General features: G+C 51.8%; 1 protein-coding gene and 3 long non-coding RNA genes across 6 annotated transcripts; 3 read left to right on the top strand and 1 right to left on the bottom strand.

Annotated features, from left to right (window-relative positions):
- Positions 1-35,950: 35,950 nt before the first annotated feature.
- LOC130157102 (uncharacterized) lies at positions 35,951-39,115 on the top strand. Its single transcript, XR_008824698.1, has 3 exons — positions 35,951-36,140; positions 37,020-37,177; positions 38,488-39,115. It is a non-coding gene; the product is annotated as an uncharacterized LOC130157102 (long non-coding RNA).
- A 62,951-nt stretch (positions 39,116-102,066) lies between these two features.
- LOC130157244 (uncharacterized) lies at positions 102,067-109,534 on the top strand. The gene is made up of 3 exons (XR_008824746.1): positions 102,067-102,301; positions 102,468-102,851; positions 103,908-109,534. It is a non-coding gene; the product is annotated as an uncharacterized LOC130157244 (long non-coding RNA).
- Positions 109,535-110,932: 1,398 nt separating this feature from the next.
- PBX1 (PBX homeobox 1) lies at positions 110,933-244,771 on the top strand. Of its 3 annotated transcripts, XM_056355887.1 has the most exons (9): positions 110,933-111,867; positions 114,438-114,511; positions 216,817-217,061; positions 219,924-220,114; positions 221,058-221,193; positions 224,900-225,059; positions 232,789-232,901; positions 234,349-234,438; positions 241,546-244,771. In XM_056355887.1, the coding sequence occupies exons 1-9, from the start codon at positions 111,677-111,679 to the stop codon at positions 241,636-241,638; spliced, it is 1,293 nt and encodes a 430-aa protein (XP_056211862.1). In that variant the 5' UTR covers positions 110,933-111,676; the 3' UTR covers positions 241,639-244,771. The 3 variants fall into 3 exon arrangements, with proteins under 3 accessions (XP_056211862.1, XP_056211864.1, XP_056211863.1); XM_056355889.1 differs by lacking the exon at positions 232,789-232,901 and having other exon boundaries at positions 110,934-111,867; XM_056355888.1 differs by lacking the exons at positions 110,933-111,867; positions 114,438-114,511 and adding an exon at positions 187,020-189,514.
- A 5,443-nt stretch (positions 244,772-250,214) lies between these two features.
- LOC130157071 (uncharacterized) lies at positions 250,215-254,852 on the bottom strand. The gene is made up of 3 exons (XR_008824688.1): positions 253,329-254,852; positions 252,819-253,187; positions 250,215-250,605 (listed from the first exon to the last, which is right to left on the bottom strand). It is a non-coding gene; the product is annotated as an uncharacterized LOC130157071 (long non-coding RNA).
- Between the last annotated feature and the right edge of the window lie 27,060 nt (positions 254,853-281,912).

Raw genomic sequence — 281,912 nt, 5'->3', positions numbered from 1 at the left:
ATTCCATGCTGCGGGATGTCTGCAGAAGGATCGGTACCATGCTTCAGGCATAGCCTCCCCCAAGGGCTGGCATGTCACAATAATGCAATTTCACAGCTTGATCCAGCCGGTGGGTGGGTAAGGAAGGAGCTCTCTGCTCCCCGTGCAGCTCCGTTCAGCAAGAGGCTTTCTGCTGGGATGCCAGCCCTGCTCAGGCTCAGATAATCCAGGGGAAGGGCCTCTATTATTGGTACTTTGTTCTTTTTTTTTTTTTTTTTTTCCTTTCTTCACAACCCCCCCCTCCCCCCACCCCCCCCCACCCCCCGCCCCCTTGGGATCTTCTGCTATCCCACATCATCTCTAGGCCTTCCTTGTGAAGCTGCTCTGCTTGTGATGGGATGCAGTATGTGGGCTGTATGCTCAAAGCAGCCTCTGCCCCCCCTACCTGCGCTGCAGCCCGGCCCTGGGGCACACAGACCTATGTCCCTGCAATCCGGGAGTGGAGCACATCCCATGGGTCAGAAGGATTTCTCCAGGACAAAGGAGCGAGATGGCTTCATCTCCTGGGTGGCCTGGACCCAGAGACATGCGTGCCTCGTTCTGCGGCTGTGCTGCGGGCAGCTCCGCTGGCCGGCATGCAATGATTATTACCTTGCATTCCTGCACTGCAGTGTAGTGATGACTGCAATTTATCAGGCTATTCCCTGGTGGACTGGATTTGACCTCAACTCTAGAGTGTCTCGGTGCTTCCAACCAGCTCCGCTCACGTGGTGCTCACGCCGGCTTTCCTGGAAGGCAGGCTGATCTGGCGGGAACTGCCTGACACATCGCCATCAATGCGCAATAACCTTTATTTAGGGAGGGGAAAAAAAAAAGGAAAAAAAAAAAAACCCGAAAAAAACCCTCACCCAACCTTCTGCCCACAATCCCATGGTAACCTAAGCAATATGGGCTTTAATGTCCAAAGAGCTTTCTCCTTTGGATGAGGGGGAGTTAATGGGTTTAGATTATTTGTGGTTATCTGGATTTCAGATTGACACCATAAATATTCAAACTCTGAACCTGGCTGGATGCAGCCGCTGTTGACTTTTGTATGACCTAGCTGGAAACTTTAAATCAGCTGTCGACTTGACTTTCAAGGGAGTGAAATGCTCCAAATCCACTAGATAGCATCTCCTTGCTATTTTATTACCTCCTGAGAACCTCACTTTGGTAGGGACCCAACTCCAGCCCCCTTTCAGAAAGAGGAGCTTTGTTAGCCTTGCAAAGTCATTAAACCTGCCATGTGGGAATAAGGGTGTCCTACCTTGTGGCAACACACAGGGCTTATTATATAGAACGTACATGATTAATATACAAGCAAAATGAGTCCAGATGCAAGCCTAGCATCGTGTTATTAATAGGCTAACATAGATCTCTCTCAATGGTGCTCTCTGTTTGCTAGATCATACTGGATGCTGTGTGTTGGGTGGGTTTTTTTTGGTTTGGTGTTTTTCTGGTTTGGGTTTTTTTTTATTTATTTATTATTATTTTTGAAGTGCTCCTTTGTCTTTTGAGTTCGATATATGTGGGGCTTCTCTGCAGGTACTGAGTACATTTTGCTTGTGATGTACAGTGTGCTGTTGTTGTGGTCAACAACTCACAGCTGGTTTGTAAGGTGCTGAGTAAGTCAGAAGTGAAACACTGTGAGCAGCTGTGACGACAGTTACGGCCAGTGGTGCCATGCCAGCGACCACAGATTGCTGCGCTGCCAAAAGGCCCTCTCCTGCCCAGTGGCTGAGAGCAGAGCTGCTCTCCAACACCAGATTCATCATAGCAAGTGGTGTGTTGAGGGCCACTGTCAGCTTAATGAACATCACAGCAGCCATGGTGTCGATAAAGGTTGTGACCTTTGCTGAAGAAAGAGACCCAAACACCATTTAAGTAATTGCGTGGTGGGGGTTGGGGGGAGTAGTAATGATGTGTCTGGCTGCTTGGTGTCTGTGTCTTCCTCTGAAGAGCTGGACAGTGCATCCAGAGATGATGCTCTGAAAAGTCACAGAGGCAAAAAAGCGGGGCCAGACCTTTCACTGGAGTAGACTACTTGAGCAGGGGACCTGCCGTGTGGCTGGAGTCAAGACTTCCAACCCTCTGTGGCTCCACGGGAGATATTAGAGAGCTCTTTGCCTCTTCCCTCTGTTGCCTTGGTCCACCTTTCCAATGACATCGCTGAATTCAATTGCCTGGCTTTGAGGCTGGTCTGGTTTCACAGCGGTGTGGAGCACACAGATACCGACAGTCACGTGGCATGAAGGGGTCTCAGGTCCATGCAAAGTGGCCCAAGGTAGAAGCTGTTTCTGAAAATGCAGGGGCTGGCAAGTCTGGGCTGACAGCTTTTAGACTAATTGTTTTGATGGTCTAGTCCTCTAATGTAATGTTTTATTAGATCCAACAGATTTCTGTTCCAAATTCCCTGGGGAGGTCTCCAAAGTAACTGTTCAATGAATAGCTTTTCCCTGCAGCTAAGTGAGAGAGGCGCTGGCCATTGAGAGATTTTGGCAAACCAGCCCATCAAGGACTTGGAAAGGCTCTTAGTCCAACCGTACAGATTATCTCACGCTTCCCCTGCTCCTCCGGCTGGTACTGAAAGTGACCTTCTAGTGGCCAGGGCTGCTGCTCTAGGTCTTCATTGCATCTCCACCTCTGTCATGAAGGTGCCTCTTCCCGCAATTCCTGTTCTTTATGTGTTGAGATCCCTCTCTGTAGAAGATGTGCGCTCTCCCAGAGACCACGCACGGGGATTTGGAGGTCCCAGCGTGGCTGTAGCTGTCCTCCCGTGTCTCCAGCCCACGTGGTATCTTATCCCCCAGCACGCAGGAAGGCAGTGGGGTCTTGCAGTGACGTTTTCCTCCGAGCTCACTCTTGGTTATGAAGATGTCTGGACTCTCTAATACAGATTTGCATGCCTTGTGCTTTTAATATCATGTATGAGTTGCTATCTGCCGACTAAGATTAATTGAATATGTAAAACAATAGGTGCTAAGAATTAATACGAGGCTTTGTAATACAAGATGACTTTTATTCTAGTTTGAATACTTCACACAGTGGCCATAAGTACATTAGTTTTATTGATCTATATTCATAGAATTATTTAAATGTACCCTCTGGTGCTGAGTGTCAGGGATTTTCCAATGCTTGCCACTATGCATTTTTCATCAGAGGCTAGCAAAGGCAGATCCAAACTTTGACTGCCCAGGCAAGATTAATTTCATCTTGACAGCCACAGCTGAACACAAGCAGAGCGTATTTTGCGAGCTGACCACTAGCCATGGTCTCGCACCACGTACCCCGGAGCAGTTTCCCTGGATCCCTCCTTCAGGTTGTCCTGCACCATCAGCATTTCAGCGCTGCCAAGGTATGCTGGCTACCAAACGTGCTGGCTCCACCAAGGCTTTCCTTCTGCACTTTTGTTTTAAAAAAATGAAAATGGATCTGTTCCTATATATAGCTTAAACTCTTATATTAACACCCTGTCTGTACTGCGCATACCAAACCTGGTCTGATCTTTCAAGGTCAGATGTTTGGTAAGTGCCAACTGTCTGTAGCAGGTACATTTCTTCCATCCAAATGTAACTGGGTTGCCTTTTATTTCATCAGATTTTTTTTCTACTTTTGTCTGAAAATGCTCAATTCATTTTCTTGCCTTTCTCTAGTGAGGGATTAAAAAAAAAATATGAAAAAATGCCAGCAACTTCCTTAGTTTACAGGTAACTTAAGATGAAAAGAATTAAACTTCCCAGAGAAAAATGAAATGTGATGGGGTTGAGTATTTATAAGTGTGGCTAGGCAGGAAAGACAGCTTTCCCACAGGTTTGTCTTGAGGTTGGGTGAGGGGTGGGAGCTCTTGTAAACACCCTTTCCTGCACTGTGTTGCTTGTTAAGTCACAGGAAGTCTCAGGTGTCTACTAAGAGGCTGAGCTCATGCTGCAGCCTTTGCTCGAGGGAGGACACTAAGAAGGTGTCTGTCCTTTAGCTGACAGCCCAGTGAAACTAAAACTATCTGAGTTTTCTGTCTCTCTACCAAATTGGGTTAAAATTAGCTGACAGCTTCCAAAGCAATCAGAACACACAAGCCTACAGTGTAATTGCATAAGCCACTTTCCTTGAGAACCAAGCTGAAAAGCATCAGTAGGTTTTACAGCACTTATTATAACAATCATTTCGTGTCTAGTTCAATGTTCATGGTGCCATCTGAACATGAACTTCAGGAATGCTGGAGGGGTACATAGGTGCCTGGCCTCTTTGGGAGGATGTGTGCGGAGGTGTGTGTGCTGCAGCAGGAAAGCCTTTGGGATTTGGGAGCTGGGCCCTGCAGAGATGCTTGTCAATCCTGCCTATGTGGCTGTGCCTGGCGTTACCTAAAGCCTCTTCTGAATCTGGCTTTGGTCCCTCTGTTGCATCCTCGGGGGGGTGGAGGAAGAAGCTGTCAGGGGATGCTGTTGCTTCTCTGCTGTGTTGTCCTAGGGCTGCTGCTTCCCTGTGGGAGGGTTATGCCTCCAGCTTGCATCCTTTCAGGATCAGGGTCCCTTCTGGGCCTCGCAGCAGGGAAGCACTGCCTGGTTCCTTTGCCCTGACTCTGTTGAAAGCGGCTGCGGTGCTGTGCCCAGAGGATGCTGTGCCCGGAGGATGCTGTGCTCGGAGGATGCTGTGCCTCTGGGGTTGAGCAGGGGCAGCTGTCGCGTATGGCTGCTCCCCCTGCTATGTCCCGCACTCCAGGGCAGGCTCAGAGCCCCACAGGGCTCTATTCTGCGTAGAGAGGTGGTCTGCAGTGCCTGCCCCCGCCACTCCATGGGGGACTCGGGGGAGGATCTGTGCTTTCATTTTTTAATTATTTTTTTTTAATAGATGGAGGAGAAAGGCTGGAAAGTGGCCCTGGCATCACCTTCTCTTCCTCACTCAGCAGGGCTGGAGGTGGGAGCCAGAGCCGGAGCCGGGCTGAGCATCCCTCTCGTGGTCCAGAGCCAGCCTTTGCCCAGTGTGGGGACAGCTGACCCCAGACCCTGTGTCCCAGCGCTCGGGCCCTGCCTCGCGCTCCCAGAAGGCAGCTTTGGCAGCGGGTTCGTGAACTTTGCTATGTTTTATAGCCACTAGAGGGGGGTCAGAGACTGCTGCCTTGGGCTGCCTGCAGCCAGGCTGCCCGGGTGGGGGGCAGCCCGCGCGGGGGACTCGGGCTGAGCCCCGCGGTGTGCAGCCTGGCCTTTCCTTGCCCTGAGTACGTTTTCAGCATCTTGCTCAACCTCAGCGGGAATTCCTTTGGGAAGGTCAGTGCTGTGAGCCGGGATTGTGCTGTCTGCATCTACTCTGCTTTGCCTCCCATGGGAATGCGGCTCCGTGGGCAGGGAGCACTGGGTTAGCAGGGAGTCACGCTGGGGAGCCCTTCTAGCCCACCGTGGATTTACCAGCTCAGGTCCGGTAACACTTTGTAACTTAGGAGCCAGCTGTTGTCACACAAAGACAGCCGTCTTGCTCGCACACAAGCCTGGAACCACCTGAGGCAGCTCTGTGCCACAGCCCAGCGGGTCTTCTGGCTCCTGGGTGGACCCCCCTGCTTCGTGCCCTGCTCGTGGGGCTGCAGAGTGATAGTGGGGCAGGACTCCACGTCCCCAGCCCAGGCCATGTGGCATCAGCTGCTGGCGAAGGGGATGCACTGAGATGTGCCGAGGCTGTTGGGACCACTGGTGCTGGAGCACTTTCAGCTGGCCGGGAGCAAGGCTGTTTTATTGTCTCCAAAGCCAGGCATTTGAGGTACTGAATTTCCTTGCTAGCAAAGCCCAAAGCAGTATTTTGTGCCAAGATGGGAAGAGGTTTTCAGGACGCTTTTATAGCTCATTGTTTTTTCTCGTGGGCCCCTATATACGACTTTTCTAAAGGGGGAGGCAGTGCTGGGTTTTCCATCTCTAGGTGCTGTTCTCCAAACTCTGAGTGACATGAGCCGTAACACTTGCTAGCTTCTCACGGATGCCTTGGCAAGACTCGGTCAACTTCTGAAGAGGGAGAAAAGGACAAAGAGAGTTTACGATTGCCTTGAGCAGAGCCTGGCACAGCATCAAGAGGGGTTTTTTCTTCCTGGGAGCAACACACCTCTGCTGCCATTGCATGGTGGATGTTCCTGCTGATTCTGGAGCCAGATTCAAAAGCAGGTGTCTTGATGGCATCAAACCAATCCTCTAAGGTTCCCTGTACTTGTTGCTGAGAGCACCCAGACCCTAACACATCATGGGAACAGTCTGTTCTCTGCGTCACTGGAAAGTGATGGGGACTGGTTGCGTTAATGGATGGGAAGGATTTGGCCTCTCCACTCCTTGGCCTCGTCACAGCTCTGGGATCATTTTAAGTGCAGGGCTGTGGATTATAAATTATACAGCATTTATAATCAGGAAAACATCTGCTGGGTGCTCTTTCCAGTGGACAGGGCCAGCCGAAGGCTCCAGGACACGATGCGTAGGGGTTGCACCAATCGCCACCTGTCTGCTCCTATAATCAAGTTGATTTTTTATGATCTTGACATCAGCTTTCAAGATGCATGATCTATGTGTTTATTTAGCTGTCTTTCCTGGCGTCCCTTAGTTTTGAACTCCTGTAAATCCTCCCACAGTTGGATTTCTGCACTTTTCAGAGATTACGTTTCCTGACAGTACATTTCTCCTTCCCCCTCACTTCGTTGACAGCTCAGGCAAGGCTCCAGGGACCAAAGTGTTCAAACCTGGCTCTGGAAAGCTGAGCTCTGACACAGGCGGGTCTAACTTTCCAGGGGCCAAGCAACTGGTGCTAGTGTAGGTGGGAGAGGTGGCCCAAGCATGCTGCTTTAAGGCTGGAGTCCCCCTCCAGGTTCGAAATCTGGTCCAGGGGATGTGTCATCCTCCAGGACTTGCTGGCTGGACACAAGGTGGTCTCCATGAGGGGACCTGCTCAGGTCCTGCCTCTAGGCCAGGAAGGTGAGCGGAGTTGATGCAGCCAGAAAAGCAACTTTTTGTTAAAAAGCCAAAATTCTGGCGACTGTGGAGTAAGAATTTTGCAGCTCTATTTGTTCGGGTCCCAGTAGCTCTTGTCTCAATAGGAGTTAACCCATGCAAGAGCTTCCTGGGGGTCCCAGCTCAAATGATTCCCAGAAACACCCTGTTATAAACGCCCTCATTTTTCACAAAGCCATATCTTCTTCTGTCCCCTTCTTTTGGGGAAATACAGCTAATGCTGAACTCCACTGGCTTCCAGATGCGTACAGATGGATGAATATTTGCATGTTACTAGTTGCTTTTTGTGCTTTTTCCTACCAGCAAAGCAGGGATTGTTGAGAAGAGCTACAGCCGAGAGACCTACCAGCTCTGTGGGGATGCTTCCTACAACCTGTAGGCTCTGACTCCAGCAGCTGGGGGTACATCTCCGTGAAACAGCGAGGTGAGTGGGAAGACTTAATATGGGCTAATCTGGTTTTCCAGGTGGGGATCACAACCACCCTCCATTTCCCAGCTGGTTCTAACACCCTTTGCTTACTCCTTGTCCACTTTCACCCCTCTGGCCTTTTTCTTATCCCCCTTGCAGGGGGTCTTTTGCCTGGCCCTTACCCCACGTGCTGCCTGCTCCAGTCCCTCCTTTCCCTGCTCCGATATGGAGGAGGATGAGGGGAGACTTTCAGGATCCTGAGCCAACCTGGCTCTGCCCCATGTGGTGCCTATGGCCTTTGAGCCCTGCCTCTCCCCAAACTTCCCAGCCACCACTGACCCATAAATTAATTTCTTCTCAGCATTAATACCTCTAGAAGCAGTTTCCTGCTTGACTGCCTGCTAAAGCCTTCCCCATCTCTTGCACAAGATCCCTGACTCCAGCAGGTCCCATGCCTGGTATTTTTCCAAAGCCGATGTGAACTTGTCTCTGGTGCAAGGTAGTATTCACAGCCCTTGCACTCGGGCTTAGCTCAGGTGGCATTCTCACCTGCTGCTAAACCTGCTTCTGAGCTGCAGCAGCACTCAGAAGTGTCCACATAAAATGGATTTAAAATTTACGTGTCTGTCAGGACATCATTTCCAAGGTTTGCTGCCAGGGCCCAGTGGTACCCATAGCTTCGCTTGCCTCACAGTGGGGACAGTGCTGCCTCTTTCTCAGTGGAGCAATTTTAAGTGTCCAGGAGGGACAAAGCTCCTGGTGAGGGTCCAGTTTTCCATGGGGTTGGGCTAAAACCTTTTAGTTTTTACCCACTAAGTATCTGGCTGGGCAGCTGAACATGTAGACAGGTGACAATGCCCCATATCTGTATGACAACTGGATACACTAGCTGTCCGTCACCACTGTGCTTAAGTGAAGGATGCTCTGGCTGTACCCTTGTGCTGTGAGCTGGTAGGAGATTGTTTTGTGGGGCTGTGACTGTGAACACCCCAGACACTGCAAGGAAGGCAGAGAGCATGGTCTAGCTGATGTCTCAGTGCCAGCTTCTCCTCCCCATCCTTCCTCACGTGCTTTTCTCTGCTAGGTCCTCTCAGCCATCCTCATCCAGTTCAGAAAAGGGGGCGAGAAGAATTGATGACTTACCATGAGATGATTTACCTCTGTGTGTAACGAGATGTAAAAGGATCTCTTTCACACTAGGCTGGAGGTTTGTCTTTATGGGCATCTCAAAGCCTTGGCCTTGAATGGAAACCCGTCTCCCGCTAGCAGAAGATTGGATACACCTCATCATCACTTGTGCATATTTTTGCTTGCCAGGCAATCGCAGGAAAACAAATGAAGAAAGATTGATCTGTAGGTCTTAATTTTATGGGCTTGTGTGGAATCCACCTCCCATCAATTTACCGACGGTGGTTAGAAGAGCCAACATCCTTATCATTCCCCTCATCGTGGCTGGGAATAATCTGCCAAATGAGCTATCCCTCTATAAGGGTGTTATCATGTAGGAGAGTGAAGCGGATTTGCACCTCTGATGGCTCTGTGGTTATTTATATTGCATTAGTGCCTAGCTGAAGCCTGGGTCTTGTTGCATTGCTCCTCAGGAGAGAGATCTCCCTCTGCAAAATTGCTCCAGGTGGAACAGGGAATGGAAGTGCCCTGGGAGCAAACAGGTTGCATGGTAAGGCAGCTGCAGGTTCAGAGCATGGGGGTCTTTGGCTACTGACCCCTCCATACCAGGCTGCTTATCCACAGTCACGTGTAGTTGGAGTCGCCTTTGCCCTTATAGGCTGCTTGAACTATGCAAAGGCCGTTCTTGTCTCAAGTGGGAGCACTTCGCGTGCAGGTGCTCCTTTCAAAAGTGAGTGAGATGGAGCTCGGTCCCACCGTGAACTCCCTGTTGTCACCCTGCTTTTTGCAGGGTGGTTCGGTGCCCACCGTGCTCAGTGCAGGGCTGGTGAGCCTTGCCTAGCCTGGCTTTCAGCGCCAGCCTGTTCCTTCCCATCTCGCAGCTCCGGAGCTAGCCTGCTAGCAAGAGCTGGTGACGTGGCTTCCTAGTGGTGTCACTGCCCGATTTTGCCCTCCAGGTCTCATCTTTGGAGCCAGTACCCATATTAGAAATGCAGTCCCCCTCTTTCCCCTTTTTTATTTTTTTAAAAAGTATCACAGAAAACTAAGGCACAGAGAAGCAGAGCCCTTTGCCCAAGGTCACTTACCAGCTGCAGACTCTGGAGTGAGAGTGCCCTGATTTCCTGGCTTTGTGTCACAAGTGTGAGTGGCTCCTTGCTCTGATGACAGTGAGGGCTTTACAGTAAGGGAGGGGGAAAAAAAGTGCTGTATTTCAACATGCTTCTTGCTCTGTCCCTGAGTGCATCCCCCAGGGTGAGAGTGAAGTCAAGAGGCTGCTGTGAAAGGGTTATAGCCGACCTCTGATCACAACCGATTAATGACAGCCCCAGGGAGCGAGAGCCCTTGAGCTGGCAGGAAGGAGGTGAGTACAAAAAAGCGAAGTTTTAAATGCAGCAGTCGAGTCCAACATAGAGCACCAGCAGGGGAAACAGCTGTGCTTGGGCACATGGCAGCAGGGCAGAAATGGAGGGGATTTCTCCATCCATCCCCAGCAGTTTGGGTCCAACCCTTCATTCAATCGTCAGAAATCTGCTATGATCAGACTTGTTGCTCTGAATCAGCTGGTGATGGTTTGAGGCTTTTTAAATTTAGTTGTTTAAATTAAGCAAAAAAAAAAAAATATGTTGTGAGGGTGCATTAGTATTTAACTCCAAACAGATGATAGCAACAGCGTGTGGCTTCCCCCCAAGAGGGTGAAGAGCGCTGTTGTCAGACCAGGGAAATGGAAGCAGAGCGTCAGGACAGGGTGAGCAGGGTCAAGACCACGAGGAGCTTCTCCCCGCGCCGCCATGCATCCAGCTTTGTGCTGGACTCAGCAGAAATCTTCCCTTAACGTAATTAAAGGATGAGCAGAGATGGCTGCGAGAGGAGGCAGCTGTTTACGAGCTCGAAGGAGGGCATGCCGGGAAGATGCTCCATTCCCCTGCTCGAACTGCTGCACAGGAGCACGACCCCCGGGCGAGGATGTGCGTGGCGCTCGGATGCTCTCCAGCTCTGCCGCGAAGGGCTGAAAGCAAATTGGCTGTTAATGCAGACAGCGGCCAGCTTGACTCAACACTCCCGTGCTACGGGCGGGATGGATGAGGAAACCCATGCTCCTTCTCTAACAGGTCCGAGCCCGCTTGTTAGACCTGGTCAATAGTTTGCTGTCAAAAGCAATTCTCTGTCAAACAGGCATTGTTTTTTTTCTTTTCTGCCAGAGCAGAATTTTTCTCAGAACATGTCAATTTTCAGCCAAATTTTTTTGCTTTTGGTGTTTTGGTGGTTTTTTTTTTTCTTTTTTCTTGCTTAAATAGCAGCACTGAAAACAACATGGTTGTCAGCTACTGAAATCTGAATCTGAAGGCTCAAGCCAGCAAGGTCTCCAAGTGTATTTTTGATTTTATGTCAAAAAAACCCAAAAAAGTGGAATGGAGGAACTGATTATCATGGTGGGAAAATGTGTGTTAAAGAATGTCAGGAAAATTTCTGAAAGCTTAGTGTCTCTTAAGTCTTTTTGCCGGTCTGTAGTTGTAAGTCTGGGAATAGTTCAGATAGAGCAGAGTGCTTGGGGACAGGGAAGGTGGTAGCCCAGGTCTGGTGACCTCCAGAGGTCCCTGCTGATGTCTCGTTCCCTCTGTGGGTTTATACCTGGATTACGGGGCCTGCCATGTCTTCCTTGCTGGCTCAGCTCAACTGGCAACGTTTGCACTCAACGTTAAACACAACAGCTCCTCAGAAGAACGGAAAATGGGCTGTCTGGAGAAATGCTGCCTGCTTAGGAAAGCTTTGTGTAGGGTCTGTGCTCTGTCTCATAGGGCTTGGAGTGGTTGGCGTGGCTGACAGATGGTGATACAACTGCCGAGCCACCCCAGAGGAAGCACAGTGGTGAACTCTTTGTCCTGCCCTGGCCCATCAGGTGTCCACCTGGTTCTGCGTGAGCATCTGTGGTGTCTCTGGCAGTACCATGGTTTCAAGTGCCGACACTTTGGCTCATCGGTCTGGGACCTACGCGTGGATGTAGCCAAGATGCACACAAAGGATGCAAGGACCACACCAGGACCCAGAGGCTGGAGGATGCCTTGTGCTTTGTGGGTGCACGGAGGTGGGGGAAAGCTGATGGGGATGGGTTGGGAGAGGTCCCATACGCATTGGCTTGGCAGGGCTTTTGGGTCTTGCCAGAGTTAATGCAGGGAGTGTGTGTGCCTCTCGTGTGTGTTTATGCATGCAAAGAAGTGCCTGCTGGGGAAGGAGTGGAAGGCTTGTGATTTATCATTGCTCTGTAATGGGTGCCTTGCTTCTAGTGAAAGAGGTCAACATCCCTGAGAGATACCAAACCCCCTCCTTATTAACGTCCTGTTACAGCTAATGGCTTGGGGTAGGGCAAGCAGGTCTTACAAGGAAGGCATTAAAGAGCAGCGCTACTTGGAAGGGAAGCCAAAGAATTTACAGCAATATTTACACAGAGGCTCTCCCCAGAGATAAGGAGAAACACAGTCAGCTCAGCAGATAAGCAGAGCTGTGGGACTAGGCGGAGCAGGCACTGTTGTTTGTGCATCCTCAAGTTCGACAGGATCAAAAGCCAGAGCCATGTGGTGCGGGAGAGGGGGATGCGGTCAGGACCATATGTACCAGCTGGGACCCAGCATCTGGGAGGCACAGACATGGTGTTAGTTCAGTGTCTGGCAGTGAGGAATGGGGCCAGCAGCTCTCCCTTGTGCTCCTAGACCTGAGCCCCAAACCTGGGTTTGAAGGTAAGGATCAACACAGGCTAATGAATGCAACTGCTTGTCCTGGTGAAGACGGGGAGCTCTGGCCCAGGTTCATGTCCCTGACAACCACCATCTTCCCTGGCCACCATCTCCTTCATGAGCTGCAGCCTGACAGTTGTTTCTCCAGCGGGTCCTGCTAGTGCATCCCAGCTCTGTCTTCCAGAGCCCTGCCTTGACCCCACCTGGCCGTGTCCTGGGGAAGCCCCAGGAACCCATCTCACAGGCAAAAGGAAAAAGGCAAACCCTCCCCATTTCCTTGGAGGTGAAATATAATTCCTTAACAACCACGTGTGCCAGAACACAGGTTGTGCAAGATCACCCAGGCTGGGGAGCAAGCAAGAAGCTTCAGGTCCTTCCTGTCCAGCTGCGGTTGTGGCCAGGTCCCCCCTCCCTAGTGCTTTAGCTCCGGACTCACGTTTTCACACCCCTTCCCTGCTTGCTCCGACAGACCTGTGGTGCAGCTGCACTCGATTGTCCGTCTCCTGTGCAGGCTGAAGATCCCTCAGACCATCCTCTGCCTCCTCCATCCGCTTCCTGGCAGACAGGTCAAAATCTCACATCTACCTGCCTCATCGAGCAACATCTCCTGGTCCTGCTGAAGACAAAAGGAGTTTAATTTGTTTTCTCTCATCAACAGCACTAGGCTTTGGATCCAGCCTTGTCTGTGGTAGAGAAACCAAATAGCCCCCCATGCAGCAATCCATAATGAGAGTGCCCAGCCTGCTCCATGCCCCCTTCCTGCATCAACCAGAAACCTCCCTGTGCCACCCGTCTCACTCCTGGCTTCTTTACGTGCTCAAATCACCCACGGCCACCACCTCATCCTGTGCTAGACCACATCTCCACTTCACCGACCTCCCCAGCCCCTAATAGCGCTTGGCCACTGATCTCCGAGCACTCCATCCATCATTTGACTAGCACATTATTTATTTACCATGGGGGAGAGAAGGGAGTTGGGTTGTCTGGAGAATGTATTAAATTTTCATTTGTTCTCATTGATTCCTGAAAGGAAATTGCTGAGTTATGCCATCAAGGTGGACTAGTTACAATATGGAGAATATCTACTGGAGGGGGGTGCTGGATGGAAAATAGGGACAGAGTTAAGGTTGTTTTGAATATTAAATTAAAATTATGGTGACCATTTAGCTAAGCAGCCTCATGAAACGTATCTGAGCGTGTTTGCTCTGCTTCCCTTAGCCTCTGCTCTAGCTGCTTGCCCAGGTTCTTGCTGGTTTCTCTTGCTGTATGGGACACACATGGTATTGCTTCCTCTGGGCTGTTGGGTGAGTAGCTCTCGCTCGCAGGTTTCTCCACTGACTCCAAAGCGCCGTGAGTGCGCGTTGGGGCAGCTGCCGGCGAGGGCTTGTCCCCCATCTGCGGGAGCTGATCAGCCTCTTCCAGCTCATCCCGTTCAGTTTGGAGACAGTTGTCTTAAGTGTTTCTTCTCCAGACGTGTCTGGGTTCTCTCCCTCTGAATTTCTGTTGTGGTAGTTAGCACATTATTCATAGCAATTTTTTGCTCATTTTTTTAGTATGTACTGATACAAGTTGCAGAAAAATACTGACTTTTGCACAGGACTTCTTGTCATCTAAACCCTGCTCACTTTCCCTTCCCAGCCAGAACGGGCATCTCAGCCAACCATGATGCTTATGGTTCAGGTTTTCTATGCTTTGAAGCCCCCCAAGGTCTGACTTGGAGCCTCAGCTGGAGACTGGCTTGCATTACTTCATCTTAGACCGATTTCCTATCCAAGTTCAGCTAGAGCTGTTGTTCAATCCTGATCAGACCGCAGGGCTGACCTAACCTGCTTTCAGAGAACATCTTTAGTGGAAACAGTACAACCCTCCCACGTGAACAAGATGGTCACGCAGTTGTCCTTGAGGAAGGGTCTTGCGGCTGGGATTTTTGAGGACAGACACATTTGCTGGGTTAAAATAGCAACCTGTGTCTCGTGATGTCTGAGGACTGTGGGCTGGCAGAAGGTCGCCATGTCTCTGAAGAGGTCACCTCCACCTCTGGCCCCTCTGACCCCCGTGCTGCCTCCTGGCACAGCAAGCCCTGGATGTGGGGAAACGTGGCGTAGAAGCAGAGTGTTTTTACTGGGGTTTTATTTTTGCAGTCTGGAGGATAATCAGGGGTCCTCGAGTTTCTGTGGGAGTTGAAAGAAAGGACAGAGCAAACTGGCACTGTTCCCAGTCCAAAATGTTTTCACTAATTGCAATGCAACCTTCCTTACGAGAGAGAGACTGCAAATACCACCGGCAGTTTAATTACCACTGCTGGTTCACATTGATCTTATTTATGTTGCTCCCAGTGCTGCGTGTGTGCAGTGTGTGTGTGTGTGTGTGTGTGTGTGTGCAAGGCAGGAGCGGGTTGTGTAGGGAACCGTGAATGGCTGGAGGGGGGGAACTAAGGAGCGTGTGTCTGTGTATTTGGGGGTGTGGGGTCTTTCCAAAGAGCCCTGGTGTACCGGACAGCTGTGCCCCAATACCTGCCGGTGGCGTGGGTGGGAAAGAGACCGTGTGAAGGTGAACGCGGGTGCAGGGGACACATGTCGGGGTGAGATCTGTTGGATTCCCGGGCCTGTTTCCCAGAACCTGTTTGGCTCAGCCACGGCTCTGGCTTAACTCTGAGACCCGGCGGCGGATTGCTTCCCCTTTGCTAACCTTCCCCTCCTTGAACGCAATGCTTTTCCTCCCCATCCCGAAGGGGAGGAGAAAGCGGCACGGGAGGAATCCGACATGAGCAGGCTGATGGCTGCCGTCCCAGTGCAGGCTCAGCAAATGGGGCTCGTGATGGATGAATGTGCAGGGCAAGAAGTAATAAAATGGGCCCCAGTCATGTAATCTTCCATTAAAATGAAATGCATACCAGAAATGAGGCATTTCTGCAGCTTGTACCATCTCCCACGGAAGATCATGAATAAAAGAGGCAAGTGTACTGTTGACAGATGCCGGCATGCATAAAGGACAGTTCCTATAAAGGCAAAGCCCCGGCTAACAGATGGACTAAAGATGTGAGATGCAGGAAGATTTACCAGTCTAAATAATTCAAGGGAATGTCGTATGGGGAGGCAGTGCTGGAGAGGGGAGCCGGCAGAAGGTACAGATGGAAAGGCAGGCCAGGCCTTTCCCACAAACCCATTAAGAACGTCGCTTGTCTGAGTGACAGTATGTCACACAAGGCACCGGCAGAGATGGGTGGATTTGCCTCCAGCACTTCTTCTGCAAGGTCAGGAGAAGATGTAATCTCAAAGGTTGCAACTTTTTGAGGGCATGCTTTGCCTCCTGCAAGGCTGCTTTCTCCAGCCCTCCTCCTCTTCCTCACCATCCCTTCGCCTGCTGCTGGGTAAAACGGGAGCACAGGGGAGACGCTGAAGCCACGAGTGGAGGGTGGAGGTGGCAAAAGCGTTCAGTGCTCCCATTGCTCTTCTCTGCCTTGCTCCAGGTCCCTGGTGGTCCTTTGGACTTTGAAGGTACCTGGGGGGCCAGTGCTGGGTGCCCATGCCCTTTGCGGGGCACCTTTAACTCTGGCTGTCTGCAGGAGGGTGGGCAGGGCCAAGTGCAAGAGGAGCCTTGGTGTGACACTGAAAGGTGGATGCATTTTTGCAGGCAAAGGGATGCTTGCGTGCCCGGGTGCTGTGCAGGAGGGAAAGGGCTGCAGTTAGAGGAGCGGCCGGCACAGTGAGCAGAAGGGATGCTGGAGCTGCGTTTGGCAATGTAACAGCACCCCAAATAGATGACTGGGAGCTGCCGTGTGGAACACAGCTCCTTCAGACCTCAGTGCCTGAACATGGTCCCTCTTGGGCTGGGTGGCCTCACCAGTGCCCTAGTTGTGTTTGTAGAGATGGGCTGCTGGCGTGCGCAGGGCAGCTTGGCGGTGCGGGAACACTGCACATCCAGCTCCTACAGCTGGGAAGTGGGAGCGTTGGGCTTATCTGCAAAGCATGGGTCCCCTGGCGTGACCCTCCGTGCCTGCGAGTGCAGAAAGTTGAGGGGTTGATATTTCGCACTGTGAGTGGGGCTGCCTTGGCTGTCCCCTCTTGGGGGCTCAGGTCCTCTATGTACACATCAGTCCGTGGGCTCAAACACTGGTGGGGCACTTAGTGGCCTTGTGGAGCTTGATGAGGGGACGTGGCTGCTGAGTGCCAATAGAGATGTTACTGTGCCCCAACGCCAGGGCGATGTGAGCTGGAAAAATTGTGTGAATCATCATGGCCATCAGGATGAAGGCTGAGAAGGGCTGGCTGAGGCGTTACAGCTTGTCGGGAGGGTCTTGGCAGCATGGGATGCAGGGTATGAGCTGATGTAGGGAAGTGGCACAGAGGACAGAGCATCACAGGGGCTGAGCTCATCACTTCTGGGGCACCCAGTCCACCTCTCCCCCTGCCCCCCAGGCAGCCTGGGATTGGCTTGGTGAACATGAGACATTTTGGGAGAAGGGGGAAGATAAAGAGCAAGATGTAGAGGGTTAGATAGAAGTCAGCAGCAGCTGCTTGGCAGAGATTGTTCGTGCTCTCCGCTCGGAGAGGACGCCTTCCCCGGGCTCGTCAGCCGTCTGCAGCACGGCGATTAATCATTGTTGTCAGAATCCCTAATCCTATTCAATGGAAAACAAACAGTGCGGCATCCAGCCCTGTGCTGAGCCCAAGCAATTAGCATGTTTACATGGACTGGGGAAGCTCAACAAAGAGTGGCCAACGGGGGCCATGGGAAATGAACCCTTGTCAGCCCCTGATGTTCAAAGTGCCCCGGGATCCCCGGGCTCTGACCCAGGCCCAAGCTTGGAAATGGGGCTTGAAGCAGTTGCACACAGCTACTTGCTACAAAAAAATGATTTTTCTTGATTTGGGCTCAGGGCTGTGCGAGTGTGGGGAGCTGGTGAAGTGGGGAGCTGTGTCTGATATGGACAGTCAGCTGGAGAAACGGGGGAGATAAGAGGTTTGCTCCTGCTTTGGCTTTGAATCAGTAGCAAAAGTAGCAGCCAAAGCCTTCGCAATTCCAGCAAACTCAGCCCTGCTGCCAGCCCCTTGTTCCTCCTGCCCCTCTCCGGGCCGTGGTGCTGGAGCTACATCTCTCTGGCTGAAATTAGTTTGATGTTTTGTGCTTTGGTTGAGGGATGAGCTCTGCTGGGGCCATGCAGGAGCAGCATCCCTGGTGTACTAGGGCTGTCCCGGGGGGCTCAGGCCCCTCACATAGAGTTCAAGGAAGTTGGAGAGGTTACAAGGAAAGATGTGGGACTAAACAGATACGTGCCTGTCCCCTGTGCTTGTCCACGGTGGCTTGCAGCAGCTACCACACATGAAACTGTCTCCCAAATCCAAGAACAACCCGATGCTTCCTTCAAAGGCGATGGTGATGATCTACGAAGGAAAGGGCCCTCTGAGCGTGGCTGTGATTTCTGCTCCTGACACGTGGACCTGAACCAGCTCGACACCAGCCAGCCCAGCACCTGCAGCCGGACATGCCCAGGTGAGCTGAGCGAGTTGCAGTGGCAGTGCTTGTGTTGCCACAGGGGCCCTTGGCCACCAGTGGGTCCGTATGGACCCCTGTGAGCTGCAGCCGGCACGGGCTGCCCTGTCTGAGCACCTCTGCCCTGCGTAGGGACCCCTGCCCTGGCAGCCCTCCCTCTCTGGCCCTTCGAAGTGCCCTCGCCCCCTGGCAAACCCATTTTCTGCATTGCCCTGCATGCAGATTCTCTGGACAACCTCCACCTGTGCTAGCCCCCATCCCAGGATCGCTCCCAGGGCTGGACAAGCTGCATTTGGGATGATGTCTGAGACACCCGGGGGTGCACAGCGGGGCATCCCCTGCGTGGTTTGTCCATGCAACAGGGAGGCTGAGACCCGCTCTTCCCTGCCCAGCTCCCTGGGGAAGAGGCTTAGACCTTGCTAAGGGCTGGTGGGGAGACCCAGGGGTCCTGTCCATCACTGACCCAAGGGTCTGCCCAGGGGACACGCGGGGAGGGTTAGTCCTGCATTGCAATCAGCAGGTGCTGGGTATGCAGAAAGAAATGCAAGTGAGGATTATTTAACCGGAGCAAACACGATCTCAAACAGCAAAGCAAGGGGAGCAAGATCTAAGCTACGTTTCGGTAGAACCTACCAGAACCCAGGCGGTGGTCTAGTTATGCTGGCAATAGCAAAACCAGAGTTTATGTTTAAGCTTCAAGTGACCTGTGGAGCTTCTGGGCTTGGGAGGGTAGGAGTGAGACAGCCCTCAAGTTCTCGATCCCTCTTGAAATGAAGGGGCTTTCCTGGGTACGCAGCTTTCCTGCTTCCCACCCAGAAATACATCTGATTTTGGGGGGTGGAAAAAAGAGGATTGATTCAAATAAAAATGTATTTGTATGAGAAAATTATTTCCTTCCATGAGAAAACACATAGTTTGAGGCAAATTTATAGCTTTGGCCTGGTCATTAATATCTGGTTGTCAAAAAGTATTGGTTTGAACAAAAATATGTTGTAATAAAAATGCATTGTTTTGAAGAAATTTATTGTCCCCATGAAAACCTATTCAATTCAGAAAGATATGTTGATTTCAATGAAAATCTATTTGTTTTAAGAGACAGAGAGAGAGAGAGAGAGAAGTTGCACTCAGCTGAGAACCCGGGGCTTCTCTCTGCACAAATCTCCCTGCAGTCCTGTGGTCGTTAGGATGGGGAAACCTGGAAAATCAACAACCAGGCAGCGAAGGAAGCCTGCAGGTCCTGCCTGCCCGGGGCTCCTGCCCCTGCTCAGTGATCATCCTCCCAGCCAGAGGAAGGTGGCCCGGCTCCTCCAGGGTAATGAGAGGCATGTGGTGGTCTCTGTTCCTTATGGACTGAATGGCTTCTCCCCAGACCAGCTCTCCTCACCCTGCAAACCTTATGCTTGTTCACTAAATGCAGATCCCAAGAGGTGGGTGCTCGTGTGAACCCACCTCCAGCTGCTGCAGGAAGGTGCAAATTTTGCAGGTGACCTGAGAAGCGCACAAGACCCTCATCTCTGCCTTCACCTCTCAAGCCAGGCCACACGTGAGCGGCAAGTATGGGTGTCGATGAGTACCTGGAGGTGAGACAGAGGTGTGCATGCTGCTACTCCATGCTGCTACTCATAATATTTCTGCTTCAGTGCGGCAGCACGAGGCAAGGGCCCCTTTCGGCTAAGGGGAGCTGCGGCTTTGTGGTTCTCCCGGCCCTGCTCCGGTGTTGGCTCAAGATGGGGCTAAGGTTTGCTATCCAGCCTAAGCCTCTTTCCCTGCCAGCGGGGACTGGATAAAATTCGCTCTGAGCTCGAAAGCCATAATGCCGCCTTAGCCGGGATTATGAGAGGAGCCACCACGGTATCACCTGAAATCCAGCTCCCGGTGCCTCCAGTTTAAAACAATCAGCACATGTTTGCAATGGGCTTTTTCTTTCATTATGCTCCAACTCTGCTATTTAATCAGCTTCTTCCTTCCTCTGTTTGTACAAGGTATCGCTCACTCATATTAAAGGTGAGGGGGAAGGGAAGGTACAGGATAAAAAAAATAAAAAATAAAAAAAATCACCTACCCAAGAAATGTCACTGCCGCGGTGTTATTCCCTCCCTGCCAACACACGCTCAGGTTCTGGTGTCAATGGAAAGGTTGCCTCTGATTAATATTAATAAAGAATTAGAGCTGTGTTTGTCATGATCACCTCATTTGGTATTGCTCTGTGTGGCAGGTGAAGGCAGAGGAAGGAAGAGGTCTGCATGACATTCATTAATCATTTCATCAGGAAAGAGTTCAAAGCAAAGCCCTGCCTTAACAAGGGCTGCAGGCAGGGATGAGGCCATGTTTATTCAGATGTTCCTCCTTAAGCCTCTGACCTCCTGCCTGGTCAGCTGCTGTGGGCCTCCAAAGCTAAGATGCTCTTTTACAATCCAGGGCATTCTACCCCCAAACATGGGCTGCCTTGGTCATGGCTAGGTCAAGGTGATGTTGTATGGAAGCCTGTCATAGGTCCACCATCGGTATCTCTGTATCAGTTAAAAAATGACTCCTCAAGGAGCATCCTTGGTTCCCCTTTGAGTCAAGAAGCTTAAGAAAAGGTGATGAGACCATACGTTGAGAAGCTGTATTTCTCTCAGGTGGTAACGCTTTTTCTGCATGTTGGGATGAAAAACTCCTCGGGCAGGGACTTCTGCTTGGTCTATAGGTGAGCTGTGTCCAGGAGCTGGAGATACTTGTGAGACATCATGATCACTGGGAATTCTTGGAGTAAGCCCTGGGAAGGCGTGTTCTATCTCCAAGACAAGGCAATAGGGACACGAGCAAACTTAAGCATTAACTCTCAGAGGGTTCCTTGTCCATCTGTGGGACAAAAGATGGTTCCTTCCACCTTAAAATAAGTGCCTAAGTTGGAGGACCCCAGATACCCTTGCTCCACTGACTAGAAGACCCTACAGAGAAGCATACACTTATACAACTATTAGGTGGTTCAAGTTCAGTGCCCTAAATCCCATCTGCAGCATCTTTACAGAGCTTCTTCGGTAGTAGACCAGACCTGCCTTTGGCACACGGGGCGGTCAGGAGCACGAGGATGAGTTGCAGGAGTGCAAGTTAGTGTATTTTATGCAAGTGGCTCTGGCTGAGGATGGCACTTTGCTGTGGGATCACAGTACCCGTGTCAGTCTTGGCTGACGTTAGCATGCAGGGCCTAATGCAGGCCATTTATCTAGACTTACGGTGGTATTCTGTTTCTTAAACGTGTGGAGATTCCCGTAAATCTTGGCTTAAACACATCTGTGTGTGGCCAGAGCTGGGCTCTGCTTTTTTCTGTTCTACATTTTCTGGATCCAAGACCAGAAAGCTGTGCACGCATACATATGGCAAAAGCTCTTTGTATCAAGAATTTACTGCTCAACCTTCTTCTTGCTCCCTTCTCCTCCTTTTTTTTTTTTTTTTTTTTCTTTGGTGGATGCTATTTATTATTCAAATGTGGGGAGAGTCGAGCCAAGTGGTGCATTGCTCTCATTAATTATTCTCTGGGATTAAGGAATTGATTAAAACCATATCTCCCTTAATCCTGTTTTATTAATTTTATATTCTTGGCAAAAAAGAAGAAAAACAACAACCCCCCAACCCTCTTTACAAAGGGATCATGCAGCTTTCTGCTGGGACCCTGAGAACAGGAGGTCTCTGGTGTTCCATGGATGCTCGTCTTTTTAATTTGATAAAATAAATTAGCACAGGATTAGAGCCTTCCTGCACAGCATAGCTCAACTGTGGTTACCACCTTAAGGGAGGCATTAAGCATCTTTTTGGTTGCGCTGAGGTGAAACGGGAGCGTGCCAGCCCCTTTGCTCCTGTGAAAGAGAGACCTTTCCTCTCGGTAGCAGTGTAACTCGTGGCCTCTCCCCCCCACCCTTGGCCACTGCCAAAGGGGCTGCCTTTGGCCAGCGACAAGTTTTTTGTTGGATGAGGTGGACGATGCCTGCTCAGATGCATGCATGAGCCCATCAGCTCGTTTCATATAGCAGCCACAGGTGAGAACTGTAATTAGCTTCTTCCTTTTGGGATATTATGAAGATGTAAATGAGATGGCTTTCTCTAAGACAGCAGAGACTCTGTTCCTGAGAGTGAAGGTTTGGTCTGGGAAAAACAGCAGAGGGAGAATGGGAAAATGGCAGTGGCGCTTTTGCAGGTTTTGTCTCCTTTTCATGGCAGAGGTGCTCCAGCTGGTGCTGTCATCAGGACCTTCACGATGTTTCTGGCACGAGAGACATGGGGAGGCCAGGCTGTGAGGGAGCAACCTGTGGCTACAATGCAGATTTCATGGCCTCCAGACTGCTGGTTTTATGTGGCTACCAGAGAGGAGGGAAAGGACAATGGTGTGTGTGACTGAATGACCCATTCCTTGGACAGAGGGGAACCTGCACTGGACTTCCAGGAGCAGGATGGAACTAGTCCCAAAGGGGCTGAGGTTTGCAAGGCACAAGGAGCTGGACCGTGAGAGCTGGGCACAGCCCCTCCAGGCTCACACTGAGCGGCATGGTGCAAGGGCCCCTCAGCTAGATGAAATTTCTTGGTTGGCTTTTGGGAAATCCACGCTATGGAGGCTTTTAAACTGGAATTGGTGGGATAGTGCTTAGAGCTTTTCAGTGCAGAATATGAGAATGGTGACATAGGTTGCATCAAAAAAGAGACTGTGATGGCTGCACGGCTGGTATGTTCTTGTCCTGTGCCTGTCTTGAAGTTGAAGATAACTCCTCACCCACCACTGAGTTGGGCACTGGAGATGCATTCCTGCTTACCTTTAATCTTTCGTTTAAAAAGGCTTTTAAAGCAGAATTGTGCCTGAAGTATTGCTTAAGTGTTTTCTCCCTGCAGAAGGCGTCTTGTTTGCTAATAGTGACAGTGGCTTTGAGACAAGTCTGCAGTGATGCCAGCCGGGCAGGGCCGTGATGGAGGGAGGTTTGTCCTGTGGCAGGGGAGCAGATATTCACCTTCAGCTTCTCTGTGAAGGGCTGCGTGGATTGGCAGGTGTCATCAGAAAAATGTCCTTATGTCCTGTTGGCCTCAGGGTCACTTCTGAAAGCTGCTCCATCTTTTGAGAATGTCTGACTCCCAGAATCTCTTCTGGTCTTGCTTGACCTCACCTGAACACCTTTGCTGCAGAATTGAGGGTCACACTAGAAATCTCTGGGTTGTTTTTGAGGCTCTTTTTTTGGAGATTCCCACAATTTCAGTCACCTGAGCAGTGCAGGGATTTTTGCAAAGGATCTTGCATTCAGGATAGAGTCATTTAGGTTGGAAACGACCTCTAAGATCATCAAATCCAACCATTAACCCAGGACTGCCAAGTCCACCACTAAACCACATCCCTAAGCACCACATCTATGTGGTTTTAAAACTTACTTATTTGTATGAGAAAGCTATGATCAGAGGATGTGCAGACCCTACAACACTACAAATACCAGCAAAACGCCTTCAGGGCTGGATTTATCAAAGATCCCAAGTCAAGGCATTTCTGCTTCCCCTGTCTTCCTCTACCAAGCAGGGGTTTCTTTTCTCCAGCAACATACCTGTTGTGGCGGGGTTTTTTGTTTGTTTTTTTGTTGTTGTTGTTGTTTTTTTATTTGTTTGTGAAAAGTCACTAGGTAGCAGAGAAGTTTACTCTTTTATAAAAAATACATGATTCCTTTGAAGGAAAAATATAAAACAAATGTCTGTCTTTGTTTTATTCAGTCTAGGAACAACTTATTCCTGTGCTACAAGGAGCCAGGTCGCTCTTGTTCTTCTGCTCGTGGAGCTGGCAGGGAGCAGGAGGATGCACTGTTCCCAAGCACTCGGCACTCCCTGTGGGCACACTCTGATGTCCTACATGTGTTAGGGTACAACTAAGATTCAGGCAGGATTTCATTGCTTGGTAACTCTGTGCCCTATGGAAACTCACTCGGATCCAGCAAGGTGCCAGGCTGGCGCCAAGCAAATTTTGTCTTATTTCAGCCTGAGAGCCCCAAAACTGGACAGATGGTGGGGTGGGATGCATGGAGCTGGCTGGAGGTGAGTGGTGCTCTGGTTCTAGAGAAATGGGGAGGAATCCTTCTGGTGGTGCCAATGAAAAATGGAATTAGGCTCTATTCTACTCCTGAAATACCATGTTGGCTGGGGTGTAGCTCACAAAAAGGAGGCTTTTTTCAGTATTTTTTGGGTAGAAAAATCTCATCTGTGCTGATGCCTGGGTAGGCTTGTCCTGGTTGGATTGGAGGGGCCTTCCCTGTTGCTGGAGACATGCCGTAGCACGGCGGGAGCAGCCTTGCCTCTCTGCGGGGACACGAGCCATAGAAGGGTGTGGGCTGTGCACACTACTGCAGTTAACCTTAGGGGTCACTGGCTTTAAAAAAGCTGAGAAAAAGCCAAAAAGACATTGATAAAAACTTCAAACAGCCTTCTTCTGGTGCCCCAGTGGTGTCTTGATCTTGTTCCCAATATTTTGGGTGATAGAAGAGCTATTTTAAGTTAATTGGCTTTGCAAAGCATTGCTGATGCACTGGTGAAGGAGACCTCGCACAGCTGTGCACAAGGCAAGCCAAAAAAACAAAGGCGTATATTCTCGGATTTGAGGTAGGAATTATATACACTTAGAGTCATGAACTCTGGGTAATAATTGAAAGGTCAGATTGATGAGAGCAGCCTCCGAGATACGATTTCTATGACAGCTTGATGGATGCCCCACTATCAAGGTGTGCTTTTAATCATAATCTCATTACTCCACTTCTTATGGTTCGACTCACCTAAACTCATGGGAGGAATCGGGGGCCACCTCTAAAATGTGAATCAGCTTTTATTTGGAGGAAGAAGAGTTGAATGGTTGGGAGAACAAAAAGGAAAGAAATGAGCCAAAAAAGAAAAAAAGACCTTCCTCGCTGAGGATGAGTCAAAAGCCAGTGCAAGAGCAACACCCTCATTGCTCCAGAGCAACGTGCTGAATATCTTTCTGCTGGCTGGGACCAGTACACATGCTCTGAAGCAAAGGAGGGAGACTCCAACCTCCCGTAGCATCAGCCACATGCTGTGCCCGTGAGTCTCGCTGCATTGCTGCCCCTGAAAGCCTGAGCACGAGGCCTGAGAGGGCATGGCCAGTACAGCTCTCCCGGGTGTGAGCGGAGCTTTGTTTTGGGGAGAAATTCACACTGGCTGTTCACCTGCTCCCATCTGTTCAATGGAAACCCATGGTGAAGCTTCCCGGTGATGGCCAGCTGTGAAATGCTTATGTGCTGATGGAGAGCACCAGCTTCTAGCAAAGGATCCCTGACCCTTGGAGAAGGCAAAAGCCTTTTTTTGAGGTCATGGTGCACAGGAGCTGAGAAGATAAAGCTGACCTTTATCCCAGCCAGGCCCCCATAGCAGGCACTGAGGGAACACCACTTCTCTTTGCTAGAAATACTTAGAATCCCTGGAGAGCCACCACATCTGCTGGTCCATCCATTGATGTGGCCACGTGGAAACTGCACCATGGGCCACATCAAGGTCCCATGGTAGGTCACATCAGTGGTAGGCAGGTCCTTTTCCCATGTCATCAGCATCACCATAACCCAGGGGGACTGGCTAGTGGTGGCTCCCAAAAGGCACCCTAATGGGCTCCTCTGTGAGAGCTCCGTGCCAGGGTAGCACCGGAGTCCCATCAGCAGATCCTGCAATTCATCCTTGCCTCCGTGGAACCTCCTGGAAGAGTAGTATGGAAATTTCAACCTATTTTTAAGGGTTATTTTCACTCAAGTGAAATCTATCAAAGAAGGAGGGTTATTTTTACAGCGCGCAGCAACTGCTGGTTGCCATGGCAGCGGGCCGGGCGAAATGCAATAAAGCATCCCTCTGTTATCGTAAACACAAAGGGAACCACGGGCATGGAAAAGAAAGGCGATAGTCATGGGGGGGGCGGATGGCAACACTGCAGTGCGCTCACCAAGACCTGTCACCTATCTGGGCTTGGGCAGCTATGTCCAGGGAGGTTCTTTGGAGTCCTCCGTGCCCATGAAGGGTCTGGCAGGCCAAGAGGAGTGATCCTCTCGGAGCTCCCTGCCGTGAGTGTTGAGAGCACTGGTATGTCAGCCTGAGCTGAACTTCTTCCCTCTTCATTTGAAAAAAAACTTGGAAGAAGTTTAAAAAATGCATCACCTAAAGAGGAGGGTGTGTCTGGGGGAACCTCTGTATTTGTTTTTTATTATTATTTTTTTAATCTTACTGCCAGGACAAGGTGCATCAGCTGTGGAGGTCTCTTCTTTTAAACGTTTGCAGTCTGTGAAGAGATTTTGCAGGTGATGAGAGGGTTCATCCTCTCCATCTCTCTCCAGTGCGTTCTGCCTCTGTGTAAATTTAGGTGCCTTGTTTAACCACAGCCGATGAACGCATGCGTGTAACTGAAGTACTCCTGATGCTGCTGGGCCCAGGAGAACCTTGGTGAGCACGGCAGTGAGCTGCCCCCAGAGAGGTGGAGGACACCAGCTGGGATCACCCTCATGAGCTGTGGCCACCCCTGTGTGTGAGCCCTTGGGTGTCCCAGTGGCATCAGAGGACACAACCAGAAACCGCACCAACCTCTCAAGGTACATGATTTGTTCCTGAAGTCTGTGCTGCCGTGTCTTCAGTGCTGCCGTTGTGGCTTTATGGAAGCCACATGGCTGCCCCTCCTTGCTCTTCCCTCCCAAATGCAGATTGTCCTCAGGTGGCACATCTTAGGTTCGTGAGGGCTGGCTGGGCAGGGGGAAGCCTAACACAACCAACCGTCACCATGTGCTGAAGCTCTCCCCAAGTACCACAAGGGTGTATTCATGTTGAATTCCCACTGACACAATCGCTGCTAATGTGGAGAGCAAGCGAACAGGCACAGGACTGGGCTTCCTCACTGCATAGAAACCTCTTCAGGAACCTGGGGATTGTTTGGGGGAGTTCCAGGCGTTTTTGTTTAAAAGTGTCTTGAATTGGGTACCAAAACCCAGACCATCCTTGCCGTTTGTCTTGCCCTAGAGACGTCACTGAGGTCTTGGGTTTGTCACTTAGCTATGCCATTGGAAAAAGCCAGTGGTTTTTGATTTCAAGACATCAGGCAAAACCGCAGCAGTCATGAGCCTGCCAGGTTAGAGCAAGTGCCACTGAAGACCAGAGTCTTCCTCAGCCTTTCCTCATGGAAACTGAGTTATCCCCAGCTACTCTTGCAAACAAGCTCTCTGAACACACCATCTCCCAACCCCGCCTAAGGTCAGTCCCACCCCAATACAAATCCTCAAGGACACACGTGGGAGTTGGGTGTCCCATCACCACTGAATGGCAGGGGGCAGGTGGGTGTGAAAAAGGTGAATCTCTTGCATCAGCCAAAAGCCCCTCTCCTGCCTTATGCTGATCCAAGATGCTGCTCTAGGGTTTGCAGGGCAATGGTTTTGGAGATGTGGGGCTTGCTTTTTCAGCAATTCATGAATGGAAAAGGAACAAAGGCAAGACCTACTGTGTATCAGCGTGTGTATAAATAGATCCCTGGGAAGGTGAGACCAGCAGGAGGGAAGAGATCAAGACAATTACTCTTTCCAAAGGAACAGCCTTGACACCGCTTGCCTTTGCGGCTGAACCCCGTAGTATCAGGTCATCATTGCTCCTTGTGCCCAGGACTCACTTATCTAGGCAAAGATTGTGTGAATAAACCCAACCCTGCCACTTGCCAGGGGAAGGGGGTTTGTCCATATATTTTTTTTTTAAATGTTATTTTTTTTATTGAATACTAAGGAAAAAAATATGATAATGCTTAGGTGGAGATGTATCTCATCTAAAAGGGTTTCTAATGATTGTGGTTTATATTGAATTATTAGAAAGTCAATAACCAGGACATGTGGTTGTCTGGGAGTCCCTCTGAGGAAGAGCTCAAACTAGCTCTGCTGGTTCTCCAGCCCTCTGGTGGTATTTAGCCAGGTTCTTTCTTGGGGGCATTTTCACTAAGGTCTTCTCCAAAGTCCAGGAGTGCTTTCCCAGGGGACTCGGGTCCTAGCCCTCCTGCTGATAGTGTGCCACAATAGACTGGTAGAGTGCTAGATGATCTCTTGGAGATTAAACTTAATTCACAATTCTTTAACCTAAGGTTCCCGTTCATAAGTGTTTCATTATTAAGGGGTGAGTACGTGGCAGCTTCATTCTTTAATAGCGTATATAGCACGTTACATTTTACAATGCATTAGCAATAAATGCTTAATGGAAGGGGCTATATCAAGCTGTTAGATAGAAAGCCTATTATAAAATGTGTGCTCCTGCTAAAACAACGCGTGTGTCTGTTTAACACCTGATGTTAACTCAGAAAGCGTGTTAGAAAGCACCGCTCTTTGGCACCAGGAAAATAAGAAGCACTTTATGTATTAAAGTGTCACCAAAATTTCCTTCCCTGTTTAAAACATTCTTGAGAAGCTGTTGTCTAAAAGGTAGCTGGCTGAGACGGGAAGTCTGGAGGAATCTTTTGGAGGCTGGGGCTGGAGGTGTCTGGGGGTGGGAGGTGGTGCACAGCCAGGCTGGATCAGGCCAGCCCAGTGCCGCACAGAGGTAAGCCGCTTTTAAAGCCAAACTTAGACTCATTGAAGTGTTGTTCATAAAGGATCCCTGAAGGTCTCTGGCACAGACTCTCCTTGGAAGTGGGACTGTCCCCATCGGGTTGGCCGTGGCTTGGTCCAGGTGAATGTTGCAACCCTCTGAGGATGCAGAGCCAGCAGCCACCCGAGGCAGCCTGTCCCAGCGCTGCCCCAGCCTCCTGGGGCAAATCTCACTCACCAAAACCTTCAGCCCTCTGCAAAGAGGTTGCCTTAATCAAGCAGGTCTGGAGGATGAAGCCTCAAGCGTGGGTTTTTTTAGCATTTTTAGCACAAACACAAGCTGTTATTGGTGGGGTCCGGGTGCATCTGACCCAGCCAGAGCTAGTGCTCAACAGCCCAGGCCGTCAGTGACAGTTCAGCAATTCCTTTTTGCATGGTCCACACTTGAGTTCAGCTCCACTGAAGCACCTGGCAGGTGGCAGGGCATGCTTTGGGGTGCATAAACCTGCTCACCATCCCTCAGCCCAGGCAATGCACAGTGCACCCTGCAAAATCCTTGCTGACTTTGGGGCTGGCATAACTGGCCTGGGCTTCTTGGACTTCCAAACCAGGTTTGTTTATTCCCCACTGTGACTCTTCAGTCCTGACCCCTCGGTCCTATTCCAGTGCTTCAGCAGTTAAATGGAAAATGGTGCCTGAGAAGATTAGAATTAAGTTATTAAAGCATCTGGACAGTTTTAAGAGGATTGCTGAGCATCGTAGTACTCAAGATTGACTTGAGAATTTGGGGGTGGATTTGCAGCTGGAAGAAATTCCTCATGTACTGTATACCTGCCCCTTGTGTATATGTTAGCATACTTGGCACAGATGTCTCTTTGTTTCCGTACAGGAAACTAATTGCCTTTCTTGTTTCAGTCTGAAGTTTTCCTGTGTCATTCTGTAAATAATGAGAGGCATTTCTCAAAGTTTGCCAGGCGCCTTTGTCTCTCCTGACGGCACTTCAGCTGCTTGCCCTGCGCTAGGAGAGCATCCCCCTTGCTGGAAACCTGGTGTCATCTCACCAGGGTCTGTGCTGGCCCAGAGGTTTGTCAGCTGGGAAACGTCCTGCAGGGAAGCACAAGTGGGGAGGAGGAGGTTTTATGTGAGAGCGACAAGCTTTGCCTTTGCGTTGGCTCTAACTTCCAGCTTATTGTGTGAATTCCAGTGTGGGAGATTAAAGTCCTTTATTGACCCTCAGCACGGCGGGGGCTTAGGCAGCAGCACCAGGCAACACCTCCTGTGACCCATGGGGCTGTGACACACAGGGGTGCAGCCTGCCTGGTAGGGGAATTTTCTTGGCCCCCAAAAGCTTTGGACCCTGTGTTTCCTTTTATGTGCCATTTAGAGGCTGAATTTTTGGTAGGCAGTCTTTCCTTGGCTAGATGATGTGTGTCTCCTGAGGTTTAAAGAAAAAGAGCAGAAGTTCAGGGCTCGTGACAGAATCGGAAGCAATGCAATGCTGTGATGGAAACCCAGCTCTCTCCTCCTGGTACCAAATGATGGTTTGCTACAGACCTGTGGGAGAACAGAAATCCTCCGAGCTTTCCCAGGAAGGAAGCTGGAGCAGATGCAGAGTAAAAGAGGGATGAGAGAGCCTAGAGCTAGCCTAAAATTGTGCCCACTGCTCCAATTTGCTGTGAAAGCAGAATTCAGGTCAGTAATGAGAGAGCAGATGCGAATGCGAGGTGCAGAAGCATTTGCTGCTGTAAACTAACTGGAGTTTACAGGTGCTTGAGGAACGGAAGGGGAGGTTTGTCCTGTGGGAAAAGGGAGGATCAGTTCCAGTCATGGGTCAGTGACTGCCCAGATCCACCCAACTCAGGAAGAAAGAGCGCTCCGGTATGTTGGGCACACGTGTAGACCGAGCCTTGTTGAGCAGGGATGGTACAGCTGGGGCACAGGGGCAGCGGCATCACGGCGATGGCATGAGGCTGGGGCGGGCAGGGTTGGGTAGCGGGGAGCAGCAAAGACCCTTGGCCGCGGCTGGGCTTGGTGCTATCGCCCATCCGTCACCCATCCCCATGCACCATCTGCTGTGCAGCGACCGGTGAGGTGCTAGCAGCGCTGCTCCAGCGGCCCCATCCAAGCCACTGGCAACTTGATGCTAATCCTGCTTTCTTGTTTTGTTGTTACCGCCACAGCTGCTTTCTATGGTCTAATTTGGGCTATGGAGTAAATGAGGGGGTTGCAGCCAGCAAAGGAGCACCAAGGAGGGCTCGTGGCAAGGGAAAGGCTGGGCTTTAGCTGGTTGAACACTGCCTGGGAGGAACACTTCTGGGTGGCCAGGAGACACCGCTAAACATGCCTAAGCCAGGCTTTCACTGCCTCCCTTGGTGCATTGGGCTGTGTCAGTGCTCCCAGGATGGTTCCCTGTGCCTGGCCGAGAGCACAGCTGTGGAAATGGGGGTAGCTTGGAGGAGATGCTGAGCTGTGCCTCAGTTTCCCCTCTCAGTGTACAGGAGTGGGAGCCTGTGGGCCAGCCGGAGGGAAGTGAGGAGATGGGTTGGGCTGTCTTGCCAGCATCTGGGGGTATGCAGCATGCTCTGGCTGGCCGCCCTTCCCGCTGGGGTGGCTATTTATCAGGAATGAAGCCGGCAGGGAGGGATGAGCATCCTGAGCCGGCTGAAGCCATCAGATCTCTGTCAAGGAATTGGCCTGCACTTCTATTACCTGTCCCTCTTGTCACTTTTGTGTGAGAGGAAGCAGGGACATAGCAGGTACCTGGTTACTTTGGGGCTGTCACATCTGCTGCAGGGGGGACGGTGCAGCTTGTGACAAGCCGGTGTCATTAGCGCTGGCCTCCGAGGCTGCTGCCAGTCGGGATTTGCTGCTCACCTCGCCGGCACACGCCGTGCTGCCCGCTCCCCGCATGGCAGCCCCTCATCCAAAGCATGGTTGGGGCACGGATCCTGCCCACTGCTCAGCACCGCCGAGGATGCCTCCCTGGGCAAGGAGCTGTACCTCATCTCCTTCCTCACATGGGGAGGGGGAAAACGCTTCAGCACGGCTAATTGTGGAGGGCTCGTGCTTTCGGCACCGCTTGCCGCAGGCTGCCAATCACCCTGCGCTCCCCTGCTCCCACCGCAGTGCTGGGCATCACGTCGGCTGTGTCACGGTTTGCTCTGACATCGGCCTGATGCCTGGACCGTGCTGGGGCAGTGACGAGTGGTAATTGGGTCCCCCCTCCACGAGCGTTTGCAGCCATCTGAGGAAGCGCTGGGGCACTGAGACCTTTCGGACGGAGACAGACCTGCCAGGTGTTGATTTCTGCTGGCAGCAGGTGTGCTCTGTAATCACGGACACTGGTTCTCAGCTGGGGTAAGGTGGTAAATTGGGAGCACCCTGCCAGCTTGCACCAGCCACAGGCAGGCAGCAGGAGCTGTGGGATGACCCCAGGGGTGTTTTCAGAAGCACCAGGCTGCAGGTATTGTCTCAAAGGGGGCCGGCATGCACTTTTAGAGATGCTTAAATGCATCTGTAAATCTGCCTGCTGCAGGTGTGGCTGGCTTCTTGCTGAGGCGGCTGCAAATGCTGCTGCCAGCCGGTGCCCCAGCAGCAGGACCGGGCACAATGCTGCTGCTCTGCATCTGCTGAGGGCTCCTCTCTATCCCTGCAGGAACGGCACAACCAAGCTGCCAGCAGCCTGTGATTCCTGCAGGGTCTGGGCTGGTCTTGCTTTAACTTGGGAAGAGGCACCTGCATCCCAGCCAAGTGCATCTGGAGTAACTGAAGGGTTGCTGCAGGGACCATACATTAGATGTAGATGATGGCAACAGGAGCAACACTGCAACTCCTGGCGTGCCGATCCTCATGTCACTGCTGGAGTCCAGCTCTCCTCATCATTCCCCATTGATCTTGCTCCTCTGATTTTCTCCAACTTTGTTATTTTCAAGGGTCCTTCGTGTATTTTCCCCTGCTCCTCCCGCCTCCTCGTCTCGTGGCTGTGTGTGGGCAGTGTATTTCAGTAGTGATTATGATAGTGATGAAAGACCTTTTCAGTGTTGGGGCTGGCTGGCAAGGTGGGGAATGTTGTCTTTTCCATCATCAACATGCTGATCTGCTGCTAGCAGCACCCCCTTCTCATCTTCCCAACTCCTGGGAGGCAGCATGTGATGCCTGCCTTGCGTTCGTGAGGGCTGTTGCTGCTGCTTGCTCCAGATCAGCTGGTAGCACAGCATCAGGGACAACGCGTCCCCCCGACAAGCACATCTGCAATTTGTGGGAGACATTTTTGCCTGTAGCTGCACATCCCTACCGCATTTTCAGCAGTAACAGTTTTGTCTTGGGTATTTTACCCAATCTCTTGCAATCAGGGACTTAGGCAGCTCTTTTTGGCTTTGAACTTGGTCATCAAGAGAAAGCATTGAGCATGTTTCTTGCTTTAAATGCCCATGGTTTTTGCTACGCTGTCACCATTCTCTGTGGCAAGCACTGTGGGCTGACAATCAGTTAGTGCCAGGGTGAGCGATAGATGTCAGTGCTTTAGGATCACCGTGAGGTCTTATGTGGAAATCTTCCCCGATGGTTTCTCCACCAGTGGGACCTTCCCCCCTGTGGGGCTGCCTGGCATCTAACATGTGGTCCTTGCCGACACCCCCCTTCTGCAAGGCCACCTCTGGGACCAAAATCCAACAAATGGTCCATTTAAAAGTGCAAACCTTGGAGCTCTTGGGATCCCAGGAGGCTACCAATACCCTGCTGACGCATCTGCTCTGCTGAAAAACTTGGCTCCTGCCATCATAGCTCAGCTCCCACTCCCTGAGCCAGTGGAAGTGCTGCTGGGCTGCCTGTCCTTAGGGCTGAGGCTGCCAGGGCTCCGCTCCCTGCCTTGTGCGTGCCTCTGCAAGCACAGCATTGCCCTGCTGTTTTCTGCCAGGTAGATTTTAAGCTTTTAAAGTGCAATCATGCAACCTGACTACTGTATCGCCTGTGCTTTCAGCCTTCCCCCAGGAGCCCTTGTCCTGTGCGCCCTGAGCTGGGCTCTGGCATTGCGTGTGGATGGTCGCCCCAGGGAAGAGAAATAGGGACCGAGGGAGCAGGCAGCTGGATGCAGAGGAGGGTGGTTGAGACCTCTGCTTTCACCAGCACTGTGGTGGTGACAGCCCAGCCACCCTGAACAGAAGGGTTTTACTAAAGAAAGATGCTTTCTGCATAGCTCAAGCTCCAGTTAGGTCTCCCCATTTACTGGAAACCATGGCCAGGACCTCTAAACCAACCCCAAGATCTTAGAAATAGTTGCATCACGTGGGAAAGCTGACAGCCCTGGGACTTTCAGGGGTCAGGAGGGACCCATCCTACTCTTGATTTCCATAGCCGTGGTGCCAAAAGCATCACACTATAGCCTTGAGTCCAGCGTTGCCCTTCCCTTGCCCTGGCTGCTCCCATGCGTAGGGTAAGCAAGGTCTGCAGGCAGCTGCCTGCCCACAGCTGACTCCTTGGCTGTAGCCGTGCTAAGGACCAGTTAAAAAGGCTGCCACGACCTTCACAGAACACCAGGAGACATTTGTCCAACCTCCCTTACATTCACTCATCTATCCACAACCAAAAAAAAAAATAATTGCTTTGCATTTAGGGAATTAATTAAAATAGTAAGTAAATAGAGCACCTGAGTAATCCCACTGTGTATTTTTAAAGAGGTGCTTGCTGCTGGCTTCCCAAAGGTCCTGCGAATGTCAAGGGAGGTGGCTTCTTCCTCCCAGGCTGCTAGGGGTAGGGACGTCATCTTGCGGGAGCCCCCCAGAACTGTTTCCTTGAAGACACCCTTTCTACCTCATTATAACTACTTTGTGTTTGTGTTTTCCAAGCATTTGTGACCACATTGATTACAGCGAAACAAGATTCTTATTGGCAGCACAAATCACTTTTTCAAGATGACACCAGCACTTACAGTCTTATTACTGCCATTAACAAAATTATTATTACGACTTTGCCACACTCGCCCTTTCTAAAGAAAGCGATTCAAATCCAGATATTCTGGCTTAAAAATATCCCATCCTCATTTTCCTCTCGAGCCAAAAAAGAGGTCACACCAGCCCTTCTGGGTAATAGAAGAGCATGGACATACTTAGGCTGTGTTTTAGGTTATGGAGCACGCTTCTCAGGCCTGCGTTTTCCTAATTGTACATCTGCTGAATTCAGCTGTCTCCGAGCTCAGCACTGGTCTCCCATCTTCTGCAGCCTGTCCCTGCTTTGCTGGCTGGGTACAGAACCAAGGTCTGCAGCTGTGGGGAGCAGCAAGCGTTGCTCTGCAGAAAGGTGACACAGCCAGATGTTGGCCAGGTGTCACCTGATGTGGCTTGCCCAAAGGACCTGAAGGTTATCCAGGGAATTGACCCCAACACCTCGTTTCAGATGAGATGCCTCTCTCCTTTTACCTGAGCTTCAAGGCACCACAGGTCCCATCCATCTAGGAGGCTGGATTTTTGGCTACCCTGAAGTTTTCTGCCAGCCAGTAAAACAGGGAGCTGACAGCGTGTTTGTCACAGCTGGGACTGTCCTCACCAGGCTGAAGGTAGCTGGATGATAGGATACACAGGAGAGGACACATTGTTCCTCGTCTTGGCCGTTACGGCTTTACAAATGACTATTCTAAGCTTAGTTCCAAAATGGTGTCGTGGCTTTCGCTGCTGTCATCAATTGCCATCAACACTGCATTTAGCTGACATAATTACTTATTGTTACAATCAGTGCCCATTAGGTTAAAGCTAAATTACAGTCTCAGTCCTTGGGAACTGCCTATTACATCCATATGAATACGCAAAGTTCATCACTCATGATTAACGTTGCTACAGTGAATACAAAAGGAATTAGTGAGGACCTGTCACTTATTGTAAAGTGCTGCCAGATTATGGTATCAGAAATGATGTGTCAACTGTTAAAACTTAATAATCCATGCTGGAGTGCTGTATCTGATTACAACGCTGATCAAAGGAGAGGCCTGATTGGCACTTGGAAACCAAGGCTGGGTGCTTATGAGACCGATAACCTACATGGGTCAGGAGTCGTTGACCAAACGCCGGAGCCGCAGCTCGGCATGCTCACCCCCTAACCCTGGCAGCTGTGAGGGGCTGGGGACACTCCTGGGGGCACGTGCCTGGCTGCTGGTGTGGCTGGGAAAGGACTGATGGGTTTGTGGGCCATGGGCACATCTCTGAGCCGGGAGGATAGATGCAGCTCCCAGCCGGGGACCTCCTTGTTCTGGCAGGAGTGAGCCTGGGGGTCCCAGGCTGGGGTTTGGTTGCCCTCCGCTCTGGCTGGTGATATAAATCACCCTGTTGCGGCCAGGACTGCCATTTCCAGACCCCTTCTCTTCCACTGATGAGACCCGAGCAGAGGGTGGGAGCACATTTCCCCAGTGTGGGCTGGGAGGACCCAGGACTTCTCATTTGGATGGATTTCACTGGGTACCTTCCCATGGGATAAGAGCAGCGTGCAGTCTCGTATGTATTGGTGAATGCATATATGTGTAAGTATATATATGTGCATGTTTGTGTGAATTCAGAAACAGTCCTAAGTTTTTGCATTAACATTGCTCAAGGGGACGGTCTGATTTTTCTAATTTGCAAAGACTTTTTGGTTTGAAAGGTTTGTGTTCTTTGCATTTTTCTTTCAGACTCTCAAGACTGAAGAAAATGTTTTAGTTAACCACAAATATTGTAATGCTGGGGTTCTTCTCTTTTTCTTTCCTTCTCCTCCACCCCTTGAAGACATCCTACACGCAAACATAAAGATCTGTTGTTGGACTGTGCTAACAAAGTCCTCCTGGGAAGAAGAGCTGAACCACACAGGCTGTAGCACATGGGCTTGACAGAGGGTGGGTAGCTGTAAATCTGCATCTGGCCCCTGCTAACCCCCTCAGGCAGGCTCTGGCTGAGCCAAGGGGCGTCGTGGTCCCTCCAAATGCACGGCATTGTGCTCCTCACCCAGCAGCCCCTGGAGCTGGGCTGCAGGGAGGTCCTCCTCCATGGCTGGGGTTTCTGTAGGACCATTGCTGGGTGGTGAGCCACACACCAAAATCCCTGCGTGGGCTCTTCCTCACAGCCCCACATTTTTGTTTGTGGCTACTGGTTGCAGATGTTTACTACTGGTAACAACCTGACCTGCAGCTGAAAGCTGGCTACTTCATACTATCCCTTAATGGGCTTAAGTTTCCCAGACGGCATTTTGCATCTCCACCAAAGAGTATTTAAAAACTCTTGCAGGTCTTTGGCCAAAGGCTCCCGCACACTTTGCATGACTTCTGGGAAACGCTGCGCTTTCTGCTGTTGCTGTCATGATTGCAGTGCTCCAGCAGATGACAGAGGCATGTTTGTCCTTTTGATGCAGGGGTCGTCCCTGCTACTAGACAGCCCCTGCTGTCCCAGCAGCCGGTGGTAAGGGTTGCAGCTCCTCCGCTTGCAGCCAGCTTGGGTTGGTGCCCTTCTGCCTCTGGGCAGCTTAACCAGTTTTGGCCTCTGGGGAAGGTTCATCTCTGTTGCCTTCAGCAGATATCTTCCTAACACCCTCTTTACTGAAACAGGGTGCAACTGGTCTCACTATTACTTCTGAGTGGAAAAAATAGCAAGTCTGGGGGGGCTTCCAGGGGAGGCTGCATGATGTTGTAGTGATAATAATATAATGTATTACTGCAAATCCACCCTGATTCTGAGTCTTTCTTGTATTTCAGACCCGTTGTTTGCTTCTGTCCTTGCAGGACCTGACAATGCTCAGCAGCGGCAAGACTAAAGCAGGGGAAGAAAAGCCAATCTCTGGAGATCTCCCTCCAGCTCTGGAAGGAAGAGAGGGAGATCCGTTTGCTAATGATTTCAATGTTCTTGCTTAAGACCTCTCTGCCAGAGTACCTGGCTGAAGGTAAGCCAGGCTGCTGGTGAGTGTGCCAGTGCTTTCCACAGCTGTCCATACCGTGGGCTGCAGGCTCATCCAGAGCTGGGCTGCTCCACTCAGTTTTCTCTACCCAGGACCTGTGTGTCCACCGTAAAGCCACCTGGGTTGACGAATAGGCAATGCTGGAAGGTCATGGTAGGTATATTGTTGCTGTTGCCGGGGTGTCTGCTGTGCTTGTGGATGCTCCAGGCTGTGTGCCCAGGCTGCTGCATGCTGCCTGATGGTGCCCATCACCTGCAGCTTTTGCTGAGGTCTCAGCTCAGCTTTCCTGGAGGTTGTTTGGGCTGTGACTTCTCACGCATCCACCACTGACAACATGAAGAAGAGCCCTCGGCGTATTCAAAGGCATGTTTGTGTTGTGTCTCCCCTCCGTACCTGTTGTATTTCCCAGACCTCTAGATGTCCTTACCTCTCTCCTCCAGGCTTGCTCCAGTTGTGCTTCATCTTGTCTGAGGAGCCTTTTCGGAGGCCTTTTTTGCACCAGTTTGAATCTCCTTTGTCTGTGGTCCAGCGTGGCCCTTGGCTGCTCCTCTCCTGCTCATTGCTTCCCAGCTGGCACCCATGCTGTGGAGCTGTTGGACAGCCAAGGGAAGAAACTTCACCCCACCTCTCTCGGATAGCAGCCTAACTTTTGGTGACCGTGTCTTCTCCTGTTCCCCATTCCACCTTGGGCTAGGCACGCCTATGCAGATACATATGTGTATGTGGCATCATACGAGGATTGTCCGCTTCAATATATTAAAGGGCTTGCTAACAGCACCAAGAGTCTGAAAAAGTCTGCAGAACTGAAAGCTTCAGGCAAGCCTTGCATAATTCTTCCACCCTAAGACTTTTCTCTCACACTGAATCTTACAATTTTTTTCTTTCCTTTTTCTTTTTTGCTTGCCTAACTGTGATGGTAAGGGCTGGATTTCCTTCCTTCTTTTCCACTGCAGCTCCAACAAAGCAACATAACTAAAAACACTTGTTTGGGTTAAACTGAAAACTTAAAACATCTTTGGTGTGAACCTGCAAACAAGACTTCCCAAGTCCTGCTCTGTTCTGGTTCAACTGATACAGTTGATCTCTAGAAAAAATAATGAAACATTTACTTATCCTAGGCAAACAAAACTCCCTTTAGAGGACCCAAAACGCAATCTGTCATTTCCATTTCACATCATTTAAAATGTCTGTATAATTTTAACCATAAAATGGAAAGTGTAACTGGCCAGTCACTGCAAATGGAAATGTTCCTTTTCAAAGCATTCAAATGAAATCTTTCATTTATTTTCTTGAAGGTTTCCCGTTTGTTGGATGGTTTGGAAGTTGGCAATTCATCGAGATGAAGTTGTGCAAAGTTGGCCGTTGCTGAATTTGCATTTTCTTTCCCAGAGGAGAGAGAGATCTAGTGTTAAAAACATTGCTGTGCTGCATCACTGGGAGCTCCATGTGTGTCCCTCCCCCCTGCGGGTCACCCCCATCATGCAGGAAAGGGCAGGTCTGCCCTTCCTCACCTCTTCTTCCCTGCCAAAGTACTCGGGTGATGATTCCCCTCGTCCCTGCTCCGGACATGGGATTACAGCTCCAGCTCCTCTTCCCAGTGCATCATCAACATGTTGTTTCCAGGGTCATAAATTTGCACTGTGATGAGACACAACCAGATGTTAGGATACGTGAAGCGACTGGCGAAGCAGCCTGCCTGGCGCAGCCCCCACCTCCGGAGTCAGCCGCCCGCTAATGAGAAGCAGGTCTCTCGCCTCGAGCTGGGCCAGGACAGACGGAGAGCATCCCCAGGAGCAACCACGGAACTGCCATCTCGACCCCCTTCCTGCTCTCGGTGCCCGGGGAGCATCTCCAGGGCTAGATTCAGGCACTTTGGTGGCTATTGGCTTCTGGCGGCCATCTGGAAAGATAGTTTGGGCCAGTACAGGGGGGGGAATGCACAAGGCCATGGTCCTCGTTACTAGCAAGGAAGCTGGTTACAATGCTGTATGATGCTTTATCGTGTAAAAACGCTTCTGAGATGCATGTTTTGGATCATTTGTTTGGCTGAACAGGCTGTTTTTTAATGGAGAGACCCACGGGGAAGTGAGGTCTTAGCTGAGGATACTGAACCGGTTCCCTCTGCCAGGAGCCAGCCTTGACTTGGGATGCCTGCTTCCAAGTGGCTCCAGCCCTTGTGTCCCCATGGCTCTGAGAAGCCCGAGTCCCTGGGTGGGCAGGGAGCTGGGGCTGGGGAAGGTCGCACTGCAAAGCAGGTGAGGGGCTGCTGGCGGGGAATGTGTCCCTCGTGGGCTGCAAGGGTCCTGAGGACAGCTGCAGCTTTCCACCAGCATCCTCTGCACACACTACCATTGCAACCCATGTTCTCATGCCCCTTGGCGTGTGCTCGCTGGGTGATGTTTTGGGGCACGCACTAAGTGTCGGGGGATCCACACCCTGATCGCTGTCCCCAGGTACAACCATCCTGGGAATGCTTTCTCAATGTGGTCTCCTTCCGCTGCTGGTGGCCCCTGCTTGCCCCGGGTGCACAGCTGAGCCTTGCATGGGATTGGCATGGCTCCACCTGCTCCTTCACAGCATCAGGCCAGTGCCTACATCACAGGGTGAGTCTAGGCTTAAAGATGATCCAACATGGAGATCTGGCCTTACAGCTTACTCCTCTTTTCCTTTGCTCTTCCCACTTAGGCACTGGTGGTATTTCCTCTTATGTATGCTCCCATTGCACAGGGATGGGCAGGTCTCCTCTCTTCTTTTAGCATCCAGGCAAGCACAGAGGGGAGAGAAGAAGTATTTGAAGCAGAAGGAGCATGCTGGTACCAAATCCAAGGGCTACGTGTTGGCCAGAACATCTTCAGAGAATGCTCCTCAGATGGAGGTTCAGAAACAGCCTCCAGACTGGAGAAGAAAGAGATGGAGCTTGGTAAGTCCTTGGAGGGGATGAAACACCATGGTACCCGTGGCCACGAGCATCCCTTGCACCCCCGGCTCCAGCAGAGGGGAAGCCCAGATGTCTTAGTCGCAAGCCTAAGGGATCTTCCCAAGGTCATGCAGGAGGAGTGGGATCAGGCAGTCCTTGGACATGCTCCCGTCAGCCCTTTCCAGTGATGTGAGAGGGAGAGCAAGTGCCTGTGGCCCTGCTCAGCCTCCCGGGAGTAGCAGCCCATGGCCCCACCTGACCGTGAAAGGTTCCACCACCCTCTGGGAGAGCAGCTGCCCTTCCCACAGGAGGAAGGCCAGGAGAAACGGGGCTGCCTGCCAGCAGCTCCTGGGGCTGCACCTCGCTGCTGTGAGTGTGTCAGGGAAGGAGGGGATGCCCTGTTACACGGGGTGTGGGGACCTCCGCGTCCCCGCCGTGCCGCAGAGCATCCGCTCCATTGTGCGGCGGTGCGTTGGAGGGAGTTTGGGTTAAAAGGGGTTAACAGCTCTCTGCTGTAACACATGATTGGTCTTTATGAGGTTGAAACTCTTGTCTGTTTGAGGCCTACAGATGATGCTAAAGAGCACAATAATGACAGCAATTCAAAGCAATCTAATTATGCAAACGGGAGGCTAAACAATTTCATCATCCTTAAATTAGATTGTCCTAATGAGATAAAGACACCAATTAATCCTGAATTAATTTCAATAGCCTATTTCAGGCAAACACTTTAATATGCAAATGTAAATGAGAAACAAAGCCTACTGTAGAATGCCAGAGTTCAAAACCTCTCTCTGCACAGCTGCAGCGGGTGTAAATAGTGTCTAATGAGTTTGCATGGAAAGACACAACCAGTTGAAAATTTTAGACTTCATAAAGCACAGCCGGTGCCTCAGGTACGTCGTGGAGCCGAGCTGGGCAGGAGGAGAGGGAGGACTCACTCACTGACGCCGGGAAGGAAGGCCATCAGCTGCCCTGCTCTCCGCAGGCACACGCAGGATGGGTCCAGCCGCCACCGCCACGGGATGAAGGGCTTTAACAAGATGCTGCTCCATAAAGCCAAATGCTTCATGCTGAGTACCTGGCCAGTCGCCTTTCTAGGACGCAGAGATGATTTTAATTAGCTGTTGCATAATTGTTTTAAATTAGCCATTTTGCTATGCACTCAAAAAAAAAAAAATCCGCTCCCATTTTTTTTCTCCTAGGCACTTGGCAGGGGAAAGGGCAGAGCTTGGGATTTAGGTTACAGACAAAAGCAAACATCGTCCTGAGTTTCTCTTGCCTTGCTCCTCTGCCATAACAAACATTTGCTTTGAGCCGTTGAGGAAGCAAGACCCCCTTCCCAGGGCCTGACTGAGGTCTGGCTTCCAATTTGCACTTTGCTTTAATTACGGACACTGGGCAGAGGTGTCTGCAAAGGTCTGCAAAGGTGGCTACGGGAAATGATGGCATCGATGGTGAGGCTCAGGTCTGAGTTATTCCTGTGCTGTGTCTTCTCTCCTGCAGGTCCCAGGGGTGTGTCCTGGAGGAAGTTGGGTTTTGTTTTTTGTTTTTTAAAAAAGGTCTAACAAAACCAAACGATCCCAGAATTGGGTAATTTATCCCTCTACTGCTCCTTTTGCCAAATCCATTCTGGGCTGCTGTTAGGGGATAATTTAATCCCAGAGGGGGTTTGTGTCCTTCCAAAAGTATTTCTTCATATATGCCAACCCTAGATGTTCCTTCCCCTTAAAAATGCCAGTTCTCCCTTTGAACCACCCCAAGGTTTATCCTCAGCATCACCCGGTGGCAGCTCGTGCTGCAGGTTAAGGGGCCAGCCTGGGAGGAGGTGCTGCCTGGGGACTGTCCTGCACAGAGACAAGGTACCTTTCATCCTCCCACCTTCCCCTGCAGCTTTTCCACCAAAGCCTGACAAGATACCAGTTGGGTTGGAAAGCAGTTACTCTTCTTCTTGACTTCACCTGCTGGCTGTTACCAAATGCACAGGATCAGAGGAGGTGACAGTGACAATCCTGGGGCCACCAGCACTGGAACACACCCTGGGCAAAGCTGGTGAGCTGAGCTTGGCTGCCAAAGTGATGTCCAAGGCTGAGACAAGTCTAGACAGGCTGTGAAAGTCTGGGGACAAAGCTGAACATCACTGTTTGACCTCCAGCAAGCAGACACCTCGTGTCTTCCCCATGCGTTGGAGGGAGTTTGCTCTTTGTTTTGGCATCGTGTGGTTTTCCCACCCAGATATTTCATGAAGTGATGAGATTCTTTCGTGGTCACATTGCCTCTTGTAAGGGCTTTCTGGTACCAAATAACATCCCTGCTGTTTACTAGCACTCCTGCTTCGCTTAGGAGGGCAGCGGGAGTCGTGGTCAGGAATTTCGGTACCTCTGCTGAGAAACCTTGAGTAACCATCATTTGTGCAACATAGCATTTAATCCTTGCTGGGTGGACCACGAACATCCCTTTCCATTTCTCCAGCCTTAATGGGCATGGTGGTTTATTGACAGATGAATTGAGACAGTGAAAGGGCTGATGGCCCAGAGCTCGCAGCATGCCAGCAGATCTGGAGATCTTCTATCACACATGTTTGTCCTTGGAAAAAAGACAATTGACTCAGTAAATTGCTTAATCTCTGGCATGCTGGGTACCAGTGCCGCCTTTTCCGCTGGAGCCTGGGAGATGTTTGGGTTTTTTCCCAAAGCATTCAACGCTGCCTGGGCTCTGCTGTTGGAAATGTCAGCAGAGTAGTATGAGCTTTAGCTTGCCTGGAGGTGCTGCACCACGGATGGGGACCTGGGCGAGAGCTTGGTGCTGCTGCTGCTCCTGAACATGCTCCTGGCCAGAAGAGCAAATCCCTCTACCCAGCACCATGGGGTGCAGGCATGCCCAGGAGCAGGAGCACAGATTTAGTGGCTCTTGGACACAAGGTGCTGGGTTAGCTGGATCTTCTGTCCAACTCAGGAGGGTTGGGGGGTTACCCTGGCCTGGGGTGGTACCTGCCAGCAGAGGGGGGGGGCAGGCTGGGGGAGCCCAGGGTGGGGAAGCTGTTAGCAGGCACAAGCTGCATCCAAAAGAAGATGACAGATCACTGCCTAGGGCTGTGGTTTCCCGTTAATTAATACCAGATCTGCACATTACCCGGTCACCCCATGGGAGGAATTGGGTCTGAATCAGGGGTGAGCACATGATCGCATTTTTGCCAAATTACCCAGCTCTTACAATATGGTGTGCATCTGGCTCCCCGCCAGCGGCGGGAGTACAAAACAATACCTGATTCAGCAGAAAGTCTTCCTGGCCCCTTTGGAGATCTTGTGAAGCAGCAGAAAGAGTTTATATCTGTTCAGTGCTTTGCATTGTTTTCAGGCTTGGACTGGGTGCCATAAAATTGGATTTATGGTCATGGGGAAGTATGGCCAAAGGAGCACAGCCTCTCATGCCAGTGCAGTTTAAAACTAGACATGGGGATGGGTCCAAAAGCAAGTCCTCCTGACTTTCCATCCACACGTGAGCTTTGTTGCCTGGATCCATCTGTTGTTGAAGCCTGGTGATCCCTGGAGGAGCTGGGCGTGCTGCTGAGATCCCGAAACAGGGATGCTCAGTCATGTTCTAGTTAAAGGGCTCTAACAGTCAGCCAGGGGACTTGTAAAAATGTTACCACAGGGTCTCCTGTTTATTCTCACGCTCTCTGTACTCGGCTCACACATTAAAAGATGGTATTTTTTTAGCTGCCAGTGCTGCTGTCTGACAAATCCAGCTGTTTTCTTTCCCCCTCTGAAATCATGACATTTATAATCAGCGTTTAGTGGAAAGATGCCTGAGTGGTATGCTCTGCCTGGGTACTCGGAGAGGGCTGGTGCTCAAGCTGCTGTGCTGGGGATGAGATTCCCACCCTGGGCAGATCTCTACCGAAAAAGCATCCAGCCGGCCGGGATGGCAATGGGCTGTCATTTGACTTGCCAGGGCATGGGCATGAAAACCATCCTCAGATTTGCAGCCACCTGAGGAAGCTGGGCTATCCTCCCTTTCCTCGTGCACCCACCCTCTGATGGGGGAAGGCAGCAGGGAGACTGGGTTGGGTTCCCAGCGCTCCTGTCTGCTGTCTTTGTGCCCCTGGAGGTTCCCAAGGGGAAGGCAGAGGGAGCCAGGGATTTCCCTGTCCTGGTATGGTTTTGGGAAGCAGAGGGCTGGGAGTAAAAGTCTGATGCAGAGTAATGGGGGTCTCCTGATCTTCCCATCTTCCAGAGGAAAAAACTGACCCATCTCCATTCCAGCTCTCCCCAGTGCCTCCAAAACCCCTCCTGAAAGCAGGACAGAGCAACCTCTGTTCCCCTCCTTGCAGCAGCCCAAGGAAAAGACCCTACATTTTAGCTGTGGAGATCCACTTTTCCACACCTGTAAAAAGGGCGAGACTGCAAAAGGTGAGCTCAGAGGAAATAAAGCCACACAGCACCAGCAGCAGCTTTGTTACTGATGAGCCATCCGAGGTGCAGCAGAGAATCTGCATAAAATATTCCTTGTGGAGCTCGGGTAGCTGGTCCCAGCCCAGATAACAGTCTGACAGTCGCCAAGGAAGGATGCCTTTAACCTTCACAAAACTGAGAGGACAGCAGAGAAATGAGCCAGGCAGCAGTGTCATGAAAATCACAGCCTCAGCGGTTCGGATGCTTTTCGTTCTGCAGCAGGGTTTTGGGTGGCAGGGGGGAAATAAGCAAAATGCTGGCAGGAAGATGTTTGGTGGGCCAGGGGCATGGTTCTTGTGAGAGCTATAAAAGTCTCTTGCAGGAGATCTTTTCAGAAGTTGGCTCCTGGCGGTCCTGGAGAGATGGAGATGCTGTTGCTGCTGAATACTCTGTGCCACACAAAGGTTACAGGTTTAGTGAAAGACCACCCAGCAGAGGTCCAGTGAGACCATAGCGTGGTGGTACAGCCCCCATGGGATGACAGCACCAGCTCCTCCAGGTCTTCAGGGGTTGCTGCTCACTCATATGAGGTTTGAACCTTTTGGGACAAGCATTTCTATCATGAAAAGCGTCTCTGGAGGCACAGAAGGGTCTGTGCATTGGGCTGCATGCTTATGGTTCAACTTCTGCCTGGTGATACCAGCCCTACCAGTCTGCAAAGGGGCTGTGTGGGTCCTAGCCAGCTCTCCAGGGGCTCATTTGCAGCTCATGGTGGCTCCTCCTTTCTTGTGCAAAACCTATAGTCTTCTTTACCCTTTTTTCTGCCCATGTCCAAGCAGTTCACTAGTGGGAGGCAAACCTTGAAATCCGGTTTGGCTTTGTGAGGGCTTATCCTTCTCTGTGTTTAAGTGGAGAGTGAAAGGGGAAAGCAGAGTATTTCTACAGCTAAATGGCCTGTTTGGATGACTGGGCTTGGGGACCTTTCCTACCTGGGGTCTGATGGGATGGGGAACCCACATCAATATTTGGAAAACCCTGTTTCATGAGTTTTAATGCAAAAAATGATTTTTGCAGCAAAATTTTTCACCAGGCTCATCACACCAAGATGATTTGACAACCAGTGTAGGACACCCAAATGAGCGCTCAAAGGCAAAAAGGCCTCCTCTGTCTCCACAGTGTTTTTTTGTTTGCCAAACCACGTATTTGGTCCATGCTTCAAAGCAAAACTCACCAGGGCTGGCACGCTGGGCAGCTCCCACTCCACAGCCCTTGCACTGAATGATCCAGTGTTTGCAGCCACAGTTTCCAGCTGGGCTTTTCCTGCAGAGCCCCGGCGAGGTGGCATCTGGCTGTCCCCAGGCAAGCTGCTTCCCACCAGTGCTGGTGGAAGGCAGCGCTTTGGAGACTGTCTTGTGACACTGAGACACCAGGGAAAGAAAAAAAAAAAGAAAAAAAAAAGAAGAGGATCAACTCTTCATCTGGAATGGGAATAAAGCTGGTGAAAGGACTGATGTTTTCTCTTTTGCCTTGAGGTTAGAAAACAGCAGGAAATCCTTGCTTGAAGAAAAGGCACATGGCCACCAGCATGACTTGTGCAGGCTTTGCTGCCTTGAAGTCAGTCTGGAAACAGTTTTGCGGTGGATAAAATTTCACGGACTTTCCATAGTTTCTGACTGCAGCTTTTCTTGCGCCTGGTTTGCAGCTAAAGCTAAATTTTTGCCATATTTGCACAAGCTTGGAAGGCAGTGTTCGTGCAGTTGGTATCACGGAGCTGGGCAAAGCGAATACTGGTTTATCTCCACACTTTTACATGTGGCAAGACAAAATACCCACGTGGGAAGGGGTTTGCAGAAGCAGCCATAGCTGGAGCCCTTGTTTTTGTCCGGGCATCCAGCTCCACAAAGTCTTTGAAAAGCGAACAATCCTCTAACCGGCGACCCCACAGCCTGCAGAACTAACTTTGCCTTTCTAGCTTATTAATAAGCATCTTTTCTGAGTAACCAAGATGTATTGAGTTGGGACTCCCCGAGTACGAGCAGCCAGAGATAGCTTTGACTTTTCCTTTTTTTAATTTACCTTGTGGGGCTGTGGGAAATGAGCAATCCTTCTGGCTGTCAATATCGCCAGCGGTGCTACCATTGCCATGACAAGGGAAGGGGGGTCGGGGGAGGTCTGGAGAAACCAGGCACCCCGGGACCGACGTCTCAGCCTCGCGCCCAACCGGAGCTGACACGTCTGTCGTGACGAGACTTGAGTCGACGGCATTCTCGTGACTCCCACAAACAGTCTTTTACTTCAGCTCTTTCCCCTTCCCAACTTTCCCAGACAGATTCTTCCTTTTATTTACCCTTTCCCAGCCCTTCTCTCCTCTCCCTGCTTGGAGGGGCTCAGCCATTTTGCAGAGGGGCTCCTTTTTACGTCTCACCTCGTTGCAGAGGAAACCTCCACATTCACAACATGTTGATGGTAGTGGGGAGCAGCGTGGCTCGGGGGGGACCTGCTCTGCCCACTCGTGTAGGAGCTGCTGTCTTGTTCTGCATCCCTGCCTCTCCCACCACCCTCTCCCTTGCAATAGCAGCCAGGGCTGTCACTGGAGGTGGTGCTTGTGGGGTGGCCTGGCCTTGCTGGTGTCTTTTCCCATACTTTCAGGGCAGGACAAAAGCAACCTGGGCTGCCAGGTGGCCAGGGAGGGAAGGAAATCAGCTGTATCTCAATTCAGTGATAATGAAGTGATACAATACAACTCAGCTTGGTGTGGCTGGAGGGAAGGAGATGAGGAGGTGATACAAGGTGTTCTCAGTAGCTCCCTGTTTTTCTCTGCCTTCCTGCTTCTTTTCCTCAGGGTTCTGAGGGATGCTATGAGGGTGCTCAGTGTCCTGGGATCCTTCTCTGTGCAGCATTGAGACCTGGGGAAGAAAAGCCATTGGGCGCCACAGGGATGACTCTCCTGCTTGTGGATCACAAACTGTGAGTGGGGCATTGCAGGGGTCAGGGGCTTTGCCATGGGGTGCTGCTTGGTTTGGGAAGGGTCATTCTGGGGTTGCTACCCAGGTCCCTGTTGCTCTGGGGTGTGATGATACTATTTGTTGTTTACCTAATGTTTTCCAAGCACGTGACATTTTCTTTGACTGTTTTAAACTGTTGGATTCCCTGCTCAAACGTAGAAGAGAGTTTGGTATCGTTCGGGTTTCTCTGGCTGCGAGTGGGCTGCCAGCCCTCCTTGCTGGCACTGCCCTGCCTGGGCTGGGCTGACAGGGGCTGCTTTGTGCTGCTTTTGCTGGTGCTTTGAGACCCTCTTTGAGCTCTCTGGTATCTTGTGGCATGTTCAGCTCCTGCCAGCCTTTGTCCTGCACCCAGTGCTGGCAGAAGCTTGTTCCTCTGCCTGCGCTAGACAGGCTGCAGCTTGTGTGAGGGACTTGGGGCAGGTCAGGTTTGGCTTAGTTGGATGTGCAAGGGGATCAACAGCAATAAACATGCAAAGGGTTTTCTCCTATTGCATCTCTCTCTAGCAATGCCTCATGAGAAATCCTTTAACATGAGCTCATGTCTCACTTTATGTTGCACAAGTGCCTTTTCGGGGACTCCTGTGCTGCAGATCCAGCCAAGTGCTGAAGCAGATGAGCATGTGCTTCGCTGCGTTCCTTCTGCTGAAGTAGAAATCACCCCAGGTTTGGGGATGGGGGCAAGAGAAAGGATGGAGAGTGCTGCTGGGGGTAGATGCTGATTCCCCAGGTGTAGTGTTGCACCTGGGGCAGGGTGGATGGGGAGGAGCCCAGTGGAGGGAAGGGGCTCCTTGGTGTTCCACCGCCCGCGGAAGCAGCAGGGCAGGCAGGATCTCCCGGTTTTCCAGGTCAGCTCTCTTGCTGTTGACTCCCATGGGCAGGCTGCAAGGCAAAGGGCGGATGTCCCATTTCTTTCCCATCCTGGTTCTCACCGGAGTGACCCAGCTGTCAGCAATGGCCTGGGCAAACCTTCTTGCTCTGGTGGCTTTGGGCATCTCCTGTGATGGCGGCCGCAGGGAAAGGCAATGTGTTTTTTGGGTGTTTAATCATTTTACGTAGCCACTGTAGCCAGGTCACTGCTGTCTCATGTCCTGCATGTGGTGGGAGGCTCTGTCCCAGTGCCATTTGTCGCTGGTATGTTCCATTTAACTCCGGTGGCTCTGTCCCAGTGCCATTTGTCGCTGGTATGTTCCATTTAACTCCGGTGAGAAGCTCCAGACCCAAACCATCTTAAGTGATCTACAAAAGACAGTGATAAGTACCTTCCCCCATCATTACGGCTCCATTTTATCACGGTGGTGATAGCAATAATGGCGGTTGTAACCCCCATCAAGTCCACTTAACATGGTTCATTTTCAAAAGTCACTCAATGCCTCCTGACAGTCCGGCCGGGCGGTATGAAAAGATCATTTAACCCTGATGATCCGAGGGAGCCAGCGAGTAGCAAAAGGAGCCCTGGCAGCCGGAGAGAAGCCAGCACGGGGCGGGCAGGGGAAGACCATTGATTTTATGACAAGGGGCAAAACCACTGTCAGCGTGGAGCACCGCGGATCGGGGGGACGTTTCAATTAGCGCTGGCGGGAGAAATCCCAGGGAAGGCAGAAAAGCCTGGGCTGCCTCGCCTTTTATTTTTTTAACGGTGAAAAACGAACCCAAAATTAGAATCCCTATTAACAATTAACGTAATTAAAGGCGACACGTTATAATTTCAGCAGAAAGGCGCTTTATGATGATACGGTGGCCTGAGATAATTACACCCGGCACTTGGCTGAGGCGAGTGGTAAATGGACGGCACGGTGGCCCACCTGCCACTCACTCAGCCCTGCTATTATCCTGCCTGATGCTGCTCTAGTCCTGCCTCGCCGTGCAGTTATAAGCAAAGCCATCCTCTCCTGACCTCAGAGCCGTTCAGAAATTGCTCCTAAAGCGTGCTTGGTTTTAAAGGCTGCGCAGGGGAATGAGTACTCTGGCTTGCAGTGGGGGTGCGAGGTGCCCCACGGGCAGTTGCTACCATCCGGGATGTGTCAATGGCTGGGTTGGCAATCACAGAGGAGACCCTCTAGCAGAGATGTTCCTCTCGTCTGCTTCACCCACCTGTGTCAAAGCCATAGCTCTGACTTGCTGTCACTTGCCACCATTAAGGCATCCAGCCGCATCTCGGCCCCCGCATCCCTCCATGCATGTGCAGCTCCTCCCCAAACTGAAAGGGCTAAAGCTGGGGGGGGGGGTGGGGGGGGGTGGGGCAAGCCCAAGGTTATGAGCTGCTTCCCCACCTCCCCTGGTGCTCCCACCAGGACAGCTTGGGGACCGCAGCCTGGCAGCTGTCACCTGCGGCGGGGGAAGAGCCTACTGATGCTTTGAAAGAGAAGTCGCTCAGATTTGGCAAACAAGCAGCACACGCTCTCGCTTTCAGGTTCGCTTATCTGAATAATTACATGAGTGAAGCTATCCCAGAGTGTCTTGGAATATGCAGAAATATATTCCATCTGTGTATGCCACAGCATCAAAGAGCTCTCTGAAAGGAGGTTGGTCTCGCTGATATTTGAATTTGGGGTGGGGTGGGGGGTGGAAGGAAACACTAAAAATCAGAATCATATGCTGCCGAAATGACCCATTTGGGTTTAGGTCCCAAAGTTTGAATTTTGAGGGCGTGTTTTTGTTTGGTTTTGTTTTTATTTGAGATCATTTTGGATTATAGTTTACATAAGACTGCGAACCTTGAAAGCGTTCAGCTGGAAGCAGAGCTGTCAATTCTGTGGCAACGAAGCACTTTGATCACTGGGAGAGGAATTTTTTTGAGTTTTTCTTCTGCTGAGGATCTAGAACTTGCTGGGGAGGTTTCTTCTGTGTTTGGAGCAAAGTCAGGAGAGCAGCTTTCTTGCAGTCCCTGACCCTCCAGTTGCCCTCCTTGGCTTGCAGGAGGATAAATAGAGGAGCTTTCAGGTTCTTGAGTGTGGGGAGCATCATTGCCTGCAGTGCTGCTCCATCCCAGGGTAGGACCATGCTGGAGTAGTTTGCTCCCGGTGGACGGCAGTTACTGGCAATTTATAGTTGTGTTCGAGGAAGTCCCTCAGAAGAGGGTTTAAGAGTTGTTGAGTCAACACGAAACGATATATCAGTTAATGAAGTTTAATAGCACTGAATAAGAACTGCACTGCAGCTCTGGGATCCTCTTGCAAATGCAGTTATGGTCTAAAAAAGAGAGGCTGGAAAAGCAGTCCCTTGCTCCTGTCCATATGTTGTTCCCTCCGTGCTTTGCAACTCAGATGCCTTTAATCACAAGCCAGTCCCACAGAGGTGATAACAGGAGCTGGCTGGCATCTCTTCTGCTCCTGCAGCATCAGCAAGAAGATGAGTCCCGGGCATTTCAGAAGAGTGAGTCAGGCCTTCCCCAAATCAGCTCCACAACCAGCTTTTCAACAGTAAGGCCTGCTCACCTTCTTAAAATTCCTCTGAAGGTCTTTTGAGCTTTGCAGAAAGGAACTTTTCTGAAATCAGGTTCCCGCCCCAACACATGTGCTCAGGAATTAAGATCTTGCCATCCTGGACAGAGATTTGCTGGTGGCAGTTTTTCTTGTGAAAATCTAAAGATGTCTTGGGACAGCTGCAAAACTAGGGGATGAGATATTTTTTTTTTTTTTAGAAAAACAACAATAAATTGGTAAAAGGGTGTGTTGGACTGCAGAGCTGCACAGGAGGGAGCGTGTACAGCCCCCCCACTCTTGCAGCCTGCCTGGGGTGGGAGGGCCAGATCCTGCTGTGCGAGTGGCTCGGCAGCGATGCAGGGAACAGCTTGTGGTCCATGCTGGGAAGTGTAAGGAGTTGCTGTCTGACAGCCTGTGTCAAACCCACACTGCTCCCACTTGCACAGCGAAGGGGAAGCTCGGAGGTGGTGTGAGAACAGGAGCTGCCTACATTGCCCTGCGGCCATGGGGCAGGGGGTGGGTTAGGGGTGTTGTGAGGTTCCTTTTGTGAGGGCTCGTAATTGAGCACATTGAAACTAGACCTCTGAGGATCTTTCTCTGTGGCTTGTCGTGATACGCACCTCAGCACGTTTGCGCTATTGTTGTCTGCCCGAGATGGTGCGCAGTGCTGCAGGACTTTGCTGGGTCCCATAAGGTGCTTGGGATGGAACAAGGAGCAGAGCAAATCCTCCGTGTGATGCTAAATAGTGACTCGGCTGGCTTTTTTGAGAGGCATGCATGTTGGTGGGAATTGCCGGGTAGGTAGTGGCTTTCCTGGAAGCACCAGCCATCCTTGGAGCACCCCTGGCTGCAGAGCAGAGGAGGATATCCCATCCCTTGGCTGCCTGCTCCATCGCATCTGCCTTTTCCGAGGGTTGAGTGCCACTGTGTGCTGCTCGCCACCTGCTCTGCTGGGCTGCTGCTTGCTGCGACAGGGAGGTGAGCACCAAGCTCCTGTCTTTAGAAAAATCTTGACCCAGTTTTCTCTGGAGCCACTCGGAGGCAAGGCGTTTAGCAAGCGCTTTGTCCCCGCCGTGCGCTCCGCCAGCCTGAGCAGCCGCCGGGCTCCAGACAACGCTGCAAGGATTTGTCTGTCCAGGGGAGGGCATCTCCTCTCCCAGCCTGGCCTCCTCTGGGGGGGCCGGGCTGTTCTGCCAAGAAATGCAGTCAAAAATGTGACCGTTAGGTGGGTATGATGTGGGGTGGAAAAGCAATGATGAGTGGTTTGGGTTGCTCTGGTTTGAAAGCAGCTGGGACTTGAGTGTGTGCAGGTGCAGGGGGTTCTTTCCAAAGTCCATAGCTTGTTCCCAGCATCTTTTTTTTTTTTTTTTTTTTTTTTTTTGCCTGCTCAGCCCTCCTCTGAGCTCCCTCAGGGAAAACTGGGCCTGGCTCATAACATCTCACTGCTGCCGTCCAGGTGCAGGGGAGGGTGGCTGTGATGGTGACAAAGCCAGTCCCTGCGTGCTGTGTCCCTGCTTGGGAAATGCTGACTCAGCAGGTGCTTGCAGGGCTGAGGGGCTCACAGCAGGTGACAAGACTCCTGGGGAGGGCAGTAACAGGGGCCCCCCACCACTGCTGCCCTTGGGGTGGGTGGAAGCAGCACCTGCTCCAGCACCTCCCCGTGTCAGGGTCTGCAATGTCGCCTGGCCATCCCTGGGCAGGAGCCACCTCCAAACTCACTCGGCCACCACCTCTAACCCCCTCAGTCTTGTTTATCCTCCCTGTGAACCCTGGGAACGGCTGAGAGCTGCCCCAGAAACTGGGGGACAGAGTTGGTGCCTCGCAGCCCCCTTGTTTCCCAGCCCACAGTGGGACGTGCGCAGTGGGGTCCCCAGTGCAGGGACCTCCAGGGATGGTGCCAGCACCTGCAATGGGTGTCCCTGCTGCAAACCAGCACCAGTCTGGAAGGGAGGGTGGAAAATCCTCGCTGAAAGCCCCTGGATGTGCTGTGCTGTGCAGGGGGGGAGAGCATGCCAGAGCTGGGGGAGGCTGTGGCACATCCAGCACCCTGGCAGCTTCAGGCACAGGCGTGCATGGAGGGGGGGACATACCCCTTGGCACTCTCAAAGTTCAAATATTTAGAATAAATGATGTCTGACCCTTCCCTCCTCTCTTCCCTTCCCTCTCTCGCCTTCCCCAGTGCCAGTTCCCAGTAACCCTGGTCCAATAATTCGGTTGTAATAAAATGTGACTGCTGGGGCTATTTTTACGGAGCTGGCACTCATTTGCATGCCAGCTCTGTGTGGGGCCCCAGGCAATCTATTTTTTTTTCTTCTTTCCCCTCTCCCTTCCCCCTTCTCTTCCCCTTCACTCCCCCCACCCCGCTGGCATCCCTCTGATCAGAAGTGACAACAGAAACACAGCCGTATTTCCCGGAGATTTACCGAGTTAGACGACGAAAGCTCAGAGGAACAGTAACAATAGGAAGGGGGACACGAAGGAAAGCAGCGGGGGGAAGTTCCTAAACTGATCATTTTCAAATGTCAGCTCTGCTCTCGGGGGCTCTGGTGGCTCTGGGAGCAAGCCCGTGGCTTATGGAAATGCCAGGAGGCAGTGGAAGCGTATGGATGGAAGAGGCCAGCTCGGTCCTGCTCGCCCCTGGGGCTGGAGAGTCTTTGCTCCTTCTAGGTGGCTCCATGGGGTTTTGTCCTTGACTCGGTGCTGATGCTGCCACCCGCCTCCCTGGGGGGCTGCTGGGTGCCGCCTCTCCCCTTTGGGTGCTGCATCCCTCTGTATCCTTTGAGCAGCCCATTGCTTGGGACCTCTGGCCTCCTTCACCCTTCTTGGCTCTGGGGTGTCCTCTGGGTGCTGGAGGGAGGAGCGTGGTGGGGATTGGGTTGGGATGTGACAGGAACAGAGGCCACAGGAGCAACAGTGGCTGAATTTTTTTGAGAAATCTGCATTTTGTTGTGATCACTCCACTCCCAGCCTGAACAATCCCCTACTAGAAGCAGGCTTGGGAAAGAAGGACTGCTCTCCTGATGCCCACGGCATCTTGGAGCAGGACTTCAAGCTCCACATTTCAAGGTGCCCAGAGGCTCCCCAAGCTGCCACTGCCACCAGGCTGCAGCAGATCAGATGCGGGGGAGGCAGTATGAGGTGGGGGTCCCAGATGGCCAGGGGCCAGCTGGGGTGGCCAGGCACTGCACCAAGCCTCGCCGGTGCGTGGGGCACTGGGCAGCCAATGCTGGGGAGCACGGAGGAGCAGGAGCGAGGTGTGATTGCAATGCACTCTCCTTCCACCCCATCAGCTGCACACCGGCACCCAACACCCTCATGCCAGCTATCTTACCAAGCAACTCCACTGGTGATGGGGACAAGTGTGTCCCTCCCAGCTGGGTCCTGTAATGCAGAGTGCTTGCTCGTCTCCATCCTCCCGCTTGTCCCCACCCCCCCCTCTCTGCTCCCTCTCTCTTTCTCTGTTTCTTTCCTCAGCGCCACTGTCAAGCAACTTGATCACCTGCCAGCCCGTATTGATTTTTGCTTCCCAATCTCCAAGCTGGATGGAAGGAAAAGATTAAAAACAGTTTGTCAGTTTGAAGTTGAATAAGAATTCAGCACAAGGGATATCACAGCTGCTTGGGTGGGGGAGGGGGTGGGGGGTAGAAGGGGTCAGGGCCAAAGACTGTTGGGGAAAGTGTAACCCTTTTGCACCCTTCGCCCTGGTGATGCCCCCACGGTGGCCTGATCCAGATCACCAGATCACAGCATCTCGATGACCTCCCAGCTGCCGGTGGAGGTCTGCCTTCATCCCTTGCCCTCTGGGTCTGTGCATCCCCTCTGTGTTGTCCCAGGGGTCCTGGTGTCCTGACACCCCCCGCCGTGGCATCTCAGATGCCTCTTGCTCCTCATATGCCTGCTGCTCCGCCAACGGTGCCCAGCCCCGGCGCTCCCATCCCCACGTGTCCCTGCTGCCGGTGCCATTAGTATTCATGTGGTGGGTCTCCTGCTGTCCTTGTCAAGACTGAGTGGGCAGACTAAGGAAATTTGCCCTTCAAAAAATGAGAATCATTTGAGTCAGGGAAGCTCTTCCCTCGTGCGTGTGGTTTCCTTGCCAGCCCAAGGGATGACGAATGGTTCACTGCCATCCCTGTGCAGCGAAAAAGGGCCGCTTGGTTGAGATTTGGCAGGTTGCGCTGGGTACGAGCGAGGGTTGCGTGCAGACTGGGAGTGGGGCTGCACGCCATTGGGCTGTGTTGAATTTGGGCCGTCTGAAGGGGACGGTGCGTGCGCACCAGGGGTGCAACCCTCCGTTGAGTGATGGAGGGTGCTCAGGGACAGATGGGAGCCTTGCAGGTTGGCTCCTGCACACCCCGAGGTGTTGGCACAGCCAGGCTCAGGGATGCACTGCCTGCCTAAATCCCTCAGCAGAGCTGCTGAGGCCGTGGGGCGGGACAGAGGGATGGCAGCTGAGGCCGGAGGTGCAGTCCTTGGCCGATGTCCATGCAGTTGTGAGCCTGTGCTGCTGTCGTGGGTAAGAGTGTTTTGTCCTGTCACTGCTTTCCCCCCTCTGCCTCCCTTTTTCTGTAAGGGAGAACAATGGAGCTGTAGGCTCAGGACTGTCCTTCCTGCTGCTGCCATTTATGGCCAGTATCCAGTAAGGATCTGCTGAGATATATTTGCCTACATAAAAAAAGTAGGGTGGACTTACTTTCATTTATACCTGCAGGTGTATTTCCTTATCTAAATAATAGATGGTTATGTCCTCAGCCAGGGTAAGCTGGCAGAGTTCCTCCGAGGTCAGCAGAGCTGCTCTGGCTGACATCCAGAGGAGAGGACCTGGTCCTTCCAAGAAGGCATTGCCATAGCGTGAGGATGGAAAGGACAGTGGCCCTGTTCACAGAGGGTTTGGGAGGTCTGGATTGCAGCTCCAGCCTCTGTCCTGGGAGGCATGGGACAAATTAACTCAGCCGCAGGCAAGGTCTGCACCTGCTGATGGAGGACCACCACTTTTCCGTCAATGGGGAGAGACTGGCATGTCCTGAGGGCTGCTCTGCCTGTCCTGGGTGCTGTGGGACATGGGTCAGCTGCTGGCAGCACCACTTAGTCTTCTGATACTCTGGTTTTCTCTCTGGCTAAATCAAGGTGGTCTTTGGGGAGCCTGTGGTGGGGATGCAGAGGACAGGCTCTCCCCTGTTCCCATTTCTTCCTTTCAGCCCCTGGATCCAGCACCCACCTCCTCCCTGAGGCTGTAGGTACCTGAAGATCTTTGCTCCCATTCCTCCACCAAGCCAACAGCTCCACTGAGGACGATGCCCAGTGGAGGAGCAGGGCTGAGCGCTGCCAGGGGAGTGCAGCTTGGTCTGCAGGGCATGAAGTTCTCTGTTACCATCTCAAGGCTTTTGGAGGGAGGTGACTATTCTCATTCTGTGCTGAACAAACCAGGCGAGAGAGGAGCCAGCTGAGCCTGGTGGACGGGCAGATCTGGCTGCAGGTTCCCAGGGCACAACAGCTCCAAAGCTCTTGTTCTCCCTCTGCACACCCATGCCCAGCCGTGGCACAGGAGGGCTGCCCCAGCTGCGGTGCTGTCCCTGCCGCGTGGCTCTGAGCTGATATACCCCCTGTCTCAGCATCATGCAGAGCCTGGGGAAACCTGTGCTGTCTCCACAGCTGCTGTAATGATGGAGGGGCTGACTGACCTTTTGAGACCCAAACTTCTGCCTTGCCTGGCCCCATGTTCCCCAGTGATGGGGCTGGTGTGTGGGAGCTGCTGCAGCTTTGCTGTCCTGGGGCACGCACCCAAGCTGTGTGGGTGGCTGTCAGGGACCCCGGTGAGCGCATCTGCTAACGTGCACTGCCAGCTGGAGGGACCCTTGGCTGGGTAAGCTGCAGGGCATCGTTAGGTAGCTAACAATGCTGGCACCTTGGGACAGGCAGGTGGACCTGTCGCTGGCCTTGGCCCCTCAGCATGCAAACAGAGTGCTGGGGTGGGCTGGTTGTTGGCCAGGAATGGCTGGGTGACACCGGCTGAGGTCAGGTTCAGCAGGGAAATGGGACAGCGAGGTGCTCTGCTGCTTGGTCCTGTGCCTGCAACCGCACCGCAGCCCTGGCGCTGAGGGAGGCAGGTACCACAGTGCAGTGTTGCCCATCGGGGAGGTTGGCTGGTCCTCCCTGCACTGCTGGCAACCGACAGGTGAAGGTGGACACTGAAAAGCCGGGGCTGGCCTTGGCAGATGGAGCCCGTGCCCCCCCTCGTCCCCAGGGTGAGAGCAAGGTGCTCCCAGAGGGTGGCAGGCAGGAGATGCCAGAACAAGTGAAGCACAAATTGGCTCACAGGGAAAGGTCAGGGAGAGTTTTAAGTAGAAATGTCACTGTTGTTCTGTCAAAAGGATAACGGAGCCAACACGCATGCGGTGAAGTGGCTTTAGCAGGGAGGGCTAGCTCACTGAGCTGTGGCTTGCCAGCCCCCCTTTGCCCAGCCCTGGGGAAGGGGTTTGGTCGGGGTTGGTGCCCTCCAGCCGTCACCTCCCCAGCCTTGTTCTCTCTTTTCCTCCCTCTCCTCCCCTCCTTTCCCAGTGCTCCTCTGCGCTCTCTTCCCCGCACGGTCCATTCTGATGCCATTGGATCCAAGTCCCAAGGAGGCTGTGTGGCACCTCCTGGGGAGGTGGGAGAGCAAAGGGGAAATCCTACATTTTCCAACATCAGTGGGACCTGCCTCGCTAGGGAAGACCAGCTTTTCCCCCATACAAAGCATGGCCAAGTGAGCCACTGCCCCTCACTCCCATGCTGTCACCCTGCTTGTGTCCCTTGCTGGCCAGCCTGCCACCTCCCCTGGCAGCAAACGCTCCTCTCCAGCTCTGGGACCCTGCTGTGGTGAGCAGGGAGGGATAGAGGAGCAGCACAGAGGTGGACTGGGAGGAGGGGGAGCTACTGGAACTGGTGTTTACTCTCACCTTTGCAAGGCCCTGGGGAGCAGGGATGGGTGGCACAGATGCCAGAGCAAGCTGTTGCCTGCCCCTTTGCTCTACACACTGAGGTCCTCTGCACGAGGAAAAGGTGGCATCATCCCACCACCCAATGCAAAGAAGAGGATGGAGCTGTGGAGCTGCCACATGGCCAGCACCAGCTCTGGAGCCTGCCTTTGATATTTTTTTTCTCTCTCTTTTTTTTTTTTTTTCCCAGCCTTAATTACCGAATTTCCATATCATCAATTCCCTGCGAGTCAGCACTTGACAGGAAAGGCTGTGGCTACTGTCCTTGCTGCTGCCATCAGAGAGCACCCGCTCCGTCCAGGGGACAGCTCTCAAAACGTTATTTTTATCTCTGTCTCATAAAGCCTGTTCTGTATAAATATATTTTAATTAATTAATAAATGGGATGTAATGAATTCTGGCAGGGTGACATTTGAGCATAAAGCAAGGCTTAAACAGATCCTGACATGTGTTAGCTGGGAAAACACAACACACCCGTGTGTGCACCACACACGCACATGTATATATATATATATATTTCTTGTTGGGACTGTTACACAATGTAGAGGGAGAGGTGTTGTGAGGGTTGCTTTTAGGAAGCAGAGGTGAGGGCTGCAGGCGGTGGCTCTTGCCAAAGAAGCACGTAGGCAGTCCCCTGGGTCACCTCTGTCCTGAGATGGAGAGGAGGAGGGAATAGATTGCTTCCTCTCCCGGAGACTGATGAGGTGTCTCCAAAGAACGGGGCTTGCTGGAAATGCCTTGTGTCACCCAGCCTGCGCCATCAGCTCCGGAGGGCCATGCTGCGGGTTGGAGCAGGGGGGACTTGAATTTCTGGCAATGCTTGGCATGTGAATCTCAGGCTCCGACTGCTTGTGGTCAGCCTCCAACCCAAGCCAGAAATACAACCTTATGGTGCCACATTTGCCTGGGTAGGTGATGACGCTGTGTGGTTGGGTTTCTTTTTGTTTCCCTAAAATAATATTTTGTGAAAGAATACAAGTGAAAAGGGCAAGGCGGTGCTGGGGCTGGCAGGGAGCCCCAGCACCAATGGGATCTTCCTATGGATCCAAGGGGTGGAGGGGCACCCCAGTAGTGGCCTTGCTGTGGGCCAGGGATCAGAGGTTTGAAGGAGCAAAGGTGATGCTGTGACTGGCTGAGGTGGTGTTTCTGACCTGGCTTGATTCTGGTGGCACCTAATGGAGAGGATATTGCAGAGGTCCTGTGCTGGCAGGAAGGTGTGTAAGAGCTGGCACCTGCTGTGACACTACAGGGTAGTAAAAATTTCACCTGTTTCCTTCTAGTACCTCTGCGTATCTGAAAGTTGCCTTTCCTGCACAAAGCCAGTAGCAGATCTGCTCTTCCATAGCTGAGATCCAGGTTTTGATTGAAAAGTGGACCATGTTTCTCAAAACCTGTCATTATTTGTGTGTCAGGGTCTCGGTACAGCCCACTGGAGGAAGACTAGGGTCTGATGGTGAACATTGTCCAGTCTCAGATCTCAGAAATCTTCTCGCTGAGTTTGGGGATGTGAATTTATGGCCCTGGTCTGCTGCAGCTCAAGGAAAAACTAGTCAGAAAATTATGTTAGCCTCCATTATGTGTGCTCTAGATGAAAAGGTTGCACCTACATATATTGCTGCATGTGGAGGTAAATGCAGTATGGAGGAGTCCTTCAGCAGCACAGAAGTGTTGTCCGAAGACCCGTAAGCCTGATAAAGCGTTCCTCTGCTCTGCAAATGGCTGTTTCTGCAAGCCCTTGGCAGACCTCCCTCTTTGTGCAGCTGCCCTTGTTTATCACCTGCGACAGTGCCCACTGGCTTTTCCTTCCTCTGCCTGAGCCACTGGTTGTTGGAGGACCCAGTGGGCTTTGCTCTGGAGGACCCAGTGGGCTTTGCTCGACTCTCTGCCTTAGGCTTTTCAGCAACAGCAGGACTTCGCTCCATCCTGTTATCCCAGCATCATGCCTGCATCCTGATCTGCCTTTGGGGAATTTTGGGAGATGAAAGGGCAAGGTCAGAACACTTTGACCTATTACAGTTGCATATGTACATGTATCTGATCAAATAGGAAGGGCGTGCTGTTTGCTGTTCAGCTTTAGTTATGAGCTTTGGCTGCTGCTGCAAAGATCATGTGGAAGTGGATTTGAGGCTGGTCTCCACGTAGGAGGGGGTGGGTGGGTAGATGAGGGGATTTCAGTGTTTTTCCTCCATGGAACGGGTCAATATTCCTCCCCTCTTCCTCACGTAGCTAATAATATAGGGGTTGCCTCTTCTTCGCCCAGCAGGGTTATTGTCATCCTTGCTAAAGTTTGACATTTTACACTTTAACTAAGCACAGCCTTAGGCAAGAAGCTGTTAAGAGACAGATTTCCTTATTAAAAGAAGATGTCACCAAAAGAGCAAGTCAACAAATATGCCACTGCCCAGAAACAGCCATGCAGCTGGGAGAGCTGAGGAGGGTGGTGAGCAGAGCCAGCGTGGGTGGTGGGCCATGGAGGAGACAGCCTGAGCCATCTGGGGACACGAAGATGCCTTCACCCGCTGCTCCCAGAGCAGGCACCAGTTTGTGTGCTCCATACGCGTGGCACCTATTGCAGTGAGGTTCTGGGGACCTCACACAATGCAAACCATCCCCACCATTGACTGTTAGCTACAGGGCGTTCATCTGGGTGTCTGTGTGCGGGGGGGGTTGAGTCTGAAAATGTTTTCAAGGATTTTTCTCAATATTGCAATTGCAAAATGCCAGACGCACACAGAAAGCTGCAGGCAACTGCTCTTTTTTTTTTTTTTTTATATATATATATATATAATATGAGCGTGCCTGATAATGTGCCTTTTCCCTATGCTGCTGACAATGGGTTTTTTGCTCCCCTTTATGGAGTTTAAGTATAATACACTTAATAGCAGTTAGTGATGTCAGTGCTCTTTGGTATAGCAAATCTCTGGTGTGAGATAATCTTAGTTAATGATCAGCATAAAACAGATAGAGGTCAGTATTTTAGCGTCGCTATAAATCCCGCATTTACTGTGATGGAGTTGGAAGGAGGCGATCCCATTAACCTTTCCATTGCATTGATAGGGTGCGCGTCCCGCCATGGTCAGTTGGGATGGAGGAGCAGTGTGGTTCAGCCCTGTGGACCTGCTGCCATCCTCCTCCTCCTCCTTGGGCTTGTGGTCACCAGCGAGGCTCAGCCAGGGCTCAGGATTGTGTCCGTGGGGTGGTCGCCCCATCTCCTGCTGCAGCCTGACTCGGTGCAACACCATGCAATGGGAGAGCAGCGTCTGCCAGAGCACGAGGGGACGGAAAGGTGCTGGGTGCTTTTATCCCCCGCAGGTCCTGTGTTGGAAAGGGCAGTGCAACACACAGACAAGCCAGGTGCCAGGGTGGGAAGGGGGAGTCCCACTGGTGCCAAAACCTCTGGGATAGCTCTGAACCACGGTCCAGGTTGGCACCCCCTGTGGATCTGGGCGAGGTGGTGCTGGGACTCACCAGCTGCAAATCCACCCTGGTGCAGCGCTTTAATAACCTGGAGATATAGACACTGTGGAGAGGAGAAAAAAAAAAAAAAAGAAAAGATAAAAAAGTCAATGAAGCATTATGGTTAAGAATAAAATTGCATAAAAGTCAGGAAATAAAACATTTAAAGCTCCTACAGGTACGTTAAATCGGTGAAGACTGTACTTACACAGCATCAGCCCTGTTTTCCCTGGATGTCGGTGCTGCTCCTTCCATCTGTGTGATGGACATCGCTTCCCACGCTGGCATGAGGCTGTAGCAGCTCTGGGTTTTCTCTGCGGCGCCAGGGCTGCCCTCCAGCCTTGCTGCAGAGACACTCGCTTCTGGGTCACTTACCAAGCCTCGGATGCACGTTCCCAGTGCACTTAGAGAGGTCCTGGCCTCAGGGAAGGGCCTTTTCCTGAAAATCCCCCAAGATCTGTCTGAAAGGGTGCATGTGGGCCACCTTGGCAATATTTTGGCAGCTGCCATTAAAAGAAACACATTTTGGCGTGGTCAGTGTGCCTTCAACACACTCAGCCTGCACGGCTGAAGGTGGGCAGTGGGTATTAGCTTTCCTGCTGTCGGCATAATTTTTGCTTCTCTATCCCAATTTTTAGAGGTGGCAGTAGGTGGTGTGGGTGGGCGATGTGTCTCTGGATGACCACGCTTCTCCAGAAGAGCATCTGTTCTCCCAGTTCCCAAGGACTGCTGGCAACTTGGGACCCAAGGGGATGAAAGAGACCGTCCAGCAATGGAGGGAGGCGCTGGCACCCTGTAGCCATGGCCATGAGGGGCCATGAGGGTCCACGACAGGTCCCCTTGCAGCACTGCCTTCTCGCAAAGCCCCCCTCCCCACCTCTTCAGTCCTCTGTCTTCCTAGTCTCTATTAACAGCAAGGATTTGTCTTGCAACATTACTCAGAGACCCAGGGTTTTGCTGCACTTAAACCACACCTTCTCCCCGATGTCCTTGATTAGTTGCCGTGGTTGTAGGGTAGCGCTAATTTGATCAGCGTTAGAAATCAGTGCGGTGCTGGAACCTTTTTCCCTGTCTTTCAACTGAATGGATAGAGAGGGCAGAAATAAAGGCTCCCTCGGGTTCTGGTTCATATGTCACCATGAACTGCATTAATGAATCACTGGTCCCAGAGCACATTTGCGGCTTGTTACTAGCAGATAATCCTGCTCTGTGACCCAATTGCTACTTGGCTGCCCAAGAGGAGATCTTTCTCCAAGGCCCTGAGGAGCAAAGATGGGCTGGGCTGGAAGTTGCCTTCAGCTTTGGAGCTGAAGCTGATGCGTTCATTAGGGAGGCTTTTCCTGGCTAGTGCTTGGGTTTGTTTTTTTTGCTTTGTTTTGGTGGGTTTTTGGTTGGTTTTGTTGGTGGTTTTTTTTTTTTAATGGAGAAAGCTTGGAAAAATAGCCCCAGAAAACTTGCTACCATTATCATCCTCTCACTGGAGGATGTTCCCTGAATTATTGTATAGCTTTGCTGGCTGTCTCGTGCCTTTGAGCAGCTACCGAAAGGCTCCCCCCGCTGTTCCCAGTCACTTCAGTTCTCCGTGGCTTGGGGAGGTGGCGTTGACACAAGGAGGAGGACCCTGGGCACGGAGGGAGGTAAGGGCTCCTTTAGCAGCAGAGTGATGGTCCTGGGGTGAGAAGACCATTGGACTTGTGAACTCCAGAGGTGCTGAGGGTCCATCAGCAACTGCAGCACAGCTGTCCCCGCCTCACTCAAGCTGTCCCCAAGCTATTTTTGCTTGAGAGGGAGCTGCCGTGTGTCATGCCATGGGGCTGGTGGAACAAGCCCAAGCAATGTGCTTCTGGTCCCAGCGAGCTGGCAGATAATTCCCAGCAAGTCTGAGTGATGCTCCTCCTCTGGGCCCTCCAAAAAACAGACGCATAGTTCTCTAGAAAAAGAAGCCAGTGCTTTCAGCTAAGGCATTTCTAATCCTGTAATTGGATGTTTTTATCTGTCTCTTTATTTTGCTAGGAAGGATGATGTTATCTCAGGCCCTTGCAGGGAGATCTGGGTGTGTTTCCCAGACCTTCAGGCTTCTTCTCTGACCTTGAGCAAAGTCATTTCAGATCCTCTCACCCCAGTGCCCTGACTGAGGAAAGAAAAGGGGACATAGATGCTTGATTTCACCTGCTCCTCGTCCCACCTGGCTGACCCATGGTCTCCCCAGGGCTGGCCTTAAACTGTCAGAAGCACCAGAGCTGTGGTGGCCATGGCTCAGAGAAAGCTCCTCCAGCCCTGTGACCTTCCTCCAGCTGCACTCATCAGCAGGAGCAAGGCAAGCAAGTCCTTCTCCAGCCTCCCAGGAGGTGGCTTGTCAAAGGAGATTCCTACTAAAACCAGAGGAGCTCTGAGGAGATAAAGGTGTGCAAGTCAAGATTTGCTAGCTGGCAGATCAGTTTATATTTTCTTTTATAAGAAGCATCTTTACAAATGTTTTCTCCATGCATAACAGCTCAGTGGAAGTGACTGTGCAGGTCAGGAAAGTCATCAGGAGTCAGCAAATACGAGCACCCCTTATTTATCAGAAAGTTTATCTCTGCATTAAATTCTTACTGAAGAGGGTTTCATTAGGCCCGCAAGACTAGCGTAAACAGGGAGCTGGAACAGTGTTTTTCACAACTCCAGAGCTAATTTCTTTCTCTTTGTTGGTTTTTTTTTTTTGTTCCCGTTGTTTGCGCACTGAGGCTGCCAAGTGCGTTGAGAGAGAAGCCTGTATTCAAGTCAGATTTTTTTTTTTTATTTCCAGCATTTGAGCAGGCCAGAATTTATATTGCTCAGGTCTCCTTAAATTAGTCCAAGAGGATTTCATTTTACAGGCCTGCTTGACTGGGATCCTTTTGGCACGATGGGCTCAGCTTTGTATACAACTGAGATTCATATTTTATGTGTGTATAAAAATCCCAGCCATGAATCTAGCGGCTTAAAACTTCACCTTCATTCTTTACAGCTCAATTCAGAGCACTCTGCACATTTCCAGCCACTTGGTCCTGCAAGAGGCTGAGCTACGGGGAAGTGGCAGGAGATGGGGGAGGTGGCTCCAAGGGGCCACTTTGCTCTCTTTGGTCACCAAAGGTTCCTTGAGAAAGCCCTCAAAGCCTGCGGCTACAGCAGGTCTCCAGTTCATGATGATGCCATTCCCCCATTGGAAATCCAACTCCAAATTTGAAGTGACACCTGGGAGATATTCTTGGGAATTAGGGTTATGGCAGCAAACTAAGGCTCTGGGGAACTGGACTCCACCTGTATTTTTGCCCCATTAGGGAATGCACGGAGAGCATCTGGAGCTGTTGTTCTTCATTGGTGCTTGTAGCAAATCTCTTATGGTTGACCGTGACCCATCAAAGTTGGATGCAGGCTGTGCAGCAGTGTAGATACTGGTCTGCAAAGTCCAAGTACCAAATTCAGATCTGGGTCAGCAGGCCAGCTTGAACGTCCTAGCTGGGAACAGAGAGGTTCTCTGCTGCCCAGGCCATCGAGGGCTGGAAAAATGAAGGTGCAGATGACATGGATGGTGGACAGTGCCATGCCAGGATACTTGGGTGGTCCTACATGGACCCAGCCTAAATGCTGCTGGGCTCGTCCCAGCAGGGCTGATGGTTTTGGGCTCAAGGCCAGTTCTGTGCAGTCAGACTGTGCCCAGCTAACACCCCTTCCTGCAACGCAGAGCCCTGGGGAAGCTGTGCCAGAGCTAACACAGTGGCTGGACTGTTGCCAGCTGCATCTGGTGCTGCATGGGTGGCCCTGGTCCCTCTTTCCCTGCACTCCTGATTCTTGGATTCATGTGAGGGTGTCTCTGCCTTCCCTCTGCATGAGTGCAGCAGTGCGGCTGGAGCAGGCTGGCAGTGGTGGCTCACCTCTGGAACTACATGGCACAGCCAACTGGATGGGGAACACCAATGAGCTCAGTGTGGGAACGCCAAAATTGCTTCTGTGTGCAGAGAGCAAGGATCCTGCAGGATCTTCTGTGACACAGAGATGCTCCAAGTCTGCCTCTGTATTGGATAATTGGGTGTATGGGATGCTGCTCCACAGCTCTTGCTACTGGGGTAAGCAGAGATGTGTCCTCATCAGTCATTTTCTTAAAGGTTTTCCTCTTGGCTGTGACTTCCAGCAGGGTTCAGCAGAATTAAAATCTAGAGAAGACAGAATTTAAGAATATGGATGTCCAAATGTTGGGTTTTACTTCAGGCTTCTTGGCAATACCTGGTCTGCGTTTGGTTGGCAAGCGCGTCTGTGATGCTGTGCTGCCTTCCAGAGTTCGTGTGGTTTGGCTTGGTAGGTGTGAATCCCCCCCAGGCTCTCGTCAGCCTCGGCAGATTCATTCTGGTCCCGAGAGAACTGCAAAGGAAACTGGAACAAGAGTGGAAAAGGGATGGGGAGCGAGCCTGGGCAGCAGGTCCCTGGATTTGCTTTGCCTTGCTGGTGTAGGATGGCCGTAGCAGGAGCATCTCTGCCATGGGCTCCAGGAGCGAGCAGCTGAGGAGGGCTGCAGCCCTGCCGGTGACGGTGACCTGGGAGCATTTTCCCACCGTGAGTGAATCACACTCCTGCTTCGGTTGTGAATCCAAACCATATCCATATCCACTCCCTCCCCAACCCCTGTTTGCCTTTCCAGTGGTTGGGTTTTATCGAGCAGTTCTTTATTGGATTTATCATGCCAGTTGTTAAAGCTTCCAGCTGCTTAAATTTACTTTCTTGTTTTCTCATTTTCTCATCTGTCTTTTCTGTGTTCTTTACAACAAAATCCACACGGCCCTCTATATCATTAACTCCACGGGCAAGTTAATCAAATTTACTGTCAGGCACAGCTATAGCTGTTGGAATGTTTCTAATTTCTTCGGAGGGGGATATTGGGCTTGCAAAGAATCAGTCGGTGTCTCCATTTCTGCCGGCTTTCTGTGTAACGCGCCCTGGAGTCACCGCAATTCCCGAGCCAGCTCAGAGGCTCCATTTCCCACCGTGGTCTCTCCTGTTTCTGCTCTCTCCATGCCACTACCATCTCAGTCCAAATTTTGGATTGAGTTTTTGTGATCTTCCATGGGTGCCACATCCTGGTTGGGGTGAGCCAGAGAACCATCCAAACCAAAGACCAACTCTTGTGCAGGAAGGCTGGGAGGTTTACCTAAACCAGGACATTCTTCATGGATGGGAAGAGGCTCTCCAGCCCTCATCCTAGGGCTACCACTTGCTGTGCTGAGGTTGTATGGGGAGCATCATCGAATAGTCTCTGCGGCATCCTTGGGAAGTGGGACACATCACTGCCTTGGAGGCTATGCAGCAGTAAAGATGTTTATGGGCTCTCCAGCCATGTTTATGGGTCACAGCAGGATCTGGAGGTGGAACGGAGACTACAGTGTCACAAGTGCTCGGCTGCGGCACGACTGTTTGCTGTTTGCCTGCCCTCAGCATCCTAAGGCATGTTCCAGAGCAAGGATTAGTTCGAGTATTGTGTCAGTTGCAGAAAATGGGGAGGCTGGTAATGAGGGGCAGATCAGAAGGACCTCACGGTGCTGCTGCAGACCGCACATCCCTGGGGATGGCAGATGGTGTCGGAGGGAAAACGTGCTCCTGCACCAAGGCCAAGCTCGGTGCTGGTTTGGATAGTGCTGCTGTGCAAACACAACATGCAAGTGCGTCTGGCATGCTGCTGCCTCACAGAAAGATGCTCGGAGACTTACAGACGTACCTGAGGCAGCAGGCCAGGAAAAGGTTATCATTAACCCACATCTGCGGTGCCTTCCACCTCAGGAGCTGGGCGGTGGGACTGTCAGCGCGACAGAGCAGAAGCTGCGTGTTTTAGCTGGGGTTGACCATGCTGCTGGACGTGCCCAGCCCTCGGTGGCCCAGCTGCCCGTGCCCTGGGACCGGGCTGCTGTGTGGCTCTGCCTCCAGCCCCCTGGGAGCAGCCAGCGGTCCCCGGTCCCCAGGCCAAGCCCCACCTCCATGTAAAGTGGATCCAAAGGACAGGGGGTCTCTTTAAGCGTGTGGGCTGTGGTTTTCGAGTGGGGCCAAGGCACCTGTGCACCTGTGGAAATAAACCAGCGTGCACGCAGAGAGGACGTGAGACCTTGGTGCATCTCCTACATGTACACCTTTGAGGTGCGAGACAGCTGGTGCATGTGTTGCAGGAGTGACGTCCAGGGCTCACCTCCCAAATCACCAGGGGACGGTGGGAAGGGAGGAGCAGAGGAGGAACGGGAGAGGGGCTGGGAGGGGGCGAAGGAAGGAGCGAGGGAGGGGGCGCGTGAGAGAGGGGGCAACGGGAGGAGGGAAGGCGAGAGAAGTAAACAGGGATGAAATTGCAGGTAAAAATAAAGCTGAAGAAGCCCAGGTGGAATTCATGCAAAGTCTCCTCATCAACACTGCGACTCCCTCCTGTCACGGGAACTGTCATCCGGGCTCGGCTCGTAATGAAAGGGAAAATATTTTATTCAGATTTATTAATTTGAAAATGAAGCCCGCCTGTCGAGAGGGGGACAGTTCTTCTCAATCTGTCATCGTTGAACCACACGCTCCTGACACCGGGATTCATTTGTCTTGTCGGCTCTGACAGTCGGATTCTCCCAGAGCTGTTCCTGGTGGATCGCCCTGGGATTTTAAACCGGATGAAACACATTCCGACAAGGAACAGCCTCTTTATTAATGCAAATTACACGAGGAGGAAAGAGCGAGAGGGAGGGAGAGAGGGAGGGAGGGTGACGCCAGCAGACGCTCTGGTTCCTTTCCCTGTATCAGTCATTTGTTATTTACATTTATACGCATTTTTCAGGTTTAATAAAAGGAGACCGGGATTCTCGGTGACATTTATGGACGGATTGTTTAAAAAAAAATATAAATGGTGCCGTCACCACGTATGTATGCAAAAATACATATATATATGTTTATATGCATGCATGGAAGCCCTAACTCCCATGGGCAGAACTGGCTTTGGCCAGGGCGAGTGTGTGGGTTTTCCTGTGGCACAGGAGAGATGGCTCGGAGCTGGGAAAGAGACATGTGGCAGGCAGCATCAGTCTGGCGAGCCTGCCGAGGTGGTGGATGGCAGGGCTGTGGCAATTCCTGGGGTGCCCGTAGGAGCTCTCCTCAGTCCCTGGTAGGGGTGACTGGCTGGAGGGGGCTTGTTTAGGGTTTGCTGCCGGTGCCGGGGTGTGCGTGCGGGGCAGGGGGTGAAGGCAAGATAATCGTCCTTCGAGCACCCTCGTGTCTGTCTGGGATGTAAGGGAGGATGGTGGTGGTGGGACCACGGCTCCTGGGGGTCAGCATGCCCTCCAACCTCTGTTGCTGCTCTTCCACGGGGAAGATAACACATCTTCATCACGGGCATCTCCCAAACCCACCTACTCCTGCCTCCCCTGGATGGGCAGTAATGCGGCTCCTGGGATGTGTTTTCCCTTGCAAACTATACTTGCCCCTGTGGAGCCCGGCTCTGCCAATGGGGGCCAGCACCAGCCCCCCTCAGGATGCCCTCAGCTCATCAGTGCAGCGTAAAACAAATGCCAGAGCCAGGAGTACGGAGAGCCTGAACGTATGTGTCTAATGATGTCTCCACAGTCTATAGAATGAATATTTAATAGCGCTTGTCAGCAAGATCTTATAGGGATTTCTTTGCTAAAATGCTCATTAACTCTTGTGATTTCCATGGCAGCCTTGGTGTTTCTGGTGACCTCTTGCTGGTTTGCCACCATCCCCCTGGGTTTACCTCCTCAGGGTCCCTTCCACCATCCCTTCTCAGCCACAGCTTGGTTAAACCCACCGGCCCCCTCGGCAGCCCCATCCCTGGCCAGGACAGAGTGAGGCTGCAAATGAGCAAGCTGGAGCTAATGGATTCCCTCCTCCCTAGGGGCAGGGGGCACCCCCTATTTTAGGGTCCTGAAGTCTCTAAGGTGACCTCACGTGTCCTGCAGCCCTGCATGGGTCTGAGACCCTCACCCCCAAATTTCCCCACCCTGCTAAGGCTCTGTCAGAGAGATGTTCAGGCTTGACTTGAAGGCTGCAAGTGATGGAGAATCTACCACGTCGTTAGGCAAATTGTTCTGCTGGTTAATTAGCTTCACTTTTAATGTGCTTGGAGCAATGAGAACAGTAATTCACGGCAGGAACAGGGACGTGCAGCAAGGGCCTGGAGAGGTGTGGGAGAGGAGGGGGAAAGCTGGAGAAAAAGGACTCGAAATTAGAGCAGAGATATTTTTCAGTGAATCTTTAGTCTGTGAGAGGGACACTGAAAAAAGAGGGGAGGAAAAAGGAGAGAAAAAGGGAGAGGAGAGAAGAAAACATTTCAGAGGGACCGATGTTATTTCTGAATTTGGGTTGAGTTTTGTGATTGCTATTTTTATGACAGAAAACTAAAGAGTAGAAATGCCAAAATGCCATTTGGTAACATCCTTGAAACGCACTCTTCCACTTTTCATTCTGAAATGGCAAGTTTTAAAATTTAAATCTTAGTCTGAAAACTCTTAAAAAAAAAGGGGGGGGGGGGGGAGGGGCTTTATGCTTGAATCTCAATGCTTGAAACCTTCCCTGAAGGTTTTCCTGGAGTCATTTGGCTCTTTTCAGCTTGCCTTACCCCCTAGCTAGAAATCAGGCAGGTCCCCACTCAAGTAGGACCCTGTAGCAAAAAGACCTTGGTTTAGGCAGGCTTCGTTCTCCAGACAGACCCATAAGGTGCTCTGAGAGCAAACTCGGTGTTAATCCTCATGCTGGTGGTTAACCCAGCATGGCTGGCCGCAGGAACGGAGCCCTCGCTGCCTGGGGAGCACAGGGGCTCTCTGGAGCTGTGCCTCAGCCACGTTTCCCAAGACCGAGGTCCAGAAACTGGGGGGGATGCATTTGGTGAGATGTCCCCAGGTGAGATGTCCCCAGAGCTGTTCACCCCCAAGGGTGAGGGAAGCTCTGGCTGAGGAGATGCTTCTGCACTTTGGCAGGTGCTGCTGCCATGAGCCCTGGGCACATCTGCACCTGGCTGGCAGAGGTGATAGGGATATGGCCCCGAGGACAACCTTGGGAGCACCTTGAGGAGCCACCCAGAGCCCTGGCCCAAACCCAAGCCCGGTCAGTGCACCTTTAGATACTTTCAAGGACCTTCCCACCTGGTCTGTGGGGAGTGTCTGAAAAATCACTTCTGTCCTTGAATTCCTATTTCCTTGCAAACCCTGTGGCTAGGGCTCAGCCCTGGTGTAATAGGCATCTGCTTGTAGTAATCTCAACACCCCTCCCCAAACCTACTTATAAAATACTGTACCTTGCACCAATTTTATCTGTGACATTGCATAAAAAAAAAAAAATCCATTAAAAGAAATAAAAGCAGGTGCAGCCTGGTGCTGCAAACACTCCTTCACTCTCGTTCTCTCCCCTTCGTTCTCCCTCTCCTTCACTCCCGGTGTTTGCTAGTTTGTATGATTAATTTTATCAATTTTCCTGACCTGCTTTGCCACTGAAATAAATATGACAGCTGCAGTGCTGCCTCAATTCGTTCTCTTGCCAAGTGAGCTGCTGAGATGTGTTTTCTTGTTGATCGCAGACTTTGGTAAATATCAAGTAAATAGACTGAAGAGGATTCATTTCAGCAGCTTGGATTGTCAGGACTTCAGCCCGAGAGCACATCCTTCACCGGGGAGACAAAGGGAGAAGGAAAGCTCCTGTCCCTCCCCAGAAAAGCAATCAGGAAATTCTTGCAGTGCACCAAGCCACTGTCAGCCCGGGCCATAATTAGCGGTGTCAGCAGATGTCTTGGAGGAGACTCCTAAAGCCTGGGTCCCAAAAAAGGAGCCCCGTGGCCAGGTGGCTGCTGTGGTGTGTGTGGGTCAGGGTGCCATAGGAGACTGGTGTGTTGGGCACTGCCACCCTCTTGGTCCACTTCTACATCTCAGGAGCATCACAGAGGTGGTCCACCACCAGCTCTTCCACCAGCTTGGTATTGTCTCCACTCCTTGTGTAGAAGAGGGACAGCCTGTCCCTCCTCAGAAGGAGGTGGCCCAGTGTGCCACGGGTTTATGGAGCCCCAAAATCATGGCCGGTGCTGGTGACCCAAGCAGGGATTATTGACGACAGGGTGACAACCTGGTGTTGTGACCTGTCTCCAAATGAATTGGCTGTGTCTAGTACAGCAGCCAAGCAGTGTCCCCCTACCCCCCTCATGTCTCCTCCTGCAGGGTTTTGTTTTGGTGGTGATGTCCACGATGCGCCTTGGCTGACCTCTGGGAACACTCCTGCGACAGAGTTGCATTCAGACCTCATGCTTGGAAATCGTTGCCCCAATACCTGATTTGTCAGTTCTGCCTCTTCCAGTGAAATTCAGCCAAGAGTGAGCTGAAGACCTTCCACCTTGCAAGGGGTTTCTCCATGAGATCTCCTTCTCTGGTGAGGCTGCTCAAGCACAGTTCTGGGCATAGCATCTTAATGAGCACATCCTCCACTCCAGTGCAAGGTTGCGAGTATGGTCGAGGCAAATCTTCCAGCCTACGCAGATATTCTAGGTGGGTACACGCCCTGCACACACCAGCACCCTGCGTGGGGCCGTGTGGGGCATTTCAGCCCTAAGCAGAGGACCTGGGTCTGGATTAGTGCTGGCCTTCTCACGTGGCTTCTCCTGGGCAGGGCAGGTGGGTGCTAGGCTGCAGGGCTGTGCTGGCGTGGGGTTTGGAGGCAAGACCTCAGCTCTCTTGAGGTCTAGAGGACTTGTGTTGTTGGTTACACATATGGTGTGTTGTTATGCACGTGAGGAATTAGGAGGGAAAAATCTTCTGTTAGCATCTCTCCCGTATGACCTATTTGGCTGGTGTGGCCAGACTGCAGAAGGGAAGGGACATTGTCTTTCAGCCAACAGTATCTCTAACGATGGTGGTCCTCACCCTGAGGACCTTTAGGTGCCTTTCAGAGATATTTGGGAGTCTCACTGCCTATCTCAAAGCAGCTGCATCTCCCCTATGTGGCGGCTGTGCTTTTTTTGGGGGTAGGGCTCCCCACAGAGTGCCTGGGAGACCAAAAAAAGTCAGGGTCAGAGTATCCAACCACCATACAGTGTTGAGGATGTGACACAGGTGTACTTTCTGGAGCAGGTCTTGGTGGTGATGTGGACAGCTGGGGCAGCATTCAAGCGCTGTGCTCTGCCCTCCTTCACGAGGGACTTTGGTCTGGGTCTTTGGAAGTATTTAAGGCTATACCTATGGAAGTAAATGAAGCAGTGCTGGAGAAGAGTGCTGAGCACACTTTATTTACTGGTATAGAAATACATACTAGTGTAGTCTAAGCACCCAACTGCCCAAAAGTCCCTCGGTGAGGACTGGTGTGTTGGGATGATGCTCCCAGTGATAGAAGCCTCACCTCTGCAAAAGCCTCCAGTGTGCCTACTGTCCCCCAAGAAATCATGAGATTTTTAATCTAATCCAGGGACACTAGAGAAAAATCCAGGGGTCGTTTTGTGCCTTTGCAGACTTTAACCTTTGGGTGCAGGCATTTGGCCTTCCCACGTTTTTCTCAGCAGCTATATGAGTTTATATATAAGCTTGATTTCTATGAATCAAAGCTTTTTGCTGATTTCCAGCAGAATTCTGTACCTTTAAAGACTCTATGAGCAAGGAAAGCTGCCTTGAAGATTTTGCAGCCTAATGGAAGATAAAGATTTGCTAGTGTTCATGATCTAGTTAACCAGCAAACAGTAATTACCAGTACAACCCCATGGCTGAGCCCTCTGTATGCTGCAGATCTTAGCAAAGCTGCCCTCAGCCAGCATATACAAACAAGGGGAGAGAGGGGGAAAAAATAGAAACTTCCAGCCTCCAAAACCAAAAAAGAGAATTTGTAAATGTGACCCAGATAAACATGATGCAGGATGGCTTCCTTGAGCCAGCAGAGAGCCCTGAATACCAGCTCATGCGATCTCCTCTACACTGGTGGGTCAGAGAAGCCTGCAAAGGCTGGGTGGCTGCTGCAGCACCCCATCGTCCCCCTAAAACTGCCATAGCCTCCAGCGTGGCTGTGCATTGCTGAGCCAAAGCTCAGCAGCTTGAAACCAGGGAGGAGGAGGAGGAGGAAGGGGGCACCGTAAAATACCTGTAGCTGAATATAAAACCAAAGACGTAGAGCTCCCCTGCTGCCTCTGCACCAATTTCTTGCAGATTGACTGTGCACCCGTAGTTTTACCTTTTGGAATTATTGTATTATTACCATTACTAAGGTGATAATTTTTATTAACGACTTACTGCTGGAAGCTGCAGCAGTCCAGGACTTGCCATCAGAAAGAATGCCTAGCTGGCTGCAGGGTCCCCCGGGGCCATGCAGGGACACCTCCCTCCTTGTGTTTGAGCTCTGACAGACTAAACCGGCCAAGCAGGTGCCTTCTACCCCAGCACTCCTTTAAGCCTGCTTAGCCCAGTGATCTGGGACTCTGACCTTGAGACAGGATGACAACCCTCTGGCTGGGTCAGACTCCACCAGCCGTGTACGGATCAGAGATGACCAGGGCAACCAATGTTGAAATATCTGTAGGCGGCCACGTGGCACCCACCAGCTGGGGCAGCTGGAAACCAGGAACTAGTGAAAAGTACATCCCTGTGTTTGCTTGCTTTGGGTAGAGTTAAAGATATGTGGTGGTGGGTAAAAGTGGCATCATACTGCTGTCACTCCTTGCATGGACGTGCTTTTGGACAGAAAGCCTAGCCTGCAGGTACAACATCTGTGCCGCTGCCAGCCCCACGCCGTCCCTTGTGAAGCCACTCTGTTAAGATGGGTTTTTTGGGGGAGCAGAAGCCACAGCCTGCTGCCAGGAGTGGTTGGAATTAGGTGGGCTGAGTTGCCTTGTGAGTTGTGCTGTCCACGTCCTTGGCCATGTACGTAATCCAGCCAGCATGGTGCTGCCCAGAGCACGGCCACACAGCCCGGGAGGTGTCCCCAGGGGACCGAGCATGGAGCTCACGCTCAGATTGCCCACACCAAAGGTCTCCAAACCAGCTCCAGGTTTCCCCGGGCAATATGAGCTCCAGAGGTTACTCTTGGCTGTTGGCAGAGCTGCCCAAGGGATGGTAGTGCCACAGCATGGTGCTTCCCAACAAAACCCTGGTTCAGCAGCATCCATCCTGCTGCCAATCCAATGGGCAGCAGACGCTGGGAGCACGAGAGCCTGGGAGCATCACCAGCCCACCAGGGAGTAGAGGGCGGCAGCACTCCCCTCTTTCCCATCAAGATGTTCAGAAGCCCAGCTGTGTTGACTGGGCATATTTTTTACCAATGCAGATCACCTTGGTCCAGCAAGGAGTGCACACAGCAGCCACTCGTCATCAATTCAGATATCCCCCTCCCCTCTTCTCAAGGACTTCTGAGAGCAAAAGGCTTGTGGCTACAAAGATTTACACCCCCTCGGCAAGGGTTAACCTCATCTGGCAGCCACTATTGTCTCAGGACAACTTGTCAGTCTGTGAGAACGTGCTGTAATGGATTTGAAGTGGATTGCTCAGCCCACGGAGAGGGTGATGCTGTATTTATTGAATAGACATTAAAAAGAACATTTCTCAATTTCTCAGCACTGAACTCGAGGTCAATGGATCTTTTTGGCACTGACATGCTGAGTCAACTCCTAGCTTAAAGCTTTTAGAAGGACCAGGGTTAGATGAAAGGATTAGACTCTGTCTTTAGCGTTTCCCTGGCAAAACCGTTGGGTGCTAAATCATTTATGTTGCTTTGCGGTGCTTTGCTTGGCCTCTCCCCGTTACCTTGGAAAAGAAAAAAAAAAAAATTCTTTCCTTTTTTCAGATTGAAATGCCACAAGTTGATTATTTCCACTGTGCTGCGCCGAGATGAGGTGGATACAAAGTGTGTTGGGCTCCTAACGCTGCCGGGCAGCTGCTGAAAGGGCTGCAAAGCCCTTTCCCCTGGAGAAGAAAGCGGCTGTGCAGCGAGATGTGGTGCCACCCCACCCACCCGATGCTGAGAGGGCACACGCCTCGCTGCGTGCTAACAAATTCCTTGTGCACTAGCAAGACAGTTTTTAATAATGAACTAGCGATTGATTACAGCAGCCCTGACAGCAGCGGCTGGCTCGGCGGTCAGTCCGGAGCCGATGTCTGTGGGAGCAGAGGCGTGGGCTTCCCACTGCCCCTGCCTGTCCCTCGGCACCACGGGGGTTTTTGCCTGCGTCCCGAGCAGTAAGTAGGAGCCATCTGAGGCGCTTGGAGGTAAGGGGGTGAGGTTACGCTCTGCTCACCATTACAGTAGGGTAAATCTGGAGCAGCGCACTGACGGCAATAGGTGGTTTCATAGCTGCTGACCTCCTCGGTGTCGCACATGTTACTGCTGTTCCCTGTGGTTTCTGGTAATTTTGTTAAGGTACGTCAGTGTTGCGCTAAGGGCAAGGCCGGACAGGGGGGGTTGGACAAGCCTGTCTAGCCTGAGAGCAAGCTTTGGAAAAGGCATTTTTGGGAAGGGTACCAACCGCAAACAGAGTGGTGAGCAATGAGAAACTGCTGCCGTGTTCCTGCTGTGCATCTCTTGTCAATCACGGGGAGAGAGGCACGGCCCCGCATCGATCCCAGTCCCTCGCAGGAGGAGCCGGGAGGACCACAGGGCGGGCAGAGCAGCATCTCTTCCAGCAGAGGAGGGGGAAGGCAGCCTTCCTCCAAAGCACGACCTTTCCCTGCAGCCATCCTGCTTGCAGCCAGCGTGTCCCATGCCGGCAGCAATCCCGGGGACCGCGGAGTCCCATCCCGCAGCCCTTTCTCAGGCCAAATCCCTGTTGCAGCCAGCACTTACCCACAGTTTCAGGCCTTCTGGTAGCGGTGCAACAAATAAAATGCAATCCGCCTGTATCATAAAGTCCAATAAAAATGAAACTGAACATCCACTTTGCAGACAGCAAGTACAGTGTAAATTTATGAGATCATATCTTGTGGAGGACAGGATACTTAAGGGGGGAAGGAAGGGGCTGGCAAAAATGGGAGAGAGCGGCCGAGGGGTAGTAAATATGTTTTCAATAATGAAGAGGCCCGATTACCCTCTTTGCAATAAAAACGTGCACAAGGCAGAGCTGCCGTAAAAATTACTCCCGAGCAGCCTGGCATATTTGCACCTTGTCATCTTGTCATCTCCATGCAAATTTGCAAGGCGCCTGCAGCCGGCGTGGGTCGGCTCTGCGGCACGGGGCTGCCGAGGACTGAGCAAGGGTCCTCCCTCCTGCAAAAGCCATTTCATTTACAGCCCCCGTCACCCCGGTCCTGTCTGCCACCCCCTCCCACCCTGCAAAATGCACCAATTTGCCCGTAACCGTAGCAACCAGCACAGATGCACGATGCAGGGATGGAGCGGAGGATCGCCCGGGTGCCACGTGTCCTGGGCTTCTCCCTAGCTGGGCGAGGGAGGTGGGAAGCACAACGGGATTTGGGATGTGGCTCCTGCGGGCTCCACGGTGCACAGATTCCTCCGGACAGGTCCCTTGGCCCCATTGCCAGGTGGTTGGTGGTTTTTTTGGGGTGCCTGATGCATCCTCCCTGAGACTGATGGTACCACGTGCTGTCTAGGGCACACTGGTAGCACAGGGTGCAACCAGGCTTCATGTATTTAAAGTAAAAAATATGTATTTTGTTTTCTCCCAGCATAAACCAGAGCAAAGGCTGAGGCCTCACCTCTTTGAGGGCATTTTCTCAAAAGGTATGGTTTTAAACTGATTTAAACGAGGGGATGTAAACAGCACAGGAGCAGCTTTGAGTCATCTGGAAATCAGCCTGAGCTGTCCTCAAATAAACCACTGCTGGGCCCAGAAGAAAGCAATTACACAGGGGCTTAACGAAGCTGATTTAACAAAGCTGCAGTAATTAAACCTCATGCACTTCAGGCTGGGGATTCTGAGGGCTATCAGAATCCTGTCTTGGAAGGTAAACCTTTTTGGTATGAGCAGCTGAGTGGATTTAAATTGGGGTGATTCTCCCTTCCCTGCTTCTTGGCTTAGACATCACCCTCACAGGTGCCGGTGGGGTTAGCAAGGCTTTTTCTTGCAGAGCTAGACCCAGGGCAGAGAAAAACGCCCAGGTCTGTTGCTTTCTGCACCAGGACACAGAGCCCAGAGCTGTGTTATCGCAGGACCCGGCAGGCACCTGACTGCTGAGGACAATTTACTAACTTGATCTGGCAGCCTCAGTGTAAAAAATACCATCCTTCGCAGTTCACGACCCCGATCCAAAGCCTGCTGAAGCTAATGGGAGCCTTTCTCTGGCCTTCAATGGACTTTGAATGGTGCTGCCGAGGCGGAGGGAAAGCGCCGTGTCAGAGCCCTATTAAGGAGGGCGATGGCCAGGGATGGGTGCCCCCCTGCCGAGGCAGCTCGGCAGCCTGCTGGGGTCCACGAGCCCTGACCCGCTGCTGGAAGCGCCGTCCGCTGGTGCTCAGTGTGCCTGCCATCACCGCCGGCGTCACGGGCTTTAAGGACGGAAGAAAGAAATTGTGGTCGTGTAGCTTGACCTCTTCTATTCAAAGCGAGATCAAAGGAGGGCCAAGAAAGAGCAGAGGAGGCTGTTGCGCCCGATAGCTGAATGCAAGATGAATGGGAGAGGAGTGGGGGGAGCTGGGGGGCTTTAGCTTGCAACAAAGCAACAAGATTCAATTAGCAGGAGAAGTCCTATTCTGGAATTGCAACTTTAAAGGGATATGGCTGGGGCAGGGGCACCAGGGAGAAGGTATATTCTGTGTGTCAAAGGTGTAAATATTTGCATGGAGGACCAGAACGTGTGTGTGGGTCCACTAATGGAGATTTCCAGCTGGTGGTTAAAAGGGAAAACACCAGGACAGTTACTGCAGGGGAGGGTCTCGAGCCCACCAGGTAAAGGAGGCTTTAGTGAGCAGCTGGCAGCATCATTTACTTAATGTGGGATATCTGTTCCTGAGGAAAGAAGATGCAGATGACCCGGTGAGTCTTGGAGGTGTGCAGGTGGCCATCTCCATCACCCAGCAGGGTGGGAGAACAGAGAAGAGCCTGTTTCCAATGGTAGCTCCTACAGGAGAAGGTGGCTAGGCATGTGGAAGGTGACCTGTCTGAGATGCTGGGAAATCACTGAACTGGTGCTGAGGAGCCCGGGGGCAGAAGGAGAGTGCGGGATCTATGCACAGATCCAGGGAATCCAGCACCAGCTGATTGTGCACAGGTAAGACCCCCTGGGAAGCTGGTCTTGGCGGGGAAAAAGTTGTTAATGCCAGCCAGCCATGACTTCTTGTGGGCACAGTTCAGGCTATGGTGTTGCAGGAGAAGGAAAGCACAGGGAGAGCTTGGACTGGAGAAAGAAACTTGGGGAAATGAAAAGTAGGTCAGGCCATGAAGATCAAGCACAGAAGTGCAGCATGCACATGCAGAGACAAGATCAGATAAGCCAAGGCACATGGTGAGATGCAATTAGCAGGGGACATGAAGTGTAACGAGAGATCGCTCTAGCAGTACATCAGCAGTTGCAGGAAGACCACAGCGGTGTTGGCTTGGTACTCAGGGACAGGGAAAGCACTCGGCAGATGATGCCAAAGAAGTGGCATCACATTTGTTTCCTCCTAAGAAGGTCGGCTGTGATCCTAGTTAAGTACTAGGGAAAAATACACCTATCTCTAAAAAGGGAGAAAAGGAGGAATGAGATAATTATGCAGCTTTCTTTCAGGCTAACTGCAGTTCCCAGAAAAGCACTGGGACCTGTAGTCAAGCTTGTGAAAACCTCGGAGAAAGCAAGGGTGTGGGAACAGGTAACACAGGTGGCTTCAAAGGAAATTGGTTCAGCCTTGTAGGACATCACGTTACTGAGCAGCAGGACTTGTGGAGGGAAGGCAGACAGCAGAAGCTGAGTATCCTGGGTTTACCAGGTGTGCTTGACAGGTGGGTCTCGTAAGTGGGGGAGAAATGCCTAGATGAAATGCTAGAGGCTGCAAAAGCGGCCAGAAATTCAAAGTCAGAGAGCTCCTACCAAAGGTTCACTGTTGTACTGAAAGCGTTTGTTGAGTGAGTGTGCACAGAGCAACCCTGGCATCTGGTGATGCTCCACGTTTTCCTTAGCGCCCCGGGATGGTGGAATGGGGCTATGGTCATTTCTAGATGATACAAGCCTAGCTGAGAGGGCCAGTATGTTAGAAAACAAGACCAGTATGCAAAATAACTCAAATAAATTGGAGATGAGGTCTGGGGAAAAAAGGGGTAACTGGAGCAAGTGTTGTTCGGGGCTTTTAAAAATAAAAATTTTTAAATGGTGGGTGGTTTGGTCTGGCAAGTGCAGATGAACAGGTGCTGCTTCCATCTAGGTGAGCAGAGTGAGACAATAGACTAAAATAAATAAAGGCCTCCTAGAGGGAGGCTGGCAGAGAGAGAAAGAGGATGCTGTCTGGAGGAAAGAGCAAGTGAGAATGGACACGGTCAGTCAGCAAACAGGCCAGGGAAGGGGGCTCAGGTATCCCACTCACTCTCTCCTCCTTCGGGAAGGACTGGGGGGCGATGTGAAACATTTGCAGCTTGTATAGGGAAATGTTCTTAATGTTTTGTACTCTTGAGGTGTGAAAACACACTGCAAGGTCAGACAGAAGTACAGCAAGTTGTGCCTTATCTTAAGGCTGCAAAAGCTTGGAGCTCTGATGGTTACGCAAGCAAATACGGTACGTGGCTAAGGGGTGGAGTTCTCCCATTTCCCAGTGTGATCTTGTCAAGAGTAGGTCCATAAAAATTGATGGAGATACTGTAGTGTAAATCCAGAGCTGGTAAAAGAAGAGAATGTCCCATTGCAGAAATACTGACAACCACCATCAAGAAACATTGGGAGCCTCGATGTGTCCCACACTATTAAAAAGATCTGCACTTCATGAATGCTACATCATCCTTTGAAGCTTGTGGAGATTCCATGTAGCTAAAAAATCCCTGACCAGGTGCTGGTGTCTATGTGCTGATGCTGCCCCAGCTGAAAACAGATTGGAAAATAATTTCCTGACAATAGCTGTTGCACTATTGAGGCTGGCAAACCTTTGGAGGTGTAACTTTGGGATGCTGAAATAGGAGAGAAAGTCCACCTGGCCCTTCTGAACCCAAAGCGCACTGAGGTGAGTGAGGGTACCCGTGCCAAATTTATTCATGCAAATGGAGGTGGTTTTCGGATTTAGCTGGTAAGGGGCTCGTTTACCGCCCCACACTCCTCCTCTTCTTCACTGTAGCTACAACAGGGTCACAGTTCTTGTTTGCAGTGTGGGCTCAATGAGGTTTTATTTGCCTGCACCTTATTCATGTGAATTGCAAAGGCATTTTGGAAGAAGAGAACAGAGAGAGGGACCTTCACAAGAAGAAGATGGCAACAGGTTGCTGAGGTGCAAGAACAACTTCATGGTAGACCAAACCAAGCCGTCACCTGGGCTGTGTCCCTGCTGGTACACACGTCTGCTGCTCAGCCTTGATCTGGTCCCCTGGCGTTCTTCGGTCCCCTTGCCCAAGCTCTGGCCTCTGCCTTGCAGGTAGGAAAAGACCTGGTGTGAAGAGCATCCCTTGCTTGTGGAGCACCTGAGCCAAAGGGATCTCAGCCGCTTCTGGGGCTTTTCGTTCTTAGTGTGCTGAGCACAGGGAGCCTTAAAACCTGTGTTACGGGAGAGCCTGGAGAAGCAGTTTTCACCAGGACACAATTATGCCTGTTGCAGGGAGAATATTTAATTTCAAAGCCTGACGGATCAATTGCAGCTGGGGGGTGGAGCTGTGTCGTATCTCTCGCCTTGTCCAGAAGTTTGAACAGCAGAACAAATGATTTGGTCATGTTTTTGTTGTGCTTCTCCCCCTCCCTTCTACCAGGGAACTATAAACCGGAGATAATCTACAATTCTCCCTGTCTAATTGTGCTGCCTGGCCACCTGAACGCCATCGCCTCACGGAGAAAATGCCCTCCATCTTCCCGGCTCTCCCCATGCCGCTCGGGGAAGCGGAGAGCGCGCCGGCTGCCTTTGCAGCTGGCTGCTGAGTCCTGAGACCGGAGTTTTCCCCAAGGTAATAATTTACTGGGATGCTAATTGGGCCGTCCACAGAGTGAATTAAAAGGACGTTCCTCCACCGGCTCGGGAGCTGTGGGAATCCTGTGGCCGTGCCCAAAGGGTAGGGGGGATCTCATGGAGAAGTAACTGGAGCCTGGAAGCCTGTTTGCAGGGAAATTAAATTTAAAAAGTGTAGAAAAACAGCCATCGGGCTTCATATTTCAAACCCAGAGTGGTATCCAGTAGGTCGAAAAGCTGTTTAGCGCTTGAGCACTGGCAGACTGCAGAGTCTTATTTTTGTTAAAATACTAGCTTTTCCCCTCCTTCATTATAACAAAATGAAATGGAAAAGTGACCATTTGCAATTTGCTTGATTCACTCCAACAAAAAGCTGACTACAAAGCATTTCTCTCCCTGTTCCTTTCGTGCCCCACCCCCCGCCCTTGCAAAATATCCATTTCCAACAGGTTTAACCTGGAGCTGCCTGTTTTACTGTGAGGGGTGGGGGGCGGCAAAAAAAACCCAACCCACAAGAACTTTAAAATCAATACTTCATATTGTCTGGAAATTATTATTTTTCATTTTTTAAAAGCTCAACAGTTTTGATGAAAAGATGTCAGCCACGCCTGGCTCCCCGAGGAAGCTCCCTCTACGGGCAATGCTGTGACCGCATTGCTCCAGCTCCATGCCACCTCTCGTCCTACACCAGAATCCCATGGGCTGGCCCCGCACAGTGGGCACTAACACTGCAGGAGCAGCTGAGAGTTGCAGACCGTAAAACTTTTAGATTAAATCCTCTTTTTTTTTTTTTTTCTTTCTTTTTTTTTCCCTCCCCTGGAAAAACAGGGATTAAAAAAATAATCACAAAAGTCTTTCATTCTTATCTGAAGCAGTAGGATGCTCTGGTAGCGCTGGAGATGGTATCGGCATGGGGTGCGACGGGCTGTGCAAACACGGTGCAAAGGAATGGATGTGTTCAGCTCCAAATGAAAACTTTCCTCCCGTGTTTGTACAGCTAAAGGCTGCAAACCGGCTTATTTCATTAGGAAAGTGCTTCTGAATTTCTGGTCATAAAGGAGATGGGGGTTTGGTGCCTGCTGAGGAAAGCTAAAGCTGTTTGTACGCTTTCCTCCTCTTTGCTTTGGGCTCTGCCCGGTGGGTTTGCAGCCATGCATGTGCTGAAGGCACTGACAGGGACCTCAGCCTGCCTTCCCACCACAGCCGTGGTGGAGAACCGGTGCCTCTGCCTTCACCAGAGCTCCACTAAGCCACAGAAGTGGCAGGATGGAGCCCATAGGTAAGGGCACCAGTGGGTCTTCTCCCTCACTGACTGCATGTGGAGCTGGCAAAACCTGTGGTGGCTCCAGATGTTCAGTTTGGTTCAACCAGATGCTGATCTCCCAGGGAAAGGCAGGGGCTGGGCAGTGGCAGCCATACGCTGCTAGCATTGCTCAGGACAATGTGGGGTGGCAGCAGCCCAGCTCCCAGCTGTGTGCCATCCTACAGACACACCAGTTTTGACTGTTCAGTCAAAATTTAGCAGACTCATACAGAACACACTGAATTTTCCACCCCAGGTGCTAGCGTAAACTCTGTTAGGGCAGCTGTTTGCTAGGCGGTGACGGAAAATGTTGAATTTTCATCCCATATAAAGGTCTGGAAAATGCTTCTACTTAACATCGCAATGAAAAGCCAAAATGTCAGTCTCTCCATCAGAATGGGCATAAAAAACTATAAAGACATTTTGGTTCTGAAATATTGGCACGCCCTTAGAGCAAGCTCAGGGTCAAAGGGAGAAACATCGGGGCTGGGAAATCTTTCCTTCAAAACTCGCTGCTTCTGTGGGCGGTTTGGAGTTTGCAGAGGGCAGGAGGTCCATTGGAGTGCTTTGCGGTGTGGAGCTGAGGCTCAGCAAGCTGAAGCAAAACAGCTGGTGTTGGTGGCAAAAGGTTTGGTCCTTTAGAGCAAAGAAGGTGTCGGTTTATAGGTTTGTTGGTACTACAGAGAAAAGTTGGTGCTTTTTCCTGATCGCTTGTGGCTCTCTTTCTCCGAGGAACGTTTCCTTTAAGTGACGATGTGATAGCGTGGGCTGAATCCATGTTCACTGGTCCAGAGCTCCTTTGCAGGGTAAAGGCTGATTGTGGGCCACAGCAGGCTGGGTGTGAAATACAGGCTTAAATATTTGACCGCCGGCCCAAATTTTCCTGAAGGTATTGGGTTATCAAACCCCAGAACTCTTTAAAAAGCATGCCACTTGCTCTGGGTGACACGTGGCCCTGGAGGTGGCAATGATGGACAGACTGGACGGTGTCTGAGCTCAAAGATGTCCATGACAACTCTGCAAAGCTGAGTTATGCAGAGTCGTCATGTTAATGTACAGTCAGCGAGAAAGATAGGAGAAATACCGCCACGCAGAGATCCATATTTTTCCCCACTGAGTAAAATACTGTGTAATTTTATCTAGTTACTATAAAACAGTTTATACTCCTTGTTTATAAAAAAAAAAAGGAGGTGGGGGAAACATATTTCACTTCCTCTACTGACAGGCTATGGAGGAAAAATAGATGGTTTCTTCTGCATTTAATATTTCAAACCAAGTAGACCCAAAAGAAACGGCAGCAATTAACCACAAGTACGAGCAATGTGTTCCTTGTGTTTCTTCTCTCTGCATTCAGCTACAAAGCATCAGTTTGGAGCAAACTTATTTACAGTCATGTTAAATCTTTTAGAAATAATTTTCCAAGCTAGGCAAGAAAGCAATGCAGCTGCCAGTTCACCTTTCAGACCACAGACCTCTGAGATGAGACCTGCATCTCACATTTGGTCAGGATTTAAATCCTTTACGTTCAGCCAGTTAGAAATGGCTAGTGAACGGCTAGGACACATCTGGCCATACGTTGGAGCGAGCTTGTGCACATACACAGGGAACATAAAAGGGGCCAAATGGTAAAAAGGGCATTGACTGTGATGCAGGTTCTCTGTACCTGTGAACATACATACATACATGTGCTTGCACACAGAAAGGTGGGCATTGCATGTGCAGGGCTCTGTATTTTCCCTCTTCCACTGTTAATTCCATGCAAGACCTGCCCTGTGACTCAAGTCAGAAGATCAGAGACACCTGAGCATCATCTTGCCCATGTCTCCTGAATCACTTTGCCATCGCTGGTCAGGCTCTTGCTACCTAAATAGCAGGGCTGTAAGACTAGGGTTAGCAGAATCCTCAGCAGGAATCCAGCAAGGACACAGGGCTCTTTGCCTGCTGCTGCCGCCTCTGCATAGCCTGCACCCAGGCTGGCTGCATTCTGTGACTAACTCTTCTAGACTGGATTTCTCCAAGGGAGGACCAGCGCTTAATTTGGCTGACTCTGCGCTCTGCGGGAGCTCTCATCCATGCCAGCTTGAGTCCTAGCAAAAACCCATCATCATTAGTCCTCGAAAGGAACAGCTCGGATATTCTCCACCCCCGTTCCTGCAGGCTGGGAGGTACTGTGCGTTCCCACAGACCGAAATTCCCCTGGTAGGCTCAATTACAGCAATCAGCCTTCACGCTCTTCTCAATGGCACTTCTGCCTCTGACTCCGTACGGCTGCTGTGGCGGGGCCAGAAGCAGCAGCTTTCCCACAGGTGTTGGGGGTGGTGGTGGGTGGCACCGCTAATTTGGCTACACCAGACCCATATGTGGGCATGCAAAGCGGTGTACGGGGCCCACGGGCTTGTCTCTAAGGGGACTGCCTTAATCAGAGCTGTTTGGGATGTACCCTGGCTCCATCCTCTGATGGTGCAGTTACAGCAGAGCGCCTGGCACATACTCTTTTTCGGCAGAGTCTTCGCTCCAGCTCACAGCAGATTTGCTCTGGTGCAAGGCAGGGCTGGGGTGGGGAGAATCAGGCCAGTGTGCATTTCTCTTCGCTAACACGTTGGCAGCCTCTCAATGAATAAACCACTAGAAAACAAATCTGGAGCAGCCCTCGGCTGCGGTGGCCAGACCTCGTCTGTTAACTGGGCTGAAGAGTACCAGCTGCTCTGCTCCTGCCTCGGGGAAGAGAGGCCCTTCTGCTGTGGTCTGGGGACTAGAAATGAGCCTGAACCAGCCCCTGCAAACTGGGATGGCTTTTAGACTCCAGCTCTGGATCCAAATCCAAATGTAATGGCTTTGCATGCTGCCTGAACCAATGTCTTGGCTCCAAATACCTCCCTGCTCTACAAGGGTCAAATAATATGGTGGTGACAAACTTTTCTTCTGTTCGTGGCTCTGTGTAATGCTGACTTTGAGGTGCTCTGGCTTGGGCTTCCCTAGCTGCAGTGATGCAGGCAGGATGGTGCTTGCATTTAAATCCCCTTTTTCCCTCCTCTGGCAGCGGGTGCTGACTTGGTGAAGTGACCTGCCTGGCTTTGTGCAGCAAGTTGGGAATGTGTGGCTGACAGCACTTGACCCATGGGTGCTTCCCCATGCCAAGCTATGTTGCAGGAGGAGCTGTGCCCAAGGGGAAGGAAGTCTCCCTTGCTGGGGATGGGGAGCCAGGGCAGCTTCCCCAGCTCTCCCTGCATTGCCCAGCTTATCCTTCGTCTCCCCTGATGGCAGGGAATCCCTTCCTGTATCTCACCAATGCTCTTCTGAGCTTGACCCACTCCCTAGTTCCCATAACTCATGTCTGTGGAGCCCAAGGAGGTCACGGAGCTGAGCTGTGCCAGCCCCAGCAGTGCAACACAGATCTCTGCATACCACAGCGCCGGGCTCCAGGCAGCTCACGGCAGTGCCGGCTGGCAGCGCGGCTCCCCACGCCGTGGGCTGTGGTAGGTGGGTTCTGGTTTGGAGGAGCAGCATGTCAGGTAGGTACTGCTGAGGGGTCCAGCCCCAGGAGGACTTGGTGAGGGGGAATGAGGACAGAGGAGGGAACTTGTTATTTTGGCTCTTGTAAGACATCATCTAACCTTTCTCAGAAAAGGACCGAGCCTGGAAAACCTCTTGCTTTTCCTGTGTTTTCTAGTGGCATCTGTACAGCAGCAGTGTAATGCTGGTACTCAGATGCTAGCTGGGGTCAAGCAGAGTTCTGCATCTGCTGGGTCAAAAAAGAGATGTCCCAACTGTAAATAGGAAAGATTGGGTAGAAATAATTTATTTTCCCATTTGTCTAAATTTCATCAGTGTCTTGTGGTTCAAAAGGCATTGCCCAGCCTTGCTGTAGGTTGAAAAGTGAGGGAGGAAACTACACTTGTGTCACCTGAAATTTTCTCCATCATCTTCAAATGGGAAACACTGGGTTAATTGCTCACAGCAGCTTTGTCCCAAGTTTGCCCTTTGTGCTGGTGACTGTAGCAGTCTCTAGCCCTCCCTGGCCCATGGGCCATGATAAGCAGTAAGAAATGTTCCGGATGTTGCAACAGCCCTGCCTTTCTGTGGTGGCTGAGGACACAGTCATCCCTGGACAAAAGGATCTGGGGGCGCTGAGCCATGGCAAAGTCTGTATTGCAGATGTGTTGCAAAATCTTGGGAGTCGGGGAGGAGATGGGTCAGTCGAAATCCTGAGCAGTCCCCAGCAGCATCTCTGAGGTGCCACCGTGACCCCAGAGGTGTTGCAGTAGGCAGGCTCGTCCCTTGCGTTGTGTTCCCTGAGTAAATTGGTGCACAGCTCTTGCCCTGCTGCTGTCTCCCACCTCTTCTCTCCTCCTAGGATTCCCCTCCTGAAGCTGCCTCAACCTGCTGTGGCACCTTCTGTCAAACGCTTCACACGTTTGTCACCAAAATGTTTTGGCAGCAGCAGCATCTCTAGGTTTTGACATAATCCCGACAGGAGACTTTCTCAATTATTACTAATGGAACATTATGCTCCTCTTTGGGAACTCCTGCATGAATAAAAAGGGTCATTAATGACATCTGCGCAGAGCCCGGAAATTATTAGTCAATGCTGATACAGTTTTATTTTATTTTTTTAATTTTTACATATATATTTTCTTAAGCTCCTGGTAATTTCCCACCTTGCCTCCCACCCCCTTCTCCAAAGCCTTCCGTGCAAGCTGGAGCTGAGCTGGATTATTGTCAATGTTCTTGATTTTGTGCAGGTAAATGCCGTTCCCCTCCCACCCTTCCTTCCCTTTTATTCCCTCTTGGCTTCTTTAAAGATCATAGCTCTCACTTCAGTCCCAAGAGATCCCATTGCACCTTTCTCTGGGCTTGATTTTATTGCCAGTCAAGCTCAAATACTTCATGGACTTGGAGAAATCAATATTGCCCTGGTCCTACCAAGGCAGTGCTGGAGGGGGAGCAGTAGGACCATCTCCTGCTGCCTGTGGCCATCAAGGTAGCCTGTCCTCGCTGCCGTGCAGGATGCTGGTGACACACAAGAGATGCTGGGAGAGGGACTGGAGGTGTCCCCAAGTACCACATAGCATCATGCAACAGGGAAGCTCAACCTGGACCATTCCAGAGGAATTTCTAAACAGCAAACTATTGTGGTTTTTCCACTCTTCTGCCAGGTATTCAGTTCCTTCTGCTCAACGCCCCTAAAAATGGCCCAAAGCAGGCTTCCCCCCACCCAAAAGCAGTTTGAGAAACAAGAACTTTGCAGGACAAAAGGCCCCTGTGATAGGGCCCTACAGAGATGTGACAAAAACGGGGTCTCTGCCCTGAACCACGTCAAATGGGTCTGCAAGTCATGACCACTGAGGAGGTGACTGGGGCAAGGCTGTGCACGGTGGGTTGGAGGCTGCATCTGTCCCATGTCAGTAACAATGTGTGGCCTGGCCGATGGCAGTGTCAGCAGCATGGCCAGCAGGACAAACCCCTGAGGTCATTCCTTTTGCTCCATTGCCGTGCCAGCACGCATGGTTTGGAGGCATGTAGTTTGGGGTTTTTTCCAAAGAGGGAAAGGAGAGGTCTGGGTTGATGGTCAGGCTTTTGGAGGGATCTCTTGTGGCCCGTGGAACAGGAGGAAGGCTGACGTCTTCATTAGCTCAAAGCTTGTTTTGATTTTCTGGGTCAGTATCAGTGAAGTAAGCTGCCGAAAAGTTGAAGATGGTGTTGCTCCACACCCAGCGGGAAGGATCTCTGCTTCCTGCGCCCTCTGTGAAAGGCTCGTCTCCACGGTGTCTCCAGTGCTACTAGGTGTGAGACTCTTCTCCAAGCCATAGTCCGCAACCAGAGGAGACGCGGCTGCTGTGGGGCTTGGCTTGCTCAGCAAGGCAAGGGGCACCACCTGGGGCGAGGGGTTTGGCCTGGGTGGGAGATGTGACTGTTCTCCCACGGGACGCCCAAGGTCTGGACTCTCGCAGAGTTGCTGCGTGTCCCTGGGGAGGGTCAAGCAGGGATCGCCGGCCACGATTCCAACCTGGCACTTGGGGTAAAAGGTCGATGCAGTAACTCTAAAAAGAAAACTACTAAACGAGAAATAGACTCCTTTAAAAAAAAGTCCCTTGGAGAAAAGATATTTCAACCCCTTTTTGATTTATGACCTACTATAGGATATTGAGACATTATTTACAATCGATATATGCTCCTGCAAGGCTCCCGCTGGAGCCATAGACCCTGCCTGTTAGAGTGGAGACTGGTCAGCCTGCTCCACTGGAAGTGCCAGCCATGTCCTGCTGGAACAGGCTATAAAGCCGGACGCAGCTGTATATCTTTCAGAAAATGGACCTGGTTACACATGTCTTTGGGCAGCTGACACAGGGATATAGTTTAGGGCTAAGACAGCAGTTCAGTAGCAGAAATCAGCATTCCTCAGCCTTGCCAATAATGAAATCTCTTGCGCAACATAGAGAGCTCCATGGCCTTAAAGGTGCAAAATGGAGTTGTTCAGTTGACTTACAATGGAATTGGGCCAATTTTGAAGCAAGCACTGGATTTTATTCTGGGATTTTATCTTTAAAGGGGGATTTGCAAACACTTTAAGGGGAGGGCGGGGGGGGGGGAGAAATTCATTCAGTGTAAAATTGCGCCCTGGCCGAATTCCAGTTTGGGTAATTACATTCTCTTTCTGTAGTGGCTGCAGGACAAAGGGCCATTCATCACGCTCCAAAGTGCTGCAAAGGGCTCCCGTGTTCCACCGGAGAAGTGCCTGCATTCGAATCCAAGCAAGAAAGTTTTCTCCCCGTGGCTCGAGGCCACTCCAGAGAGTAATGGAGCTTGGCGCTGCTTTGGGATCCTTTTGGGTGAGATATAGGGGCAAGCACGTTGTCATGCGCCGCTCAGTCTCCGGCAAATCTGGGTAAGTAGGGCGCTCAGCAAAATAGAATCTTTCGAGCCTCCTGTGGCTCGCCTTTCACCCTGAGGACACGCTTGGCTTTGCAGAGTGCCACCGGAGCTCAGCTCCGGGGGATCTGACTGGAGCAGAGGAGTTGGATTTCCTCTCCGCAACCCTGCCATTTTGGAAATGCCTATAGACAAAAGCCTGGGACACATCCAGCCGAGGGGGACTCTAGGACTTGGGGTGCATTCAGAAGTGATGCTGGGGAGCCTGGAAGGATGCGGGTGCTCTGCCTTCCTCCTCCCAGGTCTCCATACAGCCAGAGAAGAAATATTTAGAACCCTTCCTCCAGCCATATATCGGGCCACAGTTTTCAGCCGAAGTAATTCAGCAGCAATGCAACAGAGCATTGCTTCCTTACCTTCCCGGCAGCTGCCTTTGTAGTCGCTCTCTGTGGAGGCCAAGGGAGGCCCGGCCGAGGCTGCCCCGGTGCTCAGGTAGAGGCCACGCAAGGAGTCTGCAGCAGCAACAGCAGTTACGTGGGGTGAGGGAGCACGCCTGCCTGCCACCCACCAGCTGACCTGCCAGGGAGCATCCTTGGCCTATGTGTCTTGAGAGTGTCCCTTTAAAGCAATTTGTAGACTGTTATCCTGTATCATTAACCTAATTAGTGTAATTGCCGCCATTTATGTAATGAGTATAAATACTGGAGGAATCCCATAATTAGAAGATGTAATTAGGTAATTAATAGATGACATGGTAACAAAAATCCAGGGGAAACTTTGCAAGGTGGACGCTGTGTGTGTGTTTGTGCATGTGGCTATTCAGACACACTGGTCCTGCCGGGGTCTCTGGCAGATGTGCTCCGTGCTTGGCTTCAGCCTGGAGCCCCTCTATATTACACTGGCGATGTTAATGGACCTTCAGGTGACAGGAGAAGGCTCTCTTAGATCTCTGCAGATCTTACAGAGTGGCTCTGGAGAGCCAGGATTTGCTTAAGGGGAAGAGTGGTGCTGTGACCATTGCCTGGCCACATGGACACTCTGCTTTCAGATCCTGGGAGAAGCAAGGCGCGTTTCACAGAGGTCTGAGACTTTCCCCAGCCCTCAGCTGGAAGGTGGCTTCAACTCATATTTGCCCCGTGGTGCCTCTCTGCTACAACCAGCACTGGGATAGCATGAAGGCCAGCTCCTGCACATCTAATCCGCCTGACCGGAGGGATGTAAAGGAGCCCCAGGTTTGTGTTTGGCTGCATGATAAAGTCCCATTTTAGTTCTCTTGTGGGTTTGGCTTGGAAAAGTGACTGGAGTTGGAAATTGTGTTTGTGCTGTGGAAAGCTGATAAGGTTCCTACTGTGCCCATTAAGTGTTTTTTTCAGAGGTTCATGAGTTGTGTCTAGCTTTCTCATCGTTGAAATGTCAGCTTTTTCCTGCTGCTCTTTGTTTCTTGCTCCTCAAAGCCTGTTCACAGTTCTGGAGAACTTACATGTCCAGATGGTTCTGAAGAAAATAAGTCACAGTTAAGGAAAGTTATTTTTTTCTTGGGTTTCTTTTTCTGTTTTGTTTGTTTTGTCTTGATTTTGGTTTTGAGGATCATCTGGATTCGTGGTTGGCACCTGCCAGGAGGAGTCACTACCGCCAGCTTTGTGGCAGGAGGAGAAATCTCTCCTTCGCACTCACCCACAAACCTCTCCAATGTTGCGAAGCGGTGGCTGGCTGAAGGGACCATCAGGGCAGGATTTGCACAAGTTTTTCCCCTTCAGATCTGAACATATAAGGAAGAAGCTCACTTGTCAATGTCAGTGGGACCAGCCAGGCCAGCTCTGACCCATGTGACAAAAGACATCACTTAGCCACCAGATTCCAGCCCCTTAAACCAAGGCTCCTATCCAGCTCTTCAAAAAATGAAAAGGCTTTGCACCTTCCCAACAAAACAGCTTTCTTCACCATCCCGTGAGGCATTACAGTGTGGCTGAAACCCTCTGTCTCCCTTCTGGCCGGCCCTGCAAGGGGCCGTCTCCTACAGTCATCCTCCCAAGAACTGCAGATAGACCCTGTGGAGAAGCCAGTTCCCTTCGACCCTCCTACCATTGCCTCCTAGAAAGACTCAGTGATCTTCAATTGACCCACCTCCAAGGACCCAAGGATGAGGTCCTCCTCTGGGATTGCTCTTGCTGGGACATTTTGGTGCTGCTGGTGGCATTTTGATAGCAAGCTCTGGTGCTAGCCCTGAAGGTGTGAGTGATGTAGCAACATCATAATGGCAAGCTGGAGACCTGGGGCTGCTGGTCTGGGGAACATATCTCTGGGAAGACCAGTGTGATGCTGAGCGCTGCTTGGATCCTGCTGTGTGCTAGAGGAAGAAAATTGACTTGAAGGTCTTTTGTGGACTTAGCGGGGCTAAGAGGGGGCATAAGCCATGAGTAGCTTGGCTGTAGGATGTCTCCTCTGTAGAGGGTCCCCGGCTCTCTGCATACCACATTGACTAATCTATGTTAGTTTATTTTACAGTAGCCATAGACCTGGTGTCTTACTCTTGGCCTCTTTACCTCCCTTTTGGAGTATGCCCTCGCCAAAAGCTGAGCTACTTTGTGCTCCTTGGAGGAGCACTGCAGCCAGCAAGCGGTGACCCCAAGACCTGCAGCACTGAAAGCGGTGGCGTGTAGGTAAGGTCAGAGGGAAGCTTGTGCTTGTGTTGGGTGGTCAAAGGCTCCTGAGTCCCCAGGACCAGCAGCTAGAGGGAGATATGACCTCACGCTGAGGGCCAGCCTGGTCTATGCCGTGGATTCCTGTTGTAATACCAAAGAAAATCTAGTTTTCCTTCTAGTGTTTAGGGTCCATGTAATGAATAGCCATAATACAGACTTCGTTACATAGCATAAGTAATTCTCGAGATTAAAGACTTTTAAAATGGATCCCGCTGGAATTTCTGCCAAAGTATTTCTTAGTCCCTGTTTACATGGGGAGTTTTATCAGGTGTATCACGATCAGTATACACAGGTCCAGTTACACCAGGAAGGCACTGTCTAGACATTTTAATTCCAGTATAAAAAGAGCCTTTTTTCCCTTTAGCTTAAATTTCCTTGCAAATGTCCTTCACAAAATCAGGGCCTGCTTCATCAGTGTAAGAGCCTCCTTGTATGCAGCATTATGCTTAGGTCTGTTTGAATTCCCACCCTAGACAGCATCAAAGCCCACTCTGACCTGAGGCCAGGGGCTTTTGCTCCTGTCCTGGCCCTGGCTCATGGCTGTGGAGGTGTATGGATATTTGGCAGCCGCTGAGCTGGAGGCAGCAATTTGTGGTCATGCAGGGCACTTTCACAGCCCTACAGCTTAACCTTGCTCTGCCCCCTGGTTCCTTGTCCCATGATCCCCATCCTCCCACCCCAAGTGGATGTGTCCCACAGGGCACCGTTCGGTGAAGTCTTCCCCAGATGAACCTCCTGTTTCATCTGGAAAGCTGGTTTGGGGATTTGCCCACTCAGACCCAAATGTGCAAGAGCTAATTTGTGTTTTGGCTCTTTTTCCATGTAGTGAGCTCTGAGTCCCAAACAATCCCAGCCTTGAAACTAGTTTTGAGCTTTGCAGACTCTGGAGACCAGCCCACTGGTGCTGCAGAGCTGAGTGGAGGTGCTACATCTCCTACCCTGCAGTCACAGAGGGTGGCTCCAGGATGCTGGCTCTCTGCGTGATGGCCTGTGAGGAGTTATCTGCCTCCATCTGCTCTGGACCACTGCACAGGTGAGGACTGTTGCCATTTCTACATGTGCCTTCTTTGCCTTTGCCCTCACCAGGCACCAAGCATCGATTTATTCTTTGGGCTATGTCCAAACTACCCTCACACAGATCACCATGAGTGTGGAGCAGCTGTACTTTGTCACTTGCTCTCCTTTTCTAATGAAAGCCCTTTTTGCTGTGTTCCTGTCCCCCCTTCAAGGTCTAACTCTGCCTGAGTCCTGCCAAGTTTCATTCTGTTCCTGTATTTCTTGATTTCCAGATGTGTCTTCCTTTGCTGATCTCTCCCCCACCTCATCTTTTTTCCTTTGTAGTCCTGACGCTAAGCGTGAACACCCTTTTTGTATCAAACGTAGTTCCAGGCTCAAAGCCTTGCTTGAATGGTTGTCCCACCTGCGTTTCACGCTCTAATTAAAAAAAAATTTGAAATTTCCTCCCTGTTCAAGTCCTTAAGCTCCTCAGTCATGTTCAGCATGTTAATAGAATTGTAGTTCTGGCCTTGCTTTGTGCATCTTCTCTAGCAGACTTGATTTATCCACCCAGGATCAATCTGAAGTTGTCTTCCAGGAATGGCCAGCTGTTTGCCAAAGCTGGGGCTAAACCGGCACCAGGGGAAAGCCCCAGGAGCGGGTACGGGCCAGGGTGTAAGAAGCCTGTTGGGAGCAGTTGTATGGAGGAGGAAGAGGGAGCAAAGCTTTAGCTGGGAGCAGTTAATTATGTTCCTCTATAAGATTTGTCCTGGTTCAAAGCAAAATGGATCTGAGGAAGTTGCGTGGCTTGTGTTAGGTGAGAGGATCCCAGTGTTGTCTTTTTTTTTTTTTTTTCCCTCCTAACTATCTCTGTCTACAGATTTATTGGAAGTCAGGTTGCCAGGAGAGCGTTACCAAATAATTATCCTGTGCTACCTTACGATAACCTTTGCAAGAAAGTGTTTAGATAGAGAACCCGCATGAACTAGTCATTAATATCTTATAGGTCAGAGTTACAGATGTTGCATTGTGATGAAATATGTATTTCTTCCTATTTCTTAGGAAAATGGGCTTGTGAGACAGAGTAAGATTTATGATGATCTTAATTAGTTATTTCCTAGCTTTCAAAATGTTTGGGTTTGAGAGATGATATGATAGATAATTAACTTGTTGTCACACAGTGACTTTTAAAATGAAATGTTTGTTCTCAAAATATTATTTATCTCAATATGCATCATATGCATACCATAGTACATACACACATGTATATATAGATAAACACATGCATACACATCGCTGCAGCGTTCCCCCCACGAGCCACCGGAGTAGGGAGCATGGGGTAATGCTCCCGCATCGGGCATCACCCCAGGTCCCACGTCGGGTTGAGCAGAGGGTGCAGCCATCACAGCCCTGCTGAGGGGATTGCTGCCACACAGCTCCTGCTCCTGCTGTGCTTGTCCTTACTCCCCTGTTGGAAAGGTGACCTGCAGAGGGTAAAGGGACTGGCCTTCTGCGCTGCCCTTTCCTGTGTGGGTTTACGGACTAAGGCGAAGGCCAGAGAGCTTTCCACTTATTTGGGTTTTTGTTCATCACCAGATGCGAGATGCCTGCATCAGCTCCGGGTGCAGTGGGACCAGCCTTGCTCTTGTTCCAGCAGCGGGACAGTCAGGAGAGATGTATTTGTGACACTTTGTTCTTTGCTTTACCCTAAAACCAGGAGGGGACAGCAGCTTAGCTCCTCCAAGGTCCTGCGCTAACAGTTTTTGGGAAGTCCTCCAGACCAGTAAGCTCCAGGGACACACGCCAGTAACACGGCGCTGCTAGGAGGTGGGGTGTGTGACATTTTATGCTGAACTAGTAAACTCTAAATGAAGGGAATTGTATCCCTCATCGCTACATCCCTCAAGGACAGAGAAGGGGTTGGAGAGAACAGGGAAGGCAGAGGGCAGGTTTGCATTGAACCCAAAGGATGTTGGATGTGGTCCCTGAAGCCGTGGCTGCCACAACGCCTCGTCGCTGCAGGGAGCAGAGCTGCTGCAGAAGGAAAGAGGTCACCTGGAAGTTAATTTATTTTTTTTTTTCTTCCCCTTTCTTTTGCATTTTTCATCAAAGCTTTATAAATAACAGACAAAACCCCTGGGGGAAACCTCCCAACCAGCCGCCTGTTGCAAATACTCCAGGAAACGGGAGGCGCAGGGGGGGAAGAGGGAAGGAAGGCTAAATTTGGTGGCTTTTATTTTTAACAAGGGCTATTTCAATCTGTTTTAAACCCATGTAAAAAAAAAATAATTTAGAGCCATGAGAAACTTTTGCCAGCGCTGTAGGAGACTGTTGAGCTGAGCACTCGCTCCGGCTGGCGCAGCACAGACGCCGTGTCTGCGCCAGCCCCTGCTCCAAGAGATGATGGCTCAGACACTGCCAAGGCCATCGGAGGGATGGGGAGCTCAGGGACAGAGATGAAGCAATGTTTTTCAAGGCCTCGCAAGATTTCTTTAGCAAAACCAAGAGAGGCTCAAAACTTTCCAAAGCAACTGAAGGATGCATCTGCAAGCTTTTCTGCAGGGCTGCTGTACTTGGGTCCCTGGTGCAGCACAGTAAAGTTTAAGTTAATAAACCCAAGCAGCCAAGCAGAAAACAACCCCCTTCTTTTATTTTGCTTTTTAAAAAATTCCATGACGACCCTTTTCCTCCCGACCAGTCCTTGCTAAAGCGTGCCGTTCGCAACACCTGAAGTCAAGGCACATAAAATGACTTGGCAGCATCCCTCTAACGTTCCCTTGGCACTCTTTGCAGAGCAAGGGTGTTAACCTTGGTGTCCTGGCCATGTGCCAGGGTAAGTAATTACATTCGGCCTCTATAAATTAGCCCCGTGATCGCAGCCGGGGAGCTGCAGCGTCATTTCCTCCCGGCTGTGCGGTGGTGTGCGATGCCCGACGTGTTCCATCCAGGCACCTGTTGCGTTGTGGTGCACAGGGTGACATGCAGGATGGGCACTGGGAGCAATGTGGACTTGCTCATGCTAACGCTCCGTTAAATCGCTCTGGGGCTATGGGTGCTGTACAACAGGTCTTGTTCTCCACATGCCTGCTCCTGCATTCAGAAAAGGGGGAGTGGAGAGGGCAGAGCTGGGTTGGATGGGATCAGGCTCCCAGCCCCAACAGGGTGACCTGATAAATTGCCACCAGTCAGCTGAACTTCAGTAACGGGCTCTTAGCTCGCAGCTAAAATTAGCTGAAATAGCATGAAGAGAATTGCTGAAACCTCAACGAAAGTGATTTAAGCTGAAGCACGTGACCTTGCATTTGTCACGGGCTGAAGCACGCACGGGTCTGCTGGCATAGCACAGGTGATGTGCAGCCGCGTGTTGAGCTGTGTAGGCTTGAGCTGTAAGTAACTCGGTAGTTGCAGGAAGGGTTAATTTAAGATTAGGTAGAATGTGTTGGCCAACTGTGCTGTATTTCCCAATGTCGATGCCAAGCCAACCCTGTCTAATCAAGTCTGAGCTGAGATGGAGTGTGCCTAAATGGAGGGGATAGACGATAAAGCAAAGAGGATTGGAAGGTCTAAGCAGGAGGAGGTGTGGTGGCACGTTCCAGACCATCTTGTCATTGTCCCTTTCAAAGGTCAGCTGTTTGGTCTTTAATTTCTGAGACCGAGTGCTAAGGGCTTTGAGATCTCTGTGCCTCCTCTTTGATGAATCTAGCAGCCCCGACGCGTGCCCTTCCCAGGCTGGCAATGCAGGCTGCGGCTCCTGGGGCTGCCCGCAGTGGAGCGGTTCCACCTTTGCGTGGCTGTTCTGTGTGTGGGAAAGGATTTCAAGAAACAATTGACCAAATGAAACCTCCGTAATGCTTCTAAATACTCAAACACATTAGACATGCCTGCCCAGCTCAGAGATAAATTAGAGCTATTATCACTAGAGCCCAGACAAACAAATGGAGGGCTCTCTCCAAACAAGCCATTCACTCAAGAGACTGGATTTACAAGAGTCAGAGAAGCAGCATGAGCTGCAGGCACCTGCTTTCTTCTGAAACCTGTTTAAATTGGTCATATTGACTGGTGCAGAAGGAGGGGAGAGAACACAGCTCTGCCCTTTGGGATCTGGGGAGTCACTCCCATGCAGGGACTGTGGTGGTGTGACGTACTAGCTGGCATTTCACTTTCCGTGTCTGCAATCAAAGCTGGAAGTCAGACCGTGATCCATTTTGCTTTTCTCCCACATGATGGTTGGGAGATCGAGGTGCTGGAGCACATCAGGAATGCCAAGGCCCCTTTGCTTTGCCCTATGAATTTTGTTTCTGCTTCCAAGGAGGGATGGGGAGCCGAGTTGGTGGTAAGGGGGCATTGAGAGAGGTCAGTTCAAATCAGTGTCTTGGGCATCAAGGAAACTGCCTGAAAGGGTAAACAGAAGCCAGAGCATGTATTTTGGGCTTGGTTTTGTGTGTCAGCTAAAGGAAGGAAGGAGATGTAGAGACTAAAAGGAGAAAAGAGCTCGTTATTCTGCATCCCTGGCTGCACTGGGCAGTCAGCGCTCCGGTGCAGGGAGGTGGGCGGTACAGCCTGCCATGGTGGTCAGCAGCACCATGCTGGGGCTGAGGGTGACGGAGGCTGGGACTCGGAGCCTGGCTCCGGCGGGGTGTCTGGAGAAAAGCCATGGTCAGCACAGGGTTTTGGTGCTCGGCTGGCCCCAAAGACAGCCTTGGTGTGACTGGGGGGAGGCTGGGCTGTGAGGCTCTGCAGCACCGTGACCCTCACCCGCTTGCCTGGCAGCTCAGGCCGGCATCACCTGCAGAGGCTGTGACAGAGGGTGTTATTCTCCTCGGAGAGATGCTTTTGAATGCAAAAACTTGATCCCGAACCAGAGTATCGCTTTTTGGAAGACATCCAGTCTCCATGCACGACCTCTGACTGGTGATGAATTTGCCATTTCCCTTGGTAACCAGACCTGATGATTAACTACCCTCACTGTTCAAAATTGTCTTTTATTTCCCATACAAGGTTCCCTCACTCAGTGCTGTCAACTCACACTGTTTATTTTGGGTTTTGCTGCTTACTGTGCCTTTTACCTGTGAGCCTAACGAACATGCCAATCTCAGCTATTTTCACTCTGTGGGTATCTGGGATCGAGTCACGATGAAGATTTTCTTTGACTGCTGAGCAGACAGAGACCTTTCAGTCTTTTGCAGGGTTGAGCACAGGCAAAGCAGAAGCTGTGCTCACTACTGCCTTGAGCATCTCCCAGTGCGTGGGATTTTATTTAAAGTCCCAGCCTCTGGACTCGCATCATTACAAGGACCTTCTACTTGATTTTTGCAGAAACCTGAAAATGTGATCCAAAAGACAGACAAAAATAATAATAATTTTGGGATTATTTTTTTTTAATGCATTAAGAGTTTTGTGATGTTTTCGTTTATTGTGAGCAGAAGGGGTGTGTTTGTGGCTTCTGGCTTGGTGACTAATTAGCAAAGCTGAGAACTCACCAAGGAGACACCATGGAGCTCAGGGGGTGTCTCCTTGCAAGCATGTGTGGTTCCTGCTGGCAAGGCAGACCTTGACCTGAAATTCCCACAGCTCTTCCACCTGCACTGTACCAGGGTAGGTTTAGCTGATGTGGGTGGCCCGTTTGGCCTCTACAGCTCTGAAGTCCTCATCATCTGCAGATTCTTCTGCTTTGCTGGCCAGGCTGAAGGGCACAAGTGGCCTCACCATCAGTGTCATGCGCGTGGAGAGAGACGGAGTTTGTTTTCTGGCTTCCTTCGAGGGTCAGAGGTCTGCTGCGTTGTGTTGGCCTCCCCCTGCTGAGCTAACGTGCTTCAGTAATCCCACGGCTTGGGCTTTGTTTGTCTTCCATTGTATTTGTCACCCACCCCATGTCTCCTGGCAGCGCTGCTGGATGGAGCACTGTGGTGGCCACCTCTGTGCAGCTGTAGGGGTTCAGGTTGGTGATGGCAGCTCACCCAGGGAAAGCTTGGCAAGTCCTCTGAAAGGGGCAAGTATAAACCAGCAGTGTTTCAAACCGAAACAGCAAGATGCCTTGTTTAAAAATATTGAAATTATGTGTTTTCCCTTCTCTTCATTCCTCCCTGTATTTCTTCCCAGGAAAAAAACTATTTGTCAAGTTGGATCTAGACCAATAGTAACTTTGGTTTTCCACAGGTGGTTTTCTGTTGATTTAAAACTTCAGCAAGCCCTACTAATTGCAGCCTGCCCCTCTTAAGTTTCTCCAGCCCTTGCATTGAAGCTCTACCTCATTCACCATTTCCAGGCTTCAGGATTTGGGTACCATTACCTGCTATTTCTGCTTCTAAAAGGACTCTGGAGGCTGGAAGTTTGGCAGCATGCTTCTAACTACTGTGAATATTGCGCATATGTGTTTTCCATTCCATAAAATAATCAAGCTGGTGGTCAGGCCCTGAAATGCTTGCATATTTATTTAAAAAAAAAAAAAAAAAAAAAGCTGCAGCAAATAGGTGTTGATGTCTTAGAGGCTGGCAGAAAAAGAGGAAAGGATGTGCATGTACGCATTACACATACAGATTCATGTGACACCCTACAAGGTGAAAGGAAGACCTGTTGGTAGCATATGCATATGGTCATTGTGTTTGCTTCTCAGTCATCATATGAGGTCTAAATGAACGTGTCCATAAAATATTCTATGATGGGCATTTACAGCAGTGGTAACTTGTGTTTTATGAAGTGATCTGAGGAGCAGAGGACGTAGGTGGTGTCCATCTAGCACAATCTGATGAACCATGGAGGGGCTGCTTTGCCCCAGTTTTCAGAAAGAGATGCTTGAAGATGCCCAGTTCTGCTCCTACCCTGGTACCCTGGTAAGGGTCAGAACACTGGTGTGGGGGCTCAGCTCCTGGAAGAATTATCTTGCTTATTTATGCGATGGCGAGGAGAAGTTTGTGTTTGGATGTCAGTGAATTAATGAAGTAGAAGACAAAACATCAAACTAATGTTCTTTATTTTCTGAAAAACAGACATGGTCTTGGCTTTCATTCACTGCAGGAGCAATTGAGAGGGTTTCCTTGCAGAGATCAGAGCTCCAGCTAGTGAAACCCTGTAAGAAAGAGTTCATGCCTCAGGCAGGAGGCAGACAGACAGACAGTGCAAGGGAAACAGAAGCAGAGGCTGGTATTTCAGCACGTTTGCCAGAGCCGAAGAGCAAAGCTGGGACCGCAGGGACAGCCCTGGGAAGCCCAGGTTGGACTGGCCTCCTTCATCCCACAGCAATGCTTTTGACATTGACCAAGACATGTTTGTTCATGTGTTGCCACTGGAGTCACTGGCTGAAACACATTTTATGAGGCAACAAAAACACAATGTGCTATTATCTTTCGGGCTACAGCCGTTCACGTGTTTTCTCTGCAAAATGGGTACCTTCCCTTTTTTTGTGTGTTTAGCTGTTTGTGTTCACTTACTACTGCCTGCCCATTCAGCATCTGGCAAAATGAAATGCTGATCTTGTCTGGGGAGGTAAAATAGTGCTAATTACCCTCCTCTGGAAGCCCTTTGGGTTTGAACCCGAGCACTGCGCGTCTGCTATAGCTCCACATACAAACCGATGGAGCTAATGACCTGAAGCTGTGGGGAAGTTTGGACACAGGCTGCAACTCCATCTCCCGGTAATGCACTTCTCAGTGGATTAGGAGAAGCTTCCCTGGCAAACTGGGAAGGAGTCCAAGCTGGGGAGCTGGTGTGATAGGAACTGACAGGGCTGGAAATTTGATTTCTGACTCTTTGTGTGTGTATTTCTTGTGAAAGAAGAAGAGGGAGAGGGAGCCAGGAGTACTTTGAATCCTGCAATCATTAAAACCAATTCCACTTTTCCTGCCCCTGCCCACCTCCTGATATGTGTGTGAAACAATCTTTACAGCTACACAGCCATCAGATGGTATCGACCCGGCGGTGGAAATTGCTATTGACTGCTGCTGGTGCTGCTCTCTGCACTTCCGTGGCTTTTAAAGCGACACTCTTCAGGTGATTTCACTTTGCACTTGATACAGCCTGGGAAGCCATGCCTCAAATGGGATGGAAAGAGCATGTGTGGGATTTGTGTGTGCATGGGTGTGCAACAAACACCACCACTCCTCTTTAGCTAGGGGAAGGGCATGCGAGCAAGTGGGAAGAGATGCTTACTGTAGAAACACTTGCCTAATGGGAAGGTTCAGATTTTTTTTCTTTAGTCCATCATGAAGGGATTTTTGTGTCCCACCACAGATTTTTCCTGCTGCAGTTCCAGCACCAACCCGAGACCACTTTTCTACCCTTACGGAGGATCCATCTAGTCCTACGTTGGCTGAGGATTAGATACATCGATTCCTTGTTTTAACGGGCACCTTTGAATCCACATTATGAATTCTCTCTCATCTGCTCTGGGCTCCAAAGAAGAAAGCAGGAGATAATAATATTTGCCTTTTAATGCAAGTGTTTTCTGCAACGTAAAGAACTCCTTTCATCACGAAGCATGAGAACAGGGCTTTGGCTCAGGACTGTAAAAATGTACATTTTGTTTCCTCTGAGGCAATTTAATTGATGGTATTTGGTTACTCCAGCACTGGGGGTTAGAGTAAAGTGGTTGTGAGGGGAGATGATAAAAAAGCTGTGTAAAAGTTAGGGTTAGAGTCTGATCCTGGCTCCGCAGAATAAATCTAGTGCAATGCCATTCTCATATCACTGGCATTGCTTGGGTTTCCAGTGTAGAGAAAGACCTCTGACTGAATGGAGTCAGCCTAACCATGTCTACACAGACATGGGGTGCTCTAGCTTGCTGTGTGGTTGAAATGACTCACTTTGATAACTTGGCATCAAAATGCAGGTATGTCTTCACCACTGCGAACCAAACTTTGATCCTGGTGAAGGTGTCTCCTGTTTTTGCTTGAGTCCGTTCATCCATGGACGAACAGTGCACTGTGCAGTGAAGCTCTGTGTCCTGCCTGTGGTGAAGCTCCAGCAGAGGCTGTCTTCTTCCAGAGGAGGCTGTGATGGTGGGGTCTCCCAGGACCTGTCTTCTTCTGCGATGTTACTTGGGGCTGATGGCAGCACTGCAGCCTCAAATCCATGGTTAGTCCATCTAACAAGCACTGGCTTGGAGAATACTATGAAAACAGGCTGAACGTGCTTTGATAAATAACACTTCTCTGGTCAAGGAATTATGTAGGGTGCTACCTGCAACGGCCTGCCCTGTGCTCCAGACCTGGCTAAGCTTCTCTCTCTCTTTTACCAGCAGAGTTGGAGTTGTCCCTAGGAAAGGAACGGATGTTGCTATTTCTCATAGAGCTCTGCCTTTGCTCCTCCTCCAGACTCATGATGCCTCTGACTTCAACCACATGGCAGTGCCCAGGAGCAGCAGCTGGCCAGATGTGTCCAGAGTGTGCGTGCAAGGAGTACCCTCTCATTGTCTGGAACAGTGACTGCCTAAAGCTTCCAAGTCAGCCCCTTAGCTCAAATGCAAATAATAACTGCTACAAGCTCTGAGCAGTCCCTGACTTTCAGGTCACAAGACTGGCAAGCTGCTGAGGTTTCAGGAGACGTGCCTGTTGTTTCCCCACTTTCCAGCCCAAGCCCTGGGAACTGCTCTCCCTGGTTTACACTGAGCCTTTGGATCCATGTGGTGAGTCTGACCCACCTCCGCCTAGCTCTCTCTCAGCTGAATGGGAGGAAGAAGTGGGAATAGAAAGGGCTGGATGCTGAGAGCGTGTCTTGGTGGGATGGTCTGCATTGCCAGCTCCCAGCGTTGAGCCGGCTGGGAAGGGAGACAGATCAGGGCTGGGAGATGGGGTTAACTGGGGGTCGGCAGACCTGTTGGGTGCTGTGGGCAGAGCTGAGGGCTCTGCAGTAGAAGCAGTATGAGGCCTGGCCTAAGGGTGGTTTAACATGCCAAACACTGCCCTGCCTGCTTGGGGCAGTTCTCTGGGGAGAAAGTACAGGGCACCTTTGGGTGAGCACATGTCCCTTTGCTGCTTTTGTATCTGCTGCCCACCTGGGCTGGTCACAAGTCATGCATTTTGGTTGGGCATAGGGTGTTGATGACTATAAAACACCCACATTCCCTTCCCTGCAAAACCAAAAGGCTGTGACTTCCTTTGCTTCTCCTCCCTTTCCTCTCTGCTTATGGTGGTCTGCAGCCCCCAGGACACCGCTCCCATTTCTCTCCTCCCACCCCATCCCCACCTGGGTGCTGGGAGCCTGACTGCTGTTCCACGGGGACAGCGGGGGCCTGGGGGGACTCCTCTCCTCCCTGGGCTCTGCCAGTGTCTTTCTCTCTGCCCTAATTCTTCTGTTGCTCCAGAACTAGACTATCCAACTGGGGAAAGAACGATTAGCTGGAGGAAGGGGCTGAGCATCCCGGAACACAGGAGGGGTTTTGGCTCTTCTGTTTGAGGCCAGGGCAATGGGAGCCGAGTGGGATCTTCCCAGCCTGGGCCTTGAAAACCAGGCTCCCATGTGACACCCGCTTGGGGCCTCTAAAATTTGAAAGCCAGGTCTTTATTGTGAGTAAATTGGTACTGCTTTAAATGGGGTTTATTAATTTACATCCTTGGAGGACCTTCCCAGTATGAGACTGGGGGAAAAGCAGAATGTTAGAGTCATCGGTAGCTTTTTGAGTTTTACGTGTCCTTTTGCCTTCCCCATTGCCACAACCATGATGTCCTTGTCCTTTTTCCAGCTCTCTGGTAAATATCTTCTGGCACTCTCCCGACGATCCCCATCCCTTGGACACTCTGACTTTTGCACTAATTAAACGGAGGCTGGGAAGGCTGAAGCTGCTGCTGAATAGACAGAGTGGGAGACCGCAGGCTTGTTCCAGAGCAGTGTCTGAGACCTCCGCCTCCTTTAGCTCAACAGGACCTCCTTCCAAAGCCACAATCCCAGTGAACTTGACTTTCTGTTCTGTGGCTTCCCCTCCCTAGAGGCTGCTGAGCTGGTGGGGCTGGTGGTCTACCTATTGAATGTGAGGACTAGGTGGCTCTGAGCTCACCGCAAGACGTCAACGGTTTTTGCTCTGCGGGCTTTGTTCTCGTTCAGAGCTAGTGAGACCCTGTCTTTTCTGCCTTCCCCGATGGTGAACAGTGCCTGGGGAGGGCAACCTGCTCCCCCAGCCCAGCTTCCAGCTCCACATGTCCCAGAGTAACCAGGTGCTGCTGCAGTATAGATGTGCCCTTATCAAACAAGCAGACCTTGATAGTTTCTTTTTCTTCCAGGCTTAACCTGCCTAAGTCTTTTTGGGGTGAGATACGATATGTGACTTGACAGCAATTCTAGGTGAGATTTTTTCCTCCTGGGAAAGCGTGGTAAGAAATTAAGCTTTGCAGGTTTTCTGCCCAGTCGACCAGGGAAAGTAAAATCCTTGGTGAACTTGGGTTGGGTCTGGGGGCAGGAGAGTTGCTGCTGTGATTTGTGGTTATTCTCTCTGCAGCACTGCTTCCTTACTCACAAGTGAGAGGTGAGTGGTTTTGACACCTCTTTATGACCTGGGAGCCACAGGGAAGTGGTGGTGACTTGTGTTCTGGAAAGACAAGGTCATTGACAAGGGTGGTGCAAGCATCTTTGGTTCCTCTGACCATATGAGAATCCAAATATTTTCAATTCGTAGGAATTAAAATGAACATCCTAGTTTTATGTTGCTGGCTATTTGAAATGTGGCCCTTCCCAAGGTGGTGTGCAATATAGGGATATTACTGGGAAAGCTGTTGATAAGAGCAAGAGTGAAAACGGATGTCTGGTTGTAAAGCCTATCTGTCCTACAACCTTCAGGGCCTGCCAGGGGACGTGTTTCCTGGGCTGTGAAGAGCCAATATGGGACACAATCATATATCAGTGATTATATTGATCACTGTCTCAGACCCATTCAGTCAAGGACACCAGCACCTTTTGGAGAGGAAGGGTCGCTCCTGCTCCGGGAGTCTGGGGAGGGTGTTGAATGCGCAGCAGTGACTGTATGCGGGGAGAAGCAACTCTCCTTTAGGGAATGCTGGGCCCATGCTCGAACCAATTAGCAGAATGGAGCTGAGCAAAGTACAGGAGGGACCAGACTGATAATAAGCGAAGTGCTCAAATATGGGAAGTTGGGGAAGAAGCCAAATGAAAATGAAATGAAAGGCTAAGGTCCAACTTCAGCAGTTGTGTAGAAAAAATGGGACAGCTGATAATAGGAAAGCCTGCAGGAACACTGGGTCAAAACCCCTGTGAGAGAGACTGAAGGAATCTGCGCAACAGCCAAGGGAGGGAGGGCTGGGAAGGGATTTTATCGAAAAGCGAGTCAGCAAATTGGAGCTGTTGGCTTGCTTACCACCACAGAGACCTACGTCTCACACTGTGACCTCTTCACTTACTGCTCCATCGTGATAGCCAATTTGAGAGATGCATGGGATGGCAGGACTCTCTCAAGAGAGCAGCAAGGGTCTTCTTGACAGACCTTTGCGTGGGGGGACACTTCCCACCAGCTTCACCGCAGAGGGACGGAGGGCATTTGCTCTGTCTCTTGATCCGGGACTGCTGAGAATTGCCTTTGGGGATAGCTTTAAACCCCTCTTTTTTTTGGAAGTGAAATCAGAAACCTGTAGCTGAGCTTCTTCCTTTGCAGCCTTTCTCAGCCTTGGAAATCTATGGAAAGCTCAGGAGAGGATAACTGTCTTTTGCCTTCAGGTAAACTCCATAAAGACCACTTGAAGGTAGATGACGTGGTGGAAAACATCCCAAACCCATGAGTCTGCATCTGAGACACAAAGGAAGCAATTCTGGATACCTATAGCTCACGTGAGGCAGCAGAGATTTCTTTCACAGACACTGTGATCGAGGTAGGTATTACAAGGTCACCTGCAGGTGATACCCTTGGCTCTTGCTATCTTGGATCACAGCAGTAAGGCCCTTCTTCTGGTCCCTCTGATTCACCATCTGTAAAAGAAGGCTAGGGGTATACCTTCTTGGTAAACCATCTGAAAATGGCCTTACTACAAAAGTGAGCCCATCCTGCAGGTGATAAAGAAGAGGTCTTCTTCGGAGGCCTGACTTGTGAGATATCATGGAGAAGCTGTGTAATACAGGCATGTATTTGTCCCTCTGATGTGGCTTCTCAATTTAAAAGTGCTGTTCGGAATGTGAGACGCACTAGATAAAAGTGAATTTAACAGCTATTTTCTATCCTTTGAGGAACATCAGTATTGGCTGAAAGAGGGAAAAAGACCTTTTTTGTTGAATCGGGAATGGACCTGCTTTTATTGGAGGACTCTTGACTACTTTTGTTGATAATTCCTCTGATAGCTTTTACCTGACTTGCTTTCAAAATCCTTGTTGCTATTTTTTTTTTGTCTTTAAAATGCATTTCCTTGCTGAAATTCAGGTTTGGGGTCTTGAAAAATGTCCAAAATGATTTTGCAGATTACTTTCTTTGATGTAGAAATCCCAGAAATAGGATATTCCATAAGGGAAGTCACCTGTTTATTTCTAGGAGGGTAGAGAATTTATTTTAAACAATGCCATTTTCTTTTCAATTACAGACGTTTTTGTGGGGGAAAAAAAAGCAGCAGTCTCTAAGAAAGAGCATGTGATCACAATTAAAGGATGTGTTGTGCTGTATCAGAAGGTAGCATTTAAACCAGGGAAAGACTGAATATTGACTATAACTCATTGTAATTATACCATCTATTTCAAACATGTAAATATGTTTGGTAGCACTTACATGTTTATGTCAGCTATTGGGAAAAGCCATTTTCCTTTTTGGTAAACTTCTGATGGTAAGAATTTTGTTACTTGCATTTGAATAAGCAACAGACAACAAGTTTAGACGCCGCAGATTTTTGTGCGAACAGAAGTTGATCCCCTGTCCTGTGGCAGTAGGATTTTACGTGCATCCAGGTTGTTTGTAGAAATTTCATGAATAGGAAATATTAATAAGCAACGTGTTCATTAAGACATGCATTTCTTCATAGAATAGAGCACGAACACGGTAAAGGCGGTGTGATGCAGGGAACTGAACATCAGACTGGGAATGGGATGAGTGGGAATCCATTTCTGGCTCCCCCGCTGCCTGGTCAGCTCTTCCCACCTCCCACCTTAACTGGGATCAGCGGCATTTAGCTTGTTTTGAAAGGGCTTTGAGATCTACAGATTGAGATCACTCTGGAAGACCCAGGTGCTTTGCTGAAGCCTAACCCACAAACCCTTCAAAAACTGGAACGCTGATTTAACCTGGCACCGTGAGTGAAGCCGTGTCTCTGCTAAAATTGATGAGAAAACTCCCTTCGCTTCTGGGGACTGGGATCCTTCGCCAGGGGAAATCATTCTGAGCCTATTTCCCTTCCCTCTGACATTTTCTGTCTTATCAAAAGCCAGAGGAGTAAGGAAGAAGGTTAATGACTAAATTGACAAATAAACAATCAGTTCAAAGCAGCAACAGAACATTTCCGGGAAAATTTAAGAATGTCCTCTGAAAACCGGTTAGGAATGTAAAGTGCCACACTTCAGCCCAAGAGAGACCATCCGTACAGAGCTCATTGGGTTACGGGGGCTGCAGCTGGCTGGGAAATAGGAAAGGCTTTGGCGTTTCCATGGAATACATTAGAGGAAAATTGCAGAAGAGGGAGGAAAATTGCTTTGGTCATGGTGAACGGAGAAAGGCATCGCCACAGAGGTGTCTTAGGTAAAGCCTCTCTGACAGCCTTATGTACAACCTGCACACCGTCTGACTCCAGGATGTCAGGTTTTAGACAGCAAAGCAAAAGCATCCATGGCTCTCTTCGCCAAAAAGAAAATGTGTAAGGAGTCACAGGCCAGGAGACCGCCTTTCAGCCCATTGCGGCGTGAGCATCGAGCAGTGATAATGGGGAGACGCTTCCCTCGCGCTCAGTCAGAGAAACAGAGTGTGTTTGGCCTTTGTTTTCAAGGGCTTCACTTTGCCACAGTAATGGTGCATTAACAACCGCTTGATTTTCATTTAATAAATAATAGGAATTATGCTGTGATGGAGCCAAGATTTTAAACAAGAGGCTCCTGTAAACATTTTCTTCAGGAATCTGTGATAAACCAAAGATAGCATTAGACGTACTCGGAGGGAGTGGGGACGCCAAACTTGGAATCTGTCCATCTGCTTCACCACTGAAACAAAACCACTTTATAACAACCACAGAGGAGAGGAAGCGATGCAGCTTGGCACATGCACTTACACTATGTGTGGTGGAAATGTTTATTCTTTATTTCAGAAAGATTTAGTGGGTGTAGAGATAATAGAGCATAGCGCTCGCTTGTGTCTTGGGGAAGGAGGGGTGATGGTGTTTGGGTTTTAAGGGAGTCCAGTGTCAGCTCCCATGGGGAATATTTTCGGTAATACCTATTGCAATCTCATGCGCTTGGAAGGCAGGAGGAGACAGAGGAATGAAATGTGCTCTTCAGGAGAGGTGTTGTAAAGGCCCCAGGATTAGTTATCTCTGACAGGAAGGATTTTACTGACTCTGGCAGACAGCAGAGGCAGAGTCCTGGCCACTTTGCATTGGCCCCATGGCTCCCCCAAGGCCCCATGCTGGGATGCTTCCCTCAGAGCGGCTCGGGTCGCTCTGCCCCTCTCCCCATGAGATGCCAGGGGGCTGCCTGGGGTCACTGACCCCGCGGACAACCCGCCTCACCCCACGCGTGCCTCGTACCCAACACGTGCCGGCTTCCCGAAGGATCTTCTGGCTCCAGCTCTCTTGTGTCTACCTGATGGGCTGAGGCACCGTGTTGTGACTTGGGGGAAGGATCTGGAATGCGGGAGTCTGCAGGGTCAGTCTCATGGTCCCCAGTGTCCCTGTCTGTCCCCCCCGGTGGCCACTGCTCCCTTTTCTGCTGTGCACGTTCAGCTCTGCGGTGCTGCCTCTCCTCAGAGCTGCTCAAAATCAAACCTGAAAGACCCTGGAGTGACCTCTGGGGATGTGAGAGTCCCTGCCAGAGTTTGAAAGAGCATATGTCTAGACTTGGTGTACGAGCAAGCAAGTGAAGGGATGACTAAGTGTCTGAAAGTTTGGACCTTTGGAGAGGAGTCCCTTGGCCCTTTGTTTCTTGGATAAAGTTTCGCTTCCTGTGGAGCTGTGGAGATAAAGGGTATTTTTTCTCCCTTTTTTTTTTTTCCTTCTTTTCAAAACAGTAAAAAATATATAGATACGTCTTGGGCGAGAAAGCAGAAACCTTTGAAAAATTTTGGCAAATCAAGAAACACAAAGAATGTGTTGAGTGAAACATTTCATAGCGACAAAAATCAAAACATCTCACTTCGCCTTCAACCACTTTAAAACATTTTAATGGTTCGAAAGGAAATTTCAAAACGAAAAGTCATGTGTTGCTTAAAACACTGGAAAGTGTTTCATTAAAAAGGAAGAGTGGAAGCAAAACAGTTGCCTTCTATATTTTCTTTTCTTTCCAATCAACCTGATGGCTCTTTCCCCAGTCTCAGCTGAGGTCAGGAACCAGGACTGGTCTTCCCTTGTGTTATGAGGGGCCTGGAGCCGGCAACCCTCAGACCTGAGAAGGGGACAATCTGAGGAAATAACCTCCCATGCAAGAAATCCTTGTATCACCATAACAATGTATTCATTTTTTAATATAAATTTGCAGGCAAGCCTGGCCCCAGGGCCATCCCTGCTTATCAGCTTCGTGCCTACAAGGTCCTTTTGGGCCACAGGACAGTCTCAGATCCTGGGGAACGCAGAGGGTGCTGTGACACGTGGGCTGGCATGGCAGTCGTGGTGGCCTTGGAGCCTCTGCTGGCTTCCCCTGCCCCGCTCAGGCAGGTGTGGGGCCATCAGGTGTGGGACGTGGCACAGCCGGCCTGCACCACTCCGTGGGGAGGCCCTGCGTGGGCCGGGGGAGAGGAAAGTGAGATAGGGCACAAGGACAGCGACGGCTGAGGTGAGTGGAGGGAACTCCCTGGGGGATACAGCGGAGAGGAAGCCCTGCTGCCACCCGGGGCGTGGGGCTGATGTGGGGACTGCATGAGGAGCCAGAGCCAGGTGGCCGGCGGCGGCACAGGGGCAGCCTGAGAGGCGTAGGGGGGCTGTGGGGAGCAGGGAGGGCTGGCCGCGGGGAGGCTGAGGGGAGATGGGGTACAGCAGGGCTGAGGGAAGGCCGGCGGGAGGCAGGCTGAGGAGAGCTGGGTGGGAGCCCAGGAGGGAGGCTGAGAACCTGAGAGCTGGCGGGGGGAGCTGAGGAGGGCCTGAGGGGGCACTGGGGAGCGCTGGGGCGGAGGCACTGAGGAGCGCTGGGGGCGCTGAGGAGAGCTGGGGTGTGTGAGGGGGCGCTGAGGAGAGCTGGGGGGGGCTAAGGAGGAGCTGGCGGGTGTCGCTGAGGTGAGCCTGAGGGGCGGCGGGAAGGCTGAGGGGCACAGCACTGAAGGGAGGCGGGCCGGGGCCGACGACAGACCCGCCGAGCGGCGCATGGCGGCCGCTTGAGACGGGTTGCGAGGGGCCTGCAGGCCGTGCCCGGACAGGCCATCGCGCCGCACCCACCCCTGTCCCCGCCGCCGGCGGCCGAGGCCGCTTTAAGGCGCGGGCGGGGCGCGGCCCCCGGCCCACCTCTGAACCCGGAGATTGACGGGCGGCCGCGGCGGAGGCGGGGCGGCCCGGGGGGGCCGGTCTTCCCGCCGCCGCCGCCAATGGGGCCGGGGGGGCGGGGAGGCGCCGCTGCCCCTTCCTCCCCCCGCCCCCCGGGCTCCTCCGTGCCAGTTTGAGGAGTCCGGAGCCGAACAAAAGCAGGCGGCGAGGGCCGGGAGCGGTGCGCGCAGGCCCGGCAGAGGGGGGGGCCCCGCTGCCGGCCGCAAAGCGGAGCGGGCTGCCAGCCAGCCCCGAGCCCGGCCCGAGGGTGGGGGAAAGTTTGAAGCCCTCCCCCGGAGCGCGGGGGCTCCGCCGCTCTCCAGCCCCGGCAGCCCCGGCGCTGCCATCGCGGGCGGCCGCCCCGCTCCGCCCCGCCGCGGCCGTTGCCGCCGCCGCCGCCTTCTCCCCGGGCGCAGCCCCTGCCCCCGCCGGCCGGCCCGCTGCCTCCCCGGGCGCGGGGCTGCGCTGCCCTGCTTTTGGAGTCGCCGCCGTTTCCCCTCCCTTCCCCGGAACCCCCCCTTCTCCCTCCCTCCTCCTTCCCTCCCTCCTCCCTCCTCCTCCTTCTCCTCCTCCAGCAGCCAAAGGGATTTTTCCCCCCTTTCTTTCCCCTCTCCTCTCTCTTTTTTTTCTCCCTCATTTTTTCCCTCCTCCTCCTCCTCTTCCTCTCCGCCGCGGAGCCGGGCGCCAGCGTGAAGGATAAATAAAAAGCGAAGAGGAAGAGGCTGGGGAGGAGGAGGAGGAGGAGGAGGGGGGGGGGAAGGAAAGAAGAAGAAGAAAGCGAGCAAGAAAAGAAAGCGAGGAGCCAGGCGGCCAGCCCAGCCGCGCCGCTCCCGGCAGCCAGGGCAGGAGGCGGCGGCGGAGCGGGGGCCGGCGGCCGGCGATGGATGACCAGCCGCGGCTGATGCACACGCACAGCGGGGTGGGGATGCCGGGGCACCCGGGCCTGTCCCAGCACATGCAGGATGGACCAGGCGGGGCGGAGGGGGAGGCAGGCAGGAAGCAGGACATCGGAGACATCTTACAGCAGATCATGACCATCACGGACCAGAGTTTGGACGAGGCGCAGGCCAGGTGAGAGCGGCGGCCCGGCCCGGCGGGGGCAGGTGCCGGGAAGTTTCCCCCGCGCACGGCCCGGCCTTTGTTGTCCGGCGGGGGCAGCGCCCGGCGCGGGGGGACGGGGGGTCCCTGCTGCCGGGACGTGGCGGGGCGGGAAAAAAAGGGCACAGATTATCCCCCCACCCCCTTCCCAACTTGATGGTGGTTCCTGGGGGTCGCAGCCCCCCCCCCCCCCACCCCCCCAGCTCCTTCCCCACGGGGGGTCCCGGAGTGGGGCTCGGCTGGGCAGCGGCCCGGGGTCCTCAGCCGTTTTGGGGTGGGGGTGGATTCCGGAGGGAGGCGGGTGTTGCAGCAGGGCTCTGCGTTGGGCGCCTCCGAAAGAGGCACAAAGTACTGCTCCATATTATTTATTTTTTGTTGTTAGGGGCGTTAATAATGTTCTTTTTTAGGGCCCTGTAGTGGTGTTATTTTTCAGGCCGTGTTTTTGCCCTTGGAGGATGCACATAGAAGCTTCCCTTCAATTTTTTTTTTCTTGTTAATGGCAGAGGTATTTAAAAAACAAAAAACACCGCTGTAAAAGCCGGTAACCGAATTGTCCCCGGCTTCAGGGAGTGCAAACCTAAATACGTACCTTCAAGGCGCTAGCAAAAGTTAAGAGAGGGAGGAAAAAATAACAAATCCCCAAATCGAAGGCATAGTTGAAGGAATAAAACAAACAAGCAAAATAAAGTTGCCCTGAATTGGCTGGGGTACACTTGAAATTTCTTTTGGGCTGCAGAGCTGCTAGGTACGGTGTCCTTCCCCCTGGCATTCATGCCCCGAGCTGGAGCAGATTGCTAGAATACATTGTTCCTGGAAAAACGCATCGCACGGCCCCACAACTCTTTTAGGAAGAACTTCCAGAAGGATAAAAGTAGCCCCCAAACCTCAGCTTACATCCTCACCGCCTCCCCAGCTTGTATAAAGCTCTTGCTTACTGAAAAGCCTCGTTGCTGGGCTGATCTTACTAATTTTCTTACGTTCTTGCAGGGGCAGAGTAGCTGTTAGGAGGAGGAGGAAATCAGGCACTTTCTCCCCGGCCAGACCCGGGGCAGTGAAGGGATCTTCCTTCGGAAAGTTGCAGGAATTTTGTGTGTTCCTGCCTGCATAATTTAGTATAGTTAATCAAATCAACAAAGCCAAAGCAGAACAGAGGTGGGAGAAGGCTTTATGGGTTTGCCTTGCTGGACTATTTCAGCTGCTTCCTCACAGTACTTTTTAAATATATTTTTTATTACTGTTTTTAATGCTGAGCTGCCAAACACACCGTATTTATCAGTGATGTTTGGTTTTGCATTTCTTCCATCCATCCTACTGTTGTTTTGCTGCCTCTTTTCTTTTTTTTTTTTTTTTTTTAAATGAAGTTTTGGGAAGATGCAAAGTGCCAATATTATTAGTAAGGGGGCTCCTCCAGCATATGTACGTGATTTGTGTATACCCAAATGTCTGCACCCATCTGGGTGTGCTGATAAGGGGACGCTGTGGTTCTGCAAGGGTATATACCTTTGAGAGACTTCATCAGATATATAAATCTTTTTAACATGTTGTGGGTGGTGTGGGGTAAGTAGTGTGAATGTTTGCCAGATGTTCACATCGTCTTTCGTGTGTAATTTCGGTTGGTAAACAGAAATCCTGTAACAGGCGCCTGATAGCAACAGCCCTTTATACAACTAAACCCTTGGCTAAATGATTGTGTGGCTTAAGAGAAAAAGATAAAATCAGTTTCTTTGCCTCAGTGGGCACGCGGTGGGTTTTTAAAACCAGCCGATTAAAACTACCCCCACTCCCCTGCCCCCAAACTCTTTCCTCAGAACCCACAGAGAACGGTCAGCTCTGAAATAACAGCAGCCAAAAAGCAAGGCGTTGAATAGCATGCCCTCCCCTTCCCAGAAGCAGCTGGCTGTGTTTTTAAATGTGTTTACTGTCCCAATTGTAAAGAATTAAATTGTAACACCTGTGAATAAGCTGGATGTAAGTAGTGTGGAGGCAGGGAAATGGGTTTCTCTCGCCATACATGCATGCGTATCTCCGCACTCAAAGTTGGGCGACGAAATTCTCCGAATTGACAGCTCTTAAGCAGAGGATTTTTCCACCGCTGGGGCAAGGGGGGGGGGTTTAATTCCCTTCTACCTTGCAGGGTGAGCCTAATAAAGCACATGGCTAGCTTTAATATCGGAGGTGGGGGATGGCAAGAGCCCAGTGCTTGCTCTGTATTGAGTAAGACAGTTGAACCAAGCTTGGCTCCCAAAAGCTGCTGGTGTCAGCTTGGTGCATCGCTGGGCTTGCACCGGCGGTGGGAGACGCTCGGTGGCAAAGGTGATTTTCAAGCCATTCCTAAATTGGTATAATTCATCTCCTCTGCCTTAGATAGGTGGCTGTTTGCAGCACTGGCGCTCAAGTCATGGCAGAGGTAGTGGTGGGGCTGAGTGGGCTCAAACATGTCCCCTCCACCTCTGGCACGCACATGCCAGCCAGCAAGAATTTGGAAAGTTGTTCTTCATGGTGACATCCTAACCTCACTCGCCCCTCTCTTCTTTTCTCTCCAGGAAACATGCTTTAAACTGCCACAGGATGAAGCCAGCCCTTTTTAATGTCTTGTGTGAAATCAAAGAAAAAACAGGTAGGAAATCAGTGCTGTTGGTTCTGTGTTATTTTTCATTTTGCTCTTTGAGGGTTTTATACCACCAAGTTTGTGGCCCCCTCCCCCCCATAGCAGTATTTAAGTGGGGAGAAATAACTCGCTGGTATTTAATGCTTCTGGCTGTGGACTTGCACGATGCAGTTTGTGTCTGGAAGGGAAAATATTGTGGTTTAATTTCTATTGTATAGCCTCTTTTTATTTATTGCTTTTTCTGGGGACAAGAAAAAGATCAAAACCCTCACAATTTGTCTCTTGCTATAGTTTCTTCTTTAAGACATGGCACTGCTTTTTTTTTTATTATTATTAAATAAAATCTGAGTACAGAGTAGCGGGGGAAAAGACCCGACAAAATAAAATTGTGCAGTCAGATTGCTGTTACTGTTCAGGTAAACGTAAAGGTTTCTTAGTTGTGTGGGTTTTTTTTTTTTTTAAAAAAAGGGTTAAAATGCTCTTGTCTGCCAGTCATCCTGGCTAGCTCATGTAAGAGGGAGTTGTCAGTTGCCTTTAGTGAAAGCAATATATTAGATTGTTAGTTACTTTAGGGTACTGTTGTTTTATGGCATGGGGTGTTCTCAGGCTTCTAAAGAAGCTAATGGCATGAGAGCGTTGGTTCTGCCGTTTCCCACTTTCCAGACCTCCTACCATGTACTAACACACTTATAACACATCCCAGGGGGGCATTTAAATTTTAAAAGCAACAATTAAAAAATAGCAGTCATCAATCAAGGGTGATCTTAAACAACAGATGCTCAGGGAAGGGCATTTAACAACATGCACCACTTCTTTATGTATTTGTCAGAATCTCTTATTTTTAATTAAAAAAATGGGAGGAATGATGGAAATTTGGTGGGGCGGGGGTGTGTGTGTGTTCATCTCTGCTGTTGGTTTTCTGAGCCGACCAGAGTTGATCGGCGGGTTTTTCCATGCCGATCTAGCTGCCTTGTTTCAGCTTGCTGTGAAGTACTTGACTTCTTTCCCCCCCCTTCCTTTTACAACAAGGACTGTAACAGTCAGTAATTCATATCTGAGCCATATAAGCAAGGGCATGACATGAATGAAAGTGACAATAAATATGATTGCACACCTAGCTGATATACATTGATAGTTACACATAAAAGAGGAACAGCTTTCAGGAGCCTGAATCGCAAGTCTTATTTTTTTTCTTTCTTAAATATATATATAAAACCTCCTAGCGTGAGCAGCTGATTGAAAATACAATTACTTGACTCTTGCAATATATATAAGATGACTAAGGGGGACCTTTTGTTAAACGTTGTTTGTGCAGAGTGTAGCCCAGACAAAGCTCCTACTGATGGCATTCGGCTCTCTGAAGTCCTCACGGCTGCGTGGCTGGGTCTGACCTTTCCGAGGAGTCCTTTCTTATGGAGTTCCCATAATATTAAGCTAGTAGGTTCGGTATGGGAACCTCTGTACAGTTCATATGATGTAACGTGAGGGAGTCTGCCTGGAGGTGAATTTTATGGGTTTTATAGCGTTCCCCTGTGTGCCACCCTAAAAAAAGGAGACACGGAGTTCTTTTCTCTCTTCCCTCTTCTTTTGTGTTGCGTGAGCCAAAGAAAATGTTTGTCTGCCTTTTCTCCACATGTATTTGATGCTCCGTATGCTGCCTGTGCAGGGGTACTTTTTGGCAGGGTGACTGATGAATCCCACCTCAGCTTTTCTATTAATGCAGTCGCAAAGTTAGGGGACAGACTGGGAATCTGCTAGGACCAAACCTGATGGGAAATCCAGGTGACCTCAGGGATGCTCTGGGGTCCTGGTGAGCTGTGGAGGGTTGGGGAGCTGTACGTATCCCACAGTGGCTGGGTAGGATAATTGCTGGCTGCTGAGGAAAATCGAGAGGTGGTATAGGGCAAAGTGTGCTGCTGGAAATAAAGGATATTCAGGTGTGAACTGGGGTTGTCTTACACTTTTTTCTTTTATTTTTATTTTTTGCTGTTGTGCCTGGGTTACTTGGCCATGGAGGAGTTGTGTAGAGGTATCTGAAGAGGTTGAACTGAGATGACTTTTGGAGCATTGTTTATCTGCCCTTAATATATTTATGGTGAATTCTTTTACTTTGTAAATTCAAAGACCTCCTCCCCTCTCCCCCATCTGGGTCCCCAAAAGTCAGGGTTTGTAAAGAAGCAAGCAGCCAGATGGTTTGGTTTTGATTGTTTTTTTTTTTTAATTATTGCTTTGTGGGCCCAATGCTAGGAGGAAGTTAGTCTTGTTTTTTTCTGGGGCTGAGGGTACTGCCTGCTTCTGTTTGCTCGCTCCTTCCTTGTGGGCAGCGGCGTGAAAGTTGAGCCAGCTTCTCTCTTCCCACTTTCCATTTTGCTTCCCAGATTTTTGCATGTGTCGTGTTTGAAATCCTGGTGATTGTTTGTGGTCACTGGTGGGTGTTTGAAAGTGCGTGCGTACATCTTCCCCCCGGCGTTATGATGTGCAGAAATGTGCGTTCAGTTACCCCGCTGCCTGATTTAAGTGACTCCAGAGCCTTACGGAGACTTTACCACAGTCTCTCGCAACATTATGGCTAATATTTCATAGCGTTAACGTTGTCTTGAGCAAACCCAAAGTGTCCATAAAGTTTTTAGACAAAGAGGTCGTCTGTATTGGCTGAAGAGTTGCCTTTTGCGTTTGGGCTCTTCAGTTCTTTTAAAGCATTTATAAATACTTTAAGAAAAAAAAAATTACCAACAACCAACAAAACCTGGAAAAAAGCTCAGTGGGTTGTCTTTTGTCTGTGGCATGGAGATTGTTGCTTTTGGGGTGATGACTGTTTAAAAGTAACAAAAGTTGAGAGGTTTGCTCTGAGTGGGAGCATGTGAGGGGAGTGTGTGGAAATTGCCGCTGAAATATGTGTATAAGTTGTCGGCGTTCATTTGGTGTGTTTTCACTTGCTGTTGGTCGCTTTGTTGCGAAGGAAGGGGCAGGACTGCCTTCAAATGGCTGGCTGGCTTTTTGGAATAATAATTATGGAAATGGGAGGCATTGTTGTCCTAAATACAATTGATTCCTCTGTCAATAGGGATTGAAATCGGAAATTGTATTGCTGATTTATAAAAAGTTTGAAGGCAGGGGTAGGGACTCTGTCTTTACGGCCTCCCCCCTCTCTTGTGTTTTTTTCCTCTTTTTGGTATGTTGTGTTTTTTTTTTTTAAGCTGTTCTCTGCATGAGCTGAATAGCTAAGCAGAAGAATCAGGCAAGGCGTACGCAGACGTGGGGTCCTTGGATGGCAAACTGGAAAATATCTGCTGTCAAAATGCAGCAGCATCTATTTCAGCTATGAGCCTTTCCCAACTCCCATCTCGTTCGGCAGGGACCGGTGGGGAGAGGCTGAGCGCAGGATATATGACCATTTAATCTGATTCCTCCTCCTTAAGAGCTTTTCCCATCGTTTCACTTTCTCTGCTCTTTTGGGGGAGGTGAGGGCATCAGGCAAATTCTAGTTCTTAAAAAGACCCTGACTTTGTATTTCAAATCCCCTGATTTTATTTTTTTTTCCTTAACCCCCCTCACCCTTCTGTGTTGAAAGAATTTTAAGTTTAAAAGAAAAATGTACATGCCACCAACGGGGGGAATTTACGAAGTGGAATATTTATAGACAGCACTGATTAGCTGTGCAATTGTTGTTGAATAATGGGTTTGTGTGTGTGGTTTTTTTTTTAATTTTAGAACATAATAGCTATATAAGGTGCCTCTTAGCTACCTTTCCCTGTGCATTATCTTCACCAAACTTAACTCAAATCAGATCTTTGAAGGAGGTGGGATTTTTTCCCCCCCTTCTTTTCTTCCTTAACACCCCTTTGTTCTCTCCAGCTCTGTGTTCAATTAACACCCCCATTGCAGAACTGTAGTCTTTTTTTTTTTTTAATGTCTGTTACTGTATTTCACTTCTGACACCTCCCTTATTATTCTTGCCTGCTATTTCTCTTTCATATAGCAATTACGATACGGGGTTTCTTTCTTTCTCCCTCCCTTCTCTCCCCCTGCTCCCAACTAAAGCCCCACCAAGAGCAGCATGGGGAGAAGAGAGGCAGCTGCAGTGCGTGCAGTGGTAGTGTTTTTGGGATATGGGGCAGAGCTGGAAGTGGGGTATGCTGTCAAGCCCAAGGCCCCTCGGATGGAGTTTTTCTCAGGGCTGAATGGGGCAGCTTGCTTTCCTCCCTCCCTCTCCCCGCCCCCCCCCCCCCCCAGTTTTCAGACCCTGCCTGCCTTGTTATCCTGCATTTCCACTGAGGTTTCTCAAGGTGCAGGGGAGAGTTAAAACATCCCGCTTTGAATTGCAGTGTAATTCTTGCACCTAAGAGGAGGCTTCATTCTGCTTCTGCAAAAGCTCATAATGAAAGTGCTGGTGCTCCAGCCCCAGAGCATCTGGGTCCCTGCTCTGCTCTTGGTGGGTCCACCCTTCACCCGGCTGCTCTCCCTCCGGCCCATCAAAGGGGAGGAAGCCTTTGCTTTGATATTTATTATTAATATTTTTTTTCTCCTCCAGTTGAGAGGCTTTGAAGGCAAAAGTGATGGTTCTCTCTCCCAGCTGGGCAGGCTGTCTGTAGGGGCATGGTCTGTGGGGTCCGTAGTGCCGCTGCCCTGGTGGGAAGTGAAACATTTTGGGAGAGGAAAGGGCTTCCTGCCGGCCAGCACTGCCCGAGGAAGCCTCTTGGCAGCTCACAAATTGCTTCCAGAAACCTGATGTCTTCAAGAGAAAGGAGGGAAGGGAACATTCAACATGCTGGAAGATGGGGATGGTTTGGGAGGGAAAGCAGCCTCTGGGAGACCTTGGCTTGGTGGAGGGCTGTATCACTGCAGGAGGAGCGGCCACCTCTGGGGACTGGCTGGGAGGGATGGATACCAGTCACCCTGATGGGAAGGGGGATGTGCCCCAGTAGGGTCCTGGTGGCTGGAATGAGCAGCGTCTTCAAGGTTGGACCTGTGTCACTGCAGCGAGTTCTTTTTCTGGGCTTTCCTCTTCCAGCATGATGTTGTCCATCTGGGATACGCTTGGGATGGGTAGCTTTGGAGGAGCATGCTTGCAGGGAGATTTCTCTTTTTTTCCCTTTTAATTTTATATTTTCTTCCTCTCCCCTGGTAGCATGTGGTTGGAGCTCTTTGAACGGAGCAGGCTTAATTAGTTTAATCAAAATTGGCCTCCTGCAATCCTCCAGGGAAGGAGGTGGGAAGCACGGGGCGGCCAGCGGGCTCTTCCTCCCACCTCCTCCCCCTCAGCCCTGCCGGCAAAGCAGAGAAACCAGGCCCAGCTCTGGCACAGCCTCACTGCTCCTGAGGGACTCGCTACAATTCAGGAGTACAGGAAGAAACCTGTTTGGTTTTGTTTCCAGGCTTGTTTTTTTTGTGGGTGCCTGATGTCGAGCAAACTTTGCTGTGATTGCAGCAGACTGGGAAGATGCTCTCGGAGGGTCTTTTGGGTCCCGTTGCTCCCTGCCTCATCTGTTTGCTCCGGGGGGGGTGGATGAGCTTGTCCCTTGGCCCTCAATCCCATGCTCCCCAGTCTCCCAGCCTTTGCTTGCACTAGCCTCCCCAGGTATTGGGTGGCAGTGGCTGTTGGATGCATGTGTCTGGGGAAGGAGGGTGCTGGGAAGGTGCTGTGCCGGCAGCTTGCTCTTCAGATGCTGCCTGCTGACAAGGCGCAGAGGAGAAGGAATCTTTGTGTTCCATTAATGCACGCTGGAAAAATATCTGTTTTAACTAGATGCATACATAAATAACAGCTAACCAGAGCATCCTCTAACATGAACGTTAGGTGTCTTCCGCGCTGCCATGGGTTTCTGCCCAGTCCATCTCCCCTCGCCTCTGCACGGTCTTGGCAGCAGTCAGAGCGTGGGTGAGTGGGTGAGCTCAGGGAAAGAGATCTTTTTATTGGGTCTTGTAGCTCCAAACGAGAAACTCAGAAGGTCTTTCAGGCCTAAATTTCTCCAGGGGAAAATGGTTCAAGTTCCCTTATTTGAGACCTGCAAAGGGATTTCCCCCTCGGAGCGCTGACTGTCTGGGAGCAGGGCTTTTCTAAATGATCTCAAATGCTAGATTTATTCCTTTTAGCAGGCTCGCGCGCTGCGTGCTGGCCCTGGGTTTGAGGGCAGCGGCTGTAAACAAAACGCAGAGAAACTCTGAGACAATTTCATCATGGTTTCCCCCCCCCTCACCCTGATCACAAGGAAATTACTGCATGCAGCAGTTCTTTAGGGTAGTAGGGTGGTGGTTATAAACGTAAATGATTTTGTTTGCAGCAAGACACACCAGGCTATGCTGCTGTTGGTGCTTCTGCTGAATCAGAGCTGGGGATTCTGGCAGGGAAAAGGGAGGAATATGGGATTCCTCCTCTGCCTTTGGTTCAGCACCTCATTCCCCGGTTCCTCCTTTAATCCAGCAGCTGCTGCCTTCTCTGCTAATGAAGCTCTGCAAAGGGTTTCATGGTCTCTTGGAAATCTGTGGTGAAACATTTTACTACTGGGTTTTTTCCCCTTCCTGTGCTTGGAGTTGGGGTGCTTTGGGAGGCAGCAGAGCCCGTCCTATTTGCTTTGTGCACTAGAGGGGTGGTTTGCAGCAGGTGCAAAATGCCAGGTACCCAGTGGGAACAGGGGGTGAGTTTGTGTCTGAAGATGTGATATTTTCTTTTTTTCTACCTTTCTGATTTTTTTTTTTTCATTTATTTATTCAAGTCTTGCATTCTCATGGCAGTTTTCCTATACATACTGTGAGTTTCACCCTCCTGGTAACATGTGCTGTTCTTTGCTTTGTTTTGGGAGTTGCTGTGGGGGAGGTGGGCTGCACAGCCCTGGCTTCCATGGACCCCAGAGCAGGATGGCCTCTGCCAGGCTCCAAGCTTTTGGGCTCAAGCTTTGGGCTTTTCAGTGCCAGGCAGGGAGAAGTGATGCTTCTTTGTGCTGCAAGGATGTGTGCTGTACAGCGCCTAGCACAGGCAGGACTCGGTGCTGGGTTGGGGTTTGGAAGGAGGTAATGTGATTTACAGCAATGGATCTGGTTAATAATCTCCAGCAGCTTCTGTATACTCAGGGGCTGCTTGTATTCCCAGCCAGGTGTTTGCAGACCGGATCAATATGGCCCTATTTGCATGGGGCTGTCCATAATCTAATAAACCAGCCTCAATCTGCATCCTTCGCTTTCCCTAAACATCCATCTAGAGATGATCCCGGTCCAGTTGGACTGGTAAGTGTTCCCTGTGGTGAGAGAAGCTGTTTGTGAACAGTGCCTGGCCCCTGGACTGCCAGCCTAGTGTCATTTGTGGCACCCCAGTGCTGCCAGTGGGTACTGGGTGCCAAGGCTGTACCCTCCAACAGAGCCTGGGCTGTGCAAGCATCCCAGATTTTTGGGTGCACTGGCTGTTTGTAGTTGCTGCATGGTGCTTTGCAGACCATCACCTCCCCAGTATGCTCCAGAGGCATCGATGTCGGGGGTTTTTCCATGAAATCCCTCTTCTTGCCATGTCACCTTTGAGGAGCTTCTGCTGGGAACCCCGTTTGAAACCAATAACGATGGTTTTGCAGGCTGGGCGGTCGGCAGCTTCTGCTGAAAACTCTCTTGGAGGTGTTGCATCCCCTGGCAACTTAAATAGCACAAGGTGGCAGGCAGTATGGGGATAAATTACAGAAAGCTGTGACCTGAGGAGGCTGTGGGCTGAATACATTAAAGCGTGGTGTTGTCAGGCCAGCGGTGGGGCTGGGGAGGGACTTGGGTGATGCTGTTTCCCAGTGTTGGGGGATTGGTTGGGCTGGAAGTATTGGTTTGCAACTGTGTTGCTTAGAAAAAAATATAAAATAAAAAAATCCCTGAAGAATTAAATCTCTTGGCCTTGGGCTTGTGAGCCCTGCACCTGTATGTTTTTTTTTTTTTTTAATCTGGAACAGAAAGCCACCTTTACTGGTTCCTTTTCCTGGTGGCAAAGGCGTGGTGGCAGAAGAACCGGCAGCCCGATGGAGGGGATGGCTGCTGGGGGAAGCTGCCTCACCAGGCTGCTGTGCCGGCTGAGGAACGGTGTGCTGTCACTGCTTCTCGGTGTTTTGGGGAGGTCACCAGCACAGATAATAGAAATCCCCTCTGACACCTTGAGCAAGCAGCATGTTGTCACAGTCCTCTCCCTGCCCAGCCTTTTATTTATAGGAGAAGCCTTACCCAAAATAGGTTTTTTGCTTGTCCTAACCTGATGGGGCTGTTTCTCACCCTCTTTTCCTTTTTTCTTTCTTTCCTTCTTTTTTTTTTTTTTTAAATATACTGATAAATTGAAAACCCTCAGAACAGCCAGTGCTGTGAGGAACCACTCTAATCTAAAATGATAACTTTGCCATTTTACTGCAGCCTTGGTGAAAAACGAGCGGAGCTGCCTGTGCAAGGGGGATCAGCCCGTCTAAATGCTGGTGGCTGGATTTTTGTTTCTCGCCTGAGTGCAAGCCCAGAAACTCAGTTCATCATTTCCATGTCCCATTTTCGGTTTCACAGGCAGCATTTTGCAACGCCACGTTTGGCCCAGCCTGGCTGGCCTGCCTGTCCTTGTTATCAGAAGAGGAAAATCGAGTTTCTCTCCTGGTTGGATAACATTTTCAAATTCCAGAGTGATGTCGATTAGCAGAATTAGCAGTGGCAGGTTAACTGGCAAAAATACTCTTCCAGTTGTGAAGTATTCGTTGCTGGTCGCTGATCCTTTCCCAACTCCAGCGGTCCTGATCCTGGACATGTCGTTGCAGCACAGGGATTTTTCTCTTAATTCAATGCAATTGTTTCCTTTGACATTTGATATTTACAAGGCTGGAGCCAAAATGAAAGTGAATCTGCCTGTAACTCTCCAAATGCGCCTTTCTAATTTCAACATTAATGTTTCAAAACCCAAGCTGCTGGTGGGTGTACCTTTGCTTGTTTACACACATTATTTTTTTTTCTCCTCCCCCCCATCCCCCCCCCCCCGCAGTGATTTTCTCATGAAACACTAAGAATGGTACGGTAACTGCAGCCTCTGGATGGATCTGCCTCCTGCTTTAAGATTTGAAATTTGGCTTTTGGCTCTTAAGTCTCTTAATTTTAAAAGGTTGCAAGTATTTTAACTTAGTCTTCTTTTTTTGTATGCAAAATTATTATTGCAGTGGCACTATTTTAGTAATTTGCAGTAGTCCTATTGCAGTAATTTGCAGTAATACGATTATTGCAACTCTCTAGTCAAAAGGCATGGTTCACAGGGTAAAAGGAATGAGTTGGAAGGAGTTGCAGCCATCAGCCCTGACTTCATAGCGCAGGATGTGGCCTCCCCTGTATGTTCGGTGAAGCTTGTGCTTTCCAGAAGGATTCTTGGTCTTATGTAGGAAAGTTGGAGGCAGTGGGGCATGCTCCACCACAGCTGGCGAAGGTGGTGTTTTGAAGGGTTTATGACCCTTGTTTTGCAAGGGGTCACCTATTTATTTCTGATAGGAATTTGTGAAGCTTCTGGCTGCTGCGTTATGCTGTGCGTGTGCCTGCTGAGAGTGAGTGTGCCTGCCGCGGCCCTGCTCCCGGTGCAGTTGTGTGGCTTTGGGGAGCAGGTGGCAGGAATGGTGTTTTCGGTGAATGTATTATTACCCTGAAAGGTCCTGGCTGTTAGATCTGCTCAGCAGATGTGAGTGTTGATCGGTATTGGTGGTGGGGAGTTGCAATATACTTTGCTAATGGAGAAAAACCTGAAGAACAATTCCCTGATTTACGCTTTCGGCGATGTGAAATGAAGCGGTCTGAAGCGCTTTGCTCAGCAAGCTCTTAGCAGACCGCTTCTTCATCCCTCGTTCATGCAGATTTTTCCGAAGAGGCTCTTTCTCAGCTCTGTTGCTGGGTGAGCAGAGACAGCTGGGGGGCACGGACCCCTTAAATGCATCCGGATGCAGAAAGCGTTGAGCATGGGAGCAGGGAGCGAGCAGCACCCGCTATAGCTCGCTCCAAAGCCCCGGTGCAATTCTGTCCCCATGTGGCTGAAAAGGTCATTTAGCGCAATAGCAAACATTTAATTTATTTTTTTGTGTGTGTGCTCCCTTAAATAGTCAAATTAGCATCCTTCCTCTGCTACAGGAGCTTCTGGAGGGGGCGTCCTGAGAAGGATTATCAGTAGGAGCGCCTGGGCCTGGGCTGTTCCTCTCCCGAAGGTCCCCGGCTGCTATTTGCACATCCTGGTGTCTGACTGCGGCTGGCATTTTCCCCCGTTCGGTGGAATTTACTTTCTGCCTGGTGAGGGCATTGGGTAACATTTGCACACCTGGGCTGCTTAAGCTGTGGAGGGGCTGGGGGGATGCGGCGGAGAAGGTCAGGGGTCTCTGCTTTCCTTATGGGCAGGAGGAAGCAGGGAGAGCAGCTGATGGGTACTGTGTCCTCTACCTAGGCAGCAAGCAGGAGGGGGGAAATGATGCTACGTAGTGTGATGGTACCTGTGTCACCATCTGGACCCTGCTCTGATATTAGGTGGATGCAGGGTTGGCCCCGGCTGTGGAAAGCTCAGACTGTGCTCAGCTTCCTCTGGTGGTGGATGGACCAGTTGGGCAGTGGGTGCTTGGTTGGTTTGGGTTGTGGCAAAGGGGCTCTGTTTCCATTTGCGTAAGCTTGCAGTGTGTGCCTGGGAGGCATGCAGCCCTGGGGTGGGATTTCGCCTTAGAAATGGCTCTTCTGCATCCAGGTTTAGAACGCTATGGGGCCCTGACCTGTGGGCTCTTGGGAGTAAAACGACGCGTGCAGCAGTGCAGTGGCATGGCTGGAGGTTTAGGGAGACTATCCCAAGGGCAAACAGGGATTGTTTGCTGTGGAAAACCCACAAGCAATATGGAAGGAGATAAGACACAGCTAAGGGTGGTAGCAGGGGAAGTCCCCTTTCTTGCCATGCTCCTGAGGTAAGTGGCAAAGCCCACCGGGGTGAAAGGACAGATTATTTCCCTTTTTCTGCCATGTTTGGTTTAGGCCTTGGAAACATGCTTCGTCAAAGGCAGCATGCCTGACTAGGTGGGTGCTCAGGGGCTAACAACCCGGGGGCTGGGGCAGAAGTGGAGCGCTGGGAGGGCCGTGATGGCACGGTGCTTCCAGCCCGAACACCCGGCCGGGAGCTGCGGGCATGGCTGGTGGAGCATGCCGGCGCTGTGTGCCGAGACACGCAGCTGCGGGCAAGGGCGGTGGATGAACCTGCTTCGTCGTACGTAGGCTGCGACTGAGAAAGGAGCTGCGCAATTAGGAGAGGTCCCTGCGGTTTGTGTTTGAAAGGAGCTCCATTAGGATAATTTTTAAGCTCCTGTTTAATCAGAGGGCTGTCGGCTAATGAAGAGGGAAACTGCTTGTGCAGTGGGACTTGGTTCATGCTGCATCCCCTCTTCTCAGTCCCTTTGGCTTTTTTTTTGTTTATTGCTCTTGCTTCACCCTTCAGGGATGCTGGTTCTGCTACCCAAGAGGTGGCCAGGCTCCCATCAGCACCCTTGGGTAGTGATGGTCTCCTCCCTTGGGCAGCTCTTTCCAAGGATCTTCTCAGCCCCTTACCCATTGCACATAGTCAGCAGCCAGCTGCCTTCCTCTTGCCACATCTCCTCCCACTGTGCAGACACTGGTGCTGGGTCTGACCCTGGTCAGCGACTGCCCTTGCAGGCTCCTGGGGGAAGCCTGTCCCTGTGGCTTTCTGGAGGGCTCTCTTAGGCTTGGTGAGGAGCATGGAGGAGACCTAAATGAAGAACAAATGAGAACCATTTAGAGACAAATAGGAATCAGATTTATGAAGCAGGCGAGACAGCCCTTTGGAAGGGGCAGAGGGGGGCTGTTTGCTTTAATCATTCTCCTTGCTTTTCAGGCAATAATAAAGCAGACTTGTTTTCTTTTACCTTTTCTTCCCCCAGCCTCTTCTCTTTCCCTCTGTTCCTCTTTCTTGCTGTTCTCAAAACAGCCCTGGATCCAGCAGCACTAGCATCTCCTCCTTGAGCTCCTACCTTCTGCAAATGGGATTACTGGCCAATCCAGCCAACATCTTGTTCAGTTTTTTCCCCTTCTTCTGTCTGATTCTCCCTGTCAGGATCTTGTCACCTCAAGCCAGGCTGCCTTGCCTGGGCTGCCGGGGCTGAGTCCCTCCTGCTGCCAGAGGAACTTTTTGGACTTTCTGGAGTGAGTGGTGGAACAAACTCCTCCAGGTAGGCTGAGGTTTTCTCTAAGGAGTCTGTTTGTCCTTGCACGCTCTGTTGTGTGTTTTAGAGGTGGTCCCTACGGACTAGATGTGCTTGGAGGAGATAAAAGTTTCTCTGTTGGAGATCTTGGGCAGCATCTCCTAGATGCTTGAGTTGCCTCCTAACATTTGCTCCTCCAGGATGTGGTGGTGGCTGGTGACTACAAGGGAGGACCCTGTGTTCCTGGCCTCCACGAACAAGTTGTTTCCCTGCAGAAGTGTGCTTCCTTCCCCTTCCTCCTTCTTCTTGCCCTGGTCATTGTCTTGGTGCACAGCAGGGGGATCTTGGAATGGCTGGGACCATATGTAGCTGTGGGTCAATGGAGCAGAGCCTTTGATCCCTTCAGCACTTCCAGCAGTCCTCGTGGTGAGTAAGTAAGCATCTTCCCAGGCAGAGAGGCCAGGCTGGAGCTGGGATTAGCAGTTCCTGTGAGCACCTCTGCAGCTCTGTCTCCTGCACTGGGCACCATGCAAAGGATGAAGTTTCTCCCACCTTGAAGGGCAGCATGTGCCCTGCCTGCTGCTGTGTGCCTAGTCAGGGAGGTCTTGCCAGTGCCTTCTGCAGCTGGGCTGCTGCAGCCTGCAGGTCTGTTGTGGTGTCCCAGGCAGAGCTTTCTCATGCAGAGTTGTTTTTCTGTTTACTGGTGGCTAGTAGAGAGACAAGGGATCTGAGGTAACCTCCGGCGTGTTCTGGTGGATTGCTTTCAGGTGCTCCTCCTGGGTTTTGCAACCCACTTAATCTCTTCTATGTAGGATTCCACATCCTGGAAAGTAAGTGCAGCCACTCTGCTGGGGTGTGCTGGGAAGGCTGGTGGTGAACAGACTTCAGTACCTTTGGATTTTCAGCTCCAGACCCCACGGATGTCCAACTACTCATGGCTCAGGCAGAGACTTTCAAGGTGACAGAGCCAGAACTGTATTCCCAGCCAGCCTGTGGGGCTGTTGGACCCCTCCTGTGTTGAGTGGGTGATGCTGGTGCAGTGTGGTGGGGTGATTTCTCTGGGCACCCTTCACCTCCAGTGCTCAGCAGCTCTCTTGTGAACGCTGCAGAACTGCACGTACAATTGCAATCAGTCCTCCTGTGTGGCTTGGCACATCTTGTGTGTAGGCTTTGCTGATAATCCTTGATGGAGGTTGTATCTGATCCCAGTGTGGGCATCTTAGCTGCTTGGCAAAAGCCATTCAGAAGAAAGTTTGTGATGACTTTGGTGCCCAGGAGACTTTGATGCCCAGGAGGAGGAAGGCTACCACAGGGCTTTCCAGTTGCAAACTGGTTTAGCTTTGCACTGAAAAGTGGAGTGAAGCAAAGGAGCTGAGCGTTCCCTGTGGTGGCTTTTCCAGGTCAGCATGAGGGAAATTGCCTCCCTTGCAGTGCAGGGTGAGCCTCCTCCCTTGTTCAGCACAGCAGAAATCATGGCTGTAAACCTTTGCCCTGGTATGTAACCATACAGTGGACAGTCGTCTCCCCAGCTCATGGGGTTGGTGCCAGGGGAGCACATGGGTGCTTTGGCACCCTGGCTGTGGATACATCCCAAAGCTTCCTGTCCTGCACTGTATTTCATCTTCCCGTGATTCCAGAGAGGTCTGTGCATAAGTTGCTGTCAGCAAGCTTCCCTTTAATCGTGCCATGGTGGGGCTTTTTTTAAAAAAATATTATTTTATTAGGAAATTCCCATTTGGTTGCTTTAAAAAGCAAGCCCTTGTGGCTGGCCCCTGGCCCGCCGCTAACAGATTTGTTTGAGAAAAGGCTGCGTTGGCATCCTGCTTTATTGAACATGCCTCCTGGGAAGGCGGTTTGAATATCCTTCTGTCTCCTCCGAGCAGGGAGCTCTCAGGACTGCCTGCCGCCATGGGGATGGGGAATGCTCTTCTCTCCCTTTCCCTCCCACCCCTTTCCCTTGTTCAAGCCGCCCCCGTTTTTTGTTTTTTTTTTTTTTTTTTTTTTGAAGAGAGAGAGTGCTATGCACCGTGCGTCCTGCTCCATGCGGCTTTTCTCTTTCCCCACGGAGTTCATCCAAAGTTCGTATCCAGACGATGAACAAAGTAGCTCAGACCTTTTCCTGACTCCTCACCCTTTGTCCTCATCACTTAGTGACAGACAGGAATCAAATGCCGCAGACAGGCTGATGGGACAGGGCTGTGTGAAAGTCCTTGGAGGAGGAGGAACGGAGCAGTGCTGGGTACATGGGGGTCTCATCTTTAAACTCTTCTTCCCCTCCCTGGATAAAGAGCAGAGCTGCTTTTACTTTGAACAGCAGAGGGGAGGTACAACATGATTGTTGGTTGGCTTTTTTTTTTTTGGCAGAAACCAGATAAATGTTTAGTGACAATAAATGTTGGGAAGAAGGACCGGATGGAGTTAGCCTCAGTGTTTAGCACTGGGTGTGCCTCCCGTCGGGAGCACGGGAAGGAAGGGGCTACAGGCCCGCATGGATCAGAGGGGTGGAGGCTGCTGGTCTGCCTGCATCACCTCTCTGCTGGAACAGGAGGCTTCCCTGTGGGGAAAAGGGGGTGCGTGGTCCTGGTCCCCATCTGTTTCTAAAGGCTGAATTTCCCTGGCTTGGTCTTCCGTCTCACCGAGAAAGGTGACCTGGTCTGGTCTTGGTCTTCTATCTCACCCAGCTTCAGGGCTCCCCTGTGGGTGGTGAGGGTACCCCACCAAGGGTGCAGGGGAGTGGGGTTCAATGTTGGAGGCCTCCCTGCAGGCTGGTGTAGCTGGGCAGTTGTCTGGGTTGGGCTTCTCACTGCTACCAAAAGCTGGGAAGTGGCTGTTTCCTGAGCTGGCATTTGGGCTGCTCAGGAGACTTGGTTCAGCCTGTCAGGAAGGGAGAGGAGCAATTTAGCTTGTTTGTTCGTTAGCACTTGTCTAACTCATTCAGCTGTCAGAATTGGGATGACTCCTGATGGGTATTTATCCCTCTTCCAGATGTCCTCCCCACTGTTCACCTTCTTTTTTTTTTTTTTAATGAAAAATAATGACAACTGGAATGTCTGGTAGTCCCAGATGAGGAAGGGATGGCAGCACCTCATGGCAGAGATTTTTGGGGGGCTTTTATGAAAGCTAGATTGGCTGTAGTGCCAATTTTGGCAGAGGCTGTGGAGGGTAAGGTTCTCAAGTCTCCAGAGAGAGGAGGTCTCCATGAAATCTATGGTGACCCTTGGCTCAGGGCTGCTCCCCAAGAGGTGATCCCGCAGAGATGTGCAGGGCCAGAGCTTTGTTTCAGTCCTAGATCTTCTCGTGAGGCACAGAGTGCCTCATGTCTGTCTCCGGAAAGCGAGGACCTTTCCCGTGGTCTCCTAAGGGCATCGTGCTGGTACAGGCAAGTGGCTGCAGCCTCCCATAGTGTGTTACCTGTTTTAAGCCCCTGAAGCAAGCTCCAGGGAAGTGGTGCAAGGCAGGGCTGGGGGCTTTGCCTGCTTGGAGCCACCCTGTTGGCAGGGAGATATGAATGTCCCTTGTGTAGACCAGCTCTGTGCCTGGCTGTTGAGGCACAGGTGTGCAATTGGATAGGGAGGAGAAACACTGCTGCCAGGTAAAGACTTTCAAAGGAGCATTTACATTTGGTCCTTAAATCCTGGGAAGTGCCCCGGAGGCTGTGGTTGAGAGGCAGATCTCCTGGCTTCAGTTTGCATGTGGAGAGAGTCTGCTCATGGTTTAAACAAAGCAAGAGCAATGTGGTCTGCTCTGCTGGTAGAGGAGAAACCAAATTGCTCAGTGAGTCCTAGGACTGAGCAGGGAGCTGGGGTGACCAGGTCACCCCAAGGCAGGTTGAGTCCCTGTCCCCTGCCCTGGCTGCAGCATGCCACGTAGCTCTGGCCACTCTCATCAAGACCTGCTGGCTTGCATGGGGTCATCTCGGAGGCAGCAGGAAGGGGTTGGGGAGGTCCAGGTTTTGCGCTCTTTTGTTAGGTGATTTTGCAGAGCTTGCTGATCTGGGCCCTGGCCAGCTTGTCTGACTCACAGGAATCATCTCACGAGTCTCCTACACCCTTCATTACCTGATCCAAGTGCTTCCTGGCGTGTCTGCTCTCACTGCTGTGCCATCGCAGAGCAGCAGCCGTGAAGGGAACTGTGCATTTGTGCAGCTTGTGTCCACTGCAGGCTGCTGCAGCGTGTGGTGCTGGAAGGGACACCAGAGCCTGGGTCTCCCCATCACCCTTTGCAGTGCACACCCCCATTGCTAGTGACCATCTTTCCTGACCCCGCAGATGGTCTCTAAATGTCTTCAGTGGCATTTGTTCTGCTTGAGAGGCAAAATAAAGATCTTGCTTGTTAAGAGGGGCAAGCTTGGTGGCTTTGTTTTCTCCCTGTCCCCTGTGCTGTGTTGCTGGTAGCAGCAGTACTGAGTGCTGTCGGAGGTGGTTGGGGGGGGAAGGGGGTGTCCACTCGCCTCTCACTTGGTTGCTGTAGGGCTGCTGTGTCTCTGTTCATAAATGCAACAGGTCTGACCTGGAGGAGGATTGTGGCAGCGAGAAAGACCTTTTACTATCCACAGGCTCCTTCCAGCACACTCTGTCCCTGGTAAACGCAGTGGGTCAGCAGGAGGTGACCAGAGGTGAGTCCAAACTCTGTGTGCTGATGCTGCAAACTCTGAGGTCCTTTTTGAGCAAAGGCAGGTGTGAGACACGCTTGGAAATTCCCTGGATTGCAAGCTGGGAAGTCTACTAGAGTGCCTGGGTTGCCAGTTGTGCTGTGATTTTTTTTTTTTTTTTTTTTTTTTTTTGCGTGCAGCTTTACCTCCTCACCCCTGCAGGGAAGCGGCTGGGGCATGTTCCCATCTGCACCTTGTACCCCTGCGAGGTGCTTAGTTTGGCAAAGGGCTGCTGTTGCATCACGTTGGGCTGTGCCCAGTGAGTGCAGGGGGGGAGGTCCCCATGCTTGTGGCAGGAACTTTTGCTCAGGAATAGTTTGATATTGTGGCTCCTCTGGGGGCTCGGGGAGGTTTGTGGCTTGTTTCCATCTATCACACGTGAATTTCTTTCTCGTAGGTCCTGATGACTTGTAAGATTTGGGGTGTTTGATGGCTTTCTGGCCTGTGGCTGCCAAGCTATGAGTGGTGATCTGCATGCAAGTGGTTTGCATCTGTATTAAGTTTGCAGGTACCTCGTAGGGAGCTCAAGAGAACAGGAAGGTGCTGGTTTGGTACAATCCGGGACTTGCATCCCCAGTGCAAACCTCTCCTGTGGACTGGGTGCCTGCGGACAGCCTGGCTTGGTACAATGGCAGGGAGGTGTTTTTGGGCTCAGCTGAGTGATACCTGGGTGGCTCCTTGTGTGATGGGGAGCTGTCAAGGTACCTCACCTGGCTGGTTCCCCCACAAAGAGAGGAGTCCTGGGTGCCCCTGGGTTCCCAAGGAGTGGGAGCAGGCTTGCGCAGGACTGGGGGCTGGGGAAGGAGTGCTTTTTCCCTCTTGCATAAGGGTTAAGCCAGCAGTGGGGTGCACTCCTCTGGGACAGTGGGTGAGGTTTGGGTCTCCCCTAGCCTGAGCCTCCCACTTGTGGGGCCTCTGTGCAGCCCGTTTCTAAAATGGGAAGGTGGTGTCCTGAAAACGCCCCCCAGGTGACTTAGGTACTGACTTTTTACTACCTTTTCAGCAGAGCTGGAGTCCCAGAGCTGGTAAAAATCAGCCATTTGCTTGCAGTTGTGGGTTCCCCCCGTGGCTGGAGCCTGTGTGCATGCGTCTCCCCCCCCCCCCCCCCCCCCCATCAGAAGGGATTTGGGGTGCGTGGGAGCATTGCAGTCTGCCTTGATATGTTCGCTGTTGTGCAGCCCAGCCTGGTTGAGTGCGACAGTGCCGGAGCCATCTCCCCCTACCCCTGCTCGCCGCCTCCACGGCGGTGCCTTTGTCAGCCGGCCAGAAACCCGCAGCGCTGCAGCCAGCCTCCCTGAAGTGCCAGCGATGCGGCGTTTGGGTCCTGGCCCCCCTCCCTGCCTCTGCCCCAGCATTTATCAGCAACCTCCCTTCCCTCCCAGCCGCCAAATTCTTTCTCCGTGCCGTCATCCTCCGGCCAGAAGCCGCCCCGTCCCTGCTCTCCCTCCCTCCCTCCCTCCCTCTGAAACCAGCCCAGAACTGCTGGGCAAACATTTCGCCTGTTGTTATTACAGTATTCCCATCTGCATACTTAGTCATAAACCCCTTTTAATTCCAGCCTTTTTCTGGGGCGGGGTTAAGAGTTCAAACCCATCATTTTTCTTTTGGGGCTGGAGGCTTACAAAAGCAGCCTGCAGCGAGATTGTTCGTGAAGATGGGGCCGAGAGCGAGTTTAGGGGGAGGGAAAGGGGAAGAGGGTGGTGGGGAAGAGGGGCTGCATACAGAGGTGCTGGCTGTGCGGCCCCCCCCTCGCGAGGGAAGGCTTTGGATGAGGTTTGTGGGGGGGGTACTCTCCACCAGCCCCCCGCCTCCTTTCCCCTTACTGCAGCTTGCTGGGAACCCAGAAGTGGATGGGGCTGGCCCCTTCATGGGGAGACATCGAGTCAAGTCGTGCTGCTTCTGATCTTGCCTCGTTTTCTGGAGTCTTTGGATAATAGAGTGCCGAAAGCCAGAGAGGAGCGTTCCCAAATACGCATGGAGGGGAGCAGCCCTGGCTCTGTGGGCTAGCCCCTCCAGCAGAGCCCCCCCTCCCAGCACAACATGGTGCTGCTGATGCTTTAGTGGTGCTACTTGGCTCCCTTTGCCCAGCTCACCACATCCTTACTTTAAAAGGCTGTCCCTTCCTCGCCTGAGGTGCTGAGTGTCCTGCTCCAGGAGCACTGGTGGTCCCTGCTCAGGCATTTCTAGGGCTGGATGAGCCTGGATATCTCTGCATTTCTCCTAAAAAATAAAAATTGGGGTCCGTGGCTTGTGAGCTTACCTGCTGTAGTAGATGGCTCTAACAACTCTTCCCTCCTCCCTTTTGGAGCCCGTCTGCCTTTAATTCCCTCTGTGGCAGGAGTTTCCAGATGCTGGCAGTTCCTGCCAGCTCAATGCCGCCCTATCGTGAGGTCTTCCTGCCCTTTGTCTGCTTTTCTGTGACCTGGGTGGTCATCGGAGGGGAGGCAGAGGGTTCCTTAGGGCAGTGCTTAATTCCAGTGCAAGGTTTGGTGCCTGCATCCTTCCAGTACTGCTGCTGCAGAGCCTCTGGACCAGGTGCGCTGACCTGGGGCCGGTGGGAGATGCTCCTTCCTCCCTCTCACCCATTGTGGATGCCACACCACATCCCTGTGGGATGGGGTACTGACCAGTTGTTGCTTATGGGCTTGAGAGGCATTGGCATCTTCTTCATGTGTTCAGGCAAGATGAGGTCTTATTTTCCCCCTTCCAAATTAAAAGGTCTTGAGTAGGAAAAGAAATAATAATAATATGTATTTGGGTTGACAGAAACATTGTACAAATTTGTGCAGCTCAGTTTCCCAGCGTCTTTCAGTAAAGAAGCCTCTCTTGCTTTGCTTTTGGGAAGCATAAAAAAGGTGGAAACATCTCATATTTACATTTTTGAAATTAAGCCTTTGCCTTTTTTATTAAAAGTATTTCTCTGAAATATGATTTCAGTTTTATATTACCTTAATGACAAATCCAGCTGAAGTGATGCTGTTTAAAGAGGAAAAAAAGTCCTGAAAGAACAGGTATTTGGGCAATTCTGTTTGAAAGTTACTTAAAGGCAGGAACGGCAAAGCAAAGTTTGTAGGAACAACCTCTGCTTCTCCTCTCTGCATATCCCACCATTCGTTGTTGTTGTTGTCGTGGTTGTTGCCCCATATGGACTGTGTGATGGCTTATTATATGTAGTTCCCCCCCCTCCCTGGTCATCTTAGATGCATGGACTGAGGGTTTTGTGGTGCTATGGATATTGAACAGCCACAGGACAATCTGAACAACATGCTCTATTTTTAGCAGATCAGGTAGAGGCTTTCTTAGAAAAGCTTGCCCCAGTGTAGGTGAGCACTATGATCTTGCAGCTGTATCCAGGTGGGTGAAGTTGCAAGTCTCTCCCAGGCAGGATGAGTGGTCTGAATTTTCATCTAAATTAGCTTTATTGCTTGATCCTCTGAGTTGCCCTGAGAGCTGCACTTCTTGGTGGAGAGGTTTTTCTTTGTTCTCCCCCCCAGTGTCAGTGCTGGATGGTTATTAAACTGCTGTAGAGGGAAAGGAGCTTGTCACATGAGAAAGTTGAGTTTAGTCCCCAGTAATCTCAGAGGCATTCATCTTTCTGGCCTGAACAGTTTGGTCTCTTGATGTGATAAGAGCCAGCATGCGTTAGACTTGTGCTTTTTGCAAGTGCAAGGGTGGAAGGGGAAAGGCCCTACCATGAGCAAAGTGGCTTGTGAGCCTTTCCACAAGCTTCTGCTGTGGGGAGCAGGAGGGGGAGCGGGTGGAGCTGGTGGGCTGCAACAGCTTTTTCCAGCTGCAAGCATGCCTGGGATTGTGCACTGGGAGCACGGAGCTCTGCCTACCTGTCCTCTGCGTGCTTGGCAAGCCGTGGCTTGCAAGGCACGGCGGGTCCTGCATGCAGGCAGCGGTGCTTGCTGCATCCTCCCCCTCCTGCTTTGGAGGGCAGCTGCGTGCTTCTTTTGCCTTTCTTTCAGGGGTGCTGCTCAGCTTTGTAAAGCTGGGTGCTGCTCTTCCCCCCTGCTGCCTGGGGTTTTGGGAAGTTTTCCTCTTCTTCGATCAGAGGCAGCAGGTGCTTTGCTGAGCTGCGCTGGCTGTTTGCAGATGCCCGAGCAGAGGCTTTGCAAGGTGTGTGTAGTGTTCATTAGACCTGTTTAGCAGGAAGCTTACATCTTGAAAAAGGGCTGGCTGGTCTGCCTGGTGTGGGGCAGGAGAGCAGGCTCAGCCGTTGTGCGGGAGCCAGAAGAGGTGTAGGTTTGGTTTCTGGCCACGACACATTGTTGAGTGATGCTGGTCAGGTCACTCTGCTTCCTTGCTGGCCTGCCCACGCAGCAGGGACATCTATATCTGCAGATCTTATGGCTCCAATCGATTCCAGCAGCTCGGGTTGTTGCAGAGAAGGGAGCCTGCCCATTGGCTTCTGCCTGCACCCTTGTGTTGTGCAGCTGGGGTCTGACTGGGTGATACACCTTTACTGGCAGGCACTGGGTGGGATACTGGGTGGGAGAGGAGCACTGGGGAGTTAGTTTTGAGTTTCGGCTGGGGAGCACAGACTGCTGATCTCGGGGGCGTTTGTAACCTTTCCCCACTTTCACATCTCCATCCTCAAGGTAGAGGCATCCTGGGGATTTGGGTGTTTGCCTGCGTTGCTCAGCCAGGGTGCCAGGGCTGTGCATTGCAACACTACCTCCTACCTCCGCACAAGAGCAGCCTCCAGCAGGAGAGATGGCGTGGGGAAAGGCACCGGGGTTATGTAACCTGTGGCAGAAGATTTCATTAAGTCAGCATGAATTTTGTGCTGTCTGTGTGTGCAGTTTCCCATTCTTCTGTAAGCAGGGGCCTTCCTGCCCCAGGAGTTGAAAATGTGGAATATGCATGCTCCTCCTCTTCCCGTCTCCCTTTTTATTTTTTGTGTTGAAAACAAGAGGGCTTGTGAGATTGCTCACCTGCTCCTTTTGCCTTTCTGCTGCCCGATGCCTTGATTACAGCTGGTGAAACGGTGTGCCAGTAAATCTTGGGAGAGGTTGTCCCTGTCGCATGCCAGCCCCGGGACAGGGGACACACCATCCCTGCTCCCTCCCAACCGCCAACGCATTTCCATCGCTGCTCCTTCAAGCTCTCTCCCTCTATTCTTAACGTGCTGCTTGTGTAATTGTTGGCTGTTTGTCTGCTAATGATTATAAATTAGTGGCCGAGTGTATAAAAAGTTAATGAAGTTCTGTCGGTGGAACCATTATGCCTTCCCAGGCTGGCACGTACAGGTCGGCCGAGGCGGTAAGAAAAGCCAGACACGAGTCCGGCCGTTCAGCAGATCAGGTTTCAGCTCGCTTGCTCTTTCCTGCTTTGTTTTTTCTTGCTGGATGGAGCCAAAGTTGAGCGCTGGGAATGCCAAAAGGTGGCAGGTGAGATTTTTCTCTGCTACGGAGTGCAAAATCACCAAAATGCTTGCGTGCCCCCTACCCCCCACCACTTACAGCTCTCATTCTTGTTCTACTGTACCAAGGGCACATCCTGTACTTACCCCCCTCCTGGGTATTTTGGGAACTCCCTGAACCCCTCAGTTCTGGTCTGTAGCAGCTTTTCTTATATACCTGGGCTTCTTGTGTGGAAACCAAAAGTCTCAGACCCCTTCAGCTTCTGCCACGTTGCCTCTTGTGCATCTGACTGACGTAGCAAGAACAGCTTCTTCCATTGCAGTGCTCGTGGGCAGGGTGTAGGAAGGGTGTTGGAGGAGACAGTATGATCCTACAGGTATAAATCTACCCGCTATAAACCTCCCATGTCCTTATTTTTTATCCCCTTCCCCCCCCTCCTCATTTCTTAGAACTTGGCAGGGTTTTAACTGTGTGCTCTGGTGTTTCTCCAGGTGGAGGCAAGTTTGGTGTAGGGCTTGCTAAAATGAGCCGAGTGGCTCAGGAAAAAAAAAACCCAAACCAGAAGTGATGGAGAAAAAAGGTGTCCTCGCTGTGACTGCAAGTGAGATTTTGGAGGTGCCTCTCAGGCTCTGGCACCCCTTCTCTCTGGAGAAGCTGTGGAAACTTGGCAGTGGGGCTGTCTTGTGTCATCCTCATGAAAATTCAGTCGAATTGGGAGCAGATACCCGTCTGCTCGGCAGGTCTCGGAGGAGCCTGCGTGACGTCTTGGCAGCCAGACCCTGAGAGTGGCTGCCGGCCCTGTGGTCCTACAGGCTGGACGTCCCCTCTGGCCCTTCCTCAGTGGAGACTTTTCCTGGGCAGCAGCTGCCATGAAGCAGGAATGGGAGAAAAACATGTCTCATGGAGCTTGTGGGATAGGGGGCAAGGTCTGCAGGATCAGAGATCCTGTGGGACCCTGCAGCCAGTGCCTGGTTTGGGATGACCCGTGGCCTGTCTGTGCTGTGCGGTGCTTGAGTGCCTCAGAGAAGGTGCCATCTTTCCCCCCAGACTCAGACTTTTCCCAGATGGGATTATCTGTACTCTCGTGGTGCTTTTCCTGAGTTTAAGGGTGTGAACACTAGTCTCCTGGCCTCCTTCCAGGCTGAACAATTGCTTTCAGCATCCCTTATTTTTCTCCTCTGCTGCTGGGTTATGCTCAGCAGGGCTTCTTCCCGGGGCTGGGGGGCTCCCTTCTCCCAGGAAGGTACTTACAAGGGTGCTGGGAAGATGGCAGGGGGAGCATGAGCCTTGCTGGACCTCTGGGTGGTGTTTCAGGGTGGGCTGAAGCTGGCAGCCAACTTGCCTGTCTGGATAGCCGGCATGGGGTGGGGGGGGGGGGGGCGGTGAGGCAGGCTGCTTGAAGACAGCGGGAGCCTTCCCTTTGATTTGGCTGAGGCTCAAATCATCCCCTGGATTTTGGGAAGGGCTCAGTGAACCTCCGCGTCCAGCTGCCAGCGTGGGGATTAACGCCGGGAAGTGTGGGTGAACGCTGGAGTGGAGAGCGCTGTGGTGGGGGCCTGGTGGCCTTGGGCACGTGGTGGGGATTACCGGCAGACGTCCTCCCCCGCTGCCTGCAGCCGCGGTGCTGGCCATGCATTTGAGGATGGGATGGGGGGTTTGGGGGTCTGTGCCTCCCTCCCACAGCAGAGGACACCCCGCTGCCATGGGCGAGGGAGGAGGGGACCTGCGGATCTCTGGTTTCAGGTGCAAACCACTCGCCAAGGACCCCGCAGAGGAGACGACAGCCGCTGTGCTGCTCACCGCCGGGGACCTGCCCTGCCTGAGCTGCTGGCGGTGAGGAGGGGGAGGCCGAGGAAGGGCCCCCAGCCCCTGCTCTGGAGGCTGGTGCCTGCCTCTGCCCTGGGGCTGGTTTTCGGGGGTGCAGGCATGCCAGGAATTTGTAAGGAATTAGGGGGCGGGCGGGAAGAGCGGGAAGACTCCTGCAACACGAACCATCTGGCCTCCTTGGTCTCTCTGCGCAGCAGTGTCTGGGATAAAGGAACTGATCGAAAACAGACATTGTTTGAGACAATAAAACCGTATTACACGTTAATGAGAAAATACATTTGAGAGCCGAGGGCCTGGGGCAAGCTGGGTGTTCTCCTCCCTCGACCCGCGCGTGGCCTGGTGCGGTGCTGCCCGCGGGCGGTGGCAGCTGCTTTTCCCTCTGCTGTGGGTTTGCTCAGCAAGCCGGGGTGCTGCCGGTGAGCACAGTTTGAGCAAGGCATGCTTTGCTGGGGTGCGTGCCTCTCTTCCCCCGTCTTGGGCAGAGGAAGGCGTGATCCTAGTAGGGAGGCAGAAAGCAACCCTGCCCTGCTCCGTCTATGCTCCAGGCGGCTCGTTCCATTTGCACCCCCCTCCAATTCCCACTTGCGCGCTCAGCCTAGGAGCTTGTGCAGCTCCTCTCTCCCAGTAAATAAAAGTGGACTAGGGTCTGTTCCCTGGCAGTGAGGCGAGCGGCACAGCCTGCCTCCCCTCTCTGGCACAACGCTCCCTGAGCAGCCACAGGAGAGCCACACAGCCTGTGCTCAGCCCTGTGAATTCGTAGCCTTGAGGACCCTAAGGCAGTGCATTGCTGGCGCTGGTTATCGGCCCCTGCGGGCCCTGTTCTCCTTGCCTCTCTTCACTGGCTCATGCGTGTCCCCATATGATGGGCCTCTGCTCTGGCAGGGCATGTGGGTTTGCTTGGGTGGCCATGGCTTGGCAGAGCCTCTGCTGGCTCCCCGCCTTACTGTTCGGGTCCTGTCCTTCCCCTGTTTCTCCTTCCTGGAGCTGGGTGTGGGTGTCCATGCGTCCTGTGCTCCACATCCTCCTCTGCTTCTTCCTGCGAGGGAGTCTGGTACCCTTGGGAAGAAAGCCAGGATGGATCCTGAGCTGGAGGACACTGTTGACTCATCCAGGCTTAAAAGCCAGGCTTTGGTGACCCTGTGGCTGGGCTCTCGGGCTTCCTGGCATGCTGTTTTTTTTCTACGGGGCTGACCTTTGCAAAGGGACCTGGGGGAGAAGGTAGCCCTGGATCCTAGTAATGGCAGAAGTTTCGAAGGTGAGGATGGGGAAGCAAAGGGGCTGTGGGGGGTGAGAGTGCGTCTGGAGTCTGTACCTCCCAGCCTAACGTTTTCAGAGATCTTTCTTCACCTCAGGCAGCAGTGGGGAGCTGACGGTCCACGACAAAGGCCCCTTTTCTTCTCCAGGCTGATGTTTTCATAGTGTTGTGTTACATCCCCCTTGCTTTGGGGGTGGGCGGGAAGGGGGGCATTGATAGAACCTGACACAGCTTACATGATGTAATGTTATTTTTTCGGTACCGAAACGAGGCAATTTTTCACTTGAGGTCAGTAGAATTTATGTTGAGTCCTGCTGAAGGGAGGGAGCCTGGGCTGGGTGGGGGTCTCCAACCCAATCCTATGCACCCTGGTACCACCCTCCAGCCCTGCCACAAACACTGCTGCCTGTGCAGAGGTACACAAGCACATCACCCCCAGACCTTTCCCCCACTCCCCCTACCCCTTGCCTCGTGCCTGAACAGAAATATTTTAATTAAAACAGATTCTGTCAGGAGCATGGAGCCAGGGAAGCCCGCTGCAGACCCGGGGCTTTCAATGCTCAGGCCCTCAACATCTGTTTCCCTATTGAAAGTTCTTTGGAAAGGAGAGCTGGCCCCTCCTCCCATCCCCAATTTCAGTCCCTTTGGAGACCAACGTGCAGCCCGGCTTTCCAGGGTTTTGTCCCCTTCCCAGCCTCCCCCCCAGCCCAGCCTAGCTTAAGTTTTGCTCAAATGAAAATAAACAAATGGAGTTGATTGCTGGCAGCAGGGAGGCTCATGTCTTCCTGCATCAGTGAGGCTTTATTGACATGATCCCCCTCCAGTGCAGCTGGGGGGTGAGGATGGGGTCGCCACACTCGCCCAGCAAGGAGGGCAGAAAACCAGTAGCTTGCTGCTGGGGAGCTGCAAAAGTAGGATTTTGGTGGGTGGTGATGTGCATGGGAAAAGGTGTTTGTATCCTATAAAGCAGAGCTCTGCTTGTTCCTCTGGCTGGGAGCAAGTGATGCCAACAGTGTGAGCCCTTTTGCTTGTTGGTGACGGGACTGTCCCGAGTCACAGTTTGTATCTTAGCCATTAACATCTGTTCTGCTTTCTGTTGTGCTCTTTCTAGCCAAGAAGATCCAAGGCATGGGGAGCTCTGTGTTGCCTTGGGCAGCTGCAGTCTGGGTGGGAGGATGTTTGGAAAAACCATCACAAGGTGGTTAGTTGTGGGCCCTGTTGGGATGAGGTCTCCTGTTCCACAGGAGCACCACTGTGGTTTTCCAGCAATGCGCCAATTTGTTAAAAATATTGGTATTTTGGAAGAAGCAGCTCCCCACGAAGAAATCTGAGCTGTGGGAAAATAGAGAAGAGGGAGTGCTGGGCCTGCATGGGGAGGGGGGCATGACGTGGTATCAGTGACCGTCTGGTTTGGCCCATGCGTGGCTTGGAGAAGCCAGAGCATGGAACAGCTCATGCAGGACTGGCTGGGGGAAAGCTGAGGCATGTTGGCATGGCTGTGGAAGGCAGTGTTTTACTCAATAACCCCGGTGAGATCTGGTGGACTCATGCAGCACAAGAAGGTAGAAGGACCCACCAAGGCTTTTCCACTGTACCGATAGAGATGTTGATGTAACCCCTCCTGCCTTGGGCGTACAGTAGATGCGCTGGATGAAGGCACTCTGCAGTGGCAAGTGCTCTCCAGTTTGATCAAAAGTGAACAGCTCTAAGGACTTGAACAGATTTGTTTGCTGTTGAGGCTGTTTGCTTTAGTTAAATCTGGCTAGTTCGCAGCCTAGATTCTCCTTCTCTTCTCTCTGACCACCCCCCACCTCACCCCCCCTCCAATCTCCTAAGCAAATAACACCCCAGATCTGGGCCCGTGAGAGCTGTTGACGTGCTGCCTGGGGAGTTGCACCCCTTGTTGAGGTAGTGCTGTGTCCCCCAGCCTGGCCGCGGTGGAAGGTAGTGGAGTTCAGCAGAGGGACGGGAGGTGGGTGAGTCGGAGAAGAGAGTCAGAGGACCCATGTTTCCGGGAAGGTCGCTGCGCTGCCGGCATTTGCTGTGGAAAGCCGGAGGTTGCAGCTATGTCCAGATGTGGAGAGGTCAACCCAGCCGCCCTTCTGCATGGAGAGGGGAGAGGTTCCTCTCTGGCCATTTTTTAATAGAGCGCTGCCACCATTTGGGAGCGTGGGAGGGAGTGGGAAGACAAAGGAACATGGTGGAGGGGGGGAAGGATGGTTGAAAAACTACAGGAGAAAACACAGACCTGTAGCCTACGAGAGCTGATTATCACTGCATTAAAGGATTTAAAATAAGGTTGTTTCTCTTCCCTTTCCTGGAACTTTTTCCTGACCCCTTTCAAATCAAAAAACTTTATCAAGTGTTAGTGGCTTTTCTTTTTTGTGATTGTTGCTTTTGACTGAAAGGCAGGAAGCCAGCAAAAGCTGTATGTGCTCTGCTGACTGCTGTAACCCCCCTCTCCCCAAAACAGCAGATGCTTTTTCAGTGTCCATATTTCAATGCAGTGTTATGGTTGGGGCGGCAGGGAAGGGAGTCTGCTTGAGTGTGAACAAATACATCTGCTTGCTTGGGGTGACATCCTGGTCCTGCTCTGGGCTGTTGCTGACCTCCTTGCAGGTGCCTGGGTGAGGGTGGTACCTAGTTGTGTGGTGACTTAAGAAGGGAGATTTGGCTAAAATGATGATGTGATGAGCAAGTCCTGATTTCCAGGTCCCTCTCTGTCTCCTGTCACAGATCAGGCACTCGCAACACCATCCTGATGGCAAAAGGTGAGGTGCAGTCACCCTGTGACTTTCCCAGAGCCGTTCCCAGGTCGGGATGGTGGGGAACTCAGCCTCGTCCCCAGGATTCCTGTTACTGTAGGTTACCAACCGATCCCGCACTCGCCTGCCCCGTATTTTATCTTCCTGGTGATAGTTTCCTGGCTGTGATGCTCCTCTGGTATCGGGACCAGCTGCTACGTGAAGGCACGCGCATGTGCGGGACACAAAGGTTGTGTGTATGAATGAGTAAAAACTTGGAAAGAGTCTTAACACCGCCTTTATCTCATGGAAGAGGAATTTTTTGATGAAGGGTTGCAAAATCATCCATCTTCTCCCTGTTGTTTTGGCAGTGGTGTCGCCCACGAGGATGTGTCCTACCCATTTCTTAGGGATGAGGATTGGGGGGGGTTCTCTTCAGATGTGTGCGTAGAAGCCCCTGGACTGCCTTAGCTGAGCTTGTTTTATGTCTTTGTTCTAATAAAAAGTTGTGTGCTGCTTCGTATTTCCAAGCTGTTGCTGCGGTGGTGCTGGTGTTAGCTCTCAGCAGCTGTAGAAAAGCTCTTGGTTGTTTCCTCTCCCCCCACCTTTGCATTAACATCTGGACAAAGATAAATGCATATGCGGGCTGTTTTCACTTGCTTTGACGTCCTTACAGCTTTAATGAGAAGATCATTTCTAATGTGAAAGAGTGGTGGCCCGGATTGCAGTGGGGTTTGCGCCCCACCTCTCCCCAGACAGCAAGCAGCGTGTCGGGAACAAACTCTGCAAACTTGGCGCAGGCAGGGGGAGTGTAAGTGAAAGCTAATTGGAAGCAGCCCTGACTTGCACTCTGCTGGAGCTATTTACAATATCTTTCATGCGGTGACTTATTGAGTTATTCGCTCAAAGGAGAAAAAAAAAACCCAACAAAAAAAAAAAACAACACGTCTCTGCTTATTTATAGCAACAGTGGTAACCACTGATACATGAGCTGGCCTGGACATGGAAGCATCTGTCCTGGTCAAACCTTTGGCTATTAATTCACATCCTTCACCCCCCCCCCCCCCCCCAGCCCTGGATGCATTGAAGCACATATGCAAATATTGCTGTCTGGGGTTCACGTTTGGGTACCGGGGACCTTCGAGCCTTTCTCTTGCGTTCCTGACCCAGGTCTTGTGTAATGCGCCATCCTGGGCTGCTGTCTCTAACACCCTTGATCTCCTGCTGTGTAATGCCTAGTGGGTGGTGGTTTTTCATTGTTGGTTTAACTGGGGTGGTTGCTCAATGTTGCGTAGTCTGAGCTGGCTGGGTGAGGGTGGTGCCTGGCATTGCATCGGACCAGTTTTATCTTGGGGCTGGGGAGAGGGGGAGTGTTAAGCGTTGGTTTCGGAGGAGGGAGGAACGTGTGTGTCTTGCACTGGGTTTTGAGTGCAGGGTGTCCTTGCGGGGAGCAGGGCTGGCCCTAGTAGGTGTGAGGGGTGTCCCAGGGTCTGCTAGACAGGAAGGGTTCAACTGGGGCACAGATCTGTGCCGTGGGCTGGGGGCTGATCTCGTGTGGACCCTGGCCATCCCTCCCGTTTTATCTAGACCCGGATGGTGATGCGTTCAGCTCTGTGATCCTGACTCATCCCTTACCTGCGCTGTACCCGCATCATGGGAATGTTATTTTAGCCTAGGGAAGATGCATAGTGTGTGTGTGATCACCCTGGTTTCCCGGTGATTGGCTTCTGCCTCTGCCTCTTGCTGATCTTGTTGTTATTTTTTTAAGCCTGGCATGGATGCTTTTGATGTTCCCAGCCTCCTATCTCTGCACGGCTCCTGCAGTACCAGCCCCGTGCCTTTCATTACTGCGTTAACAAACTCGAGTCGTGCCTAACGAGGACGCCTCATACGTTATGCTAATGATCAAGAGACATGTTAATGATATTTTAGAAGCCTAATTAGTGGAATATATAACTATATGCAATTTGGTAATGGACTGTGACAAGAAGTTGTTAAAAGGGGGCTTGACAAATCCAGTTGCATGTGGCCTCAGACAAACAGTTGCTGAGAATAGATGAAGAGAAGCAGGGTCTCTGCATGCATGCGTGTGCTTGCGTCTTGCCTCCCCATGCTAAGGGGTGGGTTTTTTGGCACCTGTGCTCATCAGCCTGACTGACACAAGCTGTTTTTTTGGCTCTAAATTTTCTATTCTGCTTCTTGAACTGACGTGACCAAAGCTTCAATTTATGGGCACAGTAATTTTCTCTCTCCATCTGTCGATATCTGCACGCATACGTATAAAATACAGTCAGTCTGGCTGTGCTGTGTACGGCCGGAGCTGCAGTGGACCTGCTGTTCTCCACGACTTTGGAGGAGGCAGAGGAGTTATTGGAGCAGCACCAGGTCTCTTGTGTGCTGTACGTGTCCCCTGAACATCTCACTTAATGGCAGCTCTTCCCAAGATAGATACATGGCCATGCTTGAGCATGCATGACTTCTGGTTCATGGGAGAGGACCAGAAGTCATGCAGGACTTCTGTCAAGCAGCTCCTGAAAGCACCACCTTAGATGTGAACGTTAGCAGGAGGTGGGCTCCTTGGTACCTGTTTCTCTTCCCTGAAGAGTGGAGAGAGCAGGCTGGCTGTAGATACCTCCCCGTGGACAATTGCAGATACTTCTCAAGGCTTTTTGGTTGGCATGCTTTGTACAAGGCTTGAAAGCTGGTTGCCTGGTTCAAGGCCAGGGCTGAGCATTTGGAAATCTGACTTTCTGTCTTGGCTGGGCCAAGGGTAGTTTGACCCTTAAAACACAGGCTGGATATGGGCTGGAAGAGGTACCATCTGGAGGGTATGATTTGGTGGTCAGCATCTCTGATGACTGGACTCCATGGCCCGTCCAGCGGGGATGTGAAAAACACAAATCTGTGCCTCGTGCTTCCCATGCCATGGATAGGAGCAGAGAGGACCTGCTAACAACAGCAGGGTGGTTATCCATCCCATTTCAGACTCCCTGAGGTTACAGACCACTTCTTTGCGTGTCTGGAATCTCTTCTGCTTAGTAGAAAAGGAGCCTTCTGGCATCCCATGGGAGAGGAGAAACCTGGTTTCTCTTCCAGGTTCTGCTCCATCACTGCTGCGTGACCTGGGGCAACTTGTGTTGCTGCTGTGGTGGAACCTCTTGTGTGGGGATAAGGTGGCTGTCCTTCTCTGACAGCAACCAAAAATAAGTTGAAGAGTGAGGGTGAAGGGTTAATGGTATTAATTCCCATTGCTTATGAAGCAGTGCCAATTATTAGATCTTATTTCTTGATATCAAGCTTAATTTTTGTCCGTCCTTAATTACTTCCCAATTTTCCCAGCTGTTTCCTGAGAGCTGCACCTTTTCATTACTCTGTGCCTCTTCATCTGTATGACTTATGTACCTGCCCTAAAATCAAGACTTTAATAAGATTAAATTCCCATTTAAACTCCCATATGAATATACGCACAATACCTCTCTCTAGGAAGAAGACATTGAATTGAAGGGACAAGGGAAATGTGCGTGGCCTTTCAAAGGGTTTCTAAGTAGAAGGCTGGGTGAGAGGAGTGGGATCAGACAGTCCTGCTGCATGTGGAGACGTGCTCCCGTCTGGGGGATCTGCCTGGGCTGGGTGGGTGTCCGTAGTCTGGGGCACCCTGCCTGTTCCGCCCGGGAGCGGCAATGGATCTGTGATGGGGAGCTGACCCCAAGGAAACTCGCTGCTGCTGGGGCTGCCAGAAATGTTGGAATCCAGGTTTTGCAACTGCTTTGAAGCATGTAGAACTTTCATCCTGTTGATTTTTCTCCTTCCTCTAAATATTTTAAGATGTTAAATTTCTTTTGCTTATTTGTCGTTCGTGTCCCGTCCCCCCCCCCCCCCAATAACTAAATTATAATGAGGCTTCCAGTGGGATTTAAAAATATATAAAAAACTCACATAAAACCCCCCTGCAGAAATTATTTCCCCCCTTTTTTTCTTTCCAGTGCAATCCGTTCTGCATAATAGCCCTTTGTCTCGCTGGCAGATAGGCATGGGGGAGGCCAGGAATCGGCGGTGAGGCAGCGGTGGCGTACAGAAGAGTTTTGTGCCATCCTTGGTCAAATGGCACAAACAAAGTTCCCCTCAGGGGGCAATTGCAAACTGTGCACCCCCAAGCCCTGGGCAGCGTGTGGGCTTTGTGCCCTGAGAACCATCCTGCCTGGTTTGAGCTGGGGCTCAGATGAGCTCACCTCACCCAGCGTCCCTGCCATGAGACAGGTATAATAAAGCAAGAGAATCTTTACACTCCGCGATTTCATTCCACGGATCAAAGATCAAAGCAGAGGAATACACAGTGACCATAAAATTAACTGCTTTTTCAATTTTACAACGCTTTCGGTGATAAAGAATCATATAAATTTAATATTAATTAAACACTTAGCTTTTAACCTCCTCCTGCATCTACTTTTGGCTCCTTGTTGGGGAAAAATTAATTGGGCATCTTAAATCTTGCGTTACTAAATGCTTTGACAGGGGGTTTCAAAAGCACTTAGAATTCGAGCAAAATGTATTTGCACCATTCGTCCTTCCACTCACCTAATTGAAAATCTTAGAGGGGAAAGAGAGGGGGCAGGGAAGAGGAAAGAAAAAAAGTACTGTTTTATGGGTTTGTTTCTTAAATGGGGAAAAAAAGGGGGGGGTGTGGGGAAGGAAAAAGGCATAACTTATAGCTGCTCTTATGGTCTCGGCTTTAATTCAATCCCCGTCACACTTAACACCTTGCAAAATGGAAGCGATTGATCTTCTATTACAGATGGCCTATCGATTGGGAGCCGGGGTGCTGGCTGCTCCCGTGCCATCATCGTCTCGTGCGCTTCCCTCCGCCTCCAAATTCTCCTCTGAAAAAACCTGTCCGTGTCGTGCATTGGTTGTGCGGGGAAGATATAAACATCAGTGCATGTCTCTCCCTGCCTACCGGTATGGTAATGTATATTATTAGCTTCCCGACCATTGAAACACAGCTGCCTTTGGGGTAGAGCCCAGCAAGCGGCTTTTTAGTGGCAAACAGCAACACTTCATGAATGTGTGAGGAAGGAATTGCAAAATACTACCCTCGCGATCCAAACCGGAAAGATTCAGTGGGAGGAAAGCTCTTGGAAATCAGTAATGTTGCAAAAGACCTAAGGAGCACAGCGGAGAGCAAATTAGATGTGTTACTTGCAGTGTGGTTTGGCAAAAAGGGTAGCAGTGGGCTTTCTGGGCTGCAGAGGCCACACTTGATAGAGCAGGAGAGATCTTAGTTCCTTTTCCTAACTGGGTATGGCATGTGTCTTCAGACATCTTATTAATGCAACGATACTGGTGAAATAAAGGGAGTTTCAGGAACTCCAGATGTATGGGATCGGGGCTACGGAGTTACAGGGAGAAATTCTCCCTTCGTGGTGGAGCCTCATTAATTTCCATGGCAGACCAGGAGACCCACCAGCAGGCACTCTCTGAGGGGATGTTGGGTAGGAAACACCTGGATTGAGAGAAACTTAAGAAAATAAATGAACGAGCGACTCCAGGATGCTGAGTAGAAGCTCGTTAGATGAACGGCATTTTACCTGTTTGTGCCATTTCTTTGCACAGCACCGGAGTTCATGGGATCTTTTGTAAAAGCAAAGGAGCAACAGCAGCAGACCTTTTACAGGCTTCTGTCTTGTGCTCCTGGCTGCACATTACCAAGAGCAGGTCTCTCTGAGCGTGCGTTAATGGAGCTGTGCAAGCACGATGGAGGTACCTTGATGGTGAGCCCAGTAAATTAGAGGCTCCCCTAAACCAGCGTGGACGTCGTCCGGGGCTAAACTTCTGGATCAGGATTTCTCAGCAGCATGGAATGAATGATTAATTGTCTGGTTAGTCCTCTATTTTGGATTCTTGGTCTGAGTTTGAATTCAGACTTTCGCATTGTTTTTGGGGGTGATAAAAGATTTTTTTTTTCCATTTTTTTTTCCCCCCAAAAAGAAGCTCCTTCTTGCTGAGTTCAGGGAACAGGTATTGCCGCTTTGCTTCTCCCTGGGTGAACTGATGAGAGGTGTGGGTGTCAGATGGTGGGGAACTATTGAATGGGTTACACAGGGCTGTCCCTGGACTAGGAACTGGGTGGTGAAATTCAGGATGGACAAGGGATGAATTGAAAAGTGAGGCCAGAAACAGGGTCTGAATAGCATTGCTGGGGATTATGCTGCAGGGGGGCAAAAGCTGTAAGGGGCTGAGATATTTTGCAGCACGCTGTGTGGCTGGTGCTTTTCTATTTCAAGCTTCCGATTCTTTGTAAGCTTCATTTTAAACTGGGGAAATTGGGAGAAGTGCAATAGCCTGGTGCAGATGATCGCGGACAAATTCCAGGAGGCTTTTCTGTTGGTTTGTTTTCTTTTTTTCATTTCTTTGAGGGTTTCCCCATCCCATTCTTGGCTTGTTGACCACTTCTATTTTTAAGAGGGGATCTCATCCTTGATGCTGTCCCTGGTGAGGATGCTGAGAACCATCTGGTCCAGCATACCAGTTTAAGGACTAATCATTTAAAGAACAGTGTGACATTGTGCCTGAAGTGGGCAAGACTTTTTGTTGGAGTGACGCAGCCTCTGTGCACGGCAGCATTCGGGTAACAAGGTAGGGCCAACAGGATCTTTTTTTGTACCATTTTAGGCTGCTGAAAAAGCACCTAAGTTGTGGCACTGGTCCTTTATGGACAAGTGGTGCCCCATTTTCTCTCTCCTAGGTCATATACCTTGGGAAGCAGGGGCTGCCACCTCTTCCCATGCTGACCCTGGCTCCCTCAGTTCAGCCCTGGGAAAATGAGCTGTGACGTGTGTGTGCACTTTGCCTGTCAGGGTCTTGTTCTTTCCTCAAGGACTAAGGGGCTGACACTTGGATTCCGTGTTTTGATGGATTGATTTCTTTTAAGATCTCTTGGGTTAGATGGAATGATGGGTTGGGTTAATGAAGGACCAGGTGGTGTTGATGCTGCAGTGACTTCATGTGGGCTCTCACAGACGGTGTGTGGGAGTGATGAGGAACCTTCCCACCTTCAGGTGTGTGAATAAATCCCAGGCTCTGCGTATTTTGGATTTGGGACTTGATCCTTACTTGTAGACTGATTGTTGGTGTGCTTAATAAACATGATGCAGGTTGGTATGTGTTCTCAAACAGGACTAGGTGAAGACTGTGCCAATGTCCAAAGACACCTCTGAAGTTTGGTGCTAAGCATCCCATGTCACCACAGGTGCTTGCTTGCTTCCATCTTCCCCCTAAAAACTACCGATGCTGGGCTAGAGGCTGGCAGTTGCTTAAAGAAAAGGCTTAGGTTACTCCCGGCTCTTTGTATGCAGCTGTGGAAACGCTTTGATATGGCTTATCCTCCAGGATCCATAAGAAAAGTCATTGAGAAACAGCATGACACCAGCGAGGGTTTTCTAAGTAGTCCTTTGTGCTTCAGAGTGTAAGATAATGTTAAGGGGAGGACACGGCGCGGTGCTGCTTGCTGGCCGCCCCCAGCAGCAGCATTAATGAGCGGAGGATAGTGCTGCGGGGCCGTGCTCTGCTTCCCTGTCCCCCATGGCTCCAGTTTTAAAGGCTTCCATTTTTTAAGGATTGCCAGCAGCAGGGAAAGGTCTGCTGGGTGAGAGGGTGCCCTCGAGGCATGAGGTAGAGACCCTGCTGTACACTACCGTGGTATAAAGAACATAGAGGGACCCGCCACCATGGCACAGCTCGTGCCAGGGCTTTGCACGGTCGGAAGGGCAATGCCGTGAAGGAGGTTTGTTGAGACCTCAGAAGATACCGGGAGGGATTGGCACTGAGCTTAAACCAGGGTATTCCTGCTGGTGATGGAGGAGCTTTACCTGTTTATACCAGCTGGGACTCGTCTTGTTTTTCTGCCTCACGCCTGCAGCTGTGTGCAGGGCAGTGAGCGTGGAGCTGCTGGGTTTGGCTTGGGTTTAAACCACTTTGGTAATGTTCCTGGATTGCCCAAGTCTTGCTCTTGGGAGAAGCTGTTAAGCCTCATCCCTAGCCAGGTTTGAAAAGCAGACTTGGGGTCTTGAACGGCTGAAATACTTTTTAAAATGTTGGTGGTTCTTCAAGGATCTTACTTCTCAAACAGGTGTGCAGAGTATGTGCCTACGTTGTGCCCTTGTGCATGTGCAGCTTGGGGTGGGTGTAACTCAAGCCTCAACAAAATGACTTCATGCTTTAATGAAACTTAGAAAATTCAGATCTGGGTAAGAAGAGATGTTTCAACTTTGGTTGGTGCCTGAAGCAAAGCAACTTTGGGTGAGGATTGCTACATTGCTAAAGAGGCCTTGAGTAGTATAGGCGATGGGGAAGGGATGTTCAGGGCACCTTTGCAGATGCAAGGGGTGCTACAGTAGTATTTTTTTAAAAAAGTCCAAAACCTCTTGAATGCTGTGGTGGGAGCAGCACGTGGACCAAGCTTGAACCTTCTTGGCAAGGTGATCCCACGGTGTACAGACCACCTTGTATGAGTGTTTGAAAATGGGGTGCCGTTCACCCCACCAGCCTTTACCCTGTGGGGAACCTGCTGTCCTGGCAAAGCTCTCCTGACTCAGCATACTGCCAGACCTTTTTATTCGGGGGGGGGGGGGGGGTATAATGAATCCTGAATTATTGGTTTTCTCCCTGCTGTGTTGAGGCTCTCAGCAGTGCGGCGCAGCAAGGGCCTGAAGGCGGATACGGTTCAGTACCGGTCACTTTGCCAGCACTGGCAGGAGGAAGAAAGTGTTTGAATTTGGGTCAGTCACTCACTAGTGCTCCTTGGGGAGGCTCTGGTTTCTTGTTTGTACGAGAATGGGATCGCCTGGTTATGTTCAGAAGGGCTTGGGAAACGTGCGGGAGCTCTTGTTACCTGCTCCAGCCATGGAAAATTAACTCTGTGCGTGCAGTTTGCTCTGGGGAACTTTGCAGTCTTTTGCTCTTAATTCATAGTATTTTCTCTAGCTTCTCCCTCTAGTCCCTTTTCTGTAAAAGTGAAAGGAAAAAAGAAGGCAGGCAGCAGAGATGAGAAAGTGGCTGCAAAAAGGCCAGTCCACCAACGAGGGGCACAGACCTGCTTGTGAAGCCCTCGGTCCCACCGAGAGCAGGATTGGAGCGTAACCGAGCCAGGACCGGCAGCGCCTGCCTGTGCTGCTGCCTGCTGTTTAGGAGTGCTTCATTCCTGCCTGGTGAGAGGGTGCGCACTCCTTGGCCAGCTGGGGCTGTTCTGCCCTGAAAGGGGAGTTGAAACTGGCCTTGACCCAGCACCGGCAGCACCTCCAGCCCTGCCTGTGGTGGGGCTGCCTGCACCCTACCCCTGCGCCTTCCTCCTTGGCTGTGCTGCACCCCCATCCCCATCGACCCGAGGCCCATTTCTCCTTGGCCCCAGTGCATGGGGCGTCGTGTCCCTGTCATTTTCCTGTGCCTTTGTAGGGTGCAGAAAGCTCTGTGCTGCGGCTGGGCACACCGAGAGGGAAGGACGCCGTACCACCCTGCTTGGGCAAAGCTCCATCCCCGGCTTGTGGGGACATCGGTGTTGGCCTCCCATCTGACGCCCACCCCCTCTCCTGCTCTCCTTCCTGCCATCGGAAGGAGGGAAAGAAAAGGAGGAACAACCATATGAAAAAAATGTTAATTTATTAATCATGGAATATATAGCAGTTCATCTGAAATGCTGTTGCTATGCCAACACCCTGGGAGTTTATTTTCTTAATCCAGGAGCGAAGCGTTTGGTCCCCCGCTCTCCTGCTGAGCTATTTGAATATGTTGCTGCTGCCGCCATATCTGTTTAAAAGGGGGAAGGAGGGAAAAAGGGAGAAAAAAAAATAAAGTAGGCTAAACCACCAAAGCAGTCAGATGCAAAGCAGTAAGAAGCCTTTCTCAGTACGACTTAGTAAAAATGACACAAATTAATATACTCTACTTAAACCAGACCAAGATTAATGCTTCTCTTTCAGAGCAGCTTAGTCCAACTGTCACTTGACAAGCGTTCGTCGGACAAAATCAACACTAATCAACATTTATTCCTCTCTTGCCCTTGGGTCTGAGGAGCGTAGAGCGGGCTGCGCCATTCTCCGGCTCGTCTCGCCACGCTTTTCACCCTCCATCCAGCTTCGCCATATATCACCCTTCCTCTCTGTGCTTCTGCTTGTACGGATCCACACGCTCAGCTATCAGGCCACATTAGAGGCATGATAGATTTTCTGTTTTAATTTACATCTATTATATTACAACATAACAGATCTTGATTCAGTGGAGACCAGTGTCTCCTATAGCCAGACTCTTTGGGAAAAATTCTGCACTAACTTCTTAAGGCTGGTTGGCAAGTGGCTTTGGATAGACTCTCCTTTTCCCTCCTCTCGCCTCCGAGTGCTGAGCAAAGGTGTTGTGGTGCACCTTGCTCGGGGAAACCTTCGCTTGTCTTGGTTGGCTTGCTGTGGAGCTGGGAGGTGATGGCTTCGGAGGAGACGGGCTGTCAAGCACTGCCTGCCGCTGCGTCTGCGGGCTGGATGCCAGGCTGCTTTGTAACTGAAGCCTGAAGGAGACCTTCCCCTGCCGTGTGGTGCTGCCCTGTGCCCTAGACCCCGTAATGGGGCAGAGGGGAGAAGGATCGGAAGGATCGAAACCAGACGTTGATGTTGGGAGAATGAGGTCCCAACATCTGTAGGGCATCTTCCCATTTCTTGCGCAGGGGTGCTGAGGCCATAAGTGTCTGGCACACATAGGGTGGCAGGGTTTTGCTAATATTCATGGTTCGTTGCTGGTGGCCAGGGTACTGGTTCCTGCTGACTTTGCAGCTGGGGAGAGGTAGGTCTGATCTAAGGTCTGCCTGGCAGATTTCTCAGGAAATCTGTGCTCCGGCTGACTTTCCCTTTGAGCATTAGATCTGTCTTGTCTGGTTGTCCAGAGGGTCTGTGGGGAACAGAAAAAGGTAGAAGAGTGGAAGAAACTGGAGCATGTTTTGTTCTTTCCTCTCCGATGAGCGGAAAACTGGTGAAGGTCATGATGCTGCTGCACCCAGCTCGGTGAGTTTGAAGAGCTCTTCCTGTCCTTGCAACCTTGGGTTATTAAAATGGGAGGGAAGGGAATCCCTCCTCCACCTTCTTCGTTTTGCACTTTGTGTTTCAGTGTTTTTTTCCCCTGATTTACCTGGCAGAGCACTCACTGGGCATTTGGATGATCTTTATCTGACTTTTTTCCAGGGCCACAGATAGGTGTGTAAGCTCGAACAAAGCTTTGTCTTACAGTCAGGATCCTAGGTGGGAGTGCACAGGAGTTAGGCTTTTTGGGCAGACTAACATCAAGGTGGTAGTTGTGGTTATTGTTCTCCTTTGTCCAAAGAGGACAGCATACATACTCTTGTTTTGCAGACTGAAGGAGTAAAGGTAAACCCAAAAGCCAGGTAAGAATTTGCAATATTCAAGCAATCCCTTCTTCAGCTTGTGTGTGTAAGTGTAAATCCATCGGGGGAGGTGGTAGACTCACCTTTGTGATGGGTGTCCAAGCACAGGTTAGAAGAATACCCATCAAGGATGCTCTTATTCCAGTGTTGGAGAAGGGGTCATTATGTATGTGTCTGCCCCCATCCTTCTGCTGCTGATTTGGGGTGTGAGAGGCCAGTCTGCTGTTGGGTCTCCCAATACAAGGTTGGTGCTGATGTGGTTAGTGTTGATTCTGCTCCTGCCAGTTGTGGCTATGAGACCAAGGTTCCACTGTATTGGGATGATATTAGGGATAGCCCTAAGTCCACTGATTGCTTTCAAGGGTTCCTTGCCCCTGGCGGTCCAGCACATGATGATCCCATTGCTGTTCTGAACTTGTCTCCATAGCATGCTGTGGATGATGGATTGGTGGTCCCCGGGGTGGCATCCAGTTAGAAAGTTGCAGTCAGTCGCTCAGGTCAAAGCACAGCTGGGTGATTTTGCTGGGAATGCCCTGGCCCTCTTCTGCCATAGGTCCTTTATGCTCGTCTTGCTAAATCTAGTTTGGGAAGTTGTAATTCCTTCTTTCTTCCTGGGAACACTCAGGTCTGTGAAAGCTGTGACGCAGAGGCTTTTGCTGCCCTTCTGTGCCGTCATGGCCTCCATCGCGTTGCGCAGAGGCTGCCGGCTACCAAAGTACCAAGAGCGAGCTTGTTCCCAGCCCGGGTGGGCTGTAGGCTGGGCTTGGGGAGCTGGTGGGATCTCTCTCTGCCTTTCCCTCTCTCTCTCTGCTGGTGTGAATGAAGATTTGATTAATGCGGGCACTTTAGCACAAGTGCCATTTTCCAGGCTGTAGCTCTTGGCACGGGGAGCGCTGCCGGACCGGAGCAGAGGAGAACTGCAGGCAGCGTCTGTGTGCCTGTGCACGCCAGGCGCTTTACGGTGTGCCGGGAGGGGAGCGCCTTGCTTCCCTCCCTGCTCCTCGTTGCTCAACAGTAAAGTAAATGACGCTTGGTATAACTTTGCACTTGCGGAACTGCAACTCGATTTAAAAACAACCCCAAACTCCAGGAACAGGAGGGGCTCTGTAGCGAGCTCATCTCTGCAAACCCACCTCGTTAATTTTAATGGTGGGAGAAATTCTCCAGCTGGAGAGGCGAGGCAGAGATGCTGAAGTTGGAGTGCCAGCAGCCCTCGGGTATGGGAGGACAGCAGTAAGTCCCAGCCACTGGGAGACCGTCGGCTGGGGACACACTTCTCTGGGGAGTCCTGGCCCTTTTGATGGCTCGTAAATTAGTCAGGCTCCTGCTCCAGCTCCAAACAATGGTCTTGAGCAAAGGCACGGTGGGAGACAGGATACGCGCAGGGGACCACAAGGCTGGGTGGGGACCACTCATTCCAAGGCTGCTCCAGGCTGTGGGGTTTTGCCAGCTCCTCAGGGAGGTTTTTGGAAAGGAGATAACATGCACAGGAATTAATGCTGTTTGTAAAGCACTTGGAAGATGGAAAGAGCCATAGAAGTGGTGTAATTGATAGAGGCTGGCTAATTCAGCGTTCTGCCTTGACATCATCTGAGCTGATATATATGTAAGGAAAATCAGCTCCATTAGCACTAGGCAAAATCATTCCCCTTCCAGTGCTGGGACCAGAGCAACTAGATTTATTTCTCTTAATTGTCTCCAGGAACCAAAGTCCAGATGTTCCTGAGTCTTGAAAGTGACATATGCCTGAGAGACAGCAAAGCTTTGCAGAGTGTCCTTGCTTTTGACAGATGCCCAACTGCCGCGTCGTTGAGGTGCTGCCACCTCTGTGGCAGAGGACAGCCCAGGTCAGAGAGATTTCTCCCAGGCAGGGAAATCTGGGGCAAGTGTGATCCATGAGCTCTTAATGAAAGCTCCACAGGTCTGGAGCAAACTGGTTGTTACTGGGAGGAGGGGGCAAGTTTGCCATGGAGATGGCTTTGGGCCAGGATGGCCATGGAAGGGAGCACTTTGTTCAGGTCCTTGGGGAACTGAGGAAGAAGGCATCTCCTTGCTGGTAGTGTATGAAATAGCAACTGAGAGAAAATGTTCCTGCTCCCCCCGGTGGGATACCCAAGGAGGAGATTTGGAGGCAACTAGTATGAAACGGGTGAAAGGGAACTGGTCCTTTCTACCAGGCGTGGATTGGGAACCTTGCTAAACTGAAACTCAGATTCAGGTGCTGAGCGTTGTCCAACCTGGATCTCTTACGTTAGGCCAGATCTGGGCTGTTGTGAACGTCTCCTGCTGCAGTAGTTACCCAGAGCTGTGCTTTTAAATGACATACACTGCAGAAAGCCTTGCTTTTGTTTTGTTTGAGGATCTCGCGTAAGCTGCATCTGTCTAATCCATGCACTCATTTACCTCACTGTGCTGGGAATGGGGTGAAGGAGACCTCCAGCTTTTGCTTTTCTTTTTACTGCTGTAAACCCTTTCTTTAGTTTTCTGGTAATGTGTTTCTGTAGCCAAGTCTCAAAGAGTGCTGGTCAGCACTGCCCTCCTGGCCTCTTCTCCCAGGGTGAACTGGAACTGGGCTCCAGAATCCATATATAGCTCTTGGAGAGGTTTTCTGAGATGCTGGCTGGTTTCTGTCCAGCTTTGGATGTGCTCGGCTCACTGGGAAGCCGGGTTGTTCCCTGCGCCTCAATATGGTGTTGGGGCCTGCCCAAGTCTGAAGGCATTGGCCTTATATGCATAGGAACAGGCAGTTTCTATATAAATGTTTTTATAAGGGCTATAAACTGGTGCTTTGGAGTGTGAGCCAACTGCTGCACGCTGAGCTCAGAGGAAACTTCCCTGCGAGCATCTCGTCCGGACCTCCTTCTCCGCCGGGCTTGTTGTGGTGGTATCCGCAAACAGGAGGGGGGGTGGCAGGGACAGGGACAGCCAGGGCAAGGCTTGTCCTGCTCCTGCCAGCGCTGGGTGCTGTTGGTGTGGGGAAGCAGCCCTGAAGGAGCCGGGGTGTGAAACCAGCCACCTCTCCTGGAAGGTCCGTGGGTGTCTGTGTGTGTGCACGTACCCACGGCCCTCCAGGGACGTCAGCTCGCCCTGGCAGCCAGGGTGACTTCGGAGGCAGCAGATAGCACAGCAGGACTCGATAAGTGACCTTCTCCCAGGTCACTGCGTGCCAGGGTCAGCTGCCTGCTTAGCTGCATATCAGGGATGCTTTTTTCTGCTGGTGAAAGAGCAAAGGAGAGATCCCGCTGGAGGAGGAGGAGGAGGGGAGGGCTGGCAGCCGCCACGGACCTGACCCGCTGGGCCGGCTGTGTCTGGAGCTGGTCCAGAGGAGGTGTGGGAGAAGCCGGGGTGGAGGGGAGAGGGAAGAGAGGTGGCTCTGCAGCAATCGGGCTGGTCAGTGCTTCATTTCATGAGCATGAGCTGGCCTCCCAGGGTTTTCTGTGCCTCAGTTTCCCCAACTGTAAAGCCGGTGACCTTGCAAGCCATTTTACCCTTTTTTTGGTGCAAAACACTGTTGAGCCTTGGTTGAAAGGTGCCAAGGGGGCCTATGCAACGCATAAGGAATGAGTGACGGGCTAGATAGAAAGCCTAGTTGCCAGGGCTGACTTTTTCACGATGGGGCTGTAAAGCCATGGCTGGAGCAGATCTCCCTGCAGCAGGCAGTCCGACCCATCTGTGTTTAATGGGGACCACACAACATGGCAGCTGGCCCCAGGCCCGGAGATATCTTTGTAACTTAATAGCGCCCTGCAGAGACAAACAGCACTATAAAGGGGGTACAGATTTTTTTTAAAAGGTATTTAGGCGCCTGGGGCTACAGAGAGGGGTCCTGCAGACTGTTTAAAAGCTGCATGCTGCCCACCTTGGTCGACTGTCCTTATATATTCCCCAGCCAGCAGGATCATGTTCCTCCAGTGAGTGCCTGACTGGAGGCTGCTGGGATAACAGGTGCTCTTCTCTGCTGGGGCCTGCCCTCCGGGCAGGGGTGCCTCAGCCCTGAAAGGTCTCCAAAATCTGGGTCAAAGTGACTTGGGAGCCTGCGATCTAGGGTTTCCAGCAGGACGGGCACACCGAGTCACAAGGGCTCCTTCCTTGTCTGATGATCTTGCCTAAGACATGCTGGGGCCTCGCTGACCCTGCACAAGGCCTTCTCTGTGGCAAGCATCCTACGTCTGATCTTGGAAAAATGGGGTGATACAAGGCGATCTGCCAGGGACGGTGCTCAAGGCCATGTGTTTCTCCTTTTTGATAAAACAGGGCAGGGGGACAGGCCTTCCCCAGCGGAGGGGCTCTGTGGAAGGGGTTTGATACAACTCCTCTAAGTGTGCTTGGGGTTTGCAGGGGAACCTGGCTCTGACCGGTGGCCCAGCACAGCTGCTGTGGGCCATGTCCCGGGAGTCTGGAGGGGGTGGTGCTAGGGGGGAGCTGGAAGGAGACCTGCCCAGCCTGCCAGGTGGAGATGTGGGGAGTACTGGGGCTGGGAGCCACAGGGACATCCATCAACCTGCCCAGCTGGCTGCTGGAGAGGTGTCAGAAGGCAACAGCTTTCTGTCGCTGCTGACCTGGGCTGGGGTTGAACTTCTGACCCAGAGATAAAAGCCTTTCCCCTCCCTCCCTGGCTCCGGTGCCCTTTTCCTCGAATTGCCCAGGCTTTCCCGCCTGCATCCAGCCAGGCTCACAATGGAGAAAGGTCATTTACTGTGCTGCTGCCCTTCTGCATCCCATTCCCCTTGGTACCTTCACCATGAGGCCAACTGGCTCCACCAAAAGCCTACCTGCCTCATGCTTTCCTTCTTCATCCTCTGCTTGCCTTGGCTTTAGCTCTCAGCCCACGGAAGCGTGCCAGTGGATGTGGTATGCCAAGGTGAAAGGAGAAGGGCTGGCGGCCCTTTGGTGGGAGCTTTTGGAGAGCCCTGATGGATGATGTAGCTGTGCTTTCACCAGCCTTCCATGCCGCAGAAGCAACTTAACGAAATTCATGTGGGATTTTGGGTTTCACTGGGTCCCCAGAGCCCACAGAGCTGGAGGGTCTTGGGCATGGAGATGAGGGAGGTCTCCCCATGCTTCCCCTCCCTCCTCACCCCACAGAATAGAGAGGTGAGCTGGGGAGGGAGGAACAGGGTCCATGCAAACACGTTAACGTCTGCCGCTGATTTTGTGATTGGAAACGAAGTAACAAAGGGAGGTGGTGCAGCGTGAGGATGGTTTAACCTTGATAAAACAGTGATTTCACCAAGGATGATGTTCTCCCATCTATCTTCATCCATCAAGGCGCTGCTGAAATATGCTGATGAAGCCTGTGGATAGGAGTACAGTGCAGTTAAATGGGGCGTTGCAAACGCTCTCTGTACCCCCGTGACAAGGTGGCGTTACTTACTGTCCAAATTTAGTACAAGGAACAGCGCAAACCGCTGCCTTTTGCTCTGGACTGGGGTGGGATGCAGCCAGGGCTGCGTCCCCTCTGCAGAGAGTCGGAGATGGTAGTGGCATCTCAGCACATCGCTTAATTTTCCGCTTTTCTTTAGTGCCACTGAGAGTCACGAGTCCAGAAGCAGTAAATGAATTCAACTTCACTATACAAATGCCTTCCCCTCCTTAGCAGAGGGAGAAATCGGTCATGAAAGATACCAGGTTTGCAGGTAAGGCGATGGTCCTATTGACTTTGGTTGAACATCGGCTGGAGGGTCTGGTCCGCGGGGGAGTCGGGAATTCCCAGGGCTTTGCTGTTTGTTTGGCTGCCGTGCGTTTTGCCTGTGTGCGCTGTGTTGGAGTAGCAGCAATTAAGCTTTATTTATATGGGGTTTCCCAGCTTGCAGGGTGGGAAGTGATGGTACGTGGGTGTGAGCGCTGCGTGTGAACTTCTCCTCAAGTTTGGGGATTAGCAGCACGGGCCAAGTGCCACAGTCTTTTTTGGTCAGGTATCCGAAGGCAGTTTACCGGCTGCACGCGAGTATAAATGTCCATAGGTCAGTGGTAAACCGAGCCCTGTAACCCAAGCTGCTGTTGTACCCGATCCTGCTGGGATCAGTGGCATTCTGCTGGGGCTGTGGCATTGCACGTGGCCCCAGCGCTTCTAGTCTGAATTTCAGCAATGGTGTTCCCCATATCTGAGCTGGGCTGTGCCAATGCCAGGGCAAGCTGGGATCGCCTCACCTTGGGAAGGAGCAAGGTGGAGCTGGCAGGGAGAGTCACTCTGTTCCTGCCATGCTGTAAGAGCTTCAGGGAAATAAAAAGCTGGGCACTGCTGGTGGCATGGGCCCATCCTGACCCTGGGAGGAACTGGGGGTTCAGTCCTCTCTGAGTGCAGGCACAGCTCAGCTCCAGCCAACTCTTCCTCTTGCAACTGGGTTTATGTTTCTGGTTTGTCTTTCGCAGAGCTGGTAAGGTGTGCATGTTACCTCCAGGCCTCCTTCTAGACTTCTGCTTGCAACAAGGTAAACCTATCTGCAAATCTTCTGCAGTCAGCGGGGCTCTGACATGGCTCCAAAGCTCTCCTCCATAAATAACTCGGACGGGCAGGTGCCTCCTTGCAGACAAGGTGTGTGGTGCAGCCTGGGTAGCTCACTCCAGACCCGGAGAGGGTAGCTGTTGAAGGACATGCTGCCCAGCTCAGCGCAAGGCCACATAACCTGCTAATGAGCGGGACAGAAAGCCTGATCAGAGGCTGCCACCCACTTTGATTTGGGGACCAGAGTGCTGTGATTTTATGCCTTCAGAGCTCTGTCCATCTTCAGTCTTCTGGGCACCCTGGTGCCCCTGCTCCGTGCCAGCCCTTGGACCACTCTTTGGACTCTCAGTTGTTACTTGAGATGCTGCTCAACTACACTGAGACCATCTTCAGCAAGACCACCTCCAGGCATAGGCAGCAACATAGACATAGCACAAACTTACAGCCCACAGGTCTTCTCTGTCCTACCAGCAAACTCAGTGCTTACTGGTGGCTCAAACTTTATAATGGCTTCCCTCTTGCTCAGGCATCTCGTGGGACACCTTGCGAGCCGGGGGCTTGGAGTGATGGGCTGGTGCAGGGCATGGGCTTATCAGCTTATAGTGAGGCCGTTTCTTCCCCCTCTCAGCCTCTTATGTTCCCATTCTCCCGTTGCTGCTTCCACTCCTGATGCATTCAGGAGCATTTGGAGGGGGGGGGGGAAGTTGACAAAAGAAATGAATTATGCATAAGGAATTAATTTCCTTGATGAATAGGGACTTACAAACTCAATTGCCGTTTGCTTTCAAGGGATGCTTGGGGGAATGGGAGGAGGGAATAAAAGCAGAGGATGGAGCGGAGGGTGAACGGCCGAGCCTGGAAGTGTTCCTGGCCTTTGAGTGGACTTTGAGAAAAAGCCCTGGGTCATTTAAACCATGTGATGAGTGCCATATTCCCATCAATGTGTGGGGTTCTTTGCAGGGGTGAAAATCACAGTGGTGAAGATGCAGCAAATCTAGCAGTGCATCTGTGAATGAGTGCCATCCTTTGCTCAGAATAGGAGGAGAAAAGGCCAGATGAGGATTCGGCTATTTTAATAGTTGGGGAAGCTGTGGCAGGCCAGGGGCCGGTACAGAAGTAGTGCTCAGGGCGCTCATGCTCCAGAAGTTTGTCTTTTTTTCCCTTGTGTGCCCTTCCCTCCTGCATGCTGCTGTGCCCTGGGAGCAGAGCCAACAACTGGGAGCACTAAAAGCACTAGAGTGAAGATGCTATAAAAGAGCCTTCTGGAAACTTTGCCCAGCTAGAAAAACTTGCCCCCAAACCCAAGCAGAAAATACAGATTCCTGATGGGAAGAGAGCATCTGTCAACCCGAGCGATCTGCCTGGCATCAGGCAGATGAGCTCTTGTGCTGTGTGTTGGTGCACGTGGGAAGAAGTCTCATCCCTTCATGAAGGGATGGAGCCGGTCAGTGTTTTGGAGGAGCAGAGAAGTGCTGGTGATGCCAGTCACTCTTGGGTTGAGAAGTATTTCACCTTGCAAAGCCTCGGGGGTGTTGAAGGGCAGTCTGACCTGGCTGTTGCAGTGCCTGATGAATGAGAGAAGGGGTGGGCAGAGCGAAGCATGAGGGGGAGCCGTGCTGGGCCCTGAGCTCAGCCTGACGTTGGGCAGAGTTAATGCTGGGCAGGTCAGTTCAGTGGCCCTGGCTTCCTGAGATCTGGTTTCTCAAGGCTCATGTGACTCTTCTTGATTCACTGCAAGTAATGTCTGCTTCTCCAACCTTCCTGTCACCTGTGCAGCTTGGAGCAGCCCTATGATAACAAAGAGCCTCATCCTTCTGAAGAGTACCTTCAGGAGAAGGGACTAGGAGCTGGGCGAGGAGGGTGCTGGAAGCGATGTTTGGAGGTGGAGGAGAGGCTGCGCCATGCTGGGGGCTGTGTTGGAGGCTGAGCTGGGCAGCTGGGCTCTGGCTCCTTGCTGGTGGGCATGGTCCTGTGACCATCCTCTCACATTTTAGATACAGTGGAAGTACCTCAGCATCACCTGATGATCCTGCAGATCTAGATCCTGCAAGGGAAGCAGGCAGGGACCATCTTTGCCTGCTGTACCTGCAGTCCAGCATCAAAACTGCTGAGCTGATACAGTTTTCTTCCAGAACCTGCAGTTTTCCTGCCCTTTGCAACTTGCATATTACCCTTTAAATGTTGCTGTCTCAGTAGGGTGCTCATGGACTTGGGGTGAAGGTCTGCAGATAAGCAAAGTAAGGCATTGCTGGCTGCTTGGGTATTTTCAGAATCCAAGACAGTGAGCGTTGACAGAAGTTGTGCCAGAGCCATGGTGCTGGGTTCATGTACCACTGTTTGTGCCTGTACACCTGCCCCTGTGCTGCACATCAGCCCCATGGTGCACTGCAGCTTGGTCCTCTCCAGCTTGTTCACTGGTGTGATGAGCCTGGGGGATTTGTGCAATACTTTCACCCTGCTCCCCGCTTCCCGGTGCTGTTTGGGCAGGGGGAGGGGTGTACCCCAGGCAAAGACAGCATCCCCCAAACCCCCACCATGGCAGCTGCGCAGAGTTTGGGGTCATGCTGGCCAGCTGAAAGGAGGTGGCACAAGTTCCTCCTGCTGCGGAATCCTGCTTAATCGCTGTTTTTCTTTTCCATCCCCTTCTTGGCCAACCTCCCCTTTCCCAAGCAGAGGGGGATCCACAGGCAGGGGGCTTTGGAAGCTGTCGCTTTGCATTGTGCGGCTGGGGAAAGGTCTCTACCTGCCTTATTTTGTCCCTTTTGCTGTCAGGGCTGACAGTGCTCATGTTTATTTCATCCAGCGTGGCGGCTGTCTCGTTTCCCTATCCTCCGATGTCATTAGCGTGCCGAGAGCGGGCCCTGCAGTGCTCAGCCTAATGAATTCCACTGTGGCTCTTCTCTCCCCACCTCGTTACCAAAGCTCAAGGTGTCAAATTAAACCCAGCCGGGGAAAGCAGAGAGAGAACAAGGCGCAAAAGGAAGAAGGGAGGGGGAGAACATGTGTTGTACGGGTTCCTTTCGTTCTAGGGTTTCCCCTTTTTCCAGCTATTTTTCCTTTTAAGCTGTTCCCTTTGCAGCTGGGGTTTCTCGTTGAGGCTGGACGTGTTGTTGCTCCAGAGCTGGTGACTTGGGGGCCCTGGATCCTCTTCTGTTGTGGCAGGAGGAGGGATGTCCTCTTTTTTTATCCCTGCTGCAGAGCACATCTTGGTGTCCTCTGGCTCTGCTGGGTATTGTCCATGCTGTGTGACCATGTTGGAGACAGTGGTGGGTGTGAAAGTGCCGTTTTAAAAAACAGGTGGCTGGGATGTTTTGCAGGTGGTTTTAAATGAAAGCTGTCATCCCTCATCTCTGGGAGCTGGTGAATTTGGAGCAAACTGCTGTGTGTCCTGAGAGCTGAGGCACCAAAAGCCATGCTGACAGTCGCCTGCTGCCTCTAAGGCCACACTCTTCTGAGCCACATTTCACTCTTCTTTAGTATTTCTCACCCCTAGTTTGCCCAGCCCCTGGCACAGGGGGCTTGGGGGACCCCTGCCTAGTGGAGCCAGGGATTCCAGCCCTTGGAGGTGGCCGGACTGTGGCAGGACGCCCGGAGTGATGGCAGCCTGTCCCCAGCAGCCCCCCTGCCCCATCCATCTTGGATCTCATTGATTTAAAATAGTTTTGTAATATAATTATCTCCTTGTGGATGGGCTTTCTCATTACGTCGGCTGCTTCAGCTGTGGTGAGCATATTAATGTGGGATTAGTGCCATGGTGGAGTGTGTGGTAGTGGTGGGGAGGGAGAGAGGGATAGCCCTCTCCACCGGTGACTGTTCCCACCATCCCCCCCCAAACTGGGATGACCGGAGACTGTGCTGAGCTGCCAGGAGGTGCCCAGTATCTGCTGGGGACAGAGGAGCAGAGCAGGAGCCAAGAGGGATGAGGACCAGCCCTTCTAATACATTGAGAAGCCGGGGCCCTTCTGCATCCCAAGTTTGACGTCTTGGGGCCACAGGTGGGTGCTGCTGGGAGGATTTGGCTTGGAGAGCATCAGCCTGGGTGACAGAGTGGCCCTGGGGTGTCTCTGGTGACCTCCTGTCAGGCAGCCCTCGCTGGCCATGAAGTCTGTCCTGTTTGGTTTTGCTTTGCCTCGTTTGCTGGGAGGGGAATGCACGGTGAGAAGCAGGGAGAGGCGCCCTGTCCCCTCTGCACAGGATGGAGCAGCATAACTGCCTCCCTGGGGAACCTGGGTCTTGGTCCCCCGGTCTGGGGAGTGGAGCAGGGACCCCAGAGCTGCTCCACCGCCCACACCAGCAAATTCTGGGTGGAGGGAAGACAACGCAGAGGAGTGGGAAGCCAGATGTGGCTGTCCCCTCCTCCTCACAGCTTGCTGAAGGAGTGAGTGCAGGATGTGGCACTGTTAGGACCTGTGGGACTCTTTGGACTGGCTCAGGCTGTGGACCCGTGGACTGGAGCTGTGGCTTATGGTGGTGGCTGGTAACCCTGTGCAGGGCGGTCAGGATGCAGGTGGATGCACTGGGAGGTGTGGAGCAATTTCACGTGCAATTGGAACTGTAAAGGGAGAGTGGAGGGAGGCGTGATTTAATCACCTCAGCTGGCCCTGGGCCAAGACCACCAAGGTTCAAACACCTCTCTGTCACAAGAGATGCCAGGGGAGTATTAATTGGCATAATTTGTCAACCGTTTGGCGCCTTGTGGTGTGTTTCCCGTGCAGTGTCCTGGTGCTCTGGGTTGGGGGGAATTTCGGGGAGCTTTGAGGCTTTTCTGGAAAGTGGGGGAAAGCCACTGGCCTGGGCAGCTCCTGAGGGGATGGTGTGGTGCTAGGGGTTGGTGGAAGGGTCTCCAAAACCACCTGCCTGCAGGTGAGGAAGGCAGTCCTGGTAGGTTTTGTCTGCAATTCCTGGTGCATTGGCCACTTCCTCGGCAGGTTGGCACAGGGGCTGAGTGGGTGTTTTAAGCCCAGCCCGAACGCCCCCCCTGTCTGACCCCGCTTGCTTCTTGAGAAGGACGTGGGACCGAAGATGCTGCAGAGGCAGGATGAACCTCTCCAGCAGCACCTGGCTTGCCAGCTGCCGTGTTCTGCGTGGGCCTTGGTGAGCTCCCTGCACTGCTATGGCACTGAAGATATGAAGAGGAGTTAAGTGATGTGAAAACTTGCTGAAGGGGCAGTCTGCAATAGAGCAGAAATGTTTTCCCCGCGCTGTCCTGAAAAAAGGCAAGAGAAAACCAAGCACCCCCTCTGATGCGCCTCCTGGTTAAAGGCTCAGCCTGCTAGAAGAGCAAACGACTCCCTGTGCAGCAAAAAGGGGTAAGCATGGCCTGAAATAGACTCAGTGTTAGTAAAATGGACTCAATGTGAGTATCAGCCTGGTATGTGGAGATACTGCTGCTTTTCCTGACCACAGGAGGCATTGAAATGCAGCCGAGTCACCTTGATTTGAGTGGTTCGTATAATGTCCTCTCAGCTGGCTGGTAACAGTGTGACTCTCTGCTCCTCTTCTGAAGACCTGGGAGTTCGAAGGCTTGTGTGACCCGAACAGCCTCATTTATTGGGAGAGCGTGAAGATGTTGTGTGGCAAGTATACCTGTGTGATGCAGGTATCTCCGGGCGTTTCAGGGCAGCTGTGCCAGGCCAGGCTGAGTGTGCGCCCAGCTGGGCTGCTCTCATTGCCAAAGCTTGGTGGCAGCTGCCAGGGGAAGGAGCAAAAAGGGACAAGTCAGGAGCAGAGTGTCCCTTTGCATGTGTCCCTCCCAAACCCCGGCAGCAAGCAGCAATAGACCTGATGATGATCAGCACAAGTTCCTTCACTCAGCTGGGTGGCTTCTGTTTTGCTCTGCGTGCAAAGCTTCTTGTGTGGCAGGGGGGACATCTCCCCACACCGTGCCTCAGTTTCCCCATCTGGTCAGAAAGGTGGATACACGTTTGCTGCCACTCCGGAGTGCAATGGAAACAAATCCATTCAAGCGCTTTGAAGTCCTCTGATGAAAAGTGCTGAAGAAGGACAGAGGCTTATTAATTGTTGTTGAGAATATCTGTCAGTCCATGTGAGGAGCTGCTGGATGAATTTCTGCTGTCTGCTCTGTCTAGGAGAAGGTAGTGACAGTACTGAGACAATGAGAGTGGGGCTGTCATTCTCATCGAAATCAGTCCTGCAGGCTGAAAACCTCCAGGTTTATAGAAGCTGTATATCCGGGTTGTGATGGGAGGTAGGGCTCTGTCCTGGTGCGTCGCCGTCAAGACCTGGGCAGCCTTTGCTTTCAGGCACCAGTAGAGCCACGAACGTGTAGACTCTATGTGGTTGGTGGTGGGCTTCCTCTTCTGGGAAGGAGCTGCTAGCTGGCTTTTGGGCGCGTGACGTTCCTGCTGACATCAACCCATGGGAGCTTAAGATGCAGGCCAGCTGGCCACGAGGACTTGTCATTGCATGTACAGAACTGATGGCTTTTGGGGGTAACTGATGTGTGCCTGACTAGTACCCAGACTCAGTTACCTGGTAAGCCTCTCCAGAGTCCTAACTCCTAGGTTTCTCTGCAGCTATTAGACCTGTGCCAGCACAGTCATGAACCTCTCGGCTGTCTCACACTCTGGTTTGATTCACAAGCATCTCTGGGTCTGCAGCTCCCCTGGACGGGAGGATGGGGTAGTGGTGCAGAGCTTGCTGAGTGCTGGTGACCATGTTTGTGATGCTACCCAAAGAGCCTGTCCCTAACAGCTTGGGGATGGAGGCACGGATTTGTCTTGGAGAGTCGTGGATGAGGAAATTACTGCAGGACAGAAAGCTTTCTTCCCTCAAGCAAGCTCATTGTCACCTCCATGCTTTCACCCTCTTGTAAGGCTGTAGCATTGGCTTGTCTTGTAGGGTCTGATTCTTCCGATGGGGTGGTTTGTCTTGCTCGATATGAAACGGCCCAGAGTGAATTGGGTGCTGGGAATTTGGCTGTTGTGGGTGATGTCCCTCATAGTTTGAAGCAGGGAGATCTCTATGCTTCGAGGTTGAGGCAGACAAGGGAGAGTGGGAGTACTCCCTGATGACACATCTTGATGGGACAGCACAGTGTCCCTGGCAGTGAAGGCCATGGAGGACCAGCTGACCTCAAACACTGTGTGTGGGTGAGCACTGACCCGGCGATCGGAGTCTGGACTGTGCCCTCAGCTGTGCTGGAGTGCCTCCTCCCTCCCGGGATGCTGCCGTGCCACCGTGCATCGCCATCCACCGCTCCAGCCAGGCTCTGGGGTGCTCTTCTGCCATGGAATGGGATCTCCCTAACTCGTCTTCCCATTTGGTGATGGGTAGGAGCCTTGAGAGCTATCTCCTTTCCCCAGCCCTGTCCTGCGTTCTCCCCCCCTGCTGTGACACTTAACATCTTTCTTGCGGATGAATTTGGCAGTGCCGAGCCGGGCTTTCTTGCCAGTGTGGCAACAGCCACGGCTCCCAGCTTGTTAGACTGAAAGAATGTGCCGTTTTAATTAATGATATGTAAATATCCTTGAATGGGCTGCATTTGCATATTAAGAGAGATTTGCGGAATCTGCGGAGTAATATATTTTAATTAAGGATTAATTAAAAATAATGGGAATTTCATTTCGCCTGGCAGAATCCGTTTAGATCTTCGCACACGTCTGCTCGGGAGCCCGGTTGGAGTGCACTGCCGGTGCCGTGGTCCGCAGCTGGGGCCGGCCGCTGGTGCTGCTCCTCTCCTGGCTGGGTCCTGAAACCACCGGTGGAGCCAAGCGGCCGGTCCCCTTGGCCGCACAACCCGGCTGCGGGTTTTCGGGCTGTTTTTTGATAGTCTTTATGGCAAAATAAGCAAATGGCTGTGAGACACGGAACACTAGTTGTGTTGGCAATTATGTTAATAGCATGCTATTAGGCTATGATTCTATATGAGCAATTGGGGAGAAGAAATGCCTTACTGAGAGAGAATGATACAACAGACGTCTGTCTTATTGATATAGCTCCAGAGGAGCTTTCTGCGTAATTACACTCGACCACTTTTTGGAGGTGGGGGAGAGGCTGCGGCCATGGGATGGAGGAGAGAGTGGCCCCCTGCCTGTGCCTGCATCTGAGGCAGGGATGCATTGGGATGCCCTCCTGAAGCTCCTAGGAAGGATTCAGTACCCGTCTGAGATGGGCTGAGTGTCCGAGTATCCTGCGAGCTCTTTGGTGAGTTGGTTCGGATGATCTTGCAGAAGGGATGTGTCTTGCATCGGTGGCTGCAGGGCTGCTGTGGAGCTCTGGGGACCTCAGGTGGACCGCAGGGCTGCTGTGGAGCTCTGGGGACCTCAGGTGGACCCCAGGGCTTGGTTGCTTGAACCGTGGTGGTGGAGAGCATCAATGGGGAGCCTCACAGCTTCTTTGGGAAAGTTGGTGTGACCAGGTCATGCCAAGGAGATCGACAAGTAGCTCCAGTGGGACTGTCAAGGCTCTTGAGGGGTTTAGATGAGTGGGGAGCAGAAGGGGAGAGCAGGGGAAGGGCGAGGGTGCTGGTCCCTCCATCCCACCCACCTTTTCCCGGTGCTAAGCCAGCTGCAGCGTATCGAATGCAAATGGTGAAAATGCAGTTTGTGGTAAGTGTCCGCTAATAAATAACCTCCGAGTCTTCTCCCTATCAGGCAGTGACATCCTGCATTTCTCTTCCCCGCCGCACCAGCCCAAGACATTTAATGATGTGGTGCTCCTTACGGGATGTGCCGCCCATGCTAAATATCTCCAGCCTTCACAAAATGGTGGGCAGAGAGCCCAGCCCGGCTCCGGCAGCCCCCGCACCTCTCCCCCGCAGCCCTGGGCAGAAGGCTCAGCATCCCCCTCCCCATCCCCGGTGCTGGGCGCAGACCCCTCTGCTGCGCTCGCCCGTGGTCGCTGAGAGGATTTCATTAACTGCATGAAGTAAAAAATAATCAATTTCAGATGTTCCCAGTGTTTGTGGTAATGGTCTCTCTAACCATTCTGATTAGCCGAGTGAAATGGAATTTTTCTTTTAAATTACAGCGCGTTGACATTAAATATAGGCAAACTTTGTGTGCGGGGGGGGGGAGGGGACAGGATTTTTACATTCATCCCTGTCCTCCTCCCTCCCCGTCCATCACTCACCTAATCTTTCTATCACCCCCTCCCCAATCACACTGAAATCTCCAGCAACTTCTTTCTGCTACCCACCAGACTGGGATTTTTCACCCTCCCCCAGGCTTTGTGAAACGTTTCTTGAGGTTTAGGGCTAGTGGGGTGTGCATTTTTCCCTTTTTCGTAAAATTATTTTTTTATTTTTCTTAACATTTTCCACGGTGTTTTGGGCTGGGACCAGTGCCACCGCCAAACTGGGCTTCTTCGCCCCAACCTCCTGGTTCCTTCCCTCCGTCCTCTCGGATGCGCGCGTGGTGTCGCTTCGGTTTTGCCGCTCTCCCTTTTTGCTTAGCGGTTTCCTCTCGGCGTCCCGAGCGGCGCAGTCCGCAGTGAAATCGATAGTGAGAGCCGTGGCCATGTGCCTTGGCGAGCAGGCTGGGCTCCTTCCTCTGGCTGGCTCCCCTTACCCACCTCCCGTACCCCTTCTCTTTCCCCGGGCTGAATTTTTTTAGACTCCAAACAAGCTTGCAGCAATCCTTCTGTTATTTTTTGTTTCCTTTTTATTTATTTTTCATGCATTTTCCCCCTACCTTCCTTTATTCACCCTCTCACCGGCGTGCGGCGGTGGCTGCGGGTGGGCGCCGGTGTGGCGCAGCCCAGCCCGGGCTTTGGACTTCTCCTTTTGATAAGCTGTCATCCCCTGGCCCCGTGCGGGGATTTGATCAGAGCGCTCTCTTGACCCCATGGAAGACATTAAACACCCTCCCAGACCCTTTTCTCCGTCTCCATCTCTGAACCTTTCACTCTCCTTTAATGAGAATTTCTCCTAATTATTTCAGTGGCTGCAGCACAGGGACCGCAGTGTAGTTAGATCTTGATACCAGGACGTGACTGTTATGCTGATAAAGGCAAAAGATCAATAATTTAGGCCCTAGCGTTAATGGCAGAGCTGAGAGCTTAAGTGTCTGTATTCAGGTTTAGTCCTGAAGGTTCCTGGAGTATTAATGATTTCCAGAGAAATTCCCCCCCCACACCTCCTCCGCCTTCCCCTTTCCTTGTGCTGCTGTTGCTTTTTCCCCAGTCCTGTCTCTTTAAAACCCTTTTCTCCTCATTTTTTATTTTATTTTGGGTTGTTTTTTTTTCCTTGTTTCCCTACTCTGCAGCCTTTCTGCTTTGCTTTTGGGTTGCCCCTGGATTGCCTGTACACATTTATCTGGGGCTGTGGCGGTGTGTTAGAAAGCAAAGGGAGGGAGTGGAACCTGGTGAGGGGGAAGCATTGAAGGGTGGGCTAAAAAAATTATCCATGTCTTTCTGTTTTGCTTTGAGGACTGCAGGATGGGCCCCGCTCAGGAGACGAGCCGTATGGGCGATAGCTTGGGTCAGGTCGTCTTCTGTACGAGCTGGAGGTCTCCATCTGTGGTGGAGGTGCCATGCGGTGTGACAGTGCAGGCAGGGTTGCCTTCAGCCCTGTGTGGGGCCATGCCCTGGTCACCCACAGTGACCCCCTGCCACTGTGCCCACAGATGCCACGTGAAGGGGGAAGACCCCCCCTGAGCAGGAAACACTGCTGTGCTCTGTTTTCTTCTCTTCATTTCAATAAACACTTGCCAAACCCACAGTGCAGAGCTTCTCCCTCTCCTCTGTGCCCTCGCAGACCCATTTTTGCTACCAAAACTCATGTCCCTGCCCATTCGTGTCAGCTTGAAGGGGGCTGCTGGCGGGGGGGCACGTGTGCTGTGCATCTTGTGCAGAAGATGCTCCAGCATCGTGATCACTAGCTGCTTTCCTACACTTGTCCTTTGGGAAAGGTCCCGGCACCGCTTGGTGCAGGGGTGGGTTTGTCCTGAGGATGCTGGGCTGGTTGCGGGTGGGGTGGGAGAACGGGAAATGCATCTGCCAGAGATCCTGGTGCTCTGTGCTTTGTTCTTCCCAGCACCACAGTCCATCTGCCTTCTTGCTTGCTGGGTTTCCTCCCCCAGGCCAGCTCATCTGAGCCAATCTGTGGCTGTCCGGGAAGTGTTTGGAGGCCCAGGGTGGAAAGGGGGAAGTTTGAGAGAAGAGAGAGGGGTGGGAAACATTAACCAGTTTTCTAGTGAGTCATAAGCACGTACCGCCTTGTTGTTTTGGGGTTTTTTTGTCGTTGTTTGGTTTTTGTTTGGCTATTTTTTGGTTTTGTTTTCTTTTGGGGTTTCGTTGAGCCTGTTGGTTCTTGAAGGTTCAGGACATACTGAGTTGATTTGAAAGAAGATGACAAATGATGAAGGGAAGTTGGGGGATAAAGACTGTTATCCATGCGGAGCTGTGCGTGGGAAACACTGCAATACGCATTAGCTGGATAATGGGAATTTTGCCCAACTTACCTCTGTCCTGATTGGGGAAGAGAGGTGTGGGGTGTGTGGATTTCGTGGCTTTTTGGTCTGTTTGGTGCCCTGGGCTGTCCTTTGCTGCAAAGGGAGTGGAATGGGAAGGATTTCTTAAGAGTTGCAGAGCCATTCCTGTCCTGTGGTGCTCCAGGTCTCTCTTGAGGGATCCCTGATCTGAGCTTGCCAGTCCTCCGCTACTGTCCCCAGTTCCCGATCTGGGTGGGAACTGGCAGAGAATCCTCTGTCCCTAGTGGTGTCAGGAAGCGTCTTGTATGTCCCAAGCGCCACAAACCAGACACCCCAGCAAAGCTGGAAATACTGATCTGCGTTTTCTAAGGATGTTTTAAGCAATGGGGGAAACTCCTCTGTTGAGTCTTGATCTGATACCAAATGCTGTGAGCCTCATCTCTCCCAAGACTCCTGGAGCTTTGAGGGGAAAAATGTCTAGAACTGAGCATCCCACCGAAGTGGAAGCGGTGAGTGCTGGTGAGCTCATCCTTCCAGCCGCAGAGCTGATACCTCTTCTGGTTTCTTCCCTTTCCCTTTGCTAGCAGCTGGAGGGTCATGCTGGCATCCAGGGGATGGCGTGCTCCTTTGCACACCCGTGTCTTTGCTGGGCTTGGACGAGTAGAGCAGGCTGGGGCTTGGTAAGCAGTCCTGTAGCTCCACAGTCCAGCTGGCTCCTCCTAGCCGGCTTGCCTTGGCAGGGCTAGCCAGAATATAAATTAGTTGCAACTTATTGTAGTCACTGAAGTATAGAAATATAGCTGAGGGCAGGCGGGGAAAACATCTGGGCAGTGCAAAAGGGCTTGTTGGCTTTTATGTGATGGCATTGTTTGGGACTGGGAGTGAAAAACCTTAAAAGCAGTTCTTTTCAAAGAAAAGGTGTTTCAACGCTGCCTGGTTCCATCCTGTTTACAAAAACGCGTGCTTATGTGTACGCCTATATCTGTGTATGTACACTCGTAATCGCATATATGGGAGTGCAGGTGTGAAAGGCCAGGAGTCTGAGCTGTTGGCTGGGTGGGTAGAGGCTGTGTTGTGGAGGCACTCTGGGGAGTAAAAGAGCCCCATGGTTCCATTTCTTCATGCAAGGTGGGGACCTTGCGTCCTGATCCCAAATCCTTTTTTTGATTATTGAAAAAATTGAGACCAACCTTGCTGGAAACCTGGCCATGTGGGACCCAGGGCCACTTCCCTGGTGTTGCAGGTGGTCATCTCCTGTTATCCAGGCAAGAAACCTCAGCATCATCTTCAGGGTCTCTTCAGCTTTCCTTCTTGCTTTTCCTAGTGGGTCTCCATTTACTCTCCTGGGCAGAAGATGCAACAGCCACCTAATGTTCCTGCACGGGTGTTTCCCGGGCGGTTTATGGATTTGTACTTGGGTGTTTGGGTGCCAAATTCAGTTGACTTCAGTAGGTTCTTCCTTATGCAAGGCTGCCTGAGGCATGTGTTGGATTTACCAGGCTTGGTTAGGAGGTTGATTTCTGGATGCTCAGGCTGTGCAGGTTGGGTATTTGCAGAACTGGTCTCAGCCGGCTTTAGAGAGGAGAGAACTTTAAGGACAAATATGAGTAGCTGTAGGTTTTTGTAGCAACCAAACTGGTGGTGAAGTAGGGAAGGATTCCCCAAAGTGCTTTGCCTATATTTGTTGCGGGTAGCCCTGGGGAGCAGGTATTTGTATCTGAAATGTTAATAGAGAGACTGAATTGAATCGTGTGTGCTGTCGGGGGAGCGGTAAAAGCCATTTACAAAAGAAGCCAAGAGGAGATCAGTAGAAACGCACACAAACCCTAAAAATCCCAATGTGACGCCTGAATAATCACCCATTTGTCTGGGGAAAGAGATTAATCCAGCCAGGGTTCAGTTTAACAGGATTATTGAATGTGGGAAGGGGGGTGGAGGGAGGGAAGGCTCTGGGATTTTCCATATGACTTCAGACCATGGATCTTTCTTTTCCAATGGCCCCTGCAGGACGGGGAAGCTTCAGAAGTTGGGGTGGCTTGCCTGGGTGTCGTGTCAATGGGTGAGCTGTAGTGGGGTAGTTGGGATCACAGAGGTTCGACACGATCCTTCCCTCCATGTCACACCGCTGGCTAGTTTGGGTAGATGAGGAGCTCGTTGGGGTAGAGACCATGCCTGATGGTACGTGCTCCTTGCAGGGAGCTGGAATTGGACATTTGGCATTTTTTAACCCTACCACAAAGAAATAAGTTTCATCCAGCCAACAGCGTGAAGTCCCACTGCATCTCCAGAGGGGCTGCCATCAGGTCAGTTGTGTCCGTTGCAGCGCTCCTGGAAACACCTGTCTTTGGATGAGTCCAGACAGGGACATGGCAGGGCGGAGGGAGAGTTTTTGGAGGGACAGACACCTTCATTAGCCTCTGAGACGTTAATGGGGCTGGATTAGCCATTCAGTACCAAGGGACAGTCGTGTTCCTGAAGCACCTGATGCTGATGAAAACCCTTTCACTGGGGTCATCCCCTGGAAGGTGTTTGGGGACAAGATGTTTTCTGTCCCTCAGTGCTTGGCTGCCCTGTGGCCCTCGTCGTGGCAGCTCTCTTGTCATAAGCTCCTTGCTAGGCATTAATGTGTTTTCTTCTTAAAGCAGCATTTTACTCTCAGAAACAAGGTGATGTGTGGATGAGAAGGGAGACAGTGCTGCTGCCTCTACAACATCCCCACAAAGCAGATCACACAAAACAAAGCGAAAGGAGAGATGTTTTTATGGCATTGCCTGCATTTATGTGGAACTAGATAGGAGCGTGCGTGTCTGTCTGTCTCTTTGTGCATGCTTTATAATGTAAAGCAACCACAGTGTCTCTACGGTGTTCCCAGAGAGCTGTTGGTGTGTTGTCAGATACTGTAACTTCTTTTAAGTCTTAACTCGTGTAGAGTATATTGCGTATTTGGTGATCAGAAAAAGAAGCAGGAGAATAAAAGTGGGAGGAAAAATGAGGGCCAGCTCCGGTTGTCCTGGTGTTGCGGTATCTTCCTCCCTGCCCTTGCCTGCCCTGGCTCTTCAGATGAATATTTGTTAGTCTTTTGATGGGACTTTTTTTTTTTTTTGGAAGGGGGGGAACTGTGCTGGAGCTCCCTTCTTCCCTTTGGGTGGTGGTGAGTATTCAGGGAGGGGTGGGGTAAGCAAAACCCTCGGCATTCACGTAAACAACACGTCACCGTTGTCATCATTTTCCTGTTTTGCTGTTTCCATGCATCGTAACCCACAGATGATGTGTAAAAAGCCTTTCCACAAGCAGCGTCACCCCTTACAGACACGTGAGAGTAATAAAAGCAGTGATGTCTTTCCAGCCATTCTTTCTTCAGCCTGTCCTGCTCTTCTCCTCTGTGCAGCAGGACTCAGTGTCCTTTTCCAGACTGTATTTGCTTCCCATTTTCGCACTCCCAGATGTCCCCACTCTCCATGCCCCAGTCCCTCTTGCTCCCTCCACTGCATGGTTTCTGTCAGCTCCATCTCTTCAGCAGTGCACGCAAGGAGCCAAGGGCCAGGGATAGAGAGAAGATGCAGCTGCCTGCATCCGTACCTGTATTTCCCTGGGGAATGTAATGGGGATGCAGAGGTGGAGGGCTTGAGGAATCCTCAAAGACCCAGGAGTCTTCCAGCACAGATGTCCCCTTCCATCTCTGGCATGTCCTGTGGTCCATCGTAGCTGCAAATGCTCATTGGAGCCTGTTCTCTCCAGGGTTGGTATTTCCCAGCATAGGCAGGGAGCCTTTCTCCGATGATGATGATACGTGGGACGGCTGCAGGCGGCACCCCGAGGCCAGCAGCCAGGTAGAGCTGCCTCTCCTAATGTCTGGTCTTTCTTAAGTCATTTAAATAGCAAATAAACTCCAGCGGGCTCTGCAGAAGGGTGAGGCTGGCGCTCTGCTTGTCCGTTGTTTCCCCATGCCAGGGCTGTGCTGAGGCAGGGATGAATGATTGGGACTCAACAAGGTGTTTAAACACCAGAATTGAAATTAATGTCCCCTCATTGCTGGTGAGGCTGCCAATACATTACAGCAAGCACCTTCCCAAAGTGAAATGAATGTTCGTTTATGCTCATGAAATATACATCAAAACATGTTGGTGGGAGAGGCCGCTAACGAGGGAACCATCCGGCTTTCTGTTAATTCCCAGCTGGGAGCGGACACTGCTCCTCACCTCTTCTCTTTCTTCTCTGGGCCTTAGATTTGAAGCCTAACCCGTTCACAGCTGTGTATCCAAAAGCATTAATATGGCTTTAATGAAAACTCCGGTTGATCTGTCCAAAGATATTGATGAGTGGTCCTCAATCGTATTAATCTTCTCATTGCGGGAGGAAATGAAGGCAGCGAGCGGGGCCGTCGGGTGCCACTGGAAGAGGAGGGTGATCTGGGAGCAGGGACGGCCACTGCTGCCTGGCCCTGCCTCCAGGGTTGTACCTTCTTCTGGCTTGGGTTGATTTTTCCGTTTTTTTGGTCTTTTTTGAAACTGGGAGCAGAGCAACCGCCCCTCATCTGGACTGTGCACCACAATTCCAGGCTGGTATTTAACATTCAAATCATTAAATTTCCGCCAATAAATCCATTACTGTTAATTATATTGAAGGGGCTAACGATCCGTCGACAATATTCTGCTATTGATTTCCATTTGTGTCGAATGGTCGCCTCACCTTCAATCCATGCCAGGGCGTGTTTTGGGGGGTTCCCCCCCTCCTTTGCAGCTTTCTCAGCGGCGCGATGCCCCTGCCATCCCCTTCTCCCCGAGCGCAGGCTGCTCCTGGATAGGAACACGCTACACTTCTTTATGGCTTATGGCAAACTGCCTTGATTACTTCTACTGTTGTACCCATTATGTGAATTAAATATGTATTCAGTTGCATGCTGCTTGCGTTGTTATTGCAGGGTGACATATGGTAGTGACTCAATTAGAATGAAACTAGCATTAGATAACCCTTCTGATTACATGCATCCCAGCCCGCTCGGCAGCCTGGCTGCTGCCACCACTGCTGCTGCTTTGCCTGATCTCCCGTTACCCGCAGGCCGTGGGTTTCATTAGCTGTTATCGTCTCCAGAGGTGGGCTTTAGGCAGGAGCGTGGCAAGAGGAGGGTGTGCAGAATGGGGCCGAGGGGGGCCACAGCGCTGCTCGCAGCTGGGCTGGCCCCATGGCCTCGTGCAGGCGGGCTGCGGGGGGGTGGCGGTGCTTGTAGCAATGCAGTGATGCTCGCAAGGATGCGCACAGCAACACAGTGATGCTCACAGCGATGCATTGCTTGCATGCCAGGCCTCCCCCATGGCTTTCATCACAACACTCTTTACCTTTCCTCAGCAGTAGCTCCTGGGTTTTTCGGAGCCCAGAACTGCCCAAGCACGGGGCCCATCGGCCGAGCCCCAGCCCGGCGTGCTTTGATGGGCAGCGCTGTGGTGATGCAGCCCTTGCAAGCAGCCACCCGTGCCTGGGTGAAGCTTGCAGCATTTGGGGAGCAGCAAAAAGGGCTTAAGTTTGGTTTCATTCACCGCTGCTCCTGACTCTGGTAAGCAGCACAAAGCTTTCTGGAAAGGAAAGGGATCAAACGGCTGGTGCCTTTTTTTTTTTTTTCATGCTTCGGCTTTCTTTCTTCGTGTTAGGTGCGTGGTGAGAAGCGGTGGGCTGTGGACCTGTTGGCATGGTGGGGGCTGCCGGCTGCAGGGCAGCGGCGGGTGCCTTTGGCACTGCTGCCCTCTGGTGCACATGCTGCCTGCTCCCTGGGGTGCTGAGCCTGGGGTGCTACCGCAGGGCTGCGTTGGCTCTGACTGCAGGATTTTTTGCACCCTCGCTTCCCTTCCACGCTGCAAAAAACCAGGCCAGATCTTGCGTTTCTTGACACTAGAATGGATGGATTTCCCTGCCCCCGTGCACTGCTGCTTCCGTCATTTCTGGCCGTTGGAGGACTCTGCTGTGGGCAGGAGTGGGAGATGTGGCTGGTCTTGCGGGCAAGCCTCCAGCCTTGAAATTTGACAGCAAACCTGGAAGGCTGGGCTATTCATACAACAGCTAAACTTGCCGTGTCGATCCACAGGGCATGCATCTCCCCAGGGCTTGGGGAGTAAATAAAAAAAGTTGTGAGCTCTCCCTGCTGCTCCCAAACCTACTGCTCCCATTTACTTCATAGCTTCATGAACTGTTTGTCAGCAAATCCTGATTCAAAAGTAAATATGAAATGGATTAATTACGCAGAAACATTTGTTTCTGGGTTCCAGAAACAAATCTCAGCCTGTGAACTGTTTGTAAATGTTTCTCTCCAAGGGCTGCTCACTAGTCACGCTGTGATCGGTCCCGGTGCCCAGCTTCTCCTCTTGTGTTGGGCAAAAGGAGGTGTTTTTTTAATAAATTGAGTAACGACAGCGATCAAAGAGCAAATAACACACTTCCCAGTGACAGGGCTTAGCTAAATACAAATTTTATCTCGCTACATATATAGCTATTAAGGTGAATATTTATGAATGGAAAATAATACACCTTGACAAAAAAAATGCATTTGTGCATTTTTTCACATCAAAGCTCGGAGTTTGGTTTGTACCTTTCATTGCTACTTAATTCTTTGTATTTCTCTTGCACATTCCTGTTGCGAGCGTGCCTGCATGCGGGAGGTGTGTGTGTACACTAGGGCCTGCATGCACATTATGCTGTCAGACCTCTGTGGGAAGCTTTATTCTTGCTTTTGCAAGTGGGAAGTTTCTTTTTGTAGCAGAATAAAGTCCCTTCCTGGCAGAGGACTGGGAGTCTGTGGCAAAGATAGTTGCCTCTGGAGTCCTAATCCTTTAGCCCGTTCCAGACGGTAGCCCGAATTCCGGTAACATCCTTTCTGGCTCAGAGGGTTATCTGAGCGGCTCCAGGGGCTTTGCAGCAGAGCCCAGCTTGTGGTGCGGAGGGCAGGCAGGGTCTGGCCAGCGAGCCTGAGCTGCCGTGGGTGCCACATGAGCCGCCCCCCTCCAGGGGAATCCCAGAGAGGATGCTCAGGTGCAGTTGTCCATCTCTGGCCAAGTTCTCCGAATTTTGGATGCTCAGCAGAGCTCGGGGCTGGCGTTGTTCAGGGGTCCCTCCTGTAGAGGTGATGCTCTCTCTTGCAAGGAGTCTGAGAAGACAGTTCATTTCCAAACCTGAAGTCTTTCTGGTTGCTCGGTGTGTTTTCCTCCCAGAGCAGAGTTCGCAGGGTGAGCTGAGGGGGGTGGCATGGGGCTCTCAGAGCAGGATCCATCCCTTTATTTCTTGCCTTGCTGTTGCTTGTGTTGCTTTCGGCTAGAAAACAGTCAGCTCATACAAATGAGTGACAGCAGCCAGCGTCAGCCCTTGGCAGGTATGTAAACAAAAGAGGGAACAGTTTTCTGCTTGCTCTTTTTTTTTTTAACTTTTATTTCTTTTTTTTTTCCCTTCTTTTTTTTTTGTTGTTGTTTTTTTTTTACTTGAAGGAGTCATCAAGATGTAGGGTGGTGTAGCCCCATGTACATCCTCATCCAGGGCTGGTGGTGGCCCTGTCTGGTGTCAAGCTGGAGGATGTCAGCTGCTTGATACAAAGGGACTGGGGAAGCGAATAACCAGGGGGCTGTGAGGGTGGTTACCTGCTCCCTGTGTTTTCTGAGTCCTCCGAACCTCTTTCTCTCCTCTGAGCATCCCTTCGGGCCCTCACTTGCATTTCCTCCTCATCTTTTTGGCCGCGGGCAGGTGCATCCCTGCCGGTTTCCGTAAGCTGTCTGGTGAGCACAGCCTCCGAGTCTGCAGGGCTGTCAAGGGCTCTGTCTCTCTCTGACTGATTGGAAAAGTTCTTGTGCATGTTATTTTCTTTTTTTTTTTCCCAATGAAAAACACCACCTGAGCAGGTCTCTGTTTGTCAAGCCTGCACAGCTTATGCAGAAGGCAGGCGAGCTTGCAGACAGTGACTTAAAATAAACACTAACATAATCCTATGAAGGAAAAGCAAAAATATTGAAAAAAAAAAAAAAAGCAGAGTTTTTCTGCTTCATTTTCACTTTCTAAAATGCCAGGCAGTTTCTTAGGGTGTTTATCGGTATTATTGTTATTATTTATTTATTTATGCATGCATGCGTGTATTTGCTGGTAATACTTGCAGGGGTGTGGTTCCCCTGTGGCTGGGTGCTGGGGTTACTGGTGCAGCTGCAGAAAGGAGCTGGCAAACCCCGGAGCTCCGGCCGTGTGCTTGATTTTGACTCCAGGGAATTTCACAGGAGTGAAAGGAGATGGAAAACACTGTGAGGCCACTAAGCCAGGAGCCGGAGTGGATCATTTAAGTGGATTAGTGATTTCTGACCTGGGGCTGGTGTGGAGCAGATGGGGGTTTGCCTGCTGCTGCTGCGGGGTCTGTGGGAGTTACAGTGGGCGGCGGCAGGTTGAATCCTTCATCTCCAAGATGTCCTAGAGCTGCGGCCCCTCTCCCCATCGCTGCCCAGCCTCAGCTCCCCCAAACAGCCTCTGCAAGCGCTGCCCAGCCCATTCCAGCCCTTTGGTGTGGGCAGCTGCTGTCTGCCTGCGCTTACCCTGGATGGCAGAGGCAGGCTGGCCTTGAAGGGGAGCTGGTACTGTCCCCGGCCTCCCCCTCCTCTAAGCCGCTGTGTCCCCGGGGTGCAGGGTGAGGGGGGTGCCAGGCTCACCCTTCCTCTGCATCAGAAGCGCCGTGCTCACCCCCGGGTGTCTCCCAGCCCTTAGTTTGGGTGGGAAGGAAACTCCCACCCATCTCTCCCTGTATGCTATACCGCTGCACTTTTTTTACCCTTTCCCTCTCGCTCTCATTTTTTTCTCTTCCTTTCCCTTCCTAAAAAGACCAACAAACCAAACAAAAAAACAAAAAAAAACCCAACTAAAAAACACCCAGCAGAAAGCAAGCTGTGATACTGTCGGGCCTGGCGTTGATGTTATTTATTTTCCTCAGTTGCTGCTCTGGAAGCCCGGAGTTGACAGAGCGGTTTTGTAGAATAGAAACATTATAGACTGTTACTGTCAGAGTGTTAAATGTGATGGATAGAGAAATACAGGGGAGGGAGGGGACTTTACACTAGCCATGTCTGCCAGCGAGGGTGCTCATGGGAGAATAAACCATCCGCATATAAGAAATGAATGAGGTAATGTGGCGGGAGGTAATGGACTCTTGCAACAGAGATGCGCCTTGCCGGCTGGACTTAACCCTCGCCATTCCACTGGCAGGATAGGGTGGGATGGGGGGACGCATGCTCCGCTTTCCTGTGGCCCTGAGATCCAGCAGGTTCAGGGCTGGGATGCTGAGGTGCGGTGGGAAGAGCTGGATTATCCCAGTGGAGTGAGGGGAGCGCTGCCCAGGTGCCTGCAGACCCCCCTTCCTGCACAGCAGCACTTGCTGGGCTTGCTGCAAGCCCAGGATGGAGCATCTTCATGGTGAGCACCAAGAGATTTTTTCATCGCTCGTTTAGCAAAGAGACTTGTGCTGCTTGGGAGGTGCAAAGGGATGCAGCTGTCAGCAAGCAGCAGCCCGATGGCTCGCGTGGGGTACCTTGGGGTTTGGGGTCCTGCTGAGGGTGGGTGCAGAGGTGCTGCGGGCTCAGCCGGTGAGGTGAGGAGCGCTGGGCAGGAGAAGCGGTGGCCCTCAGCCTGGCCTTTCTCTTTGTCAGTGTTAGCTGTTCTGGGAAGCCAAGGGGCTTGGCCTTCATTCGTGGCTGGTTGCACGAAGTGCTAAGCTAGGGTCCAGAACTGGAACCCTGTGGTTGTGGTGCTCGATTTGCATTTCAGAGACGATTTCTCATGTCTGGAGGCATAGGTTGGGTGGGGAGAAGCTGTGGTGGTTGGTGCCCTTCCAGCTCTGTGGTTACACCTGGGGAGAGCAGGCTGAGTGTGTCTCTGACCTCTTCTTCTTGTTTGCATTGATGGGTTTTCCAGTCACCCACTTAACTGTCAAATTGTGTTGTGAAGGCTGATGAGTGTTCAGTGCTCACTTGCATCCCTTCTCCTTATCCAGTCTCTCCATAGCTCCCCCATGGGGAGACCTCGTGGGTGGCGTTATCTCCTGTCTGCAGGACCACAGAATCACAGAGTGGTTTGGGTTGGAGCAGGGACCTTCAAAACTCATCTAGTCCACCCCCCTGCCAGGGGCAGGGACACCTTTCACGAGATCAGGCTGCTCAGAGCCCCATCGAACCTGACCTTGAGCGCTTCCAATAACGGGGCATCCACAACTCTGGGCAACCTCTTCCAGTGCCTCACCACCCTCATCATAAAACATTTCTTCCTTGTATCAAATTTAAATTGACCCCTTTAAATTTAGAACCGTTACCCCTTGTTCTAGCACTACAGGCTCTGGTGAAGAACGTCTCCATCTTTCTCGCAAGGATGATGGGCTTGCAGGGGGTGAGGAGCCTGCGGGCAGGGGGCAGCCCTGGCAGCCTTCACCGCCCCTTCCCTTCACGCTTCGCTAGGCGTCCAGCCTGACTGTGCAAAGTTTGTCGTAGTCAGTGTGTGTGAGTAATTAAATTACTTCCTTGCGCATTTTACCCTCGCTGACTTTTACCCACCATCTTATCTCCAGCTCATGGAGCTTCGTTCACACATCCTTGCAGGAGCAGCTCAGCCTTCGTGAGTCCTGGCAAACCCCTGTTGCTCATGTTCTCCTCAAACCTGCTGCTGCTCATGCTCTTCTCCTGGCAATACTTACTAAGCAGCAGCGGGCAAACCTTCTACACCCGTGGTCTCGTTGAAAAAGCCATTTATTTCTACTCTCTTCCACCTTTTAACCAAACTTTAGTCCTTGCTTTTGCTGGGAGAAGAGTTAAATCTGTTGACTGATGAAACTTTGGGGGACTGCAGACAACACCAACTGTGCTTCATGCCTTCTGTTGCTGGGTGTGCAGCAGTTGTAATAGATGAGCGAAGTATGTTTTCTTCTTCCTTACAGGCACTGCTAGTTAATCTCGGTGGTATCATGTCCATCTTGAGGCTTTATCCGATCTATTTATCATCTTAGCCAGTACTGAAGTGAGACTCACAAGTCGGTGAATCTGTGGCTCATCTCACTCCATTTTTTAAAAATAGGGTATGACACTTTGTGTCCTCTAGTGTAATGAGAGATTGAGCTGCTAATGAAAATATGCAATCATTTTATTTCTGAGTCCCTGCAGAACTCTTAGGCAGGTATTATCTGGTCCTGGTGACTCCTCATTTTTCATTTTCCAAACGTGCTTTAACATCACTTCTTCTGACATCTCAATCTCTGATTGAGCCTCATCTTTGTCACCTGAAAGATGGCCCGCGGTTGGGGATCGTGTGGCATGGGGCAGCTGAAGGCTGAAGGACTGGGTTCCCCTGCATCCTTGCACCCCACAGCTGCCACCGCAGTGGCTCATGCAGACATCATCCCTGCATGGATGGTACCAAGGTCCAGGCTTGCTGTAGGTCTCGTGACATTTGTCTTCATCTTGGTTTCTGAACTCCTAGTTAAATATTGCAACCGATTAAAACATCATCTGTTTGTAAAATGGATGAGTTTGAGGAATTTCCTTGCATTTGCCTACTGCTTCTTTGGGGTCTGGATCAGATTTCTTTGGGGTTCAGCAAGAATCCCCAAAACGTTTTGTCCAGGAGGGATCTGAGTGCTCTGGCTCCAACTGCTGAACCTGGTGCTGGACCTGCCCTCGCCTTAAGATGGTGGTGGAGAGACAGGAGGAGCCAGTCTCAAACCAAATCCTGTTATGAAAGAGCAACAGGGAGATGCCACCGATGGGGGATTCTGCCTGTCCCAGGGGTGCAACCGCAGTGTCCTGGGGGGCCACGGGGACAGCAGCATCCCCATTCAGTGGCAGCCACTCCTAACCCTGGCACCTTGAGAACTGGTCCACAAATCCCTTTTTCTTTTCTTTTTTTTTTTTTTTTTTTTTTCCTGAGCTTTGCACTCCAAATCAGCTTGATTTGGTAAAAGGCTTCCACTGCAGCACGTCACAGGTAATTTATTCCCGGGTGCTGTAATCTGAAGAAAAGCAGAGCAAAGGACCTCCAGTCACAGCCGCGCGCACACGCAAAAAGTTAAGTATTCTTGCTTTCGCTGACAGTACAAAGGTGTCATATACGAGAAGGATTGACACAGACCAAAGGGTCTTGTGGGAAATATGATAATAACTATAAAGAAGACAGATTATTCCCCAGTTGCCAACATTCAAACCTTTTTACAGTCAGTTCAAACATATAAAACTTTATTGCTGTAGCAGAAAGGGGAACAATTTCTGGTTGCACAGCTTTCCCAGGGCTGGGTTTATACTGTCTGTGTTATTGCTCTATAGTGGCATTTTAAAGTTTATTGAACAAGACTTTTACAATTGAAGGAAGTATATAAAACTGTAAATTTATTAGATTTTTCAGGATAAGTGCCCTTTCTAGTTGTGCTCAAGAATTCGGAGCTACGAGAAACTGCTAGTTACAAGACTTATTAATATTAAAGACTGAGAGAGCGCACATTTTATACCTTAACTGATCTAAAAAATAATATTATGATATTACTGAAAATCTGAGCTGTCACCAAGCGGGGTGCGTAGAGCGTTTGTATAGTTTGTGTATGTATAAACAGTCTATATCTGTGTGCAGGTACGTATATATGTACATGTCTGGGTATGCCTTGTGGGGGTGTATATGCACGTGCTGTATGAGGGTGTATGCACATACAGTATGTAAACAAACGTCTGCGTGTGTGTTTGAGCATATATGTATATATAAATCCATATGTTCCTATGCAGTATTTTATTTTTATATGGACTTATTTTCTATATTGTGCAGTGCCTTCTAGTATGGAGTCTTGATGCACCTGTAAGGCTTTTAGGTGATGCGGAAATATAATTAATAGGGCGCCTGGGTGGATTTGATGGTTATATTGTGCTTGGTTGTATGTGGTGTTCATGGGCATCTCTGTGTAATTCATGTATGAAGACTTCCAGTATGTAAACTACACAATTCATTCCGTGTTCACCATTCACCTGATATTTTGTGCCTAAAACCAGTAACTATGTGAGTGATGGTGGGATGGCATGTTCCAAAGGGCTGGGTGCCTGCCCCCATCCTCTGCCTTCTCCTTAAGGCAGCGGCCGAGTAATACTGGTCGTAAATTTGCAGGGACTGGATTCTCTGGTCGGCACATTTTCTGGGGGCTGCTTATGCAGCAAAACTAGGCTGCAGTGCAGCCGAAGGCAGCCCTTGGAGAGCTCGTCCCACGTATGATCTGGGGGGAAACCTGCTCCTGAGGGGTCCCTGCTGTAAGTCTTCTTTTCCAGCTTGGAGTTGATTTCACCTAAACGTGTGACTTGAATTAAAATAACTCAGAAATTGGCTTTTCTGCCTGCTGCGTGTGGAGCATCGCCTGCCCGCCGCAGTGGCTGGTGCTGCTGGAATGGCCATGGGGACATCTAAGAGGGGTTTGCTCTGGGGTGGGGATGTCCGTTGGCGCAAAGGCTCTCCTGAAATGCCTCGTGCTGGAGTTGGGGGCCAGGAATACATTCCCCAGCTTAGTCTGGACATCCACCTGGGCCAGCACAGCCGCAGGAGTTAGGTGTCTTCGACTTTGGCATGTGCAGTGGCAGCTTGCAGGGGGCAGCAAGTGCTTTGGAGGCTGAGCGGGAGCAGGCAGGAGCACCACGAACTGGCAGGGAAGGCAGGGAAGTCAATAAGCCCTGAATCTTTTATGAGACCTTGGATATTCTGATCACAGCTCCGCTGGCACCGAGATAGGAATACAGATTATCTGAGAAAGCGTCTGTGGCTCGAAGCTCAGTCCTGGGTCCCCCTAAGGTTTTCAGCTTGCCTCCCCCACGTTAACATTTTTGCTGTGGGGTTTTTCGGGGGGTTTCCCCTTTTCCCTCTGCTTTTGGACTGCAGGGGGTTTGGAGCTCACGTGTGATTTCTGAGAGCCAGGGCTGGCTGGAGAAGAAGGTGGAAAGAAGGTTAGTGCAGCTAATGGGGCTAAGAGCCTTATTCCTGCATATTGTTAATAACAAAACCAAGCGGCAACACCGCACGCCGTGAGTCGGAAGAAAAGGAAAGCCCTCAGATCCCTTGTAATCCTGCATTGCGCAGTGCAACGGTGCTGGAATTGCAAGGGTTCTTTCTGAATTCATTTTGGGTTTGGAGAGAAAAAGAGAGGGGAGGAAAAGAAGGAGGATGGGGAGGAAAAAAGAAAAAAAGACCCGTGCACTGAGATGAATTTATGCCTAAGCTTGTCTTGGGAATGCAAATGTGTTTAAGACTCTCTGAGCTAAACCACCCCTTTTGGGAAGAGGGAGGGGGGGAAAGGGGGGAAAAAAAAGAAGTATGACACAGAAAGGACACCGGGAGAATGTGAAATGAGGGTTTGCTGCCCCTCCTCCCGCACCCTGCCTGCTGCCGAGCTGGCACGCGGGCAGGGAGCGAGGAAACGCTGGGATGTGCTGCACGGAGGGGGGACCCAGGCGCGGGGACCCTGCGCTCTCCGGTGGGGACCCGTCACCCTGCCTCTGTCCCCTGCGGAGAGGTGGGCGCAGGTGCCTCCCCACCGTCGCAGCGGCCTCGTGCACCGCCTCGCTCCCTGCTCACGGCAGCGGGGGCCGCAAGCACATCAGGTGTGACATGGCCACACTGGCCCGGGCTGGTTTTCCACCTGCGGAGATAAGGAGGGTGCTGCCTGCCCAATTGCCCCCAGCCCCACGGGAACGGGGCAGGGCTCTCCCAGCATTACAGGTTGCTCACCCAGGGGTCTGCGAAGTCGAGAGGAGGAGGGCAGAGGGGAGAGGAGAAAAAAACCAGCAGCGAGCAGGAGGGAGGAGGGATGCAGGAGGAGATGCAAACCCGCTGCCAATTGGGCAGTTGTGTCTGTTGTCTGGAGGCTGCTGCTAACCACTCGTTACAATTAAAATGAAGTGTCCGTCAGCGGCTATCTTCGCTGTGTGGCCCATATGTTTCTGAGCTGATACTGTCCGGATTATTCTGTTTGGGAGAACGATAACGGCTGTTTATAACCTTGGCAAAGACTGAGCCCTAATCAGGCTGGAGCACATTTTCACCGACTGGCTGATAACGGGCTGTTAGCTGCCTTATCGCTGGGGAGAGATAGGCCAAAATAAGCAGATCTGTAAGCACAGGAGCCCAACCAAGAGGCACATACTCTGGCCTGGCCTTTATTTTTAGATGATCTTTTCTTTTTTTCCTTTTTCTCTTTCCCGCCCACCCCCCCCCCCCCCTCCTTTTCCTGGCTGATTTCAGTGAAAAAGGGGGATTATTTGAGCAGAAGGGCAGGGAGGCAGCGGGTTTTGTTCACATCAGTAAATGGGGTGGCAAGAAAGGCATGTGCAAAAATAACGCAGGGGTGTTGTATCGTTTCCGTGTACCCCTCAGTTACCCCATGCACCCCCCCCCTCCCCAACCCCTGAGGGCATCTCCGTCTTCGGGAAGAAGAGTGAAGTACGTCTGTCCTCCCTTGCAGCATCCCTCCTTCCCTCGCCTTCTGCTTGCTTTGTCCTCTTTTCTCTGGGGGTGGCTCTCCAAAACAGGGCAGCGGGCTGGTTTTGGGGTGGAATCGGTTTTGTGCAGAGAAAAGGCATTTTGAAAGAGGGCAGTTCTGCTGAGTTTTCTCCCCAAAATGGGATTATGCGGAAGAACGATGCACAGCGGCGAGACCTGGGTGTTTCGGCTGCAGACACCACATTGGGCCAGAGCATCTTGAAATCACGTGTGGTTGGATACCTAACGAGCCCAATTTCCCTGAAGGCAGTCTCTCAAGGAAGGTGGCTAGAGCATCTTCCCAGTCTGCACTGGTACTCGACTGTTCCCAGCAGCTGGGTTAACCCGGTGCTGTTTGTGGTGTAGGTGTGTGATCTCGGCCAAACCGTCTTCTTCCTCGGCATGGCCCGAGTCTTGCTCCATTGCACCGTGTCTCCGCTCTCGAATCTTCCAGTGGAAGTGGTCCAGATCTCCCTGCGCTGTTCCTCCCTCCCTCCCTCCGCTGCTCAGGCTCTGTACTCTGCCTTGAAGTCTCAGGCAGGTGTTCAAATAAATAATGCAGCTAAAAATACCTTTTGGCAGCAGCTGGGAGTTGTTGCGAGTGGCACTGCCGGAGTGGTGGGAATACAGCATCCCGGCTCCGCGGGCAGGTGCGTCTGTGTGCTCCGGAAAAGCAAGAGCAGGCGCTGCGGGGACAAGGGCCTGCCTGCCTCCTGGGTCTGCCACGGCCCCACCGACAAGCTGAAGAGTTGATTCTGCCCTCCCCGGCTTTGAAGCAGGCGTTGCCTTTGCTGAGGCTGGCTTTCAGTGGAAGGATGCTGCCGAGGGGACCCACCAGCTGTGTCCTAACTCACGGAGGAATGTCATGCCAGCCCTGCGCTCTGACTGCATCAGCAGGCATCAGGAAAGAATCATTTGCACTGTGGTGGTGTCTCAGACCGTTTCCCCTTTTGGGGGGAGCACTTTGCAAGCTGGATTGTACCACCACCTCCGGGGAAGGATGCTGTGCCCTTCCCAGCCACCTCCAGGTGCTGTGAGAGCACTTGGCGCCTCGAGCTTTTGGTCCAGTTTGCTGGAAGCGGCTGTTTTAAACTCTGCCCCCAAAACCCTCTGCTGACTGCCTTTTCCAGGGGAGTCATCCTAGCTGAAGGTAGCTCCCAGAGGCTTTCCCTCCCATTCCACCTGCCTGGACCCAGACCTGGCAGCCCCAACCCCAGTGGCTGCAGAGGGCTCCATGTCCACTAGTGCTTATCTCCTCGCTCTGCTTGGAGACCCTTTGAGACCTCCCCCAGCAGCAAATAGTTGGACGACAGATTTAATTATTGCAGCAGGAACGTTGCTGGGGGCAGTTGGCCACAAACTGACCTTGGTTTTTCTCTCGCCCAACTGATAGCAAACCCTTTGCTGCAGGTCAGAGCTGCTCCCACTCCGATGCGCAGAGGAGGGATGCTAGGCTGCTCCTCGTCCTGTGCCCATGCGTTTTGGGGAGTGCTGGTCACCTTCTGCACCAGCTGTGGGCCTTTTGGTGGGTTGTCCTTGCGCACCTCAGCTTGGAGAGCGAAGTGGCTTGTTAATGAGTCCCAAAGCAATTGTGCAAGGATAGGTGCTGGGGAAGCTGGGATGCTCCTGAGCTGCATGCTGCTCAGTGAGGTCTGAGACCTGGTCCTGCTCATAGTGCTGGCAGAAGCCATGTCAGTCCTTCAGTACTGGCTGCCATTGCTTGTCCTCCCTCTCTAGGAGCAGGGGAAGCTGCTGGTGGGGCTGGTGTACTGGCTGAGGGTCATCTGTGGTCTGGGCGACGCTTGAGTGATGCTGGAGTCCCGCAGTGCTGCTGCCTCATTGCAGTTCTGGCCACAGCTCCCTTTTGAGGCCTGAAAAGACGAAGCCAAATGGTATGCTGGAAAACCTTCCTGACTCCGAGGGACATGCTGTCTAGGAATTGCTGGCTGCTTTTCCGTGCGTTTTGGGTGTATTTGGCCTGTTTTGACAGCAAAAGTGCAAGCACGGGGCAAAATGAGCGAAGGGTTGGACAACTTTCGGAGTGAAAACGTGGTCTGGCTATGGTGTGGTGGTCCAGCTACAGTGTGTGGTGGTCCAGCACGTGCCCCTACAAGCATGTCCGCAGTGACTTGACTTGGTCCCCAGAGCTGGGGGGTTTGCTGTGGTTCAACAGCCTGCTGCCGGCCCGTGAAATGCAATCAGAGCTACACGGATGCCACGAGCCAGGGCAAGCTGACTCTTCCCATCTCATCCTGCAGAGAACAAACAGAGCTCAAGGTAAAGCGCTGAAATTTCACCGTGACCTTTTCTTAAAGCATTATAATCAAGTTGAACGTTTCCAGTTGTCCCACTAATGTTTGCCCCATGGGAGAAGGCGTCCTGCTTTGAGGGAGGATGTTTGTGGCGACGAGCATGCCTGCCCCGGGAGCTTGTGGTGCTGGATGCCAAATGCCTGCTGGGGGCTGGGGAGGCGGGGGGCAGAGGCCGGGGCTGCTCCCTGCCTCCTGCTGTAATGCAGCCAGGGGAAGGAATGCGCTGAATGCTCTGCATCTGCTACAGCCTTTGCTCAGGGCTCTTCGACACATGGATTGTAAAACACACACCGCCTCACACCGCCTGATGTGTCGCTGGGCACCCGTAAGGCCTCCCAAGTGTGATTTCGAGGCGTTGCTGTTGGCTCGGGCTGTGGGTTTGGCAGCTCCTGCCTGCAGGCAGGTTGGAGTTGGCTTGAGGGAACCTAGAGCTGGAGCCGGAGGGGCTTGATCCAAGGATGTGAGGAGTCGTGGGGGCAGAGAGAGCCATCAGAGTCTGGCCTGGGCACAGAGGAAGCCTTTCTGGGGAGAAGGGATGAGCAGCTTTTATGCTGCTGCATCTGCTAGACCCATCTTTCTCCTGAGGTCATGGCCTCTTTATGCTGGCGTCTTGTCATGCTGGGTCTGGGGCTCCTCCTTCCTGCACGCAGGAGCATCTCGCTTCAGCTTGGAACAGGAGCTGCCCATGCTGCGCCCTCTGGTCCCTGTGGTTTGCCTGGCACAGAGACTGGGGTTTCCATGTCCCTCAACTAGCAGTGGAGAAGATGACGCTGTCTTTGTTGATGATGAAGGGGACAAGGTCCACTTGGTGTCCTGCTCTGTCTCCCAGAGCCACGCAAGAGGGGTAACCCAGATGCTCCGTGCAGTTTGCCCATGCAGGCACAGCTGTGTGATTCCTGCAGGACTGGGGAGGTGGCCCATCTGCAGAGGGAAGATGTTTTTGCAGACCCTGCCCCAGCCAGGACACCCTCACTGAGTTTGGCTCAAAATGCCCGTGACCTTCAGGCGCGCTTTTTTGCTCCCCAACAGATTTTTGAAAGATATTTAAGGGCTGAAGGATGGAAATACTTCTGTGGGGGACGGAGTGGTGGTGGGAGCAGCAGTGCTGGGATGGAAGCACAAGGGCTGCCGGACCTGTCCAGGCACCCACAGAGCTGCAGACAGCCCATCGCTGGAAGCGGGCTTCGGCCTCACCAGCCTCGCTAGCTTGCAGACACCTCCCAAAGCAGCTGGCTCCCCATGGCTGCATCCATGTGTGAGGTGAGCCCTTCTCCCTGCTGCACCTGGCCAGTCTGTGCCTCCCAGCGAAGTGAGGGTCCCCTCCAGCTGTGCGCGTGTGCTGGCACCCCTGACTTTTAGCTCGTGTTGGCTTACAACAATGCGTATGTATAAGGAGCAGGCTGGAGGGTGATGCGGGGCTGGCCCTGTGGCTAGGGGGGGTTGATTTTATTTTTGAAATTTTCCTTTGAAATGTTCCAACAATCCCAATTCAGTTTTGACCAGGAAGGCAGGATGGCTGGGTGGGATACTGCTGCTTCCCAAGGGTTTCCTCCAGGCAGCAGCTCTGTTTGCACAAGGCATCGGATGCAGCTGTAATGTTCTCAGTGAGGATCCGTTTTAAGCATGGAAAATCAAGTTCACCACCTTGCTGAAGCCTTGTCTGAGCCAGCTGCTGTACAGCGTCGTTGGGTACGGTGGTTTGGGCGATGGTTGGGACCTCTGGAGAAGCACATCTGGTCTGTGGTTGGTCCCAAATGATGGCATAGATGTGGTGCCAGTGCTGTGCAGTGGGGTGGCTGTGGGCTGGGGGTTTCAGGGTGGCACCTCTTGGGTGATCTTGCTTTATCCCCTTCCCATACATACCCGGAGTGTCTGAAGACATGATCATGCCCTACTTGTTTCCTTCCTGGGGGTGGATGGGGCTCACCGGCGACCTGCCCCTGAACACGGCATTGCCTGCTGCTGCCCGCAGCTGCCCTGGCGAGGAGGGTCCAGCCTGGCTTTTGGGGGCAGGCAGCTGTGCATCCTGTGGCTGTGCTGTGGGTAGAGCGACCTCGGGAAGCTGCTGCCGCGTGGACATGGTCTAAGTGGGGACGGTGCCTTCCCAGGCTTGGATGCGGTCATCTGTGGCGGGATGGTTGGGCAACCAGAGCACAGGAGTGCTAAGGGGCGTAGGATTAAAGGCAGTGGTCTCTTCGAGAGCCCACGGTGGAGAGGTGAAGCTGGGCTGGGGAGCCCTGTGACAGGCCTGGCAGCCAGGCAGGCGAGTCTGGTCTGTGCGTTTGTGTTCGCTTGTTCTGCGCCTCCTTCCCAGGCGTTAACTCCTTGCTGATGGAGTGGCCTCCCAGGCCAGCACACCAGTGCCCCCTCCCCACATCGCTGCCCACCCCCATGGCTCCCCATCTGGCACTGGCTCTGGGTGCCCCCCTCCACCTTCCTCCCCGGGGTGGGTAGGGGACCAGCTGCCTCCTCCCAGGCAGGTCTCCCTCGCACAAAATGGCTCCCCCCGAGCCCCCCCCCCCCCCCCCCCCCCCAGCTTCCCCTTCCTCCCCTTCCCCAAAACTTTCTTGCTCCGGGGTTCGCCGCAGAGCTGTCCTCTGTCTCTCAGTTGTTCCCGGCTGTCAGAGGTTATATATATCCGCTCTGCTCATGCTCATCCTCTGTAACCATTTTCTGCTACAGAATCTTCTGGCTGCTCGTTGAAGCCTTAATCCGTAATGCAGCGATCAATGGGTGTGCGCCTTTACCACTCGGATGCTCATTTTTTAATCCCCACTGCCTCCTTCAATGTCATCCCTTCCCATTTTTCTTTATAGAATTTCAGGTCTACTGTACCTGCTGATTACTTAGCAGAGACTGCTGGACATCTCCCTTAATTAATTCCATCGATTTCTCAAATCCCACAAGGTTTGGGGTCCTTAGATTTCTGAAGCAGCTAAATGGAATGTCTAAATTCCGACATTTTCCCTCTATAAATTGTTTTGCCAGGGAGACGCTGGGAGGCAGCGCTCCGGCTTTATTTATTTGGAGGCGATGTTAGCCCTGGAGCCTTCCCCGTCCTTGCTGCGGGCGCTGAGGAGGGCGTTGGGAGGGGGATGCCGCTCGCCCTCATCGCCCGGTCGTGCCACCCGTCCCAGGGGTGCTCTTGCACACCCCCAGGTCCTCCACTGCCACGTGCCTCGGAAGCAGCATCCTCCCAGTGAAGGAGCGGGGTCCGACCAGCCTCAGGAGGGGAATGGAGCTCCTGGAAGGGACCTATTTACCAGTTGGGCCCTCACCGTGTGCGGCTGGGGAAGACTCTGTTGCTATGCGCAGGGAGCTTAATTTTATTATTACTCTCTGCTATTTAATGTCTGTCTCTCAGGCAGCTGGTGATGTTTTAATGAAGCTGGAATTGCATAGTCTGTAGCGCTGGATAATCGTAAGCTGCCGAGTCAGAATCAAATTAATAATTCATGAAATTAAAGTGTATAATTAATTCGAACTGTGCAGATGAGGAGGGACCGGAGTCTTCGGCCTGAAAGGACCTCACACATGTCCATAAAACAGGCGTACGTGCGTCCGTCTGCAATGGCAGGCGCATCTGCGCCAGGTCGCTGGCAGGGCTGGGCAGATCTGCCGTGTCTCACCTCCCCAGCCCCAGGTCCTTGGGCCATGGTACCTTCCTGGGCTGTAAGGCATAGAGGCTTAGTTTAACTTGGTTTTATTTGGGAACTTTGCCACGCACGCATTCTGTTTTCAGGTTAAAACTTCCACAGTAGCATGTTGGGTCCAAAAATGGTGATATTTGGTGGGTGAGGAAGTCCACCTGGCCGTGTCGTTGGGTATGGCCACATCTCCCTTCCCCTGGAGAGAAGCGAGATGTGCCTCTCCCCTTTGCAGTATCGTTAATTTTTCTGTGATTGTATTGGATTTCTCATTGGACCTGGTGTGAAACTACTGGGAATGGAGCAGCCACTGGACTGCTCTGGGCTTCTGCAGCAAAATGTCCCAATTATTTGGGCTTAAAAAGGTAGAGAGGGTCAACTTGGTGGCATTAAAACCATCGCCCCACCAGCATGGAAGGTCTATTTCCGTTGGCGACTTGTGTTCCCAACCACGTAAGTAAAAGCCAGAGGGACTTGTTGCTACTTACGCAGGTTGGAACCACCATGAAGGATGCAGGCCTGAAAGTTTGAGATGTACCAGTTGCAAGTAGGTAGGATGACTAGGCTGAGCAACGCTGGAGGTTTAGGGAGCTTTTAGCTTTGGGTCTAGTTGGACCTAACAGCAACATTGTTGATGCATCTTGGAGAAAGCACTGACCCTGGTCCTCATATTCCTGCAAGTCTTTGCCAGCTTTGAGAGGAGCAATGGGCAGGCAAGCAGGGGAGGTTGCACCACTTCACCTACACTGTCTTCTGGGGAGAGAGGTATTGTTGTGTCCTGATCCAGGGTGGGACAGCTGGGAATTGTCTTGGGAGCCGTTACAGGAGCTGTTTCTCTTGAGCCTTTCAATGCATGGGGACGGGGCTTCCTTATGGGTGTAGAGATGAAGTTGCATAGCTAAGTGAGACTGGAGGAAATTTGGACGCAAAGACACACACAAGCTAAAATAAAACACATATTTGGGTCTGCAGTGCCCATCTTCCCAAGAGTCTTGAGTTGCCCATGCACTGGAGACTTGGCTACTCACCCTAGCTGAGATGTTGAATGTTTTGCAGCTTTGAAGGCCATATCTTTAGCATCTATGGTCTGTACAGATAGCTGTTGGCTGATACCTGTGGAGAAGAAGCAGGCCCAGCCAGGCTTTCCTGCCTCCACCATTAAACCGTCTGAGGTCATTGCTGCTTCTGGAGCAGAGCAACATCCTGCACTCTTTCTGCCTGGCCGGAGCAGATTTGTGTATTTGGTTACAGCTTCCCATTTTATGTTATTTTTGTGCAAGGCAAAATGTTGGCATTGTGGATTTTGGGGGTGTATTTCTTGAAGACATTTACGAGGGAATCTTTTATTCATATGAATATATATATATTTTAGCCAAAAATCTGGCTGCAGCAAAATAATGTGATTTGCTGTAAATGCCATAGCTGTGAAGGATCTCAAGTACAAAGCTGATGGAATATCTATTTAGAAAACTATTGGTTGAAAGTAAAATTGCACTGGGAGGACAGTGTGAGTTCGTTTTAGGGGTGTGAATCAGGAACCCTCCCCACTCTTAAGTTGACTGCAAAATCCTTTCACCCTGGGTAGGCACACACAGTTCTTGCACCAGGCACAGCCCTCTTGAGGTAGCATCCATGTTCAGGCACCTGCCTAGTTCAGGAAGGTGAGGTTTGGTGGAGCATCACTTGAGTCTACTTAATTTTTCCTGCTCCGTTTGGTGACTGGTGGCCCTGGGGGCTGAGGAACACCACGTTTCTCCTTGGGAGGGGATGAAAGCTGTGAATTCCCCTTTTTCCAACTGAGACACAACAGCAAAGTCTGTTTCTGGGTCGGACAGGCGTTAGACATTGGCTGGTTGGTGGGTGTTTTAGCTGGATGGTTTCAGTTCCAGAGGCGAGGCAGTATTTCAGTATCAAAGGGGTTTTTAACACTCCCTGCCTAGGCTTTGGAGCCTAGGTATACCACCCATCCACCCTGTACTGTGTGATGAAAAGGCAAGATACGCAGGACCTTCATGCTCATTAACTGCGTGCAATTAAGGCCCGAAGCTTTTGCAATACCTAGTGAAATCAGGCAATTGCTTTTGGACCACCATGGTTGCAGTTCTGCTCTTGAAATCCCATTGGCATCTCTCTGCCTTGACAGCAAACCTTGTCCCAGAGTTTGGGGTGCTGGTGAGTGATGCAGTTTGAGGACCAGAAGAGTGAAAGATATTTTTCTGAATTGTCCCCAGTTTTCTGTAATAGCTCAGAGCCAACCATGCATCCTGGCTGTGTGGGACGAAGGCATGAAACAGAATCAGGACGGTGTAGTTTGCTCCCTGAGCTTGCTCTTAGCGTTCAGACATGACAAGCTGTAGCTGAGCCTCTCGGACCCTGTTTTGCCTCTCCGTCTTGTGCTTTCCCCATTGCTGGAAGAAAGGGAAGGGAAGGATTTCCCCTTCCTTGTGAGCATGGCTAAACATCAGCAAAGGTCTCTGAGGTAGCACGGCACTGGGTAAATGCTGAGTGGTATTAATAATAGCCTGCCCCTTTTTGGTAATGTGCTCCCCTTTGGAGTCCAGATCTTTTATTATTATTATCATTATTATGATTATGATTATTGTAGCTGTTATGGCGCAGGGAAACTGAGGAGCAAAGCTGGCTGCCTCCATTGCTTTGTCTCCATCCTGCTCAGTTGCCCCCTGCCCAGTGCCTACCTGTGGGGTGGGTGGTTTATATACCACCCCCTGAGCAGCTCCTGCTCTCTGGAGGGTTCGGGGGAGCCCAGCAGCTCCTCATCCCCTGGGCTGCTTGCAGAGGGTGGCAGGGAGACCCTTGGCTCTTGGGTTGGAGCTGCTCCCTTCTGCTTGCAGATCCACACAGCGCTGCAGGGGCAGATGGGGAGGTAGAAACAGGCAGGGGGAGTGGAGTTGGGGGTGGGAGCCCGGCTGAAAGGGTTACTGCCAAACACAAACAAAAACACGATGCAAATGAGCAGCTTGCAACAGGTAGCCTTAATCAGATGCTGTCAGATGAATTCAGCATCTCTCCGATTGTCGCCTGCACTAGCCTTCCGTTCAGAAGCCCTCATCTGCTCCAGATGTGGTTTAATTTACTGCGACTTGGCTAATTACTGTAATTAAGGATTAATTACTGTTAATTACTTTCACATAAACTCAACGCCAGTCAAAGAGCGGAGCCTTATGAAGCCTGCCACAGCAGCGAACACAAGCACGGCAGCTTGGGTGGGCCCACCGGGTCCTCAGGGCGATGCTGAGCTGGTACCCACCGCCTGGCCAGCCCCTGGCCCTGGCCCTCGCCCCGTGGGTCACCCCCTTCCCGGCCCTCCTGGGGCCAGCGGGCACGCGTGGCAGGGCTCCAGATGGCATCCAGCGAGCCAGCCACCGTTATTATCGTTAATAATTAGATAGAGCAGGGATTTGCTGTGCAAACCCTAGTTAGGAAGGGGAGACCAGCGGCGTCTCTGGCAGGCTCTTGAAAGATGCGATGGATTAACCACCTTTCCCACCCCCAGCCCTTCACGACGCTCCCACCTGCCGTGTCCTCCGCCACCCCATCCCCAGCCGAGGACCTTGCTGGAGACCCTTAATATGTGAGAGACACAAAATTGTTACGCTTCCTCTAGCATCGCGCTTTAGCAAACAAGGGGAAAAAATCAACCCTGTATCTAAGGGAACAGGAGCTGGGAAAACCTGCGGTGGGTGCGGGAAGGAGCGCCAAAATGATTCATGGACAGTACGGCATGCAATATTCCCAGGGGAAGCAGGGGTCTGCTGATGACGGAGGGCCTGCCCTGCTTCCCTGGCTCCCTTAGACTTGTTAGGCTCAGTATCTATCAGGCTTATTAGTTTTAAAAGTCCTGGGGCTTTTTCCACCACAGCAGAGGGTGGAAGACCCTGCTGTGGGTAGGGGGGACACGAGGTGCAGTGGTGGCAGCAGAGCCAGGTGCGGGCCGTGGCCCGTCCTCACCCATTGCCTGCGGCCCTGGCTTGGTCTCGCGGCCGCGCATGTAATATGAAGGCAGGATGGGGAGAGAAAAATCGGCATGATTAGATGGGTATTGTTCTATTAGATCTCTGCCTGCTTGCTGTTGTGTCTCAGCATTTGAAGATGAAACATATTCATTTAGCTCCCAGGATGAATGGTTTTAATAAGGGGAGCAAGATGAGGTGGGGTAGTCCTGATGACTTCAGAGACCCATCAACTCTCCCCCTAAGGCCATTTTGGTGATGACATGGGCCACACGACCATTAACGCCGCAATCAGGACAAGTTTTCCGTGTCCCTGCGAATCCTTCAGCTGGGAAGAGCGTGTTTTGGAGCCCAGGAGGAGATGTGTATCAGCAGTAATCGGATTGAGCCTGCGGGGAGGGCAGGCAGGGGGTGAAGCAGGAGCTCCCAGAATGCGATTCCCAGGGGAGAGGCAAGGGAGAGCAGAGATGCAGGTGGCTGGCTGTCCGGGGAGGGGGCGGTTCGGGGGGCATGTTGCCAGCTAGTGTCTTCTGGATCGCCACCTTCCCCGCATCCCAGCACCTGACTGATGCCATCCTGCGCAGGGGCTGAGACCTGGCAGCACTTGCTCGTTAGGTATTTCAGTGCGATGCAGTGCCTCCCTCTGCCATCCCACCCGGCCCCCAACTGCCTCCCTGCCATCTGCCCCCAGGCTGGCCGTGGCCTGCTTAAGCCCCAAATCATGATCATTCCCGTTATTAGGAGCATCTCTGGGGGCAGGGGAAGGGACACCATGCCGCTGCCGGTGTCCGCATGCCCCAGCCTTGCCGATTTGGAGCCGGGGGTGCGCGGGGGGAAGCACGCTCCGGCAAGCGAGACGGGGAAGCCAGCCGGCGCTCCGGCTGTCAGCTCCGCTCAGCCCGGCTGTCAGGCACGGGGATGCAGAGGGCCTCATTGCTTTAATTGACACCTTCCCCTCGCATCCCACGCTTGGCCATCCCAGCCTTACCCTTCCTTTCATCTTCCTTCTCCTCTCTGGGAGGAAGCGGGGTGCAGTCCAGCCCTCCTCCTGTACCTCCCTCAGTCCCTGCACCCCTGAAGCCAAGACTGGGGAGAAGCGGAGAGACCAAGGGCTGGACCAGGCTGGGTGCAGGAGCACGGTTGGCATCCCTTACATGACAGCTTTCTGTGTGCTGACCTTCTTGAATATCGGAGCATCCCCTGTGGATTTCCTTGCCCCTGTCCTTTTCCAAGGCACTGCAGAATTGTCTCGCGGCAGCACTCCTGGGTAATTACTGCCCATGGAAGGACCAGCGCCTGAAGACCCATAGGATTTCTGGTCATGCCTTGCTGTTTTGGAAGCATCTCTGCGCTCATCAGTGAGAAGGAGCAAGGGCTGGTTCCTCTGCGGAGCGTGTACTGGCCGTGCTGTAAGGCCTTATGAAGCCCAAAGGAGAGGGTGAAAGGTGGGGGCTGGAGGAGCTGGTAGGATGACTTCATCTTCACCAGTCATCTCCAATGCAAATCACACCCAGCACATCAGGGTGTCCTGCTGAAAGCCAGGAGAGCCTGCCGCTTTCAGGGCCAGGAGAGGGGTTGGATCCGCAAGGGGTGCCGGTGGTTTGGGGCTGGTGCCCCTTTCCTGGAGGGGACAGCAAATGTGCCGCTGCCAAATGAATGGGAAGCAGCAGAGCTCAGGTTTCTGGTCCATTAGGAGATAGATGCAAGGACAGGCTGTGATTCTGCTTGAGCAGGACCAAGGCTTCCTCTGGAAGGTTGCTAGGACCTGGGTGAAGGTTCTCGCAGGGTGAAGGACGTGTTTGGAAAATACTATCTCCAAAGCTCCAGGTGTTAACTCTGGGTAAACTGAGGCACAGCGCCCAGGGCTGGTGCTCAGACCAGGTGTGATGGCAGCCACCACGCTTGGCATGTGGCAGTGACTCCTATCCCACCCTCTCCCACAACCTGACCTTGGCTGCTCCATCCAGCCCCCCACAGCTCGCCCACCCCAGCTAGCAGATACCTTCCAACAAGGTCCTTCCTTTGGATGGGAGCCTTAGAAAGCTTTGCTGTGACCAGGTCTGGTCCTGCAAGGACCAACCCCCTGCTCCTTGCCTCTGCCTGCTGGGAACGGGCCATGCAAATAAAATCTAGCTGCTCTCCCCTCCCCCCCCCCCTTCCCCTGGCTTTCCTTGCCGGGGGCCTCGTGAACCGAGTCACCTCCGACGTTCAACCTGAGCAGCCAGCGCAGGCAACAGGGAAAGATCTCCCATGGACTGTGCTGTCTTTGCTCTCTATTTATTTTAAAGTTGGGAGCTCTTTGATGTCTGCCTTTGCAGCTCTTATTCTGCCAGGAGGCTCAGAGCAGCCTGTGTAATTAGCCCAGAAAAATGCCGCTTTCATGTGGTTTGGGGGACCCAAGTGGAGAAGAGATTGCCAAGGGCTTTGTTCTGCTGCGGAGAAATGTGGGTTGGGGTTTGGTGGGTTTCAGCAGAGCTCTTCTCGCCCTTCCCTTTTTCTCCTACTGTGGGGTGGAGCTGGGGGTTTTGGCAGGGAAGGCACACGTGGCAAGCTGCTGCTCCACGGGAGACAGGCCATTCGGTGCTGGGCTGGTGTTTTGGGAACGTGCAGGAGCATCTTGCTGCTTGAGCAAGGGATCAGATAGAGCCATGCTCCAGCTGGCCCAGGGGAAGGGTCCCTAGGTACTGCAGGATCGCTTCCCACAGCTGGGAAGAGAATTCAGTTCTCTTCCTGACTCACCCTAAAGAGCACCCAAGGCAGGGCGCTGCTCTCCCGGTCCCTGCTGGTCCCTGCCTCGAGCATCGCTGCCTGCACGAGTGTGCGCCGAGGGATGTGGAGCAGAGGGATACAGCCCCTCGCTGCCGGCTCTCGACCTGGTGATCGCCACGGGTGGGTGGTGGTGGAGGATGGCAGGTCCATGTTTGCTGCCCTGCCGGTGTGGTGAGAGCCACGGGATTCTGTGTGTGGGATTCTGTGTGTGACCCTTTCTTGCACCAGGGGTTTCCAAAAGTGCGGGGGCCCTTTGGGTTGCCTTGGCATGACAGGGCACAGTTTCAGCCTTGCCTTTTAGCCCTTTCCCTCTGCCTGTAAATCAGCAGCAGCAGGTCTGTGGCCCTGGAAGGGGGCTTTTGCAGCAGGGTGGGTACAAGGTGCCGAGGTCTGTGGCCCTGCCTGTGTGGCAGTGACCCGCTGCTCTGCTTGTCTCTCTGGCACCTGACAGCAGGATGCTGCCTGTACTCAGGGCACTGGCCGTGATGCTGAAGCTTTCCAGTGAAGCAGTTTTTATTCCCAGTTGTCAGTGGGCACAGCCGGGGTGTCTTTCCCCTCCCCCCCGCCCCCCCACTTTTATTCGCTGCCCTCTGAGCCCACGAGACTTTTGCGAACAGGCCATTTGCTTTCCTCTAGCATGCGCGAGCAGGGTGCTGCCAACCATGTCCACCAAGCCTTTTAGCTTCATGCATCATCCTGGATGGTCCTGGATCAGCACAAGAAAAACATCTTCCTGCAGCTACTGCTGTCCTGGAGGTACTTTTGTCCCTTTCCTGCCTTTTTAGCCGGGGTAAATGTATTGCTTTTCATATCTATTCTGGGACCCATCCAGGTCCTCCCAGTTGCAGTGGGACCAGCAAAGAGAGGCCAGAGATGCTTCGGCAGGAAAAGTAGAGATGTCATCCTGCCCTAGGAGGTGGGTGCATTGGTAAACTGGTTTTCAGGATCCTGGGAACTTGGTTTGGGAATATATCTGTGTCAAGTTGATGGTGAAGGGGTGCTCTGATCCTCCCTGTGTGCCAGGATCTCCCCATCCTGAAAGCAGCGAGAGGCACAGAGCACCTCAGAAACTGAGCAGCGAATGGGTTTCATTTTTCCCCCCACTTTTTCTCCCCTGGGACCTGAAAAATACCCACAACAGGCAACCTGAACCCACCCAACAAACCCTAAGCCAACAGATAATTGCATTTGTCCCCAAACCAGGGCTGATGCGCAGAGCTAGCTGCTGTGGATATCGGCAGAGGTCTTATCTTCTCCCTGTTATTTCTCATGTATCCCTTGCTTAAAGATCTTGTGCCATCTTCCTGCCTAGAAGGGAGCCGTGGGGCCTCCCCAGGGAGCTCCCTCCTCTTCCCGGGCCTGATTCCTTCAGCTTTCGCTTGGGGAATGAACGGATGCGACGGAGCCCCCCGCACGTGGGGCACGAGTCCCCAGCGCCTGTGTGTGCCACGTGCGTGTGCGTGCAGGGTCCGGGTTATACAGGGGAGTATGGTATTTAGACCACATTAATGAGCATACAGGAGAGCAGGAAAAATGGATCATTTATGGTTACGATCTGGCTACTGTCAAAATACAGCGTTATTTTGACGGTTGCTTTGTCTTTGCTCCCTGAGCAATATGAAGGTAGTTTCTTAGCAACAAAACTGTGTTCGCAAACAACACCAGTGAAAAACAACCCCCCAGAAGAAGAGGAGGTGGCCTCGTGAGCACCACTCCCGTGTGTCCCCTGCCCGTGTCGCATCTGTAAATTAGATGGAGAACATCTTACCGGATGGCAGGCACTTGCCCGTGGTCGTGGTGCCATGCGAGCGCTGCCCCGGACCCCCCTGGGGTGGGTTGCTTGGGGTGTGATTGCTGTCCCTTTTGCAGATGGGTAAACTGAGGCAGCCCTGGGAGGGAGGAGTGTTGTGGGTTGGCCTTTAGGTGACTGGGGAGGGATTGAGCTTCTGCTGAGTGATGCTTACCATGTGGTGGCTGACAGGCACTGTCTTGGACCTGTCTTGGCCAAGGTCTTGGCCAAGGTCTTCTCCAGGATCTCGGCCCTGCATCTCAGATGGATCCCAGAAGGAGGGCAGGAGGGAGCTGCCTGCAAACCATTTTGGCAGTGGTTCTGCCGTGCAATTTGGAGCGTCTCTCCTTTGAAGGCGGCGCTGGGCCTGGTGTCTGTGCTGACGTTGGAGTCCATGAGAGCAAGCGATTCCTCCAGCCAAGTATCTGCCAGGCTGTGTCGGGAGAACTTTTATCATTTCTGTCACAGACATCACAACTCGCTTGTCTTACCATACATCTTCCTAAATGTGACAGAATATTCAGCTGTTATTAATTGAATACTCTCTAATTTAACTGCTTAGCAGGAGGGAGAGCGACTGGTTTGTCTCAGCATGGAGAGCTGCCATCGGGCGCGCTGGAGGTTTTGGGATGGGGAGAGGTGATGTGGGGAGAAAAATGGGGCTTTTGGACTTGTGAGTACGCCCCCCACACCCCGCATGGGCCTGATCCTCATCCTCACCCTGCCAGGGAAGGGCTCCAGCATCTGCTGTGGCTCCTAGCCCTGGGGCACATGGCCAAGCCCAGGCTGGAGGTGCTCAGGACGTTGCTGCCTCTCCATCCCATCCTGACACAGCCATCTGGGGATGGAGGGGAAGGGACACCCCAGGAGCATGGCCGGGAGCTGGTGGGGCTCCCTGGGTGCCTGGGAGGGAAGAGTGGTTTGGGCCAGGTTGTCCCAACCTCCAGTCAGGTGCCTGGAGGTGACACCTGTGTTGGGTAAATCCCTTCTCTGCTGAGGTGCTGGAAGCAAAGCTGAGCCCCTGCAGTGGGCTCCGTGCGTGAATCGCAGTGCCCGTAGTGGCCTGGCTGTCCCCTCAGTCCCCAGCACACCCCAGTTATGGCTTCTTGTCTTCCTCCTCCTCCTCAACATCCACTTCCAGAAGCTCCAGAGATGTCCCGCATGCAGACTAGTTGTTATGGTGGGGTTGCTGAGAAACTTGGCTCCTTCAGAGGATGTGGGCAGCAGCCCTGCTTGCTGTCACCTGGGTGGCAGGCTGGTGGGGGACCATCCTTTCCAGCCACCCCAGCCTCCTGCCTGCTTGCACACGCGTGTGCTCGCATCTCTCTGCTGCTCTCCCAGAAAGTTCAAACCCAGAGTCAAGTTTATTGTTTCTATCTCGTTTATTTTAAGTATAGTTTTACACTTTATTATATGCTGTGACATCTTAAATGGAGCCTGTCACTCTATCTTGACTACTGCTAGGGGCTACAGCCACTTACTGTGTCAGGCTTTTCGGCAGCCCTGATTAACGATATCAAAACGAATGGATCCCGGTGCAGGCACAAGCACGAAAATCAAGGAGTGATTTGCATATTCAGATTGTGCACGGCATCGAAAGGCTGCAGCTCGTGCAAGTATTGGCACTGACACACCCCATGGATGCACATAGGTGCTGCCACGCATCCCTGTGTGGAGGACCCGTATGTGTTGGTAGGGTTCATGCACACCTAATTCTATTTATTTAGTATCTTCAGCCAAAAGGAAAAGCCTTGCCCTTTTTTCCCCGAGCTTTTCCATCTCCCCGGACAATATATCAATTAAGATAGCTAAATGGAATAATATTTTTTTTTCTTGTGAGCCTGTTGGGATATGTTGAAGAATTACCCACGCAAATGATTTTTTTTTTCCTGAAAGTAACATTTTGTTAGGTTAATTCATGCACTGGAAAAACAAACTTTCTGTTCTTCCAGTCCAATCTCCACTTACAAGTCAGGTTTTTGTAACCCTGTCATTGAAATGCGAGGTAGCCTACAGTAATTTGAATATTTCATTCTGCCGGCTGCTAATGCACTCTGCATTACAGATGGTACTTGCTCCATCCTTCTGGACTGGGTTCAATTATAAATGAAAGTAGGGAGCTGAGATTTGTCTTTTTGTCTCTGCTTAGTTGGAATAACACAATAAAGCTTGATGGGTAGGAATTCCTCAAGCTGCCTCCTCTTTGCCTGCGACGTCTCCCGTGTAGCTTTCTCCTCTCGATAGCAGATCCTGCTTGCCTTTCAAGTTGAGCCTGGAGTATTTGGGTTGGCAGTGGTGGGGTTTTTCACAAGTCATTTTTGGCTCAGATGCATTGTATCCCCTTTTTGGAAGCGCTCTGTTCGGTCCTCCTCTTTCTCTCTGTTTATTTGCTGGCCTCTGCATCCCAGACAGGGAGCAGTGGTGGGAGAAACCTGCTTGGGCTGGGGAAGGAGGGTGCTGTGTGGCTTCTGTGATGGTGGAGGCACTGCTGGGATGGCAGGGACCTCTTCCCTCTCCTGGTGTGTCGCTTTCTAGACTGGGACAGGGATGACAACCCCATCCTCAGCCAGAGAGAAGTGGCGGGGGGATGTAGAGCAGCCCTCCTCCATCCCAGGGTTGCTGCCGTGGGCTCTTCCCAAAGCCCCTGGGAATAACAGGGCCCCTGGAGATCCAAAGAAAACATTTACCTCTGCTTCGTGATTAACAAAAAGGGGGGTTGCAAGCCTATAGCCCAGCTGCACGGAGGCTCTATATTACATACAGATGCCTTTTGTGAGCTCCTTCCCCATCCCTGGCCGGTAAAAGCAATATTGCCGAGGGAGTCAGAGGAGGTGAGGGCAGGGCTTTCAATTTGGTTTTACATTTACAAGGACCAGATGGCCTCGCTGGAGATGATCTTTGATCTGGGACGCAGCCGGAGTTGGGCAAAGAATTTTTTTTCCTTTTTTTTTTTTTTTTTTCTTTCTCCCTCTTTATTCTCCTCTCTGTTCACGGCAGGGGCCTCTCTTGCAGGAGCAGGGGGGAGCTGTGCGACCATGCTTGGGGCTGAGTATCACCCCCCTCTGCCCGAGGGCACTGCCCAACCATGCAGAGGGTGAGTCCGAGCGGGATTGTCCAAGGTAGAAGGCAGAGCTGGATCCTGTTACACCACCGCCCCACAGCATGGAAATCTGCGTCAACAACCTCTTGCATGGAATATAATTAAACACATGCAGGCGCCTTGAAACAGAAATGCCACTAGTTGATCCTTTTTAATTATTTTTTCCACTTTCTTTGGTGTCTTGTGCGCTTCCAGCAGCACGGAGGTGCAGGGGCTCTCTCCCCCCCTCTTGCCTCGCTAGTTTTGGGATTCTTTCTTCCCCCCACGTGTTTTGAGTGGAGCAGGAGCAAAGGCAGCCGATCCTATTTCACAAGTGCTTGGACTCTTGCAGCACTCTCCCTCCTGTCCAAACAGATCGTTTACAGAAGGGGCCTCTATTTAAAGAAGGAACTGAACGTTCAGAGCTGTTTTCTGGCCTTAAAACACTGCCGACCGGCTGTTGCCTTTCAAAGAGTTGGGCTTTGTCTGGCGTGCTTGAGGACCGGGTTTGACGCCAGGCTCAGCAGGTTGGCGTGGTGTCGTGAGGGACTGAGCATCGTGCAAAAAACGTGCTTGTTTATTTGCCTGAGATCATCGAATCCCAGCAAAGTTGGGTTTAAGGTGGCATGTCTCAGCCACAGGAGCTTGATGGACCATCTAGGCAAACAACCTCTCTGGTGCTGTGAGTGGGACAGGCTTGGAAACCAAGCAGATGGGAAGAGGAGCATTCAGGTAGGCTTTGGTGTGATCTATGCATGGCATGAAGACCTTGTGTGTAAGGGAAATCTGCAAGCAGTTAGAGGGACGTTTAGTCCTGGAGAGCTGTGGTGCTTCAAAAACACACAGGGGTGACATGCCTGTGGACTCCAGGGAGGCTGCCTCTGGTCCTGTCACCTAGGTGGCATCTATAATGCTGTGAAGTGGCCTGATACCATCCCAGTACAGACCACCACTGAAAGTAGGTGCCTGAAGTTGTCCAGTGGCTGATGGGTTGCATCTAAATGGTAGCTGCACTGCAGGAACTGGGGTAGGATTTCCCACACTTTTGGTTATGGTTGCTTCTTGGGCTTTGGGCTTGGCGTATTCATCACACGTGTGTAACTCAGTTCCAGAGTTTTCATGGAGAGGGCTTTGAATTGCCTGGTGCCGTGGCTGGGGAGAGGTGGACATGGGGAGGGATTTTTGCATCTGGAACAGGGACCCTGTCTCTCAGGGAAGAGCAGTGTCCAGCCTCCACAAGGCAGAGAGCCTGGGCCATGGGTGACCTCAAGAGAAGGTGATCACTGGTGGTAGGCACTTCCAATCCACGCATACTCAGCAGTGGCCGCAGTGTCCCCTTTGCCAGGGCAGCAGGTTTCCTGCAAAACCCATCCCTGAGGTTTCACCCTGGGAGGAGAGTCCTTGCTTAATAGTTGCTTCTTCCTTCCCATTTGTTTGCCTCATGTTTGCATGCACCAAAAAAAGGATATATGGTTCCTGCAGCTACCTTCTGCAAGCACTGAGGAACGAGGCTGCCTTCAAGTAAGCAGAAGAGTGACAAGGGCCATGCTCAGCTCTTGGGTTGCATCGGAAGGTTGCTGCTGGAAATGGGAACGTGGTTCTGGGCAGAGAGCGCGACAGTAAGTAGGAGGCAGGGAAGTTCCTTGGCCCCGGAGGGAGAGGACACGGTCCCAGGGTGCTCTGCAGTGGGGGGCTGTTCCGTGTCTGTCCCCAGCTTTTGGTAAAGATGTCTGTCTGCTTCTGCGCTGTTCACTTTGTGAGAGAGAAAGGGTGGAAAAAACCAGTGTGTATCCTGTGATGACTTGGCTCCGAGACCTGGAAAAACTCCCTGTATTGCAGAAAATCCCGGATCTAGCCCGTGGCAAGGCCATGGATTTGGCAACAGAGCGGCGGGGTGATGGGCAGCAGGTACCTTCAGGTAGTTTAACAAAGCTGAGGCTTGAGTGGGACATTGCCATCTAATGAGCTCCAAGGCAGCTTTCCTTGGATGGAGAGTCTCACGGGTCATCTTTTTTGAAGGATGGCAGGAGCAGGGAATCTGAAATGCAGCTTTTCAGCTTGGGCTTTTGCCAGTCTTTTCACCTATGACTTTCTCGCCCCGGCTGCTTTGTGCATGGAGCAGCCGTGCGCAAGCACTGCGTGTCCAGGGGAGATGACCTTTCTGAGAGGGGAGCAGACTGGAAAGGCAGCTTCCTTCTGGGGGAAAAACTCTCTTTGTTTGTTCTCAGGTTTCAGGGCTTGGCCTGGGGCGGTTGAACTGGGACCCTTGTCCTCAGAGGGGCTCTGGAGGCCCCGGCTTCTCATTAGCAGATTCAGCTCATTCAAAGGACCCATTTCTTTTCAGCAAGGAGAATTCATATGCAAAGCACCGTGCAGATCCCAGCCCAACTGGCGTTCAGAGTGTGTGTGTGGGGGGTTATGGCTGGACCTGTCCTCGGAGCAATCCTGTCTTTTGTTTGCTGATTTATTCCTGCAGGGCTTATGGAGCCCCAGTCCCTGCCATGCTCCCCATGCCATGCTCCGGGATGTGTCTCCAGGCCTGGCCAAAGCCAGGTCCGAGCCATCTCCTGGGGTGGGGACGATGGCTTACGCTGTCCGTCAGTGACAATTTGCTCTCTTGGTGCTGCAGAGGGGACTCTGGGCCATCACCCAAACTCCACTGGGAGAAAGTGAGGTCCTGGCACAGCAGGTGCTGCCCTTGGAGGAACCAACGTAGAGCCCTGTGTGTAACCACCTGTTCTTCTTGTCACAATAGGACAGTCTGATTCTTTTGTCCCATATCGCGACCTCACATTGGAAAAAAATCCCAAACGTACTCTCAGAGGTGTGAGAAGGAGGGCACGTGTGCATGGTTGTGTTATCGTCCTCCCCTCCACTGCCAATTTACCATCCCAGCCACCGGCTTTTCTCCATGGAAGATGCTGCTCCCCTGAGCTGGGGCAGCCTGTGGTCAGTTAGCTGGGTTACATCTTCAGCTCAAATCTGGCCCAGCAGCAGGGCAGCACTGAATCTCGCCCGGCTTTCCTTTATCTCCCGTGGCTGTTGCTCCAAGCAGCTGGAGGTCTGTCCCAGTCCCAGTCCCCATCCCCTGCCCACAGGAGGGGATGAGGTGAGATGGCGGAGGATGGGATGGAGGAGCCTGGGTGGCCGCAGCCAATCTCTCCCTTATGGTGTGCTCAGCACAGCTGGAGAATTTGAGATGTGCTGGGTTTGCCTACGCAGATAAGGGATTGATTATGCTTCACAGCTGTAACTGGAGCCAGCTAATCCTGCCCTGCTTAGAAAAGGGAGAACTGCTTTGCGAGATAAGCTGAGTGCGGGACTGTTCCAGCCTGCATCAGCATTGCTCCCCAGCATCAGCCTGCTTCATGGCCGGACCGTGAGCTGAGCCTGGGGATGTGTGGGGTGCCCAGTGGGATGGGGAAGGGACCTGTGTGTGGCTAAAATTTGTCCATGCTGTTCCAAGGGAAGAGTGCCAAGAAGATAGGGTTGATCCCTCCATGACCAGAGTTTGGCTCTGGGATGATGAGTTTTTTGCAGAGTGTTATTGGGGGAGGTGGAGTTGATTTGCTTAATGAGGTGGAGTTGTGAGGGTTTGCTGTTCTGTGGGACAATGGCAAAGGTGGGCTTGAAGCTGCTGTAACTGGGAGGAGAGGAGCTGGCTTGTCCAGCGGTGGGGCAGTTGGCTTTGGTTGGCTTGTTTTGAATCTTTGCAAACACTTCCAGCCTGCTTTCTGCCGCTAAACCATGTCTGTTCAGCGATCGGCTTGTGGTGCGAGAGGTTCAATCACCTTTGGTTTCTGAGTGCTACCTGCCCCCAAATTTCAGAAATTACAGCCGGGAGCTTTGCTGCCGAAGCCCGTGGGAGTTGACCACCAGCCTGCAGTGAAGCATCCATAGACACAGCTTGCAGCCTTAGGACTGTAAAGAGAAAAATAGAAAATACTTAAATTTGATCCGCAGTGCTTTGTTTGAATACGTAGCCGTAACTGGGCATGTGGAGATGGGGTCAAAAGTTTCCATACCCAGCTCGGTTTCTAGCCGTGAGCTAAACTGGTCGGCAGGAGTAGGATGCAGGGAAGGACTGGAAATACAAGCTCATATATGTTGATGCAGCTTCCTGGGAAGTCACATTTCTCAGGGAATCTGGTTTTCAGTAATCACCACAACACTGTTCCTTCTTTTTGTGGCAATTTTAGATCATTTTCTAGTTGGGGTGGGGTAGGGGGATGACTTTTTTTTCCACCCCAATGTGTTAGTGATAATTTTCCAGACCTTTTGATCATTTTGCTGCCAGATCCTTGCTCGCTATGGCAACCCGTTTGGCATTTGGGATGGGGTTAGGAGAAAACTGGTGCAGACTCTTTGCCAGCGCTGTGAAAGACATGTCTCTCTTCTGCAGCTTCCACGGCACATGCAGGCTGCATCCTCCTGAAGTGATGGAGAGCTGCTGCTGGGAGCTGAGAAACTTTCTGGCATGTGATAAATTCCCTCCTCCCATTTCCCACACCCCAAAATTGCGGTTTGAGGGTAATTCAGACTTACTTTTTTTTTTTTTTTTGGGGGGGGGGGGTTGGATTCAGCAAATAATTTAGTCTCTTCCACCCCAGAAAGATGTGAAGGTTGTTTTTTTTTAAGCAGTTTGGTTGTTTTGAAATGGACCCAAATTTTTATTAAAGAAAAGAGAGAAGGGGAAAACTTTAACATGTAATGGGAGGGGAAGATTTCTTTTTTGCCCTGAGCATCTGGTGCTTCTGCTGTTGGTCATGGCCTTGGTTGGGTCTCTAGTGGGGCTCGTTGGCCATGGCTGGAGTTGGCCTCCAGGGCTAGATGGACCGTTACTGTGAACTGATGTGACTCACTTCCATCTCTGTGGGAGTACATATCTTGCCACAATTCAGTGTGCTTTATGGGCTGAAGGACCGCTTCTCCACCTTTAAAAGTATCTCTCACAAAATAGTTGTAAGTGCTTTGCTTCCAAACAGCCCTGGTGGACACTCCTGTGTTGGGAGAGGAGGTGGGTTTGTGGGGGCCTGGGGTGGCTTTATAGTGCTTATGGGTATTAGCCTCTGTCTTGGTTTGTTGCTGGGGTTGGGTTTATGTGTGAGAAAATTGATGACAGAAATGGCCCGTTGGTTTCACAATGTTCCTCCTTTTCCTGGGAAATAAATAAATAAATAGATGCACAAAAAAGCCATTTTGCCAGCTGAAATTTTCCGTGCCTCATCCCATGGCAGCCTATTTTGGAAAATCTGAGCAAAAATCTGTTCATCCATTTGTAAGTTTTGGAAAGGTTGGAGCGAGGAGGGGAACTTTCATGTCAATTGTAAGAAAAAAACCCCCCAACTTCTCTTAATTCCCGCTTTCTGGAAGGGGGCGTGTCAGCGTATTTGGAAATTCCAGCTTCCATTTACGTTGGAAATAGGTATTTGTGTTTTGATGTTGATATTTTCAGTGGCTTTAGGTAAACATGGTGAATATATCCAACTGAGGTTTAAAACACCCTGTGATTAACTTAACATTGAAGTGCTTCACAGTGGTTACCGAGATTGTTGATACCCATTTAAGGTGGACACCATCTGCTTTGCCGAGAAGACATTTACATTGCTGCCTGTCAGCAGGGCCCTTGAACTGGCAGTGTGAAGACCCAGCTGGAGGTGCTTTAGTATCCTCCGCAGATCTCTGGAAGTTTATTTCTTCTCAGCATAGGGTCTTGAAGGTGATTTTGTGTTTAAAGGGAAGATCCAAGATGCTGCGTTTTCCTTTGCTCCGGGGTTTGCTGTTGCAGAAGAAAGGAGGCTGCAAATGTATTTGCATAGGAAAAAACGGAGGTGTTTAGGTTAGGTGCATGGGGTCGGGGGGCTTTTCTGCACAAAGAAAGTTTAGGAAGAGCAGCTCAAGCCCATGCCATCGTGGATCAGCTGAGGAAGCAAACCCCAACTCTCCTGACTTGGTTGTGACTACACAGTTGAGTACGAGGAAGATGCAGCCAGCCAGCCACAAGCCACTTAATGTGTAACTGTCCTCAAATATGAGGCAGATGGGAGTATTTTTGTACCAAGTTCAGTGCCGTTGATCTTCAGCGTTCACAAATGTAGACACAGGCTCCAGGGAATGTAGAGATCGGCTTAAAATAAGGTGATTAGTTACTGGTTTTGTTAGCAGGGACATTTGCTGGCATTGTGGCTGTCCTTCTGTTTGCTGGCTGTTGTTTTAGACCTGGAGGTATAAAAACATATGTTTAAAGAAAACCGGTGAGCTCATGTGACTCCTGAAGCTTGGTCTTCACAAGCCCAAGCAAATACCGTGGATAGTGGTTAAATTGCAAAAGGCTGGAAGAAGGCCGATGTTCGATGTGTGTTTCCAAGCCCGGCTGTGCACTGTGTGCGTCTGTGCAGGAGTTTTGGGGTTCCTGGGGAGGAGCTGCCATGCCTTCATTGTCCGTACCACCCCGCAGGGGCACGCACTAGTCTAGGAAGGGATTTGCACTAGAATCCTCGTTCTTATCGAGAAAGATCTAATTCTAAAGTCGAAAGATTTGCTCATTCATCCAATGTGCCGGTGAGGTGTCCGTGATTTGTTGGCAGATGAGTGCCTTGGTGGGGAAGGAGGCATCTCGCCCTGCTTGTGGCTGTGCAAGAGGGCAGAGAGCAGCCAGCAGTGCTCCACCAGTGGCACTGACATGCCGGGCATCTCTGCTTTCCCTACAGGAAAGTCACACCAAAGGCCAACTCACAGCCCAGCAGAGGAATTGTCTGCCTCTCTTGAAACTCTTGCTTTGGGTGGGTTGTTCCCCCCCGCAGTACATCTTAGGCACAGTGGAGGCAGGGAAGAAAACCCTTTTGAAAATCACAACCTAATTACTCCCATCTGCTCCGGCACTGCTTCCCATTTCTGCCTGCCAGGATGCTTGTCTCCGATGCTAAGTAGCACATTATTTTCGATAAGTTGCAATCATTTACTTGAAATCTCCTTCTCCTTTAAAATGTCCCCCTGGAAAGGCAATTCAGCAAGTTGGGAATGGGCAGAAACAACCATGAGAAAAGCCATCCAGAAGCAACCCAGCTCGGGCAGCAGGGCAAGCACTCCTCCCGTACTCGTTAAAACCACACAGCAGGTTTCTCGTTAGGGTGGGTTTGTTTAAATGCCCAGGCACTGGGACCGGCCCGTGGCCGGTGGTGTCAGCAAACGGAGCTGCAGAGGAACTGCCAGCTCATGTAGTAGGAGGGGATCTTAACCAGGCAGTCACAGCAGATTTCACAGGACCGTGCTTTTGACTGCTGAAGTCAGCGGAGAGTTGAGGAACCAGCGGCCGCACCAGCTCTGGGGGACCTCCCGTTTCATCATTGCAACCTGAATTGGCTTCGTGTCTTTCACTTGTTGTCTTCTTCCAAGATGTCCCTATTGCATCCCTGAAGAGGCTGTTCCCACCTTGCCTTAGCCTCCTCTGGTGTCTTCTGCTTCCACCCCAGAAGTCCTGGCCAGCACCTAGCTGGGAATGGGTGTGCACGCATTCAGCAGCACCCAAGGGGAGACATGAGGATAAGAAATGGTGGAAATGCTGTACCACTGCAGCCTCCGTCCCCTTGTGAGTGGATATATCCCATGCTGAGAGTCTGGCCAGGACAGGGCCCTGCTTCCCACGTCTCCTCAGCTTGAGGACAGTGATGGCAGTAGGATAAATTGACCTTTCTGGGAGAAAGGTAGAGCCTGGAGGTCTGAGCATCCTTTTTTGTTGTGACTGCTGAGCTACAGTCTCCTGCTAAGCTGCTGCCATCACCCCCGTCACGTTTGATTGCCTTCATGATGTCATGCTGCCTCTGTTGCCTACGCACCTCTCTGGTCTGGAGCGTTTGGAAGGGGTGGAGAGCAGAGAGTTGCTAAGCTGAAACATTTTGGGGTAGCTTTGGAGAAGAGAGGTGGCTGTGTGCTTGCCTGCTGTGCTGAGCTGGCTTCTCAGGTCCCTTTGGAAAAATGCTCCCAGGAAAATGGAGTAAGTAAGGGAGCGGATGGTGGTGTGGAGGACCAGGAGCCTGATACCTACCTCTGGATTTCTTAGGTGTCTTCACAGCTCCAGGCCGTCCTCAGGGCACAGTCTGTTCTGAAGGCGTATGCCAGCACCGTGTCTGGCAAGGGCTGTGTCTCCTGGCCCTTGTCCCCCCCGGCTGTACATCAGGCTGGTGGCTGCCCCAGCACATGGGGACAACGGACACAGATACTGTGGTGTGGGGTGCTGGCTGCTCATCTTACGGGAGCATGGAGCTGGTTTCTCTGCAGGTGCTTCCCCAGGTTGGTGGGGAACATCTTGGAGCATGTGAAAGCTTTGGAGACTCAATGCAGTTTCCATTCCATGTCCCTAAATTGTGGGGCAGGCAAGGAGCCAGGGAGCTATTTTCAGCTTGATCTTCTTGCCTGATTCTCTGAGGCCAGTCCTGCCACCACCTCCCCATGTCCTGCACCACAGCCATGCCACCGAGCCAGCCCAGGCCTGAGACTTGGACAATGTCCCCTGCATACTGTGGCAGTGATACCTTCCTCAAGAGGGTGAAGGAGCGAGAGTGTGAGCCAAGAGCCATTTCCCGGTTGCTGGAATGGGCCCCTGTGACCCTGGTGGTATCCATGACCAGACCACAGGCTGGCGGCTCGGTGGTCCGCTGCTGGTGATGGTGACCCTGCCAACAGCCGTGCTCCTTGGTTCCCCTCCCATGGTCAACCCAGCAGCGTTTGCAGTGGTGCAGGAGGGGACAAGGCACATGGCTTGGCTTTGCTTTTAAAATACATCCATAGGAAAAAAAAAAATATATATATCTCTATCTTTGCATGTGTGCATCTATACGTTTATCTATAAAAACGCATTTTGGGGCAGTGGGGGACCGCGGCGAGGGCTGAGCACCCTCTAGCGACGTTTGCTGCGGCTCCAGGAGCTGCCGAGCCAGCAGGAAAGCGGCCAAGGACAGAAAGTCTCGCATGAATTTTCCTCCCCCCGGCTGCCAGCCGCTATCTTTCTTTTTGTTCTTCCTTTTTTTCCTTTTCTTCCCCCCTCTCCTCCATCAGGAGCAGCAAATGGTGGGTCCTGGGGATGCCAGTGCAGGGGCGGGAGCATGCCTGCAGCCCCTCAGCTCCGGCTTGCTGCCGGACCGCTGAGGATCATTCTGCTTAATTTATTTTATTTTAATTTGGTGGGAAAGCCAGCAGCCTGGGGAGAGCGGGGGCCTTTCACGATCGGCCACCCAGGCCCTGCGGGTCGGGTGTAGCGGCTCACCCCGCGCCCCCCCGGCTGGCAGAGCAGGGGTCGCATCCTGCCACAGGGGGTATTTGGGAGGGTCAGTGCTGCTGGGGAGCCCAGCACCCCGGGCATTCTGGCAGGAGGTGCGTTGGAGCTGGGGACGGCACCGGGAAGATAAAAAAGGAGCTTTTAAATAATCATTTTGTCTTCTCCTCAGCTGAGCACAGCCTTCCAGGGATAAATAGGCAGCATCAGTTCTGCTCAGACACATTGGCCTTTCCATTTATTTACTGCCCAGCGTTACTGGGAGCCAGCACCCCAACCCAGACCATCCCCAATGGTCCCCAGCCGGGCTGGGGTCTCTGCTGCGGGGACAGGTGCCGGGGGGGCTCTGGGTGCACACCCCCACGGGTACTGGTCTGTGTGTGTTGCACGGTAATAAAGCTCAGGGGTTATACAGTGCTTTTCATCAGGAAGCAGCTCTCTAAACATAAACTAATTAATCACTCATGCCTACCTGTCAGGTCAATGATTCCTGAGATTTTTAATCTAAAAATATTTCCCTTTTGAAATACAGATGCACCTGTTTGGGCGATTCCGCTTTTGATTTGTTTATTTGGGGTTTTTTGTTTGATTGTTGGGTTTTTTTTAAATCTGTGTTGCTTTCCATTTATATTTGGGCTTTTGATGTGCTTTAATGTAGCAAATTTTTTCTTTTTTCTTTTTTCTTTTTTTTTTTTTTGTCCTGGAAGAATAGGAATTTATTCTCTCTTTTTTTTTTTTTTTTTTTCCATAGCAAGTTTATGTCCTCCCTGTAGCCCGGCCCCTTTCCTCTTCTTCTTTTAAGGAATTTGGCTATTTTTATCTCTTGTTTCAGTTTGCAGTCCGAAGACCCCAAACCATTTTCTTGATGAAAGCTGACCTCTCCTCTCGGATTTATTCATCGGCAAAGCGTGTAGCTGGGTGCTGGCGGTGGGGGGAGATGCTGGTCCTGTCTCCTCAGGGCTCGGCAACTGGCACCCGGCTCCAGATTTGGCACTCTGCCCCCGTCCCTCTGTATAGAAATGATCCACCCTAGCGTGGAATTATTTATTACTAGCTCATCTTATTGGCATATTTACTGTTGTTGGGCTTTTTTCTGTCTTGCTTTCCTCCTGACCTTCCCACCTTTGTTGACAGCAAATGTTTTAATTACAGAAATGCCAGTAGATGCTAGAGTCCTGAAAGTTATTATTTCCATAGAGTTTGAGGCTTTTTAAAAAAGCTCTTTTTAGTGTTACCCAAACCTCAACAGGGCCTTTTAACTTTCATTTTATACTGATAATAGCTGTATCTTTAACTTATTTCAGAGTGAGGAAGACCATACTCGGTCTTTGCCCGGGTTTTTTAGCTGCCCTGGTTTTACTTTCCTTATTGCAAATTGATTTTAGACTTTGTTTGGTTTTTGTTTTTTAAATGACAGGGAAAATCACTTGCTCTTGTTTGTGCTGCAGATTCAGGGGGTCAAATTCATCTTGGTGTAAGTGGGCACAGCTTTATTAAAATCCACGCAACGTTACCCAGCTCTGGATGTGCGTGTGCGTGAGCGTGTGCTTGGGGGGTGTGTGTGCATGTTTACAAAGTGCATTGAGCTCCTGTGCTGGACGAGATGGGGAAATACGATTGATTTCTCTTAGGAAATGCCTTTTTTGTTTGCTCACTAAGGATTTATTTTATTTATTTCGCATCTGCACACACCTGTGCTTGTGTGCATGCGGAAATCTCAGGTTATGCTTCTGTTTTCAAACACAGGCCGTGCAGGGATGCGCGGGGGACACGTGGGGGACTGCCATCCTTCAGACCTGGGCCATCCCAAGAGGTCGGGATGCTCACGTGTGGTTTTTCCAGGGAAGTCCTCGCAAGAGAAGGACTTCTACTCAAGCAGTAATTGAGGTGGAGAGTACAAAGAGGGGAAGAGAATCCTATCCTTGGAAACTTGCTCCAGGAGGATTCATTTATCTGTTCCCCTTTTCTTAGCATGGTTTACACTTTACTGGAACAACTGGATTCTAAAAAAAAAAAACACAACAAAGGTGTTTTCCGAAGAGTAAAATTATATTTCTTACCGGGTTTTTTTTGGTTTTTTTTCCACTGCGTGGTTAAAAGCATGGCCTCACAAGCCCTCTCCGTCTGCATTTAAAGATGGGGAAACTGAGGTACAGTCAGGCCTAGGCTCTGTGCGTCTTCCTCCGCTGTCTGGGGTTGAGGGCTGATGCAAATGGTGCAGGATCGGGCTGTAAATGGCATGCTAGGTGACACAGGAGGACCCCTGGGTGAGCTGAGGTCTGGGCTAGAGACCCCCACCTTCCCATTCCGTGCTTGAGTTGGGATATGGTCCCTATCACTTCTGGCACCAAGAACGGGTACATGTATTTTGGTTTTTGGTTGGTGTGGCTACCAGTTTTGCTGCGCATTCGAGCACAAAGCTTGGTTTTCTGGGTTAGCTCTGCAGTGAGCTCTCTGCCGGTTCTGCCCTACTTCTTCCCTGCAGGAAGGAGGGAAGAGGCCAGGAGGGGAGTGGGGAGCTGGAGTGGTCCCCGTCGCCGCTGCTGGGCTGGAGAGCCGAGGAGCTGCGCTTGGTGACAGGCGTTGGGGCACCAGGGTACAGACTGCCTGCTGGGGTACCCAGCAAGGAAGAAAAGCCCCGTTGGTGGGAACTGAGCATCCCCTTTGGCTGAGCATCCCCTTTCCCGAGTTAAGCCCTGGGCGCAACTCAAGCTTTGCTCTCCCTTTTGTGTCTCCTGCAGTGCTGAGCATCCGGGGGGCGCAGGAAGAGGAGCCCACGGACCCCCAGCTGATGCGGTTAGACAACATGCTCCTGGCCGAGGGGGTAGCAGGCCCTGAAAAAGGAGGTGGCTCGGCTGCCGCTGCTGCTGCTGCTGCTGCCTCGGGAGGAGCCGGCTCCGACAACTCGGTGGAGCACTCCGACTACAGAGCCAAACTCTCCCAGATCCGGCAGATCTACCACACGGAGCTGGAGAAGTACGAGCAGGTAACAGGCTCCTTCGCGGCGGAAGGCAGGGGTGCTGGTGGTGGTGGGATGGTGGGAGCAGGAGCCGGAGCAGCCAGAAGTGCCGGCACGGTGGTGCGGATGTGCACAGCCTGGATCGCTACTGACATCTATTGTTAGGAGCACACAGGCAAATGCAAACTGTTGCTTGATATTGGAGTGAAAACATGCTTTTTTAGGGTTGGGAGGGTTGGGTGGTTGTGCTGGGATGTGGCACGAGAATAGGCTCGGCACCGGTTGCCCCTTTGATTTTAGCTTTTCACTCCGCCCCTAGTACCTTGCCAAAAATTGGCCCTGTGAAGGGGGTGTCCTCTTCAGGGTGCTGGCCTCGGCGCAGGCAGTTTTCCAAGCAAGGCTTGAATCAAAATCTTCCTTGAATATTTCTTCTGCTTCAAAAGTTCTTTTTTAAAAAAAAAAAAAAAAAATTCTTGTGGAAAATTATTCTTAAAAAACCCCCAGCTATTTGGGTCATGAATGCAGCTATTGGTAACACTGACAATTGCATGAAAAGCTTCACAGGCCAATGATCAAAACTGGTTTCTTTCAAATGCTTCCAGATGTTTTGCAGACCTCTCTTTGCTGCTGCATGGCTTGCCTTGTGCTGAGTGTGGTTTCTACCCCAAGGTTGTGGTTTATGCAGTGCAAGCGAGGAAGCATCCCTCCTTTTTGGGTGCAGGGCAGGCTCCGCGGCCAAGGGCCAGGCAGGGTTCCAGGTCTGGTTTAACGCCATCTCTGCTGATGTGACAGGGCTATGAGCGGCCACTGGGGCTGGGGGCTGTATGGGCGAACCAGCCCAGCCCCCATTTTACCTGGCTGACTGGGTGCATGGTGGCACTGGAAGATCTCATCCTTCAGGAGCCGCGTTGCCAAGCTGAGGCTGCTGGTTGCCATCTTCAGACCTACACGCCTGGGTTGGAGCTGGAGTCAGTGTGGCCAGGCCAGACAGGGCTCTGGTGTTGGAGAAGCCAAGTGTGGTCACACCATGGAAGGCATTTTGGCAGAGCATTAGAGGAGGAGGCAGTGGCAGGGCTCAGGGAGCAGGCTGGGGGTAAGTTGGATGACCTTTGGTGGCTGTCACAGCCTTGCTGCCACTCCCTCGAGGCACGGAGACAGGGTGGTGTGGTGTGAGGGAGCCTCAGACATCTCATGTGGGTAGGAGTGGAGAGCACGTCAGGGCTCATCTTTCAGCCTCCAGGCTGAAGAAGGAGAGAGAGACCCTCTGTCCTCTGCCACCCGGGTCCAAGGAGAGACCCTTGGCACAGCCAAGGACAGGCTTCAGGGAAGGACCTTCTGCTCCTTCCTCCCCTTGGGCAGGAGGTTTGTTTCTTTGCATTTTTGATTCTGTTTCTGCATCAATTTTGCTCCCCAAAGGGGCACCCAAGTGGGAGAAGCCTTTACCCCAGCCCCATGGGGTGAGATGGGCCACATCTTTCCTCCTCGCAGCCCACCGACAGGATTAGTTTTGCCACTGAGTTCCTTTGCAGCTGGCTGTGCCGGTCCACATCTCTGGTATCATCACCCGCAGCCCTGCAAAGCCAGGGTTCAGGGCCACCGAACCTCCGTCCCCCTCCCCAGTCCCACAGTTGGTGGCTGGGGGAGCTCAGCGCCTGGCGTCTCACAGCATCTGCCTGCTGCTGTGACAGCACAGCGCTCATCGGCAATTTTGCCTTTAATGCTTTTTATTTCACGCCAAGAGGAGATGAGCTGAAATTGCTCGGGCATCTGGGAGCAGAGGCGGCCGGCTGAGAGCTTTCGTAGCTGGCGCTCACCCCGGGAGATGGGAGCTGTCAGCTGGCGCTGGTGACGGGCAATTGGAGGGGCTCTGCTGGCCTCGGGGATGTCTCCTTGTTGGGTCTGAGCTGCGGGTGGGAATTCAGCTTGGAAGGGTGGGGTGGGAGATAGTAAGTCAAGCCCATGTCGCCAGTCCACAAAAATCAGTGTTTCTTGCCCCTGCTTTTTTCCCCATCATGGAGTGGGAGCTGCGGATGCTGTCCCCAGAGCAGCTGCCTGTGCCCCAGCAGCACCGAAGGCGTCTCGAGCCATCGGTATCTGACTGCTGCTCTCAACCTGGTTTTCGGGGCTTGGTTCTGGGAATCAGAGGGTCCTGTCATGGGGGTGGAGAAGAGGGCGATGAAGTGGCCTTCATCCAGCCTCAAAATCCCTCCCTTGTCCCCCTGACTCCTCTTACGGCCCTATCCTCACAGCACAGCGTGGGGACAGCACGAGCGGCCAGGCAGTGCTGTGCCAGCAGCAAACTAATTGGGATGGTTACCTGGTTGTCCTTACTTGTCAGGGCTCCTGCCTCACTCAGGTTTTAATTATTATCGTTATTTCTGTCTTACCTGATGTGCTGAGGGCACGGAGCGGGGCCGCGTCTCTCTGGGAGCTGCTCCTATGAAGCACAAGGGGCTCTGCAGGATATGTGGTGCTGGGGTCCGGCTGGGGCAGTGGGAGGAGGGACAGTGGGTCAAAAGGTTCATGGTCCTCCTTAGACCTCCACCAGTCACATCCAGAAAAACAGTGGCTGGGACTTCTTCATGCTTAACTTGAGTCCTAAAGCTTCAGCTGCCCCAGCTCCATCCATGATTCCTGAGAGCGAAGAAATTGGCTCCTGCCTTTCTCAGCGTACTTTTGGGGAGTCTCTCAAGTTCTCTGCTTGGCAGACGAGAGAAATTTACATCTCCCTGGAGAGCCAGCACATTCTTGCTCTGGGTCTGCTCTGAAAGCCCCAGCCATTGAGGCCTCCACTTGCGTCTCCTTCCTTCAGCAGCATTGCCTCCATCCTTGACGCCCTCGAATGACCTTCCGATCCTGGGGTTTCTTTTGCTTTTCTTGCCATCCCAGGCATGCAACGAATTCACCACCCATGTGATGAACCTGCTGCGTGAGCAGAGCCGGACCCGACCTATCTCGCCGAAGGAGATAGAGCGGATGGTGAGCATCATCCACCGCAAGTTCAGCTCCATCCAGATGCAGTTGAAGCAAAGCACGTGTGAAGCCGTAATGATCTTGCGCTCCCGATTTCTGGATGCACGGTGAGTTCACCCCACCAAACCTTTCTCCCCACATGCTGTGCAATGTTGTTCAGGCCTGGGAGAGCTGTTTTGAGGTTCTAGAGTGAATTCAGGTCCATCTGAGGGGCCATGCCTCTTGGTCTTGAGCCACAGAGGCTATTTACCTTCCTTATCCTTTAGCTGTCTGTGGCTCAGCAGGGTAGGGGACAGCAATTCAAGACATCCAGCCTTTGTCTCAGGGAGGCTCCCAGCTGTACCTTGAGAACTGCACATTCTGTTTTTTTCTGTGGCAGAAGGAAATTCTGTGACTTGTTGCAGCAAACCTCTGTGGTGAAAATGGGCACTTCAGTTAGGGCTGAAAGCTAATCTGCCAGCCCATCGTGCCCCCTCTAGGTTCCTGTTCTTTTCCTTCTGTTTCCGCTGTCCCAGATTATTGATCTGCTGCAGAATTCTTCCACTGCCCAAGCTGGTTACGTGCAGCCGGTGGCTTGGCCTGCAGTTTGGGACTGGGAGGAGAGGCAGCCACACTGGGGGTACGAGGAAAGAGGTAGCAGATGTAACATGCAGCTGTAAATGGAACAGGCTTCCCCAAGGATATATCCAGCGCTGTTTTCTCAGCATGGAGCTTTGCAGAGTAGCAGTGATGGTTTTGGCCAGGGTAGCCAGGTGTTGGGAGTCACCTTCCCAGGTGGAGGAGCTGGGTGCCAACTTCAAGACTCTTCTGGGAGCTGGAGGATACAGTGACAATTTGCTTTGGAAGGTGCCGAGAGAGGAGTCACCAGCAAGGTGCAGATGAGAAGCTTCCAGGCCATGAATCTGTTGCACTCCATGCTCCCAGGAGCAGGGGAAGGAGGGAGAGAAGTGGGGGAAATCAGGGTATCTAAAATTGCATTCCTATTTCTGAATCCCTGGCACTGATTCCCTTTCCTTTTCCTTCTATTTCCCCCTCTTTCTTCATGCCAAGGCGGAAGAGACGAAACTTCAACAAGCAGGCCACGGAAATCCTGAATGAGTATTTCTATTCCCATCTCAGCAACCCTTACCCCAGTGAGGAAGCCAAAGAAGAGCTAGCCAAGAAATGTGGCATCACAGTCTCACAGGTGAGAGAGCTCAGAAATACAGCAAAGATGGCTACTAATGGGAAACCTTGGCGCGGCGAAGGGCACCCTGGACCACGGTCAAGTCAGTCATGGTGCGGTGTTGAGCATTTAATTACTAAATGAGTGTAGCGCAAGTTAGCGTTAAGTGGATGGGAGAGCAGATGGCAGACTTGCAGACTGAAGGCATGGATGGAAAAGGAGACTTTGGGAGAGGGTTTAGAAGGGATGAAGACTTCATAGAGCGATGGTTGTGTGTGCAGCCAGAGTGTTAACAGTGCAGAATGTGGTGTGAGACCCACAGAAGCAAAGTCTTCTCCTCAAGGAAACAGTGCTGAGCTGGCTTGCAAGAAGAGCTTCTTTGTGATGGAAGTCCATCAAGCCAAGGGGTGCGAAGAGAGTAGGAAGAGTTGCGCAGATTTTGCTTGGTGAGGTAGAACGGACAAGATCCCGGTGGGAAGGGTTTGGGTCAGGTAGGGTTAACAGTTATAGTTTGTGCTCAAGGAGAGTGGGCTTTCTCAGGGTGATGGCTCTTTGTCATTGCTCTTGTGCTGCGGAACACGACATCTCCCTGACTTGCTTGTTCCTCAAAGAAAGGTGGTCAAGAAAAAATCGAATTATTTCCATACATTCAAGGCAGCCACATAGTTTCTGGAGTCTGTAGCTTTGACCTGGGAGCTGCTGGGGTTTGTGAGGAGTGTAGTCAGTCCTTGAAGTGTTCAGCTGTACATTGCTCGGGCCTGCCCTTCTTTATTTCCTCTCATTTTGGAGCAAGCTGTGTGATTGAAAGCCAATCTATACAGCCTCTGGTAGGCTTGTCCTCATGTGAGCTTAGCACTCCCTCTAGGCTCCCATTGCGTTCCCCATCTTGGGCTGCTTCCCAGCCCCAGGCACATGCCTGTTCGTCGCTTGAGTAAACTGAAGACAGCAGTAGCATCTGGTGTCCTTGTGAGAGCGTGTCTGCCTTCAGCAGGAGCAACAGGATCCAAGGGTAGGTGTCGTCACCGTGTTGAACGCCTGCTGAGTGATTCCAGTTGCATCCCCTGGGTCAGAAGACCCAAACGTTGATTCTGCCCAGAGTTACCTACGAGAGATAGCACATATTGGCTGAAGTAAAACTACAGCTGTCCTGATGCTTCCCCTCTCACTTTTATTTAATTCATCTGTTCACACTTACAACTTTTCTCACACAAAAAGAAAATGCCCAGGAGAAATCCTACACTTTTTTTGTTCGTGCTGTATCGTAGTTTTTGATCAAGCTGTATCAAGGCTGCTTTGTGCCTGTCTCCAGGATCTCCCACCCTTCTTCATCCAAAGAAGGTAGAAAAACACACATCCAGGTCTCTGTTTCTGCTGAGGTGGGAACATGGGACAGCGTGAATCTGTGCAAGTCATGAGCAGAGGTGATCTGAACTCAGAAGGCTGACCAGGGTAGGTAGGCTCTTTGCTTCACAAGTTTTAAGATGGAGATTGATTGTGGTGGCCGTTTATCCTGACTTCCTTCGCTGTGGCGCTCAGAGTTCACCCACCGGCTCCAGCATTTGAAGCCAGAAGAGCTGTTGTAGAGAGATGGCCAAGTGGGAAGATCACAAAGGAGCACAGTGTCGTTAATGAGAAAGCTGGACCGAGTGAAATGGAGGTCCTTGCAAACAGCACCTGCTCCTGGTGCCGTTGAAACGTGTGCTCCCAGATCTAGGTTGGGTGCTGTTCTGAGTCTCTGCAGGTTGTATTTTCTTTTCCCTGCTCTGCAGCAGCACAGGATTGGGTACCTGCAGTTCAGCAGCAAATAAATTGGTGGATGAAGTGACTCCTGTGTAGAAGCTGCTGAACGCTCTAGGAGCACTGCAGATAGAAAGCATCACAGGAATAAAAACATAGAGGTTTCAGTTATCAGCACCCAAGCCAAAACAATTGTTTCCCTAAGATGAGGAAAAAATCATAAGCTTCCCAGGACGAGCCTCCAGTATTGTCTTTTGTCTTCTGTGTCTTGGTGCTTGGACAGTCCATTTGGAAGGGGGAGCACTGATGTAAGCACAAAGGGAGAATGTCCTTGGAGTCCCACCAAAGAGTTTGAGCTGCTAGCTCAAGGTTGCAGCTCCAAGCAGTCCTAGGAGCGCTGGAGAGTTGCAGTGTCCTCTGGCGTTTGCCCATACTCTTCATCCTGATGAGATTTCTCAAACGAGGTTAGTAGCGGCTGGAAGTTGTCTTCTGCTTAGAGACCTGCATGTGAGAAGACATTCCTGATTCTCTGTGTTCGTGTTGTTGAAGAAGCAGCTGAGAGCTACTTCCCAAACTGTAGGTTGAATTTTCCCATGTCTCCTCTGAAATTGTTTAGTGCAACGTAGTGTCCACAAGTGAACAGGATTACCGTCAGCAGAGTACTGAGCAGGATTTGGGGAATGCTGGGTCCGTGGTGCTTTGGGAGGTACCCTGCCATTTTCCCTGGGAAGCAGTTCTGGCCAGGTACCACAGCCTGGTTTCACAGACTTTGAAGTTATGCTATCACTGTGCTGAACCTCTGACATACATACTTCAGGGTATTTATCCAGACACCTTGTCCAAAGTTGTCCAAGCGACCTTTCTGTCAAGCATTCATACTACTGATCCCAGGATATCAGCCTGACAGTCTGCAAGGACCACTGCTCAGACATCTCCTTTGAGTTTTCTGAGGTTCATCCATTGCGCTGCTGCAGACGCAGGGAAACGGCTTTTGCCAGGACTGGCATGAGCAGAGCGGCACCACTTCGTTCTGCCTTCAGGTCTGGGCCATCATTTTCAGCCGCCCTCATGACTTGTGAAGAATTTCATCCTGCTTCTTTACATTTGTTTAAAATAAACCCACTAGCCCCATTCAGCACGCACTTCTAGTCACTTAGACACATCAGGCCCATACCGGTCTCCGGGCAAACACGATGGAAACATCTCCTGCCTCTTGCTAAGGGACACACTTGTTCCCTGGGACCAAAGTTAGGCCATAGGACAAGCCCTGTGCTCCCTCTCCAGCCTTCCCCTGAAGCTCCTGGGTTAGGTAGTGGCTCACACTAAACCGTACAAAGCCGAGTTCAGCTGGAGGAAGAGCATCCACTTCTGACCTTTTGCACTGATTTCACGCAGATGGATCAAAAGCAGAGCTTCAGTGATCCCAAGGCAATTTTGTGTGTCAGCCGAGCCCGAGGAAGTTTGTTGGGTGTTCTTCCTGAAAGCCACAGCTGGCTTCCCCAAAGGGAGCAGAAGGGGCACCTGGGAGTCAGGAGATCCACCCCTGTCAAAGGGCTTCTGAGGAGGAGGCAAATAAAAAGTTCCAAAATGACACATACCTATTTTCAGATCGTGCAATTTCAGGGTCATTTGATTTTCTCAGGTTTTTTTAAACACGTCTGATGTTTTCATGGGGTGGGTCTGGCGGTTCCTGTGGAGCATCCCCTTAAGCTTAAGGGACATCTTATCCATAGAGGAACCACAGTGGACATCTCATCCATAGAGGAACCAGATACATCCGCGCAAACCCAGCGCTCCCAAGGTGGTCCCACCACCTTTCCTGGGCTTGGTGTCACTCACGTGGGTAGAAAGTGCTACCTTCGGCGGCTAGGAAAATGGGGGGGGAAAGGAATATGTACTGCTTAACCTGAACTAATCCACCTTCCTCACCCAGCTGCGCTTGCCGGAGCCGAAACGTTAACGTCTTTGTCTTCTCTTAAACTCGCTCTAGGTATCAAACTGGTTTGGAAATAAGAGAATCCGGTACAAGAAGAACATAGGTAAATTTCAAGAGGAAGCCAATATTTATGCTGCCAAAACGGCTGTCACGGCTACCAATGTGTCAGCCCATGGAAGCCAGGCTAACTCACCCTCAACTCCCAATTCAGCTGGTTAGTTTTTGTGGTTTTTTTTTATTTTGGGTCATTAGTGTTCGTTTTTTTGTTAATTTCCCCTCCTCCCTCTAATCTCTCTCTTATTTCCTTCTTTTAGTTATTTCAGTTTTTGTTTTCTGGTTTTGGCTGGCTCACTTTTGTGGTTTTTAAAAAACAACTAAAAAGAGAGATGGGTTTGGTTTTGGGGGTTATTTTGATTGGGGGTACTTTATTTTCTTTGCTTTTTTCCCCTCTTTTTTTCTTTTCTCTCTTTTTTCTCCTCCCCTTCCCTGTTCTGTTTTTCCTTGGAAAAATGACGTGAACAGACCTTGTGACTGACGATGCCATGTTGGGGATTATATGTATGTATGGTGAACGCAAAACCAGAAAAAATGATCTGAAAAAAGTTGCTGGGATTGCTTGCACTTATGTGGGGGGAGAAAAAAGAAGTGATTAAAAAGTTGTTGCGTAATGATTTTATTTCACTGGGGCTGAAAGCATGAGTGGCCCTAATGGATAAGCCCAGCATTTCTGGGATGTCCTAACTCATGCCATTTTGGGGGTTGTTTTGGGTAGATTTTTATCCTTTGATTTTCTTTCTGTTGTGGTTACCTTTGATTGCTTATATGACAGTGTCTGGATCACCTGCAAGAGTGTGCTCTGTGTGAATTTTATTTTCCTTTTGTGTCAACGTGATCCAGGGAAATCCATGGGTAGTTCCCTTCCCTTTCCCCCCTTCCTGCCCATTTGCTGTGGTTTCCATTTGTTTGTTTTGAGGGTCAAAGGCACAGAGCACTTTGTCCAGATTTCAACTCCTCTGCTAGAGAACGATGCTTAGTTCATGCGTGGTGCCTGCCACGAGGGTGGCCGACCCAAAAACCATCCTAGGCTGTGCTCAGTTGGTTGTGCTCCACTCCCAAGAGCAATGGAAAATTGGGATTTGATTAAACGGAGGGGAAAACATTAACTTTGTGGGTGCCATGTACTTCGTTATCCACGTGAACATCTGCGTGCCTGTTTTTCTTTTTAGGGGTGGGAGGGAGAGTGGGAATGTGCCACGCTTGTGCCTTTGAGCTCAGTGTCTGCTCCTAGTACCCTTTCACTGGGGTGTGATGCTTGCTGTTACAGGTAGGCTACTAAGAGGAAAGAAACAGTGGGGGAGCAAAGGGGCTGGTGGGCAGCAGGAGAAGCTGGACATTAAGCAGACCACCAGTGGTACACCATGCAAATGCTGGTTTCTATCAGGACATGCTTCTATAGTGAGCACAACTCTGCCTGTGACAGATCAGAGGGATCAGACACCAGAAGCACCCTCAGATTGGGAGGTTTTGAGTCGAAAGTGAAGAGCCAGGGGGCAAACAAGGGGAGAAAACAGCAGCATGTGTCTGGCTGATCGTCCAAACCAGCCCTCCAGCAGGAAGGCAAAGGCAGTCTGTTACCCGCGAGCTGATGTGGTCAGGGGGGTTCATCATTCTGGGCTGGGGAGCTCGCCCACACCTTGCAGGGACTCACGTGGATGGCTTGCACAGAAGCGAGTTGTAGGTTTATGCAGTTGAGCAGTGGAGAGAAGTCCCTACACACAATCCCCTTAATTTCCAGGGGACGTGTTACTTGCTAGGGGTCTGCCTCCCAGAGCAGGGATGCAGCTTTTGGTCAGAAATACTGCTGGAGGCATCTCTCCCACCTCCTCCTCACCCAGGGCTGCCTGCTCTGGCTCAGCTGAGGAGCTCAGAAGGCTCAGGTCGATGGTTTGCAGGGACAGATGGTTTGCAGGAATTTTGTTTGATTCTTTTCTTTTTGGTTTGTTTAAAAATGTCATCCTTTCCAAGCATCTCACTCAAAGTACCTGGTCAGGTGGGGTCTCTTGATGCTAACCCCCTCTGTAGAAAAGGCTGGCGGGTAGACAGCAGAATTGCATGCGTGGGGGGAAGTGCCTACTGCCTGTGATGCTGTCCTGCAGTCTGCATCAGCTTGGACCAAAGAGACACAGCTTTTCTTCTTTTCCTCTTTCTTCGACTGCTGTCAGATCCAGAGATCTGGAATAGCCAGGGAAGAGCTTCAGCTTGCTTAAATGGGTTTGGATCTGGCTTGCGTGTAGCGGAATAGGCATTTCCCCAGTGCCTGCCCAGCTAAATAGCGCTCTGGTGCAAAGCTGTTTCTTCGCCTTCCCCACAGGCAGTAACATGGCTGTTTCAAAGATAAATTGGCCGGTACCCTGCAGTAAACAGCTAAGATAATCCCTGGATAACACTATGCTTTCAAGGAAGGACAAACAGTCTTGTTATTAAGGGGTAAGACTTGAGCTCCTGGGTCCTCTTTCTGGCTCACTTATCTGCGCTCCAGAAACATCGACCTCTTTTCACGTGCCTAATGTGGCGGCGGTGCTAAAGCAGCACATCGGTGCAAGGGGAGGTTGTGGGCCATGGAGATCCTCCTTCTGCTAGCAGCAAAGTGTTTCTAAGGTGACCCAGATCCCACCACCCTCCCTGCACGCTGCAGCAGCGGCAGAGCAGCAGGGAGGCCCCACTGTCAGCACTGCAGTAGTCTGTAGGTCAGCTTGCAGAGTGGGTTTGGATGTCCTTGTAAGTCCTCTCCTGAGAAGACAGCTGGAAGGGCCTCAGGATTTTATCTCCTGCAGTGGCATTCCTGGTTGAGATCTCCCCAGCTGAACCATGCAGATGCAACAGTTCAGTCAAGCATCCCTGCATTGTTACACTGTGGGTCAAAGGCATGTCCCGAGGACATCTGGAGTTGTGTGACCTCCCCTGCTTCAGGTTGTCCTGTAAGTGATAGCAGCAAGAAGCACGCCTGTACATGCTAGGTCTGAAATACCTGTCTGTGAAAGATTTTGAGGATGATGTCAAGGTCCATAAGCCACCCAGATGTGCTGAGTTGCCATGGGGGATGAAGAAGTGATTGAAGAGGTGAAGGACTAAGGCAGATGATGCCTCTCCTTTTACACCATGGACTTCTTTCTGTTTTCACATCATTGCTTGAGACTTCGGTGAGGAAGGAGTCTGAACAAAGGTAGGATTTGCTGGGAATTTGTAGGACCTTCCAGTTCAAATAAATTGTAGGGCATGTGGAAAGAAATAGAGCAGGCAGCGGACAGGTCACGAGATGGAAGTGGCCAGCAATGTGATCCCTGGAGGGCCGTGATGTTGGAAGAGGAGGTGGAACTGGATGCAATGGGACCTGGGACAGGAGCTAAATTCATTTCTGCTGTGGCTACGCAAGCCCATCTGTTCTCTGCATTGATGCCCGTGTTACCGGAGATCGGTGAATGGCTACAGTCAGTCAGAGAGATTGGCCACACATTGACAAGGGCAAGGATTGCATCTGTCTAGCCATCTGGCACGTTCAAAGCAGGGTCCCCCGTCCTCAGTCACCCAGGCCTGAATGTCAAACACCTTTTCATCCTGAATACACACAGTTGGGCTTTATCAGCCAGATGTTCAAATAAGCTGAGATGTCTGGCTCATTTGGGCTAACAACTCCCCATCCTCACTTTGATTGCCTGGACAATCTCAGCACAGAAACCACATGGCAAATGAAAGCTATTTCATGTGGGCAGACCCTTTTGCCAACCAGAGTCCTCTAGGGGCGCACACAGGTGATGACATCGAGTGAAATCTTCCATGCAGAGCAGCCAAAATTGTCCTGAACTGTTATTTTCCTGCTCACTCCTTTGTTTTGTAAAAGTCTTTTTGCAAAGCTGCTGATGGAAAGGATCATGTTGTCTGCAAATGTACTTCAGCAGAGACCTGATTGCTGCAACTTCTCTGCCTTCATCCCTTTGTGGCAATCACTTGTCAAGAGCACAGCGCTGGAGGGGACCCTGCTGCAGCAGAGGCTGTTCTGGTCATGGTCACACTGTCTCCAGTGTTGAATGGCAAGTGAAAAAGAACGAAAGTTCTGTTGGGTTATCCCAGACTTGTAGACCTGCTATCAGACTTGGTGGCTTTGTCCAGCTGAGGAGCTACGTGGTCCATCAAGTTCCTCCCTCGGCTTTGGCCATGGTAGAAACACCAAAAAAAAGTTACAGGGCGAGTAAATTCTGTGCTGTCAATGCATATATGTCATTGCCATTGACTTCACACAAGAGTCTCGTATACATGACCAAAGCCAGCTTAAGTGGTTCAGTGAGCTGGATCTCTGGCTCATTGGTGGCAGGTGGTATGAGGCAGGAGATGAGGATGGCTTGATTTCAGCTCCAATGAACACCATTACCATGCTTGTTTTTTCTTGATGCCATTTGATTTATCAGATACTTCAGAGAAAAGGACTTACTAGAGGTCCTGGAAAATTTGAGGTGGAAGTAGAGACTGTCACAATGTTAGAGAAGACATTAGAGAAGCTGGAGAAGAAACTTTCTGAAGGCTGGAGAAGTGGTACAAGAAATACCAACAGGCAAGCTTTTGAATTTTTTTTAATTGGGAGGCAAAACTGAAGTGGATTTTGCTCATCAGAAATGTTCGAGGTGGAAGAGATCTCTTTGGGGACATTGTTTTGATGTAGGCTTTCACCCAGTGGCAAGGTCTGATGCCATAGTGTGTTCAAACCTTTCCAGCACTCCTCCTGAAGCTGGTGATGACCTGAGAGAAACTCAGCACTAAGGAATAGTGATGGTAGGGCTTGGGTTTGGTAAGATGTCTGGATGCTGAAGGCAAACCACTGTTCCACAGTGCTACAAGTCATGAAAAGTGTTGTTTTTTCTGGTGGGGTTTTTTTTTTGGCCTACACACAATAGCATCAAGGGACTTCCATGCCAAGATCAGAGCCCTTTCCTCCTAGGTTCACAAGCTCAAAGGTGGTTGTTACCTCTCAGTTCTTAAGGAGCCCCAGGTCAAATTATGACCACTGAAGACCTTTGGTGTGTTCACAATGGAGCCTTTCGGTGGGACAGATTAAATATATGATGGAACCTTTTCTAGTGGAAGGATTTGACTTGTATTCCTGGATCTTGTCTCTGTGGAGGATACCAGAGTCTTAATTTTCAGAGCTCCTCACATTCCTGCCCCCTCTCCCACCCCAGTGGATCAGCCCCTCTTAGCCATGTCTCTGAGACTTTGGGCCATCGTAATTTTCATCCATGGCTAGTACATAGGGAGTGGAGTGCTGAAGCAGCAGAGGGCTCTCTGCAATTACGGCTCTGATACAAATGCATCCATACATGCGGGGCCATTGGTATGCGCATATTTATCTTTGCATCCACATCAGCGGCAAGACATATTTACTGTTTAGATATGCACATATATTGTAAAAATCCCCTGTGCCAATAGCAGTGTATATCTTGTAAGTGACATCTCCAGCGCTCCTCATGATTTCCAAGACACCGGCGCTCTTCAGAACTAGAGTTTGTGGCTGTTTGTTTATTTTTATTTCCTCCCTCCCGGTCTCAGTTTTACGGCCAGGTTTGTTAAGTTTCAATAAAATACCGGTTAAGTTTATGGCATTTTTATTTGTTATTATTGTTATAATTTTCTTTTGGTAGGGGAAGGTGGGATGAAATGTTGCTCTGCGGGGGGCAGAGCGATAGCAGTGCCCTGTCAGGTGCTCAGGGATTCCCGATTCCTCTTCCCGGCTCTGCCACTGATTATTTGTGTGATCTGAAAGGTTTCTGCTCACTTCAAAGGAACAGGAGGATACTCTCCTCTTCTTGTGAGCAGTCGCTGCAAAGTCCTTTGGTTCTCAGCTGTGTGGGAGTACAAAGTCATGTTACTGCCCTGTGCTTTTATGCCAGCAGTCAAAGCGATGATTCAGAAAGCTGGGTAGGGAGCATCTTTGTGTGTGCAAAAAGGGCCCATCTTCCTGCTAAAAGCTGAGCTGTGTCAGGGTGGGCTATCCTCAGCCTGCCAGCTCGTTTTCCCAAGGTGGTGGTTTTTTTTTTTGCCTTAGAAGTAGCGAGTAACCTGAGAGGTCGGGAAGTGACAGGAGCCCTTTGCCAGCTGAGCAGAGGAGATGGTTACAGCTGCCTTCTGACTAGTCCCAGTGCTTTTAGCAGCGCTGTGGGATTGCTCTCTGGAACAGGTTGGGCAGGGTTGACAGTGAGCACAGGCAATGAGCTATTCCTGGCTCTGCTCTTTTCAGGCACTGGTGGGAGGGTCCTGATGCAAGACTCGCTGTGCTCAAGATGAGTCTTCCTCTTGACTGTCTTGGGTGTTGTATCTAGCAGCGATGTTTCTGTTTTCCTTCAATTCTGAGAATTGCCAGCACCTGACAATAGAACCAGTTGCAAAGAGAAGCAGCAGAGAGTTTAGTGAACGTGAAGTCTCCAGCATAGACCTCCCACCTGCTCCCTGATCTTACTTGGAGGTGGCTTCCTTCAGAGGAGCCTCCCTGGGCCACCACAGGGCAGAGCTGGGGTCTTTGCAGAATGTTTCTTCCCTCCCCAGCAAAGGGAAGGGGATTGCCAGGTGTTTCTCAAGAGTGTACGCATGAGCCATAGTTGGGCAATTCCACCAGGACTGTGGTTGCCAGTCTTCCAAGTTGGAAGTGGCAGTGGAGATGATGAAAAGTGTATTTGGGGTTGGAGCTGAAAACGTAGCTGACCTGGGCCCCTGAAGTCTCTCCTTTCCAAGGCTAACGTCATGTGTATAACCAAACCTTGCACGTTGAGCTGTCTCACACTTAACGCGCTGATCTGCACGAGAAGTTCTGAAATAATCCCATAAAACCTTTTTATTTATTTTTAACCCACTTCCCTCCTTCCCCGCCTTCCAGTTATACGATGGGTTTGTTTCTCCTGTTCAGTAGTTGAGGAGGTACTCAGATATCTCAAAGCTGGAAGCAGAAAACCTTGCTTCTGCAAAGGCGGGATTTTTTTTTTCTTCTTTTAATTTGTGGGTTTTTTCTTCCTGATCCCACCCAGTTGTCTTCACCGTTATCATTTTTTAGCGTAACATGGGCAACTGGTGCATGCAGTGGGGAATTTGCTGACAGAGCTCGTTCTTCTGGGGCAGCTGGCCCAGGAGGGCTGTGACACCCTTGCCTTCTCTCATGGCCCCGCACGATGAAAGACACGTGCCACCGTGATGGGTCCTGCGAGTCTAGCTGAGGCACCTACACCTTTTTGCGAGTTCGGTGCGCTGTGGTTCCTACCAGTGGTGGGTTCCTGATGTCCCGAAGGCAAACCCCCTGCACCCCCCGCTCCCTGGCAGAGCTCCCGGTGGCTGGGTGGGAGCTCTGGCTGTGGAACTGGGTGGTGTCTGGATGTGCTCACCCTGCGGAGCGCAGTGTGGGGTAGACTTACCCGGCCCGCTCTGAGCTTCTCAGAGCCAGCAGCAGTGTGGGCCTGGTTCCCCCTGCTGACAAGGCTTCCGCTCTCAATAGCGAGGCTTGCTTGGGTAATTCTGTTCTCCAGTGCAGTCTGCTGGGTGGACAGCTCCAAACCCTGAGATTTTTCAACGCTGCCTGAAGGATTTTGATGCCCTGAAGTGAAGGGGAAGGGCTGCCTGAGTCCTCCAGGCTGGGTTTTGATTGTCTCGGTCAAAAGCATGAAGAATCCTTCCTCCAGCTGAGGAGCTGTTGAAGAATGTTCTTGGCATTGAGCTGTAACAACATGTGGCTTTGAATAACCTCAAGAGTGCATCCTTTTTTTTGCTTGCTCTGTTCTTCATACTACTAACCTGACTGTGTGTTTTGTTTTTGTGGTTGCTTTGCATGTTGTTCCTTCCTCTTGGCTGAGAGTCATGGGGTGGATCTTTTTCCTTTCTGTGATTCAGGTGCCTCACTCTTTCCTTTCCAGGTTCTTCCAGTTCTTTTAACATGTCAAACTCTGGAGATTTGTTCATGAGCGTGCAGTCTCTCAATGGGGATTCTTACCAAGGGGCCCAGGTTGGAGCCAACGTGCAGTCACAGGTAGGGACCCATCCGATGTACTGCCAGTGAATGCATTAGTGTTGGAGGAGCCTTTGATTGTATTGGCACTTCTCCCTCCCGTCCGAAAAGAGCAAATCTCAACCAGCACAAATGAACCAACCAACACTTTAAAAAGGCAAACCAAACTGAAAAAAAACCAACCAACCAACCAAAAAAAGCAACAGCAACAACCACCAAAAAAAATCAATCCAAAAGAAACCAAAACCAAACACCCGACCAAAGCAACAACCATGGTCTTGAGGAGACTTGCCCACACTTTGTGAATGCATTTGGCTCTGGCTTGATAGTCGTACTAGGAGGAGAGGAGGTTTAGGAGAACAGGCACGAACTCAAACGAAAGCAGCTGAGGTTTAGGTTCTGCTTGCTTTATTCTTCCAAGGGAAGGGGCCAGATGTTTGGACTGGTGTCTCGTTTTACAAGGCTTCCACTTACTCCTTTGATGCCAAACCAGGTGTCTGCTGAAAGGCAAGAAACGTTCAAATACACAGCTAGATTTTTTTTTTTTATTTTTATTAAAAAGCCACCCTTCACCATCTCTCCACCCCCGCCAAAGCACAGGCACTCACACCACCCATGTACACAGCAGCAAGACAGAGCGAGGGAGCTTTGAGCAGCGTTACTGAAACGTCAACCCATGCTTTGGGCAAAAAGAAAGAAATTCAAATACCCAGGAACTCACTCAGATCTCCCACCTCCCATCCAATGTCCAGATGTGCCATGAGTCCACTCCCTGGCATCTAAGGCTCTGTACTGTGTTGAGAGAGACAGCCACTCTGACACTTCTGCATTGGGCAAGGAGAGCTCTCTAAAGCTGAGGTTGCTCCCCTCGCAGTGCTGGACGCAGAGCGAGCGTCTCATCCGTGGGCGACGGGACATGCTCGCCACGCATGGCGCTGCTGGGGCTGGGCTGGGGGAGTGGAGGGAGAGGAGCGGGGTGCCCAGAGGAGAGCTGCCGGTGCCTTTGCCACGGTAGGTATATTTCCTTTCTGGGCCCTCCAAAACGAAGGTGCTCGGCCGACTCCGAGGATCTCCTTCCGCTGCCGTGACCTTCCCAGTGCGTGGGGCCAAAGGGTGGAAGGGGTAGGAATGTGGGTGGAGCAGTGGTGGAGCCGGCCACAGCGACGTGCTCCAGGACGTCCGACCCCACGCTTGCCACGCTCTAGACTGGGGACCAAGGAGAGCGTGACGGGGCTGCCGGGGCAGGCGGGGGGTGGTGAGGGAGGCTGGAGCAGTCCTCTGGCTCGGCTCTCGCTGCAAGACCAACTGCGGTTCTCTTTTACCCCTCTTTAAAGATATACCTTTATTTTTATTATTGTTATTATTGGTACCGTTTGTTTTTGTCTTGCCAAAGATGAACTGAAGCGGCTTAGCCCACTAACGTTTCGTTCACTCTAATTTGTGTCTTTGTTGTCGTTGGTCTGTTTAGGTGGATACCCTTCGCCATGTTATCAGCCAGACAGGAGGATACAGTGACGGACTCGCAGCAAGTCAGATGTATAGTCCGCAGGGCATCAGTGTAAGAAAAAAAAAAAAAAAAGGCTTGGGTTCTTGTTTTTTGGGCTTTTTTTTTTTTTCCATTTTCATTTTTGTTCTCTCACTACCAATTATTTCAAAGCCATAGGGCTCAGAATGCCACTTAGTAGGACTTGTCTTTGCTTTTACGGTCACCTAGTTTATTGCTTCTGTATCGGTGATGCCAACGGCAGAGCTTTGCCCACAAAAAAAGTGGCGACCGGGCAGGCTTTGTGCAGGCAGCTGGCGTCTAGGACTGTCACAGCCGATCAGCGTTTGCCCGGCACCTGCGGCCACACGCGCTCGGCCGAGAGGAGCTGCTAAACAGGTGACACCTCGTGTAACCACGGTGGGGAATGTCACCACAAACGCCCCGGTCCAGAGATGGCTCCACGTGGAGGCCAGTGGCACCATCCTGGAGCAACCATCTAAAAATAACCCATCCCTGCCTGGCTGGCATCCGAAAGCGTGGCGGCGATGGGGTTGGCAGCAATAACAATTGTAAATAAAAGGAGGAAAAAAAACCAACAAAGCCAACCAACATTAACCCAAGAAAACCTCGCCCAACCGGGCTGGGGGAGGATGCGAGGGGGAGGGCAGTCTCTGGAGCATCTTCTCCTTGTTCTTGGGTGTGCTGGCGGGTTCTGACTAGCATGAAAATTCGTAGCGACAAGCTGTGTCGCACAGGGGGAAATTGATCAGACACACACAAGGAGAACCCAGTGTAGATTCGGGACAGCAATCCAACTTCATTTCTCAGATCAATCGTCCGCCATCTCAGCGGTGGTGACAGCAAGCTGGGAGAAGAGAGCAGCCTGGAAAAGGAGGCTGTGAGCGCTGAGTGGGTGGTGGCAGTGGTGTCCGGGCTGGCACGGAGGAGGGGACGGCTAGCCCTGGATGTGGCTGGCTGCCGCTGTCCCCACTGAGGAGGCTGAAGGTTGAGGTGTGGTGGTCTTGGGCTGAGCAGGACGGTGATGGTCCTCCAGGTGGGATGGTGGTCCTGCAGCTGAGCACCCCAGTGGGGTGTACCATCCAGTCCCATCACCTTGGGACTCGTGCTTTTGTCACCTTGCGTATGACCATCTTCAGGCCATCGGTGTGCCAGCGGCCACTGTGGTCACGGGGAGAGGGTGCGGGGAGAGAGGTGAGGCGGGACAGGGGGCTGCGCTCCCCTTTCCTGCGGGCGCCGGGGCTTAGTGGGCGGCTTGACGTCAGGAGGCAGAGGCAGGGAGGATTTGTGAAGTAATGTAATTGAACATGTGCAGATAATTATGTCTCATTACATAAGCCCGTTGCAAAAACGGCACTTGGAAATGCCACATGAAAGAGCCTATCGTTCTGCATTAATTTCTCCGTGCACTGAATTTATTCCCTTTCTGGCTTTTTAATACTTGGAGAGTAAATGAATTGCAGGATGATCATGATAAGAGATGATACTTTTGTATAAATTAAAATACCCCCAAGGAAAGAGGCTGAGCTGATTACAGTTGCAGTTGGCTTGGAAAATAACAGTGGGCTGGGTTAAGCCAAAATTTTGGGGGGAGGGTTGCTGCCGGGGATTATGAGGCAGGGAGGGGGCAATGGGGGAAGAGGAGAAGAAAGAGGTAGTGGAAACTCAAAAGCCAAATAGGACAAGGAGAGCTGGGCTGGTGTTTCTGGCTGTGGTAATGGAAGAACCAGTGTTACCATGAGCAGCACTGGGAATCGGTGAGCTGAGAGCGGCAGGGGCTCAGTGGTCCCCCCTGTGCTTCCCAAATGGGGATCTGGCGTGATGGCTCCTCAGGCTGGTTTTCCAGGAGGACAGACGCCCAATTTGGCCCGATTGGATGTTGTTCAGAGAGGGACAGAGTGGCAAGTGGGCAAAGGGACCACCTGGGTTTGCGGGTGATGCCTCATTTTCCCATAATGCTGTGGTGGGCATGGGGAGCAAGGCAGGGAGTCCAGAGCTGAGCAGATAGTTTAGGAAGCATCTTCTGGGTTGTCTGGATTGTCTGTCTGTTCCCAAATGTTTTCCTTCCCCCGTATCCCGGGCAGCATGTTCCTGCCTGTAGCTTTTATTGTCGATGTCTTCCCATGCAGCTAGGTCCCTTGATGGGTGCCAGTCTGTCTGCTCCTGAAAGTGTGGCTGCCCCCTGGGAAGCGTTGGTCCTGGGCAGGGTCTGGGCGAGCTGCTCGGGGTAGGCAGGGTGGCTGTCTCGTAGAAGGCAGGGCTTCCCTGCCTCTCCCCTGAACCCCTTAATGCCAAGGAAGGGCAGCGGGATGCAGAGGAAAGCTGCTAGTGACACAGAAAGCTGCCGTCTCTGCATCACCCGAGCATCCCCGTGAGCTGGAAGGAGATGAGCCGAAACCTAGTGAAGAGCCCTGTCACAACGATGTCTGCACGGGGCTGAGGTTAAGTCATCCCCGGAGCCCGTCAGGGCTGGGAAGTCAGCGGCAGGTTGCCCAGCTCCGCTGCTGCAAACCTTGGCAGGGTAGACAGCGCTCGGGGTTTGCCTTCCTTGATGGAGGATGAATTTTTAAATGTGTGTAAGTCGTGACAGCTGAGAGCAGGAATCTACCCGAAGCCTGGTTCCCTCCATGGCTCTGCTGCTCAGCGGCTGACAGACCGCTCCGCGGGGCGAAAAGGGCTGGAGTCAGTTCTGCATCGTTAGCAGGATAATGGGCGATGTCCCAGCCATTGTGATCTCTGTGACCCACAGTGATGGCTGAGGCAGAGTGAGAGCAGCCGCCTTCTCCTCCACAGGTGGAAACCGCGTCAGGCAGCACCGGTCCCGGCAAGGGACGGGGATGCTCCTGGGTATGGAGGGGTGGTAGAGGCAGGAGCTGTCTTGGTGATACCCAGCCTTGGGTAGCACTGAGAGGAAGGAGGGACCCTCCCACCTGCAAGGTGAGGTGTTTGGGGCCAGATCCAGCCCTTCTTGCAAGCTTTGAGGTTGAGGGGTTTTGCACCATTAAGTGAGAGATGTTAAGTGTCTGGTCCCTCTGGACTGGGCTTGTTGTGGGGGTCCAATATGTACCTGGCCGGAGGTCCCTGGGGCTGGGAGTTTCAAAGCATTTAGGTGTCCAGGCTCTGGCAGGTTGCAGTAGAAGTTGGATCTTTAGTGCTGTAATTCTCTGGAGAGTCCCAGCCCAAAACATCGCCCTCCTGCCGCTGCCCAGTACATCCACAAAGTGGTTTAGTTCCCCCATCTGCTGCTGAGTGAATGAGCTATAGCCATCTTAAAGCAAAACCCTTTCAGAAATTTGGTTTTGGACTTGATTTAATTCAAGTTATAGATGATTTAAAAGTCTAAAATGAGGGGCTGTTTCTAAAGTTCATCAGAGTGCAAGCTTTTGGATTTGAAAGGGCGGTTGTGCCAAGCTGTGCCTATTTTCAGAGTAGTGTGTGTGACCGTGGTGGTGGTGGTCAGCGGCAGGGCCTGCCCTTGGGTTTTGCATCCACTCTTGTTGGCAAGGATTGCCAGGCACTGGTACCTCTAGGCGGTGAGACTTCCTCGCTTGTTTGTGGGGGTCTGCGTATGTACCCAGCCAGAGGTCCCTGGGGCTGGGAGTTTCAAAGCATTTAGGTGTCCAGGCTCTGGTAGGTTGCAGTAGAAGTTGGCTTCTCTGGCTTTTCTACGAGGAAGTAGAAGTCTTCCTCGCTCGTGCCGAGACCCTTTTCTTTAAGAATTTGAGCCTTGAAAAGAAAGTTTGTTGCTCTGTTCCTCAGCAAGGTACCATTCGCCATCACGATCAACCTATGGTTCATGACCATGATCACAAGCTGGGATATAGAAATGGGTCTGGCAGGGCTTCAGTGCCCTTGGTGTGTCCTGAAGACTGCCACTGTGACCCTTGGGAAGTGGTGGCCAGTCGAGGCTGGATTCTCTGGTGTGTACTAAGAGCTTCAGTGCGCATCGTAAGACCCTGACACAAACTCTTAGAAGTTCAGAGGTCTGAAACATCTTAGAGACTACTCCCTGTCTAAGACTTGCTGGTATCAGGTATGTTTGGAGGCTGACCTGACGTCCTACCCCATTGAGAGCGGGACAAGGATTTGGTCACAGAAGGTGGGGCATCCAGACAGCCTCTGTGTGAAGCAGAAGGAGCCTTTAAAAATTGGCAGAAAGTCATCTCCCAGCCCCACGTAGGAGGCCCGGGCGGAGAGCCAGGCAGACTTGCTGGAGGTGACAAAAATGCCGTGAGACCTGTGGAAATGGGCACCAAAACCAGTTGCTTCAGCAGTTCATCACCGGAGGTCCACTTAGTGGAGTGGTGCTCTGCTTGGACAGTCACCAAGGCCTTGCCCCGTGCTCTGGCACCAGAAGGTGGCATATGAAGAGGAGTCTCAGAGACCATTGCTCTGTCTTTGGCTTCTGCCCCACCTGAAGATGTCACAGCTGTGTACAGGGGGCTCCCCAAGGAGCCACAACCTCCTCATAAGACTCCCTCATCTTTAAGGGAGATTCCAAGCAATTTGCTGCAGTCAGATCCCAAGGGATCTCCGTGCTCCGGAAAGAGGCAGGGCCAGCTGGGTGGAATCGGATGCATCCTGCACGTGGCTTGGCCTGTGCAGCAAGGGGGTGAACTCCAGAAAGGAGGGGTGAGTGTGGATGGTGCCTACATGCCCTCTGCCTGGGGAGGGATCCGGCCTCCTCATGGAGGGCTTGTCCATACCAAAGGGTGGCATCGAGATGGGGCCTCCTTTCCATTGCTTGACCCATAACCTGGGACCTTCTCAGGCTGGGGGAGCAGGAGGGTGTGGGGTCTGTGGAGGGTGCCCTGATCCAGGTCAGCCTCTCCCCGAGATCTTGCCTTCCTGCTGGATGCAACCGAGATGGTCATCGGCAGCACAGACTCCTGCAACACACGAAGGGTGATTCCCAGTCCGGAGTACCATGGGGCTCCCCAGCATTTTGGGGGGGCAGGGTGCTAAATATGGAGGCACCACAGTTGCTGTCTGCAAGATGCTCTCCCTCTCGCTCCTTCCAACTGTGACTGGCACGCAAAAGCCTCACTAAAAATAGTTGAGCACAATAGGGACGGAGCCCTGCTCTGCACGGCCCCCTCCGCTCTCCCCCCTCCTGCTCGCTGTAATGACCCTGCAAACACTAAATGGCATCTGAGTGCATTAAGCAGCAAACTCTCCGGTGACATAGCAATTACGGCTCTGAAATAGATTTGGTGCGTCACGGAAGATAAGGGTTTTGAAAGTTTCTGTTGTGATTATAGCTTGTAACTCCAACAAATAACAGGCTTGGTAATAAGAGGCTGCCAGCACAGCTATTGTGGTTCTCTCTCACTGATGGCACGTAAATTGCTATTAATGTCCTAAGTGTACTTGAATATGCCAGTCTCGGGGCGGTAGAGTTGGCTCTGTGTCTCTCTTTACGTGGCCTGTCGTTGTCGGGCTGATAATCTACAGTAATTGCTGCCTCTTGCAGCGGTCCAAGATGTGTAAGGGTAGATATTGCATCTCAGGGAGCGCAGGGACGGTGGGTTGGGGCCCGGGTGTGGGTGGAAGCTGGTGGGGGTGGTGGGCACGGTGAGCCCAGGGTCTCTGCAGACAGGCGGCATGCAGTGCTGGTGATGTTTGTGTATATTCTGGGTTCATGCTTGCACCCAAAGTGAAGCAGAGTGGGGTTTACTGACCTGCTGGCAAGCTCAGGTCACGATTCCTGTCTTCCCTGCTGTTGCCTGAACCCCTTCGCACAGGTTCCACGTGCGCGTGGAAGAGCACACAAGCCCGTTGCGTGAGTGCACGCCTTTGTCCTTTCTGTTCTGTGCATGTCCTGCTGTAGGGTGGTTTCACCCCTCAAAACACGCGTTCCCGCGCCGCACCCGTGGTCGGCTCTTTGCTCCCACCTCAGCTGCCTCTCGGGCAGGTAGGAGCTGCTCAGCAGCGTGGACAATCCACTGGCGAGTCCTGCACGGCTGCTCAGCACCTCGGGGCGATGAGGATTTTCCTACCTTTACCCAGCTTTGGGGGCCTCTGGGCCAGTGAGGGATGATGCCGCGTGCCAGGAGGCGGCAGGACAGGCAGCCAGAGAGGGCAAAGCAGCCCGGGCATGTCTAGAGCGGGACGGCGACTGCCGCCAAGTCAGTCCTGGGCAGTGGTTGGGAAGGATTAATTGGCTGAGCACTCAATCAATGTCAGAGTGGGCAGAGGATACAACATCTGCTCCTCTCCAAAGGGGATGGCAGCCGCGGAGGAGCAGCTTTTGTCCCACTGCTGGCTCCTGTCTGGGGCAGCCAGGGTTGTCCCATAGCTCTGCTCTCAAGAGGCTGGAGAGTTTGTCTCTGCGTCTGCTTTTAGGAGAAGCGGCAAGTTGTCCACCGTGCTTTGCTGTACAAACCCTCGGATGAGAGAGATGTATGTGGTGGTAGCACCTGCCTTGTGCTGTGGCTTGGGGTCCCTCGAGAAAGGGTGACAGGGAGCGTGGAGGACCAGCCCCAGGGCAGCAGAAACTTGTTTGTGGTTTTACTGCAAAGCAAGGAGGGCAGTGGGAGCAGAGAGGTGGCCCAAATACCTGAAAGCAGCCTTCAGGGTGGCGGGAGAGGTGTCTGGGCAACGTCTTCCCCACAGCAAGGCTTGGTGCTGGCGGCTTCCCCCCGCAGAGGGACCGTACAGCATGAGGGATGCCCGGAAGGTCAGCGAGGGGGTAGTGCATGGAGCTGTGCTGGGGGACACGGCATGGCTCAGCAGTCCTTTGGGACCTGTTGCTTGTTCTGCATGTTCATAGCACCTGGGTCCAGATAACACTCCAGGATGGGGTTTCTGGGGTGAGGTGTTTGCTGTCCATATGGGAAAGGGTCCGATTTGTGGGTGAGCAAACCCCAGACAACCAGGGCTCAGAGTTTCTGCAGAAATTCCTATTTTTTAAGGGACAGAATTTCCGATGAGCATTTGCAGTTTATCAAAAACCATGTTTTCAACCAAGTTGTTTCTGGCCTCATCCCACTGATGTAGCTGCATGGTCTGTGGTGGGATGGGGAAGCCAGAGGGGGCATCTTTGCCTCCTACATCGGCCCCTGCTGAGGGAGAAGAGGGAGGTCCAGGGTGGATGGGTGGATCGGGTAGGGCCAGGCACGCTGCTAGGTGACTGGTCTCTCCATCTTTCCCTTCCTGCAGGCTAATGGAGGTTGGCAAGACGCTACTACCCCATCATCGGTGACCTCCCCCACAGAAGGCCCTGGCAGCGTTCACTCTGATACCTCCAACTGATCTCCCAGCAAATTGCATCCCTGGCTGAGCCGGCCCCGGCGGGGGCGGGAGGGGAGGGGGCCTCTCCTAACACCGCAGCAGTCAGACTGGAGGTGAACCCAATCAGCACACACAAGAAGACTCCTTCTCTTCTCTTCTCTTCGTCGGGATGCTTTTTTCAGCCAATCTGGACACTTCTTTATACTCTCTTCCCTTTCTTTTCTGGGTAGAAGCCGCTCTTCCCCCTCCCCGCCACTGCCACAACACCAGTCCCTTCCCCTCATCCCTTCCCACCGAAGAATATGTCAACAGGTGGAAGGATTTTAAGGAGGAAAAGCAAAAATCAACTGCCACCACACCAAACAACCCCAAAGCAGTGTACGGCCTCGTGCTGGGCGTCTTTCTGAGGAGCCACAAACGTACCTCAGCCACGTCTCGCTCCTTTACTAGCAGGCAGCCCCCCTCGCCCCTCCCCGTCTCTCAGGCTACCTCTCCGTAGGGAAACACCTCTCCGTAGGGAAATGCCACCACAGCCCTGCTGTCGCCTCGCCTCCGCCAGCCCTAGCCACAGCCAGCGCATCGCCTCCGTGTGCCCAGCCCTGCCTCGGTGAGCTGCCCCTGGGGCACTGCCGGTGACGGGGTGGGTGGATACAGCCCCCCGTACACGTAGGAGAAGGAGCCAGTGTTGCTCCCCTTCGCTTCCAAAAGGTACTTGGCCCATTCCCGGCCTGGGGGAAACAGCCGGCACTCCCTGGTCCCTGCCCTGCTCCGCCACATCCCGCTGGCTGCTGTGAGCTGGGTGAGCCATGAAACCCCACCGTCCTCCCCGCCTGCTGTTGGAGGGGAGGAAAGGAGGGAAGGAGACAAAGCAAAGGCGGGCAAGAAATAGCCATCACTGATAACGAAGGCGCTGAGCACCTCCGCGATGTTGTTACAGGATCAGGTCTGGATGATTGATGGGACCCCAGCAGTTTTCTCACAGCACCTAGGGAGGCTGGCAGTGGAATTTTCCTGGTGGGGAGAGTGTCGTGGGGTGTCGGCTTATGGTTCTGGGAGCATGCTGCACTGTGGAAGAGGAGGAGGTGGGTTCCCCAGTGCAGGGAGGACCTGATGGCACCCGCTGCATTCCCAAAGCCTTGCCGGGCAGGCAGCAAGGGATGGGCAGCAGGATGCCGGAGGCTGGATGCAGCGGGGTGAGCGCAGCAGGTGCTTTTGGTAACGGTTAATGCAACAGGTTTGCTTGAGGGTGAAGCTCTGTAGGACGGGTGAGCGCCCTGTTTGGGGATGTCTTTCTGCTGAAGCTGCTGGTTTTATCCCAGGAGTTATGGGCAGCAGTATCCCAAGCCATGGGAGAACTCATGGGATTTTCTGCCCAGCTTTTCTGGTCTGTTCTTTGGACAACCAGCAGTGGCTGTTAAGTGAGGCTTCCCCCTGCTGAAACACTCCTTGAGGCAGCCGGTGCTGGCAGGACATGGCTTTCGTTGAAGAGCAGGGTGAGGAGGCACCAGTTTGCCCAGGGCGACGGGCTGAGCTTCTTGCTGGGGCGGTACTTTTGGCCAGAGGTTGTTCAGCAGGCGCAAGGACGCTGACCCAGCCCACGGCAAGACCTGAGTGCTGTGGGGACTGGTGTGGGTGCAGCATGTCTGGCACCTTGTGATGTATCCAAATGCCTCTTGGCCACATCTTGTGCTCTTCCACATCCGTGCCCGCCCTGCCCGTGCCGGCACTGGCCATCTCGAGATGGGAACTGCCAGTACAGAGCAGCGTTAAGCAGGAACCATTTGAAATTAAAGCTCTGCCAAAATAATTTCCATCCTTCTGCTGGAAAAAATAATGGTGGTTGGCCTGCCAGCCATGGAGGTGGTGTGCCCACAGCTCCGGCACGCTGTCACTGTGCAGCACGCAGCCAGCAGCATGACTCACCTGAAGCGGCAGTGAAGCCTGCCTTTCCCTGGGGAACAAGCCCGGAAGGCTCCAAAACACCCGCTCTCAAATGTGACCTTCCCCCGAACGCAAAAAGTCCCGGTTGAGTGCATTTTCTGTTTCTGAGCTGGTGGCATCAGAGTAGGGTGCAAAAGGTGGATGAGAAATGGCACAAGCTGCTCTCTGCTTGGTTTTTGTGTCTCCAGCCGTGAGACACTCTCTGCTCCTTCCACATGCGTACCCGGGGATGGGGCCGTGCCACGGAGCGGGATGCGACGTGCGAGGTCTAGGGCTGCCTCCCGGTTGGGATTACACTAAGAGCAACGAGAAGGTTGTTTCCCTGCGAGGACACGGGTTAGGAGGTGCTCCTCATCAGCCTGAGGAACCTTCCCACTCTCCTCCTCCTCCTCCTGTGGCCTCCCCCAGTGCAGCTTTGTAACTATTTCCAGCTTATTTTACGTGAAACCCTTCTGGCAAAGTGTTTCAGGGACGCAGGACTGGGTCAGGTCTGTTCTCCGGAGCGGCAGCAGTGCCGTGCCTGCCGGAATGCCGCCGTACCTCTTGGAAACCAGCCGGGAAGGAGCTGAAACAACCCTCTGAACCGGGGCTGCCTGCCCCTGCCCTGCCAGTGCTGCCCCTCCTGCCTGCAGCCCTGCCCGCAGCACCCCTGCCCGCGCAGGGCGCTCGCCCCTCCACGGTACTTTGCAAATCACCTCCTGGGTTCCCCGGTTGGTCCCTCCGGTTCATGTTGGCGTAGCTGCTTGCTTGCCTTTTTCTTTGCTTTTTTTTTTTTTTTTTTTTAATTAATTTTTGGGTTTTGTTTCTTCCTCCCCTTCCCGCCCACCCCCAACCCTGAGTGTTGTGGGTTTTTTTCTTCTTCTTCTTTTTCTTTTTTATTATTTTTGTTTTCTGCCCAGAAAAACCTGACTTCGATACCAAAAAAAACAAAACAAAAAAACAAAAAACAAAACAAAAAAAAAACAAACAAAAAAACCTGCAGAAACTCAAAAAAAATAAAAACAAAAAAAAAACACAAAAAAAACTCGACGATTCTTTCAGCTTTATTAACATTTTCCATTGTTTCTTGCGATTTGTGTCTCGTTCTTTGTAGTATTGATGATAACGAACATTTGATAATGAATGTTCTTGTATATTCAGATAAAGGAGAAAAAAAAAACCAAAAACGCAGTCGGAATTTAATAGTGTTTATAATAAAAGAATAAAAAAATGACCCTCTTAGCACGCAAAATTGAACAGGGGGAAGGTGCCATCCCTGTTCTTTCTGTGGCAACAAGCGCTTCATTCCTGTATAGTTTATAACATCAAACTACCTACGTTCATCTTCTTTTTTTTTTTTTTTTTTTGTTTGTTTGTTTTTCCCATGGTTTGGTTTTTTTTCTTCCCATTTTCTCGCATTTGTGAATTAGTTCAAGAATGCTAGAAAAGTGTAGAGTTGTGCACACTCATTTCTTCTTACACAATGTTTAAAAAGTGACGGTAATTCATTTTGTAAAACTTTAAAAAGAAAAAAAAATGGTTGGAATAGTGAGCATTAATAGGTACAGTCTAACACTTTATGTTTCTTAACGTTGAGACCCAGAAATTACTTTTTTTTTTTTTTTACTTTTTTTTTTTTGGCATTATTGGGTGGGCGGGGGGGGTGGGGGCTTTGATGATGATGCTGAGTTTATTTTGACCTGTCCGAGACACAACGGCCTTGCCGCTTCCCCTGCGCTTTTGAGCTGTGACCCAAGTGATGTGAAAAGTGATGGTGGTGTTTTGGGAGGGGTGGTGTTTCTCTGGGGTGGTGTGGTGTGTCCCCACTCCTTTTGACACCCAAGCCCAGAAGGTCCTTAGGTGGCTGCTCCGGGGCTGAGCGGTGGGATTACATCTCTGGAGGGGGATGTAATCCCAAGGGGGTTTGGGGAGGAGATGCCTAGGGGTGATGGGGAGTCAGGTGCTGAGCCCCCCGTGGGTCTTTGTGCCTGGGAGCGATGCTTAGCTCCCTGGAAGTGATGAAAAGACATGAATCCTCCCCAAAATGTGTAGACGGTGGACTTCAGCGCCCTTGTGCTCTGCCCTAGATGCCGGCAGCACCCCTGCCCCGAGGGTTGGCTGCCACAGCCCTGGCTTGGAGGTGCCCCTGGCTGCAGCTCTTGGCCCAAAACTGAGGGGTTGGAGGAAAGGAGGGTACCAAGCTCATTTCAACCACGGACCTTGCTGAGGACTGGGGGAGGTCTCACAGCCTGGCCCCAAGCCCTGGCTGCACAGGGGTGCTGGGAAGGATGAGGGACAAGGGACGCGAGGTGGCAGCCCCACAGCCATGGTGGGACATGGCCAGAATGCCCCCAGGTCGAGCCCGAAATCTGGGTGGCTGCAGAGTGGGGTTCAAGGAGCGGTGCTGAGGAAGATGCCGGTTGGCATTGCTTTAGTTTTCTCTTCAAAAAGTTTCCCTCCTCCCTGCCTCCTCCCAAAAAACTGAGCTTTTCACATCACTGAACGGTTTAGGGTTTGGGGTGTTATTTTTAATCCCAAGGTTTCCTGGAGTCCTTTTGTTTTCATACACCTTTATTATTATAATTATTATTATTATTATAATTATTATTATTATTATTAAGACAATGTAAATCAGACATTGCCTGGGGGGTGGGTTTTGTCGGTTTGCTTTTTTTTTTTGGTTCTTGCAAAGCCCTTCTGTCCCTTGTAAAGATGATCCAGTTCTGAGTTGCTTTTTCTTTTCTATTTTTTTCCCCCCATCTTTTCTTTCTCTTCCTAATGGATTCCAAATAGTAAAAAAGAAAAAGAAAAAAAAACCAACAGAAAAACCCTAAAAAATAAAAAAAAGACTCTCTGTTCCGACCTGGTTTTGAAACTTTAAGCTTTTCTGCTTCTGTAAAGAAAAAAAAAAAAAGGCCTCTGTCTTTCTGATCCCAATTGAGACTTTTATGTTCTATGACGATACTAACAAGGTGTAGGTTTTACAGTTTCCTGATTTGTACTGGTAATGCATATTCCAAATAAATAGTTTCTTTTGTTGCAAAAAAAAAAAAAAAAAAAAAAAAAAAAAAAAAACAACAAAACTGAAACCAAACCTGGTGTATTTTTTGGGAGGAAAAAGAGGAAAGCGAGATGCCCTGGGGGTTTCCCCCATGAGGATGCAGGGGTCAGGAAGGGTTTGGGGTGCAGGGGAGGGGGTGAGCAAAGGCAAGAGCCTGATGCTTCATCCTGGAGGGATGCAATTTGGGGGTGATGCCTGATGCGCAGCATCCCCGCTGCTCCCACTGCTCCCTCCCTGTGCCTCAGTTTCCCTGAGCAGGGGGAAGCGAGTACTGCTGGACACACGGATTTTTCCACACCAAAAATACTTTCAGTCTTCCGTTTTCATTGTTTGTTCACTGCTTTTTTGGATTTTTTTCATGGCACTTCTTTCCAAAAAAGCTAGAATGGGGATTTTCTTTCTCACCCCCAGGAATGGGGCAGCGCTGGGGGGCAGGGGAAGGGTTGGTGGCTTCATGTGTTTTCCTGGGGGGGTTAGTTTAAAAAAAGGAAAAATTTTGAAAACGTTTCTAAGCAAAAAGTGATTTTAAATTTGAAAATAATTTGCAATTTAAAAAAAGAGTCTGTGCGTGGGACGAAAACCAGGACAGCTCTGCCATGTCCCCGGAGATGAAGGCAGCAGATGAAAAAGGGGGCGGCTGGAGAGGGGGGCTGTGATTCCCCAGTTCCCAAGCTGGAGGAAGGTGAGCAGGACCCCCCCCAAATGCCTCCGACACCCCACAGGGACCAAAGTGGAGGGAAAGAAACCCCCGGGGAGGCAGCACAAGGATGCTGGAGCTCGCCTGGAGCTGCTGCCCTGCTCCCCCATGGATTTCTTGTCAATGATTATTCAATCTCCAGCCTGACCTTTCTCTTCTAAATAACACGGCAATATCAGTGCGGGCCAGCCTCCAGCTCCGGCTGCAAATTAACTGTATCGCTCTCCTGCAGGAGACCCGAGGAGCCCCCCGGCTGCCGTGCTTCCAGACCGCCCCAGGAATTATCTCCCTCCGCCGGTGCTCTCCTAATACCAGTTTAAATATCATCTTGCTCCCAGCTGTTTAATTCTAATAAATGCTCATCCCAGCTCCAAACAGAGAAATGCTAAGTCTCACCGGGCTCCGATGAGAAAATCGCCCCAAAATGGCAAGTGGCAGGAGGTGATGCTCTTCGGGCTGGGGGGTCCTGGCAACGCATCCTTCGGGTGTTGGGGTGGGTTTGAGTGTGTCATGCCTCTCCCAGCTCAAGCCGTTCTCCCTCCCTGCCAAAAATAGATAAGGTGGGAAAAGGGTGCCTTCAGCTTCCTAGAACGTTTGGGGGCGGCTGGGGGGGACCAGCTGGGTGCAGCATCCCAGCATCCTCCATCCCTCCATCCCCCCTTGCTGGCTGCCTGTGGCTAAAAGAAACTGAACCCACAGGAACCAAACCGGATTGTTGGTGTTTTCCTGGCTGTCTCCTTCCCCCTCTCTGCATCCCCACCTTTTCCTTCTCTCCCTGCCACTCATAAATAGGATCCCGCCCCCCCCCCCCCCATTTCCCCACATTAGGGCAACAAAGTTCATCCCTGGGTGAACGCGAACCCCCAGGCCAGGCTACTGCACTTTTTCATTCCACATGATAATATTTTAGGCCAAAAGCTGGTGGAAAAAAAAAACCACGGCACGCACTGGGATTTCCATGGCAAGGCTTTTGGTGAGCAGAAACCAGCGGCTTGGTGAGATGCTGATACCCCGGGACATGCCATGTCCCGGACGGGGTGGGGGCATGACCTGTGTGATGCCTCTTGCAGGTTTTTCTCTCCTTCAGCAGCTGCCAGCACCCCTGCCCGGCTGGGGTCCCCCCGCCTGTGCCCACCCAGCCCTGTGCCGGCAGCTCTGGGAGCCCCAGCATCACCGGGGCAGACAGGCGGCGCGCGCGGGCTGGCGAAGCACATCCCTGGTTATTAATAATCCTTCCAAACTAACCGAGTGGTTGGGAGGCATTAAAGTTATAGTTTGCAGTAAAGCCCCCGTCCGTTTGCTGGAGAGTTTAATATATGGCAGGAAGTTTCGCCTATAAAAGGCGAGGGTTATGTTTTTCTCCAGTTCACTGGGAGTCTATAACTTACGACCTCCATAAACGTGAGTGGGTCTTGCAAGTCAGCCCATCAGTCTTTGGAGTAATTCTGCTTTGTAGTAAAATATTTTATTGTGCCTTGGATGCAGGCAGCCCCCCGCTGCCGGGCAGGCAGGGGGGTGGTGGCTGTCCCCCGGTCCCTCCTCTGCTGGCACCGCGGGGACGGTGTGGAGGGGTGATGGCTGCCCATCCTCTGGGCATGGTGGGTGTAGGAGTGGAGATAATAAATAAAATAAAGACAAAATAAAGTAAAATAAAGGTAAAATAAAGTAAAATAAAATACAACAAGGATAACATAAAATAAAGCTAAAATATAATACAATAAAACAAAGATACAGTAAAAGAATTTAAAGATAAAATAAAATAAATTAAAGTGAAAATAAAAAGTAAAATGAAATAAAGATAATAAAATAAAGCTAAAATAAAGATAAAGTAAAATGAAATGAAGATAATAATAAAATAAAGATGAAATAAAATAAGATAAAATAAAATAAAGGTAAAATAAAAAAAATAAAGATAAGATAAAATAAAATAAATTAAAAATGACCGTGCCCATGGGCATGAGCTATTGGGAACGTGTGCTACACCTTTTAATTATTGCTAATGAGGTAGAGTTTTAATAGCTTTATAGGGAAATTCTGCACACTGGCGGTTCAAGGTGCGGCTGCGGGGGCCGCATAGGCGGGGGGAGCCTGGGGCCGGTGTGGGCGCTCGGTGCCGGGAGAGGAGGAGGATGGCGAGGAAGGAGCCCAGAGGAGGGGGCGGGTGGACGGGCACTGGCTCAGCACGGACACGGGTGGTGATGGCACGGTGGCAGGGCTGGACCAAGACCAAGCAGGGTACATACATATGAAAAACAGGGGGGGAAAGAGGAATGCCATCACCACCTTGCCAAGGTCCCACCCTGTGGGCCACCAAAACGCTTTGTTCGGCCCCCAGAATCAACTCTGTTTGCCTGCAGCCATCGCTGGCCCCAGGACAGGGCAGCTGAGAGGCGCTGGGAGAACCCAGCTAATTAAAAATGCAAATGAACGGCAGAGCCACGCGGCTGCTGGCGCCTTCCAAAGGTGCAAATTACAAGAGGGGTTTGTTGGCAGCAGCTTCTCATGCGGGGGCAAGTCCCCGTCACCCCGTGGCCACTAGCCTCGACGGACAGGCAGCCCCTGCCCGCACCACCGCGGTGGCTGGGGGGTGTCCTTCATCTGCCTGAAGCAACCTTCAGAGCAGGGAAAGGGGGATAGAAGAAAGGACAGGAGAAAAAAAAAGATTATTTAAAAAAATACATTAAAAAATGTCTCCCTGATTTTGGTGGTTTGGAGGGGTGGGCTTTTTTTCCCCTTTGTTTTCTTCCCGGCTTTTTGTGGGAAAATGATTCTTCAAAATGAAAAGAGAAAAGAAATATAATCTGTAGCAAATAGTCACTGAAACAAATTACATGGGGACTAGAGCAGTCCGGTCCCCTGCGAGTGGGCACCAGGCACGCTCGAGCCCCCCCCCTCCCCCCCCCCCCAGTACCTCCTTTCAATGCCTGGGTGGCATTGTCCCTAAATATCCAACATATTCTTGGAAACACGGCCCGAGCTCAACCCGTAAAATCCAAGCTACGATGCAATTAGCATGGAGGAAAAAACCCTGAAGCCAGTGGCTTTGGGGTGACCACGCAGGTGATGTCCAGAGCCAGACCCGGGTGAGGCTGCTCTCCCCGACCCTGCCAGGACCGCGCGGGTTTTGCCCCATTCTCCTGTTTTCTGGAGCGGTTTGGAAGCGGCAGGCGGCGATGGCCGGGACCGCTGTGGCGTTTGCCGAGGGCCACGCCAGCGCTTCTCCCACTCGCTGACTCAGCTCTAGCAGCTCCCTCGTCCTGCTGCTAATTAGGCTCCAGCCTCTCATCTTGTTAATAAGCTTCCAGTTCATCTGCATGCAAAAAAAAAAAAAAAAACCAAAAACCAAACGGAGAGAGTGAAAGCAAGCAGCTCGTTTTACCTTCAACATGTGGCTAATGCTTATTAAAATATTTAACCTTTTATTACGGCACAGAAATATCTGTTCAGGTGCCCGGCAGCGACACCGCGCCGCTATAGGGGACACCCTATGGAGGGGGCCCACCAGTGCCTGCCAGCTAATACCAACCCCCAGGGGCAATGGGAAGATGCTGCAAAATAGAGGTAATTTCAGCTCCCGAGGTCTGTGGCAGCAGTTTGCGGCATTCCCAGAGCCTGGCCGGGACATTAAGTAGGGAAATCCCATCGAGCTGCCTCAAAACTCATCTCCCGGGGCGTGTGCGGCCATTGCACGTAACGCCTTTCCCCATGAAACAAAAAGAGTCGTGCTAGCGAGATCCTGCTCCTATCCAGCCTCCACTCCCAGAGAGACCCCACTCTCCAGGGGCTGTCCCTGCCCCCCCCGCCCCAGGGCTGGGTACTTGCACCCGGGGAGCCCCGTGAAAGGCAGCAACACCGCCAGGACAGAGCCCAGCATCGCAGGCGTCAGCAGGAAGGAGGGAAGGTGAAGCTGCCATCCCAGCTGCGGCCACGCAGGTTATTTGATGACGATTAATTAACCCGGGACTAAGAGGTTTGCGAGGGAAGCGGGGAGCGCTGCCTGGAGCCTGGCCAGCGTGGGGCTGGCGCTGGGACAGGGGGCTCCCGGCCGCCACTGCTGCCAGCTGCCCGGTGCTGAGCGGGGGGCTCTGGTAAATCACCCCCGCTTCCAGCATGGCTGGGCTGGTGGCAAAGTCTGCTGTGCAAAAGAGCTGGCAGCTACACAGCTATGACCTCGCTATGAAATAGAAGACATATATATCATCATCTGTATAACGTATTTACATACGTACATGTGTGCATATAGGTAGGCTTAGCAGTGTGCTAGCGCCCAGGCACTACAAATCCCCTGGGATCTGCAACCCCAGTGAGCCCAGGCAGCCCGTCTCATGCTCGGAAAGCCGGGAGGGAGCTGCAGCGGGACTGGAGGTGCCACCGCAGAGCTCCCCTGGGCACAGAGCTGTCCTGCAGCGGGTTCCACAGCCCAGCGTGGCCAGTGTCATCCATGCTGGGGTGCCAACAACGTACCGTGGGGCTCCTGCTGCCCTGCTTTTGCTGCCAGCAGTGTCACCCCTTGGAGGCCAGGCTCACCCCCTGCACAGTGCACGTCACAACAGCGTCAGTGCTCTGCTCCTCCACGGTGCAGAGGAGCACAGGGACAAGCCCTGCTGCAGCCGCTGGGTGAGGGATTTGATGGGGGAGGACGGGGGAACATGGTGGGCTTGGAGAGGCTGAGCATTTTTGCTCCTGTGCTGGAGGAGATGGGGAGAGACAGACATAACCTGCAGCCATGGAAATCTCACGCTGGTTCCTCCATCTCCCTAATTACAGGCAGAGGCATTGGCCAAGGAGTCTGCAGGGTGCTGGGGCTTTGCGCTGGCTGCAGGGCGCTGAGAGGCAATGGCCCCGTGTGTCCCGGGGAGGCAGCTGCCACCTCGCTCCGAGTAGCCACAGTGCTCCTCTGATGCTTCAGACGGAGCCTGGGCACACAATGTGCTTTTGAAGCTCTTCCCCACCAGCTAAGCGGGGTCAGACACTGCTGCACGGGGTGATCCAGCCACGCTATCGGTACCCACCCACCCACATTTGCACCCCTGTCTCAAGACCCATTTTGCTCCAGAGTAAAAGGCATTTGAGGAACTTCCCTGGCTCACGGTGAAGCATAGTTAATTAAGCTCTTTTTGGCATATTAGTGGAGACAGCCTTATTAGAGATACTTGGCACTAATGATATGCATGTACTTCACTTCCATGGAAAACTGCATTTAAATAAATGGATATACAGTTCAGCCGCTCCCATGTCTTTAACCAGCACTTCTCTCGCATTACACAAACTTAATTGGCTCCGAAGTCCAGCTTGTTTTTTGCTTTTTGACGTTTGCTGACAACCCACTCCCCCCCGCCCCTTCAGTTAGCCCTGGCCGCTGGCTGGGTGGGGAGCTGAGCATGGGGATGCTGGTGCTTCTGCTCTTGCACACACACACAAACACCCCCCCACCCCCCCAAGGTGAATTAGGGCCAGGTTAAAGGCAGAGCCCAGAACCCCAGCTAGGCAGTCATTTCTGCTTGCCTACAGGTGGTTTCTTACCATGGCATGAGGATGCCCTCGAGTACCTTCACTTCTGGGGCAAGCAGCAGCACAGGGACATCACCCTCAAACTTGGGTGTCCCGGAGGGTTTCAGGCTCCAGGGATACAGATGATAGATCCTGACCACGGGCTCAGGTTGAGAGCCCTGGCTTACTCCACAAGGTGCTGTCACCTTAGCCTTGAGCCCTGGTTGTTAGGAGCAGGCTCCTTGCTGAGCTCCGGCTGCCAGGAATGGGCTGGGAAATGACGCTTTGCAGGGATGCGTCCAAACTCCAGCGTCAGGCTGGGTACTGGCACCTCGCAGCGGCTAAGCGCCGACAACAGCATCGCCTCTGCCTCCTTTCAGAAACCTGAAAGCTTGACGTGTGCTGGAAGGGAAAAAAACAAACCACCCGGGCCAGGGGGTGAGCGAGGAGATTTTGAAGCTGATAACGGCTGAAGGCTTATGGGGAGCATCCCGGGAGGCTCCCGCTGCGCCGGGCCAGGTGGAGGGGTGCCCGCAGGCATACCTGTCTGGGATGATCAGGGCTTTGGCCTGTCTGCTGCATGTCCTCTGAAGGTCATCAGGGCTGTCCCTGTCCTCGGGCTCTCTCCCGGCTGTGCAGACGCTGCCTTTTGTTGGGAGGTAATAGCTGGTGTGTGACTGCAGCAATAACTCTTCCTCCCTCGCCGCGCTTCTCGGTGGGATGGCTGCAGCCAGGGCTGCCTCTCTGGCAGGCTGATCTGTGCGCCCCAGCAGCGTGGCCGTCTCGCTTGGCTTTCTCCGAGCCATTCCTGCTGATGGAGGGCAGGGAGATGCTGCCCCATCCCACCAGAGAGGCAGTGGGGGTAGAGATACTGCACCTAGCAGCGGGAAGCAGCTGGAAATGGGAGCACCGAGCCAAATGCAAACCAGGGCCACACCAGCACTGCTGCGAAATAGAGGAGCAGCCTGTGTCCTGCAGTGGCCTCTGGGGACGAGGGCATTAGGAAAGGGCACCTTGCACCACGCTGCTCTCGCTGCAGCACAGCCTGCAGACTTTGGCAGCACCTGAAAAAGCAACCCCACCACACCGTACCCCTTAACCTCTTGCATGGCTGAGATGGGGTCTCATCCAGGTCTTCCCTTCAAATCTTGGTAGGTGCCAACCAGCCGGGGCACAGCAGCATTCCAGCCAGGGCATAAGAGGGTGCAGATGCCCGAAGGGACAGGTTGGTGCCCCTGTGGCTGTCACAGGAGCTGTGCATCTCAGACCCACCTACACATCCTGGGTGGTCACACCTGGGCTACCACCCTTCAGCATGGGGCACAGCAGAGACCAGCTAACGCTGGTCCAGTGACACAGACAGCACAAGCCCTCCCAACCTGTGCCAGTGTGAAGCTTCAAAGTCAAAGGACATCTTTTCCAGGAGTTCTGAGATGGGCCAGCACTCTCAGCTTGGGCACTGCCTGCACCGTCCCTGATGTGGCAGGACAATTTTCTGGCCACAAAGCCCCACAAGTGCTGCCACCAGCCCTACGCTGGGCACCTGCATCTCCAGCAGTAGCCCCGACCCTTGGCAGCAGGACAGCCTCTCTCTCTGCCCTTTGATCCCCTCTGCCCCCCGCTGACAGCTTCCCTGAGGATGTTTTGTTGGTGGTGTCACCCTTGACCATTAGCTCTTCACGCATGACTATAACGTGACATCTCTGATGCAGTGCCGCCAGCAGCCGGCAACTTCAGGGAGCAATTAAAGCCGAATAGAGTCACTGCGGGCGAGAGCATCTTTGACCGCACATCTCCATCGCCCTCTCGGCCCCAGCCCCACACGACCACCTCTCCCCAAAATGCCCCAGAATGCCTTTTCCCTACCTCTTGGGTCATGGTAGCCAGAGGGAAGAGCTGTAGGATGGACAAGATGGATTCAGTGGGCCAGGAGCCAGATCTAGCACCAGCAGAAGGTGACCCATCCCCAGGTATGGGGTGTCATGGGCATCCCAGGTCTGTCTCAGGGAGCAAACCATCCTGGTGGGCTTGATCAAGGTCTTCCCCACTCCTGCTCACATGCCATCATTATTTTAAGACCAGGGAGGCCAAGGCAGTGGGTTTTTTATGTGATTAGCTGCTGAGATGAACGTTAATTAGTTTTCAATTTCCATAAAGTACCCCACTGACAGAAAGATTAGTTAAACCTGCTCACAGCTGCAGAGGAGCACTCAGAAATTGGGAAGGGGCAGAGGGGGCGGGTAGCAGGGGGAGGATGGAAAAGGGGGTCCGAGCAGCACCACCAGGCCTTGTAGAGGGGGGAAGGCAGTGGGATTCCACTGGCTGCCCACGTGCAGGGATATAGATACAGATGAGAGGAGGGGAAATATACATGAGGGATATAGATATGTGATGAAAGGAGGGGAAAAATAAAATCCAGGGAGAATTCTGGGGCCAGACCCCACAGAAAAGGTGTGTTGCTCCGCCAGGTCTCTGCTGACCCCCCACCTTGTCCCCTGAGCCAGGAGGGGAGGCTGAGCCACTTCACCCAGCAATAGCACCCATGGCAAACACAGCCTCCGAGCTCCGGGGACGGGGTAGTTGTGTTTTGATGCTTTTGTGCATTTTCCCCCCTTCCCAAAACCCCCTCTGAAGTAACACCCCCACCGCGTGAGCCAGTGCAACCCGGGGGTGCTGCGGATCTGCCACGTGACAGCTGTGGAAGTGAATTGCAAATGACATTTCATTAACAGCTTGAAAAAAACTGTTTTCCCTCTTTTCCACTATGCCCAAAAGCGAGGGTAATCTTTTGTGCAAAGTGCTCTTCAAGCCCCAGTCCAACCCAGCCGAGCTGGGGGGGCTCTTCAGGGTTTGCCCCCTGCATCCTCCCCCCATCAGTGCCTGGTTTTTGGGTCAGAGCTATAACCCTTGCAAAGGGAAGGAAAATAGTGGGTGAAAAGGGGCAAATGCCCAAGGAGGGGTGCCTGTGCCCCAGAGCGGGGCAGGAGGATGCCCAAATGCTTTTGAGGCAGATCTGGGCTCCCAAAAGGAAGGGATAGCAGCTCGCCTTGGGAGAAGATGTCTAGTGCTCGGGGCAGTCCAGCAAGGCACGGAGGAGGAGCAGCCACGTGCTGTCGGGTCACACACCCAGGATGTTCAGCACATGTTTGATGCCGGAGCCCAAGCGCACAAAGCGGAGACGCCGAGGCATCGGCAAACCCAGCCGGGACTGCAGCATCCCTCTTCCCTGCTGCCAGGAAGGAAAGGAGGGAGCTTGATGGGAAGCAGCAAGTGCCAGCAATTCCCAGGCTGTGGATCCCAGGCTGCGTGGCCCTTCGCCGGGGCCATGCCTGGCTGGCCAGGGGGTGGTGGGAGGGAGGGATGGGGCCGCTGTGCCCTTGAAGAGCGCAGCTGGGCACCGCACGGCGTCCCTGCCGCGGCCCCTTCCAAAGCCAGCTGAGACCCCGGGCGCCTGCTCAGCACACTGCGGCGGGGGGAGCGCTCCCCCAGCCAGCATCCCACGGCACCCACCCGAAGACCCCACAAAAACACCGTGGTGGGGGTCCCTTAAAGTCACGAGTGTGATTTTCCCCCCACGTGGCTGCAGGGACCCCACTCTGCAAACCACGAGGCCAGGAGGGGGCCGGGGTCCCTGCCAGGGAGATCAGCTCCCGTCCCCGCTCCTGCCGTTGACGTTATTCGGCTGGACAGAGGGATGTCTGGGCGAATCATTTTCAACGCTCTTCCATATTCATAATGGGCTAAATATAGGGGAGCAAAGTGGGACCTGGCGGGCAAAGCCCTCCCCATGGTCAGAGCCGATGACTTCTCCGCCAAGATGAAATGCCGGCATCAGCCCCGCCACGGCCCTAGGGGCAGAGGGAACCGTACCCCGCCAACCCCCCGACAGAGATGCAGTTGTTCAGGGTTTTTTTGGTGGTGGTTTTTTTTTTTAGCTCCCAGTGGCCAAAATCAAAATCACGTTTTCAGCCGGTCGAGGGAGTCAGTGGAGCAGCCCGGGAGGGGGTCTGGCGGCCCCAGTACCCCCACCCTCCCCCTGGTCCTCTTCTTCATTAAGCGAGAAGGTTAATGATTTCAATTAGGGAAAAGGCAAGCAGCTAAATGAGTATAAATAAAGCTTTTTCTGAGCCATGGCAGGGAAAGGGCAGGAAGGCTGTGGGGGGAGCGGAAACTCATGGGTCCAGTGTGGGGCTCCCACGGGAAAATACCCACAGCAGGAGAAAGTGCCACCCGTCCCGCTGAGCCAGGCCCTTTGCCAGCCCCAGGCTGATGTGCTTCCATAAAATACTAATAAAAAGTGATGTCTTTTGCCCCCACACCTCCCCTCCTGCCAGTCCCTGAGGGATAAAGTCTTTATCAGTGGGACTCTGGCTTTCCTCCAGCCCTGGCAGAGCCCCACTCACCCACTGGCTCCAGTGGTCCTGAGTCGTGCCCATGTCATCCTTGGCTTGCTTTACACTGAGAAAAAAATTCTGTGGAAAGTTAAAACCAGCCCCATATTATGGAAAAAGGTACCAGCTCCCCTGCGGCTTCACAGGGCCCTCGCAGCTCTAGCGAAACTGGCATTTACTGTGTGCAGGAAAGACCATGCATAGTATCGAGCCTAGCAAATAGTATTTGCGGTATTATGGGTAACTTCTCAATAAAGCTTATTCACCAGGAAATCTGCTGGCATCCCTCACCAAGGTGTCCCTGCCCATTTGTGATGAGGCATGGAAAGGCGCAGGCTGGGCACAGCATCCCGGGGGTTCCCATGGGGGGAGCCTCTCCTCACCCCCACCGTGTTAAACACCACCATCACTTTTCTGGTTCAACAGCAGCTCCCATGCTGGGTTTTTTCGGCAGGTACCCTCAAGGTCTGCAACATCTGTTCAGTGCAATGGCTGCTGGGGATGGAGGGAAACCCCAGGCTGCCACAGAGGTGTGCAGCTCGGCCCTGGGCAGAGTCACGCACAGGGGGACAGTCATGGGAGGCAGGTTTAATTTCTCATCCTGCTGTGAGTTTGCAATTCAGTCTGAGATGAAGCAAGAAAAAAAAAATACGGAGGGGTTTTCTGTTCTGGGCTTTGAATTAACATATTTTGGGGCATCTGGTGTTTGAACAGCAGAGTGTGTCCCTTCCAGCACAGATAGATCAGCTCCCACACCGCGCTGGCTTAGCAGAAACTCAGAGCTTATGCTTCACGTGAGCGGTTTCATGGAATGCAAAGCAAGAAAGGTTGTGCGCGTGTGCGTGTGGCTTCTTCATGCCACAGCACAGAAACACAGGCACAAATGCCCAAACCTGCTAGCAACAGCCTGTCAGACCCTTGAGAGGTTTGATGCAGGTAGCTCTGCAGCTGTCTCAGGGATCCTCGAGCATCTCTGCCTTCTTTAACCTAAGCAGCACTCACCAGCAGTGGATGGCTCCTGGTTTAGAGGCGAGGAAAACCCCAGCTTCGAGACTCTAGCAGGGATGGGAATGGGTTTCTCAGGCGGCATTGGCTGCTGAGGCATTTGCAGGGCTGCAGGATGGCCATGGCAGGAGGATAGTGGTGCTGCCCGGCTGCTGTGATGACAAGTCGTGCCCTCAGCATTCTCCAGCATATTTTTCCCCTTGTGAGAAACTCAGCAATATCTTCTCCCTGGGAAAAAGAAGTATCCTGTGACTCATGGGAAGGTAAGATAAAGTACAGCCCCACACTTGACTAGATATGTGGCTATTTTAATAAATGAGGTAATAAATAAACCCGATGTAGATTTTTCAAGTTTTCATTCATTTTTGATAGAGAGAAATTATTCCTTTTCCTCCATAAATATAAAAAAAGTTCTCACTAAAGAGCTGGGAGCTCCCAGCACAATTTTGATGTCCCCTAGCTTCATCCCATGGCACCCAAATTGCCTTTTAAAGCCCCAGCTCCAGGAACCGAGGGCTTAGGTGAGAGTAACTTGCATTAAAAATCCACCATGACAAGGTTTCCAGCTGTCTGATGGAAGAAGAAAGCCAAGCACCCTAAAAAACCCAACTCCAGGGGGATTTATTTTAATTAGGTTGACTCATTTACAGCACGCCGTCTTTAAAAATAAGCATTTTAAGCTGATCCCCGGATTTCAGAAAGGCTGAGCTCGGCAGCACGGGGTGGCCATGCCTGTCTCCTCTTTTAACTGTCAAACACAGAGACATCTCGGGAGGCTGAGGGGAAGCAGCTCTCTTTGCTGCTGCGCTGCCAGCAAGAACCTTCTCGGTGCCAGCCACGACACGGCACAGTCCCGAAACTCAGCCCTGGACCTCCGAAATGCCTTTCAGTTCACCTCTGAGATACATTTAGTAACTCGCCTTAATATTGATGCCCTCCATACACACCGCTGTGGAAGGACTCTCGGCCTTGGCCAGCGTAATTATATGTTCAATATTAACGGTCTTCATCTGTCAAAGCTTGCCGGCTCATGCCCGTCCTCATCCACAGGGCTGGGCGAGCGCTCCACTGTCCCCAGACGCTGCCCGCCAGCCCTTGGCAAACCCTCTGGAGAAGCAGCCAGGGACAGTTTTGAGATCATCTTCCAGCGCTGGCTTAAGGATTAGACCGAAACATGGAGGTACCAGCCCCTCTTTCAGAAAGGTTCGTTTCTCTTGACTCATTAGCCTCTCCTGCCTGAAGGACTAAGAAGCACCATGGTGGCTGCTGGCTTTGGCCAGATCAAATGAGACTGACGCTTGATGGCCAGAAGACCAGAACAAAGAGGACGATGCAGCTAAGGACCTGCTGCCATATCTCAAGTGTCATCAGGAAAAGACGAGGAGCCCTTCTTGATGTGGCATGCTGCAGGCCTGGGAGACCTTTGAGGAGCAGCAGACAGCCCCAGCCATGCAACCCCAGTTTATTCTTCCCCCAAATCCTCAGCTCCATCGAGACCTCGCTTGTTTTAAGACACGCTTGCCAAGCTCATGCAAAGACTGGGCAAGGTGATGGCCACAGAGAGGGACCCAGGACCCTCTCTCCAGCCCACGTACAAGCCCCTCACATTGTACAGAGCTGTGCCCGGGACCCTGTCCAGAGAAGTCACACTGCCACCATCGGCAAATCACAGGCGTACCGGTGGCAGGAGCATCCCCTGTGCCAACGGGGACCATGACACACTGCAAAGGGTCCAGGGCAGGTTTGGGGCAGGGGCTGCAGTCCCTGGCATAACAGTCTCCATGGGAATGGCGAAGCGAGATAAAAAGGGTTTTTTCTAGTTGATCGTTTATGCTATTAGAGCCTTTTCCTCTGGGTAAGCAGGAAGTCTGCCTCTTTAATGGCTGTTATTAAAAGTCAGGGTTAAAATCCCTTTGGGAGTGGGGAAGGCAGATAATCCCCGCTCCTCCTGACCTTCTTTCCCTCCTCACTTTGCAAGGTTATTGCAATTCCCCAGAAGTAGCTGCTCTATACGATATACTCCTTCCTTTCCAAAACCAAAAAAAGGCATTTGCAGCCTGGGAGCCCTTCAGCTGGAGGAGTCCCCACGGCTGGAGCCAACTACCCCCTAGGCCCCCCCTTACCCATCCAGCCTGGGTGGTTATTCCTCACCCCTCCGTGAGCAGCAGCTACAGAGTCAGCTGCCAACGTACATTTTAAACCTGCTAGAAGGGCAAAAAATGGGGGGAGGAGGAAAAAAAAAAATCGCCTTAAACCACTAAACTTCTATCCTGTTCCTCCTCTGCAGAATAAACAGCTAAAAGCAGTTTACTCTACTCCTCCCCAGTGTCACAGACATCTGTCCCCAGGGCTGAGAAGCAGCGTGATGAATTGCAGCAGCAGAGGGGATTTTTGCCTCTGCTTTTAAAAAGCCCCCAAACTACAGGGTTTACACCGAGAAAGCGCTGACACAGCTTTGCCACCGCAGCTCTCGTGATGCGGGGATGCAGGGATGCAGGGATGCGAGGACGCGGACAGGGGCAGGGGGCACGCAGGGAGAACTGCGGACGAACAACCTCCTGCATTGGGATACGTGGCTTTAATGGCAGGCTAATCACTTCTATCGATGCTGATTTAGGGCTGGGGATGTGGGAACCCCAGGGCTCTCGGGCGGGTTGTGCGTGGCTCCAGCTACCTCTAGTGGAAAGCAGACAGAAGTGGCCGCCCTCGGCTGCACCGCTTCCACATCAAGGGCTAGATTTACTCCAAGGGGCTTTGCATCCACCTACTTGGAACTCTTACTGCAATATTTAGCTGCGAGAAACACTTCAACCCATTACCCTCAGCCCAAACGTAGATGTATGTGACTAAGTCTGGCAATTGCCCTGATTTTGGGTGGCCTTTCTCTTCCAGAAAGGCCGGGACCTGCTTACCCTGCATGGTTGGGCTGGGTGCAGAAGCTTCACACTGTTTAAGACCCCCTCAGGGAGCTGCTCCTCCCAGCCCCAGCACCTCGAGCATCCCCTCAGCAAAGCAGCCAAGGGGTTTTGCAGGACTACAAGCAGGACCAGAGGTCCATGTTCCTGGCACATGGCATGAGTGACTTGGACCTGTGAGGTCTGGCAGGACTCTGTGCCCTCCCTGTCAGGACACCTCGTGAGGCTGGGCACCGAAGGGCAGATGGCACCTTTCTCCTCGAACATACTGTGGTGACACCAGCCACTGAGACGCAGTCTCCATTAGCACTCACTGCAAGTGAGCGTGGCTGCAAAGAGCTGACAAAAACATAAGGAATGAGCACAGCAAGCTTTCCTCTGCTGGTAAAGTGTTTCGGTGGCATAGCTATGCTCGGGGAGAAGCCCCATCACTGGATTTTCTAGGTGTAACCACATGGAGACCAAACCCGCTTATTCCCTTCTACCCTCAAAATCTATTGTATTTTCCACTTGCACCAAAGCGATACTATTTCAAAAAAAGAAAGAAAAAATTACTTACTTATTCACATGAATCCAGGAGCTGGTGCTTTCCAAAAGGTCTCCAGCTTGACTGCCTTTAGCAGCTACAGTCTGAGCAGGGCTCCTGCTCCTCGGCTCACCAGTACCACCACCAGCACCACCACATGGCCCTGCACCCAGAAAAAACTGCTGTAAAGTCCACACCGCCTAAACAATATTATGGCCATAGCCTCTAGAGTATTTTTTTCAGTATATATTTTTCATATATATTCACATATATATAGATGAAAAATACATTTTTCAGTACCTCCAGCAAGCTCTGGCCTCACGACCTTGGGGTCTGCCTGGGAGAGACCTCTTGCCATAAACCTGGGGCAGACAGATGGGAAAGAGTGGCAGCTAATTGCACCCAAACCAGAAGCCACTTTTGCATGCTCTTCTTCACACCGTCACCCAAATGCAAGGGGAGGAAGCAACGCCATCTCCCCCTGGTTTCAGGGTCCCTGAATACAGTTGCAAAAAATGGTTAACAAGCTCTAAGTGTCAGGGAAAAGTGGGGCTGATGGGAAAGATTAGACATTAATGAGAGCCATCTTCCAAAGCATCCATCACTCCACTTTCATGAGTTTCTTAATGTGGTGGGAACGCTGCCATAGCTGGATTCCTTTTATTTAAAGCAGAGATAAAAAGCTGGAGAGGTATTAATATTAATTAAGAGACAGACATTTGCAGAAACTTTTTTTACCCCACGTCACACCCAGCTCTCAGTCCCACTTCAGGGAACAACCAGATTTTTTTTCCAGAAAGAACTAAATTGTTCTGCAGAATTTATGAGTCTTTGTCACTTCTGCTGTGACTTTTATCCCATAGGGCAGGAAACGAAGGCTGCACCAGATGAAGGCTGTCTCACAATCCAATTCTCTGTCCCAGGGCATGTGGGAAATGTTTCCATTTTTCTTGAAATTCCCTGTGGAATTTCTGAAATGGGAAAAAAAAAAACCCTGCCTTGATGCTGAAATAAGGTCTTAATTTTTGACAAGCAAGAAAATAAAAAAAAGCTTGCCTGGGGAGATGCGGCGAGGGGGAGCTCCAGGTGTGGGGCAGGCACTGCTGGACAGAGCCCTGCAGCGGTGGTGGGGGACACCACCACGCGGCTGGAGGGACCTCCACCCTGGGTTAGGGTAAGGACCACCACCTCACGGCTGGCAGGACCTCCACCCTGGGTTAGGGTAAGGACCACCACCACACGGCTGGCAGGATCTCCACCCTGGGTTAGGGTAAGGACCACAAGGACACGCGCAAGAGGTTTCCCACCGTGACATGGTGCAAGTCACCCCCTAGTCCTCACCAGTTGTGAGAGGGTTAATTCCCAAGCCCCCAGGACACCAGTGTTTTAATTGATGGGTGGCAGAGTCTCCCAGCCCTGGTCAGCAGGCTTCGCTTTTTGCTGCCGTTTGTCTCTTTGGGTTTTTGTCAAACTTTGTCCTTGATCTGTGCAAAAATGGACTTCCCAGCCAAACGCTGTCTCGGGCAGCCGTCTCCAGATGACAGCGGCTAAACTGATGAGTTGCAGCTGGGAATTGTTTAAATGAAATGACGCCCTGAAAGCACCCGGGCAGACGTGCCGTACCTGCGCTGCTGGTAACAGATGGGGGAAAGCGAGAACCAGGAGCTGCTGCTTCTCCGTGAGAGCACCACAAAACCCGCATCACACCTCCCGATTTTCCATATCGAGCTTAAAAGAGGAGGGAAAGCAAAAGGCAACTGCTGAGGTTAGCACAGGCTCCTCTGTCTGCAGGTGTCCTCTACCTAATCAGGTTTGCCAAACCTGAAGGCAACCCATCCAAAATCCATCGCAGGGGGGAATTTGGCTAGAAAGTGGGTTGCATCATGGTCTCCTTCCCCTGCAAGTATGGTCAGACAGACACTCCTGCTTGGTGCAACCCCTCCCGAGAGCCACCACGGCTGCAGGACCCCCAGGCAAGCATGAATCAGCCCCAAGAGAGTCACGCGGCACAGGTGGCCAAGTCAGAAGTTAGCTGCCCCATTGCTTTAAAAAAAGAAAAAAGCTAGAAAGCTCATTAGTTACGTGAGCTGAGGACATTAGGTGAAAAACCTGCTGGATGCTGTAAGGCAGAGATGGACCCTATGTTAATTAAAGGGGTAAGAATAGGGGATAGGCTAGGGGAGAAGCGAAGGCAGAATAAGGTCATGTGAAACAGGGAAACTGAGGCACAAAGGCCTGCCTCACCCTAGGCTAACCAGGGTTAGCATCCCACCCCCCACACACATTCACATTTAAGGGATGAGAGAGCAGGAACACGAGCATTGCAGGAGACCTGGCTGTTAAACGTGATGGCCAAATCCTGCCCAGGCACAGCCCCGTTCCTGATGCCTCCAGCAAGGGCTGGCCGAGCCCGAGGAGATGGGGACACCCGCACAGGGAGAAGTTGCTTCATGCTGGTAGAGGTCCCCCCTCTCCCCTCAGCTGGGGACCACGCAGCCTGGGAGCAGGCGGAGGAGTGACAATGCACCCACCACTGGCTGACTCTACCCTGCTGCCGCTTTGGTTGCCTTGAGCCCAGTTTCAGAAATATAAATTGGGAAGGGGGAAGAAAAAAAACAAACAACAAAAAAAAAAGACTTTGTAACCTTCTGGAAAACTTTTGACTGCTGAAAGGATTCCTGAATGGAAGAGATCAAGAGTAATACATAAAAATAATCAGTTCAACAGCGGAGATTTGAATTTTGCAGCGGGGAAAAGCTAAGGCTATGGGCAGCGGTGAAGGACAGGGCTGTGGGGTGGTGGGGCTCCTGCCGCACCCCCGAGGGGAGCCCACAGCCCCCGGACCCATCCCTCCCGCCCCGCAGCCCGTTTGTCGTTCGGGGCTCGGCCACGAGATGGAGGCTTCTGCCCGCAGAGGAGCCGGGGAGCCCCGCAGAGGCCCCACAGAGCCCCCCCAGCCATTTGTAGGGTCCCTAGCCGCTGCCCCCCATCTTCTGGGGGCACAGCAGGGCTGCCCAGGCACCGTGGTGCCTTGGGGATGGGTTGGGACCTGGCCCCAGAGCATCCCTGGAGGTGATCGCTGCATCCTCATCCTCTGTCCCCGGAAGCCAGAGCACCAACAGGGTCTGCTGCAAAATCTGGTCCTCTGACTTGGCGGAAAGCTGGAGCAAACAGGTAGGAGGGGGCTGCTTCCCCCCTCCCCAGCACCACTGTCCCCCTCGGGAGCCTGGGGACAGGCTAGGCAGGCAAAGGGGTTTAGTGTGGCCAACCCCTGCTGTGAGATGCTCCTGGCTGGGGGAAAATTGTCAGGAATTTCAGTGAGACATTCCCAGCAAAAAAACAGGTTGTAGCAAAATTGTGATTCTTTCCACTTGGGATTTTTTTTCAGCTGGCTAGCAGGGAAATTGGGAAAAAGGGGTCTGGCTGGGTGCTTGCTATTCCAGTGCTTCTTTGGTGAGTCAAACTGGTGCAGCAACACCCACCTTGTGCCACACATACCAGAGCAAACAGAAAAACACCCCCGAAGTCCCATCTTTATCAACATTTTTCTGCAAAAAAGGGCCTGCTCCCCATATTATTTAGAAGTTACAGGTCTTCCCAGGGGGAAGGGAATCCCCTTTCCTGTCTGCCCAAACCCCTTGCAGCTGCCAGCACAGACGTGGTGTCTCCCTGTACCCTGGGGTACAGGCAAGGTGCCTGGGTCTTGGGGTGCCTGATTTCCCATGGGTGTGCAAGCTGGGGTGGTGTGGGGCAGGGACTCCACTGACTTACGGGGTAATTGTGCCTGTGCAAGGGGTGAGACTGAAGCAACTTGCCTTCCCAATATCTTTTTTGTGGTAGCCAAAACGCGATGGCATTAAGGTTTGCTGGCAGAGCGACCCATCATCTCACCATCCCACAGATGGGGCTCAAAGGGACAGCGTGGGGACAAACACCCATCGCCACCCTGATGGGGCCACCACACCCTTTGCATGGGGCAGGGTGCTGTCACGGCCCTGCAGCAGAGGTGATTAATTAGCGGCATGGTGGCGATGAACATGTGTCGGCCTCCACATCTGCCCCTCGACAGCAGGGCGCCATAAGCAAGGTGTCACTGCTTTCCCGCTCACCTCCTTCCCCGACGTAATCGGCTGCGACATCCCTGCCAGCTGCTCCGAGAGGCGAAAACGCCGGCCGGTCCCTGCCTGGCACCCCAGCCACAGGCAGCTCCTGCCACAGTGCTACGTGGGTGCCTGGAAGTGGGTCCCCGTGGCCAGCCGTGGGGTCGGGGGCAGTGAGCGGTGTCACATCCGTGTCCCTCTCAGTGGGTCCTTTACGGCAGGACGGGAGCGCAGCCAGGTGAGCAGCAGCCATTCCACACCCCGGTTCGCAAACCTACGGATGGCAGAGGAGTTTGGTAACACGCTGGTTTCTGGTGCTGCATTAGTGCTTAATGCAAACGTTAATAGCGTGCTGCGAGTGATGGGCCCAGGGAAGCTGTTTGCAGCTGCCCGTAGGTGGGCTGGGACGATTAAAAGCGTTTGGAGCCTTTTAGCCCGTGTTCTGCAGGCAGAGGGATGGCTGGCACACACCATGCTGTACTGGTAACCAGCATGCATGCTGACAGGGCTTTTTATCCTTAAGAAATTTTTTAAGGAGCTGATGGGACAAATCCTGTAGTCATTATCCCCATGTGAGTCCCTTTGTGGGATGCACTGGGATCTCATCCCTCCTGGCCATACCCCATGAAATCCCACCCTTCCCCCAGCAGACCCAAGGTGGGAAGCCCCCCGGTTAAGCATCATCCCCCAATTTCCCGAGTCAAATCTCTGGGTGGGCTTCCCATGAGCTCCACAAGCAAGGCAGCCGCCATTCCCCGGCTCAGCCTCCCCGTCAGGAGCCCTCCCCGCCGCAGAAGCCCTCATCACATTCCTCTCCTTCACCTGACTATTCTCACAAAACTTGTAGGAACTTAATTATCTTTGAGACTTCTCCCCCTGTCAAACCAGGCTGCAACGGGCCAGAAATCTTCAAGAGATAATAACGGGGGCGGACAGGCAGTGAGCACGGGAGCACAGTCTCCTCCACAAGCAAGGTCAAAACCGCACCTCCCTCCCACCGAAGCCCTGGGCCAAACCCAAGCGCGAAGGCAGGGTGATCCCTTCCTCCCCAACTCACCGCTCCCGTAGCCACAAGTGGGAATTGGGAGGATGAAGAGGCGAGAGATGCTGGTGCCGGCCGTCAAGCAGCGGGCCAGTAATAACCTCATTATGAGGCTGGAGATGCTGGGGAGCAGGGGGGGCAGATGCCGTCCTTCTGCCGTCCGCGCACCACCGGCAGCTTGCGGAGCCAGTAAGTTGTCAGCCCGTCTCCTGCCTCTCACCTTGCTTCTCATTAGCTCCCCGCCGCGCTGCTGCACGGGCAGATGGGGCAGGTCCCGCGTCCGCCTGCCACCGCCGTGCCGGGGAGCACCGGCTTCTGCACCGCTCCCCGCTGCAGCCGCTCGGCCTCCGCTGCAGGGCAGAGCTGCTCTCCCCGGGGCTGGTTGGGGGCACGGCTGGTCCACGTCGTGTTTCCCAGGTTGCAGACTGGTGGCTGCGCTCGCCAGCTGCCTGGCCAAGGCGGCTCCGATGCATCCCGGCATTCGACCTCTCTGCCAGGAGGGCGAGCTGGAAGCAAAGAAGCTTTGACGGCTCTGCACAATGCAACAGCCTCGGTAGTCCTCGCAGGGCCAAGATGCTCAAAGGGCTGGGGCAGCTTCACCCAGCATAAGGTAGCCAGGCCCGTGCCCTGGGATAAGGGGACATGCCGCTGCAAAACAGCCTGGCGCTGTGCTTTGGGTGCCCAGGGTGCCGAGCACAACAAGTCACTTTAGGGACTGAGGGTGCTCTTGGGCAGTCCCAACCCCCACCACATGCAGGATGCATTCCCTGCCAGAACAAGGCAGAGAGATCCTCCAACAACAGCAGCCAGAGCTCTGGGATACAGCCTGGGCAGCCCCAAAGGCAGGAGAGGGACCAAGAGAAACATGAGCCCAAGCCAGGAGTCACCAGCAAGGATGAGCACAAGTAGAGGGAAAGGGATGCGAGGCCAGCTGGTCATTCCCTCTTAGATCCCACCTCCAGGAAAGGGGCTCCTACACACCACCCCAGCACCCCATGCAACTTCTGTCTTTCCAGGGCAAGACACACAACTCCTGGGGACACAGGCCTGCGCTTTCCACAAGAACAAAGCAAAGTCCAGCCCCTGCACTTGTCCGTAATGAGCAACACTTCCAGAGTGGGTAGATACTCCCAGCCAGAGATGTATTATCCAACAGTATTACAACAGCAGAGCCCTCTCGTGAGAGCAAGGGCTCCCCCCACTTATTACCTAAGTATCAAATAACTTCAGCATCTCCAGCTGGCCAGGTGCGGCAGGACCATTGCTAGCTGTAGTTTCTGCTCCCCCCTTCCTACGGGGTCGCTGTTCAAGGCTATGGGCTCCCATCACAGCAGCATGTCCCCCAGCCCCACGTGCTGTGGGAACAAGAACCTGCAGAAAGCATGGATGTTCTGCCCAAGCTTAAGCACCCTGTGGTGCTTCATAGCTGCCGAGGACTTGCTCTGGTGATCTGAAAGAAGAGAGCTGGGTAGGAGGGAGCTGCAGGGAGGTGATGGTGGAGCCACGTCACCACGGGAAGAGATGATCCCATGTATTTAGCTTATTTAGTACCCAAAGTCTGAGCAATTTTATCATGCTTAGGATATTCAGCTACCTGGATACCACCTTTGGTCTTGGCTACCCAGCACCACCTGGATCAGAAGCACCAAAATATTGAATTAAGCTGTTGAAGGGAGGATGGGGGGGACTCCTCCACACCCTTGCACTCTGCCAGCCTTCTCTTCTGCATCCAGCTTTTCCTGCTCTTCCTTAACAGAGAGGTCCAGCTTTCTAACTGCAATGATTTCTCCCTCTCTGTTGGGAATGTGTGCGCTGCTCCCACTGCAGCAACCTACACAGCTTCTCCAGGAACCTCCATCCCTCCCAGCCATGCTGGGGGCTGGCCCTGTTCTTGCTGCGACCACTGTAGTGGCCACAGCACTGAGAGCGGTAGACCAAAACAGGCACCCTCAGGCTAACGTTTGCTAAAAGAAGCTTCCAAGCTTACCACAGATGAGCCCTGCCAGTTCTCCTAAAGCAAACTGAGGCACCTCCACACCAAAATCACAGTGGTCCCAGCAGCAGCCATCTGTATCAGAGGAGAGCCTGGCCACAGAAATAGGATTTTTTTTCCAGTTTTATCACACACTTCGATAAAGCCAGGGAGCCTTTTTTGGAGGAGTAGCACAAAAGTCCACTCTGTGCTCTCCAATTCCCCCCACACCCAGCCTGCAAAGCCGGCTCAGCCCTGCCAGCCCCTCACCTCCCACGGGCCACTACAGAGATGCCCCAACCACCAGCAGAGCTGAGGAAGCACCTCCACCCCAAACCACCATGTTTATTGAGGTCCTCAACCCCACAGAGGGGAGCAGGAATGGGGAGCAGTAAGCCCTGGATTAGTCCGAGTGCCAGAGCCCCAAATGAGCAGTGTTTCCGCACTAATTGGGGCAGAATGATGCTTTTTTTCCTCCTTTTGTCCACCCAGGCTGCGATGCAAGGGAAGGAGCTTTAAAGGCATGCGGTACCTGCGCAAAGCAGAGGGGGTAGGGGTGTGTGTGCAAGCGTACAGAGCTATTAATTAAAATTGCTCAGTCAGATGCTATAGAGAGATTAGTTGTCACATTGTGTTAATGGCAAGCTTGGCAACGCCGTGAGAAGGGGCAGGACTGCCCGCCGTCCCCTCAGCTGTTCAAGTGCCACGTTTATACCCAGCCAGAATGACTAATTGGCAGGTTTTGTCGAACAGAAGCCCCTTGTTATTGGGAAGAGATTGGTGCCTTAATGAAGGAGAGGGAGGAAGGGGACATGCGGATACCGAGCTGCCACGACCACCTTCAAGGCAAAGGTCCCACAGGGAGGGACAGCTGTGGTTCTGTCCTCATGGCAAAAGGGGCACTGGGATGCTGGAAAAGCCCAGGGCTGTGGGATGGCTCAGAACCAGGTTCTTCACCAGTGCTGCAAACCCATGAGCCATCCCCAGAGCCAAGCCCCAATGAAGAGGTGGAAGCATCTTCCTACACCTCCAAACCACAGGGGACGAGCCCCCCAATCTGCAGCTTATCCTCTTCAGCAGCAAACAGATTCTCTCTCCTTGGTTTTGTTCTCTGCCTCCTTTTTCTCACTACAAGCAGAAAGGGAGCAAAGAGAAAAAGGTTGGGGAAGGTCCCAAACAGCAGCTCCAGAAGAACATCACAGTCTTGGTCACTGGAGGATACTCAGTGCAGGCTGGGAAAGCACAGATCCTGCCCTGCCTTGCATCAGGGCACAGGGTAGGAGGCCCCCAGTGCCTGCTCCAGCTGTCATTTCTCCCCTTCTGAATTTCTACACCCAAAATTAACTTTCCGTTAGACATAAGGAGAGGTCTTAATCTGGGCCCTTTGCCCTCTTCCCACCAGCTACAGAGAAGTGCTGAGCTCCATCCCTGGGCACAGCCTCTGAGAAAGCTTTTAGTGAACACAGGAAAACACAGAGATGTTCGGTATTTGCACCACAACCTCCAAAAAGCTCAGCTTCAGGGGACCGTGTTTCTGCCTCCCAACAGACAGCTCTACTCCAAAGGAAAACTTTCTTCTCCACATTTTGCAGATGACAAACTCTGATACAGAGCCACAAAACTCTATAGGTGGTCCAGCACCCTCAGAGCCTATATTATTTATGCACCTCGAGACCTTGTCTTAGTTGATTTGACAAAATGTTCCTTGGAAAAGCCATGGGTAAAAAACTGAGGCACAGCATGACTGTGCCACCCAAGCCCAGCGGCTCACCTAGATGTCCCCATGCAGGTGTTTGCATGAGGTTTTCAATCTGGTGATCAGCCTGCTTAGCCTAACCAACATAGATCCCACAGGTCTGCTTCTGCTTTGAGTCACTGGTTCCCCCACACCCCCAAATTAGCTTTATTTCACAAATTCAGGCTGTGCTGGAAGGCAACAGGGAGCACATGGGGATGCTGCCATAGGGAAATGAACCTTGTGTAAGGGGTATCAGCAAGTTTCCAAGCTGACCTGCTGCCTCAAGCTGTAATGCTCCTATTGCCAGAGTGAAGACAGATGAACCACCACTGCTGCTGAGCAAGGCCAGCCATGCTCAGTGGGTCTGCAGTGGGAAGGGGACTTCCATCCCCTGGAGGGGTGGCACAGGGTGGGTGAAGGCTGTCATCCCTCTGCCACCTCCAGGCAGCTCTTCAGGCCAATGGCATCTCACCATGCCGGGCCCAAAAGAGTTGGGGGTGCCTAGAGCTCAACAGTAATCTTGGGTGAGAAGCAGCTTTTTTACTCGGACAGAATGGCATGCCTCTGTGGCAAGATGAAAGTTGATCAGGCACGTTGTGTGCCCCACAAAGCTGTAACTTCTTCATAGTAGCTAGTCTAAAGCAAAGCTTAACATGAATTGAACTTAAAGCCATAGCCAGGTGGAGTCATTTCAGCCCAAATCTGAGCTCTGTGCTGCCATACCTGTTTGTTGCTATCCAGCTGGGCTCTCTGAAGGTTAGCTCAGTTATATCTCCCCTCCAGCCATCAGGAACCTCAGCAGTGTTTCATAGCCATGATTGCAACCTGACCATTTCAGCCAGCCTCCAAGCTGTCCGGGTATGAAGATGAGGCAGAGGTGTCACCATCAACACCATTTGTTCCTCGAGGCCTGGAGGCCAGATTTGGGTAGGGTGATAGTGGTAGCTAGAGATGAAAAAACGCCGACAGCACTGGTGTCATTCTCACCTTCAAACAACCTAGTCCTAAACAGTTTTTGTGAGGTCACTGCATAATACCTATACACAGTCCTGCAAGTCATCTCTCCTCAGCCCCAGGGTCTACTTACAGATGACCAATCAACTTGGCATGTTATTCCTTAGCACTGCTCCAGGATGGCTCACAACAGAACACATACCTTCTCCATGTCCTTCCCCCTCCTATTTTACTTCCCCCCCCCCCCCTTTACCTTTACCATTTCACAAGTCCTTACTAAGCAAATTTCTGCAAGTTACTTATTGCCCATCAGCAGAAACACTAAGGGAACGTGTCATGAAGACTTTGCTGCCTTTGCAACTCAGAATTCTGTAAACCTAATCTTTGTTCCCAAGATGTCATACTGACCTGACTAGACCCAAGCAAGGAAAGCATTGCATTGGACTAGAAAAAAAAAAAACAACCCACCCAAAACCAGTGCTGGAACCAAAATTTTCTCTTGTTCTCTGCTTTTGACCACTTTAAGTCATGCACTGCCATCTCCTGTGCAGCAGTTAGCTGTCACAGAAGACACTTTGTTCATGCATTTGAGGCCAAGTTCTAATCACTGAATGTAATAGGGCAAGATGAGTGATAGATTGACACAATTAATTTCCATGTTCCCACAAGTAACATTGATTTTAGGGCATTCAGTCTTTACAAGTCACTGAATGCAAGGGAAAACTTGGCTCTGATCTTTTCAGTAAAGGTCAAAAGGGTGCTCAGATCTTCGTATGGGAGCTCATCCGTTCCAATGCCCTTCAGGGTTTTGAAGTCTGCCCCACTCATGAGTCTAGGAATTGCCTCCGAATGCATGTGCTGGGGAAAGACTTGCTGAGAAGGTCATGTGGACACACCTGTGGTACTATTCGAACACTCAAACCTTTCCTGAGCCTGTCCATCTACACAGCCCATGTAGAGGTCCACTGCCTGTTGATCCTCTAAGGACTGGTTCTAGTGCTCAGTCCTTTTCCATCTTGATCTATCTGGCAGCTGAAGGCGGCCAGCCCTCTGATTTCTTCCTGCTGTCATAACACTTACACTGCACCACCATTTCTCATTAGCAGGATGCCTACCTACCCTTACCACCCCAACCCAACTGGAAAGACACAGGTCCCATGAGAACAGTCATGAATAATCAGTTAGTGGATGCATGGGAGACAGCTGCCACCTGGCTTTTACACTGTTGGAAGATGCTCAGAAGTGAACCAGTCAGGAGGAGTCAGTCTATCCTAGCCCTGCTCATGGCAGCACTGGTGTTGTCCTGGCTTATGGCCTGGGGCCTCTAGTTTGGGACCTGGCCTGGTTTTCCTCCAGGCAGAGGACTCCACCACCCTGTGATGCTTGGTGAGAGGGTGGCAAGTGTAAAGTGCTGTTAAAGCAGCCTGTGAAGCCAGGTTTCACGGTTCACATCAGGTAAGTATATGCCAGCTTCAAATAAATTGAGGATGGGGGGCAGGGGGAAACCCCGAAGGTCCACCCAGTTGACAGCCTCATCCCCTCTGAGGGGAACTCCAGTGTCTGATGCATCCTCCCCACACACACACAGCCTGTGCGACCTGTATTTCTCCAACCCTCCTTTCCATGAGCCCAGCATGGACACTTATCAGAAGAGCCCCAATTCCAAACACATGACCCACCACCTTCTCCTTTCCCAAATCCCTGTCTAGTTTCAGAGAGCCGCTGCCCTTTTAGCCTGTTGGGTGTGTGCCTTACAGCCCTTTCCTCACATCTTTTTTATATAAATCCATCACACATCTCTCCTGCAACAGAACAGCTTCTCAAAGATACATTTTCTTCTTGGTACAAACGTGCATGCAGATGTCCTCCCTCCACCACACTTTTTTTTTTGAAAGCAAGGACCCCAGGTAGGGAAACCAGAGTGCTTTGGACACACATGTAGGTTGGATCTAGTAACAAATGGAAGTTATTTTCAAATGCAGCTTTGATCTCTTCTTGAAACATCCAACAAGCTGCTGGGCTCACTAACCTGCCGGCCAAGGATGCTCTGACTCTGTATCCCACCCCCATGGACCCATCTCTAAGGATGCTCCCTGACTCCATATCCCCCAGACCTTTCCTTGTACCCAGGCTGCCCAGTCCTGCCCCATCCTTTCCTCTCCACCCCTCCTCCATGCCCTGCTGCCAAACAATGCCTGTCCTAAGAAAACCACCCCACAAGCAGGTGAGCAACCACAACAAAGCAGCCCTGCTATGCACGGCATCCCCACTCACAAGCCAAGCTGGGAGATTCACCTGTGCGGCCCAGACAGTGAAGAATTGTTTGGAGCAAAACACTGTGCAATCAAGTGAAGATAGCAGAGGCAATGGGGTCAGGCAGGCTGCCTGGGGCATCTTTCATCTCCGACTTCAGGAGGTGGGGTGTAAAGTGTGTGCTGGCCAGGCCCAGGGCGGGCTCAAAGGCAGCCTTGTTCTGCCAGCTATCTGCCATCTCTCTGATGTCACACGTTTCATTTGGGCAGCTCACTTCAAAGGCCCCCTTCTCACGCTCCCCTCCCTCCCCTCACCCCTTTCTCTCTTCTGGGTTTGGATTTTGCTATTGGGCAGATAATAGCCCAGCTTTCCCAAAAAAACATCACGCTGTACATTTTATAAAAAAATAAATCAAAGATACTTAAAGAGTAGCTGCCCAAGTTAGCCCAGTTTGAACAGGGCAGGGCTGGGACAGCCACCAGGAAACCAAAGCCTCTTGCTTTCCTTCCCTCTCATGCTCAAGCTGTCTACAAGCAGGAGCAAACCTGGGCCTATCCTGGCTCCCCCAGCACCCCAAATCCTTCTCCATTGACAAGGGGCTCCCCCTTATATCTGCATCCACCATACATTTGCTGCAGGGACCTCTGCGTCCTAGCTCCTGCCAGCCATGTGTGCAGTCCCCAGCAGAGGTCCAGTTTTGGCTGGAGTTTCTAGAGCAGTTGTAACCCACCCCCCCTAAACCGATCAAACACCACCTTCACATTCCCATGGCAGCAGGGTACACAGCATCCACCTCCACAGCACTTGCAGGGTGCCTTGAGGCACGTCCTTCAGGCGGGAGGCCAAAATACCCGCCATGATGTGTTGGCCATGCCAAGACAAGACATCTTGCTCAGCTGCAGCCTCTTGTTGAGCAACTGTACCTCTGCCAAGCTACACAAACTTGTCCAACACTACACAAGAAAAAGATGGCATTTCAAAAGGCTAATAAGACTCTGGATGCAAGTTGCCTACTGGGAGAACGTGCATCCCAGTATGCAAAACCTAAAGAGCAGAACGTATTCAGATACAAGCAGAAAGACCCTGGCCAAAAGCCATTTCCAAGTTTTGTCCTAAGCATAGAAAAACTCATGTGCCCTCAGTTGAGTGTTAGGTGACTTCTGGTTTTGGAATCCAGGGAGTTTGGTAGTTTCAAGCTTTTTTCCACAAATGGAAGCTATCCAGTGTAGCAAATACCTTCCTGCACACACCGTGCTTCCAGAAGCAGGGGATTTAGAAGGTGGGAAAAATGCTGTGGGAGATGTGGTGGTGGTACCCAGCAGGAGCCCAGGGATCCTGGAGAGAAGCTGTTTGGGTTGCACCACCATACAGTTACCCCCATCAACACACCCTACCATGTACCACCCCCTTCACATGGCAGCCACTTCACCACTACTCCTTGGCTCACCTCCACGCTGAGGTTTTGGTGACAGTAGTAGGAAAAGGTGCATCGAGATCCCAACAAAAAGATGCAAAAGTCAGTATAAGAAAGAAAAATCACATCTGTTCCAGCCCCACCAGGCTGCTGACCTTTACTAGGGTGCCTGGAGTGCAGGGCATGACTTCTCTAGATCAAGCCAAGCCTGCTTGACGGGCAGCTAACAGCTCATCTCGAGTGATGGTCTGATCCCAGCCATCAGACTGCACAGGAACCAGCCCCTGAGGGTCCCCCAAATCACTCTGGCTGCTGCTGACACCCTGACACCCTTCCCTGGACAGGCAGGAGCCGAGATGTGCTGCTGCCTCTCCTCTGCCTGAAGCCTGTTGGGGGACCTCCAGCCCCAAGCCCCCTCCCAGCAGCACTGCACCCCACAGGGAGAGGGGATGCAATTTGTGTCGAGGAAGCCATTTTGAGGCCTTGGGGAACATAATGTCAGAAATCCCTAGAGGTCATTTCTTAATGCTGACAGCTCGGAGAGAGGCGGAGGTACTCCGAATACCAGCCACGTAAGCAGCAGCCTTTGCTCCCCAACACAAGCATCCACAGGAGGATTTAAAGGACTCACAGAACTTACTGGCAGGTATTAAAAGTTCACTGGGGCTGTAATAGCAATCTGCCAGCCTGCTGCTAATCCGTCTTGACAGAAACTTTATAAGAAGCTGAAGCGTGTTAAATAGTCCTGGAGTTTAAGCAGAGCAAATGCAAGGAGGGTGGTTTAAAGCAGAGGCTGTTTTCCTTGGACCTCTGACCAAAAGCCCAAGGGCCAGCTCAGTTTGACTCTGTGAACACCTTCTCTCCTGGAGGAGAAAAAGGAGAGACACCTTTAGAAAGCACCATCACCCAGACAGCACCGAGGAACACCCTGAGCACCCGGCAGGCTGTGCCCCAGGCAGGTGGTGCACAGGCAGCAATGCACAATAGCGGCTCTGTGCGCTCGCCCAGCCACCCGCGCCCCGGGAGGTGGGGGACAGCACACCAGAGGGGTGCTCACAGGGACCATCCGATGCACCTGCGCTCACCTTGGAGTCAAGAATGCAAATAATTCACATCTGCAAATCCTGGGAAACCCATTAGCGCTGAAACTGGATCTGTTCACCCCGTGAGGGAAGCTTGCCCAAGTCCGCGCGTCGCTGCCATTTCGAAGACTGTTTTATCGGCTGGTTATCACAGAGCCCTCAGTCTGGGCTGCATCATGCAGGTGGTGTCTCGAGAGCAGTGGTTTGTGTCCTCCAATCCATGGATGTTAACAGACATGACAACCAGGTGTGCCCTCCTGGGAAAAGCAGCTCAGAGGGTCTCTCCCAGCAGAGCCAGCCTGCCACACGAGTGGGACACCAGTTACCCACCAGTATGCAGCACACCAAAAGCATAGCTCAGTAATAGGACTGCAACCTGTCTGACACCAAAGGACAGCTTCCCATTGCCCTCCAACATAAAGGTGAACCTTCCAGGTGCACTATAAGTGTTTAGGGATCAGCAGCTGAGGTGCCATGTCCAGTGGGTTTCTGCACCAGCAGGACTGCAAACACATTGCAGGAGCAAGTTTGTGTGTGTTGGCACTGCTCTGAATATTCCCCGCAGTTGGTTTGTTCTGGAGCAGATGGCAAAGTTTCATCACCGTCTCTGTATTTCACTGCTCTATTTCCCATGGACCTCCCAAGATTTTCACTTTCTAGCTAAGGATCCCATTCCCTCCCTGAAGCAGCCCATGCTGCAGAAAACCCCACTAGGAACACATTTATTAGAGCGACTCAAGACACCTACACAGAAGTTTGCACGCTGTTAGACTGTCAGCGAGAGCCTCCAGAAGACTTTCAGCCTCACCTTCGCTAGAACTTGCTGCAAAGAGGGGTGGGAGAGCTAAGAAAGAAGAGTAAGGGTCTTTCTCTTATGATCCTGCCAAGACACCAGCCACCTGGCTCACAGGCTGACAAAGAACAAACAGCATACCCCTGACCCATTTTGGCCAGGTCTCCCAACAGAGGGAAGGAATGAGCCAGCAGCAGTAATGTATATCTGCCATAACTCCAGCACATCAAGCGCACTAATGGGTCTCAGCTCAGCAGAACTCGCGGGGTTGCTCTGGCCAACAGGGTCCTCTTCCTGAAGGACTCAGTAGCAGCCCAGCTACTGGGAAGCCTGATCTCCCGTGTCTTTGTGCATCCCTTCAGTGGGCAGCCACAACCCCTGCCTCACACCTCAGCTGCAGATGTGACATGGGTAGCAGCAATCAGCAATGCAGTGCCTGAAGTCCAGCAAGGGTTGTGCTCACACTGAAGTCTCCCCATGGAGAGGGAAAGTAGTAGTGGACAGATTTACAGATCTCTTCAGCATCCCTCTATGCAAGACCCACAGAAACCTATTTTTTAACTTATAAAAACAGACAGAAATAAGACAGCACCAGCAAAAATTATTTTGGCAAGGAGATGGCAGGTCAGGCAATTGCATAAGCCTTGTCTGAGCAGAAAAGCACAACAAAAACATTTGCTGGGAAATAAAAAATAGCCACCACCAGCCTTGCTGGGAATGCAGAGCGGGACCTGTAACAGCAGCAAAAAAGGGAGCATGTGTCCTGGCGGGGGGTGGGGGATGTGGTATAGCACAGCAAATTCAACACAGCATCATGGATGTCAGCAAGAGCAGGCAGACGCAGACCAGGTAGTCAGCTATAACACCCTTGCATGTGGGCAACCGGCTGACTTCTTCCTTAGGAAGCACCTTGAAACAATCCCGGAGGAATTCACAAACCGGCATTGTCATTTCCCCCCCCCCCCCCCCCCCCAAGTCCTGCTTCCCCTCAGCGCATTGTCATCATCTTCCCCAGGAGCGGAGTTGCTCCCAAGTAACCAGATCCCCCCCAACCACAAAGCGCCTACTGTATTCGCCCCGATGCTATCAGGAGGGGCTGGCCGGGTGCATACGGTCAGGCAGCACCTAAGCTCGGGTGGCCCAGGGCTGTGGGATGAAACAAGACTCCTCCTCCTCCTCCCACAGCACACCACGGATTTGAGGCCATCGTGGGGAGGACTGAAAATGCAGCATCTCCTCTGCTTATTCATATTTCATGGGGAAGCTCTTCCCTGCCAGCTCCAGCCCTAGCTAATACACTCTCCACCAGGCGCTTCTGTCAATCCTTGCACAAAAGCCAGCGCTGCCACAAACATTTGTTAGCTCCTCCCGAGCTCCTGGCTGGAGGTGAGCTGGTCATATCAACAGCAGATTTTTATTTTGAGGAAAGGAAAAAAAAAATAACGCAAGTCAGGGAAGCAGCTGTTAAACTGCAGGAATAATCAATTAGAAGGCAATTTCATCATCTTGAATAAGCTTGCTTGCACTTAAAAGCTTTCTGAAGGAAGCTATTAGCCTCTAATTGATGGGAACTGTAAAGCCCAGGGAAGAGGCAAAGCAGCTCTGTTCGTATAACTGTTTCTGGGGCACAGCATGGGCTATGGGTCCCACCACTGCTGCCCAACACATTGCAATGCCTTTGAAGATGGCATCTGCCTTTGGGCTTCTTCATGGGTCTAACTCCTTGCCAAAGACTCACTGATGCTTTCCTCTGGGTTCAGTGTCCTTTCCCCATCTCACTCTCAGGTAATCCAGCCTGACACAGGGAAGCCACTGGTCAGACACCAGCCATGCTGTTCTCCTTCCCTGCCACCAGCTGCAGAAGCCTGGCCATGCTCAGGCAACTGGTGGTGAGAATTGGCCCCATTTCTCACCCCTTGGATTTGAGGATCAAAACAGGCTTTCAGATGGTTCACAGTGCCTCTTTTTAGGCCTCCTGGTCACCCATGGTGGGGCTGCTCCTTTTTTAGATGAGCTGCTCTGCCACATTTGCTGCTGCCCTTTAACTCCTGTGTCCTGCCTGAGCTTCTCACCCAGTCTCCAGCTCAGCCACCCCAGCCTCTGTTGAAGAGCTCCCTGCAAAGACAGTCTTTGCCCCATGGGGTGATGCTTCATGTGCCCCAGCCCCCAAGGTCTTCTGCTGGCAGCCCTGGGATGTCACCGCTCCTTCCTCACTCCTCCACCTACTCCAGGAGGAGACAGAGCAGCCAACAGTCAGTTATAGCTTCTGGCAGGCTCCAGCTAACCCTGCTGGAAGGGTTTCACCAGCCTCCTCTTCCTAAACTCCTCAGGGGCTCTCCAGTTACTTCCCAAATACCTCCATGCACTCAGCTGCACAGCCAAACCCTCCAACCCTGGGACACCAGTGCAAGGTTGTCAGGACAACAGAATCAGCCACCCAAGGCACAGGTGTTGCACTGCATCGTTAGTTCCATGATCTCATGCTATGTTTCCCATACAGTCCCTGCCTCATTCAGCAAACGGATAGTTGCTCACTGTTTCCCATCTCCTCCTCGCTCTCCTACACAGCCTCCAGGCTCTCCGTGCTCACATATTATTTTGAGCTTGTGTTGAGCACAGACTTGTTTCCTTACAGATGCTCTTGGGAAAGTACAGAGAAGCCCGAGGCTCCATGGATACCTCCCTTCACAGCCCGTCCTCGCCAAAGCAGATATTATTGCATCCGTACCGCAAGGAACAGAGGCAGGAGGAGAGCCAGAGCTGCTGGGGGCCAGCCAGCTTCAGAGCACTGATCTGAGGTGCCAAAGCTCGGCTCTCCAGATCACCAATTCCATCTGGCCTCTCTAAGAGTTCTCAAGCTTGGTCAGAAAAGGGGCATCGGCTCTTCACCCCGCTTGAAGCCACCAAGTTGATAGGGACCCTAGGGCAGCACCTGCTGGGGTTCACCACCAGCTCCCCGTCTCTGTCCAACAGGATCTGCCTGCCTCCTGCCACAGATTTACTCTGCCCCGAGACCATGATCCAACCCACCAAGCATCCCTCTGAATGAGCCCCCTGTTCTCAGGGTCATCAGGGGAGAAATCTGATCTCCCCTCTGAAGCAGCAGCTCAGAGGGCCCGAGGCAGTGGGAACCTGCAGTTCTTCACTGAAAGTGCTGTCGGTATTTGATCACTTGGAGTGTTTTGACATGGTTTGCAGTTGGATATGCTCGTCCTCAGCCTGTGAACTTATACACATCAATCAGGCAAGCACACATCAGCCTCCACATCAGTGTCTAGGAGGTCTACAGCTGACAAGATAACCTTTTCATGACCAACACATTGCCAGTCAGAGGAACAGAGACAAGAATTTGGTCTGATCTCTGACAAGATAAGATGTTATTCACCTTTTTACACCTGAAGAGCTTCTAACCCTTTTCCTTCCCTTCCATTGCATGTCTTTACCATTTTATAAATAGGGTTTTTTTTTAAATGAACTTTCCATGCAGTCGATGAGCAGCAAATGCAAGTCACAGATGCAGACAGCTGGTGTTACCTGGGATCTTACTCAGAGACCTACCATAAAACCAAGGCACTCGTCCTCAGTGGCCTGAGCCCTACCATGTGTCACAAGACAAGCATTTTCTAATGATGGGTGACATTCTGTGCCCAGAACAGCATCAGTGTAGGTATCAGACATCTGGCAAATTATTTCACTCTGGAAGGGTGACAGAAGCAACAAAAGCTTTGGCAATTTCCCACCAAAGAAGCTGCATTTGCCACCTCCCACATACAGTTCTGGGGAAAGACCCTGCCTGCTGTTTCCCTTGAGATTTGTGCCCTTTCCACCTCATACGCCGAAAGGTGACCTGCTGATGTGGGCACAAACTCTCCTGCAGGTTCTTTCCATGTGAGTGCAGGCCCACATCACCCAAGAAAGCAACACCCACCTTGCCAGCCTGCAAGCCCCCTAAGCAGCAAGGGGCTGGGGAGGTGGCTGTGCACTGGGGTCCCCTCACTGCACCAAGCTCTTTGCTAGGTTTGGGGTTTCCTCACGCCCACATCACAGCTGGCAGGAGCCAGCACAGCTCCACTGGCTTCAGTTACATGCTGAGCCAGGCCATTTTGAGCAAGGCAAGGATCCAACCCTTCATCTGGAGGTGGTTTTCCTAGACAGCATCTGCTACCAATGTCACACGTTTCCAGGAAGATTGCTTGCTCCAGCTCCTGTGTCTGCACACAAGTCTCACAAATGCCTAAAAATACCACCAAGATTTAAATCTCCCGATGCAAACCCAGCCAGTATTGGCCAATACCATTTTGAGTTTCACTCCAGCCTGCATCTGCCACAAGCTCCCAGACCATCCATTCACAAAGAGCAAGTTAATTAACCTAATATCACTCAGAGCTAGCTGCCTATCAGTTATCATCTAATCAGTGTCCTCAACTGAAAAGTAATCTCTGACTTTATCTTTCCTTGGCCACCGAGCAGTGCCAGAACAGAGGCGGCTTTGTTTTGTGTCACTAAAGACACAAAGGTCAGCTCCCAACCCTTTCCTGGCATTGCCCTTGCCTTGGAGAGCAAGGTAGAACCCGTTTTCATGTCAGACAGACCTTGTCCTTTTCTTCCTGGCTTTGACAAGAAGATACAGTTTGTCGTAGAGAGTCACTCCCCAGGCATTGAGGGTAGGCTCAGACACAGAGTACAACATGGCAAAGCAGCACCATGAAAGCGCATCCCAGGGGGGCCAGCCCCGAATGTAGCAGGCCCACCACCCACCCAGGGACATCAAACAACCCACCCAGCATGACAAGAAGTCATCCGCCATGCAGCAACTCCAACACGTGCAGAAGATAAGACCCAGCCAGTTGTGCTTTGGCAGGATCCATCTGCACCCTGAAATCAGGCAGAACAGAATATGAAATCCAGATGACAGGAGGACCCTCATCTGCTACAACATGGC

The sequence above is a fragment of the Falco biarmicus genome, chromosome 11, assembly GCF_023638135.1.
Source record: "Falco biarmicus isolate bFalBia1 chromosome 11, bFalBia1.pri, whole genome shotgun sequence".
NCBI lineage: Eukaryota > Metazoa > Chordata > Aves > Falconiformes > Falconidae > Falco > Falco biarmicus.
Note: the sequence above shows the minus strand (reverse complement) of the source record. Positions and strands in the feature narration are given on the sequence as shown.

Bases quoted from the DNA above. Each gene is read 5' to 3' on its own strand.
- PBX1 (XM_056355887.1), top strand. From the start codon at position 111,677: ATGGATGACCAGCCGCGGCTGATGCACACGCACAGCGGGGTGGGGATG. The intron at 111,868-114,437 runs GTGAGAGCGGCG...TTTTCTCTCCAG, and splicing joins TTGGACGAGGCGCAGGCCAG to GAAACATGCTTTAAACTGCC. The intron at 220,115-221,057 runs GTGAGTTCACCC...CTTCATGCCAAG, and splicing joins TCCCGATTTCTGGATGCACG to GCGGAAGAGACGAAACTTCA.